Source organism: Marmota monax, unplaced genomic scaffold (genome assembly GCF_021218885.2).
Source record: "Marmota monax isolate L192 unplaced genomic scaffold, Marmota_monax_Labrador192_F-V1.1 WCK01_AAM20220418_F8-fsc00014, whole genome shotgun sequence".
NCBI classification, from domain to species: Eukaryota; Metazoa; Chordata; class Mammalia; order Rodentia; family Sciuridae; genus Marmota; species Marmota monax.
The window spans coordinates 8,201,649-8,470,797 of record NW_026695222.1 but is presented as its reverse complement, the minus strand read 5'-3'; the positions used below and the strand labels follow the sequence as shown (position 1 = coordinate 8,470,797).

Sequence of the window (269,149 nt, the reverse complement as noted above, 5' to 3'; positions counted from 1 at the left end):
GGCATTTGAAGATCTTTCTGTTTAGGATACATCTGGGTATTCACTCGCTCATTACACACATATTATCAAGGTACCTGTCAAGAGCTGGGTACTGCTTGAGGTGTTGAGAATACCCTCCTGGAGTTTAGACGCATAAATTGTCATATATGTTCAGAGAGTGAAAAGTACTTTGGAGACAGTGGACGCAGAGGGTGATTGGCAGCTGACTGAGGTGCTCAGGGAAACTCAGTAGGAAGCAGGAGTTGAGCTGAATCAAAAAAGAGCCAAGCATGTAATGAACTGGGGGAGGAATGTTCCAGAAAGAGAGAGTGACAAGTGTAAATCCCAGAAATTGGGGGGCTTAGCATGTAAGAAGGACAGTAAGACCAGGGTAGCCAAAGCACAGCACTGTCCAGGAGGGCAGAGGTAATGGGGCCCCAGGAGGAGGGGGGCTTAGCCAGGTGAGGTGGAGGTAGGCTGGATGAGGACTTGGGAATTTTTAAGAGAGGTTTAAAGTCATTTAGAGTCAATAAATATCATTTGTGTTCTTTATTTTTCTAATTGACTCATTCAAGGTTTAAGGACTTCTGGTTGTTAGAAGCCATTAAAGATCATTTAGAATGTTTTATGGCCATTTAGAATCTCTTCTAATTATATAGGATTTTTTGAAATTCATTTAGTATCACTTAGGGTTATTTTTGTGTTAAGTTTAGGTTTTAAGCTTTTTAGTTTTTACAGTCAGTTAGGATCAGCCAGGGTCATAATTCATTTGGTGACTCTTAGACCTTTTTAATTTATCTTTTTTTTTTGGTACCAGTGATTTAACCCAGGGTGCTTAATCACTGAGCCACATCCCCAGCCCTTTTTTATATTTTATCTAGAGACAGGGTCTCACCGAGTTGTATAGTGCCTCACTAAATTGCTGAGGCTGTCTTTGAACTCAAAAACCTTCTGCCTCAGCCTCCTGAGCTGCTGGGATTATAGGTATGTGTCATTGTGGGTGGCTTATTTATCTGTTTTTGAGATGGGGTCTCATTGGGCTGCCAAGCTGGCCTCAAACTCCTGGGCTCAAATGATCCTCCTACCTCAGCCTCCTGAATAGCTAGGACTACAGGGGTACCACCATGCCCAACTAGACTCCAAAACTTGACGTCATTAAGGCTATTTAAGGTCTTTTTCAATTGTTATGGTCTTTTAGCGTTTTGTTTGCTTGTTTGTTTTTGTTTTAAGTTTTTGCTGCTAAGCATTATTTAGAATTTTTCAGTATCCTTTAGGATCTAAAATTTAGGATTGATGAACAGCATTAGGTACTTCTGTTGTTTATAATGTTTAGGTATTTTACATGTGATCATGTTTCATTGTTTGGATTTGGAATCTTTTAGGATTGTTTGGTGAAGAGCTTCTCAAACTCAGGACACACAGGGATGGGAGAATGGTAAGTGGTAGCAGGTGCAGTATTAAAAATCATGTTGTCAGAACCGGGCTGGGATTGTGACTCAGCGGTAGAGCACTTGCCTTGCAGGTGCAACGCCCTGGGTTTGATCCTCATAAAAAAAAAATAAAATAAAGGCATTGTATCCAACTACAACTAAAAAATAAATAAATAAATAAATAAAAATCATGTTGTCAGAACCACACCCCAGAAGTTAAATCAGAATCTCTTTGTATGAAACAGACATCAATGTTTTTCAAACCTCCCCAGGCCTTGGCACAGTGGCTCATGCCAGATATCCCAGTGACTCAGGAGGCTGAGGCAGGAGGATCTCAAGTTTGGGGCCAACCTCAGCAAATTAGTGAAGCCCTAAGTAACTTAGTAAGACCCTGGCTCAAAATAAAAAAATTAAAAGAACTGGGGATGTACTCAGTGGTAAAGCACCCCTGAGTTCAAGCTCTTGAACCAAAATAATAATTTTTTTAACTCCCAGGTGATGGCATTGTGAGCCTTTGACTCATTTAGAACCTCATTACCTACGTGGACTGAAAGTTCTCAGCATCCCCGGAGAACTTGAGTAGAGATGCAAATTCCCAGCCCACTACTATCTGCTGAATCAAAAACTCTGGTAGGAGGCCCAGCGTTTTAACAAGTCCCCTGGTGCTCTTTAGGATTCTTGAAGTTTTGGGGGTGGGGGAATTCTAAGGGCATTTTGAGATTGCTCAGAGTCAGTTATTTTAGGGTTGTTTATTGTTGACTTAGTGTGCACATCCTGGAAGGACCCGAATAGATACCCGAGTAAATTATTTTAAAATTCTTTATTTGATAATTATCTGAGTCAGCCCAGAAATAATCTTCACTGCCACTGTTCCCAGTCTCTTGCCAAGTGTCCCAGCTCCTCCATCAACCTCAGATGCACTGGGTGGGACAGGGAGCAGGACTCTCCTGTGTGTCCAGGTGGGGCGAGGCACACGTTTATCCAGAATACACCCTGCAGAGAGCTTGCTTAGCCAACAGGCATTGCATTTGGTACCAGTTCTTAGTGGAGGGAGTATCAAAATGTGACAACTGAAAGTAGAGTAGTCTGATGGCACATTCTGGTTGACCTCAGGTTTCTGAAATTTACCATATTTTTTTTCTCCCTTTGAAAGCTTTTACTTGTCTAATTTCTGAAAGGAGCATTGAGAATACAATTATAAACCTATAATTACAAGTATAAACCTATGTGTATGTATTGCTGTGCGCGCACACACACACACACACACACACATGATTTTGATGTAAGGGGACTGCGTCTCACAGGGATTCTGGGGCTGGGGTGTAGCTCAGTGGTAGAGTGCTTGCCTAGCATGCATGAGTCCTATTTGTTTCTGAATCCTCAATATTTTTGGACTTAACAGGAAATTTAAATTTTAAATCCAATGTAACAGAAGAATGAAGAAAATTTAATCCCACCACTTACGAGGTTAAGTGTTCCCATAGGCTTTTCTTCCAAATAGGTCAACGTCCATATTAAACATCAGCTCTTTCGTTTATTTAACATAATATTATTTTCCATGTTTCTACACAAACATTATGATTATACTTGTAATGGCTGAATAATATTTATGGGTATAGTTTTTACTTTACTTGGATCGTTGTTTTAAAAGAAATAAGAAGGCATGAGAAAACCTACTCAGCTTTTTATTGGAATAACTCCAATCTATACGCAAGTTTGGGGAGAGCTGTTAAATTTCTGATCCATCGATGCAGTGTATCTTTCCATTTTTTAATTTTATTTTCTTATTTTTTATTAGATGAGAGAACTAGACATACATTATATTTCTGTAGTTTTTCATTGTTTGGGCAACCTTGCAAAATTCAGTGGGTATTTCTAATCATTCTTCTCTAGATCATTCTGAGCATTTTCAATTTCATTTTTACTTCGTAGTTTTTTTTAATGGGTCATAAATATTGTAGTTGGCTCTTTTTGCTTAGCTAACTCAAGAGCTTTGGGCCAAATTACTTGAATTATTTTTTGTGGTAATTTGTATTATTGCCAAATTTTGTTTAAAGGAACTTTAACCAAAACTACATTTCTCATATTTCTCAAATATGCCCTTACCTTGAGGAACTTTCCTTGACATTATTTTGGATTCAAGGCTTTGGATAGCCCCAGACATTCAGCATTCAGTATGTGTGGGGGTTCTCATTAGCAATTTATTCCCAAAATTATATCCAGACATAATCACTCTCCCTTGGCAGGACCTGCCCACTCTGTCGGCACCAGTGTGGGCACCAGCTACCTCCTGAAGCCCGGCTTCTCCCAGTGGAGGATTTTGCTGTACCCAAACCTGGGTGCTGCTCACCCGAGATGGCTCCACAGGTGTAGGTCAATGGCACCAGGGGCAGCTTAGAGGGCCTTAGTGACGAGCAGGGGATGTTCAGACTCATAAATTGTTGAATAATATTTGGATTTTAACCCCTTCTCAGACATATGGTTTGCAAACATTTTCTCCCATTCTGTAAGTTGTCTTTTCATTTTGCCAGTTGTTTCCTTTGCTGTGTAGAAGCTTTTTAATTTGATGTAGTTCTATTTGTTTTATTTTTGCTTTTGCTGTTGTGTTTTGGTGTTATAATCGAAAACTCAGGCCAGACGAGGTGTCACAGGCCTGTAATGCCAGCAGCTCGGGAGGCTGAGGCAGGAAGATCTCAAGTTCAAAGCCAACCTCAGCAATTTAGTGAGGCCCTAAGCAACTTTGCAAGACCCTGTCTCTAAATAGAAAATTAAAAACAGAAAGGGGGCTGGGGATGTGGCTTGATGATTAAGCACCCTGGGTTCAATCCTCAGTGCAAAGAAAATAAATAAATAAATAAATACATACATATATATATATATATATATATATATATATATATATATATATATATGAATCAGTGCTAAGGATCTAATGTACAGTATGGTCATTTTAATTATGATACTGTATTGTTTATTTGAAATTTGCTAAGAGTAGATCTTATGTCCTCACACACATATACAAAGTGGTGACTATGTGTAGTGATGGATATATTAATTAACACGATTGTAGTAATCATTTCACAATATGTATGCATATCAAAGTCATCAGGCTGTACATCTTGAATATATACAAATTTATTTTTATTTGTCAGTTATACCTCAATAAAGCTGGAAAATAAATACTTTTTTCTTTTAATTCTGGGAATGGAACCCACTGCCTCATATATGTTCTAGGCAAGGATTCTACCACTGTGCTACATCTCTGGCCCAATATATTTTCAAATTAAAAAGAAAAAAACCAAAGCCATGAGTTTTTAAGACTATGTGTCCAGTTTTAAAACTACACACACACACACACACACACACATTCTAATTCAAGAATTTTTAAATCAGAGTTAACAAGACATATGAAATATACGTTGCATTCTATCAAAACATGTGTTGAAGTTTCAGTTCTATCCTAAAGTTTAAACAACATTTCAATGAAACTTATGACTGCTTCTTTAAAACTTCTCATTTTTCATTAAAATTGTAAACTGCTCTTTGGCCAGTGGGTAGAAGGAACGTATTTACCATCCACATGGGCATTTCATAGTAAGAGGGGGTGCTGTTTATAATTACACTGGAACAACAGGCATAAAGTGGAACAGTTCCAAGCAAACCAGGACCTATGGTTCCTACCAAGGGGCCCATGGTTTAAAACTTCTGAAGCTAATTTACATACTTATAGGGTATATGCTGTTACCTACAGCAGGATTATTTTTCGAGTCAAGTTTTGAAAAACAAAAACCAAAACCAAATGCTGAGTATTGACAGCACAAGTTTATTCAGTGACCAAAGAATGGAGAAGTAGGAGTTCTGCTTGCAGATCAATTTCTCAACTCCAAGAAGTTGAGGAGTAGCTGTGGTGCACACCTGTAATCTCAGCAGCTCAGGAGGCTGAGGCAGGAGGATCATGAGTTCAAAGCCAGCCTCTGCAAAAGCAAATTGCTAAGCAACTCAGTGAGACCCTGTCTCTAAATTGCATTAGACAAAATAGGGCTGGATACTCCCCCCACCAAAAAAAAAAAAAAAAAGTTGAGGAGTTAGAGATATAGGATAAGGATAATGAGGAAGATAGGCTATTAAAGGGAAGGCACATTCATGTTCTTTCTGGGAATTTGGGTGCCTCCTCTTTTCAAACTCCTTTGGTAGTCTGGTGTTTCCAGTCATGGCAACAGGTTGGTGTCTTTAGCTTTGAAGCAGGAGGAGACCGGGTGAGTCTAGATCAAGTTAATCCTAGATTATTATTTTGGAAAAAATATTTCTCAGATGTTCCTCATGTCCATATGCAGAGCTGAGGAGCATCTGACTCAAAGGTTAAGGCAGCAAAGAAGATAGGCACAATAGAAAACAGAGATGCCAAGCCTCTTCCTCCTGTTCCAGTCACCCATTGGTCATCTATCTACAGGCGCAAGTGGAGGGGTCAGTGTTTTCAGCAAAATTGGCCTTCAGGTCCCTGAAGATAACCCAGGCAATTGTTATCATTTTAACCCACACGTCAAAGGTGCTATCTATAGCAAAGTTAGTGGTAGACTCACAATGTATTGCCCAGCTGTGTGACCTCCAAAGTTAGTGATTTTGAAATCCATTAAGAGCAAGTGAAACTAAAGAGTCTCTTGAGGTTTTTCCTTAGTATCCATACTAATAATTTAATCCTTACACAAAGTTAACTTATATACTTACATGTTAAACTTACATACCTAAATACTAAACATGAAATGCAAGATATACTTTCTATTTTACATGGTTCTAAAATGAAACTATCAATGTCAATTTTACCCAAATTCAATTTTTAATAGTGTTTGTTTGTATTTAAACTTTCCAATAACCCATTCAATTGTGTTTAAAACTTAACAGTAGCTGGGCACAGTGGCGCATGCCTGTAATCCCAGTGGCTCAGGAGGCTGAGGCAGGAGGATCTCGAGTTAAAAACCAGCTTCAGCAACTTAGTGAGGCCCTGTCTCTAAATAAAATATAAAAAGGGAATGTGACTCAGTGGTTAAACGCCCCTGGGTTCAATCCCAAGTACAAAAAAAAAAAAAAAAATCTTGTCTTGATTTTTTTTTAAAGAGAGAAAGAGAGAGAGAGAGAGAATTTTTTAGTATTTATTTTTTAGTTTTTGGCGGACACAACATCTTTGTTTGTATGTGGTGCTGAGGATCCAACCCGGGCCGCACGCATGCCAGGCGAGCATGCTACCGCTTGAGCCACATCCCCAGCCCTTGTCTTGATTTTTACTTAGAGGCCAAATTATGATGGACATTATTTATGCTACATGGCCAGGTTTCCTAGGAAGACAACTGTTAAGTCATGAGGGATTGGATCCAGGACCCTCTGTAGATATCAAATCCCATGGAGGCTCAAGCCCCTTAAGTAAAATAGCATAGTATTTGCATGTAACATACATACATCCTCCTGTAGACTTTAAATCATCCCTTAGACTATCTAATACAATGTAAATGATATGTAAATAGTTATTATACTATAATATTTAGGGAAAAATGACAAGAAAAAATGTGTGTACATGTCCAGTACAGATGTAGCCATCACAGATCTAACTACATGATACGTGAACAATGCTTTAGACAAACGATGCTGTAACAAGTGCTGGGGACAGACTGAGGATCCGTGAATGGCAGGAGCTACAGAACACGTGTCCACACACCTCTGCATTCATGTGGATTCAGTATAGTGCTGGTTGCATACAAATGCAAGTTTTGCTTTTAAGAACCTTCTGGAATTTTTTAAAATTATTTTTTGATTCACGGTTGGTTTAGCAAGTGAAGAAACTGCAGATATAGATGTCTGACTGTACATATGTATAAGTAGTCATACACATACACACACACACACACACACACACACACCCCTATGTAGATGGAGAAAGAAATTTGTTTTAAGGACTTGGTTCATGTGCAGTTAAGTCCAAAAGCAGGCCAGAAGTAGAACTCCTTCTACTGCAGGGGTCCTCAGTCTTTTATCTCAAGATCTTTCACTGATTGCATGAGGCCCACCCACACTCTACAGGGCAACCTACTCAAAGTCTGATTTAAATGTTAATCTCATCTTAAAAAAATAATCTCACAGTAACATCTAGTTTACTGTTTGAGCAAATATCTGGGTACCATAGCCTGACCAAGTTGACACAAAAAATTAACTTGGGCTGCAATCTGAAAGCCTTACCCTTGTAGACCACTAGAGGGCTGTCTTCAACAGAGGTACACCCAAGTCTCCACCTCTATGCAGGGTGGCATGGCTGTTTTAGGTGAGAAAAATTAAGTCTTAGAAAAAAGGTTCACAGAGTTGGTCCTAACAAGCCAGCGGTGAGTCTGAGTGAAATTGGCCTCACCATGTGGCAGTCCCTAGCTCCTTCCTCCATGACTGCTGGTTCCCCAGGGGCCTCAACTCGAGCCTCATAAGGATATACTCATTTCATTTTTTATTTGGAACATGCTATGATTTGAACATATCCCCCAAATTCATGTGCTGGAAACTTGGTTCACAAGGCAGCAGTATTGAGAGGTAGAACCTTTGGAAGGTGAGTGGGTCATTAGAGCCCTGTACTCATGAATGGATTGATCCACTCATGGGTTAATGGCTTATTGAGGGAGTGGCTTTGTTAACAAGAGTTCTCAGTCTGGGAATATAGGAGAGGCACAGCATGTGCTTAGCAGGCACAAGGCCCTGGGTTCAACTTTAGCACCAGAAATAAAAAACCTCTCAAACTGAGCTCTCTGGCCCACTTGCCTTGTCCCACAATGGGATGCCCCCTGCCATGCAATGATGCAACAAGAAGATCCTCACCAGATGCTGAGCAGATGCTGGTTCCATGTTCTTAGACTTCCTGTTCTCCAAAATTATGAGCTAAACAAACCCTCTATTCTTTATAAGTTACATCATCCAAGGTATTTTGTTATAGCAACAGAAAATGGACTAAGAACATTACAGCCAGATCTGGGCCTGTTCAAACCATAAACTCTGGGGGAAGAAAATGAACTTACCTCTCAGGGGGCCTTCCCACTCCTGTCTCTGACCTTATCACTACTCTCTCCCAGCACAGAACTCTCCTTCCAACAGATATACACAGAACCACCCACAGACAGATTTCTCTTTAAAAAGTGCTTTATTTCAATAAGAGCTAAATCAGGTGCATTAAAACATATTAAAAGGTTACAAAAAATGTTCGGCTCCCTACTGAGGCCTTGTCAAATTATGTTAAGATGCCTAAATGCATCTATTTATCAGTTCAGAATCAAACATTGAACCAGGCTAGGTACCATGACCGGAAGGCAAGTTAGGAAAAGAATACTTCACAAAACTCAAACAAGAGGGGGAACCCTTAAGAAACACTAGTAACTACACATCAGAAACCATCAGCCCGGAAACAGGTCTGTGATCTGCCAGGAAGACCCCAAAGGGAAGCTGAGGCTTTTCTTCACAGCTTGTGCTTCTCTGTGCTTAGTTAAAAGGTGAGGACAGGCAGAGGGGCACTTTAACATCCTGTGATGGAGTAAACACTTCTGGTTAGGTCTGAAAGAAGGGGTGCCCCATTCCTTTCTATGTTTACATTTAGGAGATCATATCTTATCTGACTTGAGCAAGGCTTTGTGTAAAACAATTTAAGTAGACACTCAAAAATGCAGGCATGCTGTTGTATAAGAGAGACTCCAGGCAATCTCTCTATCTTACTCTCAATGTCATGGTTTGGACACTTGAGACACTGCAAGTCCCTTGTCCACACAGAAACTTCTATCTTAGAGACATCATCTCGGATATCAAGTTCTCTGTGTTACAGAGCTTTGAAATAAAATGTGGCTTTAGGCTGGTTTTTGACATTTTGAAAAAGAGCTTTTCAGCTAGGTGCAGTGGTGCACACCTGTAAAGCCAACAGCTCGGGATGCTGAGGCAGGAGGATTGAGAGTTCAAAGCCAGCCTCAGCAAAAGCAAGGTGCTAAGCAATTCAGTGAAACATTGTATCTAAATAAAATACCAAAAGAGGCTAGGGATATGGCTCAATGGCCAAGTGCCCCTGAGTTCAATCCCTGGTACAAAAAATAAGAAAGCTTTTCTTTTCTTAAGAGTTTCTTGATTTTTTTTGGTTGCATTAGTCTCCTGACACTGCAATAGTCTCCCAACTCCATAGGAAGCAATTCTCACCAAGATGTTTTTGCACGGAGAACAGGTTTTGGAGGGTTATCATTTGCCATGGATATGCTGATAAAATGTCTTTATGTGGAAGTTGTGAGAAGAGCATTGCTTTCCTTTTGGTAAGGAGGAGGATGCAAATATTTCCCCTTTGAAGCATCTGACGCTTCTGTACCAGCTTGTCTTCAAGGAAACAGTGACCTCCAGCCTCCACGCTTGTCTCAGGAATGGGTGGCTAATCTCCTGAGACCCTCTTACCTTAACCTCAATTCAAAGTTGAAATCCATCCAGCCCAAAGACCAGGGCGCACACGCCTCCCTGACTCGCACAGGCCTGTCATTTGTGCTTTTCAGCCCCTTCCCAAATAACACCTGTCCATTTAATTTTCCCACTAATATGATCACTGAGAATGTGACCTTGTGCTTCATTCCACCAGCCCAGTCAGACAGATTCAGGTTTTTTTCTTCACTTGATCACCTTGTAACATAAGCCCCTGCCCAAAAGAAAAAAAAAAAAGAAGCCAGATGCAGCTAAACTGCTTTTCACAAGTTGGGGGGAAAAATAACCCTATACATTGGCCTTTTGTTCTTCACACAATTTCAGGTTCATTGCACACAATTACATAAACCCACACAAATAGATTGAGGAGTTCAAAGCAGCAAGGCCATGTGATACCAGTGAGAAAATCCGGTCCACACTGTGCTGAGGCTGCTATTTCAAAGGTTTCTACAATTCTGTTTTTGTTTGGGTTCTTTTTTGTTTGTTTGTTTTGGGTGCTGGCTGAACCCAGGGATTCATTCATGCTAAGTATGGGCCCTAGGTTGAGCTACACTCCTGGTCAAGTTTCCAAAATTCTTGATCAGGTTAAGTGAGAAATGATCTCTACAGGATGAGCCAAAATAGAAAAGTGTGTTAGTGGAAGTGGATGATGTAGGATGTACTTTTCCCCCACTTCTATTCCAAAACCCCATCTTTAAAACGCTTGGTATCACGTTCTCGGCAAGTGTCCTGTCAAATTAGCATTTTGCAACATTTCCATATTTAACACAATCATCATCGCGGTGCTAGTACAAATTACAAAGAACTTTTATGAACCAGAAATAGCTGTCCAATAAGAATTAGTGGTTAGTAATTAGCTTTGTGGAAATTCTCCCCCACCCCCCAGCTCCCAAAGGAGAATTATTGGGGCAACGAAAGGCTTTGAACATTCGTGATAAAAAATAACTGGGAGAGAAATTCTCCAAATCCCTTTCTCAAATGCAAACCTCTCTGTTTGCATTCACAAAACTGATCTTTTGAATCTGTAACAAAGGAAACTTCTCCCCACTGCCACACACAACCCCTCCCCACTTCCCCCCCAATTCTGTGCACTTTGCAGAAATGTATGATTGAGCCTAAGCCCCTCTGGGTTTCTACCACATGCCCCAGGGGTCTGGTGGTGCTGGCCCTGCAGAGGGAATAAGCTTGCTAAGAGATCCCCCACCACCACCTGCAAAGCGCCTCTGGCAGCGTGCCATCTTTTTGGAAGTCCACAGTAAGACCATAGCTATGAGCCTTTTAAATAGGCCACAGAGAAGGCCTGGAGTGCAGATGGGGGATGGGAGGGTGCCTAGGGCAACAACAGCTCTGCCACAGAGGCCCACCTTCCGTGGGAGGCACCAGCCATGGCTCTCCTTCCCCAAACCTGTCCTTGGAAAGGAGGTAGAAAAGAGATGGGCACGCCCCTTCCCTCATGAGCCGAGGTGCCTCTGTTAGAAGTTCCAGATCTTGCTTGCTTGATCTCCATAGCCCAACACCTGGCTCCAAACATCTGTCTCTCCCTCCAGATAAACAGTATTAGCCACACAGGTGCCCAGATGCCTGGCAGTCTTCCTCGTTGGAGTCACAGGGGACACACTGCCCCTGCTCTTTCCCCCCAGGGAGGTTGGCTGTAAAGATCCGCACAGTGGCTGCTGAGAAGCTGAAAGAGAAGCTCTGTCCTCTCTAGGCACCTTCACCAGGCAGCTTCCCTGAGACCACGTTCAGTGGGCAGCAGGACACGTCCTTACTCTGGGGTTCCATCTCCACATCCAAGGTGAGGGAACTTGCCAAGAATCCAGAGGTTGGGAAGAGTAAGGTCTTGACCAAGAACACACACAGCCTGGCTCCAAATTCAGAAAGACTTGTTGATGTGAAGATGGGTGGGGCACAAAGGCACCTGTCATTTCTGCAGGTGACCTCTACCCTTCTCTTGAGACTTAAGGATGGAGCTTGGAAACTTCCTGGCCACCATCCCCAAACAAGCCCTGGGCATACCCACTAGGCAGTGCCATGTGCCCGCCAGACAGACCACTGATTCAAGAGACTTTCCTTCAGCACAAAGAAGCATCGGAGAAATGAGCTGGCAGCTTGGAAAGCAGAGATACACAGGTGGCCACAGAGGTGGCACGGAGGAAGAATCCATTCTTTCCGGGCATCCACACAGCATCGCACATTCATCTTTGTTATTTAAAACAATCAAAATTTCCAGTGTAAAAACTCACGAACACTCATTGCATCTACCCCATGTGAAGGTTTATCTTTTTCTTTCCATCAGACTTGCCCCAAAGGTATGAAGCTATTGTTTTATTAATTTCCAAGGATCTCATCCACAGATCCTTCTAGGCAAACAAGGAGAATCTCTACTAACATATAAACCCCCCAAATGGTGAGCTCGAGGGACTCTTCCTCTGTCAGAGACAGGCAGATATGAGTGGCTTCCCCCTGGCACCAGAGGGGAGAAATCACTTCTTTAGCTGAAAGCCCTTGAGATAGGGACTCCCCCTGACTTTCCTGCCCATCAACAGCTCATCTGCCAGCCTCATGGCACTTGTGCTGGTGGCTTGAAATTTAATTGCATGTGAAAATATCAGGGAGACCCATGGACATGTATCCTATGTGTGCGCACACACACACTTTGGGTTCTCCTTAGAACAGAAGTCTTGTGAGTGAAAGGGAAGAGAGCAGGGATCCAGGGATGGGGACTTGTCCTCTGACTTCTTCATCCTGCTCCAGGGAGCAAATAATGGCTGATCAGGCACTGCAAAGATCTGCATTGCAACATTTCCATGGAAGGAAAGAACCCAGCTTCCTGTGGATTGTTTCAAGTCAACGGCAACCCCTGGGGTGTCTGGATCCCCTTGTTCTCATGGTTCAGATCGTTGCTGGGGTCTCGGCTATCTCCTCCAGCCTTTGCCGAATCATTAGCCGGAGCACGGTGTACCTAGGAGCAAGAAACAGCCTGTGGTAGGGGCCAGCCAGCAACACCACCCTCGGGTGATCTTCTCCACCACCCAGGTGACACTGTAGTCCTGTCCCTGTGCCTCCATCTTTGGCCCACTCTTTAGCCACTTCATTGCTAGGTTCATTTGCACATCAGAATGAGAAGAAATCAAGAGGTCAAACCCAATTTAGATTATGTTACTATGATTAGAACGTGTGGCTAAAGGAGGGAAAGATGAAAACAACAACAACAATAATAATAATAAGCAGTCTATTAACTGAGAGCTTAGGATCCCCAAGGCACCATGCCTAGCACTTCAGATGCACGGTAGCTCATTAGCCCTCATCTAGGATGGAACATGAAACTGCCAATATTTAAGCCTTTTGTGGGGAGGGGCTACCAAAACAGCAACTTCCTATATTCAACCTGCCCCCTGTACCTGCATTTTGTAGACGAGGCAATAGCAACTAGTACATAGGGATGTCCACGGCTTGTGGGTGAGTCCAGTTTCCCCACGACGCCCCTGAATGATGGCACTGCAGATACCGGGTGCTGGGCGAAATGGGACACACTCCTCATGTTTGGGGTTTTGCACAACACTGCTATTTTTAAAGTCTAGGGCAGAGTAAGTGTTCAGCCAAATGTAAATGCTGTCATCAGTTACAGCAAATATAGCTTTGGCTTTATTTTCTGGTAGCAAAAAAATCAATTGTTCCACTGTGGCTATGAAGTGCAGTCGATTCTGTGACTAACCATGGCAAAGAAATCAGAAAATCCTTCCCAGAAAGAAGCTTTCCTGGATTTTTTCAAGCCAAATGAAACTTCCAGAAGAGAAATGTTGGAAAGGGAGGAAGGGCGGAAAGAAAGGATTTTAGAGGTCAGGGGCTCAGACCACTTGCACTGCTAAGGTAACAGTCCAGGGGTTTCCAGAACCTCGGGTCTCAGCCAGCCCTGATTGTCCTCCCTCCTTCAGATATGGAGGCAAACACTTGTCCCCGGGGACTGCATTGTCCCCAGAGGTTACCCCAGACCCTGCCATGTGTTTGTAAATAGTTCCTTCACCAAATGCTCCTCAAGGACCCTTGTCTGAGTGGGCATCCACTTGCTGCCGGGGGCCTGATCACACACTTGAGATAGCAGGAAGCTGTGGTCTGGGTAAGGTTTGAGTGTGTCTCCCAAGTGTTCATGTCGGAAGTTTGATCCTTACTGTGGTGACCTTGGGAGGTAGTGGGACCTTTAACAGGTAAAGCCTAATGAAATGCACTTAAGTTACTAGGGACACTGCCCTCTGAAGGGATTGATGTAGTTCTTAAAGGATCCCAGTTAGTTCTTGAAAGAGCTAGTTGTTACAAAGAGCAAGCTTGGCTCCTGAATCCCTGTCTGGCTTTCTGTCTTGTCATATGATCCCTTCTGCACATGTTCCCACCATTGTCATGCCATCTACCATGAGACCCTCACCAGAGTCAAGCAGAAGCAGTGCAATGCTCTTGGACCTCAAAACTCGGAGCTAAACAAAACTCTTTTCTTTACAAATTAGCAAGTCTTGGGTATTTTGTTATAGTAATATGACATGGACTAACAGTAATACACAGGATAAACTGACCCCACAGAGATTTAAAAACATATATCTTTTTTTTGAAGTTCTTCCATAAAAGGAGAGGAAAGACGTTTTGATGCCCTTAAGTATATTGAGGCCTCTAAGTGTATTGGTGCACATTTAAGTTTCTGTTCCCATCTGAGATTTGGATTTGTCAACAGGTAGCCCCCCGAAGAAGGCCCATAAGCCCCAGTCTCCTGAAGCAATCTGGCGCAGTCTCTGTTTGGCACCTGGATAGAGGCCCCTGTCATTGAGGGTTCCTCCATAAAGAAAGCCAACCAGTACCCTGGTGACCACACTTACTTGCGCATCAGCTTCTTTACTTCACGATCTTCTTCCTCTTGGAGCTTCTGAATGAAGCTTTTAAGGACAGGCATCTCAAACTTTATGTACTGGGCCACCTGGGAAGGAAGAAGCAACATGGGGTGTGTGCCCTCCTGGCGTGCATTACTCTCCTTCAGGGCAGAACCTTGAGAAATCTATTTGCCCCCTAATCCAGGATTTCCTGAAATCCCAGATGCAAGCCTTCTTCTAAGACTGGTTCAGAGTCACAAGGAAGATTGCTTCATTCACATGACACAGTCTCATTTTTCGTCTCTGTCTCTAGCCCATGATTTTGGTCATGTCCAGTTTCTCTTGATACAGTGATTACAGTGATATATTGAAGGAACTGAACTCAGAATAATTAATAAATCTCTTTGTTCTCCCCTTAAGAGAATCTGAGGACTCATCATGGTTCAGAAGAAGGATTTGTTTCTCAAGCCTCAAATCGGTATTCAAATGTGCACTTGGTTCAGAGAGGCTGGGAGAGGCTTGCTGGGATGTTGAAGTTAAGAAATGTCTTCCCCTCCCCATCAGAATCTCTGCCTACTATGTCAACTTTCCCCCACGGGAGAAGTTTATTTCTCCATCCAATTAATGTTGAGCTTGGTTTTGTGACTTCCTTTGGCCAATGGGATATGTACAAACAGGATATATGCTAAATCTGAGTGTAGGCTTCAAATACACCTACATGGTTTGGTCTGGTTTCTCATGCTCCAGCCATCACTCAGAAGGAACATATCCCAGAAACCCTTTGGTTTGGGTCTCTGAATGAAGCACAATGAAGACATGAACTCAGCCTACAACCTAAAGCAAAGCCATTGACACCAGTCAGCAAAATCATGAGCAAAATAAGTAAATATTTGCTGTTATAAGATACTAAAATTGGGGGATATTTGTTATTATAGCAAAACCTGACTCATACATATGGTTAAAAACATTTCTTAACTTCTTTTACCTTAATACATAAGGTAAAAATACTTCTTGAAGTTCTTAAGAGGGTGTTTATAAAACCTCTCAAACCTCTTCCAATATCCTAGAAAGACTCATGAAATTTGTTTCTTCTGTGGAAATCACTTTCCGCCAGAGGATTCCTCCAACAATTCCCAAAGATCATACCTTCAACTGGCTTCATGAAAACCAGGTATTGGTAGGGTCCTCAACTGTATTCCAGAAGGAATTCCATGCTCCACCCCAACAAAATCCCCATCCTCTGAAGACAAACCACCCAACCAGGAGGGAACTCACATCATAGGTGACTTCCTCCACCTGGTCCTTCTCCATCAGGAACACTTTGGAGACCTGCTCACATGGGCCCTGGAGGATTCGGGCAATCAGTGGGTAATCAGTGGTCTTCAGCTTCTGCTTCTCTGGAACCACACACAACCAGGAACATCCTTGAATTCAGCTTGTAATACCTTTCTCACCATAAGTAGTGGTCAACACAGGGGTCCAAACGGACCAGGCAGTTTAGAAGATGTGGTCATACAAGTTAAGTGATTGATTTGTAAATGAACTATTCAGCAGGTGTTGTTAAAAACAACATTCTCCCCTCAATAAGGCTCCCCTGCCTCAAACCCTTTAGAAGAAGCCACTTTGAAGAACTGGCTTTATCTGTCTCTCCAGAAAGTCCAGTTCTTTCTCTAGCAGGCAGTTAGAGTTTAGGGTTTGTTTACTGCCCAAATATGGTATTCTAATTCAGTGGTATTCTAATTCTCATCCAGCAAGCCCACCAACCCTGGAGGCCAACATTTGGAAGTTTCCAAAACCTAAACAACAACCAAATGAGCCAGAGGTATTTTTTTTTTAAACTTGCTATTTTGAGTTAATTAAAAGTTTTAAAGTACACTGTGTTCTTCAGACTCACCACCACTGGTGTGGACCACGTACAAAGCAAACTCCTCCGCTGAATTCTCTATCTGAATCAGGGGCAAAAGAGACTTGTTGAAAGCATGTACTTAAATATCCCAGCTTTGAGACATCCCATCTTCCGCAACACTAAAAAGCCAAATTTAGGCTCTTTTGAGGGGAGGCTGTTTATTCACAACTCTTAAAAGGAGATGGGGGGGTAGGCAGATAACTTTATCAATAACAGATAATGCAGGGTTAGGGGTGGGGGTAGCTCAGTGATAGAGCAAATGCCTACCATACTGAAGCTCTGATTTCTATCCCCAGAATTTCAATTTCTAAAAAAAAGATAATATAGGTTGAGCCTCCTTTACCTAAAATGTTTAAGGCCCAAAGTATTTCAGATTTTGGAGTATTTGCATAAACTTGATCTTCAAAACCCTGAAATCCAAAATGCTCTGAAGTCAGAAAGTTTTTGAGCATCATGTCAGTGTTCCAAAAGTGCCTAACTTTGGAGAAAGATTTCAGACGAGTGATGCTCAAGCAGTCATAGGTAACACTTATTGTAAAATGAAGTTCCACACACTACATTTATTTTCATTCATCTCGTGCTCCTGACAACCTCAATACACGTTACCCTCATCCTTCTTTTATGGATGAGGAAGCAGAAACCAAGGAGATGAAATCCCCTGTCCTACTCAGCCAGCTATCAGGTGATGGACGGGAATTCAAACCAGCGTCCTGCGTTCTAGGCTACATTGGCTTCCACTAAAAACAAGTATACTAGGGCTGGAGTTGGAGCTCAGAGGCAGAGAGCTTGCCTAGCACGCAAGAGTCACTGGGTTTGATCCTTAGCACCACAAAAAAAATAAGCAAATAAAAAGGCATGCTAAGGCAGGCTGTCCACCTACAACTGTAGAAATTTTTTTTAAAAAAGAAAAAGTATGGGGCTGGGGATGTGGCTCAAGCGGTAGCGCGCTCGCCTGGCATGCGTGCGGCCCGGGTTCAATCCTCAGCACCACATACAAACAAAGATGTTGTGTCCGCCGGAAACTAAAAAATAAATATTAAAAAAAATTAAAAAAAAAAAAAGAAAAAGTATACTAGCTGGGCAGAGTGGCATTCACCTGTAGTCCCAGCTACTTGAGAAGCTGAGGCAGAGGATCTTTTTTTTTTTTTTTATTGTTGGTTGTTCAAAACATTACATAGTTCTTGATATATCATCTTTCACACTTTGCTTCAAGTGGGTTATGAACTCCCATTTTTAGCCCATATACAGATTGCAGAATCACATCAATTACACATCCATTGATTTACATATTGCCATACTAGTGACTGTCGTGTTCTGCTACCTTTCCTATCCTCTACTATCCCCCCTCCCCTCCCCTCCCCTCTTCCTCTCTACCCCCTCTACTGACCTTCATTTCTCCCCCTTGTATTATTTTTCCCTTTCCCCTCATTTCCTCTTGTATGTTCTTTTGTATAACCCTGAGGGTCCCCTTCCATTTCCATGCAATTTCCCTTTTCTCTCCCTTTCCCTCCCACCTCTCATCTCTGTTTAATGTTAATCTTCTTCTCATGCTCTTCGTCCCTACTCTGTTCTTAGTTACTCTCCTTATATCAAAGAAGACATTTGGCATTTGTTTTTTAGGGATTGGCTAACTTCACTTAGCAAAATCTGCTCTAGTGCCATCCATTTCCCTGCAAATTCTATGATTTTGTCATTTTTTAATGCAGAGTAATACTCCATTGTGTATAAATGCCACATTTTTGTAATCCATTCGTCTGTTGAAGGGCATCTGGGTTGGTTCCACAGTCTTGCTATTGTGAATTGAGCTGCTATGAACATCGATGAAGCAGTGTCCCTGTAGCATGCTCTTTTTTTCAAACTCCAAATGGGCTGCGGAGGGCCCTGCAGGGCTGTTAAAGAGGCTCCCTGGCCTCACCCTCAGAGTTTCTGACTCGAAAGTTCTAAGATGGGGTCTAAGAATCTGCTTTTCTAACAAGCTTCTGGGTGATGCTAATGCTGTGGGCTTTGCCTTGATTAGCAAGGGTCTAAAAACCCAAATCCTCTGCCCAGCACCCCACAAGCCACACTCTCCAAAGCTTCCCCCACCACCCCTCCAGGGCCCCGAGGCACACAACCAGCAAAGGGAACTTGCCTTAAACTTGTTGAGCAGCAGCTTCAGGACCTGTGGGGTGGTCATGGTGCTGTTGATGCGGACGTTAGTGACGGAGCCATAGGCAGGTGTGAACACGGAGGTCTGTCAATAGAGGGGTCCAGCTCAGGGTGGGAGCAGGGACAAAGACAGCATAAAAACCCAGGTAGGGACTAGCTTCAGTGACAATGGTCCTCAAAAGGTGCCCCCTGAGAACTCCCGGGCCAGCAGGGTGAGCATCGGACTTTGATGCAGACAAGCAGCCCCCAAGGTTTGACTAACTCAGTGTGGGCTTCCCTGTGGGAGGCTCAGGGCTGACTCCCCAAAGCGCATGGTTGGGAAGGGGAAATTGGACTCTCTCCAAAGAAAACACTCACAAAGACCCTTTTGCTGGAACCACCATGAGGAGGCCTCTGGCCACTCTCCAGTCGTGCCCGTGCTATAAGAAGGCAGGATTTGAACCAAACAGGAAAGAAGGGGGTCAGCTGCCTGTGGAGAAGGTGCTGATCTGGGGCTCACAGCTCTGCTTCAGAAAGCCGTTAGCTCAGGGGAAAGTCAGACCAAGCACCTGCCGCGGGGCTCGGGGTGCAGGAAGAGGGCACAGACACAGGTACCTCGGTGGGGGCAGTTCATGAGGGGTGTTTAGGAAGCCTTCAAGGCTACAGCAGGTGCTACTTTGTATTGCCCTGCTGAATGTACCCATAACCCTAGTGGGGACCCCTTGACCTGAGGCCCCTTATCCCTCATAGAGCCAGCAGATCCTACAGCCCAAAGACTGAACAGCAAACATGACTTCCTAGGTGTCCCACCAGGGACTGCATAGCTATAGCTCCGAAGTGGCAGATGCCCAAGAAGGGGTGTTGCCCTCTGAAACTGTCCCCTTCACCTTCCCCCATCCATTCTACCTTGTGGTTGTAGAAATGGCCATTGATGGAGAAGCGGTGGCGTCTGATTCGCCGCTGGTCACTGGGGGTTCTCACATTGCCACGGCGACGTACCCCAACATCACTGCGTGTGCGCATCAACTGTGGGGTGTCCTCCTGCACAGGCTTCAGTCCCCTGGAGTCTGGAAGAAAAGGGGAAACAAGCTCTGGTTGAATGTGGTAGCACACACCTATAATCCCAGTGAGTCAGGAGGCTGAGGGAGGAGGACCACAAGTTCAAGACCAGCCTTGGCAACTTAGCAAGGCTCTGAGCAATTTAATAAGACCTTGCCTCAAATTTTTAAAAAAGAGCTGGGGATATAGTTTAGTGACAGAGCACTCTGGGTTCAATCCCCAGTCATCACGGAAGGAAGGAAGGAAGGAAGGAAGGAAGGAAGGAAGGAAGGAAGGAATGGATGGGGAGGGAAGGGAGGGAGGCGAAGGTAGGGCTCTGTTTGCCTGGACCTGGGACGCAGCAACTTGTACATGATCCCTTTCTAGCCAACACTACAGCACTCATTCCCTCCCCCAAAATATATTTTACAAAATTTATATACTTCAATATATTTTTGTAAAATGTATTTTATAAAAACTATTTCTGACTGGAAGAGAAGCATAATACATGATTTACTAAGAAGTACTACAGTGACTGGCTCTATGAGGGATAAGGGGTCCCTACTCTGAAACCTCAGAACCAGACTCCTCAGGTTCAAATCCCAGCTCCTCCACAGACATCTGTCACTAGTCTTTCTGTGCCTCTGTTTTCTTGTCTCTACCATGGGACTAACAATAGCACCCATCTTAGGAGATTAGATCTAAATGAATGAATAGAAAAACTTAGAGCAGTGCCTAGCACAGAACAAGCATGTGAGGGCCTGCAAGATATTGCAAACTAATTCTGACATGTGTTACAACACGGATGAGCCTTGAGGACGTTATGCTGAGTGAAAATAGCCAGTTGCAAAAAGACAAGTGATGCATGATTGCCCTCCTAGGAGGTACCCAGAACAGTCAAAACCATAGGGGCACAATATGGAATGGTGGTTCCCAGTGGCTGGGGTGGGCAGGGAAATGGGGAGCTATTATTTAATGAGTACAGAATTTCAGAGGTTTTAATTTTATTTTTTGTGGTGCAGGGGATCAAACCCAGGGACTTATGCATGCTAGGTAAGAGCTCTACCACTGAGCTATACTCCCAAGAGTTTCAGTTTTATAAAAAAAAAAAAAAAGAGTTTTGGGTTTTAGAGACAGATTTTAATGATCTAAGGATGTTTTTTTTTTTTTTTCAAATTTTCTATTTGTTCTTTTTGGTTATACATGAAAGTTGAGTGTATTTTGACATATCACACATCCAAGGAGTATAACTTCCCATTCTTGTGGTTGTACGTGATGTGGTGTTACACTGGTCGTGTATTCATATATGAACATAGGGAAGTTATGTCTGATTCATTCTACTGTCTATTCCCATTCCCATCCCCTTCCCTTCCCCCAATTCCCCCTTGTCCAAATGGGTGAAATTCTACTCCCCTGCCCCTCCCTGCCACACACACACCACCTATTGTGAGCCAGCATCCACATTTCAAGAGAACTTTCGGCCTTTGGTTTTTTGGGATTGACTTATTTCACTCAGCATGATAGTCTCCAGTTCCATCCATTTACTAGAAAATGCCATAATTTAATTCTTCTTTATGCCTGAGTTATATTCCTTTGTGTGTGTATACCACATTTTCTTTATCCATTCATCTGTTGAAGGGCACCTAGTTTGGTTCTATAGCTTAGCTCTTATGAATTGAGCTGCTATAAACATTGATGTGGCTATGTCACTATAGTGTGCAGTTCTTTAGTCTTCTGGATATATGCCGAAGAATTGGATAACTAGGTCAAATGGTGGTTCATTCCAAGTTTTCTGAGGAATCTCCATACTACTTTCCAGAATGCTTGCACCAATTTGCAGTCCTACCAGCAATGTATGAGTGTACCTTTTTCCCCACACAAGGATGATGGTTTTAAGGGAAGAAGAGTCCTGGAAATGCTTAGAAGTGATGGCTGAATAATTATAAATGTATTTAACACCACTGGACAGTATACTTCAAAATGTTAAGAATGAAAAGATAATAAGTATTTTATCACAATAAAAATGTTAATAAGACACATAAATATATGGGGGTCCCCTGACATATTTCTACCTATGTATGTCTATAAATACTAAAAATTGACAATAATAGAATTGTAGGTTAAGCTCTTTTTATTAAAATATATTTAATTCATGTTTTATGATTTGCAAACTGACAACATCTGTCAAAACTGTAAACACATATTGTCTCAGACCCAGTAATTCCACTTCAAGGAATTCTATAGACATGCTTAAAGATGAGTAAAATGGCCCATGTATAAGCTCATTGTCAGCAATCTGATTTTTCATAGCAAAGACTGACAATGACTTAAATGTCTCTTTAATAGGAGTGACTAAATAAATTATCATTTTTCCATGGAATCTTGCAGAGCTGTGAAGAACAGAGATGTTCTTTATGGATCTATGTGGAACAATCCTAAGTTAAATGAAAAATATATATATAGATAGATAAAACCAGCAAAGTGCAAAAAGCTACCACTTATATAAAAAGGAAAAGATAAGAAATGACATCCAGCCAGGCATGGTGGTGCCTACTTGTAATCCTAGTGTCTCAGGAGGCCAAGGCAGGAGGATCCATAGTTCAAAGCCAGCCTCAGCAAAAGTGAGGCACTAAACAATTCAGTAAGACCTGTCTCTAAATAAAATACAAAATAAGGCTGGGGATGTGGCTCGGTGGTCGAGTGCCCCTGAGCTAATCCCCAGTACCCCCTGCACTAAAAAAGAAACGACATCCCAAAGATCTGTCAGTGTGTTTTTGCTTATATATGTATAACTGTCTGGGGAAGGATGTACTCAGGTTGTTTTTAGGGAGGATGCTCAGTGATGGAGGTGGGAGATTCATTTTTTTTTTCCTTTTAACACTTTTTGAATCTTGAACTATAAAAATTTCATGTATCTACAAATAAAGCACAGTTTATAACAACTATCACCCAGTTGGCCCCTAACCAGATGTTCCTCCCCTGGCACGTGTACCTGTGGGGCTTGGCGTCTGTTCACTCTCAGGAGACGCATCCACCTCTGAGATCTGAATGTTAGGCATGGTGAGGGGCTTCATAATGGTGCTGGGGGCAGAAAACAAACAAAAGGGAGACTGGGTTAATCCTGGTCAAGAGATCCCCCCATCCCACCCTCCCCAGTGAATGCTTTCCTTGTGCCGGGCTGGGTACCAGCTCACACCAGCTGATGAAGGAGGCAGGTGGGCTGCCCTGAGCATCCCAGGAGACTGGCCCAGCCTGCAGGCTGAGCACTGATGGGGGAGGGGGAAGTTTAGGAACAAGAAGATGCTCTTTTCCAACATCTGCAGCAACACAAACACCTAATTCATCCAGCCCAGGAAGGAAAACTCCGAAGAACAAAACCCATGTGTTGCCTGCGCCGAGTTCCTAAGCACATGTGGGTTCTATGACTGATTTTTTGAAACCCTAATAATGGTCATTTGTTTCTGGGGCAGGATTCCAGTTCAGATTCGATTCTGGTTTGTTGTTTTGTTTTGTTTTGTTTTCCCGTGCTGGGGATCCAACCCAGGGGCTCACTCATGGCAGGCAAGCTCTCCACCACTGAGCCACATTCCCAGCCCCACCTTCCCTTCTGTTGGAGGAAACACTCAGAAACCGCTTCTGGCTTCTCAAAGGAGTAGAAAGTAACAGGTTGGCTGCTACAAGGATCAGGGCAGCTTTGGTAGGGGCACCAATGACAGCATTCTTTGGGTTGCAAGGATGGAGGCCACAGTCAAGCTAGAGAGAGAGAGTCGCAGCAGGCAGTCTGAGCTGAACCCGCGGTTTGCCGTGATAACTGGCAATTAATTCCTCAAAGCCAAAAAGGACAATGGAAGCAGTTCAGAGAAACACACCCAAAATCAACAGAGGATTTGGCCAGGAAGGAGAATCATATTTAACCAATTAAGGCCATCCCACTGTGAAAAGACTGTGAGCTCCCTGACCCAGTAGAGACAGGCCTTATGTTCCAAAGATGATAGTTCTAAGGGTATACAATTAATATTAAAAATCTGAAAGAATTTTCTATAATAATACAGCCTTCTGAGCCCCAGAATGGATCCATACAGCCAGAGCCTCTCAGGGAATAATGAACACTTGGCATCCGGAGTAGCCAGCCTCTCCTTGCTTCCTGATCCAAAGCCCTCTTTCTTGCTGAAGCAGAAACTGGCCTCAGCATCCTCCTTAACACAGTAGTCCAGGTATTCACTTCACTATAGCTGGCCACCCACCTGGTTACTCTCCATGTGTTTGTACGTTTCAGGGGCCAATCAAGACCAGCCTGATGCCCCAGGGAAGGGAGAAGAAACCAATACGCAGATTGAAGGACCCCTCAACGGCAGCCCCAGTCAAAGGCCCCACGGACAAATGGAATTTTTGTAATCATCTCATGTAGGGAACAGAATGTAACAGCGTGGGGGTCAGTATCGGGCAGTGGACAGGGTTTGACTCCTTGGAAATAAAATACAGAGTAAGCACTGAAGGCAAAGCCGTGTGAAACCAGCAAAGTTAAATGAAACCAAAGAACTCTGACCAGACATCCCAATGGGACGGGTAAGAACTTTCCTCCTTAGATTCTCTTGGAAAGAAACCAGATCACCTCCAGAGTCGGGCCATATTGTAGGTATCTCTGAATTGTAAAGATAGACTTTGGCCGTGGAGTTCAACAAAACGTTCCATGTGGCCAACAGAGAGGGCTTGGCTCTCATTTAAACTAGAAAAAAAACATCACTGTGGTTTTGGCTCCAGGCCGGCAAAACTCCACCCAGGCTGTAGCCTGCAGACCGCCAGCATCAGCAAGTTTCAGGAGGGAAGGAGGCTAGTCACTTGATCCTGAAAACCAAAGTCCCAGAAAGACAGTAAAAAGGGCGCAGCTTCGTAGATGCATTTGGTTACTCATTCGGCCACATGAGGAGCAGAGTTTGGGGAGGAACAGGCGCAATCTTCACACCCCTTCCCATGGGGACCAGGGGAAGGGGACCACAACCCTGTTCCAGGTGTGCAGCAGACTCCCCGGCTGACCTCACTTGGCTGGTTCACACAGAGGTTGACATTCCTTTTCTTTTTCCAGGTTCCCCGCAAGACTCAGAGAGCTTCAGTCTGAGAGTTCAAGTCCTAAATGTCCCTGGAGTGGGGACCATTCTATGAGGACGCCAACACATTGGCATCCTGTTAGAAATCTGCTGGATGTGCTGGCCACTAGCAACACACCCTGAGACTCCAGAATTTTCCACCAGGGAGGACACGCTGGCATGTCCCCTTCTGTGACTCAGCACCTCCCCTCCTCACCCTGACCTCACTCAGTGATTGTGGAGAGAGAATGGAGGCCCGGTTACACCAACCCAACCCAACCCTGTTCTCCTCAACACAAGCCCAACACTGGTGGCAGTGGAGGTAGTGGGAACAAGACTGACTGGAGCATGGCTGACTAGGCACACACCACCCAGACACTCCAGTCACCTCCCAGCCCCATCGCGCCTCACTCACCCTTGTGCCCCCAAGTTGCAGCCCGAGTGCCAGGAGGAAGAAGACGGAGGGGGGCGGATGCGTTCATTGTCGTCCTGCATCTGCAGGCGGATGGGCCGGCGTAGCCCCCAGGAGATATTCAGCAGCCCCTCCACAATGAACTCATCTTCTTCCTGCCCGCAAAGCAATCAGTCTGGTGAGCCCAGAAAAGCCCTCCAAAAGCCAGCACGGCACTGGGGGACAGAGACAGCATCCTTCATGTGTCCTATCTGGGTGCCCTGGATGGTATTCATAGGATGTGAATGGTGTTCACACATCTCAACTCCAAGACACACTCTGCCCTAAAGCTCCCTGACACCCTGAGGCTGACCTTACAGGACAGCACAAAAGTTGCTGTGAAGGAGCGGGGTAGGGGTAGGGGTAGCTCAGTGGCAGAGAGCCTGCCTAGCATGCATGAGGCCCTGGGCTCCACCCCAGCTCTGAAAAAAAAACAGAACAAAACAAAAAACACGTTGCTGTGAAATTCTAAACAATGTGTGCAAATTAAAAAGAACTTTTTTGTTGTTGTTGTTAGTATAATAATAACTTTTAAGAAACCAGAATACATCTTTTAAAATAAATGAGACTAGCTGGGCTTGGTGGTACATGCCTATAATCCCAGTAGCTCAGGAGGTTGAGGCAAGAGGATCACAAGTTCAAGGCCAAGCTCAGCAATTTAGTGAGGCCCTAGGCAATTTAGCAGAGACCTTGTCTCAAAATAAAAAATAATAAGTGGCAGGGGATGTAGCTCAATGGTTGGGCACCCCTAAGTTCAATCCCTGGTTCCAAAAAGTATAATAAAATGAGACCTAGCCTTTCTAACAGAAGCAAGAACTGGGTTCTTGAATTAGCTACTTATCCCTCCCCTACTACAGAAAGTGACATGTCCTTAGCTACAACATATGTCTAGCAATCCAACCCTCTGGATGAAGGATATTTAAAGCAGAATTTCCCCAAATTTATTCTACAGAACACCAGCTCCTTTAGCAGATGAACTGTTGCCTTAAAAGGATGTCAAGGGATCATGAGTTAGGAGAGGCTGTGTTAAGCAAATTTCTTAACAGAACTTCTTGGCACTTTGTAATAAGCTAATGTGCTTAATATTATGACTCTTCTAAAGGTAAATAAGTCCTGCAGGAATTCCAAGTTATGCTAAAAGGTTGCTTTCTTTGTGTTTTTGTTGTTGTTGTTTGTTTTTGTTTTTGTTTTTTGGTACCAAGAATGGAACTCAGGGGTGTCTAACCCCTGAGCTACATCCCCAGCCTTTTAAAATATTTTATTTAGAGACAGTGTTTCGCTAAGTTACTTAGGGCCTTGCTAAATTGCTGAGGCTGGCTTTGAACTCATGATCCTCCTGCCTCAGCCTCATAGCTGCTGTGAGTACAGGATACACCACCACACCTGGCAAATGTGAAATTTCTAAGGACATCAATATGTTCCATCTTGAAAAAGTAGATCATTTGTGACCATGAAAAACTTTAATCATGTAGTACTTTAAGAATTTCTTCTTTTTTTTTTTTTTTTTTTTTTTATACTGAGGATTGACTTCAAGAGCATTTTACCACTGAGCTATATCCCCACCCCTTTTTATTCTTTATTTGATACAAGGTCTCACTAAGTTGCTTAAGTCCTCACTAAGTTGCTGAGGCTGGCCTTGAACTTGCAATCCTCCCACCTCAGCCTCCCAAGCCTCTAGGATTATAGATGTGCACCACGACACCCAGCTGTCTTTGAAGATGTATTCTGTAGGATATATCCTAGGAAAGCTGATAAAGGATCAAAATCTTGCTCATGGCCTAGCTACTAATTAATAGCAGCTTTGACAATGCCAAAAAGGGTCAGTTTTTTTTTTTTCTCTCTAGTCTCAGAAAAACCCTTCTGAACCCATGTTTTTTGGGTAAGTCTCATGGGTGTCTGACCTAGATTATGGCCACATCTTCAGCATAAACCCCTTTGGGTGAAAATGGAACCTGCCAAGTGAGCAACTAACCAAAGCCAAGAGTCATGGTGGAGACTGGGGGGAATCAGGAAAGGAGTGGAACAACTTCAGAGCATTTTGGGATCTTGGGGAAAAGGGCTTCATGGCTGGGCACAGAGACACATGCCTGTAATTCCAGCAACCCAGGAGGCTGAGGGAAGAGGATCACAAGTTTGAGGCCAGCCTTAACAACTTAGTGAGGCCCTAGGAAACTTAGTGAGACCATCTCAAAATCAAAAATAAAAGGGGTTGGGGATGTAGTTCAGTGGTTCAGCACCCCTGGATTCAATCCCTGGTTCAGAGAGAGAGAGAGAGAGAGAGAGAGAGAAAAGACTTTATGTAAGTACAGTTGATTTATAAGGACTTTCAACTGGGCAGGGCTGGTATCATGACATTGAACTACTACAGGACAGAACTTAACCCTCAATAGGACTTTGCCTAAGTGGAGTGGCTTGAGGGACACAGGAAAAGGCCACGCTTCCCATATCCTACCCCCAACAGCCTGCCTGAGCGGCTGAAATTCCACCATCTGCTATCTGTTTCTATGGATTAAATCGCCATGGCTTGATAACCCAGGGTATTACACACTGCTTCTTATCAGTCAAGAATGCTCGAGTATAAATTACTCCACCAGCCGTCCTTATAACTCAACATCTATCTGATAGCAGGCTTTACAGAAACAGATACAGGATGGGTAAGCTTAGCTTCCGGGTGGGGGCTGGGAAAAGTCAGAGGGAAAGCAAAGGGCATCCTGAGAAGGGCTGAGAAGATGGCCACAGGTGGAGGGGGGAGAGTGGGAGTCACCACCCAGATCTTATGTGATCTGCCCTGTCGCTGTAGCAACAGGACTTGGCCCTGAAGTGTAAACACAGAGGACAGGTAAGGTTCCGGGGAACCACCCAACAAGGGGATGCCTGCTTGGGAGCCATCTGAGAGGGTCACTTCATGAAAACCTCCCTCTGGAGATACCCCCCCTCTGAGGCTGTGCTACCCTGTCACACTCCCATAGGGATGTTTCCAGAGCAGAAAAGCTGAACCATTCTGGATCAAAACTGGGCCTGGGGCCTCCTTCCAAACAACCCCAAGGACTCTTGCCAACATTGTAAGTGAGAGGCCACTCACTGGGGCAGGAGGGCGGGGACCCCTGGAGACCTCAGGCCCCTCAGACCCAGATCAAGTGGAGGCAAATACTGGGCCAGCCCACCAGGGCAGGAGCCTGCCAGGGCTTGCCCTTACCTCTCTGTGTCGCAGCTGCAAGTTCTGGCCTTCGTAGTACAGGTTGTAGGTCTTCAGATGCAGGAGAAGTTCATTCCTTAGGGGGAAAGTGACAACATTTTCAGCTGAAGCCTCTTATAATACAATCATTCTCACCTCTAACCTGGCCTCAGTTACCCCCTCAGTGTATGTTCACATGGACACACACACACACACACACACACACACCACACAGAGTTTCCAAGACCCTATGGCACCTTCCCCCAGCATCAAGGTCAAGACTTGACCGAATGTTAAGAAGCAACTCTAGAACCCCAAGACAGTCCTGCACTACCAAGGCTGGATCTCTGTCGACACTCCCCCAAACCCAAGCCAAATGAGCGGGCAGGTATGTCACAGATTCATGGAGACACCTTTCCAGAAGGCCACAGGCCCTCCAAAGCCCACAGACGGGATTTCCCCTGCCTCTCCACTCCTTCCCTCCCTGGTGCATGCTGTGAGTGAGGAGAGGAGAGTTCTCCACAGGCATTTGCAAAACTCAGAAAAACTCTGAGGCTTTTCAGAAGGTGAACAGGGACAGGTGTGGGACAGACCAACTCAGACGTGATTGACATGACCTCATTGTGGGTTTGAAAACTTACAAACGCCCACAAACAAGAGAGTGGATGAGCAAAGGAAGTCCCTGTCACACGGTGCATCATTACATAGTCACAAAGATATGAACGAACAACACAACATGAACGAATCTCATTGGGAAAGAAGACAGACTTGAAAAGAGAACATAATGTGCGATTCCATGGGCCAGGCACAATGGCATGTGCAAGGAATCCCAGCCTCAGTTCAAAATACAAGAAATAAAAAGGGCTGGGGATGTATCTCAGAGATCAGGCATCCCTGGGTTCAATCCCCCGTACCAATAAATAAATAAATAAAGCTTGAAATGGGTTTTAGGATTCAGAATAGAGGGTCATCTTGTGGAGCAGTGAGAGGAAGTGGACAGACTGGGGCTTCTAAACCCTGGCAATATCCTATTTTCTTTCTTTCTTTTTTTCTTTTCTTTTCTTTTTTTTTTTTTTTTTTGTGTGTGTGTATGTGAGAGAGAGAGAGAGAGAGAGAGAGAGACTATGTGTGTGTATGTGTTGCTGAGGATTCAACCCAGGGCCTCATGCACACTAAGCAAGAGCTCTACCATGGATCTACATCTTAGCCCTTTTTTATTTTTGTATTTTAAGACAAGGTCTCACTAAATTGCTGAGACCAGCCTTGAATTGGCAATCCTCCTGACTCAGCCACCCAAGCTACTGGGATTACAGGCAGGCGCCACCACACCCAGCAATGTTCTATTTTTGATATGATTTTATCTAAAAGTGCTTGTTGTTACACTCCATGAGGAATTGGGAAGGCAGGAGGTTGAGGAAGCCATTTGCTGTGTGTTTCTGCCTGTTCTCAGGCAAGAGGTGACAGAATCCAGTCCTTCTAAACCCAATCATCCAATGGAGAGATTTTTGGACCACAGCACAGGTTAAAACTCACTGGAAATTCCAAAAAAATTTCTGACATATTAAACCTAGATAAGGGAATAATTCTAATTCTAAGCAAGCTGAAATGAATGGTTAAAAAAAAAAGTGGGGGCTGGAGTTGTAGCTCAGCGGTAGAGCGCTTGCCTTGTACACATGAGGCACTGCGTTCAATCCACAGCACCACATATAGATAAGCAAATAAAATAAAGGACCATCAACAAGTAAAAACAATATTTTTTAAAAAAGTGATTCCAAATAACTTAAGACAAAACGTCTGGTACTTTTGAACACATAGATCTGAAACCCGGTCAGGAAAAGTCCCTGGAGAAATCCTTCAATAAAGAGATAAGAATGTTCTGGATCTCACACAACAGGCATCTGTGTATGGCCAAGTGTGTCTAAAACAATTTAGTCTCAGATAAACTCAAGTTGGCTTATTTAAGACGGAGAACATTCAGGCTAGGCCAAAAAAAAAAAAAAAATCCTCAAATTTGTAGTAGGAAAAATTCAGTTTTGGCTTTTAGAAAGAGGGTAGGAGGGGAGGGAGAGGGAGAGAGAAAGAAAAGAAAAATCTGAGTGCAAGACACCTGGAGTACATAGAAAACAAGGAACCTGCCCCTTCTACTCAGAGGAGGGTGTGCTAATTTTAGCCAGAAACGGAGCAACGCAGGAACATAGCACCCAAGCCAGGACTCCCTCAGGCAATATCACAGACAGAACAGTGAGTAGTTTCTTAGTGTGTTGGGGCTGCTATAACAAAATACTAGAGACGGGGTGGCTTATAAACAATAGGAGTTCATGTCTCACAGTTCTAGAGGGCAGAAAGTCCCAGATGAAGGTGCCAGCAGATTCAGAGTCTGGCGAGGGCCTGCCCCTCAGAGATAGTACCTTCTTCCTGTGTCCTCACAGGGTTGAAGGGCAAACAAGCTCTCTCAGGCCTTTTCTCTAAGGGCACTAATTCCATTCAGGAGATCTCCACTGTCATGATCTAGGCACCTTCGGAAGGTCTCACCTCTTCATACCACAGACTTAGGTTAGGATTCAACAAATGAATTTGAGGCCACAGCAAGCAGACACCATCCTCCTCCTCCTCCTCCTGGAAGCCTTCTAAGACACCCCCACATGTCTGGCTCCCCCTTTACTTCCCTCCCAGGCTAGGCTTGGGGGATTTTTTTTTTTCAATCTAAAGCTGCAGACTTGCTGCTGTCCTCACAAGTCCAAGTCCAGCCGCTTGGCTGCCTTTCACACACCAGAGCCCTGGGCCTCTGATGCACAGAGGAAGCCTCTCTGCCCATGGCTTCGATCCACCCACAAGGTCCCCACATGGTACTGGCCCCTGGGCAAGCAGCACAGCAAAAATTCTTACTTGGAAATGTATTTATCTTGTCCACAGGGGACGAGGGACGTTTGGTGATTGTAGTCCATTCTTCCTTTCTCTTTTCATCCGAAGGGCGGGCCTGTGATGGAAAGGAGAAGGCCGAGGTTGAAGCTGGCTTTGGTCCTTGGGAAATTCAGCAGAACCTAGGCTGCAGCTGGCAAGGGGAGGAAGACTCCGAATGAGACCATCCCCCAGGTCCACAGCCTGGGTGCCCAAAGCTGACCCAGGACTGCTGAGAGGTCATTCTGCTGGCAGTGGCTACTGAGAGGAAACACCCTCAGGAAAGATGACAACTTTGGGATACTCCAAGAACAAATGCCCCAGCCACAAAGAATGCTGATACCAAGCTGGTCCCAAGATGACCAACGAGCCTTGTCCCTGATGGGACCTTCATAACACAGGACAGAGAGCCATCAGACAGGAACAGCCCAGATTCTCCTGAGGTATATAGAGCGCTGTGTTTGGATCTTAGATGTCCCCCAAGGGCCATGTGTTGAAAGCTTGGTCACCAACCTATGGCGCTGTAGGAGGTGAGACCTCATGGAAGGAAGAGAGGTCGTTGGGAGGTGCCATTAAAGGGACATTGGGAGCATAACCCCTCCCTCTCTCACTCTCTGCTTCCCCATGTGCTCTCTGCCATGACGTGCTGCCTCATCACAGTACCAAAGTGAAGGGCTCAAGCAAGCCTGGACTGAAACCACCAACCAAAATAAACAGTTCCTCCTTTTAAGCTGCTTATCTCAGTTATTTTGTGATAGTGACGGAAAACTGACAAACACACTGAGAAGGAGAAACCACGTAAAATGCCCAAATAGAGCTGGACACAAACAACTACAGCATACGATCTGTGATCGCTATTAAAATGTGGGTGATTTCATTACCTGGGAAAAGAGCAATACATTATGAAAACATGGGTTATAGGGCTATGCATCTGATTTGTAGATATAAAATATGCATAAATTGCTAAGATTGGTGGCACATGCCTATAATCCCAGCAACTCAGAAGGCTGATGCAGGAGGACCACAAAATCAAGGCCAGCCTCAGCAACTTAGGGAGGCCCTAAGCAACTTAGAAAGACTGTGGCTCAAAATTAAAAATTAAAAGGGCTGGAGATATAGACCAGTGGTTAAGTGCCCCTGGGTTCAATTTCCAGTACCAAAAAGAAATTAAAGAAAAGAAAAAGCTAGAAATATACACCTTGATATGTATAAACACATACATTTAAATATGTATAAACACATACATTTAAATATGTAGGTATTCATCAAGTGTTCTTGGCACTATTAACATCCAGAGCTAGACCATTCTTGTTCATGGAGGCTATCCTGAGTTTTGGAGGATGTTTAGCAGCATCCCTGGCCTCTAATCACTAGATCACCCCAGTCATAACAATCAAAAATGTCTCCAGACAAAATCACTCCAATGGAGAACCACTGGCATTTATATGGATGCATAGAAACAACTGAAAGGCTGGATCTATCTGGGTACTAGTGATTTTTTTCAAACATTTTATTAAGTGAATTTTCAGGGTTGGTGTGGTGGCACACACCTGTCATCCCAGCAACTCAGGAGCCTGAGACAGGAGGATCGAAAATTTGAGGCCAGCCTCAGCAACTTAGTGAGATCTTGACTCGAAAAAGTAAAAGGGCTGAGGATGTAGCTCAATAGCATACCAGGGTTCAATCCTCAGTACCAAAAAATAAAAAATAAATAAAGAAGAAGAAAGAAAGAAAGAGAAAGAATTTGCAAACATAAAGATGAAGAAACAGGGCTGGGGTTATGGCTCAGTGGTAAAGCACTTGCTTAGCATGTGTGAGGCACTGGGTTCAATTCTCAGCACCACATAAAAATAAATGAATAAGATAAAGGTCCATCAACATCTAATATATATATATATATATATATATATATATATATATATATATATATATATATATATATATATTTGTTGTTGTTGTTGTTTTGCTTTGTTTTGTTTAAAGATGAAGAAACATTACCATGAAAGCCAAGACTATTGTATCCTTAATCTTTTACTAAACTTACTCTATCACACATCTATTCATCTGTACATCTCTTAATTCAGTTACAAGTCCATGTTATTTTTCATTCACTTCAAAGTACATTACTGACATCAATCACTTTCCCTTAAATACTTCAGCATGCATTTCATTAAACTGAGCTCAACACTTGTTTATGGAAACAGATGGAACCCGCCCTGCTGACACCTTGATTTTAGTCCCATGAGAACCATGACAGACCTCTGACCTACACCACTGTTAAGATAATAAATCTGTGTTGTTTTAAACCTCTGAGTTTTGATAATTTGTTATGGCAACTATGGGAATGAATGCAAAGGAATGAGAGTCCAGGGAGGGAACAGAGAGCTGAGTTCCACTCAGAAAACTCCAAGTCCACTTGTGTACCCAAAAGCCATACCCTAGAGACACAACTGCTCTCTCTAAATTTTAAATATATAAAAACTTTTCCAGAAAGGGCCAAGTGTGGTAGCACACACCTGTAATCCCAGCAACTCAGAAACCTGAGGCAAGAGGATCACAAGTAAGGCCAGCCTCAGCAACTTAGCAAGGCCCTAAGCAATTCAGCAAGACCCTGTCTCGTAATAAAAAAATAAAAGGGGCTGGGAGTGTAGCTCAGTGGTTAAGTGCCCCTAGGTTCAATCCCCAGTACCACCCCGCCCCCTCCTCAATAAATTTTTTTCCAGGAAAAATAATCTGTTCATAAAATCCAGAGTGAATATGTACTGCATAAAAAGGGAGAAAGGAAAGTGAGAAAGTTTTTTCTTTTTTTCATGTTAAGTGACAATTACCCATAACTAGTACATATCCAAAAGGTACCCTTTATATGCATGTGTCAATTTTCACTTTCAGCAAAAACTTATTATGTGCCTAGCCATGCCAAATGTTGTACTTCTGGAGGGCTCCACAGCATTCAACAGCAAATGGGCCCTACCCTGCCCTTGGGGTGCACAGTCTAGTAGGAGGGAGACAAAGGGAGCAGCCCCTTCTAACAAAGGAAGGCAGGGCTATGGTAGCTCACCAAGGACACCTAATATGAGTTTGGGTGGGGAGCTGGGAGCTTTCTGAAGGAAGTGACCTCCAAACGAAGAAGTCCTTGATGAGATGGCACCGGCAAAAGGGAGGACGGATGTGCCCAAGCAGAAGGATCGGGCACCCCTGAGTCATGCAGGATGGGTGGTGTGTGCAGGCACACGGTCAGGTGAGGTCACCAGGGAGAGAGTGACAAGGGCTCCAGACAGGGCTCTGAGATACCTAGTCGGTCAGTGTGAATCAAGAAATAAGAGTCCCTTGGTGGGGTGGGAACAAAAGATAGCGTATTCTGGAAGCCCAGAAAACAGGGTACCTTGAGATAGAGGCCGTGGTGAGCAGGGCCAGGAGCTGGTGATGGGAGCCCAGGGAAGGGAAACTGGAGCCCGATTTGAAGCACACAAAGGTCTTGAGGAACCTCAGACGGTGCCAATTGTACAGCCTGGCTGGAGTGGGAATCAGATGGGTGGTGCCTAGTGCCCTTCTTCCCATGCACCCCGGAGTCTGTCTTCATCCATGCTTCTATTCCTGCAGCTGTCTTTCAAGTCTCATATCATTTGGACTCACAATCGCCATCTCTTATTTTCCTCAGAATTCTACAGCCTATCTTCTAATTCATGGGTTGATTTTTCTGCAGACCTCTCTTTGTTCACTGCCTCCAATATAACCTATAATTTAGTCATTCTGTTTTGCATCCGAAAGCAATCTGCCCTGCTCTTAAGACGACTCCCTTTTGATTCCAGGTCCTCTTAAATCTACTGAGAATACCAATGAGAGAACTTTAAGTCTTCTCTATGGTTATTAAATCTATTTGGTACTAGAGGAAAAAAAAAAACAGGCAGATCAATGAAACAATATAACATACAGAATTAGACCCAAGACCCAATTTTATCTGAGAACATAGAATGTGAGCAGAATTTCTAAATAATAGGGGAAAAAATAGATTAACTGCAACAAAAAAAAAGTCACTAGAGAATTAGCTGACTCCGGAAAGAGGGAGATAGGGAAGCTAAAGCCCTATCTTACTCCATCCACCAAAAGAAATCACAGATGAGTAAAAAAATTAAGCATTAAGCAATAAAATGCAGCTGTCTCCTCCAGCTGCCCAAGATGCTAAAAGGAAAGAAGGCCGAAGGGAAGAAGGTGACCCCGGCCCCTGCCGTCATTAAGATAGAAAAACAAGAAGGTGGCGAACCCTGTTTAAGAAAAGGCCTGAGAACTTCAGCATTGGACAGGACACCCAGCCCCAAAGGGACCCTACCCACTTGGTAAGATGGCCCCACTGCAACCAGATGCAGCAGCAAAGGGCTGTACTCTGTAAGCGGCCAAAAGTGCCTCCTGCAGCTAATGAGTTCACCCAGGCCTTGGCCGGCCAGCTACCCAGCTGCTTCTGCCCCGAGGAGAGACCAGAGACTAAGCAGCAGAAGCTGTTGGCGTGGGTAGAGAGAAAAGCTGCCGGCAAAGGGGATGTCCCCACTAAGAGACCAGCCATCTTTGGAGCAAGGGTCAATGCTGTCACCACCTTAGTGGAGAACAAGGGGGCTCAGCTGGTGGTGGTTGCTCGTGATGTGGATCCCACCCAGCTGCTGTCTTCCTGCCTGCTGTGTGTGACAAGATGAGAGCCCCCTACTGCACCGTCCAGGGGAAGGCCAGACTGGGACATCGGGCTCACAGGAAGACATGCACCACTGTTGCCTTCACACAGATTAACTTGGAAGACAAGGGCGCTCTGGAAAAGCTGGTGAAAGCTATCAGAACCAACTACAAGGACAGACGGGATGAGATCTGATGTCACAGGAGAGGCAACATCCTGGGTCCAGAATCTGTGGCTCACATTGCCAAGATGGAAAAGGCAAAGGCTAAAGAACTGGACACTAGCTGGGATAGATGTACACTGGTGTGTTTTCTGTACATAATAATAAAAACCATCCTTCATCCAGAAAAATAAAGTGCTGATGCTGGGCCTGGTAGCACACACCTATAATCCCAGTGATTCAGGAGGCTGAGGCAGGAGGATTCTGAGTTAGAGGCCAGCCTCAGCAACTTAGTGATACCCTTAATCTTTTAGTGAGAGCTTGTCTCAAAATTGAAAAAAAAAAGAAAAAGAAAAAAAAAAGAAAAGGCCTGGGGATGTAGCTCAGTGGTAAAGTGCCCCTGAGTTTTAATCTTAGTACCTATAAATAAATAAATAAATAAAATGCTGAAAGAAATGTAGTATAAACTTCAAGTGGGAAAAACCTTTATATTCAAAACTCAAAATACAGAAGATATAATTTTTTTAAAAAGATGCTAACTCATACTAATTAAAACAAATTTTAAAAAGAACAACATTAAAAGATATTCAATATGAACTAAAAAAAAAAAAGATGCTAACTCACAGGGCTGGGGTTGTGGCTCAGTGGCAGAGCACTTGCCTGGCATGTGTAAGGCACTGGGTTTGATCCTCAGCACCAATGTAAATAAATAAAATAAAGGTCCACTGACAACTAAAAATAATTTTTTTTTAAATGATACTGGGCTGGGGGTATAGCTCAGTTGGCAGAGTGCTTGTCTTGCATGCTCAAGGCCTTGAGTTCAATCCCCAACACCATTAAAAAAAAAAAAAGATGCTAACTTGTAAAAATATTAACTTTTTTCTGGAAAACAAAATTTAACCCTATACAAAGGCAAACGTCAAATTGGGGAAAATATTTACAATACATGAAACAAATGGCTAATGTCTTTAATATATAAAGGGCTTTAATAAAACAATAAGAAAAAGGTCCTATAGTCATTTTGAAGAGAAAAAGGGGGGCGGGATGGCCCAAGGGACATAATTCACAGAAAAATAAATTCAAAATAATAATAAACCTATGAAAAGACCTCATGATCGTGACCCTCATGACCTTTTTACTTACCAGATTGATTCAAATCAAGTAGTCTGATGATCCCAAATATACAAACTCACCCAGACCCAGTCATTTTCTACCTGTTGGGTGATCTTATCAAGGCCATCACAATAAATCCAACGTATAGGCTCAGGTTGCCCCTCATGTTTCTAATCTGACTTCTCCCCATTTTTTTTTCTAAATCTCAGGAAAGGAGCACTAGGAAAATGGTCCCATAGTCTACCATATTGTCAAACTGAAATTCCAGGTAAGTGATTCTAGGACACCACCCCTACTTTGTCTGCCTTGGGAACATCTACATCTCTCTTCACAAACCTTCAAACCGTGACCCCAAATCCCTGACTACCCCAGCCAGCTGCAAAAACCAAGCTCAAGTTATGCATGCACGCTTTAGGGCAAACACAGCCCTTAACAAAGGGCCGGAAATTTAGAGTTAGGTCTCAAACAGAGTATTGTTCCTCACATAAGGAAGAGTCAGAGGAAGACGTTTATGGGGTTGGAATGTGGATTCAATTGGAGACTTCCTCCAAGGGTTCCTGCCAACATCTGTGGCCTTGGAGAGAGGGATTCGCACAGCCAGCTGTTTGCAAATCTTCTGTCTCCCCAGTTATTATCTAGACCCTTTGGAGTCCTCCTGTGCTCTAAAATGCCCTGTAAGAATCATTTACTAGCATCACTTCCCACAATGCCTTGGGAATGCAGACCGACAGTCACCAGGTCTTTTAGAAGGGAAAGGGAAAGGAGAAATGGGGGTGCTTCCCACATCAGCAGCATTGACACCTCCGAGCTTATCACACAGTGAAAGGAGAGAGGAAGAAATAAATAAAATGCTGAAGGAAATGTAGTATAAACTTCAAGTGGGAAAACCTTTATATTCAAAACTCAAAATACAGAAGATATAATTTTTTAAAAAAAGATGCTAACTCGTGGGCTGGGATTGTGGCTCAGTGGCAGAGCACTTGCCTAACATGGGGAAGCACTGGGTTTGATTCTCAGCCCCACATGTAAATAAATAAAATAAAGGTCCATAATAAAATAAAAAGGGCCGGTATAGCTCAGTGGCAGAGTGCTTTCCTAGCGGGCACAAGGCTCTGGGTTCAAGCCCCAATAGCACCAATGGGGAGAAAAAAAGAATCAATACTTCTTTTTAGAAAAATCACTTTAGAAAATAAAATACATATATTCTACTAATTACAAAGCACATCTGCAAAAACTTTAGATATGACTATTGCTGGACTTGCCTACTTGACAGTGAGCCTCTCAGACACGTTGGGCTTCTTTTGGGACCACCGACCAGTCAGTTTTCCCTTCTAGCACTAGCTTCCTGCTTTGGTGGAATATTCTGGATTCTCCTCAGCTCCATTAACCACCGGGGTGAGGCCATCCAGCTGGTTGATGGGATCTAGCTCACCCCATGTGGAGACCCATCATGATTGCCTGCCTGTTTCTAAGACAACTCAAGGGCATGACCTCCCCAAAGACCCCTGAGAATGTCCTTACAAAGGAAAGGTTCCTTGGTCATTAATGTGACACATTTAACGTGGAACCTGCTTCCCAGGCCCTGTGGGTGTTCTCATGTCCCTTCTTCAGACTCCAGCAAGCTCACATGTTCCCTAGACCCTGATTCAAACTTACCTCCCACTCTGAACTGTCACCATTGTCCCCAATGTCCTCATTGTGTGGGGACAGGTGCTCAGCCCTTTTACTGCTCCTTCTTACAGCTCCATTCAGAAATCCTGTCTGGTGTTTCCCCTCCTGGGCCTGACCCTTCCTTCCTCTGGGCCCACAGCTCCCAGCCTGTGCCTCTCTCCTGCCAAGACTCAAGAAAAGGGATGGAGTCAGTAGCAGCCCAGGGAAGGGAACCTGCGGCTTTGCTCAGCGATCCCTAGGAGCAGGAGGAGGACCCATCTTCAGAGAAACTTGTAAGGGAGAGAGGGCAGCCGGGCAGGATTGGCAATGAGGAGGGGATGCATGGGTCTGCAGGAGGCCAGACTCAGCCTGCTCCCAAGGGAGCTCTGGGGTGCAAAGAGCGTGCGGTTGTCGAGCTAGAAGCAGGGGGGACAGACCTTATGTGCCAGTCAGACACTGAAGAGTGACACTCATGGATGGGGGGTGACTCTCCAACATTTCCCTGCAAGAGACTAGCAAGAGCTAGTCTCAGGATAAAGTGGACAGTGAAGGCCTGCAGGAGCCGGTGCTCACAACACTCTGTAGATAAAGGGAACCTGGGTGGGTACCTCAGCATCCAGTGCACCCTGAGTTTGGTACGGAAGCGCAGCCTGGCTCTGCCAAGCTGGGAAGAAGCAGCTGCCAGGGCCAGTTCTGTGCCAGTAAAGGCCCTATCACCGGCACTCTAAGGAGCCTCCCCTCTTTCTTGTCACAGACCTCATTCACAGGTGTTTCCAGCCTCCCAGAAAAATAAATGAGGGGCTGTCCAAGGCTCGGAAATTCACAGGCTCAGCTTCCTCTGAGGAGAGCAAATGCCAAATCCTCGAGAAGCCCTAGAAGGTAGGAACAGCATCCAGAGCGCTCTCCAAAGACAAAATCTGTTCTTAGCCCTTGGTTTCTCCAAATGCCGGTGCCCTCACTCCCTGCAGTCAGGGAGCCCAGAGGCTAGCTCCCTGTGGTTTCTGTCCCAGCTGTTAGAGTAAGCACCTCTCCTCTTATATGTTGTCTGGAAAGTCCCAGGAAAAAGAAAGGGGGGGGGTGGCAAATGCAGAACAGAAAGGCACAACCCCTGGAAAGTCCAGAATGAGATGGATGAAGAATCCCCTTTGATAGCTGTTTTTGTTTCCCAAACTGTCCTCCTGGTTGTATGGCAGGAGCCAGACCCCACCCCACCTGCACCTCAGCTCCCAGTGGGGCCTGGGGAGGGCATTAGGGCAGAAGTCAATTTACAGGCTCGACTCTAAGAAAAAACACCTGCAAGGAGGGAGAGACAGACTCCAGGAGGAGAGGGCTTCCCGTGGGCGGTTCCCAGGGTGGCAGACCCTCCAGCTACCACCTGATCAGTGAGAGAATATCCTTTGAAGAAAGGAAGGAATGGAAATTCCTAAAAGCAACCTGAATTGGGTATTTAGCACCTCCTTCCTGTTATTAAGAATTCCAAGGAGACATTGCACAGTATCCCAAAGGCGGCGTCTGCACGCACAGAGCTGGTGCAAAAAGGCCTTCTTGCAAACCAGGGCACCATGTCACAGAAGCCAGGAAGTCAGCCCTGGGCTCTAGGCCTGATGTACAGGAAATGCTCACTGGGGATCTGTAGCTTCCCCTTTTGGGGCCTGTCCCCACCTCTTCTCTGAGCCCTGCCCCTGCCTCTAAGGACAATCTGGATCTCCTGGGTTGCACAACAGAGTTATCTGACACAGTGCTTCATACTATGGTGTTAAAAATTATTTGGTTTGGTCTCCCAGGATATCTGCTTTATACCCAAGCAGCGACAGAGGAGATAACATGGGGCCCTCTGTACTGTCCTGATAGCAGGGCAGGAAGAAGTGCCAATGGCAAACAGGAAACCCCAGCCCCATTGCGCTACATGAAGAAGGAGACTTGAGTTGTGGGCTGGGTTCCTGCCAAGATCTGGAGATGACAAGAGAGTCTACACAAAGGTTCACCAACTTGAGCCTGCCGGGGGCCTGGGCAAAATTCGGGTTGACACTGAAGGAAACGAGGTGCCCCTTTTCCACCTGTATGCCTCAGTCAACAGAAGGCCCACTTCCTGGCCAGGCTGCATCCTCCCTGGAATCTGCTCATCCCCAGACCCTTCCCCAAACAAACTCCAACACCTCCTTCCCCACCCCCTCTCCAGATCTCCAGGGACCTACTGACAGTCCACCATGTGGCTTTCCCAGCCACCCTGCTCAGGAAGGGATCCAGCACCAAACACTTGCCTGGAGGGACACTGAAGTCAAGTGTCCTGGGAGAATGTACTCCACTTTCAAAGATTTACTTTTAACTTCCTCCCCCAACCCCCAAATTTTAAGCATTACGGAAGTTACTTTGCCCTGCTCAGGAGGAACAGAATGAAGGAAGCCTGGGGGAAAGGACTCAGTCTAAAAGCTCTAGCAGAAGATCAGTTGTAGGGGGTCCTCAATATCGGTTTCCCCACAAATGGGAAACAGAACAACTAGGGAACCTTTTGGGCTATGATAAGACAACAAATGCAAATAAGTAGACAACTACCATGCAGAACTTACTCCATGCTCTCTATTTATCTACTTCAATTCATTTAATCCCCACAACAACCCCATGAAGAGTTCAGGGTGTAGCTTGGTGGTAGAGGACTTATCTAACACACATGAGTCTCTGGGTTCGATCCCCAACACCACCAAACAATAAAAGAAATTTTATTATCCCCATTTTGCAGGTAAAGCAATCAAGGCACGAAGAAGCTACATAACTTACCCAAAGATACAGCTGGCAAGGAGCAGAGCTGAGGTCCAAACTCAAGATGGCACCGCGGCAAAGCAGAACCCCTACATACTACAGCTCCCCTTGGAGTGAAGGGAAGGAGATTTCACCAAATCAACTGAGCCAGCTGTAGTCTGGAGGGTCTGCCTCAGTGGGTATCAGAACCTGGAGGCCTTGCTAAAACCCAGATGCCTGCCACCCTCAACCTGCAGTTTCTAAATCAGTAACTCAGTGACTCTGGGTGGAGTCGGGAGATGATGCATTTCTTTCTTTCTTTCTGTCTTTTTTTTGCGTTGCTGGCGATCAAATCCAGAGCCTCATGCGTGCCCAGGCAAGTGCTCTACCGCTGAGCCACATCCCCAAGATACTGTGTTTCTAACAAGCTCCTGGCTGTGCTAATGCTCCTAGGAAAGGCTTGTGCTCTATCTCAGTCCATCCAGGAAGCCCACAGGGAGGGCTTTATTTTCACTGCTTTGAGGAAACAGAAGGTCCCAGAGGTTAGGCAATTTGTTCCAGGTGACACAGCTGGCCTGAAGCCTGTGCTCCTTCTCTGGTATCTGCTGAGAGCTGGATCTGAGGGACTCCCACCCAGGCACAGGGGAGGCAGCAGCAGGCTGGGAGTCCTGGGGAATAGAGGGAGGGAGGGACTGACCCTGCAGACAGGCTAGAGGAAAGGCAGACCCTGACCCTCCCTGCAGGCCTAGAGTATGCAGATCCCTGTCCAGGAGCCTGGGCACTGGCATTCACAGAGCCATGACCCTAGTCACATAGCACCCTGTCTAGAGATGAACTACTTCCCCATCACAGGCCCCACAAATCTTTTCCACCCCACCCTCACCCCTAGAAAAAGCTTCAGCTATTGGCCAATACCAAACATAGGCCCTTCCTGACACGCATCTCAGCCTGGGCCACCAGGGAGATGAGGAACTGAAACGCAGCAAGCAACAAGGCTGGGACTCCCCAAGCAGGTAGCTCTGCAAAGTCCCTTCTCCTTCCACACCAACTGGGGCCCCTCCTGGGCTTTCTGGCTCAGACCCTCCCTCGCACACAGGCCTGAGCTCCCCAACCCACAGGGCCCGTGGAAGACCTGAGGGAGCAGGGCTGGAACCCCTGCTCCCAAGGCCTGCCTCCTGCCCCACACCAACAGGCAGGCGCTGGCCAGGTGAATGACCAGAAAGCAGCCCCAGGGACACCCAGACGATGGCCTCCCAGGCAGGAAGAGCAGCCTCCTGTTTATAGGGAAGTCCCGCCAGTTTCCACAGCTTTTAACCTTTTGGATGGATGTTTAGAAGAAAACTCAAGGGCCCTTCACCTCTCATCAGAAAACCAGGAACCAAAAAAAGGCCTAAAGGAAGTAAAACTTTTAGACAGAAAAAGTGGTACATGTGAGTGGACGTGAATTACAGGTTTGGGTGTGTAAGCACGGTGTGCGTGGCATGTTTGGGGGTGTGTGGTGTGGCGTGTGGTGTTGGTGGGGTATGTGTACATGTGTATGTGTGTGGGGACGGGGGGTGGGTGTGCGTGTGGTATGAATGTGTGCGGGTGTGGCATGTGTCCATGCTTATGGGATGTTCATGAGTGAGGGTATGTATATGTGACGTGTGAGAAATGTCAGGAAAAGCAAAGTCCCCTCACACTGTAGTCAACACAGAAGTCTCCTGACACCAAGTGCCCAAGTGCATGGGGATTTCTCCCACTAGCAATCAATTCTGCTGTAGACACCAGCTCAGCGTCCTCTAACCCACATCAGGAAAGACTACCTTCCTGGAGAGAGTGTCAGATCCCATGGCTTGAGGCCTCAGTCCCCTAGACCACCTCCCACATTTCAGATGCCAGTCACTAGTCCCAGGCAGCTTTACCTGTGTTTTGAATGCACCAACTACAAATTAGGGTTCCAACAACCCCCTTCTCAGTTTTGATTAATTAGCTAATGCGGTTCACAGGACTCAAGCGAACATGTCCTATGTTCACATGTTTATTGTAAAAGCTGTTGCAGAGGATAGGAATGAAGGATGCACAGAGCGAGGTCTGGGTGAAGAGGTGCGGAGCTTCTGTGACCTCTCCAGGTGTGCCACCCTGTAGGAACCTCCACATGCTTACTTCTCTGGGAGCTCTCTGAACCCAAGCCTTTTGGGTATTTATGCATGAACAACTGTGTCGAAATGTGATTAGACAAAAAAAGGTATTATCTAATGCCAAGAGACAGGGAGGGGAAACCCAGCAAGGCCTGCATTCTTCTTGGCCTCTCCGTGTGGCATTCCCCACTCCAGGTTATGAGGCAAGATCCCTCTGGGACAAGGAGGGTCTTATGACTTACTATAGGACAAAGTAGGTCAGAGAACTTAGACTCTGACTCAGAGAAACCAGAGACTTAAACCCTACCATCTTTATCTGCAAATAAGAAACATTCTGACCTGCAATTCTCAAAACCAAGGGACATTTGATAGGACAGTTTTAATGTCTAACCTGGATAAAGGCAAATGAAGCTTCCTTCTAGCCCAATAATTAGGGATATAAATGGAGTCACATCCTACAGGGAGGCCATCCTGTAGGCAGGACATGAGTCTGTGTCCTTGAGCTCCCACACACCTGCCTGTCCGAGGGCTGGTCTCTCAGCTCTGCAGACCTGCTGGCTGATCCGGGCAGGTAAGGAAGGGCTGGCTCCAGTTCCCTGTTTCCTCTGAGCACAGGTTTCTGTGATGGCCACACGTCCTGTTTACTGGGTCGTCTCCAAGTCACAGGCCAATCTGAGACTCACCTCTGACCTCACATCCCTTTCCTGAAGGGAACCCCAGCACTTCTTCCTTTTATGGCGCCACAGGCTGAGACTCTGAGCTTCGTGTGCAGAGATCTTGGGGTTTCCTTTACTTGCTACCTGGAGTCAGGGCCAGAAAACCTGACGGGGTTGCCCCTTACCCCCACCCCCGGAGACAGGCAGGTCCCTTGGATGTGAGAAGCAGTAAGGAGGGAAGAGAGGGATGGCTCTGATATACTCTGGGCCCTCCCAAGGGGCAGCCATTGTGGGGGCATCTTATCTACCCTCCTCTAACCTTACTAACACACCAACAGCGTGTGGGGGGAAATTCACCCTCACACATCAGATCTGGAAGCCATCCTAGTGCCAGGAGAGATGGGTCATCTGGGGGTTTCCAGAACATTTCCAGGAGGTTGAGGGGAAGTCTTTCACAACATCATATTCAGGCCCTCCTCTGCCTGCCCTCCGGTGAAAAGCTAACAAAGCCTACAGGAAAATCAGCCTCCTAAAAAACAGAGCTTCTCCAACATGGCCCTCAAAGGCTGTTTTTCTAGAATCTTCTTTATACTTCCCTGTCTGGAATTCCAAAGACAGTTGTCCACTGGACGGACGAAAAAGCACAGCCAGGTAAAGAAACATCCTGAGAGCCCTGTAGACCCACACACTCCTCCCGACATGCTGGAGGCCTAGCAGGCCCACAGGGAGCTCACTTAAGGAACTTAAAGCCCTTGTCACAGAACAAGGCATACTGGAGAAAAGCCACTTGACCCATGTCGTGACCCCTGAATAGAGCCATGAGACCTGGCTTCCCAGTCCTGGGTCCCACAGCTGCTTGTCAACTCAGATGTAACCCGAAATGCAGACAGAGCTCACCAGCTACTACCCCACTGCCCTAAAGTCCACACACAGCAGAACAATCCCCGCCCCAGATGTCCATGTGATCAAAAAGATCCTGCATGGAGATTTAGGAAAAGGGCACAATTATCTGAAACTACTGCTCATATCTCCAGAGTACTTGGGGCCTCCTGGATCCCAGCAGCTAAAGTCCTCCCTGAACCTCAGCCTACACCATGGACAAAGCTTTCAACAGCCATTCTAGTGGCTGCCATGATGGGTATGTGGCACATCCAGGTCACTCACAGGGTTTAGAACACACAGAAGATGCTTGGAATAGAAAACTTGAGACTCCCTCAATCTTTAAGAAAGGTCTCAACCAGTTCACTTCTACCTGGTTGGATCTCACTGCAGGAGTGCTGCGGCATCAAAGGAAGGAAGGACCAGCCGGGCCCTGTGGCCCTGGCTGAAATCGAACCATCTGAGGCCAAATATGACAACTCACACTCTCTCCCTCACGCCACCTACTTCAGAGTTTTTATCCATTTCTATTACACAAGTAAAATAAATTCATTTTATTTTATTTTATTTTAAAAATATAAACAAACAGGAGCTGGGGTTGTGTAGAGTGCTTGCTTAGCATGTGTGAGGCACTGGGTTCAATTTTGAGCACCATATATAAATAAAAGAATAAATTTTTTTTTAAAAAATAGACAAACAGAAAGATTAATATCCATGAAAGAAAAAATATTGTGTGATTCTACGTATATGGAGTGCCTAGGATAGGCTAATTCATAAAGATAATAAGTAGAACAGAGGTTACCAGAAATTGGGGAGAAGATGGAGTAAAGGTACAGAGAGCTTCTGCTTGAGATAATGGGAAAGTTCTAGAAATGGATAGTGGGGATGGTCACGCAAGATTGTGAATATACCTTAATGCCATTGAATTGTATACTTAAAAGAAAAAAAGGATAAATTTTATGATATATATATGCATATGCATATTTCCACAATAATGATAACATGTGAAAAAAAAGATGGAAATAAAAATCTCCCCAAATTCGCCAGGCATGGTGGCGCATGACTATAATCCCAGCGGCCTGGGAGGTGGAGGCAGGAGGATCGCAAGTTCAAAGCCAGCCTCAGCAATTTAGCAAGGAACTTAGCAACTCAGCGAGACCCTGTCTCTAAATTAAATAAATAAATAAAGGGCTGGAGATGTGGCTCAGTGGTTAAGCACCCCTGAATTCAATCCCCAGTTAAAAAAAAAAAATCTCCCCAGAGTCCAACACCAAAAGATAATCACTGCTAACACTCTTCCATGGATCCTTCTAGACACACATGTAAACAGATTATTTATTGTACCAAAATAAAACAAGACTAGGCGTGGTGGCACACGTCTGTAATCCCAGCACTAGGAAGCCTGAGGCAGGATGATTGGACTTTTTTTTTTTCTGGCACTGGGGATTGAACCCAGGGTTGCTTTACCACTGAGCCATATCCCCAGTCTTTTTTATTTTTGATTTTGAAATAGTTTCCCTAAGTAGCTTACAGTCTCAGTAAATTGCTAAAGCTGACCTTGAATTTATGATCCTCCTGTCTCCACCTCCTGAGTAGTTGAGATTACAGGCATGCACCAAACCCAGGATGATCCTTTGAGTTCAGGGGTTCAAGATCAGCCTGAGCAACATAATGAGACCCTCATCTTAAAACACTACAAAACACCAAAAATAGTGAAATGTTTGGTGACCTGCTTCTTGGAAATATGTCTTATTTTCCCATATTTATACATATATAATTATATGCTTTATTTTTGAAACTACACTGGTTTCCCAATATATTGATATACCATAAACTCCACTTTTTATTGCTATTATCATCGTTGTTGTTATTATCATTATTATAAATATGCTACAAGGGCTTGGAGTTGTGGCTCAGTGGCAGAGTGCTTGCCTCACCTGTGTGAGACACTGGATTTAATCCTCAGCACCACGTAAAAGTAAATAAATTTAAAAAAAAAATTATTGTGTCCACCTACAACTAAAAAAAAACAATTAAAATAATAAATAAATGTTGCAAGGGACATCCCCACACACTTGTCCAATTATACACTTCGGATAAGAATTCCTGCTGGTGGAATTGCTGAGTCAGGGATTCCCTTGAGAGGGTTTTCAACAGAGCATTAAGAGAAAAACCGTATCAGAGATGTTGAATTCTGTCTTATAAAAGTTTCTCTCTCCCCATGAACTTTTCTTGGATTTCATGAAATTATACAATGCTTCAGAAAGTTAGGGGCTGTCCTTTCCAAAGGAAACCAGCTCCTTCCTAACCCCCCTCCTCAGCCTTCTCTGGAGACATATACTTACTTCCCATGCCATAAAATAAAACTGGTATACAAAGAAAGCAGAATTACACAGAATTACATAGTTAATAACTACTGAATTACTTGTTCGACAGGAAAAAATCTAAGTTTGCCTGGTGCTGGGTCCCCAATCAATGGTGGACACCAAAAACATAAACAAATGAAATTTTTTTGAGTTGGGCTCAGTGGCCCACACTTGTAATCCCAGCAACTTGGGAGGCTGAGGTAGGAGGATTGCAAGGTGAAGACCAGCCTCAGCAACTTAGATTCTATCTCAAAATAAAAAAGAAAGTGGGCTAGGGACATAGCACAGTGGTAGAATGTCTCTGGATTCTATCCCCTGTATAGGAAGAAAGAAAAAAAAAGAAAGAAAGAAAAGAATTTTTGTTGTGGAAATATTGTTCTTATGGACAGAAGGACAATCCAATGAGCTTTCTAAAGAGATAAAGGGCTAGAAAGGATGTGTGAATCATCCGTCGTTTTCCTTGGAGATGGAAAACTAAGGCCCAGAAAGACTCGGGATCAATATCTCAATAATCACTAAATGAACCCCAGAACTGGCTCATACAGTGGTTCAACTAATTCAGAGCAGGGCTTAATTATAGTCCAAATATCAGATATTTAGTACAACTCTTTCATTTTGTTTTTTTCCTGAAGTACTAGCATGAAACCCAGGGACCTCATGCGTGCCAGACAGGAGTTTTACCACTGAGCTACATCCCCAGCCCTTTTTATTTTATTTTGAGAGACTGTCTCCCTAAATTGCCCAAGCTGACCCTGAACTTGTGATCCTCCTGCCTCAGCCTCCTGAATGGCTCTTCCAGGCATGTACCACCACACCCAGACAACTAGTACAATTCTTTTTTTTTCCCCCCCTGTGGTACCAGGGATTGAACTCAGAAGCACTTAATTACTGAGCCAAATCTCCAGCCCCCCAATTTTTTAAAAACTTAAAAAAAAAATAGTTGTAGATGGACACAACATCTTTATTTTATTTATTTAAGTGGTGCTGAGGATTGAACCCAATGCCTCACACATGCAAGGCAGGCACTCTACCACTGAGCCACAACCCCAGTCTCCCAGCCTTTTTTTTTTTTTGTATTTTATTTGGAGACAAGGTCTCACTGAGTTGCTTAGGGCCTCGCTAAGTTGCTGAGGCTGGCTTTGATCTCCCAATCCTCCTGCCTCAGCCTCCTGAGCCATGGGATTACCGGTGTGCACCACCATGCCCTGCTAAATCTCCTATTTTCTGTGTTTAAAATTGGAAATTAGATCACTGGGATGGTCATGCCATGTTGGTAGCTTATTTCTTTCTTTTTTCTTTTTTTTTTTTTTACTAGGGATTGAAACTAGAGGCATTTAATCACTGAGCTACATCCCCAGACCTCTTTTCTTTTTTATCTTGGGACCAGATCTCACTAGGTTGGTTAGGGTCTTGATAAATTGCTGAGGCTAGCTTCCAATTTGCAATCCTCCTGCCTCAGCCTCAAATCATTGGAATTACAGGAATGCACCACCACACCCAGTTCATGGTGGGAATATTTACACCGTAGAAATTGGCAAACAGAATAAAGCAGGCTTCCTCTACCTGACCCTTTTGAGAGCCAGGTGTTAAACATTTACTGTTACAATCTAGCTATGAAAACACTGAGCAGGTGACCTCAGTTTGCTATCTTCAAAGCATTATAACTTTCCATGTTGCACCATGCTATACGCTCTCAAATCCATCATAGCCCATTTCTTATTAATCAATGAACCAGCAAATATTTTCCTGAATGCTTGCTCTGTGCCCAGTCCCTGCCTAACCACATATGATAGTTCATTTGATTTTTATAATATCACTGTGATACAGTTACTATAATTTCCATCTTACAATGGAGGGAACTGAGACTTATATAAATGAGTTTTTAACTACAGACTATTGCCCATCTTAAGTTGGTTTCCCCAGAAGTAGAAACTGATACAAAGATTCAAGTGCAAGTGCAAAGTGGGTAGAGAAGTGAGCCAGGAAGGGGAAGATAGCCAATGAAGGGAACAAGTTACCACTAAAAGCAATTCAGTCCTTCTAGGAAACTTTAGAGATAGCATAGACCATGTCCCAAAGTAATCCCAGGAGGTGAGGGAGCTGGAGTGTTTATACACCTTCTCCCCTCAGCCACTGGTTGAGGCCTAGGGAACATAAGCAGGACACTGACAGTATCTATTATATTACCCCAGATCTTGCAGCTAGAAAATGTTAGAATGCAAGTCAAGTTCCAAATTCAATTTTCATTCGCACTTATAGAAATGAGCAGTTACCAAACATAACTGAGTGCCGGCTCCATGTAAAACACCACGTTGATGAAATTAACCTACTTAACCAAATTATTTTGGGTTGGTATATCCAAAGAAAACACAAGTTATCTTTTTATCAATTTTCATCAACAGAAGAGGGGGGAAAAATGTGCTTGTAAGTCATTGCCTTCTCACTGGAATTAGCCAAATGCCCTTCCAGGTCTCCTTCTTCTGTGAGAGATTTCCCTCTGATTCAGCCACAGATGCCTTGGGCAGAAGTTCCAGAGCCTCAAACTATCATCCCAAATGACTGATTACAGGCCTCAGAGTCTGCCATCCCAGGGATGATGGAAAATGACCCACTGGCGGCTCAGCCAGTTGAGTCTAAGGATGTCCTTGTTTATTACGCCTCCTGCCCCATCCACTAACCCCCACTGTCCCAAGGCCACATCCTCCATGGGAACCCACAAGCAGGCAAAATAAATGAAACCAACAATCACAGGTCTGTGGGAGTTTACCCCAACTTAAGGACTTTAAAAAAAAAATTCTTCTGGAAGGAAGGGAGGTGTTTAAACAGATAGTGTCTCACTGGCATAAATAAATGGACAATATTGTAAAAAGTGATAGGAGGGATGGGAGGTGGTAGGAGGAACTGCTTCTCTAGCTTTATAAACTCAGCTGAAGCAGCTCTTTGCATCCATGACTTGAAGACAGAGACTGGACATCTTGTTCCATTTCAAGCACACTGCTGAGATCTGCCCAGTTTTTCACTGGGGGGAGAAAGGAGGTTGGATCAAGCCCTGGAATTGTTCTTTGTATCCTCAGTCTACCTCCCAGCCTCTCTTTAGGGACTCTCTCCAGGTAACCTGTCCCTGCCTCCACACCCCCAACCTCCAGGCAGTGAAGACATTTCCTGCCAAGTATCCCAACAAAGCCTGAGAGCTATAATCTGGCCCAGGTTCTTTTGTACTTTGATGACAGGTCCCTTTCTGGCAAGCCTCACAGTCCAGCTCTTTGAGTCAGCAGAGGTGCCAAGACGCTCAGCTTTGGGCACCTCTCCAGCCAACTTTCTCAGCCATTCCTAAGCGGCTCACACACAGAATTGCAGACAAGAAGCCTGTCTCTGTGACACCAGGAAATAGATCAAGAAATAAAAGCTAAACCAGTAGGACATGTACCAGATGGCCCAGGGCATCTGAGAATGAGGAAAAGAGGTAAGAGATTGAAAATAATCATCTACCATACCCGACGCTGGCTGCAGTGTCATACAAACTGGGAAAAAGACCTGAACCTCCTAAGAGAAGTCACCCAGAGATGCAGAGAGATGGACTGTAGAGCCCCAGGAGCAGAGGAAGCCTCAGGAAGGTAGGAATGATGCTGGCTGGACAGACACCCTCACAGGGACAGCACATGCTCTAGCTCACCTGGCCAGCTGCACAGAGTGCGCCCCTACCTTCCCTGGGAAGGAAGCTTCAGTGGGGGGACTTCAGAACCTCTGACCTCCTCTCAGCCTGGATCCTTGAAATTGCCCCTCATCATTCTAATGGGATTTCAACAGCTTAGAGAGTACTGAAGTGCTTGGGATAGGTCTAGGCTATACCCCAAGTTTTATCCTGTATCTCCCCAATACATCACTTTGTTGTCCCATTTGTTAAAAAAGGAGTGGTCCTGCCTTCCAGGCTCCCCAGCACAGGAGATCCCAAACCATACCAGTCCACACCCCCAGGTACCCAGGCAGGCTACATGCTCTGCCTCCATCTTCTCCCAGGGCAAAAACTACCCCTCTGTCCAAAACCCCACCTCTGCAAGTTCAGACACCATTGCATGCCCTCTTCCATGCCCTCCCTCTTCAGAGGGAGATTCCAGATGTCAGCCTGCCCTGTCCAAAGGAGAAAATAGAGCCCACATTCATGGCCCTAAGGCCAGGGAGGCTCTCTGATCCCAAACAGGCACCACTTAAGAGGACAAGACCTCAGTTCCCAGGATACAAGTTAAAAACAAAACAAAAACAAACAACAACAGCACAAAACTGTTCTTAAACCCAATATATGTTTGCCTTGAGAGGTTTCTTTAACCCTCAGACAACCTGAAGATAGAGTACCCAGTAAGTAAATGTGGGTTGAAAAGTAAGATGGATCAATCTCAGATCCCCATCCACAGGTTCCTGATAGAAGAACTTGGACTCCCATTTGTTTAAATAGAATTGTGGTTACCAATTCTTTCCTCCAATTGTGTCAGAATTAACTGGCAGGAATAAAACAAATCGCTATTTGTGGCTCCATTCCTTCACACATTCATTCATCACATGGAAGGTACTTACTATAACCCTGGCCGGCTGCAGACTAGGACTCTGCTCTCCGGAGGAATGCGTTCTAGGCCCCTGGGTTCCAGACACCTGAGAATAAAGTGTATGCAGCCCTAAGAAGCCTGGCTCTCAGCTTCTTAGTTATGGAGGTGCAGAGGTGCTAATGGACAGTGCAGTGGCCACACATCATCCAGAAAAACAGAACTTTTGGTCTCCCTTTCAGGCCACCTCCACTCTCCGCTGTCCCCAGGGCTCTCTGGCTTAGGGCTGAGTGCACTATGAAATGCAGAAGTTGCCTAGGCCGCCCAAAGCACCTGCTCAGAAAGGACTCAAAGCTGGGTCCCCAGTGACCTCAGGCACTAGCTACCCAGGCGGCCGGGAGACCTCAAAGAGGAAGTACACCGAGGACCACAGGCCTCTGAGCTCCCAGCAGCAGTTCGGAAGGTAGAGAGAGCCATGTGCGCGCCGAGTCCCTGCGCTGGCAACCGGGATTAGCCTTTGGGGAACTTGTCCAGCTTCCAGGAAGGAAAGGGAGGATTGGGGTCGGACACTCCCCAGGGCTGCTGGGCCTGCCCAGCTCTGCACCTGCTACCCGGCTCAACTTCACCAGGGAGTCCCAGAGACCCTGAGTCTGGATTGGGGGCACTTTCCTGCCACCACCCTTGGCGGAGAGAAGGATGGACCCCCCCAAGGGTTAAAGAGGAGGAACTCAAAGCCACAACTTTTTGGGGGCGGAAGGCGGGTGGGCTGGGGCTGGGCGCCTACCAGGCCCTCGGGGCAGTTCTCATGCCTGGGCTACCCCGGTGGCTGGGGGAGAAGGAAGGAGACCGGGGCAGGAGAAGACTGAGGGGCTGACCCGGACGGGACAGGGGCCACGGAGGAAAAACTTTGAGCGAGGTGGGGCGACGCGGGAAGGGGACCGCCCGGTGCCCCGCACCTTGCGCCCAGCGTCGGGGGCCCGTGCCTAGCTCGCAGCGCCCGGTGCCAGGTGCCTTGCCTGCGTCCCGGGCCAGCTTCATCCCGCGCGTGCCGCTGGGACCGAAGAGTTGCAAAGTGGGGGCGCCGCTGCCGGGGGCGGGGATGCTCCAGCCGCGCCTCTGCCAGCGACCGGCGGCCCAGCTCAGTCGGGCCGGGCGGCGGCGGAGGTGGCAGCGCTATGGGGGGTCGGCCGCCCCGCCCTCCTTGCTCCCCTCCGCCCCTCCTCGCCCTCCATCCCGTCCCTCTGCCTTTATCAGCCCTACCGGGTCTGACCGTCCTCTCTCCTCCTCTTTCTCTCGCTCTCCATCACTCCCCCACCCTCTTCGCTCGCCTTTCTTCCTTCCCTCCTCTCCCGCCCTCCCTTCCCCTCTCTCCCCTCCAGAGGGCGGAGCTTCTCCCCTCCCTCTTAGACAATGCTGTGACTGCTCGTCCCCTTCCCCGCCCGCCAAGTCGGGGCTCGGGCTGCCAGGGCTTCTTCCGGGCTGGGGGAGGTGAGAAGGGGGTAAGCGTGCGGGGGTGGGAAGATGAGCTAGCTACTCTCACCCCATCGCCGCTGCCGTCTCCAAGTGGGATGGAGACTTGGCTCCGGCTCCTCGGCTCTCCTGGCGCGGTGACAGCCACTCCCAGGGAGTAGTCACACTGCTCTACCGAGCCCACCTAGAACGACCGGATTCCCCACGCAGGAGATGTGCCGTTTTACTTGGTTTGGTTTTTATCAACATCATCCCAGCTTATTCCCCCAAAGGGTTGGAGTTGGGCAGAGGCTAAACACGCCCTGTCGACTTGGCGGGCTGGCAGACGTGACAGCAATGTGAAGGAGGACAAGTTTCTTTGTCCATCTTTCACCTCCCCCTCTTCTCCATCCCTGGACCTCCTGGGCACTTCCAGTGTCCAGGAGGTCCTCAAACACCCCAGCTACGGGTTCTCTACCCTCCTTTCAGATTTCTCCCCCCACCCCACCCCGCATACATACCTCCACCCTGCAGAAAGGTCCCAGCCAAAGGGGAAGGGAAGCATAACGATTAATGGTGGCCAGTTCCCCAATTTACAGCCCGATCAGCTCATCCTGCTTGGAAGCCAAACATTCCTTATTGAATTCATTGTTTGGATCTTGGAATGTGTCTCCCTTAGAAACAATGTTATAAATGGTGATCTGCTTCCCAGGCCAGCTACAAAAGTCTGTTGAACCCAAAATGCAGTTGCAGGGCCTTACTGAGAACTGTCAGCTACCCTGAACAAGGAGGCCACTGATCAGCTTTTTCTATTGAAAATAAATAAATAAATATGCTTTTTTTTCTCCTTGAGCTAGAAAACATAAACCTTTCCCATTAATTTTCCCCCTTTGAAGCCACTATTCTGTTAAGCTTCTTTCTTTTGTAAGTAACAGGAGGACTCTCAGGGAATGTATTCTGAGGACATGGGAGTTTCTCAGGTCAGAAACTGTTGGGAGAGCTCAGTAAGAGGAGATCCAGAGCTGGAAGGCTTCCAGTAACCCAGGATAAACCTTCTCCAAGGGGTTCTTTCTTCTTTTCTAGAATGATCTTCCCTGCTCTGCAGACACATGACCAAAAGTAGTCATGACTTCTATAACTAGGGCTTGGTGCAGGGCCACTCAAGAAAGCAGCCACATGCTGCTAGAATCCCTTAGTCTCTCAGGAAAGTAGCTCACAGGCTTACCTTGAATCAGGTGACCATCCTATGACCCATCCCCTGAGCCACGTGTAGGCTCCCTTGTCCCATGTCCCATCAAGAACACTGACTCTAGAATTTGTTTAAAACCAAACCCATTTCTCTCTATAATTATATTCTCCATCATGATAAATACATTGATTGATTGATTGATTCAAGACACTATTCATCAGTTTCCCTTAGAAGCCACAAGAGAAAAAGGAAAAGTCTCTCTTCCTTCAAGAAAAGATAGGGACAATACATCTGGGATAAAGATATTTTGAAAATATTGCATTAATATTGCATTAAAGTCCACCCTTGAGGGCTGGGGATGTGGCTTAGTAGAAAAACACTTACCTAGCATGTGCGATGCTCTGGCTTCCATTCCCAGTACTAGAAAAAAAAAAAAAAACAACCATGTTTTCTTATAGGTTTCCACCCTCAAGAACTGGACAGAAAGGCTCATGGTATAGAGAAGCAGCAGGTAAGCCTTCCAGAAGGAGTTCTTCAATAAAAATAAAGACAAGTGCTGGGGGTGTAGCTCCGTGATAGAGCATTTACCTAACATGCATGAAGTGCTGGGTTTGATCTCCAAAAACGCAAAAAAAAAAAAAAAAACAATGAAAGACACACTAGAGCCACAGATGTGATTTTAAACTTTATTATTATTTTTTTTTGTAGTAGAGATCGAACTCAGGGGCACTTAACCACTGAACCACATCCCCAGCTCTATTTTGTATTTTATTTAGAGAGACGGTCTCACTGAGTTGTTTGGGCATCGCTAAATTGCTGAGGCTGACTTTGAACTCTCAATCCTGCTCCTGGGCTGCTGGGATGCCACTGCATCCAGCTTGATTTTAAACTTTCTAGTAATCACATTTAAAATGGTAAAAAAAAAAAATACAGGTGAAATTAATTTTAATAATATTTTTATTTAACCCAGTTTATCCAAAGTATTGTTTCAACATGTAATCTATGTACAGGAATTATTCATGAGATATTTTACATTCTGTTTTCATACTTGAGCAGAAATCAAGTATATATTTATACTTCTCCACACCTCAATTCAGATTTAAATTTTCATTAAAAAATATTCAAATTGTAGTTATAGTTGTAGATTCATATAACCAAGTTGTCCCAAACATACTTAAATGGTTCCCAGCAATTGAATTGAGTATCAGTGTATAAATTTTAATTTTAGATATGAATAAATAAGCTTAGAAGTCAGTTCTCAGGGGCACTGGCCATATTCCAAGTACTCAATAGCCACATGTGACAGGTGGCTTCCACAGGGACAGCACAGGCCCAGAGAGCAAGAATTCACTGACACATCTACAAAAGAAGATCCAGTCAGTCATAGAGAAATAAGGAAGTCTAAGCAAATCTGTTCCTGGGACCCCACCATACCTGGATATGCCAGGCACACAGCAGGGTGGGCTGGCTGGAGATTTGTTTGCTTCGGAGGGTTAAAAATAATAATAATAATAATAATATTAATATGGGGCTGGGGATGTGGCTCAAGCAGTAGCGCGCTCACCTGGCATGTGTGGGGCACTGGGTTTACTCCTCAGCCAGCACCACATAAAAATAAAATAAAGATGTTGTATCCACCAAAAACTGAAAAATAAATATTAAAAATTCTCTCTCTCTTTAAAATCATCATCATCGTCATCATCTTTATCCCTTTCTGGAAGGTCACCTCACTCTAGGGGAAGTAGAAAACAAGTTTGGCCCAGTAGAGCCATGAAAGAGAGTTGAAGTGGCCCCAAACTGGACCCATAGAAGGGGACTCCTGGGAAGACCGAATGGGGCTTTGAGTTACAAAGGACTGTTTTGTGCTCCTCGGGGATACTGAGAGGCTCAAGCAATCATGCTTTGGATGGCCCTGTGAGAAACACTTAAGGGACCAACATGCCACCATTCAGCTTCTCTGTTTCAAGGGCATGGTAGGTCAACAAGAATACCCAGAAAGGGGTAGAATGATTGCCCAAATGGTCACAATGACTCCCCTCCCAGCCTTCATACTCTTTGCCATGAGACTTTGCAGTTCCTCCAGTTTCTCCACCTGGAATCTGGGTTGACACTGTGACCTGCCAATAGAATATAGCAGATACTGTATTGTGCCTTTCCAAAGCCTGGGCATCAAGCAAGAAGCCCTATAGTCTTCTACTCTCTCTATTGGAACTTTGTCTCTACCATGTTCACAAAGCTTGGGCTAGCCCACTAGAAGATGGGAGACCACACAGTCCAGGGCCAAGTCAGCTGAGTTGTTCCAGCCAAAACCCTAGGTGTGAGGGAGTCCAACCAAAATCAGTAATTCCCTCTCCAGCTGCCTGGATTTGATTGTATCCCCGAAAAGTTCATTCTTTGGAAGCTTAATTCCTCCATGTGGCCGTACTGTGTGGAGGTGGTCAGGTCATGGGAGCTGAGCCCTCATGAATGGATTCAGGCCTTTCTCTGATGACTTAGTTCTTTCTCTCAAACGACCTAATTAGTTACCTTGAGAGTGGCTCGTTATAAAACAAGTTTATCCCTTGTGTTCTGTCTCTTTGTCTCTTTTGAATGCACCTGCTTGCCCTACCATTTTTTACCATAAGTTGAAGCAGCACATGGTCCTCACCAGATGTGGCCAATCAATCTCAGACTTCGCAGCATCCAGAATCATTAGGCAAAAGAAACCTCTTTTCTCTCTCTCTCTCTCTCTCTCTCTCTCTCTCTCTCTCTCTCTCTCTCTCTTTACAAATTACTATCAGGTATTCTGTTATAGCAAACAGAAAATGGAGTAAGACACTAACCCAGAACTGACCACAGACGGCTGAGAGAGCCCATCTTGGTTCAGTCCAAATACCCAATAAAAGCACAAGTAAATAGGTTGCCATTGTAAGCTACTAGAATTTGGGGCGGCTTGTTTTATAGCAATTGCTAACTGCTAAAGAACTTAACAGGTCCTGTGGTCATGGCTGATGTGACTGGGGTATCTAGTGGACACAAGCCTGGAGGCCTGGATTTGTTCATGAGCTTATGAGGTACCTCTGGGAACTCCCCTGTCCTGCCTGCCTGTGCCCCTAAACCATCCAAAGCAGCAGAGAGGTGTTTTCAAATGGCTTAAGTGTGAATGAGATGGTGACATTTAGATTTATAGCTGTTAATATGACTCCACTTTATTTTCTCAAGCTGGAGAGACCCAGGGAAATGTGAGTAACAAAGATGTTTGTCAGTAACCTCTACAAGTTTTTCTTTCATGGGAAAGAACTATCTTAATTAAAAGAGTCCACTTTATCTACCATGAAGAAATTTCCATGGTATCTAAAATATTTATATGGGACAGTGTCTGGATCCATCCTTGGAGATGGCAAGGGTATACTTAAAGCTTTTGTAAAGCCCCAGACAGAAACTTACCAGATTTTCCCTCCTGCAGTGAAAACACAAACAAAGGGTGATAAGAAGGAAAAAGGAAAGCAAAGAATCCAAAGCACATGATCTAGACTTACTCCTTGCCACCAAATATGTCTCTTTTCACAAAAAGTATTTGCTAGTGAGCCTCAAGGCCAAACTCTTTCTCTCTCTCTCTCAGAAGCCATCCTGCTAAACAAATTGCTTATGAATAGTCTGGTAACTGAACTGTTTCAAATTAGATGGAATACTTCATAGAGTTTTCCTAGGAATCTATTCAAGTTTCCTTTACCCCAGGGTTACATTCCACCAAAGATCCTTTTCCATTTTTGGAAGGAAATATCAGTTTCTTGGTGTGAATCCATACATACCATCATAACAAATATTGAGGGTCCAAACAGTATTAGGTAGCATCTTGTCCGGAAATATATTTGGTGGGTTCAAAGATTGGAACTTAAGAGAAATCAAGTCACCATAGCATTTGGTTGCAAGAAACAGAAGCCATTTGAACCAGCTTAAGTAAAGAAGATTCATTTTAAAGAACTAAGGTTCTCTGGCAGGGCCCACAGGAAGGAAGTGAGCCAGGTCCAAGATGGGTCATGACTGCAACCTGGAGAGTCTTCTCTCCCCTTCTTTTTCCTTGTCCCTCCCTGATTCTTGTATTACCTTCTCTTTCCTGCTCCAAGTTATGCCCAGATGGCGGCCTTCCTCGACATGCACTACAACGTCTACATTGTTGAAGCAGCTGTCATCAACTCACTTGACCTCTGGTGCCATCAGCAGTAGCCAGGAAGGAAGTGGGGACCAGGATGTGGTATGGGTCCATGTTCTCAGAAGGTGAGGGGCAGGCAGCTCATATGGCCTGTTCATCTCTCCCTTGTTGGTGCTTATACCCAGGTTTGTAGCCAGGCTTGAGGGCTCCTCTCCACCTGCCTCTGGCCTGAGCATCCCTAAGTGATCCTAGATGGGGGGGGTTCTCTGATTCACACCTTTTGGGGGGACATGGGGATACCAAGGATTGAATTCAGGGGCACTCAACCACTGAGCCCTTTTTTGTATTTTATTTAGAGACAGGGTCTCACTGAGTCGCCTAGGGCCTCACTAAGTTGCTGAGGCTGGCTTTAAACTCGTGATCCTCCTGCCTCAGCCTCCCAAGCCTCTGGGACTACAGACGTGCTGATTCATGCCTTTTCTTTCTCCACATATTTTCCCAAGTATTTTCCTTCTCCTGAGATGTTCTTACCTCCTCTCCCTGCTGACAAAGCTAAGGGTGGTCTTTCCTCAGCCATGGTAACTTTTTCAGTGCCCTCTGCTCTTCAGCCTCTCAATTTAAACATATAATCTAAGTTAAAAAAAATTATCAAACATATTACCCAATTCGTCCCCTGAGTTTCTTGGTTCAACTAGAACTGTTCCCAAAGCCCTCATTTTGGAGCTGCTCCTCACACCGACTCATCCTCCAAAACTTGGCCCAAGTGCCACCTCTCCTGGGGACAAGGCCCATTTGGGACCTGGCCCCCTCCCTGACCAGCCTTTCCTCACTCACCACCCCCACAATCACCACTTCCTCAGCCTTCTCACCATCTCCAAATGCAGCACAGTGAGCACTTCCTCCAATCTACCAGCCAAGAACCAGGATGGCGATTAATTTACCAGTTCATCTCCTCCCCTGCCGCCCTGAGAACAGTGAGCACAGAAGAAATTAATTTAGCCGTTGTGTTAGGTACTCACACTGTGGCAGAGGAGAGTATAACATAGGTTATACAGGATATGTATAACTGCCATTCAAATCTCATCACAGTACAAGCATTAACTCATTAATCCTCATCCACCTAAGAGGTGGCATGATTATTATTCTCACTTTAGACACAAGAAACTGAAGCACAGAGTAGTTAGGTAACTTGCCCAGGATCGCAGCCAGAAGGGGCCAGACAGAGCTGGGATGTGAATCCCTGAATCCATCTCTAGTCCCTCTCCCAAACCTCTGTGCTTTCTGCCCCTGCCCTATGCAGCCAGGTCCAGTGGAGGTATGATACCCAGACTGCTAGCCTCAACCAACACCTGAAACCATTCGGGGAACCTGGGGCTGGAGGTTGGCATAAGTCCTAGGGTGAGGGAGAGAGAGTCAGGGTTATTGCTTCCTTGCAATTTCCCCAGGGTTGGGCATAGGAAACAGCAGAAACCTCACCACAGAGCCCCTGGGGTGACTGTTCAATGTCCACCAAGCTGTGAGGCCAGCACAAGTTGGCCTTAGTGTACGACCCTCACTCCCATTTCTTCCCCTCTACTCACCCCCCTTTTTTTCTTTGATTATGATGTGGAAGGCTCCGTCATTCACCAATTCATTCAGCAAACATGTAACGGGCATCTGCCATGACAGAACTGTCTCCCCACTCAGAAGGCAAAGCCCTGTTAACCATTATAGTGTGATGAGAGAAGTAAATATGTATTACCCTAGTGAAATAATATATCGACCTGTTCACAGATCTCGCCCTGTATACACACACACACACACACACACACACACACACACACACATCTGAGTTGTTGAGCTTTCCCCTGAGCCAGAGAGAGACTTCTTGCTAACACTCGAGAAAGGCTTTGTCTTCACTGGATAAAAATTGTGACCAATGATTTTCTCCTGAATTCAATAACATAATGAAAGCAAAAAAAATAAATAAATAAAAAGTTAAGTACACAAGAAAAGATAAATACACAAGAAAAATAATACAATGGAAACAAAGGACAACTATAAACTGCTGCCAGGGCTCAGGAAAAAAAAGTAAGACAGAAAAATAAACCATCACTGAAGTGAAAAGACCCAATAAAGGAGAAAACACTGCAGAAAATTTAGAGAGGACCATGGGAGGTCCTTCGGAAAAAATGAACACAGCAACATGGAGAATAACAAGAATTCTAAAAGGTGGAAGATGAAATAATAAGTGTGGGAAATCTAAATGTATAATTGGCATTCACATGTATAAATTAAGGAAAATTTCCTCAACCAAACAATTTGATTTTATAGATTAAAAGAGCATACTATATTTTTGAGAAATGGATATAGTCTGTTTTTCCTTTTTAGTTTTTTACCAGAATGTTCCGTGAGGTATGCTGTATTCGTCAGCTTGCCGTCACTGTAACAAAATATCTGAGATAATCAACTCATAAGGAGAAAAAGGTTATTTTAGCTCATGGTTTCACAGGTTTCAGACCGTGGTCACTTGGTCCTGTTTCTTTTGGGTCTTGTCAAGAGTCATAGTGGGGAGGGTTACAATGGAGCAAGCTGCTTACCTCACCACAGCCAAGAAATGAAAGAGAGAGAAAAGGAAGGGACTGGGGTCCCACTGTCCCCTTTAAGATCATGCCACTAATGACCCAAATTTCTCCCACCAGATTCCAATTCTTAAGATTTCTATCATCTTTCAATAGTGCCACGCTGGGGACTAAGTCTTTAACACAGAGACCTCTGGGGAACATTCTAGATCCAAAGTAGAGCATCCGAGGACAGAGATTTTTATCCTTTTACATTAATGCCATGTTCTTCATGCTTAAATCATGCCTGGTACCTGGGAGGCCCCAATAAGCATTTGACAAAATAATAACTAAAGGAACAAGCCAACTGACACCAATATATCCTATCAATGTTACCATATTTCAAACATAAATATTCCTTGGTTACTCAGAAGAAAGGTCAAATTACCCATTAAAAAAAGAAAGAAAGAAAGAAAAAGCCTAACTAAAAATTTCAGCACAGTAATGCCCAAAGCTAGAGTATAAAAAGTTAGTCTTGTCCTTTTTATGCTACCATGGTGTTCTCAAGAAAGAAAATAGGATCCGGGAACTTTATATCAACTCAAACCCTAAGCCAACCATAAATCATGCAATTAAAAAAAAACACCTCAGTTATATTGAAGAAAATATTAAAAAAAAAAAAACAAGTTTGGTAAACAAAGAAAGAAACAGGTAAAAGCACCCATAGGGAGCACTGAATACATTTAGTTTGAGATTTAATTTAAAACAACTATTGCAATTCTGGTTACAAAACGAAACATAAATGTTATAAACCATTATGGTGTAGAAGCCAAAAAAGAAATGAAAGTAACAATTTATTAAGTGTCCTGATCTCCTCATGTTTTAATGGAAGGGAATGAGAAGATTTGTTTAAAGTAGGTGGCCCAACTAGTAGAGAAATAAACGAATTCAAGTTTACACAAGCATCCAGTAGTTAGAGGGAGGCACCCGCATCTTTGGTGGTCTTGGGGCTCAAGCAGCGCTGATGTCATTTCATGTGTTGGACCAAAGATGAAGAGCAAACTGCAAAGTGCTCCACTGTCTTGGACAAAGAAGATTGGTCTCCTACAAACAGAGTGTCCCTGTGGAGAAATAAAATCCTGGAACTAATAATAGCAATAAGCAACCAAAACAGAGGGGAGAATAGAAGGGGGAGGAAATGGAAGCAAAACGATTTGGTCCTTGATTGTAGTGGACCTTCAATTCCTTATGCCCAAAGGAATAGAGGATTAAATAAAGAGTATAAAAAGATGAGGACTCTTTGGTACTATTTGGCTTGTTTCAATATACGTATATAATATACAATATACCTATATTAATCAATCAAAAAAATAATTAAAATGAAAAGAAGAATAGCCAGGCACAGTGGTGCATGCCTGTAATCCCAGCAGCTCCGGAGGCTGAGGCAGGAGGATCACAAGTTCAAAGCCAGCCTCAGAAACAGCAAGGTGCTGAGCAACTCAGTGAGATCCTGTCTCTAAAGAAAATACAAAATAGGGCTGGGGATGTGGCTCAGTGGGTGAGGGCCCCTGAGTTCAATCCCTGTTTAGCTCCAACCCCCCCCAAAAAAAAAGAAGAGTCTATGGGTAGAGAGGGGAGAGAAAAGGTGGGAAGAAGCAAGCTGGGAGGGAAGCCAGTCAGCTGGGTGCTGATGGGATCCTGAAGAGGTGTCTAGCATGCTACCTTCTCTATAGGTTAATCCAGAAGGGTGGGAACGAGCAATGAGACCCTCTAATTTCAGGCTGGGGTGGGATCTGAAAGTAGAAAAGTGTACCCACTTCCCATCAGTCTCCTGAAGCAACATGGTATCCATGGCATGTGGCCACTTAGGGCGTCCTCAGCAGTGATGGACCAGACCCAGAGAGCTTCTGGAGGATGCAGGGAGCTGTGGGAAAGAAGCCAACATTTCCCCCACCCCAGAGAAGGCCATGGAAGCCATAAGGGAGGAAGCTGGGGGTTCCAAGTACATCTCACAGTTGGGGTAAGAGGACCCACAAAAAGATCATGTTTAAGCCATGCTAGAGATGACATGAGGCTCAGACACCTTGGGGGAGCCAGGGTGGAAGATGCTGTACCCAGAACAAGCATGCCACCTGCCCAGGGCTAGATTTCCCCACTCACCCCCCCCCCAAATTGCCAAGATGTTACATAAGCCCACCGCCCCCCACCAAAATGGAGATGAGACTCAGAGGGTGGGGCAAGCAGAATTCACTGATTTTTCACCTGAAATGAATGAGTTTAACCAGAAATCGACCCTCCATGTTTTTTGTTACTAACTGAACGGAAATTCAAAATAAAGGCTAAGATGTTTTGTTTGTTTGTTTGTTTGTTTTTAACTAAAAAGTTTCTTCTCAGCAAAAGAAACAATCTGTGAGGTAAATAGAGAGCCTACATCTTGGGAGCAAATCTTTACCCCTCACACATCAGATGGAGCACTAATCTGCAGGGTATTTTAAAGAGCTCAAAAAGCTAAACACCAAAAAAACAAATAACCCAATCAATAAATGAGCCAAGGAACTGAACAGACACTTCTCAGAAGAGGATATACAATCAAACAACAAATATACAAAAAAAGTTCATCATCGCTAGCGATTAGAGAAATGCAACTCAAAATTACACTAAGATTTCATCTCACTCCAGTCAGAATGGCAGCTATTAAGAATACAAACAACAATAAGTGTTGGTGAGGATGTGGGGAAAAAGGTACACTCATACACTGCTGGTGTGACTGCAAATTGGTGCGGCCAATATGGAAAGTAGTATGGAGATTTCCTGGAAAATTGGGAATGGAACCACCATTTGACCCAGCTATCCCTCTCCTCGGTCTACATCCAAAGGACTTAAAAACAGCATACTATAGGGACACAGCCACATCAATGTTTATAGCAGCACAATTCACAATAGCTAAACTGTGGAACCAACCTAGATTCCCTTCAATAGATGAATGAATTAAAAAAAATGCGGCATATATACATAATGGAATAAAAGAGAATAAAATCATGGCATTTGCAGGTAAATGGATGGAGTTAGAGAAGATAATGTTAAGTGAAGTTAGCCAATCCCAAAAAACCAAATGCCAAATGTTTTCTCTGATATAAGGAGGCTGAATCATAGTGGGGTAGGGAGGGGGAGCATGGGAAGAATAGAAGAACTCTAGATAGGGCTGAGGGGTGGGAGGGGAAGGGAGGGGGATGGGGTTAGAAATGATGGTGGAATGTGATGGACACTATTATCCAAAACACATGCATGAAGACACGAATTGGTGTCAACATACTTTGTATATAACCAGAGATATGAAAAATTATGCTCTATATGTGTAATAAGAATTATAATGCATTCTGCAGTCATATATAAATACAAAAATTTATTTAAAAAAGAAATATACCTTGAGTACAATGTGAATTAAAAATCTTTTCATTAAAAAAAAAGAATTCCATATGGTCAAATATCAATGTATTTGACCTGAAATTTCAAGTGAGAATACGAGATAAATGTTTTAGATCTTTCCTACTCAGAGTGTGGTCCAGGGACCAGCATCATCATCATCATCACCTAGAAGTTGGTGATAAATTCAGAACCAGGCCTCAGGCTGTGTTAAATTGTAATAAGATGACCAGGTGTTGCATATAAGTAGGCGGAGACCTCGACTGCAATACAGTGGCAGGTGTTACCTGGCAGCACCTAGGAAGATATATATATATATATATATGGTGTGTAAGGGGTGACCTTGAGAAGGAGGTGACATCTGGTTTGAGTCTTAAGGGTTAGTAGGAGTTCCTGAGATGGGGCAGGACAATGCAGGCAGAGGTAGTAGCAAGTTCACAGCCATGAAAAGCCTGGCTCAGTCAGAGAGTGGTGTGTGGTCCATTGTGACTGGAACAAAAGGTGGGAAATGAGAGGTGTTTTATGTTCCCCTTATGTAGCCAAGAAACAAAACTCCAGATGAGTGGAGTTCCCAGTTTCCTGTGGTGCTTCAGGGACACAGTGCACCTTCCCCTATGTGTGAGCATGGTTCAAACTGCAGAGCTGGCTGGGGAGCAAAGCCACCTCCTGTCACAGGGAGATGCAGACCCTTCTGAGAGGAGCCAGCTGGGGAAGTTTCTTGGAGGACACATATACTTCCTGGGCCAAGAACCTCAGCAAGGAGCCAAGGAAGGAGAGGCGGGGGATTGGTGCATCCAGAGAGACAGCCCGTGAGCGCCTCTTCCAGTCTGTCCTGAGATGCTGACCCTCTGCCCAGAGCTGGCCACACCTCTGCAGTTGCAAAGCCAACTTCCTAAGTTGTACTGCGATGAGACCTTCACAGCCTCTCCTCCCTGTCCCTGGCCCACCAACTCTCCGCTCTGCACAGAGATGAACGCACGTTTAGCGTGTTCGCACACACCCTACCTAATCACTTTGCTATGGGGACTTCCCCATGCCTTCCCTGTTGTGCCCTGATTGAGAACAGGCCCCAGCCACCCAGCCCTTCCAACAAGCTTAACCTCTTCTTCTCCAACCCCAGCCACCAGGGAGGAGTGGGAAGGAGGGTCTTAAGCATTTAAGTGACCCAATGAGAATGTAATTGCCAATGCTCAGTCAAAGGGCTCTTGCTCTGTGGGAAGAAGTTAGTGTCCGGGTAAAGCAGGGAGGGTGTGAATAGATGGGCACTGGAGCTGGAGGAGGAGAGAGGGGCCGGGTCTGGTCTTGTGGGCTGTGGTAAGGAGTTTGGGGTTTCATTCATATTGCAATGGGCTGCCCGTGCATAACGGACTCGCTATAGAGCTGAGACCTCACGCCCTTGTGGGAGAAGCTGGTGAGGTAATATCTATAAGAAGACCATCGGGAGCTCAGAAGAAAGTCACAGGGGAAGTGATGAAGAAATCTACGGAAGGCTGTTGCTTGTGTGTGCGGTGGTAAGCCTGAGTCAGCAAGGGAGGCCTGGGAAGAAAAGGTGGACACAAAGTGAGGGAAAGCAAGGATGGACGGAACTCAGGGAGGGACACCAAAACCTGTGAGGACACACTGGAACACGTGTCTTTCCCACAGCTGGGAGTGACGTGCAGGAGATACTAATGCACTAAGACTCACAGCTGCACGTGGAGGCAATCCAGGGTGAGAAAGAGGAGCAGTTGGCCTAACTGGCCTCGCACTAAAGAAGCCAGGCAGTAGCAGCTTGGGGATAGGGACAGATGCAGCTGTGGTTGGTGGCACCTGTATCCTGCACTTATCTTCCAAATGCTGCTGCTGCTGCTGCTGCTGCTGCTGCTACTTTGTGTCTTTTTTTCAGAATGTGCACAAGTTTCTCTTGTGAACAACTTTGACTTGGACCTGCAGAGGGAAGAGAATTCCAGGAAATGTGATTCCAGCTTAAGCTGATTGATACAGAAGAAGCAACCCCAGAGTCCAAGCAGAGACCTGGGGGGAGCCTAAGTTGAGAGCTTTAATTCTGGTTTTGTTTAATATTACAAAGGCACTCAGATCAATGACTTTGTACTAGTTTCTGAATGCTGTTTTGAGAAACTGCATTTATAGGAGTGTGATGGCATACAATGACTTTGCTCTTAATTATTATTATTTTTTTTTGCATCCTATCTTTTACTCGATAAGTGCGTTTACCTTCTGCTTTTCATGTTGAGGTCTATGCACTTAAACCTTCTAATAACTGTATTAAAAGTTTATAATAACTGTATTAAAAGTTTACTTTAACTGGGGCCAGAGATAGAGCTCAGTGGTTGAGTGCTTTCCTAGCGTGCATGAGGCTCTGGAATTGATCCTCAGCACGACAAACACAAGGTGCTTTAATTTATCTTTAAAAAAAATGCAATAGATTGCCATAGATGTATTTGAGGTAGGAAAGGATTATGATTACAACATGTAAACTGGTTGAGGAGTTATTATGGAAGTTGAGGAACAAAATTGTGGTTTACTTGGAATCTAGAGTTATATCAGTCAGGGGTTGCCATGATGCTACTTTTTAAAAAACAGCTCAGTGTTTAAAATGATGTACATTGGTGGGGAGCAGTTGGGATAGTTCTGCTTCCTGCTGCAGTTCTGCTCTACCCGTCTCTCATAATCTCCAAATCGGTGGCTATCTGGGGACTGTTCTTCCCATGGTGATGTCTGAGGTGCAAAAGAGCAAGCCCTACCCAAGCAAATTTCCTGTCTTTGTGACATCCCATTGGCTGAAGTAAGTCACACGTCCAAGCTCAAAGTTAAGGTTTATAGAAGTATACCCTACCTGCAGAGGGAGGAATTGCAAAGTCACGTGGCAAAGAGTGTGGATTCAGGGTGGGTCAAGAATTGAGAAAAGGGATGCAATCTATTATAAGAGGTAGCAGTGTGTGTTAGTTAGCCTTCTGTCACTATAACAAATTCCCGAGATACATCAACTTAAAGGAGAAAAGGTTTGTTTACTTTGGCTCACAGTTTCAGAGATTTTAGTCCATGGTCAGCTAGTCGATCTTTTGGGGGCCTGTGGTTATGCAGAGCATCATGGTGGAAACACATGGTTGGACAAAGCTGCTCATCTCATGGAAGGAAGTGAAAGAGAAGAGGAGGGGCTGGGATCCTAATATCACCTTCAAGGACACTCCCCCAATGACCTAACTTCCTTCCATTAGGCCCCACCTTCTAAAGGTTCCATCACCTCCTGATAGCACCATTGACTGGGGACCAAGACATTCAGTGATGTCTTGGGACGTAGGAGACATTCTAGATCCAAAATATAGCACAGTGGATGTACAGAGAGGAGGACAGACTCAGGAGGCCGTTGCAAGGCAGAACTCCCAGGCTTTAGTGATAGACCAGACATGTAAAATGGCAGACAGAGAGGAATTGCAAGTGACAGCCAGGTTTTTAGTGAGGGTGTGTGGCTGGAAGAGAAGGATCTCTGGTGAAGGGGGGAGGTGATATCTTCAGTTGGAGAGGCATCCATGGTTATTTCAGGTAAGCAGCTGGCTTTAGGGCTGGAAACTCAGACATGAGGTCTGGGTAAAGTTTAGAATTTCTAGTCACCAGCTTGTCAGTGCCCTCCAGAGGGCTTTGTGAGTAGCAGTAACCCATGATATCACAGGAGATCTGTCCTCCTTTCCCCAACCCACACCTTGACATGGACCCCTAAAGACAAAAGACCCACGTGACTAAGTTCAAGGGGCACCACACTGCCACATGAAAGAACAGTTCTCACTCAAATTTGGAGAGCTCAGAGGAGGACATAACTCTACAGAGAAAGTTTGTGTTGTTTTGAGAAAATTATCTGTAAAAGCTTCAGAGTAATGTGCAACCTCCCAGGGCCTCTACCCCTAAGAGGGAACACCTGTGAAAATTGGTGATAACTGTGGTGGGTGTCAGTTTGGGGTCTCTCAAATGCAGACAGCGAGGCACAGATTAAAGTGCAAGTTGCTAAGGTGGACAGTGGGTGTGGAGCGGGAAGGGGCAGTAAATGATCCCAACACGCACATATGGAACAGGTTACCACCATGGGCAACTGGGCTCCATCCAAAAATCCCACTTCTAGGGATGGATTTTATCTTGTTTAAACTTACAGGCAACAATGTTTTTTTTTTGTGGCTCTATGTGATGATCAAAAAAACTGGGAATAAAATATCCCTGAACTCTGAATAAACTATGGTAAATCCACAGAAAGAAATATTATAAAACCAGCATGAAAAAAAATTAAGAGTGATGTCAGCTAAATTATTTCCACAAGTTATCACTGAGTGTTCCATTCAAGGTGCAGAAAAGTATGTCTATATTTTCACTTTATGGTTTAGATATGTCCCCCAAAAGCTCATGTATAAGACCATAATCAGTGGATTAATTAATCTACCAATGTAAATTAACTGGGTAGTGTAGATGTGACTAGAGTTAATATGTCACTGGGGGTGTACCTTTGGGATTTATATTTTGTCCCTGGTGAGCAGAGCTCTGCTTCCTGTCATGTTCTGAACTATTTCCTGCTGCCATGGCCTTCCACCATGATGTTCTGCCTCACCTCGGGCCCAGAGCTATGGAGTCAGCTGTCCGTGGACTGAACCTCCGAAACCATGAGCCAAGATGAAGTTTTCCTCCTTTACATTGTTCTTGTCAGGTCATTTGGTCACAGTGACATACACATACAGTGTGTGTATGTGTGTGTGTGTGTGTACAAGTAGAATAGCTAGACAGATAGATGTTTACATGGTTATATGAATGATACAAAGAAGGTTGCTAACATGTATTACTACAGCAATCAGAAGTTGGGCAGGAGAGGGAAACATAAGAGGAAAAGCAAGTAAACAGAGAAGATGAATAAAAGGCTGCACTGAAAAGAAATCCATGGGCATAGGGTCTTGTTCATAAGACTGCATCTCCATGCACAAAATGTTAGAGAATGCAGGATAGGTCTCTCTCTTCCCATTTGTAGGAATGCCCAAGCTGCATTCCTAAAGGGAAAAAGCCAAGTTACACGATGCATATGCTACAGTTCTATTTCAGGAAAACAAACAGGCAAGCCTGGCCCTTGTATATGTGCCTTATAATGGTGTCAGGTGTGTTAAACAAGGAGGACACAGTGAAAGTAATGGGTTACTCTAAGGGAGGGTGGTTTGGGCGCAGAAGAATAGTAGTTTTCACATCTTTTTTTTTTTTCCCCAGAAAGAGAAAGAGAGAATTTTTTAATATTTATTTTTTAGTTTTCATGGACACAACATCTTTATTTTATTTTTATGTGGTGCTGAGGATCGAACCCAGTGCCTTGTGCATGCCAGGTGAGCACGCTACCACTTGAGCCACATCCCCAGCCCAAGTTTTCACATCTTTATATTGATTCCATTGGTTCATGGCCCCTAGCCGGGCCAGTTTGTGCAGTTAAAGCACACACACCATGACAGTGGCTCTATAAAGCTATTGATGTATGCCTGGAAAGGAACTGAGGAGGAATGGAATCGAATTTATTGAGGATCTATATTTTAACCTCTCTACTCCTTTCTACAACTATTATTTCCATTTTACAGAGAAGAAAACAGAAGACCAAAGTTCAAGTTGCATGCTCCAAGGAGCATGGATGGTCAATTGTGAGGTTGAATGCTATGAACTGCTAGTCTCATTTCAAATTACTTTGTATCTACAAAATTCCTGATGGTCAGGATACAGCTGTATTGATTACAGCAGACACTCAAGTAATAAAGGTTTAAATAATTGTTCTCTCTTGTGCCAAAGTTAGGGCTGAAGTCATCAGAAGAAACCCTAGGATTTCGGAATCCTTTTGTATTTTTCTGCCTTGCCAGGTGCTGTCCTTGTCTGAATGGACCATGTTTGTTGGCCACCACTCTACTTTTCAACAGTGGGGGCAAAGGCAAAGATGGGGATAAATAAGATACTATTCAAGAACACAACTCAAAAAGTTGCCTCTCAGCTTTGACTGTGCCTCATTGGCTAGAGCCCAGTCACATGACCCCGGCCAGAAAGGCTGGGAAGTGTAGTCTTGTGTATTTCTCAAATTCTACAACTGCGAAAGAGTGGGAGAGCAGAGCCTGGGGGACACTGGTAATCTCTGTCCTCTAGGAAGAGGACACTTTGATATCTGAACATGGATGACCACCTACTAAACTCCTTGTCTGATCACTGCACCACACTAAAAATGGTTAGGATTTTACTTGAGGTGAAAATTTTTTATTTTTCTGAAAGTCTTTTCTTGGGCATTCCTGGGAGGATCTCCCTGGAGGGTTTTTTCTTTTTTTTTTCTCCTATTTCAAACTCATTCAGAATTTTTCTGAGGCCACAATGAATCACTTGCTTCCCAAGAGGCAAATACATAATAAACAAACTGTATGTGTTCATAAGTATACGAGCACGCGCACATGACCCACAGACATCTTTAAATCTCCAGACAGTTGCTTCACCGGTCAAACGCTAGAATGTTAAGGCTCACGGTGTCTCCAAGGGGTTTGAAGCTTGAGGCTGGAATAAGTTTTCTTGACATCTACCCAGGGATGTGTCCATTTCTGGATACCACTCAGAGGCAGATGCCCAAATCCCACCATCCTAGAATCTTTTATCTGGTTGGAGCTTGTGGTTTTAAGCCCACTGTCGTCCCCACCTCCTCCCACCCCCTCCCCATATTCTTCTAGAATACTCCGGATGACCTCATCTAAGGAAAACCTTCCCATACAGGACAAAAGGGAGCAAATACAAATGAGATAGCTTCAGCACTCTAATATTATTCCTGAGCTATGTTAAAACTTTTTAAAAGTCAAGAACAAATTGAGGAAAAACATAATAAAGTTTTATTTTAGTATTCAAGGAGTACAGGGGCTTTCCTACTTCTTCAACTATGGTATTACCAAATATTTGTAATAGAATTTATACTTGCTACTGACCTTACAATGTTACTTAAAAAAGAAAAAACTTAACATCTTTGAAAAATATTATACAATTATTGTTGTCAATAGTAAGAGAAGATAATAAAAAATAAAGATTGGGGAGGAAAAAGGAATAAAAGTCACTCAGAGCTGCACCTCTGAAAGAATAATCTTTCAAGCACACTATCATTATTTAAAAAAATACACACATAAATATGAAGGTATTTGTAATAAAACCAAAATATTAGCATATCTATGATGAGTTATTGATTCTGAATAAAGAGTCTGGCAAGTGGATGCAGCCATAACCTAACAGAAGTGGATGAAATGACAGGCCAACTCCATAGTCTAAGGAATTTTATGTCACTTCATGAAACAAGTTTTCTGGGGGAAAAAAAAATTACCCACCCTATTCTGCTGTTGAATACACACAATCTTCCCTCTTCAATAAAAACAGTAAGAAAGAAAATCATCAGATATGTGAAAAGTTTCGAGTCCACAAGAAAGGACCAGCTTAAGAAATTGGAAGAAACGTGCCCATGAAACAATTTACATGAAACGGCTCCCTAAGTTATCTGTGCAGCGGGACTTGAGGGAATAGAGCACCTATGAAAAGATCTCATGGTGGAAGACTGTGTCTTCCTTTAAAATCCTTAGACATAAGATGCAACTGGAGTGTTCTGACCCAGTCAGAGGTGTTACTCACTACACTACTGGCCCCATTGGCCAAATCGACCCGAATCTGATCCAGAAAACACTGAAAGTAGAGAAACATGTTAAAAGGGAATGTACTCCACATCTCCTGAAGGAAACCACATAAATCACTCAACAAGTAAGTTGTAAGAAAGAGAACATGAGAGAGACCTGGACACGGGAAGACGTGAATTATCAGCCAATGGCAAAATGTGGATCTCAGGTGGATTCTATTTCAAATATTTGAGACTGGAAATTTAAACACTGGCTAGATGTTTGATTGTATTGTGGAAATATTGTTAATTTTTAAAGGTATATTCATTGCATCAGAGTTTTTTTTTTTTTAACTACCTTTTAGTTGTAACTACTGAAATATAGATGAAGTGCTGTCTGGGATTTGCTTCAAACTAACAGGAAAGTGGAGGGGTGTATTTGAAATAAGATTGGCATTGAGTCCATACCTATTAGCTGGGTGATGGGCACAAGGGGTGTGGTTTTGGTGTGGGTTGCTTTGGGCATGCTAAACAAGCATTTTACCACCGAGCTGAACTTCCTGCCTCCCTCAGGGGTTTATTGTGCTATTCTCTCTACTGTTGTGTTTGAAAATGACTAAACACAGGAGCAAGAGGTTGGAACTGGGGTTGGGGAGGGGGGTGGGGTTGTGGCTCAGCAATAGCGCTCTCGCCTAGCATGTGCGAGAGCCTGGGTTCAATCCTCAGCACCACATATAAATAAATAAAAAAGTTATTGTGTCCAACTACAACTAAAAAATACATATATTTTAAAAATTTAAAAAAAGAGAGATTGGAATTCTATAAACCCCAGTTGGTGAGTCAGATAATTGCTCTGGAAATTCTTCCAGACTCTTTTGAAGAAATGGAAAGAGAAAATGAGTGACAGTATATAAAACAGATCTAAGAGATGCAGTATAAATGGAAAAGTCAGAATCGCAGAAAGAAACCAATAGAGAAAAAAATGATAAGATTTTTTGGGGGGAGGTACTGGAGATTGAACCCAGGGGCACTCTACCCCTTAGCACATCTCCAGCCAGTCTTTTGAGCCTGTCTTGCTAAGTGGCCAAGGCTGGCCTTGAACTGGAGATCTTCCTGCTTCAGCCCCAAGTAGCTGGGATTACAAGTGTGTGCCACTGTGCCTGGCTAAACTAAATTTCTTATAAGCTGATTTCTCTTGCCTCGTTGATGGCTTTTAACAAATTACAATTTTCTTAAACACTGGCCAAAGGAGGAGGCATGCAAACAGCAAAACGGCATCCAGGAGAGCTTTTATTTGTACGGAACAGTTTTAAAAATACAGAATAAAATAGCTTTATCTCTACTATTATTCACAACATCTGGTCCAAATATTACATATTTTTAAAATACTTAAACGTTTAATGAAGCCATGTTAGAAAAAACAATATGAAAATTCTTTTTTAAAAACTCCATAAAAGAATTACACATCTCAAAAAACAACCCCACCCCAAATACCCTCGGTATGCAAAATAAAAAAACAAACAAAATCCCAGAAAGGTATATAGGCAAAGTCAGTCACAAAAACTCAAGGAAAATACAGGCATCTCCACTGTTTTAGGAACAGTCAGAAATTTATTAATGTGTCAAACAAAGGTTGTTAGGAACGAACAGAAAAGGGTGTTTGTCTGAACTGTCAGTCGAGTGGCAATGCTGGTAAGGGTGTCCAAAGTGCCTGGAACTACATACAGCAATTCTACGGACGCTGGATGTCAGAATGATGAAGAGGCACAGTCAACAGCAACCTGTTGAAGGGACGGGAATGTCTGCGAGGCTGCTGACGGGAGGCCAGCACTGCTGGGCTGCGGGGACCCAGGGGTGGAAGCTGAAAACTGGCGACACAGGCAGCCTTCTTGCACTACTTGGGTTCTGACTGTAGGAGGAGGAGGGTAGGAGATGTCCTATTCTCTGTGTCCAAATCACAGGGGACAGAGGACAACATGCAGCATGTGAAACCCCAGCTTCTTCTCTGAAGCCAAGGGTCAGTTTCCTGGAGACGGGAGTTCTGTGAACACTCAGGCGCGGGAGCTGCCTGGGTGTGGCTGGGTGTGCACAGCAGGCCCTCACGCAGACCCTTCCCAGGACACCCCAGGCCTGCAGCCAAGTGTACAGCCCAAGCACAACCACCTGCCGATACTGTCTCTCCTCCGGCCAGATGGAATGAGGCTTCTGCCACTACTCCTTATTCACCTTCTGTCTGGCCTGTCTGTTCTTGTGGCACTGGTATTACTGAAGATTGGACTCGCCAACTTTAAAACTAAGTTGCTAGTTATCAATATCTCAGCAGGGATGTGAATGAAAGAAATTACAACTTAGCTCATGGTCATAAAATATACATATGGGTAAATAAAGTATACACACAATACTAGAGATTCATCAATGGAGAAATTCTATCAGCACATGACATTGTCATGAAAATTATATCATTCCCTCCCTGGAAAACTGTGACTATTATCCTGGGCAGAAATGTTATTTTACTATATGGAAATACTGCGAGATTCATGCATAAACCAAGTTGTCGTGAAAGTCAGTATTCTACAGTATAAAGCAAATTTTGCATGTGAATTTGTTACCATGAAAATAGGAAACCATCGGGACCTGCGATGCTTCATTTTAGCTGGTCTGGTAAAGCCACTTCTCTTGCCTTAATCAATCCCAAGAAACTAAAAGTTAACACTGGAAAACCCTGTTAAGGAAGATTCTGAAAACAAATGTATCCATGAATCTAAATTTAACTCCCTAATGAGAATGAAATCACAAAGACTGGAGCCATTCCCCAGTATTTTCTGGACCTGTGGAGGGGTCTCCCCATTTGTGAATCTGTCAGCATCTCCTATCTGTTAAATGCTATTTCTATCTTCCATGGCCAACACAAATGCCTTCCTTCAGGGACCCAGGCAGGTGAAAATGATGGACAGGTGGTCACTGCAAAGTTAAGAGACTGAATGCCCTACAAGAACATTCACATCTAAAATACTCTGTTAACATTCTATTGGCAAAATGAAGCACAGCAGTGCACAGCCCCACAATGCAGGCCAACAAATGTGCAAAAGAAGGATACCAGGCACAGAACATAGGTGACCACTGTATTCAAAACCTCCCCTTCAGGTATGGCAGGGTTTCAAGCAGAACAATATATCCCTATTCCTTTCAATTATAGACTTTCATTCTGTGACACATTTGCTAGCAGGAGGACTGCTTCCTAAAATGGTTTGCGTACTTATGCATTCTATGTGCAAGATTTACTAGTGATGAAGGAACCCCAATCACTCAAGGCTGTGCAGAAACTACCAGACTCACTGGGGGCATCTGATCTCCCACCACCTGTCGCCTCTCTCCTTCCTTAGAACATCAGAGCTGGCCTCAATGGAAGAAGGAGGGTGGAAACTGTCTCCCATGGCAAGTGTGGGCACAGGACTTCCTTTGCCATGTGGATGCTTGCTGGGGACCTTCCCCCAGACCAACAGAGTTGAAGCATCACAATATAATCTGGCCCAATGAGGTGTTCAGAGGCCCACGCCCCAAGTGGAACTCACCAGGAGGGGAGATGCCCAGTCAAGCTGAAGGGAAATGTGTGTGAATTATCAATGGTTCTGATGGCTTTCCTGGGACATATGCTGCTGCGACTTACCTTAGAGAGCTAGGATTCTGAAAATATGACATATTTAGCAGTTCTCCCCATTTTTCAAAGCAGAGAAGTTGGGCGATATTGAGAAAAACAGGAATATTAGGGCAACGTAGTGCAGGAGAGCCGTCCGGCTCAGGGGCTTACCAAGGTAAGAGTGATGTTCGGAACCATTAACCAGTGTGCTTCTAAAGTAAATATGCACTGAATAAACTTTTTTTTTTTAAATACAAAAATTAAATGCAGTTTAGAATCTAAGATCTTTACTCAATCTGCAGTAAGATTTTGGCAAAACAAGGCAATGGCTCTGAGGTGTTCTTGAAGCCCAAAACTTCCAGAGTCAAGAGGGCTATAGTGACAGTCAAGTCAGCCTGGGGGCTGAGGGCACAGAAATGTACCTTGTGGACACCAGGCCACCAAGAACCACACTGTACTATGGGAAACAGGAACACTCACTGCCACCCAAAGCTCAGCCAGGTCAATGACCACGTGAGAGGCACAATCTCATGAACCAAGGTCACTACTTCATGTCTCAGGCTTTTCCTTTGGCTGAAAAACTTCAAACTGAATCCAACAGAAGTCATTTTGTCAGAAAGAATTTAGTGTTATAAAATAGAACTCTTAACAGAGGGAGCCTGCGAGGTTCTTTTCTCATGGTCTTCTGCAACAACATAAATAAGGCAATATTTGGCTAAGGAATCTAACCTTCCTTTCTGTAAAATCAAGATCCAGTGGACAAGTACTATGACAACCCTTCAAGTCTCCTTAAGCCACATCTGCCAAAAATGACTTGCAACAGAAGAATGCATTTATCAGGATGATGGACCATTCAATATGGGGGTTCTGTTTGTTACCTGTCCCAACTTCCCTTCTTCACAAAACAAATTCACGTGTAACTTAACCCATGTTTTCTGGGCTCTGGTCCAGTAGTCAGTTTTGATAAATAGATTAGGCATTATAACAGTATTTACACTTTCATGGTTATCAAGCAATACAAAACACAACCACAACAATGGTTACTGGCCTTAACAGCCGTTACAACAAGCTTCCCTGATGGTATCCACAGCTTTACAATGCTGGTTCTTTTCTTAATGGGGATAGGGGGGTGCAGGACAAGTAGTAGGATGCAAGGGAAGAAGGTCAAATGGAAAAACACTGGATTTCGAAAATCTGCTATAACATTAAATAGGAATAAAACCTCGTAATTACAGACGCGCACAACAGTAACATCCACATGACAGGAGAGCCAAGACGCCCACAGACGTATCTGACTGGTGCCCCTGTGTGGCACTCTGTACCCATCACACCAGCCAGTAGTGACAAATGCCAAATAGGGTATCTCAGCCACTAGAAGAGGCCAGTATGAAATGTGCTGGCCACAGGGTGGCAGGGAGAAGGGACAGTTGAGGATAATATTGACTTCAGGGTCCTTTCCCTTCCTTTCGATCCCCTGAACAGAGTTGGTTCAATATCTGTATTATTGAACAAAGACGTTAAGCATGCCCACATCTGGGTCAGTCAGGTCAAGAGCCCCCTACAGGAGTATCAGGGACAAGAGAATCTCACTTGACCAGGCAGCTGTGATAATGCAAGGACACTGATGTCCCTTGGCCACAGGAGGTCTCTGAAGGTACAGGGTAAGGTCAAGTGAAGACAAAGTGGGTCTAAGTGCTTCTGAGACAAAAAAAACCCCTGGACCCTGGAGGCTGCCTGTAGAAAAGCCAGCAGCAGGGACTGGAGAGGACTACAAGGAAGGAACAAGGAACGGCTGCAGATTTCACACATCTATTCCCACAGGAGAACTGGAATTTCAAGTTCAGTGACCATGGCCAGCAATGGACACTCTCAAAGGGCAAGAGGTCAAGGGCTTAAATAAGGACATAGGTGAGACACCATATTAGACACAAATCACTACCCACAACAGAAAAGCAATGTGCAACCTGTCTCAGCTCTGGGGTGCAGGATGTAAATGTAGATATACAAACATATACTTTACTTCTTGTTACTCAGTAAGGAACTACAGATACTGCCTCACTGCGGCCAGGCCACAGGGCACAGCTAGGGCTATACTGTGGCCTGTGAGTCTTCATCTGAACTCCGGCTGTTTTCATTCTTCCCGAAGCCTTTCCATGTGTAACCTGCAAAGGTTGGGCTGATGGGTAGGTAGCTGAAGCATCTGTATTTTTTAATAATGTTCATGCCAAATGGCAAATTGTAGGATTCCATGCCATCGAGTGACTTGTTCCCTTTGCTCACACCCTTCTTCCATTTCCTGATTCCTCTTTCCTCTGGGGTACCTGTCACACACACATGCACACAACAGATAAAACAAAGGAATGCTTAGTTTAACTCTTCTGTCAGGAATGAGACTCAAGATTTTATTTACACGTGTGTGTGCGCATGCGCACAAACACTGTTCTAGAGATCAAACCTGCCTGGATGACAGCAGAGAGGTTGAATGTACTCAGTTCTCCAGGTGCCCAGACTCGAAGCCCAAGAACCACCAGCCCCTCCTTATCCCTCTTGCACCACATTTAAGTGACCTCCTGATGTCTTTACGTGTCCCTGACCTGCTGCATGTCCCACATTGTCGATGTTGATGGCTAAAGTCTGGCCCAAGCCACATTACACCTTTCCTTGGCCACAGTGTCAGTACTATACGCACCTAAATTTTATACTGTTTTGCAATATTTTAGGTATGGTATGGAGTGGGGTACACCAGCCTTGTATTGGGCTTAAAGACTTTGCAATTTCCCCCCTTAAAACAATCCTACTCCAAAATGCTTCAATCAAGAGACTGCTTGGGGGTTCCCTGTGTAGAACATCAGGCAGCATTACATCATTCTTCCTTGAAGGCAGCATGTAGAAGCCATCTCTAGGACACTGAGAAGGCTTCAGGTGGGACCACATCCCAGAAAGTCTATTGCCTAGTTCTTCTTAAGGACCACTCACCCATGAGGGCTCCTATGCTGCAGGGACAGCTGTTTTCTTATGTCTCATCACTGACCTTGGCCTTTCGGATCTCAGCCCTTGCCTACCATCCTTCGGTAGTGGGCTGGAAGTTCGCCTTAGGAATAATTCATTTAAAGAACAGGGACCGGGGGAGAGGTACCACAGGCTGTTACCAGCAACTCAAGAGTGTATCAATGAGTCTATGAGTCCATGGAAGCCACAGTGGAGAGACCCAAAGTCAATCAACTTATTAACAAAAATAGATTCACATATCATCTCAACTGCTTTAGAAGGCAGTTTTTTGCTTTTTTAAAATTTTTTGGTACCAGGGATTGAATCCAGGGGTGTGCCTTGCTAAATGCTGAGGCTGGCTTTGAACTTTTGATCCTCCTGCCTCAGTCTCCCGAGTTGTTATGATTATAGGCATATTTCACCATGCCTAGGTAGATGACAATTCTAATAAATGATGGCTTTGATCTGTTTTACTTTTCCTGATTCTTTTTTATTTATGTTGGAAACAGGGTCTTACTATGTTTTCCAGGATGGCCTCAAACTCCAAGGCTCAAGCAATTCCTCCTGCCTCAGCCTCCCAAGTAGCTTGGGACTACAGGTGCATGCCACCACAACCAGCTTCTGCTTCTTGTTTTTGTTTGGCAAAAAACAAAACAATAACAACAACAACAAAAAGCCCTCACACATGTAGTAAGCATGATCAATACACACCACATACCTGGGATGGTGTTGTCCAAAATAAAGGCCACACAGCCTCCAACAAACATAGCCGTTGTAAGAAGGACATTCAACACTTGATCAATTCCTGTTATGCCTAGAAGCAGAAAGAAACCATCATGAGGTCATCACTGCAAGCCTGCCCTTGACTCAGGAATGGGCAGTGGGTGGGCACGACTCTGCCAGTCAGGTCTACAGCATATGAAAGTGTATGTTTCCCAGTTGTACATCAATAAAGTTTTGCCACTAATGTTTTAAACTAATATGAATACTTCAACAATAATCCAACGATACCTCCATAAGGAAAAGTCCTAACAGTAGAGCATAGAAGATGAACGTAATAGAGTGACATTGACCCTATAACAAACTATGAAGCCACTGTAAAAGCATTGTTTATAGTTTTTTTTTTTTTTTGGAGGCGGGGGGATACCAGAGATTGAACTCAGGGGCACTTAACCACTGCGCCACATCCCCAGCCTTTTATATTTTATTTAGAGACAGGGTCTCCTTGGTTTGCTTAGGGTCTTGCTAGTTGTCCATAGATTTTCAAAATAAAATATAAGTGCTGTAAAGCTTTTTAAAAAGTTTAAAAATTGCATAATGAATAAGACAACAAAAATATCTGTGGTATCTATAATCATACGAGAGTTTTCAGTATTCTGGGTTACTAATTAGAGCCTAGCTGTTTTTCATAATCAGGAGCAACTGGATATGAAGATATCCTCCATGAAATGTGACAGATTACAATGTAAAACACAGCAAGGATATCTATGCTATTAGGAAGTTCTCACACTTTATACACTTAAAACATGATGATCTTCAACAGAAAATAAATGTTGATGAGCATGTAAACAAAGGAATTCTGTATATACATAGCTGATGGGATTGTAAAATGGTACAGTCACCATGGAAAACAGTTTGGCAGTTCCTCAAAAAGTTAAATATAGAATTACCATATGACTCAGCAATTCAACTCTTGGATATATACCCAGAAGAACTCAAAACAGGTACCCTAACAATTATAGTCTGTGCTCCTCATTTGCAATTTTTGTGTTTGTGAATTGCACTAAGACTTACCCGTAAACTCAAAATGAACACTCTTGGTGCTGGTGCCATCTCATGAGCATGCACAACAGTGGAAAATCTGAGTTCCCAACACACATATTCCTACCTGAAGTCAAACAAGGTGACCCCTACTTTTCAATTCTCCTCTAAATAAATCTCCTTTCTGTAGTCTCTATAAAGCCATGTTTATCACACTTTGTGCTTTTCCTTGGTGATTTTGTGATTTAAAATGATCACCAAGTGTTGTGCTGAAGTGCTGTCCAGTGTTCCTCAGTACAAGAAGTCTGGGTATCAGGTAAGATTCACTCAGACATGAGTTATAGTAGTACTGGCCACATTCCCCCAGAAGCAGTGGTTCAGTGTTTGCTAATTCTGTTTGAGGCAATTTTACAGAACATAATAATCATATATGAGAAGTGTTTGTACATGTGTACCAATGGTCACAGGAGCTAAAACATGGAAACAAATGCTCATCAATGGGTGAGTGGATAAACAAATTATGGCATATACATGTTGGTCATAAAAACTGAAATATTTAAACATCTACAACACAAATGAATCTTGAAACTATTATGCTAAATGAAAGACAGACACAATAGGTCATATATTGTACGATTCCATTTATATGAAATATACAGAATGGGTAAACCCAGAGACAGAAAAAGCAGATTGGTGGATGCCAGTGGCTGGGAGAGGAGGTTAACAGCTTAAGGAATAAGGAGTTTTACTGTGGCATGATGACAAGTTTTAGAAACTGGATAGAGGTAGTGGTTGCACATAACACTGTGGATGTATTAAATGCCATTTTAAATTGGTTAATTTTATATGGGAATTTCACCTAAAAACATACAAAGAATGGTTATCAATTGTGAGTTTGCTAAAATATCAGTAGCAATAGCTGCTTCTTAAGATGGTTTTTCCCTTGTTCATTCTTCATAACATCAGGATATTAAAAATAGAAGTTACAAAAATTTTAAATTGAAAATAGCCACAATCCCAGTAGGAAAACACGTATCTCAAAGTCTATCAACTTGAGTTTTAAGAAATTACACACCTTTTTTCTTTTTTGCAGTGCTGGGGATAGAACCCAAGGGTTCTGTACCACTGAGCCCCTGCCCATTTTTAAATTTTTATTTTAAGACAGGGTCTCCCTAAGTTGCCCCCAGGCATTGAACTTGACATCCCCCTATTCCTGTGTCCCAAGTAGCTGGCATGCACCACTATACCTGGCTAAGAAATTATAACTCTTAATACAGAACTAGTCTGAGAAATCAAAATATTTTACAGAGAGGCATTCTCCCTTAGGGGGTCCTGGTAGACAAACAAACCATAGCTTCCCTGTTAGTTAGATGTACATCGGCTTATGTGAGAGGCCCCAGGCTTCCAAAGAAAAAATGGCCCAGAGTGAGTGAGATTCAGGAAAACGCAAAGATGAAGGTTCAGCAACACACTCCCGAAGCCGCAAGGCCTTCTTCCCACTGGAAAAGAGCCGTGAATGCAGCCACCCACTCACCCCGAGATTTAAGGCCTGTTTTCCCTACCTGTGACTAGAGGGTTCTGTCTGAGGTAACTCGGAAGGACGAGCCCGAAGAAGATTGAGAAGCCAAGCACAAACAAGTTCCGGGAAGAATTTAAGTCAATGAACTGCAGGTTAGAAAGGCCGACGGCTGTGATCATTCCTAGAGAGAAAACACCAGACACGGGTTCCATTAAGTTCACCTGCAGCATGGTGACGGGTCACTCATGGCAGTCCTTTCTCTGTCTATCAGGAACAAACCAGGAGACCAGTGCAGTGGCTGGAGGAGTCCTGGGGGTGGAATGAGACCACTCTGTCTCTGGTCCAAAACATCTGCATCACACTACATTTTCCTTAGATGAAGGAGATGGAGACGGGAACTGGTTCCCTCTCTACACAAACAAGTCAATTAAATTGGGAACACACTCAAATTATCTGGTCATGACCCTGATTACTGTAACCAAATAGTGTACCCATTAAATCCAGAGCTCCCTTTAAAAATGATCAGTTTTAAATGGTTCATTCACAGGAACGATATTTGAACTAAATCAATTAGAAATTCTAACTAAAGAGACTATATTTAATTAATTTTTGTAGCATAATTTTCTAATTGCTGGCTCTACCTTTAATGTAAACTCAACTTAGAGAGTGATGTAGTCTTTAATTTTTTAAAAAATATATTTTTAGTTGTAGATGGGCACAATACCTTTATTTTCTTTATTTATTTTTATGTGGGGCCAAGGATCAAACCCAGTGCCTCACACGTGCCAGGCAAGTGCTCTACCACTGAGCCACAACCCCAGTTTGAAAGACATAATCTTTTATATTTTAAAATAGAAATAAACTTTAAAATTATTTTAAAATATAAATATATTTTAAAATACAAATTTATTGTTAGCTTCAATTTTAATAAAGAGAGTTGGCAAAAACATCATGATCTTATTAAAAATTAACAAATGTGATAAAGGAGCCTGGGAGGGACACCCACTATTAAGGAGGTAGAATTTTACCAAAGAGAGTGCAGAAGAGGGCTCCGAGAACAGGGTCCGGGAGGGATGCGAAGAGCGCGCTGAACTTGCCAATCATGCCCAGCCCAAGCATGAGTGCTGCACCATACTGGATCACTCGGCGGCTGCCAACCTGTGAACACATCAGAGGGCAGACAAGAGCTCACCAGCCATCCTATAGCAGCATGATTTCCAGCCCAGCCTCCCAGGGCCCAAGGCAAATGTGACCGAACCCTCAGGCAGAACCTAGGTTATTTGTTAAACCTTCAGCTAACAGTGATTGAACTCCAAACATAATTACTATAAGGACACCCCCAAGTAGAGCTTCCCATCTCCAATCCTCCCTCTATTCTTCTCCCTTCCTCCTCCGCTGAGTCTTCTCATCTTGACTGTGGGTAGGTGGCCCCAGGGATTGGGGACCAACCCTTGCTTCTCCATTCCCTGAACAGGGTCACCCTTGCTCAGGTCTTGGGTATCCAATGCCTTCACACGTAGTCATTGGCTGGGATGACCCTCTGGGGTCTCAGATGCTATACTCTGGTTCTTTCCTGGGTTTCCTTGTACCACCTTTTACCTAGTCAACTCAGCGGAAGCACAGAAGCCTCAATTCCATCTTCCCTACCTCTCTCCCTGAGTCAGACAAACCATAGTTCCAGCATTCTGGAACTACCTCTCTTATTATCAGTGAGAGATGGTACAGTTCAGGGCCAAGAGTACAGAATTTTCGAGCCCAACAGCTATTGTGTATGCCCACTCCACCTATGTATGACTGGGCAAGTCAGCCTCTCTGGGTCTCAGATCCTTACTCTATGCAGCTCACCCTGTGATTTTGCTTAAGGATTAAATGACATGATATGCCTCAAATAGCTGAATGGTGCCTGGTCCTTCCTTCACCCACCGTCACAGAGTGATCTAACACACTGATTTGGGGATGTCAGCCCCTTGCTTAAATCCTCTGGGGCGTAGGAAACAAAGCACACTTCTCAGGCTCTTCTCAACAAAGCCGCACCTGCTGGTGAGCCCCTTCTCCGCTAGTTGTGTTATGAGCTTATTTCCTATTAACCCTGGCCTCTGCTTTCTAGAGGCTGTATCTTGCTGGTATCTGGCTCACGAATCTTGTACTGGTGGCCCCTATTCTTTGTCTCCTCCCCGGAGACTACACTCTGAGGATGTAAATTAGGTATAAGAGGTCTTGGAAACATTTGGGGGAGTGCCCACAGGGCTTTACATGTGACTTACAGTGAGGTGGTTAATGAAATATAGATCAATTAAAATGAAACACAATTTTAAATTCTTCCTTTGCACTGGCCACACTTTTAAGTGCTCATTAGGCATGTGTGACTAGTGGCACAGATGGTGGAAGATGGTGCTAGTCCCCAGCTCCTGAGAGCTTCAAGGATCCAGAGCAAGCTAGATAAGCATCAAAGCCTAAACTTTCACTAAAAGAGTGAAAAGATGGCTCTCTGTCTGCACAGCTGACACTGGCTTCCAGTTACTTCCATCCCAATCCATCCCCTCCCCACTCCTAAAAGAGCCAGTAAGCAGTGGGAAAGACCACACAAATTGCTGAATCGAACAAAATGACTCGTGCCTGGCTCTGATTACATGATAAGGACCTTATCATCAAAATGGTGCATTTTTCAGAAAACATTTTGAGGATCTACTATGTGACCAGCACGCACTACAGGTAGATACAAAGATGAATAAGTCACATGCTTGTGATCAAATAACTGCACTGTTCCACTGTGAGGCAGTCCAGTAGCAGGGAAGAAATCTGAGTTTGGGAGAGTTTTTGAAGATGATCTTGAGGTCTGAGTAAGAGTTCACTGTCAAACTGAGATTAGCCTATATGTGAATTCCCAGGAATACTACAGCCAGAGAGACAGTGTTTACTCTGTTTCTAGAAATAAAACAAGGGCTAGACAGCACTAATGAGGGCACCTACAGCTTCCCGTGTACCTGCTACACTCCAGGAGGCTGAGCTAAGTGCTTTACATCAGTGATTGATTCCAACACCTTCAGAAACAAGCGTGTGGAGACCAGAGAGGTAATGAAACTTGCCTATGGTCACATTGAGATTAAGTAATGGAGCTATGGCTGGAATCCAAAGCACCTCCCCACCATGTAGTGCTGCCCCTCTGAAGGACAGACATGGAATGCACTTAGCGAAGAGCAAGGGTAGGTAACCCCAACTCTAAATAAGATAGGTGAGCAATTCCATGTATAGAGAATGCAATAACTGAACAAAGACGGCAAACAACACAGTTGCCAAGAAGTAGAGGCAGAGCCTACAGGGAAGACGCAGACGGTCCTTTTATATACCACAAGGAGTCTGGTTCAATGGTCCGGATCAGTACTGTCCAGTAGAACTGAATGTGGATACATCCTTCAGCTGTGCTGTCCAGTGGTAGCCATTAAGCCACTCAAGGTGTCGGGAGTCTAGACGTGGTCAGTGTGACTGGGGGAATCAGTGTTTAATTTTGACTTGTTTAAACTTACACAGTCAGATATGGCTCCTGACTACCCCACTGGACAACACAGATCCAGACACATAACCCTAGGACTACAGAGCAGAACTCTACTCAGAGAAATGGCTTATCCAAGGCTCCAGCTGGATGAAGGGCAGGTCATAGCACAGAACTCAAGCCTCCTTTCTCCCAGGTGGGGATCTTCCCATAGGCTGTGGGGCCTGACACACAGATATTCCTGAGCTGCAAGTCTCACCTTCCTACTCAAATAGAGATGGGAAATGACCTCAACTGTATCCTTTTTCCTGGAATTGAGTCTTGAGATTCAGGGTAACACAAATCAGATTCCAGAGCTGACACTGTGACTCTGACTTGACGCAGCCTTTGCCTGGGAAAGAAGCCTGGATGTCTGGGTGCAAAGGGATTCAGGACAACATCAATTAGTTCACTGAAAAGTGCTGGCAGAGTGCCTTTTCAGAATAAGCTGGCACCATTCGAATTTTAATAAAGGTAATAATTCCCTAAGTCATTGGCAATGATGTAGAACAATACTTTGCTTGCTTCCTTTAGTGACCTTGACTAAGTTATGTAATGTGTTTTAAAAGGGTCCAGAAAGGGAGGTGGCTAGTTAAACTGTTAATTCTTCCAAGAGTTGCCCTCTCCATCTATAACAATTTTACCGCTGTCTTCTTATTAGGGACCAGTTACATGGTCATGGCAGCACTCAGGAGAAACATGGCTTATGCCCCACTCTGTGGCCATTAGACCCTTCCCTCAGTCCCTGGGCTCCACACCTGCTTCTCACCACGGCCAGCAATAGGACCTCAGGAATGACCCTACAGGAAGTGCCCATTGGGCAGCCATCTCTCCCATGCCATGCATTGGAAGCAACAGGCAGCAGCTGGGGTCATCAGTACACCTGAAGCTGAACTCTAGCCCAGCCCTATCAACTTGGGGGAAAAACAACTAACAAGCCAAGCATGCACCCTGCATGTGTGCACAGCTCCCTCTCACCTGGATTTGTAATCAAGATTAGTGGAACTTAGTATATGGTTTCTTTTTATCTGATTATAGAATCTTACAAGGAGCTAGGGTGAAGATTTCTTTGGAAATTCACTCCTGCCTAATTTCACAGAGGTCAAACAGGTCTCGAAGGCTTCTGGGCTTGCCCCCAAGTTCTCAGGTGAAGGGACCTGTGATTCACACAGGCCATTAGGAATGGGGAACCAGTTTTAACAGTCTCTAGTTGCACAACACTGAATGGCTAGTGGGTTGAGCTGTATTCCTCAACATCCTGGCAAACAGCACTCTAGCCTAAGGCAACTGGAATATAAAGTTTATTTGCTAGCAATAAAGTCGAAAGGCCTGGGAGCAGGATCCTTCTTTCGGAAATGGAGTTTTGGGGTGGGTCAGTCCCAGATTTCCTAATCTGTTGTCTAGCTAGGGTGGAGTTGGGTAGGGTGGGGAGGAGAACAAGTGGGTAGGACTGGGACTCAAGCCCTGCTTCAACTTCATTACTCACTGTGACACTGAATCAGATTTCACTTGAAAGAGGAAGATTCTGCCACTGGAGTTTGAAAACGGTATTACTTCTTTAACATAAAATGCACTTATTTTTCTGTGTTGAGTGGCATTACCTCTCATTTAGAACTACTGACGCCCCTAACTGGTCCCCTGTTTCTACCCTGCCATGGTCTAACCTCTACACTGCAGTCAAAATCAGATCAAGTTGCTCCCTAAAGTGCCCTCTTCTACCCCAGTGTCTATGGACACCAACAGGCCCTGTGTTACCTGGCCTTTGGTTACCTGTTCTTCATTTCTGTATTCTCTCCCCCATTGGCCTTGGTGCTAACCTTCCACTTCCAGAACTGTTCTGCACGGGCCACACCCTTTCCTGGAATGTCCTTCCTCAGATTATCTGCAGGCTCCCTTCCTCCATCCTGGAGGTCCACATTCAGGGTCATTCTCTTGGTGAGGCCTGGATTGATCACCCTATTTAATACTTACAAACCCTTTCTCTTGGTTCCCTACCCCGTGTTCTCCCCTCTTCTCTTCCCTGGCTGACACACTGTTGTTTACTGACTTGCTATGCTGACTAATGAGTGTCTTCTCTTGCTAGGATGCAAACTCCCGCATTTCTATTCACTCAATACGTATTTGTAGACTGAATGAGAATGAATGACAGCACCCGAGAGTCTCCCACCAAAAGCTCCTCCTACCAAAGCTGGCCTGCCTCCAAACAAACAAGCATTCCAGAAACTCATCAAAGGGAAAAGGGGAGATGTGGGAGGAAGATGATCTCAGAATCCCAAGCCCTTCTTGTTGGAACTCGCAGAGGTCAAACCAACCCGTGAAATGGATAAACGCTTAGTGGCCCCGATCATTTAATTAGAAAAATATGTGTACCTTCGTAATTCCCAAAACTCCAATGTTGGGACTGGATGAAGTAGAGCCATTCCCAGTACCAAATATGCCATCGAGAACACAGGAGAGACCCTCCACGAAAATCCCCCTAAAATGTAAAGGAATCAGGGAAAGAGAAACATTCAATGGGGAAACACTGCAAACAGGCTCTAAATGTTTGTAACCCATACATGTGGTCCACAGATCTGCAGCTTCCGCACTTCCTGGGAGGGAGGAATTAAAATGAAGAATCCTAGGCACTACCCAAACTTGCTGAAATAGAACCCGTATTCCAACAGGATCCCTGAGCTCATGGATTCTAAGAAAGCCCTTTCTAAAAAAAAAAAAAAAAAAATCCCACATTAGACACAGGTGTTTTGAAATCAAATGAAAACAAAGGACTTTAGCCAGACAATAAAGCCATTTCCTGTCCACTGAAGTAAAAACTTACTAATCTGATTCTTTCCTATTAAAATCCAGTTTCTTCAGGAAAAAAATACTTTAAAATTTGGTAAACACTGAAATTTTTAAAAGAATCGATCCACAAGCAGGTTTCATCAAATGCAACAACTCCATTAGAGAAAGATGGAAAACCAGGAATTAAAACCCCTGCAGAGACCACACAATCCCTTTGGAGAAGCAGCAGCTGGCTGGGGACCTGATCTGGACTATTCCCTTTTCTCTGCAGCCTCCATAGGGTCAATTCCCCACCAACTTCCAGAACTGTTTGGAGGGTATAACCCCACATTTCATGAACCTCTAGATCCTGCAAATTTCACCTCTCCTTGATCTTCCTCCCTATTTCTATGAACTGTAACTGTGAATAGATCACATAGTGCCTCCTCTTAAGAGCAGCTGGAATGCATCTAACTAATAAAACTGGAATAATTACAATCTGCTGCTAAGATTTCCAATACAGATGCAAGAAAAAAGTGTTCTTGGGGCTGGGGCTACGGTTCAGTGGTAGAGCACTTGCTTGGCATGTGTCAAGCACTGGGTTCGATTCTCAGCACCACATATAAATAAATAAAATAAAGTTCTATCAACAACTAAAAAATTTTTTTTTTAAAAAAGTGTTCTTATGCCTCTGTCTGATTGTGGCAGCCAATCAGACAAATGGGTGGGTAGGGTATTGGGACAGAATTTTTGCAATTTAGAAATAACCTTATAAACTGTGAAGAGGCTGTTTTATTCAAAAGAGTCTAAAATTTGAATTTACATGGAAAAAATAAAAGAATAGTTGGGAAAAACAGACAACAAAATAATCAAAGTAGACATATCAAAATGACACAAAACCAAGTAAACAATGAGGGCAATGCTTGGCATTTGTTCTGGTGAGTTACAGGTTTATGGTGGTCTCCCAGAGTGTCTGATTGTCACTGGGAGGTAGAAAGGTTACAGATGAGGAAAATGACAGAAAATGGGGGCAGTGAGTAATCCAAAGACAAACGGCCATAAGTAGATTGTCCTGCTGTCTGGCTGCCTTCATGCTGAAACTCCTGCTTTCTCCTCCACATATATCTAAACCAACAGCCTGGATGAAGAATAAGGTCTTCTCAAGGACGCACCTGTTTATTGCATGGATGGGAGGCGGTGGGGCACAGGAGAGCCTGGCACAGGCGTAGTAGTCACCAATGGACTCGATGATGCTTGCGACAACGGCGCTAAGCATGCCAATGACACCAGCAGCAGACACGGTGGGCAGCCCCCACTGAACTGAGGAAGGAAGACAACCGTGAAAGATGCATGCACTTTCCTAGAGGAACAGCAAAAGTTACCAAGACCTCAGGGGACCCTGCAGGATCTGCTCGGGTTTTGAATTGCATGGAAAGTGTATTTTTAAATCTTAATGATGAACATGTCAAATGCCTGGGAAAGTTACTGAGTGAGGGCCCCAGTGAAGACTGATCTCCTCTGTGGCTTTATTTTAAAAAACAAAATCACTTGGCTAGGAGGCAGATTCTTTTCTTCCTGCTTCAAAGTCATACTCAGTGTCTACTAAATTACTATTTAACACACCCGATGTGCAGGGGTAGAAATTTGTATGAGGGATTCATAGCACTGCTGTAGAGAGCATGGTATATAATAATGGAGATCTTTCCCAGAGGGTGGTATCAAATGAAAGAGCAGTAAGAATCAACAACTAAATCCATATTTAACAGTAAAGTGTGCCACAAGGTATGGTCAATCCTCCTCTCCTATGCTACTGGCATTTTTTTTTTAAAGTAAACCACAAACCATATTATAAAAAATTAATTTTATTTTAGAAAGCAAAGCAAAGCCCTATAATAGTTTCATTTGGAATATCTGATTTAATTCTTCATTAAATCTTTTTTTTCTTTGAAAGTATAGATACATTTTGACTATTAGTACCAATAGATTCCTTTGATAAAGTTGCTGGCTTTTCTTTCCTGATTCTTAGGTATAAGGCACCCAATAAGGACAAGGCACAGTGGGAAAAGAAAGATGGATAAAACTCAGTCTATCGAACAAGAATCAAATCCAGCAGCCTGGGATATAGGACACTGACAGGAGAGGGTGGGGGCAGGGGCGGGGGTGGGGGGTCCAGAACAAATTCAAATGAAGGCAAGCCAGGGACAAGTAAATGAGGAAATGCCCTTATCCAGGGAAGGAAATTAGAAGGTAGTAAAAATGCAGGTGGCCCTTGAAGAATGGGGAAGGTGGGGGGCAAATTTGGGGAATGGGCTGGTGCTTGGGAGATAGGGACCTGTGAGACACACAAGAACTCCACCTAGAGGGGCCTGGTCTGTGTCACAGGTGACATGGAGAAGATCCAAGCTTGGGAAGATTAAAACGACACAAAGTAAGTGTGAGGACAGAACTGCTCCCACATGGGGCTGTGCATTCATGCGGGAGTACAGGAGGCAGAAGCATCCAGGGTCAGAGGCACAAAGTGCAGTTCCTAGGCACAGGCTCCCCCCACCAGCAACCTGCTTAGCTGTCAACTCTCAGGGCTGGTTCCGGGGCCTTCTTTATCAAGTCACATTTTGGGTTTTCTAAATAACCTTTTATGCTGTTACCACGTTAACTGCTACGGTACTGTGGTTCATTTTGGTGTCTTGATTTTGAGATGGTATTCTTATTTTGTTTTTACAGATTGAGCATCCCTAATCTGAAAATCCAAAATGCTCCTAATCTGATATTTTTTGAGCATCATCACGACAAAAAGTGCACTAAAAATATTATATAAAATCACCTTTCAAGCTCTGTTTAAGGTTATAAAACATAAAAGAAACTTCATGTTTAGACTTGGGTCTCATCCCCAGTATATATTATTAGGATATGCAAATATTCCAAAATCTAAAAAATATTCAAAATCCAAATACTTGGGCTGATCCTAAGCACTTTGGAAAAGGGATATTCAATCTGTACTATTTTTCAGAAAGTGTTTTTTATTTTCTCAGTCTCTTTACTTTTTTAACCTCTTACCCTTTGTCCTTATTATGATTTCTAAAATCTTTTTTTTTTTTGTACCAGGGATTAAACCCAGGGGTACTTTACCACTCAGCCACATCCCCAGCCCTTCTTATTTTCTACTTTGAGACAGAATCTTGCTAAGTTACTGAAAGTCTCATTAAATTGCTGAGGTGGTCTCAAACTTGTGATCCTCTTGCCTCAGCCTCCCAAAGCACTGGGATTACAGGTATACCTTAAAGTTGTTATTTCATCTCTACCTTTAACTAGAACTTTAAATTTGTTCTGTTACTTTATAGCAATTTTTTTCTAAACCTTGGCATTGCTGACTTTCAGAACAGAAACCTGAATGTTAATAGTCAATCCAAGTAATTCTTAGCATACCAAAGACTGTGAACTGCTGCTCTTGATATTTGAAAACCTGCCTTTGAATTGATCCCCATCACTGGGAAGCACACAGGATGACGTCTCTGGAGCTGGTTTTTCATCCTGGAGAGCTGGAGCAATTCACCAGCTCTCAAAGCCAGGGACTACTCTGAAGAGGAGCCCTATGCGCGCCTCACGACTGTTCCAGTGAGAGGCAGCATCTCACGCGCAGCTCACGCAGTGCTCCTACTGGTGCTCACCTTGGGAGCCACCTGCATGTGCTAAGGAGGCTTCCTCCCACCTGTGCTCCTATGCCACCTCCTGACTGCCTCACCAAGTGACTTTTAATCTCACAGGTATGTTTATGAACCATGCACATTCTTTTTTTGAAACAGGACAGATATATATATATAAGTATACACTTAAACCCCATATGATCTGATGAGAATGTTCTTTTAGAAAGACTAAACTTTAAAAATAGCTTGACAGGGAAATGAATTGGCTCAACCTGACCAAGCTCAGGCTTCAAGTCTAAAAAAAAAATCCCAATGCTGGATATAGAATCTTCACAAGAGAACAATGGAATGTGTTAACAACCACTGGCTCATGTGAGTCATTTTAGGGGCTGGGGTCTAGAAAATGCTACATGTGACTCCAGGTGATACCTCAGCCAGAGATCATATTCTCTGTCCCACAGTGTCACCCAACACTCAAATTATAACTTAAGATCCATCTTCCGGCCAATTGTGACTATCAACTTACCTCTGCAGCTGTGACTAAATTAAAAAGATTATGTCCACCCATTAAGCAATTATCTAAATTCCATCATGCTTGAGCAGTTTGCTCCCTAATCTCCAGGTCTCGCTCTCTGGTCTTTTCATTTTGGCAGTGCTGGTACGAAGCAGCTCGGTACTTGCCTTTCTCAGAGCTGCCCTCAAATCCTGGCTGCCAAAACTCAAGCTTGGCAAGAACCCTTGTCCAGGATTTCATCCTAGTAGAGCCCAAAGAACCAACTAGCTAATCTGAGAAGGAAGCTGTTGATCTGTGTTGATGACTGTCCTCTGGGGACAAGGCCTTCCTTTTCTGTAGTCTAATCCTCTAATGACCAGAACAGCCAGACTCTTAGGAGACAGTCTGGGACAAAAGAGGCTTTTTATGTTGTAGAGCCTTCTGCCTGTTTCCCACCCCTTAAAGGAAGGCACTCCTGGGCTCCTGATCCCTCTGGCCACCTGGATACTTACATGGGTATGGTACCTTGAACCACGGTGCTACCAGGAGCACACCCTGCCTGGCATCTGTGCGTGCATAGAAGCCATACTTGGTGCTGTCAGGAGGGAAGACGTCTGTGACCGTGAAGATAAAGCAGAGAAGCCAGGACACGAGGATAGCCAGGATTATCTGAAGTGGTCAAGGGGAGAAGTTTGTCAGGATAATGGAGCTCGTGGCTATTGACCACACAACCTTTCCTACAGTGAAACCACCACACCTCAGAACCCACCACCATCAGTATTTTGCAGACCCACTCCCTGAATGGAACTGCACTGAGAGCACCTTTATGCAGGTAAATTCACTTTGCTTTCCGAAGTCTTGTTAGTCAAGAATGGCAATATGCTTGTGGAGGCCACACAGGGTCAAATCTCAGTCCCAAAGACAGTGAGTGTCCTCCTCTTGACACCACTAAAAGGATGGAAATGTAACTTGCACAGCTTCTAAACTTCAAGGCCAAGATGACTGGGCTGGTCATAAGTACCCCAATATCACCCCCAGAAATGATCACCCTCAGGAGGACCTGCTTATAATACAGACTTTCCTTCATCTAAATATCTACACACGAACTAAGGCAACACTGTCAGGGTTTTTCTTAAAAAAAAAAAAAAAAAAAAAAAAAGCCAACTACTCACAGGGAACATTTTGAAAAGCTGTAACTTGTATGCAGTCCACCCTTTCTTGGATTTGTAAATCGGGAGAGGAAATTTAACATTTCTGGCATATTGAGAAAATAGTAATACAAGGAAAATTGTCCTAAGGAAAGAAAGAAAGAAAATAAATGAGGTTAAGGTTGCTATATCCTTAAAAAAAGCCTAAAAAATTGACTATGTGTTCAACTCATTTAACCAGAGAGTTGTTAGCCCTCTTTGCTACAATTTGGAAATCATATTTATCACCTGGGGGAAGATGTCACAGCTCACTTACCTAGCATTTTTTGATATAGAAATGAAAATGCAATGTTAAAGCTTTGGTTAAATTTTCCCAGAAAGAGTACGAAAACACAAAGAATATACACATTGAGGGGAAAACTCACAGTATATCAGGGAAAGATGCCAGATACTACATATCTAACAGTATATTTACAACTAGGAATTAACTAAAAAGCAAACTGAGAAAATACCATGAGCATGTGCACATACACGCTACCAGGTGAGAAGGATGTGATCCAAAATGCTCAAGGGGACTGACTTCAGAAAATACGATATGTGACTACTTTTTCCTACTTTTAGGCATTTTCTGATTTATACACAAGTACAAATTATTTTTAAAAAGCAAAAAGTGAAACTTCAATATTTAAGAAACTACATTAGGTAGAATCAGTGATAATATTCTGAGAGGTTTGTGTGTGCAGGACATTACATTAAGGCTTTTCTATGCATATCTCAGCTTTATGGAGTGGTTTCCAGATCCTCTTTTTATAAAGACACAATGCCAGTGGTCCAAGATCACACAGTGAGGTTTGCAGGGTGTAGGACCAGGATGGCAGCAGAAGCCCTTTATCCCTAAGCCTCACATTCCTGAGCCAGTGTCACTGAGTGCTACACAGAAGGCAGGGATAGGCAGCGACCTCCCTACAACAGGAAGCTGACACTTCCTCATCAGTCTGATGTCCCCATGTGGCTGGCAAGTGTGGGACCACTTCTCATGCTCTTGGGTAGACATCATCACCAAAATAATACAGGCAAGCAATGATGTGCCTAATCACCCAAGGAGGTGCCTAATCCTCCACTTGGACTCACTCTTTCACTTATAACCTGAGGTAGAGTTGGCAAGAATCATGGGTTCTCAAAGCTTAGCTTAATTATTCCTGGGCACTGCTCCAATTGGCAAGATGGAATTATTAGCTCCACCGACAGCTAGGCAAGCACAGCTCCCTTGTCACATTCCTATTGAGATGCAGACCAAAGCTTGGCTGGAGAACAGATGTGTGTATGTTCCACAGTCCTCCTCGCCTGTCTAGACACTTGGGTGAACTGGTGAGCCCTCAGAAGTGTCTGACAATACCAGCTCAGCTCAAGGTGGAAACATCATGGTGTCCAAGTTATTTCAATTCCTCTGGGACAGTGCAGTCTAACAAAAAACCAATATAGCAATGAGAGATGTTAAAAGTGACATTATTTTAAGTTTAGACCTATGTAAAATTTTCATTTTTTTAAAGAAAAGCTACTTATTTGTTTCAAAGTAATTAATACTATGAAATCCAAAACACACCAAGTTTGGTGCTATTATTGTTTCAGATGACACCCACCTGTGCTAAAGTGCTCACTCTTCAAAGCACATTTAAGAGGGGATGGGGGACACAGACAATCCAGAAAAGACACCCAGATCCCAGGCCCCACCATGTGTCAACTCAAATTAAATTAAAAAAAAAAAATTTTAGCTGTAGATGGACACAATACCTTTATTTAATTTATTTATTTAAATGTAGTGCTGAGGATCAAACCTAGGGTCTCATACATGTTAGGCAAGTGCTCTACTAATGAGCTACAACTGCAGCCCCTCAACTCAAATTAAGTGAGCAGATTAGGCAGATAGACACACTTGTTTTCTTCCTACTACAAAGCCATCTACTTCTATATTATTTTTATCCTCAAATGCATGGAGTAGGGAGCAGGCATCTGCTTGACAGGGAGACAAGAACAGAGGCTCAGAGTGGGGGCATGCTATGCTCACAAAGAAAAAGGACAAAGGTCTCAGCCCAAGTCCTCAGGCTGTGGTACGCCTACTGCCCTGGGTGCTTTACATGTTATCTTTACATTTCACCTTACATTTACATGTTGCCTTTTATTGATCTTTCTTTTACTTTAATATAAGGCAAGTGATGCACTGTAAACTGTAGAGAAAATTTAAAGGCAGATAAGCAAAAGCAAAGAGACAAAATTCTGAAGCTCACTCATAATCCATTAGGTGATAAAAAACATTTAACACTCCCATCTATCCAAAAGGGCTTTTATTCTCTGGATATTCATGGGAGGCTGGACACTGGGATCAAAACAGATAGGTGACCATTGGCTGCCACCATCTTTGGGGCAAGGAGGTCATTATCTAACCCAACCTGGGAGCATACTTTATAGGCTGCTTCTTAACCAGTTTTTAGCACTTACTAATGCCAAGAACACCTTTACACTTCAATATATGGTGTAAACTATCAGTGCCTGAATGGCTGCTTAGCTTAGCATTCCATTTAATGGGCATCTTGTCTAGCAATTTCTGTATACATGACAAGGGAAACAATGTGAACAATGATGTAAGCCCACCCAAAGAGACCAAGAATGTCCATTTGCTACTCACTGCAACATGGGGTCTTATCATACTTTTAAATGCTTGCCAATTTCAACAACTTAAAAAATATCACTTATTTTAATATTCATTTTGATATTCATTCTTTATGCATAAGGATACATATTTCAGCATATGTTTACAATAGCAAATGGCTTAAACAGCATGCATGAATATCAATTGGGGAATGGCTACATAAATTACAGCCCATTCATACTTAATTAGTGTACATTTAGAATGAATCAGACCCATCTAAAAACACTATCTCGGAAAGGTGAGCCCCCAAAGAACAAACTACAAAATAATCTGATGTCAACACAATACATGTGCATGTTTATATTGATCTGCATGAAAACAAAAAAATATGGAAGAATAAACATTGAATTACAAGTTATCATAAGGGGTTGTTTCTCAGAGATAGGTGAGTGGGAAGACTTGCTCTATGTTAGATTTCTCTGTTTAGTAACTTAATTACTTAATTTCAAATTAATAGAACTAAGTGAAATGGAGGGGTCTAGGGAGCAGTGGGTATAGGTGAAAAAAGACTGCTCCAGAGTGTTTGGTGACAGAACATGGGCCATTAAACTAATCTCTCCTCTTTTGAATAGTTTGAAATTTTTCATAAGAAAAGCAAATTTTTTAAAAATTAATTTCTTAGGAAGAATACTGTTCCTATTAAAGATATATGCACTGTGCTGGAAATGGCAGTCACAGATGTGTTACCCTTACTAACCCTGGGGATATGTCCTTAAATGCTGACTGTTGGAGCAAACCCACACTTGCACAACTTGGTCCACTCTCACTCCTAACAAAGTTGGTGTAGATAACATACATTTTGATAACTAGGAAAGATAAACCTTCTTACATGTAATTAGCTATTTTTATTTCCTTTTTTGCTTTACAGCTGCTCATATTGTATCATTTAACCATTACTCCACTGGGATTCTGTCTTTTAAACTTTATGAATTAAGGACATTAGCCTTTCTGAAGAATTTGTCTTCTCAGATTCATTTTAGATTGCTTCAGTGTTGTTGTTTTTTTTTAAATATTTTTTAGTTGTAGATGGATACAATACCTTTATTTTACTTATTTTATGTGGTGCTGAGGCTCAAACCCAGTGCCTCACACATGCTAATAAGCAAGCGCTCTACCACTGAGCTACAACCATAGTCTCTGTTTCATTGGTTTTTTTTTTTTTTAATATTTATTTATTCATTTTTCGGTGGACACAACATCTTTGTTTGTATGTGGTGCTGAGGATCGAACCCGGGCCGCACGCATGCCAGGCGAGCGCGCTACCACTTGAGCCACATGCTCAGCCCCAGTTTCATTGGTTTTTGATATGCATTTTAAATGCAGCTGTGGTGAAATCTATCAAATTTTATCTTTTCAGTATCTTTTAAAAAATATTTCTCACTTTAGGATTAAATATTTATGTAGATTTTTTTCTAGCACTTTTTTCCATATTCATATTTTTATATATACGCATTTATTAACATGTGGTGCTGAAAATCAAACCCAGTGCCTCCCATGTGCTAGGCAAGTGCTCTACCACTGAGCCACAGCCCAGCCCTTTTCTAGTTCCTCCATTTAAGTGTTTAATTCAACTGAAATGTAATTGCTATAAACTAGGAATCTTTTTTTCCAAATAATTATCTAATTTTTCCTACATAATTCTTCCACTCCTCATTAGTTTCAAGTATGTCACCTTACACTAAATATTTTTTAGTGTGTCACAGTGGTTTTTTAGTCATAAAAACTTATTGAAAAAATACACTATGGACCCATGATAAATTTTAATAGATTGTCTGATATTTAATCATTCTTGAATTCCTGAAATGATACATAATGCACTATTCTTTCAATTAAGTATGGGCAGTGCTGGATTCTCAGGCTCTTTTCTGGGAAGAGTCTTACAAATTTGCATCTTAAAAAATCCCAGGGAACCTTACAGTAGACAAAGATGCTGAACTTTAGCATTCTACCTGAACATATATGAACCCAGAACTCTTTGCCTGGAACATCCTCCAAAACCACCAGTCAATTCTGGGTTTTTTTCCTTAACATAACCCTAGAAAGGAAAAATGAGAGCCAACAGTTCCTCTGTATTATTAGCTCAGTTAGGTTTCACCATTAAAATAAAATCAGGAAATTTTCCTTCTTTCTCAAAGCTCTAGAACGCTATAAACAGGAATTCTGTCTTCCCTGAAGATTTAATACACTCGCTGTCAACTATTTGGGCCAAAGCTTCCTTAGGGATCATTCTTGATTGCTACGGTGGACATGGGCTTTCTCCACTCCCAGGGCTTCCCACACTCACTCACATGGTGCTTACCAAGCACCTACTTTGTAACAGAAGGTGGACCAGGTGCTGGGTGTGCCACGGAACTGGCCCACAGCTGACACCTGCCCTCAGGTGACATCCCAAGGACAAACGGGTCTTGGAAACCAAAAATCACAAGAGCAGAAATGAAAAATCCCACCGAAGGATTAACAGGTACAGTTGAGGAAAGCAGAGGAGAAAAACGACAAGATAGAAAAGGACAGAGAAGTGGAAGAATCCAGGAGATCCAACATCCTAGGAGTTCTAGAAAGAGATGAGCAGGAGTGGAGGGGAGGCAGACATCTGAGAAGGAATTCAAATTTCCCACCTCTGCCTGTCGGAGCTCTCAGAGAAAGGCCCCCAAAGCACCAGGCCAAGAGATGCAAACAGACTCACCAAGAGGCAGCAGGTGAGGTTTCAGATGTTGGGACAAGACCTAAAAGCTTCCAGAAGTCTAGCTGTGTCCAACTGGAGTTTCAAAAGGAGGGGACAGAGGAAGAGGCCTGGAAGACACTAATGGATAAGCATGTTACAGGACTGGGAATGGTCAGGAAGGGAGAGGAGATAAGCTGGAGAACAGTGAGGAGTCAGTGGCTGAGGGTGGGCCATAGAGCAGTGAAGGCCTGGACAGACCCAGGGTTTGCTATGGAGTCAAGTGTAAGACCCACTATATGTGGGGAATGGAGGAAGGGAAGAGTCAAGGACGTCACTAGGGTTTCTGGCATAAGCAACAGGGAGCGTGTCAGTTTGAGCTGTCTTGTGAAATATCAAGCAGAGACAGCAAGTTGGGCACTGATTCTGGAAGTCCGGAGTTCAGAGGTCTGAGCTACAGGTTTATGTGAAATCTCTGGCGTGGACAGGATGAGCTCTAAGAAATGTGGCTTCTCAGTATTTCAACTCATGCATAAGAGACTTGGTGTGACTCACAAGGTGAGAGCTGGTGGTGCCTCCATCTTACCTCTCATCAAAGCTTATGCCTTCTGGACCTTCCCTCTCCACATCACTGTCACATCTGCCTTTGTGACACTGGCTATATGTCACTTCCCAAACTCTAAGAAAACCCTTCAACTATTCCCAAGCATGAATCAAAGTTTAAAATGTCAGAACATTCTTCTTCGTTTTTTTTTTTTCTTTTTTCTTTTATTACGGCTTTTTGAAGTCTGTGCAAACGTTCCAAATACTCTCAAAGGTTCTCATAGCAGTAGTGGGGGAGAGTCTGCCTGTCCCCAATCGGGTGCGTTCAGAACACTTACAGCATGGCGATGCCCCAGTGCTTTCCTGCTCTCTCTCCTGCTGCCTGGAAACCGGAAAGCCCAATGAGGGCCACTGTGGGCGTGATGGTCAGGGGCCCGATGTACCTCAGCAGAGCTCCAGGCAGGCCAAGAAGTCCGATGACCACTTCTATCAATGAGGACATGATGATGGCCCCCTGGATCTGAAATAAGAGAAAATACAACATGAGAATGAACAGCTTGGATGTCAAACACTCGGAATGTCACCTGTAACCACAACTGACAATTCTGCAAGGCAATAAGTTATTATAATGTAGGCACAATAGCTAAAAAATTCCTTGGGAACCCACAAAAAAAAACTTCAGTGGAGGTACTAAGGTCTAGAAAACTTGAGTATGACATCGGCAATGTTAGAAAATTATAGAAAGGGGCACTGAACACAAAGCCAGCTTGCCTTTTCCAAATGAAAATAAATGAAATACACAAAATGTATGATTCTCGTTTAAGAAGACATTTCCAAACCAGCCTTATAGGAACACTGAGGTACTAAGAGTACCACACTGGCTTTCAAGAGCGAAACCCAGGGCTGGGGCCACAGCTCCGTGGTAAAATGCTTGTCTAGCATGCTCAAGACCCTGGGTTCAATCCCTAGTACCACGGGGGTTGTGGGGGTGGGGGGGAGACACGACATTTAAAAGACAATATCACTGACAAAACTTCTAGAGGAATGGCTCTATCCTGCAGAATGGCCATATCCAGGCTAATTCTACTGATCTCGTGAGCCTGGGAAGATATGTATACACTGTCAGCTGTTCTTCATGTCTGGAGTCTGCCACACACCGCTTGGTTCAACGGCACTTTAGTAGACAAATATCTTTACTTCTTTCAACAAACACAGGCAAATGCCGAGGGCAGAACAGCCAATTCTGCTGCCTGTGACAAGCCTGGGCAGCTCCTCCAAGTGAGCCGTGAGCCTCAACTTACTAGAGGGTGTGCGTGGGCAGGTCTGTGGGTCTGTAGGAGGAAAGAACAACACTGTCTGGTGGCACGAAGCCATGGAGTAAATTTAGTTTAACAACAGGAATAAACATCTCAGTAACTGAAGAGAAAAAGGAAGACTTGGTAAAGCAACGGTGCTTTCTTGGGCACGCCCAGCATGGGAGCCGAGAAGAAGAAACACGGAGAAGCTGCAAGCCGGTGGCGCGGGTCCTTTACCTCTCGGATCCGGGGGTACCAGATGTGCTCTGTGTGCAACAGCTCAGCTGTCCCGTTGGCAACTGAAACATCTTGAAAACAAAAACAAAGACAAAGTTTTCCTTGTAGTGACGGCGATATTTCACAGGACATACTCATTTTACCCTTTAAGAGGAATTTTCTCCCTGTTTTAAGTATATTTGTGACATTACCCATCCCTAGAATTCAACCTACAACAGAAGGGCTTATCACACTGCAAAGTGGAGTCCCCAGCACTAATTTAATCAATGTACTCATCTTCTGAGAGCTCCCCAACGTGTCAAAAACTGACTGAAGTGGTGCTACCCATTACTAGACCAGCTTCACACAGAAAACCAACCTTTGCAAGCAGCTAACTGAAATGCCCGATGGCAAGGTGGCTGGACTGAGGTTGTAAAAACCTAGATAAAACAGAGGGTCTTCTCCAGTTCCTAAATCAAACTAATGGTCACAAACTAACTCCTAGGAGCAACAAAGGAAATGAAGGCTGAAAAGTTTGGCTCCTAGAACCTCAAAATGTAACTATTTTGAGAGTACCACAGGTCTGAGTCTGATTTCCCAAACTTCCCTGTCTTTTCCTGTCCTTATTGGGTACCTTAAGGATCTTTGCAATCACTAAGAAGGGGGAATGAAAGTCATTTGCAGAAAACCACAGTAGCCAGATCCTTAAAAAGCAAAGATGTTTCAGAGAAGGGATGCTGACGCAGCAAGAGCGGTAACTACTGGTGGGTCATAAAATCCACTGAAAGAGACAGGCAGGAATATAGCAGATATTGTTCTATTCCAGTCCCATATTTATCAATTTCATTAGCATAGAGAAATGAGGTCATTCCTGGTCCTTATTTGCTCTAGGGTTAGGGATGAACGAGTGGATAGAAAGAGAGAGAGAGACACGGTCCACAGACTGGAGTGTTCTAAGCTGTTTGGGGGTTGGTGTGTTCTGCACCTAATTCCAGAAGGAGTGAACGCTGCTGAGGGCAGTATGTCCAGGCCTCCCTTTTATCACCTGCATTAAAGGACCCCAATGACATATGTGGAAATAACTGCAATTACCTGTGGTGTTACATTTCCATTTATCTAAAGACAGGATGGCTCGAGCAGGGGCCAAAAATGCAAAAGCACTGGCCTGAAACAGGGGTAACCTAAAAGAAACGAGACCAAAACCATGATCACGGCATCGGGAACTACTGAGGTACTTCACTATTTGACAGCTTAACAGTCTTTTCCATAGACACACAGCACATGAGTAACCGCAGGCACACCTGAAAGAAAGAGCCCCCATCTGAAAAGAACTCCTATGGCCCCCAGCCAGGGCCACTGGCTTCTCCATCCTCCCCTCCTACTGTTCTGCACCAAGGCAGCTTTAGGGGAGACTCTGGGGGGCCCCTGTGGTGGTGCCAGCACCCCAACACCAGCCCCTACCATCACCACCTTTCCCCTCAAGGGTGGGGGCCATCTAGCCTTTGAGCTTCCCTCTTTCCTGCTGAGCTTGTGGGCTGCTTATTAAACATCAGCGTACATCTGCTATTTCCCCTCCTCCACTGCTCTTGCAAATTCTTATTGATTATCACTAGGAAAAAAAAAATCTACCTTCCCCTGGCATTCCATTTTGTGAGTCAAGAACCATCGTAGTCATAAAAAGTAAGTCTTAAAATCATATTAGTGATCTAGATGTGTCAAGGAGAAAAAAGCTGTAAGTTACAAAGTAATGGCATTACTGCTTAATCATAAAAAAAAAATACTCAACAGTGTTCTAACACATTTTTAAAGGGCCCAGAAAGCTAAAAGAGTCTCCATTAAAATTTCTGACCACATCATCAAATTAAGTGCAAAGATTCTCAAAGTTGCCATTTGATTGTATTTTAGATAATTCATACTGACTTTATGAATAATTTAGGTTGGCACCAAGAACTTAATCACTGTTTTTCACATTATTTAGGGGGTAAAATGTAAAACTGGTTCCTTCTGTTTGCAGAGACCGGAACTACCAGACATCCAAATCCTTAAATGACTTGGTCAGCCTGGCCAGTGAAACAGCAACTGGCCTGAGAAAAGGAAGTGGCTCTGGCGGAAGGACAAGCAGCTGTTTTCAAAGTCCAGAGCCCAGCACACTCCAGTCTGAGCCAGATGAGGGTCAAGACTCTTTTGTCACATTTTAATCATGCAATAAAATCAATTGAGAGTAGGCAGGATGCCAGCTTTAAGGCAGAGGTGAGCCACGCAGTACAAACCAGATGCACTGCTGACAGCCACTCCCACGGGCACGCCCTCCACATACATCCAGTTGTGACTGCCTGCCGGAGGGGCCTGGAGCACAGAGCTATGGAAGTGGAAGTGAAGGCCACCCAAAGTGAGAATGTATATCAAAGGGAAAACATCATTTGACTTAAAAAAATCCCTTAAACACAAATTTTCAGGATAAAGGAGGTGAGCATGTCATCTCCAATGGCCCAGAGAATATCTGTTTTACCACAGTTTCAGGTTTCAAGCAAGTCCCCCAGGGGTGTTATAACATGAATAATGAGTTGCATTTAAAGACCTTGTCCTAAGGACCATGGACATCAGATGGCACTGGTGACTCCCTGGAAGTCCAGAAGTCGAGACTGGCTCTGGATTCTACTCCTCAAAGCTCAGTCTGAACCTGATTTTGGCACCTTTTAAGACAAGCATTTTATGATTTAATCGGGACAAAAGGCCCTAAGAGCACTGCTGCACAGAACCTCACTCACTGGCTGGGACCCTGGTTCCCCTGGGAGTAGGAAACAAAAAAAGGTTCCCAAGAGGAGTGGGAAGAGCTGCCCCTGCCAACATCACACGTCCACTATCAAGGTGGGCACACTACCTGCACAGGCTGGTGACAGCCAACAGGCAGTGTGGGCCTAGAACTGGCAGCACAAACCAGCACCCTGACTGCAACGACCTCAGGAAGTTCCAAGAGCGCGTGCACACGTTCAAAGGGCGCTTCCCCTTTGAACAGTTAACAGCTGACTTTGGGAGGAAAAGAGGGAAGCTGACAGTGACAGCATGAAGCTGGCTGATCCTCGGCTCTTGGCTCTGACCCACAGATCCCGTGGGGGCATCAGATTCACATTCTGAACAATACCTCTAGGTGAGGCTGAACCTGCCAACCGTGAGAGACGAGGGATATGTCATTTTGTCACATGATAAACATTTCTTAGTTATCTGCTTGTCACAGGTATGATTAAAAGCAGATACGACAACAGAAAAAAACCACCTGAGCCCTTGAGGGGTTCCTGCTATGTGAAGGAGACGCTGACTGTGGCCACACAAAAGGCAGCAGCGTATATGGTGCCACTTGCTGCGGGGCTCTGTGGGAACAGTCCCTTAAGCTGACCTTAAAGAACAAGAAGCACTTTGTCATATCTGTAAGGGGCTATGAATATTCCAGGCAGAGGAGAGAGGTACAAAACGAGAGCCGCATGACAGACCCAGGAGCCACAGATATTTTACTGAGGGGGAAGGCACAGGGAGGGACAGAGTGAAGGTCAGAGGGGACAGCAGCCAAGGCCTTGAGCTCTTCCTACAGGCAAGAAGAGTATTGAAGGGCCTTGCTCTGAAAGGATCTCTGTAGGAATCAGGGACAGATCACCTTAACCTGGAAGCCATCCTCAGTTTTGAAGGAACCAAACCACACAGAACAGTCCGACAAGCTGTGGCATGATTCCATGCGTGGTTCTTGCCCCACTGATTCCCGCCCAGCCTTTGTGTTGGCTCAGGTGAAGGACCAGTCAGGCTCAGGTCCCACATATCCCTTGGCCTCTTTTTGCTCCCTTCTGTGCTGCCACTGGACTGACACAGTCCCCATGCTAACCTGCCCATCACACCCTTGAGGCTGAGATGACCTTGACAAGAGGAGGTGTGCCCCTTTCACCCACCATCTTCTCCCTAGAGCCAACAAACACTTAATAAAACGTTCTTTGAAAGGAATTTTGTTAAATTAGAAGAGGTAGCTGGGTGCAATGGTGCATACCTGTAATCCCAGCTATTTGAAAGTTCAAGGCCAGCATCAGCAATTTAGCAAGGCCCTATGCAAAGGCTGGGGATATGGCTCAGTGGTTATACACCCGTGGGTTCAATCCCTAGTACCAAAAAAGGTCAGAGGTTAAGTCTTCCTGATGTGTTGATTTTAATTGCAAACTGGAGAAAGGGCACTACTTAGATCAAAAGTACTCAAAAGAGAGGAAATGTACATGAATGAATTTCACAGTAAACCCAGACATAGATTCCCTTCTGGTATATCAGAGAAAGAAAGGTCTTAAAAAGTTTAAAAGGCACTGGATCCTATGAGAGTCACCAAAGGTGCAAAATATTGAAATTCTTTAATGAAAGTGAATGAAACAAAAACAAGACTCAGTACCACAGAGAGTACTCTGTGCCTGGCTTCAAGTAGCCACAAGAGCAACCAAAGTTGGCACAAAACCTTTCACTGCAAAATAAATACCTACTTGAGTCTGGACTGCAGGGCAATTTTAAAACAATAATCTCTATGTGACATAGGCAAGTTTGAGAAGCTATAGTTTCATCACTGAATCAACCACCAGGAATGTGTATTCTAAGTACCACTGAAAAAAGCAGAACGGAATGTGTCAAAGAAAACAACTTTTATTCTTGATTGATAACATTTTCCGATTATTTCTCATCACCATCAGCTGAAAGGTGGCGCACCTAGCATACTTCACCCAAGCACTTTGGCAGGCATCTCTTAAGAACAAGCATATTCTTCTACATCACCATCTTTCCTTTACCGTGTTCAAGAAAAGTAACAATAACGTAATCTAGTATTCAGGCATATTTAAATATCTTATGCACCCCACCCCGCAAACACACATACCTGATCCCATCCAAGTTTCTACATCATGTGTCATATTCAGGGCCAGGCTACACATTTATAGCAAGGAGACAACACAAGTGTCACATCAGGGTACCTTTCATGTCAAGATGTTCCATAGGTAAGAATGCCTGGTTAGGATAGTGGCCACTATACCTCTTAATTTGAATAAATAAGCAATCTGTAGAGTGATTCCTGGTGTGACTATTACCACTAGCTGTATAGTCTAATGGAGGGGGATTTTAATATTATGATTTTATCATTCCATCTACATTTATTAATTGGTATCCTTTTGTAAAGGAGAGATTTCCTTTTTATCCCATTTTTTTTCTTCCTCTCTTTCCAGAACATCCCTATAGACTCATGAATTTCTTTTTATTCAAAGTTTTATAAAATTTACTGCCATGACTTTTTTTGGGGGGGAGGGGGGGAACAGGGATTAAATTTAGGGGCACTCACCCACTGAGCCACATCCCCAATCCTATTTTGTATTTTATTTAGAGACGGGTTTCACTGGGTTGCTTGGCACCTCACTATTGCTGAGGCTGACTTTGAACTCGGGATCCTCCTGTCTCAGCCTCTCACGCTGCTGGGACTATAGGCATGCGCCACAGCGCCCTGGTGGGCTGTTCTTAATAAAATGGTCCTAAACTTGATAGTACTATCAACTATTCCAGGTCAAGGGTTTGTTAGCATAAAACAGAAGGCTGTTCAAGCAGGTTCTTGTCCCTTTTGACAGGGATCCCCACCCTCCATCATTCTTCAAACACATTCCTGGTTTTCTGGCACAATATGGCCTTGTCGTTTCCTCAGCTCCTACCCTTCAGTCACAGCTCCTCCAGGGAGCCCTGGTTAATTACAATGGAGGAGGGTGGCTGGGAACAAAGATCTGGGCTCTAGGAGGGCTTACTGCCACCAATGTGTCGTAGTTTCTTGGCCCTTGAGTGTAGTAAGTGCAAATGCCATGCTGTTCTCATCAGATCGTGATGATATCTGCAACCTATTCCAATAGAACTGGGCCTATCTTTCTTTCCATATTTCTCTCTCCTGTTCCTTTAGATAACCTCCTTTACAAACAAGGTATTAACAACTATTCCAGTTCAAGGGTTTTTTAGCACAAACAATTTTATTTCTGAAAAATCTAGAGAACTCTTCCAGGATGTGGCAACACCCTATCTGTGGATCACAGTGGTGGTTAGGCGACTATACACGTAGGTAGAAACTCACCCAACTACATGTTAGAAAGAACGGATCTTACTGTATGCCAGCTACCCCTCGACAGACAGGACTTTAACAAACATGTTCATCAGCTGTCTTCGGTGGGTAGACAAGATGAAATAGCCCTTAAAATATCAGTTATGCATAACAGTCTCAAAACTTAAGAGAAACAGAAAGAAGGAGCTTCCTTCCTTCCTAGCAAGCTCTGTCCTCTACTCCTCTATCAAGTTGCTTTTGCCAGTCACCCACCTAAAAAGGAGTGGTAAAGAAGTGAGCAGCATGAGGAAGAGGAGCAATGCAGAGCACAGGGAATGTGCCGGCAAGCAGCCCAGCCTTGTACAGTACTCAGCTGAGGCAGGGGTGGCTCAGGATCAAATCCATTACCATTTCTGATGATGTCTGCAACAGGTTCAGGGGTTGGTGTGGCCCCTCCCAGTCAGGGTGCTGGCTGTGTGGCCAAGGCACACCCCCACCACTACATCCACCAATGACCTACTTTATTGGGCTGTAGCCTCCCCTTCCTCCCCTGCACCCACCTGCCTCCTTCCCTTCTAGAAGACTCACTATAATGAGGGCTTACAGGCAAGTGTGGACAAACACTACCTTGTTTGAGGCTCAATAACATTTTTATTATCATTTTATATCAGAGGGAACAAGGCTTTGAGAAACCAGACAGCTTGGTCAAAGTCCCATGGCTAGTGAATGGTAAAAAAGGACCCAACACACCTGAGCCCAAAGCCTTACCTGGCTGGCCTGGGGAGTAAAATCTTACAAAGTCACCCCTCCAGGTTCTCACTGGTCTCTCATTTTAATGCACTATCCAAAATTCTTTCTTAGTGAAGGAGGTGGTAAATGTTTTATTTGGTAGAAAAAACCCCAGAACCTACTACTATGTGCCTGACAGAGCAGGATACAAAGGGCTTGACATCACCTACATGGTAATACTGGAAAAAATATTCACCCTGAATCATCCATGCCTCTAGCCCCGTCTTCCAGCATACAAATAAAGGGACTACAAAACAAAACACTGAAAAGACACAATCAGACAAATTCAGACTGTGGGACACTGATGACAAGATGACTGGGCTGTCCTCTTTATAAGGATGACAATATGAAGAGGAAAAGGGTGGAACTGTTTACTATGAAGAGACACCGCAAACAAAAGCACATGGTTGGATCCTGACTTGGGGAGGCACAGGCAACAGTATAAAAAATATTTTAGGGACAACTGGGGAAATCAAATGTGCACTGCATAGAAGATGATATGACAGGCTACTGCTCATTTCTTCAGATGTGGTAAATGTGGTTACAAGAAACCCTCACTCCTGGGAGAGTACTTAGGAGTGAGCCATCATGTTATTGGCAATTTTTTCAAAAAACAAAAACAACACATAGACAACCCCACACAAATACATATACAGAAAAAGAATGGGGGGGTCCCCAGTCTTCCCCCTCCCCATACTGCAGCCCTCCATTCTTTTAAGCTCTCAGTAGTCAGGATTAAAGGCCCCAGATTTAAAACCTTGAAGTATCCTGGACTCAGCATACCACGTGGACAAGGCCCATTCTCAGGCCCCAAGAACCTAGCAAGACAGAAGACAGGGGAACCGCCTCCTCAGACAGACAATCTGGTTAGAGACTAGGTTCCTGAACAGGCTGCAATGACTCTTGGCCCCCTCCCTTTCCCAGAAAGGAATACTATGTGTCTAGGCACGTCTGTAATTAGCCCAAAGAGGTACCCCCGCCCCCACAACACCCAAAGTCTTATTTTGATGGAGAGGCCACAGTGATGGAGAGCCTGGAGGTAGCCCCCAAAGACAGTGGGGTTCTCCTCCAGCCATACCTAGGGGAAGGTCAGTGGGGTGAGGGAGGGGTAGGGCTGCAGAGGACTCTGCTCCTCCCTGCTGCAGGGGGTCAGTGCAGAGCTGGGAGACTCTGGGCATGGCTTGCAGGCTGTGTGACTCTGAGTTAGGGGTGCTCTGAACCCTGCCTGACCACTGAGGATTTTAAAGGCTTTGTACTAATTTCCAGAATAAGCCCCACGGATAGCTAAAATTAACAGCACAAATCCACCAGAATGAGAACTGTTAACACCTCACTAAAGGGAACTCTGGAACAGGAACAAAGACCTTGAAAGTAAAGTTGGAGGAACCAAGGTCAAAGGAGGAGAAGGAAGAGGAGAAGGTGGGAGTGGGGAGGCAGGGGGAAGAGGCACCATCCCAGAAACCACCCCGTCCCCAGCAGACAAAGGCTCTGGGAAGCTCTAAAGTCAACAGAGGTCCCACAATTGAGGCTGAGACCCACAACCTCCAAGGCAAAAAGATAATGGTCACTGGAGGGAAGGAAGACACTTCTGTGCAGGGGAGACGGCAGCGAAGGAGGAAGAGTGTCCAGCCACACTGCACCACACGATCCCTGCAGCTGTGTGGGGAGTCAAGGACAGCTGAGGGATGGTGTGTATCTTGAGGAGCAACTGTGTTGCGGCACCTTGAGGCTGGCACCCTGTGCTCAGGTTCGGGTCTGCAAAGGCATACATCTGTCTCATCACCATGGCTTCCCTATCAGTTCTGGCTATTTTTACTGGATAAATCAGGTTTCCAGGGCAGTAGCCCACTCTTTACCATGGAACCCAAATTAAATGAGGAGGAGAACCGACAGCAGCACCTGCTCCCTCTAGCTTCCTTAGAATGAAGGGCCTGTGCAGAGGGGTCCCTGCACCCCAGTGCGATGAGTACAAGGTGCCAGCAAGCAGCAGCAGGAAACTACACAAACACAGAACATAAAATGCAACACGGAGAGCTACCTTAGAGTTGGAGAAGTCTTAGAAATCATGAAAGCTGAACACGAGAAAACTTTCCCTTCTGCTGCTTGAAGACTGAGGACAAAACCAAACCACTCAAACCTGCACAGGTCACCTTCAGTCCTCTGCTGTGAGGCTGGCAACAAAGCTCCCTCCGGCCTATCTGCCTTTCCCTCCCACACTGTCCCAGCCTTGTAATCCCCTTTACCCCAATTGCTTATTTGATTCTGTTTTGAGCAGGAAATAATACACAAACTCATTAAAATGATAATTCACAGATTATGATGGTGTGGTATGTTATTAGAAACTAGCAGAACTAAAAGGATATTCTTCTCAGTTATTATATCCTACCACTTCCCAAAATATCTTAGGAAGCTTATAATCTACAAAAACACAATATATTAAGATAATGGCAAAATGCTATCCACAGGACACTTAAAGCAGAGTGTCTCATTTTCACAAAGGAAGCAGTAGCAGAGGTCACCAAAACAAGGTCCTAATGTTGAGAAGGTAGGTCCTTCCATTTGCCACATGCTGTGAGCTGTAGCCTTGGAGGCACAGTCCCAGCAGGTGGGTGCCCTGCTAAGAAAGCCACACAGGTTCCCTGTGCCCTACTGATAACCCAAGTCCCAGCCTCAGTCTGCTCAGGGGAATCCGGTGCCAGGGCATGACTTCCTGCCTCTGCTCCTGCCCCTGTCTGAATGGAAACACCCACTCTTCATCCTTTGTATGCCAAGAGCTAGTTGAGTCTCCAGCACCTGTGTCTGCAACCATCTCTTCTGTGACTCCCTATCAACTCCCTGGCAGGACATCAGTGACCTGCTGGCTGTGTACTTCACTATACACGTACTGGCACCTCTGGCTGCCTCCATGGGTAACCTGCACCTTCCACACAGACAAGTCACTAGGTGTGTATGGGGCTGGGTCGGGGTTCTTCCTCTTTTCCCAGGGCAAGAGTGTGGATACACCACACCCCAACAGTCATAGAAACCCCACATCCCAAGACCGGCACCATGCCAGGGTGCCTCAAGCACACCCTCTCTACCTGGCAGCATTTGCTCACTGCCAAGGTCACTCACTGGATGGGATGCCTGCCTCCTGACATACAGCCAACACAAGACCACACACAGTGAGGATGAAAGCCAAGGGGGCAATGCTGCTCCTTGCACCACAACAAATACGGTTGAGCTCTGTGTGCACACAGCACATAGACACCTCCCACACACAAGCCACAGTCCCCTATTTCTGGTTCTGAGCCATTCGGGCAGGGTGTCAACCCCTCTCCTGTTCTTTCCCAGCTCACCACTCTTGCAGAGGGGAAGGGAGGTGAACTACACTGACTTGGATTGTTCTTTTGGGGTCTTGGGTCTCTGATGGGAAAGAGGGTACCCCCCTACGACCAAACACAGTCGCCCAAAGTCTGCCACACCTCCTGATGTGTCACCTTAGGCAGCTCTGCTTACCTAGCACAAAGGCTGACCAGGTTAGCCCTTGGCATGATGTGGGGATGCAGCCCCAAGTAAGTGAGGCAGACAGTACTGTAGTAAACTCACCTTCTACCCTCTCCAGCTCAGCCAACCATCCCAACTACAGGCAGTTCCTGAATTTACAGATTGGCCTACGAGTTCACTGGTAAGGACCATGTCCCCCAGCCAACTAAATCACCTTCATCCACTCAGGTCTTGCAACACAGGGATACAAATGCTATGCCCAAAGACCCAATGGTGCTGTCACCACTTTCAACTGTCTGGCTCAAGTGATCCATCAAAGGCCTGGGCTCAGCTCCTTCCTCAGCAGGACAATGACAACCCTGTCCCCTTCCTCTGGGTTCCCTGAGGAGACCCTCCCTTTTGTCAGGCATGGTGACTGTAGGCTGCCCAGAGGGGCCTTCAGTGCACATGGCTTCCCTCTACCAGCAGACCTGTGAGGGAGCTACCTTCTACTCTCTCAAGACACCACCCACACTGCAATGAGAACACTCAGCACTGCTTACTGTCCCCCAGTAAGGGTGACCCTCTTGACTCTGAGTCTTTCAGAATGCAGACCACAACTCCCACCTGCCTTCTCTGCTACTTCCCCCAGAGAAGGCCAACCCTAACTCAGACTATTTTTGATGGAGCAAGAGACAGAACCTGCATGCTTACTCGGAGACAGTCCAGCCAGTGTGGCTTCCTACCACACCCCAGCAGAGTCTTAGGAAAGTAAGAAGCTGTGCTATGAAGAGGGCAGAAGATGGAGCAAAGAGAGGAAAAGGCAAGCTTGCAGGAGGAGGAAGGAAAGGTTACTTCCATCCCTCCCTGGGCTAGCTCCACATTCACTTAAGTTGGGCACTAGGGATACAGAAAGAGGACAAGCTAAAGCCCTGGCATCAGGGAGGGCAGCATAAGCCAGTGACAAAGAGACATAAAACACAAAGGGCAGAGTATGATAAAGCAGCATGAGAGGAATGAACATAAGGTGCACATGTGGGAATCCAGAGAACAGCAGAAGCTTCTGAGGAGTTGGGCACGCATCAGAGGAGGGAAGGGCAAGCCAGAACAGAAGATGAGCAGGTGTGCGCTGGGTGGGTGGGGAGGCAAAGACACAGCAGGGTGGGACGGCAGGGCACACAGAGATGGCAGAAGGCAGGACTCAGACGCACAGCTGAAAACAGAAGAGGCAGAGAGCAAGGGACACATGGACACCAGGTTACATCTCAGTTAAAACAAGGAGTGGAACTTCAGCCTAGTCAGCCCAAGGAAGAAGTGGAGGCAGAAATATGGAACGAGGTCAGGGCAGGGTCAGGGTATACAGTGAGTAAGAATGAGGAGCCCTGGAGGCAAGGAGACCAACTGGGAACCTGGCGGAACAGTCCAGGTCTGTACTACAGGAGGAGGTGGGATGCCTGCGGGAGACAGGATGTGACTTGCCAGCCAACAGAGAAATAGGAGAGAGGCTGAGTTTCCAGGCTACACAACTGGGACCGGGTAGTGCTCTTCACCAAGAGGACAAACGTGGAGGGGAACCCTGTAGGGGTGGGGTGGGGATCAACGGCAACCAGGACCCTGTCCCAAGTCCTGCTGGTTCTTCCAAGCAGCCTAGGGCAAGTGGCACAGCTCAGTGCCTTAAGGGTTTCGGCACCCCCCTTTTAACACCCCAGCCTCACCTGCAGCCAAAGGTTGTCTGCAGCAAAGTTGTGATTCCCACGCAGAAGAAAATGGTCCCGATGAGCTGGCTGGTGGCCCACTGGTCATACCCCACACACATGGCATCGGCCAGCAGGAAGGGCACTGCAATGGTGCCGCTGAAGCACGTCAGGTAGTGCTGTGGGTGAGAGAAGAGACGAGAGGGAAAGAGGAACCCTCCCTCATTTGCTCCTGGTTTTATCCTGGACTTGCTCCTCTAGTATCTCAAATATAAACACAGTTCACATGAAGAATCTCTTCGATTTCTCATGTGCCAAATCACATTTTTTTCCTTTTCATTGTGTTTTCTTATCCTGTTACCCCCCTTATATGATGACTTACTACTTTCATGAATCCAGGCCAGCACAAAGAAAGGACTCAAGACAGCTTATGTATTTTTACTGGAGACACCTGCTCCCCTGCCCCAAAGCTTTATTGGCATTGGGTCTTTCTCCTCTTATCCATTAACTGTGTGATGCTGAACCACTCCTGCGTTCTTCAAATAAACCCTGGTTAGTCGAGCTGTACTTTTATTCTAGGATTTGTTTTTAATCTGCATTGCTAAGACAGTCTGTAGTTTCTTGCTTTTTAAAAAATATATATTTTTAGTTATAGATGGACACAATATTTTATTTATTTTTATGTCTTGCTAAGGATCAAACCCAGTGCTTCACACATGCTAGGCAAGCTCTCTACCACTGAGCCACATCCCCAGCCCTATTTGCTCTTTTTCAATTCTTTCAGGTCAGGGGATTAAAGCTACATAAGCTTCATTGCATAGGGTATTTTCCAGATTTTTCTATGGTCTGGTATTGTTCAGCAGACACAGAATTTTTCTGTTCTTGTCAAGACAGGTAAAGACACAGTGGCTATAGGAACTGGCTCCATCTCTGGGGACCCCTCCCCACTCCTTGTGGCTCTGGACAGTCCCAGGACTCACAACTCACTTCCCTGCCTGGCTTGTTCTCATTTCTGTTCTGCAAACTCCCTACTTTTCTTCCCCACAGCTTTCCCATCTGCCCATGTTTGCCAAACACGTTGCCAGCAGCCCATGAAGCCCAACAGTACAGGTGTTTCCTTGGGGATGAAACATGCTACTCAAGTTTGTGTACTACACATTATCAAGAAGATAGGCAGGATTTTTCACTCCTGTGTAACTAGGGGAGACTTTTAGAAACATCTACAATAGGAAGATTCCAAACAGCAGGTTTCCTGCACCTGGTTCAGGATACTTGGCCCAAGGTTAAATATTCACCAAGCTCAGCTCCTTTGGCTCTGACTGCTCCTTTGCTAGACACCTTGAATGAAGGCTGCCATGCGTTCTGATACCTAAAGGGAGGGCAGGGCCTGGAAACCTGACCAAAGCACCAGGTCAGCAGGCACAACCCCACTTCCACATAAGCAAACGTGTCTGGGCTCTGAGACCAACTTTCACAGCTTGTGAGAAACCCTAGGGCAACTGATCATGCAAACTTGAGAAAGGGAAAATGGAAAGTCAGACCTCAGAACAGGGTCCAAGCTAAAACAACAGAGCAAATGAAGGCCAGGAGGTGCCACTGAGGAAAGAGCTTCCTGCCTTGTCCCCTTTCTCCAAAAAACCACTTTAATCCTTTAAGTGGGAAAAGGAGCTAGAGAGAGAAGGGAAAGTATCAAGCATGAAGAAGGCCTCCGTGTGTCACCTCGCCTTGTCCCCAGCCTACCTGCTCTTCAAGACAAAGTGGCCACTTCTATAGCCATAGCCAAGTTTCCCTTCTTTTTACAGGTAAGACTTTCCAGTTATGTTCTGGCCAAAAGGGCACTTTTCAGGCTTACTCATATTTCATGGCAGAGTTTGCCGTGGCTGTGGACTGGATTTAGCCAAGACAGGGATGGGCAGTAAAAATCAATCCCTCTGGGGGCTGGGGTTGTGGCTCAGCGGTAGAGTGCTTGCCTAGAGCGTGCAAGTACCCGGGTTCGATCCTCAGTACCACATACCAACAAAGATGTTGTGTCTGCCGATAACTAAAAAATAAATATTAAAAAATTAAAAAAAAAAAAATCAATCCCTCTGTACTGGTCTGCTTTCTTCTATTCTACCTTCTATTCCTTTTTTTTCCTTCTTTCTTTATTTTTTGGTTTCAGGGATTGAACCCAGAGGTATTCGACCACAGCTACATGTCCAGTCCTTTTTTATTTGGAGTCAAGGTCTTGCTAAGTTGCAGAGGCTGGCCTCAAACTTGTGACCCTTCTGCCTCAGCCTCCAGAATCACTGAGATTAAAGGAAAGCACCACTACAACTAGCCTTCTTTTGTATTTCTACTACCATCTTATTCTTCCCCCTTCATTATTCCCTGAACATTTTTTTTCTTTCTTTTCCCAGTTTTTCCCTTGCTCTGCTTCCCCCCCCCCCCCTTGGTACCAGGGATAGAACCCAGGGGTTCTTTACCACTGAGCCACATACATCCCCAGCCCCATTTTATTTTGAGACAGGGTCTTGCTAAGTTGCTGAGGCTGGCTTTGAACTTGCAATCCTTCTGCCTCAGCCTACAAAGCTGGTGGGATTGTAAACATGCGCCACTGAACCAGGCTTCCTCTGCTATTTTGAAATTGATGTTAAAAATTCCCATTCATGGGGGGCTGGGGCTGAGCAGTAGAGCACTCACCTAGCATATTCGAGGCACTGGGTTCAATCCTCAGTACCACATAAAAATAAATAAATAAAATAAAGATATAAAAAACAAAATTCCCATTCATGGGCTGGGGCTCAGCAGTAGCACAGTTGTCTGGCACGTGTGAGGCACTGGGTTCGATTCTCAGCACCACATATAAATAAAGGTCTATTAACAACTTAAAAATATTTTTTAAAAAATTCCATATTTCACTCATAAGAGTAAGTTTATAATAAAATATTCAATAAATAAAATTCAAATTTGAATTTTCCAAAAACTCAGGTGTTTGACAATTCAGGCATCTGACAGTGGTTACACATTCTGAAGGAACCATCTTACCTGCAACCCCAGAAATATGCACAGGTACCAGGGAGGAACATCTTCTATGGTGTAAATCATGTCTGACCTTTGGGGGTCCAGACTGCCAGTGCTGTCCAGAGTCTCTGCAAGAGAGCTCTGTGGGTGAGGGGAGAGGACATAATCAGTGAAGGCCCAGACGAGGTTCATTCAGCTCCATACAGCCTGCTGTTGCTGAGAAACAACTCTAATCCCCAGGCTGCCTTTCTCTAAATCTTGAGCCTTGGCCACATTTGAGGCGAGGGTCAAATAAAAACTGACTCAGTGGGACAGCTGATCCTCTGATTCTGGGATTCTGGGTCCCTTGATATCAACTCATCCCCCTAAGCACCCAGCTTGCTCAGAGCTTCTCTCCAAGTCAGTGGATCCTCCTGGTTGGACAGAGATGCTCGCTCCAGGGTTTGGTACTGTAAAGTGACACCCTGAGACCTCCAGTGAACAGATGTTATAAAATGTCAACTGCTTTCAAACAAAAAGCACTGGTCTGCCCCTCCCACCCAACCCCATCCCATTGCATCCCTGGTAAGGAAAGCATCTTTGTACCTAAAAAGAAAGTCTACGCTATAAGGTTCACATCTTAACTACCATTAAGACAACTAAAAACCAGTTCCTTCTGGCAAAAACATTGTTGCTCAGACAACAATACGGGGGGGGGGGGGGGGGGGGACACACCTCTAATGTATATAGACCCTTAGGGTTTGAGTCAGATTCACAGCCAGACCCGACTTCAGTCCTCAAGCTCTTAACCTCTTCTCTCTGGCATCCTGGGTGAGGCTTTTCAAAACATCTAGATAATGAACTCTATAAGGTTCACATCTTAACTACCATTAAGACAACTAAAAACCAGTAAATATGATTCCTCTTTCCATTACAAAGAGAACAGATCCACAGACGCAGCCCTGCACAGGAGGGTAGACCCAGAGTCCCAGTCCAAGGACATCCCCATCCCTGCAGCATGGGGTCCAGGGCAGAGGCAGGGACAAGGGACAGTACCTTCTCAGCAATGCCATTTTCTGTAGTGTAGATTGCCATGAGCTCTGTGTCTTCATTGTCTTGCTCACCAGTGGACGTGGCCCCTCCATTGATCACCACCTGAAGAGAAACCCTCCATTAAGAGGCTGTGTCACAAAACTCAAAGTGGATCAAGGACCTAGGCATTGGGCCAAAGACTCTGCACCAACACAATGAAAATGTAGGCCCAACGTTCCATCACGTCAGCTTAGGAACCAAATTCTACAACAAGAATCCTAAAGTGCAAGAAGTAAAACTGAAGATCAATAAGTGGGATGGTATCAAACTAAAACGCTTCTTCACAGTAAAGAAGGCAATCAAGAATGTGAAGAGGGAACCCATAGAATGGGAGAAAATCGTTGCCATCTGCACCTCAGATAGAGCATTGATCTCCAGGATATAAAAAGAACTCAAGGGCTAGGGTCGTGGCTCAGTGGTAGAGCACTTGCCTAGCATGTTTGAGGCCCTGGGTTCGATCCTCAGCACCACATAAAAATAGATAGATAGACAGATAGACAGACAGACAGACAGACAGAGGTGTATCCTCAGCACCACATAAAAACAAACAAATAAATAAAGGTATTTAAAAGAAAAAAAAAAAGAACTCAAAAAACTTCGACATCAGCTGGGTATGGTGGCGCACACCTTGTAATCCCAGCAGCCCAGGAGGCTGAGGCAGGAGGATCGCAAGTTCAAAGCCAGCCTCAGCAATTTAGCAAGGCCCTAAATAACTCAGCAAGACCCTGTTGCTAAATAAAATACAAAAAAGGGCTGGGGGTGTGGCTTAGTGGTAAAGTGCCTCTGGGTTCAATCTCTTGTACTAAACAAACTCAAAACTTTAACACCAAAAAATAATAAATAAATAAACAAACAAACAAACAAACCAATCAATAAATAGGTAAAGCATTGAACAGGCACTTCACAGAAGAAATAAAATTGGTCAACAAATACATTTTTTTAAAAAGGTTCAAACAATTAGAGCAATACAATCTCCAGCAATTAGAGAAATACAAATTAAAACTGCACTAAGATTTCATCTCACTCCAGTCAGAATGACAATTATCAAGAATACAAATAACAATAAATGTTGGTGAAGATGTAGGAAAAAAGGTTCACTCATACATTGCTGGTGGGACTGCACACTGGTGCAACCATTCTGGAAAGCAGTATGGAAATTCCTCAGAAAACCTGAAATAGAACCATCATTTGACTCACTATATACCCAAAGGACTTAAAAATCAGCATATAACAGTGATACAGCCACATTAATGTTTGTAGCAGTTCAATTCACAAGAGCTAAGCTATGGAACCAATCTAGGTGCTCCTCAACAGAAGAATGGATAAAGAAAATGTGGTATATACACACAATGGAATATTACTCAGCCATAAAGAAGAATGAAATTATGGCATTTGCCAGTAAACGGATGGAACTGGAGAGTATCCTGCTAAGTGAAATAAGCCAATCCCAAAAAAACAAAGGTCGAATATTCTGATATGCGGATGCTAACACACAATAGAGGGGTGGGGATAAATGTTCATTGGATTAGACAAAGGGGAATGAAGGGAAGGGAGGGGTACGGGAATAGGAAAGTCAGTGGAGTGAATCAGACCTAACTTTCCTACATTCATATATGAATATAGGACCAGTGAAATTCTACATCCTGTTCAACAAGAATGGAGTCCTACTTGGAATAAGTTTTACTCCATGTACGTATAATAGGTCAAAATACACTCTACTGTCATTGTACATATCTGAAAAGAACAAATAAAAGAAAAAGAGGCTGTGTCAGCACTTAACACTCTGCTGTAGAGAAACCTGTTTTTTCCTTTTAAAAAAGCCACTGTAAGGCTCATAAGAGTCCAAAGTATGCAATTCCCCCATCACAGCAGCAAAGTTTTAGTTTTCTTAAATGAAATTCTAGTTTTTGTTTAGTTTAGTTTTGTTGTGGTACTGGGGACTGAACCCAGGGCCTTGAACATGCGAGGCAAGCACTCCGCCAACTGAGCTATATCCCCAGCCCTCTTAAATGAAATTGTGAGGCTGTCATCGTGCTGCAACAGTGACCAGGGCACGCCTTTTTGATGGAGGCAGTGTCGTGTCTCACAGGGTGAAGACAGGTCTCTTCAGAAGCTCAGCCAGAGGAGACCAGAAGGGGAACATCCCGAAGAAACCTCAGGCCAGGGGAAGAGGCTCGGAGGGGCCAGTGCTGAGAGGCCAGCCCTGCTGTTTACCTGACCAGGCCATCATCACTGAACAGAAGAGAATACCCCAAAGCTGCCTCAGAGAAGATCCCTCCCAAGAAACCACCTGACGGCTGCCCTGGAAGGAGGAACTTCAGTTAGAGGAACTGGAACCCTGCTCTTCCCCTGACTAGCTGGCCAGCTTATTTAACATTCACTGCCGGTAAATAAACTAGCCTGTTGGTGTGGGCTCCCCTAGTGCCCCAGGCTAGTTTATTAATAGTACCAATTAATATTCAATTAATATTCAGTTTCTGGGTCTCCCACATAAAGACCAGAACCCATCTGGGGTAAGTTCAAAGGAGACACCTGGCACCCAGCAGTCCCTTCTCTGCCTGCCCTTGGTTAGGGGCAGCATGATCATCTTGGGTTCCACCATCCTGCAGCAGGAACGTTAATATTTTTACTCTTCAGGCAAATGTTTCCGTTCCTAGCAATCTTTCCTGAAGAAGCAAAACTGAAAACCAAAAGAGCTTAAACCCAAAGAAATTAATCACTGCCTAAGTTATAACAAGTAATTAGTTATAAACCATTTATTTACATCCAGAATACAAGAAAAATTAGTTTGTAATATCAAGGAAACTTGAATATTAACTATAGATAACAGAAAAACTACATTTTTAAAATACAGATTAAAAAAGAAAAAAAAGTTTAAATTACAGCACTGTGAAATGTACTAAAAAAAAAAAAGAAAAAAGAAAAGATGAGATGGCCATAGAGAAAACAGATTTCCGTATATGAAAAAGGGTCTGTCACAACAGTTTATGAAAAAACAAACAAATCAAAGGAAATGGGCAAAGGCTAGGTATATCAAATTCACAGAAGAAAAATTAAAATATGCAATAAGCATACAAATAGCTGTCCCAATTTTAATTCACTTAGAAAATTATAAAAATGACGTGTAAAATAAAATTTATTTTTTAACACAGATTTGAGGAATTTAAAAGATGAACCTAGGGTTGACCAGGGTGTGGGGGGACAGCAACCATCCGATGTTCTTGGTGGAATCGTCTTTGTGAGGGGTGATATGGAGAAGGGATTTAAAACAGGTGTTTTTCTGGATCTAGCAACGGCATGCATACAAACTCATTCTTGAGAAACATCCATGCCTGGGGTATGTGTGTTTGAAGCTGACCACTGCAGCATTGTTTGAATTACTGAATACTTAGGGACAACCTAAATACTCATCAAAGATAGATATTGGGCTGGGGGATGTAGCTCAGCACTATAGTACTTGCCTAGCATGTCCAAGGCCCTTAAGACTTAAAATCAGCTTACTATAGTAATACAGCCATGTCAATGTTTATAGCAGCTCAGTTCACAACAGCTAGATTATGGAACCAACCTAGGTGTCCTTCAACAGATGAATGGATAAAGAAAATGTGGTATATATATATTCAATGGAATATTATTCAGCTTTAAAGAAGAATAAAATTATGGCATTTGCTAGTAAATGGATGGAGTTAGAGAATATCTTGCTAAGTGGAATAAGCCAATCCCCAAAATACCAAAGGTCGAATGTTTTCTCTAATATGTGGATGCTGATTCACAATAAGGCAGAGGGCACTAGAGAAGAATAGCATTTCCTTAGATTAGGTAGAGGGAAGTGAAGGGAGGGGAGGAGAGGGGATGTGGGGATAGAAAAGATAGTAGAATGAAGCAGGCATTGTTACTTTATGTATATATGTGACTGCATGACCACTATGATTCTAATGTATACTCAGAAAAAATGAGAAATCATATCCCATCTATGTATGATATATCAAAGTACATTAATGCATTCTACTGTCATGTGTAACTAAAACGAATTCAAAAATTTAAAATGGTAAATAAATAAATAAAGTTTTAATAACCTGCCTACCTGTGCAAACACTTGGTAAAGGATCCAGAAAAAAAATCACAAATCAGTAGGAAGAGTGCCCCTGAGACAAGACAGCTATGGCGGACACCTTTCACTTCTTCCTCAGAACCCTCCTTGGATATTTGGATCTTTTATAATCAGTATCTATCCATACATTATTGCATATTACTTCCAAATATTAGCAGTGGTTGTTTTTTAATCAATAGTCCTGAATTTTTTACCTTCTTTTCCCCTTGTTTATTTTGGCGATTTTCTCTAATGAGTACAATTTATTTCTACAAGGAAAAAGAACTTAAAAGACAAAAGGTCTAAGCAGCGTAGCGTAGATTGGAAATCTCTCAGGACCTTCTCAATCTACTTAACTTTTAGTCAAAGATATGAGAACAGTGAAAAAATTAAACGGTTCTTTCAAGATCATAAAGATTATCACCCGGGGCTGAAGATGTGGCTCAAGTGGTAGCGCGCTCACCTGGCATGCGCAGGGCGCTGAGTTCAATCCTCAGCACCACATAAAAATAAAAGATGTTGTGTCCACCGAAAACTAAAAAATAAATATTAAAAAAAATTCTCTCTCTCTCTCTTTAAAAAAAAAAAAAAGATTATCATCCAAGTCTGAGGCTGGTTTTAAAGTATTCCAGAGATCTCAAGTGACACTATGCATTCTTACAGGGCAGAATTTTCTTACAGTGTTTTAAGAAAAAAATCTATCTTTAAAACTATCACTAAATCATGCTACAGCTTATACACAAGCCACCTGGGTTTGTGGCATTAGTTTTCAGTATAAAACTAGCTGCTAAGCCAGATACACACTCCCAGCCAAGTTCAGATCCACACAGGAAACTAACTTGCAACGGGTACCACACTCCAAATCATATCAAAACAGCACTCAACACACTGAGAAGCCATGAGGCGTGCACACTCAGATGAGCTCTCCTAAAACAAGGGCACTTAGTTATTAAATCAGAGAAACGCAGGTCTGGTTTGAAGTCCTGTGTGAGCTGAGGCTACTCTTCCCCGGCATTCATCCTGGATTGCCGGAGAAATAACTGCTCCCTGAGTACAGAATGCCTTATGGGGTGATGGAAATGTTCTTGAACTAGCTGAGATTGTGGTTGCACAACACTGTGACTGTGTTAAATGTCAATGAACTGTTCACTTTCACATGGTTAATTTTATGCTATGCAAACCTCGCCTCAATAATTTTTTTTTAATTTATATGGCACCAAGGAAGACAGATATCAGCAGGAGTTAGCACTTCTTACTGCTCTCTTTCTGCTCTCACACACACATGAATTAAGTTACTATAAAATGCAGACACTGCCAGGCCTACAGAAGCACCCCTGTAATCCCAGTGACTTGGGAGGAGGACTGCAAGTTCAAGAGCAGCTTCAGTAACTAGTGAGATCCAGTCTCTAGGGGCAAAAAAAAGCAAAACAGGACTCGGGGTGTAGCTCGGTGGTAAAGCACTCCTGGGTCCAATCCCCAGTACCAAATAAATAAGAAATAGACACTCTTCAGCCTAAATAAAGGCTTGCATACTCGTTCAACAAATCCTGGCCATGTCCCAAGCAATGAGGACGTAGTCCTGTTGCTCCCTGAGAAGTTCAGTCTAGAGGGGCATGTGGCTAAGGAATTCCAACTTACAATAGGAAGTAGCAGGGAACCATGAAGGGATGCCAAACACAGGAATCCACAATCAGATGTGTGCTTTGAATAGCCACTCTGGCTGCAGCAGGGAGAACGGATGGGTGCTGGGAAATAAGGGGAAGATGAGAAGAGCAGAGGCAGGCTGACTCTTCAGGACAAGGACAGTGGCCTGGGTTGAAGTTTTAACAGTGGCCAAGGTAGGGTTCAAGAGAGAGAGGACATGGTTAATGGACGGCGGGGGTGCCTGGATGGGAGCTATGGAGGCGGTGGGCAGACACTGTAACAGTACAGTGGGCAACACCCCAGCCCTGGCCAGAGGATGGCTGAGATGCAGGTTCCAAAGAGAATGGCGTAGGGGGCATAGAAATCACACCCTACAAAGGAAGTTTTCTTTCCTAGGAGGTCTAGCAAGTTTACTTAACTGTAAATATTACTGATCTAAATAACCTGTGGTTTCTAAAGAATGTGCACAAGGTCTACCTGTCCTAGGGACCTTGAGGCCCACCCTGCACCTGCTGACTTCCAATAGCAGAGCTGAGGTGGGGCCCATCCACCTCCCTTCTCCCTTCTCCCTGAAGGACAGGAACATGTCTGTCTCCCTCGCGCCACCAGAGCTCCCACTGGTAATGGGAACAAACTAGGAAGACTGGGCACAAAAAGGGACTGAGGCCATGAGAGACAGGGCACCCTCAGGGGCTGCTCTTGCCTGACACCTAATCTTTTGTTAATGTGCAAAGAGCTGCCTAAATTTTAGTGCTTAAAGGCAAAGAATTCTATTCAAAATATGAATCTATTTCACTAATCTTGTTTCCTTTGGTTGTTGAAATCCAGTTATTTCAAGGATGTACTTTTTGAAAAAGCACATGAAATTTAATTTTAAAAATCAAAATGTTCAGGCTGGGAGTACTCAGTGGTAGGAGGCCCTGGGTTGGATCCCCAGCACTAGGGGGGAATAAAATCAAATATTAAATAAATTCTTTGAGAAAGGCACTGAGTTTTTTTTTTCTTTTAAGGGAAAAGGATGAAAAATGTTGCTGATAGTAAGAGTTTCACATTTGTGAACCTCTAAATGTTATTTTAACCAGGAAATAAAACATATCTTAGAAAGCTTTCTAAACTAATGAAGCCTGGCTTTAGTTTGTGCTATTAGGAACAACACAGATAACGGGAGAAATCTGGCATCTCTCCTCTCAGGAAATTAATCATGTTTTTATAAAAATGTTAGAAGATGACTTATTTATAACCCTTTTAGGAACAAGAGGTCCTTTTTCGCTGTAAAACTGTTTGAAACCAAACTTGTCTCCCAAACCACTACTATGCAGGCATTTCACCAGCTCTGAAAGCAGGTTTTTTATTTCAATTTGTTGGTTGATTTTTGTCTGTCTCCAAAACACAGTGCTCTTTTGACTGGGGGGGGGGGTGGTGTCTATGGCTCAGGAAATGGGTCTTTTTTGCTCAAGTGCTTTATTTCTGCTAAGCTAAGCCAATGGTGTGCTTGTTCCAAAAGCAGCTCTCCTGAGATATCGGGAGTGCTCCTGTAGGCAGAGGGCAGAGGCACCTAGGACCCCACACCTCTGATCAAAGGATTCAGAACTCAAATTTCCCACCTGTTCAGGATCTTCTATAACCCACCTACCACATGTCTGGAAGCTCCATGAAACACTTTATACTAAGCCCATCACTTTCAGAGTAAAGTAATAAAGTTCCCCCAAATTAATAGCTTTCTGTTCTTTTAATAGAAAGGTAACACACAATTCTTAAGCCCCCTTCACAGCAGATCCACACAAAAGATAATTTCCTCTGATAACCCGACTTATCCTACAAATTAAAATGTAATCTGAAAAAAGACTAAAAATATTGAAATCAGTATTTCCCCAGTCTATACTTCAAGCCCCTCTTTAATGAACATAACCAGTCTTCCACTTGCCTTCAATATTATTAGAAATTCCAAAATTAAGGGCTGGGCATGTACCTCAGTGGTACAGGGCTAGCCTAGAATGCATAAAGCCCTGGGCTTGATTCCCAACACTGCAAACAACACTCCCCACCAATCAAACCAAAAAAAAACAAATCAACAAAATTAACTACCATGAAAAATAACTCAAGGTGAGCACAATGCGACATATGCCAAACCTCCAGAGGCAGTCAAACTCAGATCAGGACACCCCAAAAGCTGCAGCTCATAGCTCTAACATACCACTCACTGCCCTGAAGTGGATGGGTGCTCCAAAACTCCAAATCTTGTTTTCACTACCTCTTCAAACAATATGGCCCCCACCGACACCCCTGGTAGCCACATGCAAGCAAAACCATCAGGAGCAGTCGACACTGCAGCCCACAGATCCCAGGAAGTTTAGCCTCTTGCACCTGCACTGCCCAACTCCCCACTTCTCCAGGGGACTTCTGGAGGTGCAGCAGTCAGAGCAGCCTCAGGGCTCCCAGTGTGCCCTCTCCTGTCCTCAGCACCACTTTTCCTTTGAGAGGAGCCAGAAGGTGCTCACTTCCCTAATTCTAGCCCTCAGCCCTAAGCACCGGATGGGGTGATGTGCCTGTCACAGTCCCACACTGAAAACGTCACGTAGTTTGTGTTCCTGCTCCCACACGCAGCCCAAAATGGATAGTGGTGGGGATGGTTAGTGTCGGCCTGGCACATATTCAAGTCAAGCACTGGGCTGGACACTTGGTCAACATCTCTCTGAGGTGAGGCTTATAAGTAGTTAACTAGAGATGCTGTGGTTTGAATATGGTCTGCTCCTTCTAAAACTCATGTTGAAATTTAATTCCCAATATGAAATATTAAGAGGTAGGACCAGGTGGGACCTTTAAGAGGAGATTAGAGCCCAGCCCTTATGAATGAATAACCGATTCAAGTGATTAATAGATTAATCCGTCATCTCAAGAGTGGGCTAGGCTTCTGGCACACTCCCAGTACCAGTCATGTGGCACTCTGCACCATTTCTAGATTCTGCAGGTAAAAAGTCTATCACCAGACACAGCCCTGTGAAACTCAGACCAGAAAAGATCCTAAGGCCACCTAAGAGATGACAGGAGCATGTCATGGTTACCAAACTGAATTCTCAGCTATAAGAAAGGTCAACGTTCCAACAGGAAAACAACCATGGAAATCTAAATGGCCCATCTTTTCAAATGTTCAACCTTACTTGTAAGACACAAATTAAAACCATGATAAGAAACTTTTTTCCACCTACTACATTGGCAGAGACCACACATTCTGCTGCCCAGCATGTGGGAAACAGGCATTCATTCATACGCTGCTGATGAAATTACCTTAACCAAAGGCAATTGGTGGCACCCCTCTACTTTCCAGGGTATGCTCCTCTGACCCAACAATCCCACTCTTGGAAATTTATCCTTCAGTTACATCTGAGTGAAATGACTTATGTGCAAGGTTAGTCACTACGGTGCTACTGGTAACAGCAAAATATCAGAAACAATTTAGATGTCTATCAACAGGGATTAAATAAATGATGGTATATTTGTACCATGGATTGCTCTGCACTTAAAAGAACCCAGGGGCTGAGGTTTGGCTTAGTGGTAAAGAGCTCGTCTAGCACATGTGAGGCACTGGGTTCGATCCTCAGCACCACATATAAAAATAAATTAATAAAATAAAATATTGTGTCCACCTTCAACTAAAAATTATTTAAAAAAAAAAAAAAAGAATCCAAACAGAGTCTCTTTAAAAAATCAACTTCCTAGTAACTGCTTTCCTGCATCAGGAATCTCCTCCTACTGAGAACAGAAACTGAGAAGTTACCCTGTGGCCCAGGTAAGCACCAAGGAAAGGACTTAACATGCTTCTGATTAATACAACCTAACTGAATCCACATGTCTATTTCCTACCTTTTGTCCCATTGAACCCCTTCTCCTGTTATAAAAGCCATTGGTACCCCAAAGCCCCTCAAGATGGAGATTTGAGATTAAAAAAAAAAAAAAAGGTCTCCTTGGGATGGGGTTGTGGCTTAGTGGTAGAGCGCTTGCCTAGCATATGCGAGACACTAGGTCCAATCCTCAGCACCACATAAAAGTAAAAAAAGAAAGATGCTGTGTCCAACTACAACTAAAAACTATATATATATATTTTAAAAAAAAATCAAGAGCACAGTGCTAAGATACAGGCATGGTGATGCATACTTGTTTAAAACTACCAACTATTCAAATTTAAAGTCAGCTGCAATGTAAGAATCTATATGAAACCTCAAATTCTAAACAGAAAATTACTTTTTAAGAAGATCAAAAACTTAGAAAAAGGGGGTAAGGAAAAGGATCTCTTATCATGCAGAAAAACCTTCATTTGCTTCTCAGCTTTTTTGATGTTCATATTTCAAAGCACATATTGGTAAATTCCTTTTCAAAACTTATTTTTCTAATGGAAAAGGCTGATCATCTTGCTTGTTCTATTTTGACCTGTCAAGAGCACCGACTCCCCTAAATCATGGAACCTCTGTTCCCAGTAACAGATACCGACCACACACTAATAATACACTAACCATACATAGTTATCTACATAGTAGATTAAAATTCTTTTCTTACAGAAAGAGGAGAATTACACCAATTCTCTAGGCTGACTCCAGGAAATGGTCTCCTATCACACTCAGATCTTGGGATTGACAGTGTGATTCTGAGAAGGGTCTATTATTCTTATAAAAAGAGAATGTTCTCTAAGACAACTTTTATTTTTTGTTGTTGTTATTTTCACCCTTTTTACTTCTAATATAACATCTGAATAATATTGTTACAGAAGTAATGATAGCTATCTAAATCAAAGTCCCCAAATCCATTTAATCAACTATAATCTCAAGAGAACTTCAGCAATATTTGTGACACTAGCCTAAGCCTCCCTCTGTTCCCAAAAAGTCATGATTAAATTGAGGCAACCCTAAGACAACTATTATCACTACCCAACCAAGACTTTCAACTTTAAAATCTAACCTTCTACTTAGGAATGTACAAGAAGGAAGCCCAAGGCAACTGGACAAAGTCACAAGAACAAGAACATGTTCTGGGCTTCCCTGTTTGGTTTTCAGAATAGAACTACTGATATTTAAAAAAGAAAAGGAAAAAAACACTTTTCTGCCAGCTTTTCATTGCTCAGAATGAACATTCAGCTAGGCGTGGTGGTACGTGCTTGTAGTCCCACCTACTCAGGAGGTTGAGGCAGGAGAATCACAAGTTTGAGGCCAGGCCCAGCAACTCAGTGAGAACCTGCCTTGAAACAAAAAATAAAAAAGGGCAGGGGATGTTGCATCTCTGGGTTCAAACCCCAGTGCCAAAAAAAGGAAAACAAATTTGCCATCACAAAATCTGGAGTTTAGAGGAATCAAAGCTGCTATTAAATAGCCTCTTCATTCACACCGACAACCCATGTCTGCCAAGGTTGCTTGACTTAAAAAGATAAAGGAAGGGAAGAGAAAACAGAGAAGGGGAAAGGACAAGGAGAGCAGCCCGGCACAGTGGGCTCTGGGCTCACCACCTGGCCTCTGCAACACTCACCTCCACCCTGCTCAGCAAACCCATCAGACTACAGTCCTTGGGGTCTCAGGTCTCCTGGAGTCACTTCCAGGAGAGAGTCTTTCCCTTTTTCAAGGCATATTTATTTTATTTTTATTTTTAATTTGTTATATATGATATCAGAATACATTACAATTCATATTACACATATAGATCACAATTTTTCATATCTCTGGTTGTACACAGAGTCACACCATTCGTGTCTTCATACAGGTACTTAGGGTAATGATGTCCATCTCATTCCACCATCTTTCCTATCCCCATGTTCCCCGCCTTCCCCTCCCTCCCCTTTGTCCTATCTAGAGTTCATCTGATCCTCCCATGGCCCCCCAATCCCCATCCCCATTATGGGTCAGCCTCCTTAAATCAAAGAAAACATTTGGCCTTTGTTTTTTGGGGATTGGCTAACTTTGCTTAGCATTATATTCTCCAACTCCATCCATTTACCTGCAAATGCCATGATTTTATTCTCTTTTAATGCTGAGTAAAATTCCATTGTGTATATATCCCACATTTTCTTTATCCATTCATCTACTGAAGGGCATCGAGGTTGGTTCCACAGTGTAGCTATTGTGAACTGTGCTGCTATGAACATTGGTGTTCTTGCCCCTTCTTTTAAAGTGGCCACACTTCCAGGCACCGCTCCACCTCCTAACACTCTCTCCAGGGTCAGGGTGTTCCTCATGAACTTGTATTTGTTGTAACTACAAAGGGCAGGGGGAAGGGATATACCTCTGATTCCTGGTCAATTCCATAACTATCCAATTCAGAAATATTCTTTCTTAATGTTTTACTGTGTTTTCCAAATTTCCTAATATAAACATGTATTATATTGTAATCCCATAAGTCTAGTCATAAGTATTTTCAAAAAGTTTCCCCTAAAGAGCATAAACATGCTTCCAGCTATTTCATATTCTTAAGTTTGCTTGTAGTTCAGGTCGTCACATACTGTACCTTGTGAGTAAGAGCAAGCTGTATCAATAAATACACAGGAACAACAGGGATAAACCAGGGGGCTCAGGAGAGTCAAACACATGGCCCCAAGTCCTGTGTCTGCCATTAAAAGGCCTCTTCATTCACCCTGCATCTTGATTTCTCTCGGCCCCCTTTCTAATGGGTAAATTAGAAACCGTTCTATGGCAAAAGATGCAAGGTAAACAGCGCTCACATGTGACACCAGCAACAGGAAGACCAGCTCCCCGAGACCTGGGTTCTCAGCCTTAGCTGACAGAAGACAACAAGAGGGAAAAGATTAATCAGATGCAGAGGATTCAACACTTTCTGACTAAATGAACATAGAAAGAGAGTCTTTAGCTCTATAGTCAGTCAATACACTACTTTCCAACATCAATTTCAAAACAAAAAGCCCACTGAGTTTCTCACTTTGCTGATGGGCATCACCAACACATCCAGGTGCCCAATCCCTCCCCTGCAAGCCATTCCTGACTTCTGGTTGTACCTCACCACCCACATCCAAACCAACACCAGTTCTGGTCCAATGTACCTCGTCTGTTCCTCATTTGCCTGACTCCTCCTTCGTACTCCAAGGACCCCAATTCTCAAAGCTCCTTGACCCCACCAGGCCTGCCAAATCCTGCACTTCAGTTCATTTCACTGTCCCGAGCCCCACATCACCCTTGTTTTCCCCCTTACCTGACCCAGGGTCCGCAGTCACTACGATACTCTTGCACACACACACCCCTCCGCTGCCCTCTTTGGTAAAGCAGAGTGCCGCCCCAACACACACTGAGCTGAACCACAGCCAACCCTAACCCTGCTCAGACGTGGCTCACAGGCTTCCTTTACTGGTGTCCAAGACAGAGCTTTCCCAGCTCCCCTGCAAGCCCTGCCAGCCCTACCTCCCAGCTGCCCCCTCCGCTGGTCCTCTCCCAGCCTCCAAATCTCTTTCCTCTTTGGCAACACGTACCACTCACTGGTACTGCTGTCCAGTCCCCTGGCTTTAAAAAACATCTCCACACTGTCACCTCCCAGCCACTTTTTCCTTGAGCACCACAATCTCAAATCCAATTTTCTAACCCCGAAACTGATGTCCTACCACAGGCAGCACTGTTCTCTGAACTACTCCCTCCTTCAACCTGGTTCTTCCTCTCAGCACTTGACCAACCCACCCTTCCAGATGCTCGGGGAAATGGCTGGAAGTTATCCTTACCTCCTCCTCTTGCTCCCACCCTTGTCAGGCCGAGAAGCCAATCCTCCTCCAGGGCTGGCCACTTCTAACCTCCATGTGGATGGCACCCTGGCTAGAGCCGCGTCAGCTCCCCTGTCTGTGGAGTCAGCTCCTGCCTGGATCAAAGCTTTTTGCAACCCAGAAAAAGCCAAAACCTTGATGTAGACTCTGAGGCCTATACAATCTCCAGCTGATTCCACGCCCCCAGCCTTGCTCCCCAGCACACCAGGCACCTGCCTCCCTGCCTCAGGATCTTTGCACTTGCTACCAACAGTCATGACAGGCTTCCCTCCACTCCTCCAGGCTTTCCTCAAACGCCACCTTGACGGTGCAGTCCTTCTGGGCTACCCAAACTTTCACCATGTTAATCCTCTCCCCTGTTTTTTCCTTAGTACATATTTATATCTAATATCATCTGCACATTTGACTTATTTCTACTGTGTTTTGTCTGTCTCTCCCCCAGGACAGATGCTCCATGATGTCAAGGATTTGGGGAGGCACTAATACATACTTTTAAAAAAATTCATGCACAGCCAATAGTTCAATATGATCCATCTGACCTCACATTCTATTCCTCACTATCTCTCTTTCCTGATTTACTTCTCTTCACAGAACTGGCCAGTGGCGGCCATAAGATTCATATATTTATTTAACGTCTGTCTCCTCTCGCCATTGCAAGGAAGCCAATTCTGCTATTCAAATCCACAACTTTTCAAATGAAATCATCATCTCCATCTCCCACCTTCTGAACTTACGGTTTTCCTTAGACTCCATATTTTCTGCAAAGGTACTGTGTTAGTGAGCTTTTCGACACTGTGACCAAAATACCTGACAAGAACTTAGAGGAAGATAGATTTACTTTGGCTCATGGTTTCAGGGGTCTTGGTCACGGCTGACTAATGCCAGAGCAGAAACATCATGGTGGAAGGCTATGGTGGAGGAAAGTTGCTCAGCTGAAGGAAGCCAGAGAGCAGAGAGAGAAGGAAAAAATAAGAGTGAATAGAAGGGCAGGAGAGAAGATGAACACTTCCAGGGCATGCCCTCCAACTAGGTCCCACCTCCCTGTAGTCCAATAAGCTATCAATTCACCGATGTCAGAGTCCTCACAGCCCACCTCTCAACCTTGCTGCATTTAGGGACCATGCTTTCAAAACATGGCATAACAGGCACCATGCCTGGTGCTGGCCACTGGCTAGCATGGGTACCAACCAGGTACCTATGTAAAAAATCTCGGCAGGCATCATGAACTTTCCCTTTCTCTTGGTCCCCAAATCTTAGCATCCTTTCCATCAACCTCATCTCCATTCATATTGTCCCCACCTGAGTCCAGGTCTTTGGTACTGCCCAGACCCCAAACTTTTACTATCCAAATCTGTCCTCACTCAAACAGTCACCCCAAACAAGGGGACTTCAGTCCTATAGTGGTACCCTATAGGACCCCCTACTACAGGGCTCACTCCACTCCACTATGCTAGGATTGTCAACTCGCCATCTCTGCCTCCCTTACTACTCGAAAGCTGAGTAAGCTGTAAAGCTTTATGCACAGACAATGGGCCACCTCTCACAGCATGCTGGGGCTTGAACCCAGAGCCTCACACATGCTAGGCACTTGCCCTACCACTAAGCTAGGCCTTCAGTTCACTCTTAAACCACCCTCAAGGATATCTGTTAAAATCAGTATGATCAATGCCCTCCACCTTCTATCAGTGTTGCTTAGGGGCAGCTCAGATCTTGGATTCCTGCCTAAGACTTTCTTGGGTTCAAGAGCCTATATGATCCGACTGATAGAAACTTTACATAATTAGACAAGTCATAGGAACTGGATGTTTTCAGCAAATACCTGCATTTTACCTTCCACAGAACCACTAGGAAAGTTCTAAAGCCAGTTTCAGCTCTGAGGCTGTTGGATTCTATTGAATTAGTGTTTGCATCTTATGACTAAATGAAGAACAGATGCACATAAACCTCAGAGGTGGTGGCCACATTAATCCCATTCCTAGCCTCCACCTCCGTCCTGTCCATTAGCAAGTTATTCAAAATGACTTATATTTATATCCAACTCTGGGTTACCACATTCCCAGCTCCCCTGTGCTTACAAGGACTCCTGGTAATGGTGCACCTAGACATTAATGCTTTGAAGAATGTGCCTTCCCAACCACACCCTTACAATTTTAACAGTGACAGAGAGGAAAGCCCCCAAACAGGCAAACTTATTTTTAAAAATGTTTCCACACATAAGAAACATAAAGCAATAAATGGGACTGATGCTGGAACCTGCCGGGCTTGGACCCGGAAGCCCGACAAGAGGACTCGGCAGGAATCCACACTCCTTCATGCCATTGTGGGCACTCCCAGGGGAGAGAATAAAGTCTCCACTATATGACCAGATTCTGGACTTATACAGGACAGGAAAGTACCTTTGCACTTTCCAAAAGTTTTCTATTGGATCATAGAGAAGAATATACCCAAAGACTCCTGAGGAAAAGAAAACAACTGGAGAGAGACTGTAAAATAAGTATGTTAGTAATCAGGCCTAATAGCAATCTGTTACTGGGGATGCAGACGTAGGAAGATCACAAGTTCAAAGTCAGCTCGGGCAACGTAGACCTTGTCTCAAAATAAAATTAAAACATAAAAAGGACTGGGAATATAGCTCAGTAGGTAGAGAGCTTGCCTAGCATATTCGAGGTCCTGGTCAACCCCCAATACTGTGGTTTTTGTTGTTGTTGTTGTTTTAAAGGTATATTAGTGCTCTTAATGATTCAAATGAAGAAACATTTAAAAACAAATATATGGACTGGGGTTGTGGCTCAGCAGTAGAGCGCTCACCTAGTACATGAAAGGCCCTGGGTTCAATCCTCAGCACTACATAAAAATAAATAAGTAAAGGTATTGTGTCCAACTACAACTAAAAAATATTTTAAAAAATACATATAAGGGCCAGGGGCATAGCTCAATAGCAGAGTGCACACCTAGTATACAGGAGGCCCTGGCTTCAATTCCTAGCACTACAAAACAAACAAAGGAAAATAAAAACCAAATACACACAAAAATGAAAAAATAATTTATAAAAGTACACATGTACAAGAAATTAAGAACTAAAGGTAAGCAGAAATGAACCAAGTGGAAACTGTAGAATAATCATTACAATAAAAATCTAATATAAACACATGATTTTACAAATAGATAAAGTAGAAATTACTGGAGGTTTCATCCAGAGAGCAGCCCTGAGAAGGGTGCGAGGAAGCAGTGGAAGAGAAATAGACAGTGCATAGTTATAAGTTTATTCACAAGTTGAGAGCAAAATACAATAATTTTTCACATGTAAACACTAAGAGTCGCCATCTACAAACACTTGGTGTGTTTTAAAAGAAAATGAATTAACTAGGAATCAGAAGGATGCAAAAGACAACAGGGAACATGAGAACTGCTAACATACGCTGGTGAATTCTAGTATAAAATATCACCAGTTCAATACTAAAATAAATTAACCCAAAATCCTAGACTATATGGCAAGGCAAGTGGAAGGTGAAGGCAAGTGGAAGGTGAAGTCATGGTTCAGTTCTTGTCTCTGAAGTGAAGAAATATGGGAGTAAATAATCTGCTGGTCTCTAAGGCCAAAAAAAAAAAAAAAAGCCAGGAGAGACCTGCAGGAAACTCCTTTTCACTCTTCAAAGCTGGTCTAATTTAAACATGAACAACAAACTAATGAATAAGCTATTCATTAGTTTAAACATGATAGAAAATCCAGTTTTGTAATTTTCACTTTATAGGCAAAAAGAAAATAGTGATGCCGGTTGTAAAAAAAATCAGGACATTTCTTTAAGAGCTAAGGTAAAAACCAAAATATGAACACGAGTAATCAATCAAAATACTTAGCAATGCATGTTCACACACTGCTTTTCTCACTGAGCACCACCCAACACAGAAGGCAAATTCCAGAACCAGGTTTTAAGGAATCCTAGAATGGTATTCTTGACTTAACCACATTTCCAATCTTAAGAGATAAACACCATAAAGCAAGTTCTCTCTAAAGAGCTTTTTCCCTTTCATAACCAATACTTTTTAAGAAACTTTATACACATCAAACCATAATCTGACATCTGGGGGAAAATATTAGTACTGAATATAATGGACGAGTGTGATCAGCCTTGTCTGATACCACTTCTTTGGATAAAATTACTTATATTCTGGATGTTGCAGCCATAACACCAACCACAGGCACTGGGTTCCAAATGATATGCCATTCCCCTCCCACCTTGCAATAAAAGGAGAGGTGAGATTACCATATTATTTCATAACAGCACATTCTTGGAGAAAAAAAAATTAAGGTTTCAATATCCGGCAGTAAGCCCCAGCCAGTTTTACAATGTTATTAGCAATGCATGCTTCCTCCCTGGAGTTAATCCCAGCAGGGGACTCCAGGCTGGGAGCAGGGCCTAGGTTCAAAGACAATATCTTTGCACTTGCATTTCAAGGCTTCAGCCTTCATTGAAAACATAAGTATTAAAGCCTGTTTTACACTGACTCTAGGTAGAATTACTTTAGAGTGACCTAAAGAATGAAGACAGGGAGCACTATTACCGGAAGAGTAAAGAAAGTGGGGTGCTTTGCGTCATCTTCATATTTGCCTTCTGTGGAACTCCCGGCCTCCATTGATTTGGATGTGGTGTTCTTGCCAATACCCATCATCAAGAGAAGCTGAGTGAGCCTGCGTGGCCGGTGGTGTGAGGGAGTGAAGGCTTATTCAAGCCAGGAGCTCAAATCAGTCAACTCTTCTGGTGCCTGCAGCACCGGATTCTCAGATGGATATGAGACCTGTGAGTACCATCTCTTAGCACCTGCAAGAGAGATTACAAACAAATCACCACAAAGCACACATACAACCCAAGGACCCAGATCATCTAGTTCCCTGCACAAAAAAAGTCATATTAGTTAGATCCAAACATCCAAAAATATACTTCTCAAGTACCCATTCTCTTCTGAATTGCCCCCTGGAAATCAGGACCACTAAGTTAGATTATCAGAAATATCACAATATCGGGGGGGGGGGGGACAATTAAGGTAAGTCTCTGACATGCATTAGGATATATCTCATAACACAGTTTAACCTAACAGAATATTATGCAGTAGCAATGTTCTGTATCTGCCCTGACCAGGAGTCACACTGGCCACCTGTGGCTCTTATGTGCACTTGAAATGAGCCTAGTGCAAATGAGAAATTGAATTTTAATTAATTAAATTTAATATAGCCACTTGTGCTTAGTGGCTATCACACGGGATGATGTGGACACAGGCAATTTATCATGTCTGAATAAATGTCAAAATTCGCTACATGTGCCCCATTAAAGGCAGAGGCAGGCATTCAAAGTATTAAAAAGAGGAAATAAAATCAACCTAGGATTAAATGCTCACACAGAATTCCAGGAAGGAAGCAAGGTGAGTTTTAAAATGGGCAGAATACCACAAAAAAAAAAAAAAAAAAAAAAGGAGTCAAAACATTCAGTATGAATGAAATGACAAAATAAACCTAAAATAGAAACTCAAACCCTCTCTCTTGCCCCCCAAAAGGAAGGTAAAGTGGCAAGAAACAGGAAAGGACTGGAGGTGGGAGGAGAGGGATCAACATTACCAGACCCAGAATGCATCTGACAAGCCCAAAGAAATCGGAGAGACTCTGGCATTTATTAAAGAAATAAGAGGCACTGGGTTCGATCAGCACTACATAAAAATAAAATAAAGACATTCTGTCCATCTACAACTACAAAAAAAATTTTTTTAAAGAAGAAAAAAAAGAAATAATGTAATACTTTGAACTAAGAGAAAAATCTAAGAAAAAGTCAAAATAAGGAAGTTTCTAGAACAATTCTATGCAGCCAAGCCTCAGTGAAGGAGCAGAAAATAAAACCTCGATTTTAAACCATTTTTTTAACCATCACTATTTTTTTTAACCATCACTATTGTTTAGTGAGACCTAAACAATAAAAGTGACCCACCCTAGATTAACGAGCGAGCATTGGGAGATCTCAGCTTTGAAAATGAGAGGGCACACGGGATCCCTACATGGGCTGGCACACATAAATAAAACGTGCCTACATATGCCTGGATTTTCATAAAGAAAATAACCATGCTCACATGCAGCTGTGGGAGGGGCAGAGCCCATGGTCACATTTTACCACCAATTAATTAGTTTCCCGTCAAGAACAAATAATCCAACCAAAATGCCCTGCAAATGTGAAGACAGGCTAGTACATGGAGTGTGGAAATACAAGTAGGAAACTCTGTTCAAGGAATTCTTCATGGGACACTTGTTCATTCAACAAATCCTGTGGCTGAGCAAGGAAGGGGAATAAAATACAAACAGATAAGAAAAAAAAAAAGAATTATGCAAAGTTTGAGAGTTCAACAGTCAGAGGGTAAAAAGAGAAAATGAAAAGAAACAGCTGCTGGAACATCAACTTGCATTGGTATAATAGAGAGAGCTGGGTTCACCCAGCACATTCTTCCGGGGGCTACATTTTCAATCCTGACATATCCGCGCTTGTTTAAAGCAGTGGTTCTCAACCCATAATGATTCCACTCTCCAGAGGACACGTGGCAAGATCTGGAGGCATTTTTGGCCGTCAAGGCTGGGAGAGAGCTAGTGGCCTCTAGCAGGAAAAGGCCAGGGTGCTGCTCAACATCCTCAGTGCACAGAAAAGGGGATCTAAGGAAGGAAGCAGGGAGAGGGCTTCAGAATCAGGAAGGGGACAGCAGTAGGGGTAGAGAGGGGAGGAACACAGTGACTACTGAACAAAAAATATATATTCTTGTGGCTCAGCGGTAGAGCACTCATCTAGCACACGCAAGGCACTGGGTTCGATCCTCAGCAGCACGTAAAAAATAAATAAATAAAATCCAACTACAACTGAATATATAATTTATACACACACACACACACACATTTCCCCTCATCTTGGAAACTGTTCCCAAAAGAGAGCATTCCGCACCCCAGTCCACAAGGCCAGAAACCACACATCAACCTGAGATCAGAGGTTTCATCCACACAGGATGAACTTTTGTGTGGGTAAATGCCAAGGTCCACAGGCAAAATGCAAAAGATGAAAGCCAAAGGGAGAGGGCAGAGTGAAGTTTAGGGTCTGTGTTCAAAGTGATACTCAAACAAGAAGGAAAATCTGGGGAGAGTTCACCAACTCATGATGGCCCTCATCCTTCTCCCTGCAAAAAGAAAAAGAATAAGCAAGTCTACCTGCTGTCTTGTCCCTGACCACTTGACAGGGGAAGGAGGAGCCAAAGGATGAAAGACCAGGATGAAGATACAGCAGGATGAATAAGAGTAGTTTTCTAGTTGCTAAGTGCCAACATGCGATAGGAACATCTCTTACCTGTCCTTATATAAATGGCAGTTATTAGTAGCCAGTGAGCATATGATTGATGTGCCCTCTGACTCCACAAAAGCAGAATGTGAGCTTCAGAGAAGTAAAGCTACTCACCAAAGGATGCAGAGCCAAAAGCAGTGGAAAGGGATTCGAACTTTAATCAGTTTTCTCACCTGTCCTACTTACACAAACAAGACATAAAACTTCCTTTTCAATGCTCAGCTACAGATGACTTCCCTGGACAAACAGAGCCCATGCCAGCTGGCTCTGAGCACTGCCTCCACAAGACCTGCAGTTGGTTTCTTCCCTCTCTGTCATTCCTGAGGGTGCTCCAGGGCTAAGGGACCCAGCTGGGTGCCTTTTCCAGGGATTCTGCCTCTTATTCCGATAGCCATCTGGCTAAGCAGGCAGGCAGCCATTATTTCTCTGTGTTACAACCATCTTAATGGTCCTCAGATACTGAGGTGGTCACCGAAGTACTGATGTAACTAAGTTACTCCAACAGAAAGGGGTGAAACGAGGGGTTCCCACCTTCATCAGATCAGGAACTCCCCAATCTGCATTTCTTCCCACCCACCTGGCTACTCCTCAGAACAGGTCACCATCATCTCTCAGCAGCATCTCCCCAAGAACTTAAATCATCTTCCTGTTCCATCTTGATGGCCCCAAACACTTGTCCATTCTGCAACCACCAAGAGCATCCTGTAAAATGTTAGCATGCTCTTTGATGGCTTGACAATTAGTTTCAGAATGACAAGATTCCTTCCCCAGGAATAATGACGACATCATGATGATGACAGCAGGATGAGTAAGAGATGAAAGGAACCTCCCACCCTCCTCTCCAGGTCTTGCTTTAGCCCCCTCCTAACGTGCTCTGCTTCAGTTCTTTGTAGGTGCTGGCCCTCTTCTAACCCTCTGGATCTTGAACATGCCATCCCTCAAAAATGGGCAGCCTGTACATTGCCCCTTTCTCTTGGGATATCTTCTGTCGATACCTCCTCTGATTATCACCTCATCACTGTGTCTCAGGACCATGAAGATGGTCTCAAAACAGAAAGATAATGTCCACCTGCCTGCCCAGCCAGCTGCAGAAGCAAAAGGCAGAATCTAAAGTCTCACTATCAGACCTATGGCTCCCAGCGCTGAAGTTGGCTTGTATATTAAAGTTTCCTCAAAAGTTCTGGAATGAGGTATTATCTTTTTTTTTTAAAGGAACCTAATATGTAACAGTCATTCTTGCTTAATACTCCTACTGCATCACACCTATACCTGACAGGGCAGGTGCATTACGTGAGGAACAAGTCAGTGATTCAACATCACTGCTAGTCTAAAAGGCACTCAGAGCCTTCACTCTCATCTGCATCTCTGTCTCCATTTCGCATCTGTCTCCTGTGCTCCCGAGCCACCTGATTCCAGGAACAACAGACCTGATCAATAAGCATCTTGTGATAAACCAAAGTCCTCACCTCACCAATCCTGAGATAATGATGGTCCAGACCATACCTGATCAATATGCATCTGCTTTGGTGGATTTGCAAAGCTTCCAGCTGCACAAACTGCCACCCTTGCCCTCATTTTTTCTACAAAACCTTCAAACTTTATCAGTCCCTCAAAGATAGGGCTGAAAATATGGACCCCCCTGCCCTCCCAGTGCAGTCACGCTGTAGGTACCTACTCTGTTTTTCACCATTACTTTTCTGTTTGGTTTTTGGGACAAGTGGCTGGACCTGATGTGTTGGAGCCTAAGACTCTGGTAACATCGGCACTGTACACAAAGATGAGAAAGTATTCAAAAGGAAAAGTCCAAATCACAACTGTATTAAGAGATCTGAAAATCAGAGAATCTTCAATTAAATAACAAGTTACAAAACACATGAAGAAGTGGTATGTACCTGTAATCCCAGAGGCTCATGAGGCTGAGACAGGAGGATTGAGAGTTCAAAGCCAGCCTCAGCAATGGCAAGGCGCTAAGCAAATCAGTGAGACCCTGTCTCTAAATAAAATACAAAGTGGGGCCGGGGAATATGGCTCAGTGGTTGAGTGCCCCAGAGTTCAATCCCCAGTACTAAAAAAAAAAAAAAAGCAAGATACTTTCAATGGAACCGAATCAAACATTTCCCAAATGCCAGCATTAAGTGTCTACATCAGAGGCTGGCAAACCACCAGCTGGCCTCTTGGTCTCCAGTTAAGAATGATTTTATATTTTTTAAAAACGCTGTGAACGACAACAAAGAAGAATCTATGACAGAGACCATCTGGCCCACAAAACCCAAGTTATTCACAGGAAAGTCTGTGAACCCAATGAAAATGAAAGGAAGGACTCCTGCTCAGAATGCCAATAATAGTGATAAATATTTATAAATAAAATTTAACAAAGTATGAAGAAAACAATAAAATATTACTAAGGAACATGAGAACTGAATAACCAAAGAGGCGGACAATAGTCCTGAACAGAAAAGCTACTGCCAGGATGTGTTCACTTTCCAATAAACATGACCGCAAAGAATTAATAATTACTAGTTAATACCCCAAAGGAAGATGGGAAGGGTTCTTAGAAATTTTTTTCTGGAAGAATAATCAAGAATAGCCACAAAGGTCTGAAAAATAGTAAGAGGAATGTGCTCTCTCAGCTAGAAACCAAATCTAAGGCTGCAAGAAACAGAAGGGTTTAAGAGAGATAAAAAAATCAAACTAACACCAGGAAACAAAGAACCCACGGCTGACACAGGCATGACATGGGCCACTTCAAATCACAGCACAAGATACGGATTTTCCAACATACATGCCAAGACAACTGGTTCACTGTAATAAAATCCAGAAAAGCAAGGCCTAAGGTTTAAAAAGAAAAGGCTGCTATGGGACTATATATAAGGATTGGGGGACGAGATCTGCTGTGATACAACATGTGATATACTTGTATTGTGGACTTAAAAATTGGTTAAGAAGGCATAGATCCTCTTAAAAGTACTAAACACAATTAAAAATTGAGTAGAAAATGCTGAATATGATTTAAAAAAAAAAAGAGGCCATGAGTTAAAAGGATTAAAAGCAATTAATCCCTTTAAAAATATATAGGTACAACACTAACCCACAATATCTGTGTAAAGTGTATGTTCACATGACAAAACATGAATCAAACTCAAATAATTTATTTTTCTTTTTATACTCTTCTATATTTTCTAAAATTACTTACTCAGCAATGAAAAATAGGCTCCCTTTCTCCCCTGAGAGCCTGCTGATGTTTGCAATTAGCACAGTTCTTTCCTCCCTTCACACTCCAACCCAGGGCAGTGGTGGCTCCCTTTACAGCATCCCCCGCCACACACATACTATAAAGGAAATTTCTGTTGAGAGCTAAAGACACAGCAGCGTGGAGCAATGTTTTCACGTTTAAAGTTCTAAAATAACTTATCAGAAAACACAGGAGAAAAGTGAAGATTCTGCAAATTATGCTTTGCATCTAGGTTATTTTAAAGCTCCCCGGCAGCCAGGGTTAAAAACCACTACCTTTCAGCAAGCAGGAAATCATCAGTCTCAAAATAAAACTCACCTCAAAATAAACACAAGACTGACAAAGAAGAAAAAATAGCAATTGGGGAAACTTATAAATAAGTAGACAAGTAAAACATTCAATCACTAACAAATCTTTTAGTACCTAATATGTGAAACTACTAGCTCTCCAGTCACCCATAATCGGGTAAAAATGCAAAACAAGGGTTAGTTTATGGGCTATTTGGCAAGCAGTCATTTCTTTTGTACTCAATGTTTTTTACCTGGCCATTTCTCTTCCTATCCAGGAATCAGTGTCACCCCTCACTGTGGTTTAAGATACTGACTTGAAAGTATGCCAGTATTAGCCAAACAGAGGTTTTGTGTTCTTTTTTGTACTGGGATTGAACATAGAGGTGCTTTGCCACTGAGCTACATTCCCTGCCCTGGTTTTATTATTTTTGTTTTCTAACAGCCTCTTGCTAAATTGCTGAGGCTGATCTCAAAATTGGGATTCTCCTGTCTCAGCCTCCCAAATCACTGGGATTACAGGGCTGTAAACACCACGGGGACCTCCAACCAGAGGTTTTAAGGACTGAGCTACTCTTAGAATTAAATACTAAAACCCTATGTTTCTGAAAAGAACCTAAAAAAACATATACTACCATGGTCAGCACCTAGTAGAGTTCCCAGCATATAATTTACAATATACAAAGCCTCTGATCACTGAAAGAATTAACCACTAAAGGTTCTCCCCAAGTGTAGAATCCCCCCTGGCATATACAGCTGTTAGCATAAAACAGATGGCCAACAAATACCAATGAAATACACATTAACCTCAAATAGATGGCACTGAATGACTACTACTTCAAAAACAAATACACTACAAATCCATCATGTGATCAGGTGATCTAGGCACAAAACCTACAGTTAAAGGTTGTAAGAAGGATAAGAGAGAAAAGACCAAAGAGTAAGAATCTGTGGTTCATACTCGTAAGCAAAAGTTCAAAAGTCGTTTTATTCCTCATAGCCTTAAACTGGAAACACTCAATGGTCCATGGACAGCAGATGAACAGGTGAATAATGTGTCCATCCAATGGAATACTACTCAATGGTAGAAAGGAGGCAACCGACGCCCTGAGTAACTGCATGGATAAAGCACAAAGACACTGCGTTGAGTGAAGGAAGTCAGAAACAAGACGATTCTCAAAAAGCAGAATTAACCTACAGGGACAGGATACAGTCAGGGGCTACCTAGTATAGGAATGGAGGCAGGGAAGGACTTCCTAAGGGAGAAAAGGGAGCTCAGGAGTGATGGGAGCATGCTTTATGCTTTGATTGTGACACTGGGGGCCACACATGTATGCATACCTACTTACTCTAGGTAAACTCTACCTCAACAAAGCCAATTTTAGAAGGGAAAATTGAAAAATTTCTGTAATTCCATTTTTTAAAAAAATGTCCCTCCTCAAAATCTGATTCCAAAGGTCTGCTCTGGGAAGCTACACTTTTAACAAACAAAAAAATATTCTCATGCTTGTGGTCCTCAGATCCACCCTGGGGAAGAGCAACCTGGGCTGAGATAAAGCTATTTTTTCTTGCACCAACCTATCCAGACAGGTGGGAGTGTGGCTAAGAAGGTGTTTTGGGAATGAGGACATCAAAACCCCAAGCTGCGGGCTGAAACTTTGGTCTTCACCAAGACAAAAACAAGAGCCACCAGGTTTAATGATAAAGCGCATTTTAAAAGCCAAGTTGTGGTTCTGTGCTTAAACCCCATTATTAAAGGATTACAGTCAAACTGTGGCTGCTCCCATTAAATTCTGCTAAATGCTAAACATGTGACCTAAGTGCTTTTAATCCACGTAAAACAAAAAAGATTATTAGAACAAATATCTTCAACTTATATATGATCAACTCCCTTCAAATAAAATTAGTTAACCAATACATAGTCCACTGCTTTAGGAAGCTTACAATGCTGATGCTGACGCTGATCCTAGCTATAATTATGTCATTTAAAGATCTAGCAATAATGAATGGACCTGTAAGTAGTGATTATTATTAGATCTTGTGATGACAACTATGCTCACAGGGCGTGACTGAAAAACACTCAATTGTCCTGCAGCCTTCTCCAAAACCAAGAACTCTTACTCTTATTTTTCACTCTCAAGTTAGTACCCACTAGTGGGTCATGAAGTTAATTTGGTGCAGAATTTTTAATACAATGGAATTTAGCAGAACAAAAAGCTTCAGAGTACATCTGACAAGGGAAGGGGACCCAGTGTCACAGCCTGGCTGTGGCTGATATGGAGCGTGGTCCTCCATGTTAACAGGTCGTGGGACTTTCAAGAGGTGGAACCTTATGGAAAGTCATCCGGGGGCACTGCTTTTGGAAGGGCCCCCAGTTAATAACTTATAAGAGGCTTATTATAAAAGAGCAAGCTTGTCTGGGGGCCTTTAATCCCAACTACTCAGGAGGCTGTGGCAGGAAGATTCCAATTTCCAGGCCAGCCTCAGCAACTTAGCAAGACCCTGTTTCAAAAAATAAAAAGAGCAGGGAATGTAGCTCAGAGGTAGAATAACCCCTACATTTAATCCCTGGTACTGCCCCCCCCAAAAGCAAGCCTGACCTCTGAATCATACTCTGGCTTCCATCTCAACATGTGATCTCCCCTTCTCACTCATGCCCCCTCTGTGATGACATTCAGCATGGGCAGCCTTGGAGAGAACCACCTCCATACTCCAAAACTGAGATAAAGAAATCTCTTTTCTTTACCCACCTCAAATGACTGATACACTCAGTTTCAAGGTAAATGCCTTGCAATATGGAATTAATCAAAACAAGTCCTAAAGCTCTGCAGTTACACAAAGGCACATATTCCCAGAGCCCAACTTAATTTTTGCTGAACTCAAACACACACCCATAGAAATAATCTGCCAAAGTGAGAAAGTAGGGCAAGATGACACCAATAACGAAATATCCTATTCCCCCAACTCTCTGCAACAGTGGTCTACTTTATGCTTTGAAAATAGCCCTCGATGCTCTGCCACTGAGACATATTTTTTAAATGGACATGTTTGTTCCTCTACCTGATCTCTCCTTCCTGATCTGATCTCCCAGGTCTTCTCCTCCCTCATCTTCCCCTCCTTGAGTTTGCCTCGCAAGTCTCAGGAAACAGTATTCCTTTTGGATCACCTCTTTAAAAACCTCTGCTCTCCCTGGTGGGGAGAAACAGCCTCTGGGATGGGAGTCCCAGTGTTTCTCCTTTGCTAAGCAATAAAACTTCCTTTTTCTTTTCTCTTAACACCACATTCTCGTTATTGGATTGGCATCAGAGACAAGGGCCAAGCTTTCCATAATACCTCCAAAATGGTGGACAGATTGCCCACCACTAATCATTACATCAGAATGGTCGTTTGTTCATAAATATTAATCACAGTAATCTACCAGAGCCCCATACCAAACATCTTAGGTGATGCCACTGAGAGGCTCTGCACTGTACCCCAATGAGCTATCTCTGCCTTCTGTCACTGTCTTGATTTATGAATTTATGCTCTTAAGAGGAAGAGAATTTCAAAAGAAGTCAGATAAAACCTGGATATCTGAAAAGGGGGGGGGGAAGGAGGAGAAAAATAAAATGTAGGGGCTGGGGATGTGGCTCAAGCGGTAGCGCGCTCGCCTGGCATGCATGTGGCCCAGGTTCAAGCCTCAGCACCACATACAAACAAAGATGTTGTGTCCGCTGAAAACTAAAAAATAAATATTAAAAAATTCTCTCTCCAAAAAAAAAGAAAAGAAAAGAAAAATAAAATGTATTAATCCCTAACCATTAAAGAGGCCACTGAAAAGCTGACTTTATAAAAACAAGTGCATCATGGACTATCATTTCCAGAAATACAAACAAGATTTCGCTTAATCCTTACAAAAATTCTGGGAAGGGTTGTTATCTCCATTACACAGTTGAGCAATTGAGGCACAGAGGTTGGTTTAGTTTACCCTTAAACAAAAGTCAAGGGCAAAAGTGGAAGGCCAGATAAGAACTTTTTTTTTTTTTTTTTTGGTTCAGGGATTGAACTCCTAGTAGGTACTTAACCACTAAGCCACATCTTTAGCCCTTTTTCGTTAATTTTTGAGAACAGGTTGCACTAAGTTGCTTAGATGTGCACCACATCTGGCCAGGTAAGAATTCTTGAAAATACAAGTTGGGCCATGTGTTCCCTTTCAAGTTTTACTTTATATAGAATTTTAGGAGTTTGAAAAATAGGTATAAAAAGTAGTTTTTATATTGTCTTATTGTTCACAAAAGGAATATAAAAATGAAACAGATTTCATGCAGAGATGCAGTCTCATATAGCTGAGTACATATATTTTTAAATCCTTTTTAAGGTTTTTGGATAGTAAGAATGCTAGATTTAGCTGGGTATGGAAAGGCCTGAAAGATCACATCTGAAGGTTATTTTGAAAGAAGCTAAAGAAATCTCCTGGATAAATACTGTGGGAGGCCAACCTTACACGTGACTGAGTTACACTCCCTGGATGCGTGCTGAGGCGCTCAGTCACAGAAATGTCTCCTGCATGGGTGTGTCTTGCTACAGCCCCATGGGTGAAGCTAAACTCACCTGTTCCTTTGTAATATAACACCTTGCCGTGTTTAGGGTAGAATCTTCCATGGAAGTGCCTTGCGTGTGTCCCCTTCTCTTACTGTGCCCTTGGATGTGGCCTACCCAGGTGTCAGTCAACGTGCTGACAGTGGACATCAGGAAGATACTCGGGCCCCCTGAAACCTGACCCCTTGCCTCATTTGAATAGCTTCCCTCAATAAAAGGGGTCAGCATGTGATCTCGCGCTCTCTCTCTTTCTGCGGACCCTTAAGGTCAGAGGAGCCGTCACAGTGACCCCAAAGAAAAAGGTATTTGTGTCTCTTGTGTGGTTATTTTGTGCAGCCCAGTCAGCCCAGTTTGACTGGAGTGACCCCTGAGCATTTTAGTCGAGAGAACAGAAACCCGGCAAAATACTTTCCCCTCTTCCAGGTCTCCAAATGCTCTCTGGCTTATGATGGCCCCACCTTCTGATACAGAGGCTACCCTGGAGGCTAAGGTAACATCCAGGAGAATGACTCTGCCCTACTACCAGCTCCACTGTGCCAACTGGTTCCACCCTTCCTCTCAGTTAGTCAATGACTCATACCTTCTCTTTTTCAGAGAAGAAAGCCTCGGGAGAACTATGGGTCACCTCCAGCTGAGTTTAAACTCACCCTCCCTACTGGGAGAAGGGTTTCAAACAACTGTCCACTCCCTTACCTCAAGCTTAGTACTTACCAGCTCTCTCTGAATTATTCTTAGAAGCAAACCATTCCACTTCCACAAGTTCTCATACCTTTTTTTGGCCTCAAGTGCCAAAACCAAATTTCCTTCCCTTACCTGCAGAGGCCTCATTCCACTTTCCCCTTATTTCCTAATTATTCATTATACCAGCTCAGTTTGGCTGGACTCTGACACATTTTCTTGGTTTTCTCAACCACCTGCTCCCCATTCCGTTTGCAAATCACTTCTTCAGTATCCTTTACCTTCCTACCCACTCTTGCTGCTCCAAGAGTTACAGCTGTTCCCTACAGATCCTCCTGAGACAAGGAATGGCAGCTCTGAAATTTCACCTCCCTGATGGATGAGGGCTGAACTGTGGGTTTGCTAAACTGCACTGCAATTACCTGGGCTGGGTCACAGGAACTGCCCCAGGTTAACACCAAGCACATGATGATAGAAATAGCAAGACTTCTCCCTGATCCTTTAAACAATTCATGCCTGTACGTCACTTTTTTTTTTCCTGCAAAGGAACATGCTCCTCCTAAGAAATTCATAAATAACATACCCGCTAAAAAAAGAGAAAACAATCACTTGGAACTACATGCCACAGATACATGTGGCTTCTCTGGTATTTGAACCCCTTTTTGGGGGGTAGAAGTACTAAGGATTGAACCCCAGGGACACACTGAGCCACATACCCAGTCAGTCCTTTTTATTTTGAGGCAGGATCGGACTAAATTGTCTAGGCTGGCCTTGATGCAATCCTATTTCAGTCTCCCAAGTAGCTGAGATTACAAGCATGCACCTCCATACCCAACTAAATCTAGCATTCTTACTATCCAAAAACCTTAAAAAGGATTTAAAAATATATGCACTCAGCTATATGAGACTGCATCTCTGTATGAAATCTGTTTCATTTATATTCCTTTTTGTGAACAATAAGACAATATAAAAACTACTTTTTATACCCCTACTTTTCAAACTCCTAAAATTCTATATAAAGTAAAACATTAAAAAAAAAAAATCAGAGCTTTAGCAGCCCCCAAGGCTGGACTTAGAAAATAAAGCAAATAGGCATCTGAAAAACATGGAATCTGACATCTAACTGCTGCAGATAGGGATTTTTACTGTTACTCTTTTTCATGTACTAAATGAAGGATGCTGCCTTCCTAGAGTTGCATAAATGTTAATATTCGGCTATTAATATTTAAATAATGTCTGACAGCACTGAGAAAGGCTTTGTAGATTTTCTAATAACCCAGCTGGGCAAACTTGAGCCACAGGCTCCTCGCTCATCTACACAGTCACACAGAGAGGCATGCACAGGCAGAAAGATATATGTGTAGAAAAATCCCACATATGTTCACAGATATGGACACATGCAGATGCACACACAGAAACAGACACACTCCTGGAAGCACAGACACATTCAGACACACAAATCAATCCATGCAGCCACAGAACTCACCCCCACAGAACCCACTCCCACCAAAACAGAGATTCTATACTAAGAAACAGTCTTACCTTCAGAGTGAAACCTTACCCTTCCAAAATAAATGTCTTTTAACCAGTGCCCCACCCACCACGCCTGTGCAATGCTGTGACTGTCCCGGTGCTCAGTGTGAGACGTTTTCAGGTACTGAAGCAATTTTGGCTTTTATAACCCACACGGGCTGGCCCAAATTGTGTAACCGCACCACCTCATTATAAATGCCATTTGTGTTACACAACAGCCACCGCCTGGTTACAAACGGTTACTGCAGGCCTCTATTATGGTCTCAACATCAATATGCAGCAGGTTTTGACTTGGCAGTCTGGATATTCTATCGTAGAACCCCAGCAGCTACTGGGATTACACTTCTAAACCCTCACAAAGAAGGGAAATTAAAACCTATCTTTCCAAACCCTACAGCTCACATGAACAAGTCCACCCACGCTGCTGCCAGCTCAGTGAAAAGGGGAATTACTTTTACTCCCTACTATTTTTTCATTTCCCCAGTCAGGCATCCAACAACAATTATGCTCAAAACTAAAAGAATCTCAGAGCTCTCATGGTAGGATCCCTTCATCAAATGGCTGGCAAAGCCAACAAGTAACTGTGATACTGAAGGGCTGACAATCAGTAACAGGAAAGAAGCCACACCTGAAGCCAGACTAGCCTTCCCAGTCCCAGCCTCAGGCCAGGGCCTTCAGAGCCTGAGCAGGTGACACCCTCTGCCCTTCAGATGTAAACTCCTGCCTCCATCTCCCCCTACTCCAGGCTGAATGTCACACACCAGACAGGATCCAGAGAGCCAGGCAGGAGGGGCATCTACCATCAGCAAGGCACGTCTTGACATCTACAGGAGAAAAGCTCTAGAAGTGTTGCTCATTCATGAAAATTTTGAGCAAGTAAACATTGACAAGAAGAGGAAGAGACCATGTGATGAGAGAAGCCATGGTAGAAACTGGGGAGAAAGCTGGGAGCCAAATGCTGTAGGCAAGAGATTGACCCCTACAAATGCCCAAACACAGCTTCCCACTGACTGCCCAACATGCCCAAGAAGCCAAAGACTACATTTAGGATACTCCACAATTCCAAACCCAGAGAGGATGTACTGCAGAGCAAAAAGGAAAAACAGGTGGAAAAAAGGAGGAAACTATAAAATCTTTTTTAAAAGTGGCATTAAAAAAAAAAAAAAAAAAAAAGCAAGCCAAGCATGCGCATGCCTATAATCTCAGCTACTTGGGGGGCTGAAACAGAAAGATCACAAGTTCCAGGCCAGCCTGGGGAACTCAGTGAGAGCCTACCTCAAAACAGAAAATAGTCAGACACAGTGGCACATGCCTGTAATCCCAGCAACTCATGAGGCTGAGGCAGGAGGAGTCCAAGTGCAAGGCCAGCCTTGGCAATTTAGCAAGGCCCTGTCTCAAAAAATAAAAATAAAATAAAAAAGGGATGGAGACGTGGCTTAGTGGTAGAGCATAGTTCAATCCCCGGTACTAAAAAAATAAAAATAAGTAAAAGGAAAAGAATCAGATAATTATATAAAGAACATGAACTGAGACCATGAGATAACAAGCGGGGATGGGGAAGAACCTAATTAACTGAGAAGCAATAAAGAGAAATGAAACAATAGAAAGCTGAAACAGAAGCGGAAGACAAGCTTGAGAAACAGAGAAAAGAAAGAATACAGAAAGGAAAGCACAGCTCAGAGAAGAGAACGGAGGAGGAAAAGGCAAAGGGCAAAACCATGTCATGAGTAATCAGCATTTCCTAACTGGACCTAAACGAAAGGAACAAAGAGGCCAGTCATGCTGTGCAAGTCCACGTGTATGAAATGTCCAGAATAGGCAAATCTACAGAGAAAGCAAGCACAGAGAGGGCTGCCTGGGGCCGGGGTGGCAAGGGAGTGACTACAAGTGGATCTGGGGTTTCCTTGTGGGATGAGAAAAATGCTCTAAAATTAGGCTGTGGTGACGGTGGTCGTATAGCTATGCGAACTTTAAAATGGTGAGTTAAAACCATACCTCAATAAGTCTTCTAAAAAGGCTGAGGACCAGCTCAGTGATAGACGGCTTAGCATTCATTAAGCCCTGGGTTCAATCCCCAGTACAAGGGGAAAATAAAAACCAAAAAACACGGGTGGGGAATGTAGCTTGGTAGCACAATAAAAGAAACAAAAAAAATGGAATAGACTTACCTAAAATAAAATGTACTGAATAAAAAAACTGTTCTGATATTAAGAAAAATCTCAGTGTAAGATTACAAGGACAACCCATGTTCATGCAAAATTGTAGAGAAATTACAGAGAAATCTGTACCTGGACACGTCCAAAATGGTTTGACCGCCAGGATGAAAAGGTCAGACACAGGAAGGATAAAATGATTGGTTGTCTTAAGTGCTGTACACTGGGTATGGGAGTTTTTTTGTTCAGCAATAGACTGCATACACAGTGGTGACTACACCAGACAGCCTAGGTGTGTCTTGGTTGGGTAACTACACTCTATGATGTTCATGCAATGACAATATCACAGAAAGTGTTTCCCTTCGTCAAGTACTGCATGACTATATTGGCACTGCACCAGGACTTAGCCCCAGGATTGTCCACAACAATCTGATATGGTAAGAAAGGGCTGGACCCAGTGGTACATGCCTGAAGACCAGCCACTCTGAAGGCTGAAGTAGGATGATCACTTGAACTCACAATTTCAAAAGCAGCCTGGGCAACATAGCAAGACTGCACCCCACTCCCACCCAAAAAAGACTAGGGACTTGGCCCCTCTTGCCCACAGCTGGTTCCCTTTCCACTTTTCTATCATGTTGTAATGCAGCCTAAGTCCCCTTACTAGGACAATGATACCATGCTCTTGGACTTCTCTTTATAAAGTATGCAGTATCAAGTGTTTTGTTATAGCAATACAAATCAGACCAATATGGGGAGTAAGAAGAGGCTAAAACCCTTCTCCCAAAGAGACAAGGTCTTTAACCATGACAAATGCAGATGCAGGAATATAAACTTTTTAAATGTTTTTCACTTGAAAGAAATCACTATTTTGGGGGGCTGGGATTGTGGCTTAGCGGTAGAGCGCTTGCCTCGCATGGATGGGACCCGGGTTCAATCCTCAGTACCACATAAAAATAAAGACACTGTATTAAAAAAAAAAAGAAAGAAAGAAAGGAATCACTATTTTGGGAGGGACTAGATGGGCTCCTGGGGATTGAACTCAGAGCCTCATGTATATTAGGCAAGTGTTCTACCATCTAGTACCACCAGCCCAAGGAAACCTTTATTAGGATTTGAAACAGAACACAGACTAAAAACACAAACTAAACCTATAAACAAGTTAAATTCATTTCATTAAAAATACTCTTAGATCTTGTCAGAAAATAAAGGCCAACACTTGAAGACAATACTTCAGTAAAGTAAAAAAGAAAAGAAAGAAAGAAAATTTTGCTGCCTTATTAGTTTTTAAATGTCAAACACAGGCCAGGGCTGTAGCTCAGTGGTAGAGCACTCACGTGGCACACACAATGTCCTAGGCTTAATTCTCAGCACAGCCAAGAAAAAAAGCCAAACACCATGGGATTCATGTCAGAAAGCATTAAATGGGTAAGAGGGTCATTTTACATTGCTGAAGTTTAAAATTCACAATGATGGTGTCAATCTTTACATTCTGAACATTCTTTCACTGAAATAAAGCCCATATGTTTAAAAATCCAGAAGAAACGTCAAAGATTTAAGACTCCCTTTCCTCGTCCATCTTGCAATGTAGGTTAGGGAATCTAACCTGCACAACGAATAAAGCTAACACAATGGGTAGCAAATTTTGAACCCCACAGAAAATAATTTCATTTACAATGGTAAAGAGCATTTGTGAAAAATGCCACAAGGAAAATTTCAAATCCCAAAATAAAGGTATATTTACATTTTCCACTGTCTTACTACAGGGCCAAAAAGAAACTAAATAAAATTATCAAGATCCCCTAACAATTTCAAAAGTTTAACCATTCTCCTGAATAATCACTGGATCAAAGACAAAACTGAAATTGTAAAATTATCTGTACAGTTAAACAAGAAAATATAAGCCACAAAATACCCTAAAGAAAGTAAAAAGGGGCTGGGTTTGTGGCTCAGTGGTAGAGTGCTCGCCTAGCATGCTTGAGGCACTGAGTTCGATCCTCAGCACCACATAAAAATAAAGATATTGTGTCCACTCAAAACTAAAAAAAAAAAAAAAAAAGAGGGGCTGGGGTTGTGGCTCAGTGGCACAGCACCTGCCTAGCATGTGTGAAGCACTGTGTTTGATCCTCGGCACCACAAAAAAATAAGTAAAATAAACGTACTGTGTCCACTAAAAAAAGAAAGAAAGAAAGTAAAAAGGAGTAAAGAGGACAACTGTCTAGAAATTAAGCAAAAGACTTGGATAAATTTGATAAATAAATTCAAGCAGGCTCTTGGACAAGTCTCCCAAGGACAGAGCAGACCATCCACTCAACCAGGCACCCAGGGACTTCCCAAGCAAGTACCAAAGGCCAAGGTGGAGTCACTTCACGCTACTCAGACAGCTCCAAAGCACCAGGAAAGGATCTGACAGACTAATATAATCCTGATAGAAAACTGGATGAGAACCAAGAAAATGGGAAAGGCTAGTACATACTACCACTCACATCAGGAGATAGGAGGAGGAAAAACAGTAGGACCAACAGAAACCCAAAAAGGCATCTGGTAAAACTCAAGGTCAATTTTTGAATAAAACTCTGAGCATATAAGACACAAAGAAAAAAATAGCCCACCCCCCACCCTAAGAAAAAAAATTCCTATGCCATACCAAAAGCCAGAAAACCGCTCGGGGATGCCTATAAAAGCCAGAAAAGGAAAGGAGTTTGATAGAGAAGACTGTTCTGGAAATTCTAACAAGGACTAACCAATACACAAAGAAAAAGATTTTGAAAGCTCAATTTATGAGAAAGGGAATGCAAAAGATTTACAAGTAGTGGCTCTGTCTACACGGAAAATGAGGTGGTTTTTGTTTGTTTGCCACACCTAGAATTGAACCCAGGGCCTTGCACATGTTAGGCAAGTACTCCACCACTGAGCTACATCCTCAGCCCCAGAAAACGAGTTGTTTAAATATATATATATATATATATATATATATATATATATATATATATATATTCTATTTACTCACATGATCTCTTTTTTAAAAACTGTGTATGCACATGTACAGTTGTGCTAAGGAAACAGATGACTGCATCCCATGCAGTTTACATGGCAATCTTTCCAAAATGGGACTACAGGTGTGTGTGTGTGTGTATGTGTGTGTGTTTTTTGATATTCAGGATTTAACTAGGGGTGCTTAACCATATCCCCAGCCCATTTTATTTTTTGAGACAGGGTCTCCCTAAGTTGCATAGAGCCTCATTAAATTACTGAAGCTGGCCTCAAATTTTCAATCCTCCTGCCTCAAACTCCTGAGTTGCTAGAATTACAGGTATGTGTCACTGCACCTGGCTAGATGTTTCTTTTTGTGCTTATCTGTATTTTCTAAACTCTAGTTATGTCCCTCACATTGTACTAGAAGGCAAAATGAGCAGCTCAATTCTTAACGCCTATGTATGGTAAATAAATTCAGAAAAGAAATGAATGCAAAACAAGTAAAAAGCTAAACTTGGAAAAATATAGGAAACAAGAATTTAATTCTTCAGAAATGTGAATTTACAAATATCTGGTTTTATTAATGTAATCTCTGATTTGTTTCCTTTTAATAAAAAACTCTTAAGAAGAAGAAGAAAAAATCCCTTTTACTTACAGTGATTATCTGCTTGTACCTATTCAAACAAATGCTATATATTGACATTTCATTGCCCCTATTGTTATCAAAAAGAGTAAAACAAAATATATTTAGAATTACCAGTTGGACAAAAACTACTCTGATGCTGTGATCAACAAAGGGGGCCGCTGTTGTTCCATAAATACTAAGAGCAAAACAATCAAGTACATTAACCAAGAGCACCCTCTAGTGTTTTAATATCTACTTGGCACTTGGTAAAGGTAAATCATAGGATAAAAATTTTTAAGAAAATCTATATTGGAAAATTTCAAACATACAGAAAAGTAGAATTAAAACACATTTTTAGGGACTGAGGTTGTGGCTCAGCGGTAAAGGGCTTGCCTAGCACATGTGAGGCGCTGGGTTTGATCCTCAGCACCACATAAAAATAAATAAAGATATTGTGTCCAACTACAACTAAAAAAAAAAAACCACATTTTTATTTCATAACCAACTTATTTCTGATTATTGATTTTTGTGCTCATGGCTCACTGGACACTTATATGTTTCATTAACATAAATAAGCCAGTCTCAATAACTCAACTTACAGTAAACCCTTGATTTTTAAGCGGAGAACACAACCAAATAAGACAACATTTCCCAGCTTCCTTTGCAGATAGATGTGGCCAGCTTTGCCCAATAGAACATGAGCAGAATAATCACGCCCTCCCTCCCCTTCCTGTGTCTCTCTTCCCCCTACTGCAGAAAACAAATCTTAGACCATGTTAAAGAATCAATACTCTCAGGATTGAGAAAAAAGGGGCAGTAATCTGGGAGATAGAAGCTTCTGTCAGACTTGTTGAACAGGTTTCTTTTCATTATTTGAATATGTTAGAGCACCCAACACTACACCCAACACACACACACACACACACACACACCACAGATGCACATTTTAAAAATGAAGAATTCTGGGCTGGAGATGTACTCCACAGTGGAGGGATTACCTACCATGTATGAAGCCCTGGGTTCCATCTCCCAGCACCCCCACACAGAGAGAGAGAGAGACAGAGAGAGAGAGAAGGAAAACAGAAAAGGAAACCTGATATTTCAAAAACAACTTTATACTTAAGTAATCTATAATGTGCTCTCATCTCAAAAACAAATCTAACGTTTAAAAAAAAAAGATGCCATATAGAGAAAAAAATAAATCTGAAGAGAGTACTGGCAAGATAGTATTATTTGGAATGACCCCAGTTACCAAATTTTCAAAAGGAAACAGATCAGAACATATTCAAACCTGGAGAAGGGGGTGGAGGGGTTGAAAGTTATTTTCCTTCGGAAGGGTCAAACAAGGTTCATGATAAAGGGTAAGTGTCTGGGCGAGATGAATAAATTCATTGTTCACCTTGGCTATCAGACTTATTAAACTGGCCTCTTTGGCAGACACTTAAAGGCTACCCAGTCATCCAGAATCTCTAGGCATGACTCGGAATGTGTGCTGACAAGCGCCCACCAGAATTCCGGCAATGAGGTGAAACCAAAGTTGACTCAACTTTGTCAATCCACTGTGAAGACTGCCGGCTTTGACCTCAAGACTGACATCAGTGTGCCTAGCACCCACAAGAAGCCTCAAATAGGTTAGTGAAGAAACGGCTCTGCACTAGGAGTCTATGGTGGGGAAATCACAGCAACGTCATTAACCAGTAGCCAAAAATGTCCCACTCTGTAAAACAGGGGTGCTGCCCTGCATCTGTGGGTTTCACACTTCTGTTTTTAGTAATGGAACAAGCATCCTCAAATTGATCTTACTCAAAACCTGGAGAAGGGCGGGGGAGAATCACAAGTAGGTGGATGGTGTCATTAACATGAAGATTTACCGCTCTTCGCTGCAAAAGTTTTAATATGTATTTTCCGAAATAATACCAAAGAGTCCAACTGGTAAATCAAAGATTCAATAATTTAATGAACTTACTCTCAGAATGAAAACACATTTATCATATGTGCTAACCTACAAATATTATGCTACACTAGACCCCAGAAGAAAAGGTTGTTCTAGAGCTAGGAAAGCATAAATCAATTACATTAAGTGATTTAAAAATAGAATCTGATTTTAAAACTTCATTCTTTGAATTAAAGAAAATCATATAACAAAATAGAAACAGCTAGCTAACACAATACCAAGTGCTGACAAAGACAGAAAATAACAGACTCCCAGTCATTCCTGGAACGTGTGCAAAAAGGTACTTTGGAAAACTGGTCATTTCTTACCACATTAAACATAATTTTATCCTAAGGTCTAGAAGTACTACTTCCAGATATCTACCTTATAAAATGAAATCCTGTACATAAATATGTATAATGATTTTACTTATTAATAAAACCATTATTTACAAACCCTGGCACATCCCTATTGAAACAATAGATAGCCAGGACTGGTGACACAAGCAAGCCTGTAATCCCAGCAGCTCGGGAGGCTGAGGGAAGAGGATTGCCAAATTCAAAGTCAGACTCAGCAACTTGGTAAGGCCCTAAACAACTTAGTGAGACCCTATCTGAAAATTTAAAAAAAAAAAAAAAAACAGGCTGGGAAATGTGGCTCAGTGGTTAAGCACATACACATACACAAACACAGAGACATACACATACACACATAGTGGGCAAACAGGAATTCTCCCTGCTTGTTGCCAGAAATGTAAATTGGTTCAAACACCTAGGATAAGAATTTGGTAACACACAGTAGGTGGAAGAGGGTTGCACTATGCTCTAGCAAGACCAGGCCTCAACATGTCCGGCCCTGAAGATGCTTCCCCAGGTTAGGTCAGTCACCACGTTCATCATGCTGCTGTTCTTAATAGCACACTCCAGCAGGAGAATCTGGAAGTCGTGACATATTTAAGCAGTCGAATAAAGTGAACAGTAACAGAAATGACCTCTAGCCACTTGGGCCAACATGACTTGAAAACCATCACTCATACTCCAGAGTGACTGAGTAGTCTGCAGAACACACACCCCATGAGGTCTTTTACTTATCGTTTTAATGATGCAGTCAATACTGCACAGTGGTTTATGGATGTGTAAACATGTCTCATAGAAGGAAAAACATGTGCTGCAGAGCTGCTCTGAAAAGAAAGGAGGAGGAGATAAGATAAACGAAGTCACTAAAAGGATACCTGTAATGCTTTATTTTCTGTAAAATGAAAAACCTGAAGCAAAAATGGCAACATGCTTAGATTTATTAGATCTGGGCACCTGGCACAAGTGTTCATTCTTTCATTTTCTTTATATTTGTAATTTCACAATTAGAAACAAAAACTTTGACAGACTATCTCTATGATGGCACATGGTGGCAACACACCTATAATCCCTGCTACTCAGGAGGCTGAGGCAGGAGGATCCTAAATTCAAGGCCAATCTCAGCAACACAGTGAGACTTTGTCTCAAAGAAAGGTTATCTCTAGAAGGATCCACAAACCCAATAAAGCAGTTGCCTGGAATCACACAGAAGGCAGACTCACTCCCTACACCTATCTCACACAACCTTTTGAATTTTATTCCTTTATCTATTTATTTATATTCTCTACCTATTATTTTAACTACAAATAAATTTGATGCCCTCTTCACCTCTAATCCCACTTTCATGGGGGAGGGAGGGCAATGACCCTCTAAAGTATTCTTACTAAGATAAAAAAAAATGCCACTGAAGATGGGATTCTAGCCCTGATTATGCTATGAAGAAGCTCTACCATCTGGGCAGGGAGACCTCCCCACTCTGAGGGTCATACCACTTCTAAAACCCCATCTTCCATGAAATTAGACATTTCCCCAAAAGCCAGACACCAGAAGTTCTCACTGTGCCACAGCAGCGACAGCAGTTCTGACGTTACCTGGGGAGGAAAACGCTCAGAATCTATTGCAACAGCTCCACACAGACCCTCTGCAGTGGTTGCCTTGTCCTCTGTAGGCAGAGATGTACACAGATAGGCAGCCACCATCAGTCAACACAGCAGGAGGCGGGAGGGCAGGAAGTGGGGGTGGGGCACTTATCTGATGACTTATTTTCTTAATGAACTGAGCAGTGGAGGTCATGGTGGAGACTAAGGAGGCTATATATGAGAGTGGACAGAAGAGGCTGTGGAGGGAGGAAAAGGATAAGTAAAAGGATCTGACCAGAGATGAGGACAAAATTCAAGGTCCCTTTGTGCCTAGAACTCAAATTACTGAGAGAGAAAGTTGGCTTCTCTCCAGCTGAGTTCAACAACACACACACACACACACACACACAAATTAAACAGGACTGAATCACTGAGGAAACTTGACAATTCCAGGGGTAGCTCAGAGTAAAGAAAGTGTGAAGCTGGTAAGATGACAGCCCCATGACTACCTACAGAGCCAACTGTAGGTAAAAGGGGCCAGGAAGGTGAAGCTAGAGACCACCAAAGGGTATGAAGAACAGGACTGCGGGAGCAGAGGAGTGAGCTACAAAGGGCAGCGAGAGTGCACACAGGACACTCTCTAAACTTGAGCTCTCCAAAGTGTCACCTGAGAGATGACAAGGCTGTGATGAGCAGAGGTGAAGCTTCCTGCAAAAGACCAAGTAAAGGGACAGAGAGGTCTAGAGGCCATATGAGCCTAGAAGACACAGTAGAAAGAAAGTGACAAGCCAGGAGTTGACATTCAAGGAGCATAAAATATGACCAGGAAGTGGGCAGATGATAGTGAAGAATCTAAAGGGTTTCACAGAAGACTGGGGCAGTCTTCAAAACTGACATTGTGGTTGAACCAAAGACTTGGCCCGCTGCTCTCTCTACCTGGAATCACTGTGACCCTGGAGAACTCCTAGTCATATTTCAGGTCTCTATTTAATATCGATGGTAGCAAATCCTTTTCAGACTCCTCACAATCCAAATCATACACTATGCCCTTTGCCATTCCCTCGAAGCAATGACCATGATTCATACTAACTATCCTTCCTTATCCAGATCGACACTTGAGTTCATGCAGTGAGGAATCCACATGTCTGAATCTATGGTTCCTAAATTGTGGCTAGCAAAAAATAATATTTTGTAAAGGGAATACCTAAAAACGTGTTGGGCAAATCACAGTGTCGGGAGTGCAGGCCTCTTGCACACTGGCTTCAGGACACCTTAGCCACATAGCCTCAGAAGTAATCTGCTTGGATCCAAGAACTGCCAAAACTGCCAAGGCTCATTTTTTAGTTTAATGGGATTCTCATTCCATTGATTGCTGAAGGGAATATGATCATGTATGAGCTTTCTTATAAGAAAAATGTGAAAAATCATAAAAAGAGCAGAAAATTAAATTTTACCACTTATAATTCACTCAACAAATCATAAAATTGCCAAATTATCTTTAATGTCCCTTTAGCACAGAAGCACATGATGTGGTGCAAAATGTTTCTAGGTAGTCCTTCAACATCGTCAATCAAAAGCTCTAAAAATATACATACACTTTGACTCAACAATTTTACTCTTAAAGGAATTGATCCTAATAAACTAATTAAATTAGGCTCAAATTTTTCAGTATTGAGAGTTAAAATACTGCTTAGAGTAACCCAAATTGGATAGGAAAACATTACTGCCTATTTTTTTTTTCCTTTTCTTTTTTTTGCAGCACTGGGGATTGAACCCAGGTCCTTGCACATGTTAGGCAAGCACTGTATAAGAGCCACATCACCAGTCCCTGTAATCTCAAAACAGAATATCACGGGGATTAAAATACTGGTAACAGCAGTGCTCACTGTCATGGCAATGTGTTGAGTGTATCTGTGAGTGGACAAGAAAATGGCAGGTCGTAACCCAATGTGATGATCCCTTTTCAATGAGTATACATATATACATGCAGAAAAAGGGGAAACAACTGGCCAAGGTAGCGTGTACACACCCTTAACCCAGTGATTCAGGAGGCTGAAGCAGGAGGATTGCAAGTCCAAGGCCAGCCTCAGGAACTTAGCAATACCCTTGCCTCAAAATAAAAAAGGCTGGGAATGCAGCTCAGTGGTAAACCACCCCTGGTTTCAATCTCTAGGAACAAAGAAAAGGGAGAAATACCAAAATGGAAAGTGATTATCTCCAGAGGATTGACTTTTTCTATGTTCTTGTTTTTCTACAATGTTTATGTACCTCTTTGAAAAAAGTATTGCCTAAGAACAATACTGAAACCCTAAACTTCAACTTGTCTAAGACTATAAGCTATGGAACATATTTGAGATTCTTGGGTTTTAAAAAACTGCTAAACATATGTATATTAATTTAGAATATGTTAAGAAAAAAATTGTTCTTTTTCAAGCCAGGGTGGTGGGGAATCAATTTACCTGTTGAACTGATTCATAAGTATTTTCCAGGAAAAGGAAAACCTCTAAAGTTGAAAGGAAAAAAGTGAGGAAAGGGAAGCTGTAGGGACATCACTCGGCTATGAGTATGCATTATTCTGCAGTTCCTGAAACGCAAGTGGCCTACCCTATGAAATACCAAAAATCTCACAGCTTAGAAGTTGAAAACATTCCTCAGTGTAGATTTCCTGGTACAGATTAGCTACTAAATAATTCTATGTTTCTTTTTATTTTATTTAATGTAGCTCCTAAAAAGTTGCCTGTGTGACTCTTACTATAATTGTACAGGACAGTGTACTGGTCTCAAGAAAGTGGATTCAAGGAAATGAGAAAAGAAAACGGCACTTCCAAGCATACAACCATGGTGATCATGCTGAGTGTGAGAACTTCTTCTCTCTCTCTCTCTCTCTCTCTCTCTCTCTCTCTCTCTCACACACACACACACACAGTGGCATGGCCATGTATCTTGGCCCAAACACCAAAACAAATCCTATAATTGATATTCTACACAATTAGCTCTGCAGCCTGCATGGGAGAGCAGCTGCCTGCTGTGACCTAAATTTTCACACATGCAGAACCAGGAGAAGGAAGGAAGAAGCCAGATGTGAGCAAGGCTGAAGCAGAAATCCATGTGCTAACAACAAGCGTAAGCTGAAAGGTCAGAAGGGCTGGACTCAGGGGCTCTTTGCTGGAAGCCCAGAAGCAGCGTAAGAAATCTAAATAAAACAGAGCCCACAAGGTAAACACTGCTCAAATCCAGAAGGGCTTTATAACTACCAAACTGCAGGTTCCAGTTGGGGATGGCAAACCTAAAACAAAATAATACCTGTATTTAAAAAGGATTATCATTAGAAAGAACGGAACAATTTATTGGTACATTTTTCCATAGCACACAGAAAGTCAGCATAATCAGTTGGTCTTAATCCAACACTAACTTGCTGACTTTAAAAAAATCTCCAATTGAAAAGTCCAGAGTTGTTCTAATCTGCTTGGAATCTCTTTCATGGTAACTGTTACACAACCATTCCATCTTCTTTTCTTCCTTCTTATGTAAGCTCTATAATCACCACTAGTGTTTATATAGGTTTTTGAAACTGCCCAATTTCTCCAGTAAATATTTAATTCTCTTGTTGCTATGAGTTGAACCATAAACAATACAACATTTTTATATAACATGTTTAGTAATGAGAAAATAAGACACTGATGTCAACAGCACACAGAGTCTATAAACCAAAAACACCAGAATTACCAGGGAGGCCTCTAGGAAATCGGGCACCCATAAAATGAGAATTTCTCCTCACTGCTCAAAGCTTTTGATTGAGTTTATATCCAACTCCCTCTACATCTGTGATATTCTAGCAACTTCTAAAATGCACCTGGACCAGGCTCCTGGCACTGAATAGAACAGGTGTTCTCAGCTATAAAGGCCAGGTACCAAAATGACACCTGTATGTTCTTGAAGACAAAGATGAAAGGTCTTCTCTTTTCTCAGTTTAATAAGATAGTTTAGGATCTGTACTGAAAGACTGAAAACAAATGGAATGAAACCAACTGTCGACTAGTTTCCTGATTCAGACAATGGTCTAAGTGTGGATAGGGAAACAGACCACATTGGAGGCAATCTGCCCGCCCACTGAACAGACAGGGATGATGAGTAAAGAAGAAACACACAGTAACCACAGCGCAGAGAGTCGGGAGAACGGAACTCCAGGCTCGAAATCATCAGACATGGCTTTGGGAAGTGGAACTTGAGGTCAGTGTTGCAAGACAGCCAGAGCCTTACAGGAAGGCCACCAGGGAGGTCCAGATGAAGACTGGTGTATGAGGAGTCTCCAGAACAGAAAACACCCAGGGTGAAGTGGAAGAGAAAATCCCTCCACCTGGACACGAAATCCTCACTTGTTTCTTCAAAACTGTTATCTCCATAGGTTTCAAAGTGATTTTCAAAGGGTCAGAGGAACCTCAAAAGTCAAACTAATTGTAACACAGCTTTAGGAAATACACACTTTGGGCAGGTGACGACAGCAGAAAGTCCACTGCAAGATCATCTCAACATCAAGTGGCACAATGGCACACGCCAGCCATCCTAGTGACTGTGAAGATAAGGCAAGAGGATTTCAAGTTCAAGGCCAGCCTTGACAAACTCTGAGACTCTGCCTCAAAATAAAAAGTAAAGAGGTCTGGGGGTAGAGCTTCATGGTACAGTGCTTGCATAACATGTGCAAGGCCCCATGCTCCATCCCCCATGCTCCATACAGAGAAAAGAGGCTACTGTGTTAACCCAAGTACAGCTGTCACTGGGTGTCTGCTGGGGACTGGTTTCAGTCCATCCTTCCTAATCCATGGATGCTCAAGTTCCTATATAAATGGCATGGTGTTTGCATATAACATCATGGGTCTGTGTATTTAAATCATCTCTAGATAACTTATCACAACTAACACAATGTAAATAGTTGTTATACTGTATTGTTTAGGAAATGATGGCAAAAAAAAATGTACACATATTCAGTACAGATGCAGTGATTCAATCAACTGTTCGTTAAATTCACAGATACAGAACTCATGGTCTTGGAAGGCCAATTATCTAAGGACCTTGGCAACTAAGACGATGGAAATGACAAAGCAGATGAAAGAGTAAGTGATTTCAAAGAAACAGGTGAATACTTGGTGTCAAAGAAAAGAACAAGGATGCCCTCTCCAGAAATCAGTAAGGTAATGGGGTCTGGGATCTGGCTTAGTGGTAGAGTGCTTGTCCAGCATGCATGAGACCCTGGGTTCAATCTCCAGCACCACCAAAACAACCAACTAACCAAAACCCCTAGGAAGAGAAAAAGTAACGAAATGAGCATATGAGGCAAATCAAAAATGAGTGTGGATGTGCTGAATCCGAGTGGGTATGGAGGACATCTGAAAAGTGCCCACCAAAGACCACCAGATATTGTGAGAAGAGCTCTATGAAACAAACAGCAGGGACAGAGCTTTGTGAATGAAACCCAAAGGTGATAACTGAAACTCTGAGAGTTGGAAACTATTTACTTTGCAGGCACCCCTAGACAAAACTCTTGTCCTCACCTCCATCATCATTAATAAATGTTTTAAAGAAAGTAACATATATACTTTGATGACAATGGCTTAAAGGGGGAAAAAAAACCTCCAGGACACAAAGAAAAAAGAAAATGGAAACAAACACACAAAAATGTTCATAATGGTAGGAACAAGAATACTCTTTTTCTTCCTAATTTTTAGAATATACCAAGTTTGGTTCTGTTCCTTTTTTTTTTTTTTTCTTTCTTTTAATAGTAAGATAAGGCTTCTTTTACTAGAAAGTAAAAATAAAGTATTTCTAAAAAAAGGAAATGATCCATTGTATGTATTAATAAAAGCTTTTATAGATGTACACCTAAATAGTGAATTTCACTACATGTAAAAGCAAATAAATAAAAATAACCTTGACAGAACATTACATACCATACTGAATACACCCAATTTGGACAAGGTAAAGCATCAGACCCAATATCAATGAGTGTCATTTCTTGTAGCTTTTGTATTGGACAACTTGCCAATATCTATTAAAATTTTAAAATTATATACACTGTGCCCAATAATCTTAGCACTAGGTTGTTCTTTCCAAAAAGAACAAAGCTATTGTAATATTGTTTACAAGAGCAAAAAAACACTTAAATACCAAAAGTGTCCATTGAACTTTGGGATAAGGGAGAGGTAGAGGAAAGGAGAAGGAAAAAAGAAGAATGCTCCCTAGCAATGTATATGTGCTTATATTTACAGATTGCCTGGAAAAGGGTAAAGAACAGTTCTTAAATCACTTTACCCCAGGGCACTCCTGTGTGACCCTGACCAAGGACCCAACAGTAGTAGGCACTGAACAAAGGACTGCTGATGATTATTTTAAAGAGTCAAAAGCATGGGAAAAAAATACGAAAATATTTGCCGCCTACCTTGTAATTAATATAAATGGCAAGACTGTGCCTGTTCATTTTCTAGTTTAATCTACTTACATGGAATTTGGCCTAAAGAAGTCCATTACCTTATCATTAACAGTAACCTAGCAATTCATTATTCCAGTTTGTGCATTCAAACCATTCCTGACATGTACAAAGGGCAAGGTCAAGTATAAAAGGGTTCTGACGATAAAGAGTTGTCAGCATCATTCTATCATGAAACACAGAAATGGGCATTGTGTTTTAGATCCACCTAAATGCTGTGGTACAGACCTGTCCATATGCTCTCCCCGTTACAAGTCGCTGAGCTACATTTCCTTGTGCTGCCGATGTCCAAGCTCAAAGCCCCACGAGAAGTCCTGGTTGGTGGAGTCAAGTCCTAGCTAGAGAAAAGCAAATGACAAATTAAAATTAAAAGTAATCATAGACGGGTACAGTGGCACACACCTGCAATCCCAGGGGCTCAAGAGGCTGAGACAGGAGGATCAATAGTTCAAAGCCAGCCTCAGCAAGGGCGAGGCACTAAGCAACTCAGTGAGACCCTGTCTCTAAATAAAATACAAAACAGGGCTGGGGATGTGGCTCAGTGGTTGAGTGACCCTGAGTTCAATCCCCAGTACCCCTCCCACGCACCCCAAAAAAGTAATCATAAACCCAGGAGACACTCTACATGAATGGAGTCTATACTCACTCAGCCATGACCAGTCCTAGAACACACTCTATTATTTCTTCACTCTTTTGTTTTGCTTTTTTGAACCCAGGGCGTTTTACCACTAAGCCATATCCCCAGACCTTTTTGTTTTGAGGCAGAGTTTCACTAAGTTGCTGAGACTGGCCTCAAACTTGCAATCCTCCTGCCTCTGCCTCCATATTGCTGGATGACAGGTATGTGTCACCATGCCAGGCTTGAAAATTCTCTTAATAAAATGTTTGAAAAAATTGCCTGCAGGGGCTGGGTTGTGGCTCAGTGACAGAGTGCTCGCCTAGAATGTGCAAGGCGCTTGGTTTGATCCTCAGAACCACATAAAAATAAATAAACAAAATAAAGATAATTGTGTCCAACCACAAATTAAAAAAAAAAAACTGCTTGCAAAGCTATTACCCAGATAAAGCCAGGCTTACGTACATCTACATAAATATCAGTGGTCTCACCAACTTACCAGGCTGGCCTTGAATTTAGGATCCTCCTGCCTCAGTCTCCCAGTCACCGGGATTACAAGCATGCACCACTGCACTCAACTATTACTTCCTGACTCTTACAGAATGTCTGTCTCTGAGGCACCAGCCCAATACTAGGCTGGGTCACAAACTGCACTCTCAGTTCCTTAAAAATCAACTCTCGGGCTGGGAATGGTGGCACATACCTATAATCACAGCAGCTGAGGTTGGAGGATCTGGAATTCAAAGCCACTCTTAGCAACAGCAAGGCACTAAGCAATTTAGTGAGACCCTGTCTCTAAATAAAATAACAAAATAGGACTGGGGATGTGGCTCAATGGTCCGGGTTCCCCGGAGTTTAATCCCCAGTACAAAAAAAAAAAAAAAAAAATCAACTCTCCAATTGCACAAAATATTTTTAAACAACTGTATTTTAGATACCTGTAAAAAAGCAATTTTGCACTCTGTTGGGCTAATACACTAGCACAGGGCTTTGATTTAAAAGAAAAAGAAATTAAGAGTTTTTTAGTTTAACTAAAAGCCAAACATTTTAATTACATGTCACATGTGCATCATTTCATCTTCACAACAACCCTTGGGAGCTACCAGGTCAACAGTTTGCAGTAAGAAACCTCAGGAATGCAAAACCTCCTGGTCAAGTTTGTGGACTTAAAACAGAAAGCAACAACGAGTGTAGGAGTCAGAACCCATCAGATGTACAGCAGAGCCCTCACCTATAATTGCTACTCTAGGCTACCTTAAATGCCAATGCAAATATAAACTGAAAGTATTGTCTTTATGGGAAAAAAAAATACTCATTAATACATTGGGATAGTACTTCTCAAAAAGTTGAAAACACTATTTCTGAAGCTGAGTTCTCAGCAGGTACACAGATGTTCCTTTTATTATTCATTAAATGATCATGTTTTATACACTCTTGTACCTGTGCATGCATTTCACAACAAAAATAACTCAGAGCCACACTTGGTGGCTGTCTCAGGAACAGCCGGTGCTGCCCCAGTCATGAGCATGGTCCTCCCAAATGAAAAAAGATGCCCAAGGCAACCCACAGTTTAGCCAGATTCTCAGTGGAAAATAGCTATGCCGGGAATCTTCCAACTCTTACCATTAGCTCTTGGGCGAGTCGGCATCGAGCCCAGATGCCCAGAGGTAAATAAGCACTGAAATGCCAACAGACTTACCCAAGTCCAGCCTTCAGTGAGCCTGTATTTTCTTCTTTTCCTTTAGAAACTAAACACTGGTCTTTCACTGAACTCATACACACACACAAAGGCTAACTTTCAGCTAAATAAACTATAATAATGTATACTGTTCTTTGAAAAATGCAGGTTGCACAATATATCTAGTTTGATCCCACTTTTATTGAAAAGAATAATTATATAGTACATATATGTGTACACAGGTAAGGGCTGGCAAGGATGCACATCAAACTGCCTTGAAGTGGGGAAGAGGAATAGAAGAGATCGTTCAGTTTTTCCAATTTACTTAACACAATTCTGACAAGTTAGAATTTTTCTAATATGTGTACACTTCTTTTGTAAATCCTTTTTTTAAAAAAAACTAAAGACATATTACTTTAAAAAAAAAAAAAGGTTCCATGAGGGTAAAATTTCACATTAAAAAAAAAATGTCATTTTAGCTGCAAATCCAGAAAAATTCTGAAAGATCACATAAAAATACTTTGACTCCTTAAAGACTTATTTTTGGAAAGTAGTTTTCTAGGCTGGTTAGTAAGATGAGTGGAAAGGCTTGGCTTTCTATTCCACTGGACCACACCACAGAATTGGGTCAGAAGTTTTTATACTGCAAAAATGCAAATGCACTTTTGAGAAAGGAATCATTGAGAAAGGAGTTAAACAGGAAGAACCACTCTACAAACAAAAACAAGACTGGGTTATCAGTGAGTAAGCACCCTTGAACTTATGTCAGAGTACAGGCGGAATGCCCCTCCCCTTTGTAGGTTCTACCAAGCTCTGGAAATATGAAAACTTGCCCTTCACACACAAGGCCATAGCGCTGACTTCAAAGCCCAGACCCCTGCAACAGGCCAGAGGAACATCACGGGGAGCACAAGGTCGACCACCTGACTTTTCCCCATGAAGACTATGCTGAACTCACATTGTTGCTCGATAATTGTGGTTTGTAAAGTACTTGAAGGTTATACATCTCCAATTCAAAAATCCAAAATCTGAAGCTTTTTGAATGCAAACTTGATGTCGTGAAACTTTGTTTAGTGCACAAAATTATTTTAATATAGTGTATAAAACTACATTCAGGATCTGGGGGTGTTGCTCAGTATTACAGCATGCGCAAAACCCTGGGTTTAACCCCTAATATAGGGGAAAAAATTACCTTTGGGCTCTATGTATAAGGCATATATAAAACAAATGAATTCTGTGTGTAGACTTCGGTCTCATCCCTAAGGTTTTTTACTATGTATATGCAAATATTAAAAAAAAAAAATCTGAAACACTTCCTGTTTCATGCATTTAGGATAAGAGATATCCTAACTGAATATGCTGTGGCTTCCAGACTTTAATTTCATAGAGAAAATAAACAAATATCACCAAAAATTTGAGAAGGAAATCATACCAAACTGCCAACTTTTGTCTTTTACCATGTTATTTAACATCCATCCCTGAGTCTCTCCATCATTTTCTTTAAAAAGGGATGTAAAATGTTTCAAAAACAGAAAGGATAGAACCCCAGGGCCCACATCATCCACAGATCAGCATCTCTGAGCTGCCAAATACTTGTTAAATTCAGTAAAGGCCAAAACACCTCCTGATTTACAAAACAAGAACTAAAACTTATCTAATGCAAATTAGAAACACTTCCTGTATAAGTCAAAGATACTATTAGAAAACAAGGGCAAACAACACACTACCTATTCTTTATGCTTTTATATTTAGTTTTGTGTGTGTGTGTGTGTTTTAAGATTTAAACAACAACAACAACATTGGGCACAGTGGCACATGCTTGTAATACCAGCGACTATGGAGGCTGAGACAGAAGGATCAAGTTTGAGATCAACCTCAGTAACTCAGTGAGACCGTTTCAAAATAAAAAATAAAGCACCTATGGATTAAATTTCTAGTACCATACAATGAATCAAAATGCATTCTGCTGTCATGTATAACTAATTAGAACAAATTAAAAAGTAAAAAACAAAATTCTAGTACCAAAATAAAACACAAGTGTACACTTGGAACTCATGATGCAATTGGCAAATTTTTTCGGAAAACTATTTTAAAAAAAAAAACGTGAACAAGGCTGGCTGAGTGGGCTCTACAAGTGGTAGAGCATGCACAAGCCCTGTGTTTCATCCTCAACACTGTAAAAAAAGAAAACCTGAACAAGTAACAATAAGTAGAGGAAATTACAAAAGCAAAGAAACAGCCTCAAAAAAGGATGCATGCTCAGACTAGTCCACAGGTTACTTATTTCCCAACCTTTCCGGTAAGAAATGGGAAACGGGAAAGCTTCCCAATTTCTTCTGGAAAGAACTGATAAACCGACAAAGTATAAGAGAAGGAAACTGAGTTAACCTCATTGCCATTCCTATTTTGTTTAAAAAGAAAAAAATTCTTGACATGAAAAGAATGACATCTGGTTCCAATCTTGATTCCTTTGATTCACGTGTGTGTCTTCTTTTATGAACAGTAAGTGCCTTTTACCCATTTTTTTCAGTAGGTGCTAGAGTTTTTCTTACTCATTTGCAAGAATTCTAAAGTTAACCCTTTGTTGTGTTGCCATTTGTTTATACCACTTAAAACAAAGGTCATTTAAAAAACTATTTCTGAAGTCAAATCGAATCTCCTTCTGCAATTTCTCCTATCACTTCCACACTTAGGAAGTCACATCCCACTACAAAATCAGAGAAAAAGTCATCGTCATTTGCAGCTAGATGTTTTTGGTCAAAAATCATTTTAAGCAAGGTGCAGGGACGCATGCCTATAATTCAGGTAGTTTGGGAGGCTGAGACAGGAGGATCATAACCTTGAGGCCAGTCTCAACAACATAGTGAGAACCTAAGTGACTTAGCAAGATACTGTTACAAAATTCAAAAAGGACTGGGGATGTGGTTCAGTGGTTAAGCATCCTTGTGTTCAATCCTCAGTACCCCCCAAAAATTTTTTTAACATTTAACATCCATCCCTCTAAAAGTACACATCAAACAAAAATAACTGTTTTATGAAAATCACTAGATGAGTATAACTGTACTCACTTTAGTTATAGAATAAGTAAATGTCCAACATTTAAGAACTACCTAAATAAATTATGACATCTGGGTAATCTGGGTATTTCATGATAAAATATTATAAAGTCATTCTGTAATACACTATCTAATGACATAGGAAAACAGTCCATCTGTTACTAAGTGGGGAAGGTAGAGCAGATCATTTCCACTTTTATAAAAACCACCCTTGGTCAATAAGTCAGGCAAAGCGGGACACTTACCTATGTATCGACTGTGACGGTTTATATCTAAGTATTGACTTCCAAGGGTGTCAGATAGCAGGTAATGTCCTCTTTATGCTGTTCTGCTTTAAGTGTTACTAATGAACATGCATTATATTTGTGATTTTTCAAAAGTTTAAAATTCATAAATACATATATAAAACGTCACTAAAAATAATTGTGCTCAAAGTTTAAGTTGGCACAACTAAGTATCTTCAAAAAAATTTAAAGATGTCTTTACTTAGCATGTTTAATCCCATGTTTAAAATGGGATATTAAACTTTCAATTCTAGGAAAACAAGGGAAGAGGAGAGAGGAGAAAATGGAGGCTCGGCCAATTTTAATTATGTGAAGGGTCTAAGAAGTAATGCCCCAATTTTGCCAGGTACTGTGGCACACACCTATAATCTCAGTGGTTTGGAGGCTGAGGCAGGAGGATTACAAATTCAAAGCCAGCCGTGCAATATAGCAAGGCCCTCGGCAATTAGTGAAACCCTGTCTCAAAATAAGCAGGGTTGGGGATATGGCTCAGTAGTCAAGCACCTCTGGGTTCAATCCCGGGTATTAAAAAAAAAAAAAAAAGGAGGAGGAGGAGGAAGAAAAGAAGGAGAAGAAAAAATTTTCCCAATTTACAGCCTGGCAAAAATATCAAAAGTAAAAACACAGTCCAATGGCAATTACCAGGGGTAATAAGTCAAACTCAATAACACAAATGGTTTGGCTTTTCCCTTAATCAACTGTGCCTCTGCATATGAACTAGCGCTCCAACTCTGCTACAAAAGGCTATTTTATGTGAACTATCCGCAAAACTTCCTAAAACCTTTTCTAAAATGTCTTGGAGTGTTGACTACAGTGACTTGGGGTCAGAATTTTGAACTCAGAACTAGGAAGACCTGGAAATGGTTTTGCCCGAGTGCAGGGGAAGGCTGCTCCTCACGGCTGTGCCCCCACATCCAACCCAGCACCATGCCCAAAGACTGTGACAGCACAGATGGGTAAAGGGATAAACACCAAGCCCAGAATCTGGCAGCCCCTCCCTCCAAGGACAGTGGAGGGCACAGACAGGAAGGACTCACCCAGCTGGGGGCAGCTCTAGAAACAGAACCCAGACCGATCTCATTTCTCATTAGAAACCGTCTGGAGGAAAATGCCATGGTGTGCACAGAGGGCGCTGAGCCCCACGCCCCGCCATACCAGATGCCAGGCAAGCTGCAAACAAAGTTAATTTCCGTACACAACCTCAAGGAGTCAGGAAGACTAATGACCCCTAAAACCTAGTTAAGACAAGTGTTTCCAGAGACCTGAAATACAAAAGGAGGCTCATTTTTTTTTTTTAATAACAAGCCTAAAGGATTACATTAAAAAGAGTTATTTAAGTCTGATGAAAAACTCTTAAATTTTACTTTGTAATTCTAAACTGGAGCAAAACTAAGAAATTAGAGCAATAAAGTTCCATCAACCCAAAACAAACACTCTATGCACCCAAAGGAACTAAACACCAAAAGTACCCAAACTTAAAGCTTGAGTGGAAAAATCTGTAAATAACTCCTTGGCACCTTTTTCTTTTTATCTGGAATACACAATCTCCAGAAGCTCTCGTTTATTGAGACTATGATGCTGAAAAATAATAAAGTTCAAGATTTGCTTCCCCCCCCCCACTGTTCAAAAGTATTAGCTACCTACTTATAATAATATTTTAGTACACAAATTGAAATATAAAAATTACTTCAAATAAAATCATGTTCTTAAGGTTTTTATTCAACCTTAAGAAAAATCTTCTGAAACTTTAAGGTTTGAAAAATGAGACTTCTAATTTGAAAATTAAACCCAAGAAAAATGACCTACAAGTAAAATTTATTTCCCCAATACATCATGAAATAAAATTACAAGACAAAATGGGGAAAGTATTTATAATATTTATTTAAGTGCTAATATCCTTGATACAAAAGAAACTGTTATAAATCACAAGGGAAAAAAAGATAAACAGGAGACTAGAAAAACTTATAAAGTAAATGAATAAGCCAAATAAAATAACAAAGGAATCATTAAACAATGTTCAAATGCACTAGTTATCAAAAGAATAGCAAAATAAACATGATGATTCTATTTTCTGCCCAAATGGGCAAAAAGTGAAAAAAAAATAGCAGTAATTCACAATATATTAACTTGAATGAATACAGAGCTATCACATATGTATGTTATGTATATTTAAGTCTTAAAAATGCAAATGATGTCACTTTCAAAAATTTTAAAAAATTATCAGAAAAGTGAACACAGATTTATACTCAAGGCTGATCATCATCGTATTATGTCATTCACAGAAAAAAAACAGACTCATAAGCTACAGACCCAACGATAAAAGAATTTATCAAGTAAACCATGATGCATTCAGCACAAATGAGCTGTTAAAAACCATGTTTTAAAGAACGATTTAATGATTCAGTCATGTTCCTAAGACAAACTGCTAAAAGAATTAAAAAGCCCCTGTATGATCTGTATTTTGAAACAAATACAGATACACATTATAGGTATATACATTTATAAATATACAAAAAAAAAAATTTACTTTCAAATATAACCAGAAAGGCTGAGGCCGTGGTTCAATGGTAGAGCGCTTGCCTAGCATGTGTGAGACACTGGGTTCAATCCTCAGCACCACATTAAATAAGTAAATAAATTAAATAAAAGTTTAAAATATATAGATAAAATGAGGGGAAACGAAAAGAATACTCAGTGAGTGAAATAAGCTACTTTCCATGTAATATTTTTACCACAATCCTAGTATTCCTTACTATCTCCAAGATAGGATTGCCAGTCCCACTTTCAGATATTTTGCTAATCTTAATCTCTGACCAGTAGCTTCAAGTATTTCAACAGTAACACTAACCAACAGCCTCAGTGTTCTCTATATGATAATTCCTAAAAATGCTATGGATTTCCTGCATATTTTTCTCAATCCATTTCCAATTACAAAAAAGGGCAAAGTACACAAAAAGTTCCTGAGAAATGACACTTTCCAGGGACTCTGTTCTATCTTTGCTCTCTACGTACAACAGAGACAACTCTATACACCCACCGGGAAATCAACTGCAAAAATCATTAGATTTCTTAGAAGAACGTCATCAGTGATCATATTAAGCTGAGATAGTGCGCAACCAGAACTCTCTATATATGCGTCACCAAAGATCTATAATTAGTAATACGCCTGCATTTCCATCCCAACTTATGTTCAGTCATCTATGCAAAGGCTTTAAAAGCGGTAAATACCTGGGCATAGCTCAGAGGTGGAGTATTTGCCTAGCATGCACAAGGCCCTAGGTTAGATCCCAGCACCACAAAATGTAAGTGGTAAACACCTGAGCTTTCACTGATTTTCTACAAGGGTTCTCAATCCTGGCTCATGCTGAAATCACCCAAAAGATGTGTAGAAACTCCAAAGCGCAGGCTGAACTCCTAACCAACTGCACCCAGGTCTCAGGGATGACACCCGGCGTCATTTAAAAACTGTCATCCAGTTTTTAAAAATTCCTCAGATGAGCTGTGGATGTCTGTAATCCCAGCCACTTAGGAGGATGAGGTAGGAGGATCACAATTTAAGACATCAGTCTGGGTAAGACTCTATCTCAAAATGAAAAAGGGCTGGGGAAGTACCTCAGAGGTAGAGTGTGCCTGGATTCAATCCCCAGCACTGCAAAAACAAAACAAAAAGTTCCCCAGATGATCCCAATCTACTAGCAAAGTTGATGAACACTGCCAGGCTCAGTGTCACAGGCCTTACATAATCCCAGCAGCTGGGGAGCCTGAGGCAGGAGGATGGCAAGTTCAAAGCCAGCTGCAGGAAAAGTGAGGAGCTAAGCAACTCAGTGAGACCCCGTCCCTAAATAAAATAGAAAATAGGGCTGGGGATGTGGCTCGGTGATCAAGTGCCCCTGAGTGCAGTCCCCAATAATAAGAGAAAAAAATCTTGTTTATACTACTCAAACTGATCTACTAATTGAAGGCAGCCACTATAAAAAGCTCATCTGACTTTTTGGCCAAAATTGACAAATTCTGAAATTCACATAGAAATACACAGCACCCATAACAGCCAAAAACAATCCTGAAGATAAAAATGACAAAACAAAACTGAAAGACTTACTTTTCCCAATTTCAAAACTTAATACAAAGCTATGGTGATTAAGATAGTGTGGTAATAGGGCATACATAATAATTGGTATAAAGATAAACTATAGATTAGAGGAAGATAATTCAGAATCTAGAAATAAACCTTAATATGTGATTTTCAACAAAGGGGTCAATTCAGTGAGGGAAGAGTAGTCTTTTCTACAAGATGGTGCTGAGGCAACCGTAAAAGAATGTTAAGAGAAGGAGGTTGGACCCCCTATGGCACAACATAGTAAAAAAAAAAAAAAAAGTAACTCAAAATGGATCTTAGAAGTCTAAGGCTTAAAATCTATAAAACTCTCAGAAGAAAATGAGGGATAAATCTTTATGACCTTGGGTCAGGTGTGGTTCCTTAGATATGACACCAAAAGCACAAGCAACAAAAAATAAATGGAAATGAACTCCATTATTATGTGTAATCACAATGGCCTCATAACCATTTTTTAAAATCAGTTTCAAATGAATAGATAAATGGGACTTTATTAAAATTTTGTTTCAAAGGGTCTGAGCAAGAAAGTGAGACAACAACCCACAGAAGGGAAGAAAAACATTTGAGAATTAATATTTAGCTGGGTGTGGTGGCACATGCCTGTAATATATTTACGATTTCAGGAAGGCACACACCTGTAATTCCAGCAGCTCAAGATGAGGCTGGAGGGTAGATCGTAAGTTCAAGGCTGGCCTCAGCAACTTAGCAAGGCCCTGTCTTTAAGTAATAAAAAATAAAATGAAATAAAAAGGGGTAGGAATATAGCTCAGTGATTAAGCATCCTTGGGTACAATTCCTAGAACCCCAAAAACAAACAACAACAAAAAAAGAGTTACAATTTAAATGCTTAATTCTATTAAGAACTCTTATAACCTAACAATTAAAAAAATTTTTTTTTAAATGGGCAAAGGATTTCAATAGACATTTCTCCAAACACAGCACACCAATTGGCCGATATGCACATGAAAAGGTGCTCAACCTCATTAATCACTAGGGAAATGGAAATCAAAACCATTGCACACCTGCTAGGATGACTATAATGTAAAGGACAGACAATAATAAGTGTTGGAGAGAATGTGCAGAAATTGGAACTCTCATGTATTATTAATGCCCCCACTTTGGAAAACAATCTGGCAGTTACTCAAAATGTTAAACATAGAATTATCATATGATCCAATAATTCCACTTCTAGGCATTTTCCGAAAAAATGAAAACACAACCACACAAAAATCTGTTTACAAATGTTCATAGTAGCATTATTTTTAAGACCCAAAATGTGAAAATAACGCAAATGCCCACCAACTGATTACTTTATAAACCAAATGTGGCAAGATATTATTAGCAATAATGAGAAAGTACTGGCACATGCTACAACATGGATACACCTTGAAAACTTTTTTTTTTTTAAAGAGAGAGAGAGAATTTTTAATATTTATTTTTTAGTTTTCGGCGGACACAACATCTTTTGTATGTGGTGCTGAGGATCGAACCAGGGCCGCATGCATGCCAGGCGAGCACACTACCGCTTGAGCCACATTCCCAGCCCAACCTTGAAAACTTTATGCTAAGTGAAAAAGTGAACTGCAAAAGACCCCAGCATGTAAAATTCCATTTATATGTCCAGATTAGGCAAATCTATAGAAATAGACTAAATCAGAGGTTGCAAAGGGCTGAGGGAAAGGGCAAAGGAAGTGACTGCAAATAGGTACAGGACAAAAATGCTCTGAAATTAAAAGTGATTACAAAACTCAAGGAATATGCTGGAAACAACTGAAAGTGTATCTTTTAAAGGGGTGAATTTTGCCAGATGCAGCCGTGCACACCTGTAATTCCGGCAACTCAGGAGGCTGAGGCAGGAGAATTCCAGGTTTGAGGCCAGCCTCAACAATTTAGCAAAGCCCTAAGCAATGTGGATCAGGAGGATCTCAAGTTTAAAGCCAGCCTCAGCAAAACCAAGGTACTAATAAGCAACTCAGTGAAACCCTGCCTCTAAATAAAATGCAAAATAGGGCTGGGGATAAGTGCCCATGAGTTTAATCCCTGGTACCAAAAAAAATAAAAGGAGTTGGCAATGTAGCCCAGTGGCAAAGTGTCCCAGGTTTTAATCCTTAGTACCAAAACAATACATAAAAAATAAAAATAAACAAAGGGGTGGGCAAATTTTTTGGTATGCAAATTATCTCAATAGAGCTTTTTTTTCAAAAAGCTTCAGATTATTCTGAACATCAGTAGTACCTCCTGCCTTTCCCACAGAATCTCATGTGGTTACTTATCCATAAGAGTATGACTCAATAACCTTTCTTACTCAAAGGCTTTATTTCAGAGCTGCATATTTCAATCAATTTAGGGTGTCATAACCAAGTTTGTTTTTTCATGAAACAGAATAGAAAACACAGCATATATAGTGATGTGGATGTTTTACAAAACTTCGATATGCACATCAAGATATCTAAAAAAAGATTATCTATCTATCTATACAAATATATATATCAAAGAAAAGTGGGTCAATCAAAAAAAGACTGAAAAATATATTTTAGGAGTTCACAGACACCTCAAGAAATAAAACAATAAGCGTGAGATTTCAGAGTCAAAAATGGAAACTGAAAGAAAGTTAAAGGCTTTCACCATAAGCAAGCACTGAACTAAATACCACGAAAACTGAACCTGACCCTGTGTGGTTTTATTTTTGTTCGTTTTGGTACAAGGTATTGAGCACAGGGGCTCTCAACCACTGAGCCACATCCCCAGCCCTTTTTAGTTTTACATTTTTAATTTTAAGACAGGGCCTTACTAAGCTGCTGAGGCTGGCTTTGAACTTGTGATCCTCCTACCCCAGCCTCCCATGTCACTGAAATTACATTGGGCCTGGTGACCTTATGTGTTTTGACAGATCACCTGCAGTAATAAAACAGATTCCCCTGCCTAGCCTACCTCCCAGGCTTCTGCAAAGGGCTCAGGGGATCTTCTTGCTCCCACTAAATTCTTGGTCCCTGCAGTGGAGTCTATAGCAGACCCAATAAGGTGCTCAGGAAGGAAGGGTACAAACACACACCCTGCACCAATCACACTGGAAAGCAGTGGGGGAATGCAGGGCTTCAGAATGGGCACCTTGGAATTGCAGAGCAGGTACTCACACTGGGTGGTAGCAGGCAGAAAATGGAATACCTCAAATGCATCTAGGTGGGCTGACCCAGGAGAGAAGGAAGAAAAAACAAGTGACATTGCTAACACACTCCGTTTGTCTTTTGCATGGATAAAGAATAAAGGAAGAGAAACAAGAACCCATAAAACTTCTCTGAGGGAGAAAACATTTCCAAAGAATCTCTGAAACAAAAGATGTAAGCAGCTGTACTATACGACGGCATGGGCTAAAAAATAAAAGCCCTTGGGGTGAACCCAAAGAAATATAGAGCTGGACTAATTCCTTCTGGTGAGAAACTTGAGATTATTCTCACATCAGCAGGGAAACACAACTATATGGAGAATTACTACAATAACAGTGACATATTGAACCAAGGATTCCAGAGTCAATGTCAAGGTGATGGATGGGCTTTGCTCATTAAAACAATAGGTATAGTACTGAGATTTTAATTCAGTGAAAAAGACATCAACAAGATGGCACTTCTTCAATACCATTAAAGATTGTATACAATATCATTCAATAACAAGAATAATGAACCAGGCATGGTGGCACATACCTGTAATCCCAACAACTCAGGAGGTGCAAGGGGCCTGGGGGTTATAACAAGTTCGAGGGCAGTCTCAGCAATTTAGCGAGGCCCTCAGGAACTTAGTTGAGACCCTATCTCAAAATAAAAAAATAAAAAAGGCTGGGGATATGGCTCAGTGGTTAAAGGGCCCCTTGGGTTTAATCCCCAGTATAAAAAAAAAGAACAGAAAACAAGAATAAGAAAGAAAGGACTACCATCACAGTTAAATCTGTTCTGCAAGTGTTCTACAATGCACTAACAGAAATAGAAAGGAAAACAGCAACAACAAAATGACCACTTGCCAATATTGTCATGGCCTAAGAAATTCAAATCAATCAAAAAACAAGAATAACAAAGTCTGATCAGGTAAGTATTGCAGACACAGTGCTATTTCATTTTCCTCCCAAGTACATAAAAAGACTCTATTTCCCAACCCCCCGTGAATCTAAGAGTAAAAACACCACTTCCTTGCCTGGCCCATAAAAATGTCTTATGTGCACAAAATTCCATGGCAAATTTAGAAGCCACGCCTTCTTTCTTTTTCTTTGCAGTGCTGGAGATGAAACCCAGGGCCTTGCACATGCTATACACATCCACTGAGCTATACCCTCAGCCCAAGGTCACAATGTGAAGTCAGTTGTGCTATAAGATAGAAGGGCCCAGATCCCTAAGTCAGAAGCACATAGAGAAATGTGAGCAAGAAATAAGTTTTTATTTTGCCAGGCAAGATTTTTGGCTAGTATTAAGTTCCTGACTGACACAGGCATCTGTTATGAGAGACATACCCTGTAAGCAGTACACTTGCTATATATTTGCCCCATACCAGTTAAGAGGGGATAATCTCATTCTAAATAAAAAATATTTTTAAAATAAAGGAAATAAACAAAAAATCTTCAGACCATATTTTAGGAAAAATCTAAAGAAACTGTCTTTGATCTGCTCATGGGCAAGTCAATATTATCAAGATAGGCCCTGGGTTCAATCTCAGTCCTGTCCCCAACCCCCATCCCTCACACACCCACAAAAAGACAATTCTCTGCAAATTAACTCATACATTTAATGAAATTTCCTATTTAAAGTACTCTGAAAACAGGCTGGGGATATAGCTCAGTTGGTAAAGTGCTTGCCTTGCATGCAACAAAGCCCTGTTCAATCCCTAACACCACAAAAAATAAATAAATTTAGGATTTCAGAATACTTTATTTAAAAATATCAGGGAAAAAATTGAACATAGGCACTACCAGATATTAAAGCCTACTATAAGGTAATTAAGGTTAAAATAGTTAAGGCCATAGCAAAAGAATAATAATTTTTAAATTATTATTTAAAATCCCACCACAGAACCACAGATTCAGCATATGATTAAAGGATTATTTCAAGTTAATAAGAATGAATTAGTAAATGGTGATAGGAAAAAAATGTAAACAAGAGGAAAATAATCCTTACCTCATAGCACACTCCAGCACAAATATCAGATTAATTATGTCCAAAAAATATTTTTTTAAGTTTAGAGAAAATATGGGTAAATACTGATAAAATCTCAGGGTAAAGAAGGCATAGCAAAGAAAAAAGACTGACAGATTTGGATTCAAAGCTTATCACTTACCAAAAATATCTGCACCTTAGGACCAGGGAAAAAAGCGCTTTTTTTTGGAACCAGGAATTGAACCCAGGATGCTTAACATTGAGCCGCACCCCTGGGTCCTTTTTTTTTTTTTTTTAAGAAACAAGTTCTCTCTAAGTTGCTTAAGGCCTTGCTAAAATGCTGAGGCTGGCTTTGAAGTAGCAATCCTACCTCAACCTCCTGAGCCACTAGGATTACAGGTGTGCACCACTGCACCTGTCTAAAAATGCAAATCTTAATGGCATATTTCTCAAGTAGGATGGAGGCAAGGATCAAGCACAACCTATTTAGATGCAACAACTTTACTCAAAGATCAAGGAGCAAAAATGCCTCATATTGAAACAAGCACTGATGTTTCTGGAATAGAAGAGAAAGTCACATTAATTTTAGATAAAACAAAGGCTTAAGAGAAGTGTCATGCTTGTTATATTTCCAAACATTTCCAAATATTCATATATTCCCCCACACCATACATTTGTAGAATATTTTGTGAAGCAATGTCTTAAAATATAAAGAGCTCTTGATAACAAAAATGTATGAACTCAACAAAAAATTGTCAGCACTGATCACATCTATCTTTCTGTGAAGCAGGGATCAGCAAATCTTTCCTTATAAAGGGCCAGACAGCACATATTTTCAGCTTATCAATTATGTGGTCTCTTGAAGGAACATGGCTGTGTTTCAAAAAAAACTTCTGAGAACAGGGAATCAGCATTCTCATCACCTGTTAGAAATACAAATTTTCGGGCCCCACCTCAAACCCTCTGCATAAGAAATTCTCCAATATGAAATCTACCATGTTAGACAAGGAAAAGTTTTAGTAAACCAGGATCCAGGTGATTTGCTTTGGAGGCAGAAAAGAATTTTAGCCAGGGCAAAAAAGAAGACAATGAAATCGAACCAAGTTTGAAGCTGAAATCCCAACTCAAGCAAAATGGCATGTTCTCGGCCAAGCTATGCTTTCAGAATCTGAACCAGGGTGGAGAAGACTGTCCTCAGAGCCATAAAAACAATATCTCTATAATGAAATGACAATTCAGCTGGCTGCAGAGGTGCAGGCCAGTAATCCCAGAGACTTGGGAAGCTGAGGCAGAAGGATTGCAAGTTTGAGACTAACCTCAGCAACTTAGCAAGACCCCAAAGATTTAGCAAGGCCCAGTCTCAAAATAAAACATACAAGCTGGATGTTGTAGAACACGAATAGTAACTCAGGAGGCTGAGGCAGTAGGATCACAAGTTCAAAGCCAGCTTCAGCAATTCAGTGAGGACCTCCACAACTTAGTGAGACTGTCTCAAAATAAAAAACAAAAAGGGCTAGAAACATGGACCCAGTGCCAAAAAACAAAAACAGGAAAAAAAGACTGGGGATGTGGCTCAACGGTTAAGCAACTCTGGGTTCATTCCCTGGTAGGAGGGGAAAAAAAGGAAATGATGGTCCAGAATGAAAATACTTATTCAAGTCAAGCAGAGTAGCACATGCCTGCAGTCCCATCAATTCGGGAGGCTGAGGCAGGAGGAAATTAAGTTCAAGGCCAGCCTCAACAATTTAGCAAGACCCTTTCTCAAAATTAAAAATTAAAAAAAAAAAACGATGGGAATGCAGATTAGTGGTAAAGCACCCCTGGGTTCAATCCCTAGTACAAGAAAAAAATAATCAAATTTAACTGAGTAAATAAAGCTGGAGACTTGTACATATTTACTTGAGCAAAGGAAGCCAGCATAAAAAGAAAAAAGTTGAGTACTGAGATTGGGCATGGAGAGGTCCTACAGGGATTCCTACAGGAACAAATAAGAGAATTAATAGGGGTCACAGCTGGGGTACATAAAGAAAAAACAATACAGTGAGAAACAAACCCCAAGCAGTCTAGGAAACAGAAGCAGGAGAAGGACCCTGTTTACCTTACACCTTAGCCTCCTCCCAGTGCATCCTCTACCCTTCCCTGAAGTTTCCTAAAATGCACATCTGACACGTCACCCAAGTCCTTGAAAAACATCCTGGAACACAGCAGTACAGCGTGATGAAAGTCTAACTTTTGTGTTTGGCAGTCAATCTGGGGTCAAATCCTGACCCTGCTGCTCAGCAGCACTACGACCTTGGGCAAGGCAATGTCATTCCTCCAAACATCCTCAGCATCCTCAGCCGCAAGATGGGAATAGTTAATGTCTATCCCAGAGGGCTGCTGTAATTAAATGATGATTAGAGAACACAGGAGGTGCTGGGCAGAGCACCCAGCACCTAAATAACACTGGCTTCTCTGACCTCTTCTACACCAAAAGGAATCTAGGAATCCAGCACTTCAGACAATATCTGGGAATAGCACTGATATCATTGAGGGGACCACAGTTTAACAGCAAAATTCAAGACCCAGGAGTTACTTAAGGATATTACCCAGCTCCAGTTCCTTCGTGGATAAAATGCAAACCAGAAACACCCTGCCTGCTATTTGTTAGGGCCAGTAAAACCTCTAGTGCCCAGCATATAATCAATACCCATGGACACCAGCATTACTTCACTGGCCCTGTCACAGAGGCTGTCTCATCTTTCTAGGGAGCTCTCTATTGCTTGGAGAGGCTACTACAGAGAAGTGCATATTATTAAATTGCAGTAGTATTTAACTTAGAAGACAGGGTGACACAAGTCTGTAAATTTCCCATACATAGAATAAAGATGGCTGTCTAGAAGGGTGACCTTCATCAGGTACTCAAAGAGATACCCACAGGCAATTGATACAAGGGAGCTTGGTCATCAGCTGCTTTGGGCAAAACCTATGGAAAGAACCTATGAGTGAAGAAGGCTTTCCTGACCATGGACAAAAGAACGTCACTGTCCATGGAGTGAACTTCCCTACAGGACCTTAAAAGCTGCCTGGACCTGAGACAGAAGAGAGAATTAAGACAAAGGACAACGAGAAGTTCCCTAGAAGACTGACATTTCCAGTGAGGAGGAAATCTCAGAAACATCATTCCCTCACTCAGATCAGCATCACAACATAACATGCCCTGCACCTGCTCCTCGGGCATCTAGGTTAATGGCCACTTTTTGTTCAGGTGCTCAGACCAGGAACCTTCCCTTGCACCTGGTTCATCAGCAAATCTCCCTCAGCCCCACCTCAGAATCCTGCCACTTCTCACTGCCTCCCTTCCCCCCCACCATCAAGCTAATCCGAATCACGGCCCTCAGCTCTGCCCTACTTTTGGTCTCTCCTCACACACTTAGGTCCACAGTATCCTTGTTAAAACCTAAATCAGGGCTGGGTGTACAGCCCAGTGGTACAGCACATGCTTAGAACTCACAAGAGCCTGGGTTCCATCCCCACACAAAACACACACACACACACACACACACAGTCTCTCTAAATCAGGCCAGAGACCTCTTTTATTCAAAACTCTCCAGTGGCTTCCACTCCCTTCAGAGTAAGCCTATAGGCCTTAGTATGGTCCACATGACTTTATATAATCTGACTTCAAAACCAAAATTTCTCCTCCTCCTGCCTCTGGGCCTTTGCATCTGCTGTTTCTTCCATTTAGATTCCCCCCAATAGCCACAAGCCTTATTTCCTACATATCTTTAGTCAAAGATAACTCAAGAAGTCTTCTATGAACCGAGTTTCTCCTCACCCAAAATTCACATGTTGATGCCCTATCCCTCACAGTGTGACTGTATTTGAACACAGGGCCTTGAGGACATAATTAAGGTTAAATGAGGTCTTAAGGGGGAGTTGTATGGCTAATATAAGACTGATGATTGAACCCAGGCCCTCACCCAGGCTAGGCAAGTGCTCTAACACTGAGTGACATCCCCAGGGTTTTTGTTTGTTTGTTTGTTTGTTTGTTATGGGTTTTTTGTTTGGGGGGTTTTTTGAGACAGGGTATCATTAAGTTGTCCAGAACTGGCATTGAACTTGTGATCCTCCTACTCAGCTTCCCCAGTAGCTGGGATTTCAGGTGTACTTCACCAAGCCTGGCTAGATTTGGTAGATTTATACAAGGAACAAAGAGAGAGATGGTACCAAGAAAAGGCCATGTGAGGACTCAATGAGAAAGCAGCTGCCTACAAGCCAGGAAAAGAACCCTCACCAGAAACCAACCTTAACCTTGGACTTTCCTCAACCTTTGAAACTTCCAAAATTTCAGTTCGTACCCCAGCACAAGTGGGTATTAAACCCACAAGCCTGCCAGATTCTTCTACAAAGCCTGGAGTCCTGCGCCTGCTTCCCCACTGAAGTCCAAGCTCCATGTGCCCCAGGAATCTCCCCACAGCATCTGACCACCAAGAACACTACCCTGCACAAAGCAGGCAGTGCAAGATATTAAATGTGTGGAAGGCTGGGTATAGGGGCATGTACCTACAGTCCTTGCTACTCAGGAGTCTGAAGCCAGAGGCCTGATTGAGCACAAGGGTCCAGGGGCAGCCTGGAGAAACAGCAAAACCCTGTCTCAAAAATAAAATAAAGGTGGGAAAGGCACAAGCTGAAAGCAGACCTCAATTAAGGGAGAGCCAACCACCTAGAACCTGTGACAAAATAACAGGCTAGAAATAGCAAAGCCAGGAAGAAAATGAGAAGAGTGCCACAGGGCTCACAAAGGGCTCGTTTAAACCCTGAGGCAGTAATGCACAGGTTAACTTGGAGCAGAAATAAAAGAATAAAAGAAAGCCCAGTCACTCTGGCCCTCTGAGGGGAGAACTACTGGAAGAACAGCAGGATGTGAAAATGAATTAATGAGGTTATCAGGCTTTAAGAACCAACCGACTGCTTTGTTGGAGTTTTATGGGCAAGACCTGGAAACAGGTCAGAGGTGGGCTGTAAGATGTTTAAGTTTAAAAAGCCTAAGAAGATTAAATAAAAATGAGGCTTTCCATTTACAGATACAAAGCACCATATTATTACAAATTATTACTGCTGACTTTTAATTTCCTAAACCAAAATGAGAAAATTCCTTAAGCTACCAGGGGTACTATCTAGGGTCCCCAAATGGAGCCCAGGCTTGTCTTTAGAGATGCTGAAAGGAATGGCAAAAGGAACTCAGAATTTCCAATAATCAACAAAGTAGAACTTAGGTTCCTTGACTACAAAAAAGACTGGGTTTTAGTCAAGTGATTTGTTCAACAGCACCTCACACCAAATTAATGGGGAAACCGACAAGTGAATGGAGGTATTAGTGGCAAGTTACAGGATGGGTAACTCATTTCTGCAATGCAAAGTGAACCAGACTTTGCTACCCAAATGAGATGTAGGCAGTGTGGCAAGAAAGCTGGCAAAACCCTCTATAATAGTCTAGGCAAGTATGTTCATAAGCATTTTTCAAACATCTTAACAGATGTTTAATCTCAGTCTAATGTGCCATAGACAGAAAGCTTTAAAAAAAAAAAAAAAACTATCTGGCAGGTAAGATGGTGCACACATGCAATCCTAGCTGAGGCAGGAAGATTGCAAATTTGAGGCCAGCTTTAGCAACTCAACAAAAAGAGCAGGGGTGATAGACCACCCCTACTCAATCTCCAGTATCATGAAAAAACAAAACCAAAAACCAAAAAGAAGTCAACAAAAAAATTTCCTGAAATACCTATTTTTTCACAAAATTCATTCTCCCTTCCAAGCAAAGAAACCAGAATAAAAATGCCCTAGTATTAAAAGTAAGAAGCTGGTCACCATTTTGGCAAAGGAAGTAGTCTAGAAAACAGATAACTTTCTCACCTAACACTCAGGATATCAGGTGGAACAGGTAGCCAGATGGGCACAGCCGCTGTCTTTTAACTAGTAAGTGTGTCATTAGGGCTTCCACTATGCACACCCACAGGTGCCCAAAAGCTATTACATTCTGGATGAGTGAAGAATGAACAGTAGTGTTGCATTCATAAGTGACCCTGATAGGGCTAATATTAAGGCCAGTACAGAATTCTGAATTTTTGAGCTAAAAGGGCCCTTTATAAATCCCACCAGGGTCAAACACTTTCAGGGGTCAAGCAGGCAAAGTCATGTGCAAAGCTGAAAAGGCACTGTAGACAAGCGGAAACCTTGAGGCCAGAGATCAACAGCACTCAAATACAAAAGCACAAAAATAAAAAAGTTTCGGCCACCCCGGTTTCTAGCCTTTCTCTTTAGAGAAGAGGAAACTGGCTGAAGGAGGTCACATGGCCAATTAATGACAGCTCAAACCAGGCAGCCTCAGGACTGGTCCCATGTCCTCGCACATCCCAGGCTTTCTCTGGGAACAGACGACCCAAACGTCAGCAGGAACCGCATCTTCCCCCTCCCATCTCCCAGCACTGCAAAAATAAAACTAACAGCTACTAAAAATGCCCCAGCCCAGAAAACCCTTATGGATAACTTTCTTCCACCAGCAGTTGCCCTCATTTAACCTTTGCCCTGATGATCGATAATTTCCCATCAGTCATGCTTAAAATTCCGCAGCCTGTAGGCCGAGTTCCTATCAGCTACCCATCCAATGGTACATATATAGGGCCAAGCCAAGGAAAATATTCCGCGCCCTTAAAGTAGTCACACTCGAAATGTCAATTTCTCTCGAGAAAGGTGGCAACAAGGGGAACCCGCGACCCCCGGGGAACAGACTAAAGAGAACAATCCTAAAGTCGGTACAGACGCTTCTAAAAATTACTTGGCACCGCCTTTGTAGAAGGAAAGAAAGCAAGAATGTAGAAGGCATCCCCCACCGCTGCCGCCCCTCTACATGGCCCTGAATTCCGGGGGCGCGAGGATGCCCGCGCGCACCACCTGGAGAGGGACCAGCAAAGCGACCCCTGGGCGCGCGGACGCAGCGGCCGAAGGAGGCGGCGACAGCCAGCCGTCCCGAGGGGACCCTACTTGAATCCCCGCAGCGCGGCCTGAGAGCCGGAGCGCGCGGTGGCTCCCGCGGCAGGCAGGGGTGAGCGCCCCGGATCCCCGGCCGGGCTCGGCAGGACGACACAGGCGAGGAGCCGCCGAGCATCACGGGGCGCGGGGCCCCGGGAAAAGGGTGGTGTGGGAGGTCGCAGGCCGCGCGGCGGGGCCGGTGACAGCGCGCGGGGGCTGTGCCAGGCCGGCCTCGTGGGCGCACCGGGCAGCTCGGGGCCCGGCCGGCAGGTGCGACCCGCGGGCGGGCGTGGAGCGCACGGCCTGGCTCTCACCTGGCTGCAGCTCCCTGGGCTCCAGTTCTGCTGCCGCACCTCAGCGCCTCAGTGCCTACCACCGCCGCCGCCTCAGGTCCCCGCGACAGCCGCCTGCAAAATGGCGCCGCGGAGGGGCGGGCCGGGGGCGGGGAGCCGCGCAGCCGCCCGCCCCGCGCCGGTCTGGGGCCCACCTCCCTCCCCGCCCCCGACCCCCGCCCTCCGGCCTGCGGGGAGGGAGGGGCTGCCCCCTCGCCCTTGGGAGTACTGCCCCCAGCATCCCGGGCCCCGCACCAGCCGCCCCCTTCCTGTTCTTTTTATTTCCCTCCCGAGTACTGAAAGCACGCCCCGCTTCTCGACCCTTCTCGTCACACCTGCTCCTGGGGACCCACCTGGAATGCAGAGTTCTCGCCCTCCAGATGCCCCCTTTTTAATCTACCGCGGGACTGTGAGCCCTGCCATCGCCGCAGGGTGATTAGCAGCTTGAGGTGCACTGGACTCAAAGGGGTTGGGTGTTTTAAAATAATTTTCACCGCTTCTCCAGTTAGGCCGTCAGGTTTCTTAACTCGAAGAAGAGGTTACATTATTATATGACATTACAATATGCGGACACCGTAACCTACACCAAGGCTTCTCAGACTTGAATTCCCTGGGAATCGTGTTAGGGGTGACTTCTGATACAATGGGTTTGAGGGAGTGCAGCCCGGGATTTTGCACGTCTAAAGTGACCCAGGTAATGCCCATAGGTTAGGTACTTGGGCCACTTAGGGGAAAAGCCATGCGTAAACCTGGGCGCTTAGTTTTTAGCGCACAGCAGTCTCTCTTTGAGGGCTCCATTAAAATGCACTGGCTGGGCCCCACCCCCCGTGGTGCTGAAGCTGGAGGTACTGGAGGGAGGCTCCAAAATTTGCATTTCCGATGGGTGATGCTAATGCTTCTGGTCTTGGGACAGCAGGTGTGAGCCTTTGCTGAAGCTATCTGAGTACACGTTTAAAAAAAAAAAAAATCTAGCAATTAGCGCTTTCTTAAGCCTTCCATCTTGTAACCACTTGTCATGGTTGCTTTACTAACCGAACGATAATTCAGTAGTTCCTAAATCAAAGCAGCTCTTGAGAGCCATAAAGAACTATGGACCGTCCGGAGCGGTGGCGAACGCCTGTAATCCTAAAGGGGAAAAAAGAACTGTGGACCACATCTGACCTCACATGGCAAGAAGCAGATTTTTTTTTTTTTTTAGCATAAATTGAACCCAGGAACGCTTAACCACTGAGCCACATCCCAAACCCTTTTATTTATTTTTTATTTTGAGACAGGGTTTTGCTAAATTGCTTAGGGCCTCGCTAAAATTTCTGAGGCTGGCCTTGAATTTGCGATCTTTCTGCCTCAGCCCCTGGAGCCTCTGAGATTACAGGCATGTGCCTGTAAACCCATCAAGAAATAGATTTTATCACAGGAAATATCTGCTTTTTCTGCAGTTTTGGGAACTCGTATACATATCAATAGAACGAGGGCAGATGTGTGTGTTAACCAGCAATTATGGGAATCTCATAAAATAGAAAAAAGGTAAGCTGTATCTTTGAAAATCAATGTGAGCTGAGCATGGTGGTGCATGCCTGTCATCCCAACCACACCCAATTTAGCAAGACCTTGTCTCAAAATTAAAATAAAAAAGAGCTGGAAATGTAGCTTAGTGGAGAAGTATCTCTGGGTTCAATGCCAGTACCTAAAAGAGAGAGAAGAATCAATAATGTATCATTCCATGTATTTATCTAATAGTTTTGTATTTTAGAAAATATAAGCATTCGCTTATATATTGGCAAAATGTTTAATCCTCATTAAAGGTGGAGAAAAGGAGACCAAGATTCTGTGACCAGCAACCAGAGAAAAACTCATATACTGACTGGCCAACAACTATCTTTCTACACCAGTGAGATCATTTTCCAGCCAGTCAGTGTCTATGTCTGTCTCTCTCTCCCACCATCCCCCTCCCTCCTTATTTATGTATTTATTTTGTACCAGGAATTGAATCCAGTAGCACTTAACTACTAAGCCACATCTCCAGCCCTTTTTATTTTTTTGTTTTGAGACAGTGTCTTGCCAAGTTGCTGTGGGCCTCAGTAAATTGCTGATTAATACTGACCCCCTGAGCTTCTAAAAATCTACCCCTTCCCCGTTTTTTATTTCATTAATTGTTTCATTTCCTTGTCTCCCTCTCTCCTCTTAGGCATTATGGTTTTTCTGTATTCAAAAAAACCTTCCAGCCTGGCTCCATGTCACCGGCCTATGATCCCAGCAGCTCTGGAAACTGAAGCAGGAGGATGGCAAGTTTCAAGCCTCAGCAATTTAGCAAGGCCCTAAGCAACTCAGTGAGACCCTCTTTATAAATAAAATACGAAAAAAGGGCTGGGGATGTGGCTCAGTGTTTGAGTGCCCATGGGTTCAATCCCCAGTACCAAGAGAGAAAAAAAAAAACAAAAAAACTTCCATTATCCCCAACTTCCCAGACTTCCTAACTCTCCTCCTTCCCCCACTCTTATTCATTACTTCTGAATAATTGTCTGATGTCATCTGTGACCTTCTAATCACCAAACCCCATCAGCCCTTTCTTAAATAGTTCTGTAACATTCCATTGACTACTATCTCCTTGAACTTCTTTTCTTATAATGCCCCAATCTTGCTTACTGTCTGCACTTCCCCTTTCCTCCCCATCAGGGATGTTAAGAGTTTCTCAGGTTCACTTCTAGAAATGTTACTTTTCCAGCTAGGCACAGTGGTACATACCTGTAATCTCAGCAGTTTGGGAGACTGAGGCAGGAGAATCGGGAGTTCAAAGCCAGCCTCAGCAAATTAGTGAGGTCCTAAGCAAAACCCCTATCTCTAAATAAGATATTTTTAAAAGGCTGGAATGGGCTGGGGATATAGCTCAGTTGATAGAGTGTTTGTCTTGCATGCATAAGGCCCTGGGTTCAATCCCTAGCACCAAAAAAAAAAAAAAGACTGGAATGTGGCTCAGGGGTTAAGAGACCCTGGGTTCAATCCCTGGTACCAAAAAAAAAAAAAAAAAAATGCTAGTTGCTCTAATATCTCCTTTCTCCCCATCTGCCTGCTCCTTCTCCAAATCCTTCCAAAGTTCACTCATCTCCTCATGCTTCCTAGGCCTTTCTCACCAGACCAAATTTCTTTGAACTTCTAGACACATTTCTAATATCCCCTAGACAACCTGCCCTGGATGTTCTTCAGGAATTATAAATACAGTTGGCCATATCCATGGGTACTTCATCTATGGATTCAAACAACTGTGGGTCACATTTGGAAGTCAGGCACAGTGGTGCACACCTATATTCCCAGCTGGGAGGCTGAGGCAGGAGGATTTCAAGTTCAAGTCCAGCCTGTATAATTTAGTGAGATCCTGTCTCAAAATAAAAAATACAAAGGTCTGGGGATGTATCTTAGTGGTAAAATGTCCCCCAGTTCAATCTCTAATACCAACAAATAAATAATTAAAAAATTTTTTTAATTTAAGTTGGGAATGTAGCTCAGTGGTAGAGTACTTTGCCTAGAATTCATGAGCCTTGAGTTTGATACTCAATGTGGAAAAAAAAAAAAAAAACCAGGAAGAAAAACCCCATCTATACCAAAAATGTACAGACTTTTTTTCTGTGTCATAATTGTTTAACAATTATTTAAACAGCATTTATATTGTAGTAGCTTTTATAAGTAATCTACAGATTAAAGGATTTGAGAAGATGTGTGTATGTTATATGCAAACACTTCAGCATTATAAATGAGGAACTTGAACATCTGGAGATACCGGAACCTAGGTGTTGGGGGATCCTAGAACCAACACCCCACAGTCCCAACTACAGGACATCTCCACTTCTAGATTCATTATTCTCCTCCCACAAACTGTTTTTTAATTTAGGTTCTCTCATGTTGCCACCAGAAACTTCAAAGTGGTCTTTGACTCCTAGTCCCCAGCTCACAGGTCCACTCTGTTATCTGTTGTCAATTTGAGCTGTCCAGCATAGGTACAAACCCTCACTCACTCCTCCTTGGACTGTTGAAAAGAAAAACTTTTCTCTGGCCTCTTGACTTCAAAAGTTATCTCCCAAAACTATCCTTGGTACCTCCCCAAACAAAGCTGACCACTTTATACCCCTTCTGAGAATCCTTCAGCCACACCCCACCCCCTTATAAAGAGTAACCCAGCAAATAATAACCACTGCCATTATAAAGAATAACCCAGTGGGATGGGGTTGTGGCTTAATGATAGAGTGTTTGGCCAGCACATGTGAAGCACTCGGTTGGATCCTCAGCACCACATTAAAAAAAAAAAAATTTAAATAAATGCATTATGTTAATCTACATCTAAAAATAAAATAATTTTTTTTTAAAAAAGAATAACCTAGCAAAAAGAAAGAGAATGAAAGCTCTTTCTCAGCAAGGTATTCAAGAACCTTATCCTTCTAATCTCATGCTTTTTTCTTTTTTTTTCTGGACAAAGTACTATTTTTTACTGCTGTCAGACTGGAGTTAGTATCAGGAGATACCCTTCACTTCAGTCTTTCCAGATTCTTATCAGTATTGCACAAGATGATGCATACAGTGTTTATTCAGTGCTTGAATATGTTGGTGTTCAATGTCATTATTTTGATATAATTTTTATCATCAAATCAAAAAATACATGAGCATCTTCCCATTAGCTTCTTTTTCCTTTTATTTTCCATTTGTTTTCCTTCCTGATTACAACTCATACAAACAAGTTTTCTTTCCCTCCCCACTTAATTATAAAAACTAAAGAAGCTATCAAGAACATTTTATGACCTGGTTAATTTGATTGAAATTTCCATCATATCCAGGCTGTGTTATTTTTGAGAAGTAATTGTAGCTTGAGGCTATTCCATCTTCATACAGTACTTCTGCTCTTCAATATTATTTCCTACATCTCACTGGAGTCTAGGCCAGGGCAAACTTTATTTCAAAAAGGGCCGGATTGGAAATGTTTTAGGTGAGCCAAATTGTATGGATACTTAGATAGTAATAGAAAACAAATTCCCACAGACTTTTTATTGATGAAATTCAAAATATAATAAAAATAACTGAGTATAGTATAATATAAACAACTGAGTATAGTATTTATCTTTTATCTCTTTTGCGGGGGCATGGGCAGTGCTGAGATTGAACCTAGAACCTTGCACATGTTAGGCAAGTGTTCTACCACTGAGCTACAACTCTAGTCCTCTTGACTTCAAATGTTATCTCCCAAAACTAGTGTATAATACTTTTATAATAAAATTTTGCTTACTTTGGGGCTTGAGATTAGTGTTTCCTGTCATCAAGTTGATCACACATGTTAATCTTTAGAAACCATTTTAGGCCACTCCACTCAGGGCACAGGCCTGTAATCCCAGCGACTCAGGAGCCTGAAGCATGAGAATTGCAAGCTTGAAGTCAGCCTCAGCAATTTAGCAAGACCCTAAGCAGCTTAGTGAGATCCTGCCTTAAATATAAAAAATAAAAAGGACTTGGGATGTAAATTAATGGTAAAATATTTCTGGGTTCAACCCCTGCTACCTAAAAAAAAAAATTCTTAGCTGGCACAAAAACGGGCAGCTGGGCCTTAGATGGCTGACCCTTGATCTGGATCCAAGTCCCCTGGCTTAGGGTTGTCCCTTCAGGACAATACAAGACAGATATAATTTTTAATTTTCAAGAGATCTGATTGAATGATAGGAGAAGGCAAAATGGGAGTTTCTCAAGGTCACTTCACGTAACTCTGAGAAAGTACCTGAGGCCAAGGGCAGGGGCTCCATCAGAAGAACAGCAGAACTCACACTTTCCTTAATCAGTCTCCTACTGAGACTTGTCAAGTATGGGTCAGCACAGGGGTGCCCAAGACCTGCCTGAAATGACTTTTCTCCCTCATCTTCAGTGATGTTTATTCCAACATTGTTTCAAATAGCAAACAAACAAACAAAAAATTGAAGGCAACCTAAATGTCTATCAATTGGGGAATGACTCATGATAAAAACACCACATAGCCCTACCCCATGCCTGCTAGCTTACTTTGTTTTTGATTGACTTATAATTCGTATACCGTAATATTCACAACTTTAAAGTATACAGTTTAGTGGTTTTCGGTATATTTACAAAATGGTACAACCGTTACCACAAATTTCAGAACATTTTATTATTCCTCAGAAACACTTCAAACCTATAGTAGTCATTTCCCAATTCCCCTCTTCTTCTAGCCCTGGCAATCACTAATTTACACTCTTTCTTTAGATTTGCCTATCCTAGACATTTAGAATAAATGGAATCATAACATGTGGCCTTGTGACTGTTTTTTTCCAGTTAGCATGTTTTCACATTGTAGCATATAGCACTGTTGGAATAACAGCACAGCAATATTTCATTCTTTTTTGATCATGTGTATTTTACATAATACAAAATTTACCCTTTTGGGCTGGGGATGTGGCTCAAGCGGTAGCGCGCTCGCCTGTCATGCGTGCGGCCCGGGTTCGATCCTCAGCACCACATACAAACAAAGATGTTGTGTCCACAGAGAACTAAAAAAATAAATAAATAAATAAATAAATAAATAAAAAAAAAATTTACCCTTTTAACCATTTGGGAGTGGGTGCCAGGGATGCTTTACCACTAAGTCATATCCTCAGCCCTTTTCGTTTTTTATTTCGAGACATTCTCACTAAATTGCTTAGGGCCTCACTAAGTTGCTAAGGCTGTCTTTGAACTTGTGATCCCCCTGCCTCAGCCTCCTGAGCTTCTGGGATTACAGGCATGCACCACCGTGCCCAGCTGAATTTCATTCCTTTTCAAATCCAAAAACCATTCTATTGTACTGCCTGACCATGAAATGACATCTCACCCCTGACCTGGCTAACCACCAGAAAGACAGAGCTGAGAGTACCAATAGTCAGGAGGCAGTGTCCTCAGGGTACCATCAGTGACTAAGCATATGAATAAGAAACCTGTATGAAGGATCCACCATGCCCAAGAAGACAGGATGCACCCAGGGGAGACAATCTCAGAGACAGAAACATATCTGTCCCACATGAGGGTCCAGCCTCTGAGCAAGCAGAGAACAGGTCTAGAGGGACTTGTGCTCAGTGGTTGATCACTACACAATGAGATCCAGTCCCTCTATGAGGACTGGTGGCTCATACCCCAAAAAAGGGACAAAAATTAAGTCATCAACATCATTTTTCATTGACCAGATCTGCAAACATTAATGGTTTCTATTATTGGTGAAGGCAAAGGGAAATGGACTTCTTCCTTGGGATATTATTTGGCAATACACATCAAAAATTTAAATACACATACCCCTTAACCCAGAACATCAGTTCTAGGACTCTACCTGGCAGAAAAACGTACTGGTGGGCCCAGGATTAATGCAGGAGGGGTGTCAAAGAAGCTCATTTGCTGCCACTTCAGCCTCTTCCATCCCCCTCACCATGGCAGTACCTGCAGACCTGAATTTCAGCCAGTGTTAGCTATCCAGGCCTGTACCAAGATACAAGAGGCATAGTACACGGGCTTCCCACTTAGGCAGTCCTCAGCTCTTTGTTTGTCCTTCATAAGTGACTTCACCTACCTGCAAATAATTTCAAATTCCCTACCTAATCATTTTCTCCAACACCTGACAAATAACCTTGTTTCCTGCTTCTTGGTGACCAGTCAGGAGAGGTGGATTCCTTCCCTCACCCATAACCCCATTTCCCTTGAGGGACCCCTTTTCCCAGCTTTACACACTGGAGACCCTCTGAGACCTCCCTCCTTTGAGTCCCCTCCGCCTCTTAAGGCTGACTACCTCTTCCTTCTAAAACCTGCACCTTCCAGTTCCCGCCACCCTCCCACCTCTCAGCTCAGTTTCTTGAAAGAACCACCTCCCATCCCTGTTTCTTCATCCCCACTTCCCTTCTCTCTTTACCCCCCTGGCAATCTGGCTTCTGTCCTTTTATTCATCTGAAACTTCCCAGGTAAATTCCCACGTCCTTCAAATTGCACAATCCTGAAGATCTACCATCTCTAGCAGTCAGAGAAATGCAAATCAAAACCACCCTAAGATACCATCTCACTCCAGTAAGATTGGCAGCCATTATGAAGTCAAACAACAACAAGTGCTGGCAAGGATGTGGGGAAAAGGGTACACTTGTACATTGCTGGTGGGACTGCAAATTGGTGCAGCCAATTTGGAAAGCAGTATGGAGATTTCTTGGAAAGCTGGGAATGGAACCACCATTTGACCCAGCTATTCCCCTTCTCGGTCTATTCCCTAAAGACCTAAAAAGAGCATGCTACAGGGACACTGCTACATCAATGTTCATAGCAGCACAATTCACAATAGCAAGACTGTGGAACCAACCTAGATGCCCTTCAATAGATGAATGGATAAAAAAAAATGTGGCATTTATACACAATGGAGTATTACTCTGCATTAAAAAATGACAAAATCATAGAATTTGCAGGGAAATGGATGGCATTAGAGCAGATTATGCTAAGTGAAGCTAGCCAATCCCTAAAAAACAAATGCCAAATGTCTTCTTTGATATAAGGAGAGTAACTAAGAACACAGTAGGGACGAAGAGCATGAGAAGAAGATTAACATTAAACAGGGATGAGAGGTGGGAGGGAAAGGGAGAGAGAAGGGAAATTGCATGGAAATGGAAGGAGACCCTCAGGGTTATACAAAATTACATACAAGAGGAAGTGAGGGGAAAGGGAAAAATAATACAAGGGGGAGAAATGAATGACAGTAGAGGGGGTAGAGAGAGAAGAGGGGAGGGGAGGGGAGGGGGGATAGTAGAGGATAGGAAAGGCAGCAGAATACAACAGACACTAGTATGGCAATATGTAAATCAATGGATGTGTAACTGATGTGATTCTGCAATCTGTATACGGGGTAAAAATGGGAGTTCATAACCCACTTGAATCGAAGTGTGAATTATGATATATCAAGAACTATGTAATGTTTTGAACAACCAACAATAAAAAAATTAAAAAAAAAAAAAAAGAAAAGATCTGGAACTTACTGGAACTTTCTGGATGCATTTGCCATACCTGGTACCACATCCTCTCAGGAAAATCTCTTCTCCTTTGGTTTTGGACTGCATTTCCTGCTGATTTTCTTACTTCTCTGACCATGTCCCCCCATTCCCCCACTCTCCTTTCTCAGTCTCTTTTTCCTCCTGATTCCTTCAAACACTGGTGTCTGGTGGCAAGGGATATATGTCTGTGACCATTTCTGTTTTCCCCTCAAAAACCCTCAAATATAGGTTCTACTCCCTGGACCATTGTAACCCCTCCTCTGGATCATTCTTACTTATAAAGTCTCACCTTGGCCTTTCCTCGACACCTTCCAGGGCCCTAGATTGGGGTGTAAGTGAACTCCCTCCATGCCTCCTAGTATTTAGAATGTAAGTATATTGAAATGATTTGCTTTTCTGGTTCTCACTCTAATTGTCAGTCCTCCAGGGCAGAGGTTTTGATTTTTGTGACTCTTTGTATGCCAGCTCTTCACATGATACCTACCACATAGTAAGGATTCAATAAATGGCCAATGACTTCTGCCATTGACCTGAATCAAAAGGGAGTTGGCCACTGATGGAAGGTATGATATGAAGGGACAGAGGACTCAGAATTAACCCCCAGGTTCCTGGAGAATTGAAAACTAAATTAGACAGAGTTCTCCAGAGTAATAGAACCAATAGAATATATAAGATATACCTAAGAGAGGATTTTTCTCCCCCTTGGGAATTAGCTCACACAATTATGACTCCAAAAGGTCCACAGGATGTTGTCTACCAGAAAAGCTGGTGGTAATTCAGTCTGAGTCTAAAGGCCTGAGAACCTGGAGCTCGGTTGTCCAAGTGCCGATGTCCCAGCTCCAGAAGAAAGAATGAGGACTTGGCCTTCCCTCTGCCTTTTTGTTCAGTCCAGGCCCTCCGCGGATTGGTTGATGCCTGCCCACTTGATAAGGGCAGATTTTTTTTACTCAGTCAACTGAGTCTAACACTAATCTCTTCTGCAAACACTTTCACACACACAGAGAAAAAATGTTTTACCAACTCCCAGTGCACCTCTTAGTCCAATCAAGTTGACACCTAAAATGAACCATCATAGAAGCCAAGAGGAAACAAGGTTAGAGGCAACTCATGGAATGCCCAGGCTTTATTCAAAAAGGAAATCATTTGAACCTAGAACTTCATTGACTCACTTAGTCTTTAAGGGGGAGGGATGGAAAAGAAGAAAGATGTATCAGTAAAGTAGAATAAAATAAAAAAGAGGCAAAACTGTTGGAATTCAGGATGCTGCTCCCCTATGGGAGGACAGGGACTTCTGAGGAACTGGTCATGTTCCGTGTGTTTACCAGTTGGGTGCTAGGCACACAGGTATGTATACTTAATGATTTCATTAAGCTGCATATTTATATCCATTTTTCTGTAAGTATACAAAAACGTTTTAATAGTTAATGCAAAAATAGATTTAGAAAAAAATTTGAATTAGCAGATTTACATTCACTTAGTTATGTGTTCCCTGTTTTTAAATAGCATGGTCCATCAATAGGGTGGACCCTGAGGCAGAAATCAGGCCCAAGGAAGTGAATTGGTCCAAAATATCCTCTCCAGGAACATGTCCCTTAGAAAGTAAGGCTGTTTATGCAGGGTATAAAGATTTGTTTTAATCAATTAATTAGTAGTTCTGGGGATTGAATCCAGGACCTCATGCATGCATCCTACCACTGAGCTACCTCCACAACCAGGGGGTTTAATTTTTAATATCCTTTGATCCTAGAATAAAGAGGCCATGCAATTCATGCAAGCTTGGAGAGAAAAGGCACGGAGTTCCTGCTCCACCTCTGCCTTTCTGGATGACTTTGGGGAAATCATATAGCCAAACTACACTGTAAGTTTCCTAATATACAAACTGAAGATAATTCTATCTGACCCATATACAGCTTAAGTTAGTGTGAGGATTAAATGAGATAACTGGTGTGAATGTGTTCTATACAAATGTTTTTTATAGCCCTTGACAAATAAAGGTTTTAGTTTAAGAAACCTAATCTGCTGATAAGACCTCCAATTACATAAGGTCACTTGGAATTCGGATCCTTTGTATATTGTTGGCTACACCACTCACTTGTCTGTTTTAAGTTAGTGCAGCCACTCTCCATTGGTCACATGCTACCTGGAAGGCACTGGGCTACTAACATTCTTGATACAACAATGGATTAAAAAACTCACCTAACCTGCCCCCAGAGAGCCTGCATGCTGGTAAGTATGAAAACAGAAATCATTGCAAACAATCATTGTTTGGTTGGGCTGCTAGTACTCACCAGACTTGTGTCCTAGGATGTGAAATAACAACCAAGAAGTAAACAAATAAAAATGATTATGTTAGTGATAAAGACTTAAAAGGAATGATCAGAGGATCAGCGTGTGATCAATGTTGGGGAATCAACTTAGGAAAGATAGTAAAGAAAGATGAAGGAAAGGACATTGTTGCTGATACTCAAAGGAGCAGGTTATGCAAAGAACTAGGGAAAGAATATTCCAGAAAAATAGGAATAACATGTGCAAAGGTTCTGAGGCAAATAAGGCAAAAATCAGTCAATGTGATTGAACTATTGAAGGGAGGAGGGAATAATGGGATGAGATGAGACTGAAGAAGAGATAATGAGGGGGTCAGATTGATCAGGGCTTCTAAATATGGTGGGAGGTCATTAGAGGGTTTGAGTAACATGATCACATTATATATTAAGATCACTCTGGCTGCTGTGTGGAGATGGGTCAAAGAGGCCAAGTAAAAAGCAAATAGAACAAGAGGAGTTGCAGTGATTCAGATGGGAGATGGTGGCTGGGTCTGGAGTAAGAGCCATGGAGGTGGAGACAAGGGGGCAGATGAAAGTATACTTTGAGGCTAATGCAGTACTGACAGGGATTGCCAATGGGCTCCATATGAAAGACAAAGAGACGGGAGAAACAAAGGATAACTTCCTGGTTTTGGAACTGGGGCAGCCAGGTGGGTGAAAGGCCATTCTCCAGACAAGGCTGACAGAAGGAGGTGAGGTTGGGGTGGAGCACAGCCTAGAAGACTTCATTCTGTGACATCCCCCAAAAGGAAGCATCAGGTAGGCAGATGGATTTAGCATCCAGATGCATTATGAAGGCACAGAGGAGAGGAGTAAGCACATGTGAATCATCAGCAAGACTCTAACTTAAGAGCCAAGGGATTCAACAGGATCATCCTGGGACAAAGTGTAGATGGAGAAGAGCAAAGGCCTGGGAATGAGCTCCAGGGGCTCCTCCAGCACTGGAGACTGCAAGTAAACTGAGAGAGGATAGTGGATGAAGACAATGAAAGCCACAGACCATCACCTCCGAAATCAACAGAGACCGTTAGCAATAACATGTGCTACCGACAAAGTGGGTAGAGAAGAATATCATGGTGCAAAAAAGGGTTCAGGCATGAAACATATCAGAAAAGAACCAGAGATTCTGGTCAGAAGGGGAGAGAATTCTTTCCCTTTTTTAAAAGAAGGAATAAGATACTTACAATAAAGTGCCCAGACTAAGGGGATGATTGATGAATTTTTACACACATATGCACCTGGATAAGCACCATCCAGATCAAGATACAGAATATTTCCAGACTCCTCAAAAGTTCCTTTATGTCTTTCCCAGTCATTACCTACTTTTCCCATGGAAATCATCATTCTATCACATTAGTTGGTTTTGCTTTTTTTTTTTTTTTGGACTTGGTATAAACAGAATCATGTAGCAATGCTCCTTTGTGTCTGGCTTTCACTCAACAGTATGTCTGAGATTCATCCATGGTGTTGCAAGTGGTAATAGTTCATTCTTTCGCACAGCTGCACAGTGTTCCGTTACACAAAGGCTATCATTTATTTACCCATTCTGCTGTTAATGGACATTTTAATTGTTCATAGCTTGAGAATATTATATGCAACAAACATTCTTGTACTGGTATTTTCTAAAAGGATTATGTTTTGTTTCATGTGGTCCAAGAACAACTTCAGATAAGTACCAGAATGATATTGTTAAAATTCAAGAAGATGGCCAGGCGTGGTGGCACATGCCTGTGATCTCAGCTACTCGGGATACTGAAACAGGAAGACTGCAAGTTCAAGGCCAGCCTCGGAAATTCAGCAAGACTCTGTCTCAAAATAAAAAAATAAGAAGTGCTAGGGATGTGGCTCAGTGGTAAAGCACCCCTGGGCTTGATCCCCAGTACAAAAAATAAATAAAAACAAACAAATAAAAACCTAGACTAAAAAGTATGCAAGTTAGGGCTAGGGTTGTGGTTCAGTGGTAGAGCACTTGCCTAGCATGTGTAAGGCACTAGGTTTGAATCTCAGTACCACATATAAATAAATAAATAAAATAAAGGTCCATCAACAACTTAAATTTTTTTAAAATATGTATATTAGATTATCTTTCACTGAAAATAATGAAGTACACCATGTCTGATTTATGTGCAAGGAATAAAGAATATAAGTAAAGAAAATGTATTCACTCTGCTATCAGAAAGTCCAGAAGCAGGTTGGGCTTAGTTTTGATTAAGTTTCATGATAGCTTCAGAGACTCAAGTTCTTTTCATTTTTCATCTCATCTCCTCCATGTATCAGCCTAACTCAGATTGTTCATTGGTTCCAAGTGTTAAATGCATTCACTGTAATTTTCAACAGAAAAAGAGGGACAATTTTCCTAAGCATCTCTAAGAGCAAGGGGCCCTTTTCCAAGTGGTCATCATCACAACCATGAGGTTGTGCCTCAGTTCAAACTGCCAGAGAAGGGTTGTGTACCCACACTGAACCAGTCATTGGCAAGGTGTGTTTGTGCTGTGAATGATTTCAGAGGTGATCTTCTGTGGTTATGTGAGGATATTGACCACCAAAGTCGGTTGCATCCTAAACATCACCTCCTAAACAGCACTTGTTGACCTAGGTGACAGCGAGAGCAGGAGCTAGAAACTTCATAGGCAGACAGGGTGGGACCTCTGGTGCAATAATTATGTATACAAAGTATCTGATGGGCCAGACAGCATGTGGTCAAGCACTGAAGGAGTCCTTGAACAAGCATCTGAACAGCACATGATCAACATACAGATTGGGGGAGGAGAAGTGCGGAAGATCAATGAGTGTCTCAATCTGATTGAATGAAGAAACTCCCCTCAAATGTCACCAGCCAATAGCTTTAAAGGTCATCTTCTATAAAACCATATAAACCCCTAGACTGCAGCTACCCATTTAATATCTCTCCCTTGCAGAAGCTGTATTTCCTGTCTTTTTTAAAGAAAGAAATAAACTGTCATTTTACTCTACCCTTATTCTTCGGATCCATGGGACAAAGAAACCAGCCTCCTCAAGGCTGTTCCTCTCAACAGAACGTAAAAAAATATTAGGAAGCAGTGGCTTGGACCAGTGCCTCTTCTAGAATGATCTACACGCCATCAGCATTAACTGGGAGTGTTGGTTCCCTGGCAGCAAACCCAGCAGCTCAGGAGGTGGAGGCAGGCGGATTGTCCAGTCTTGGCAATTTAGTGAGAGTTTTTTTGAAAACAAGAAATAAAAAGGGCTGGGGATGTAGCTGCGAGGTGAAGTGCCTCTGGGTTCAATCTCTGACACCAACAAAACAACACATGCAAAAGCTCACACAAAAAGCTGAATCACTTGGGAGAGGCAAGGCTCCAGGGGACATCCACTTGCTCCTGGCCACAGCTTCCTTATTTCCACATTTTGATTGCCGTGGAGGCAACAGGGCCTTTGGCATTCCAGTTCTGCTGAGGATTCGGGAAGTCACTCTCTTTTTCTTTGCCTCTCTCCCTACATCTTTCTTTTTTTTGGGGGGGGGGGCAGGAAACACAACATAAAACTTGGCTGTTTCACTTATTGAAGTATTTGGTACTGGGGATTTGAACTCAGGGGCCCTTAACCACTGAGCCACATCCCCAGGCCTTTTTTATATTTTATTTAGAGACAGAGTTCTCACTAAGTGGCTTAAGGCCTCACTTAATTGCTGAGGCTGGCTTTGAACTAGTGATCCTTTGGTCTCAGCTCTCCTGGAGTCACTGGGATTACAGGCTTTCCTCATCGTACCCAGCTAAAACTTTTTCAGTCTGTAAAACCAAAATTCTATAATCACTATTCACCAATTCCTGTTCCACCTCACCCAAATCCTTGGCAACACCTTTCAATTTTCTGTTGCTATGATTTTGACGGCTTTATTTAGCTGCATCATGTGAGAGGAGTTATACAGTATACGTCCACTTAGCATAATGTAATGTCCTCAAGATTCGTGCATGTTGCAGCATGTGACATGGTTTCCTCCTTTTTAAATTTTATTTATTTATTTATGGTTGCAGGATTGAGTCCAGGGAGTGCTAAAACACTGAGCTACATTCCCAGAATTTTATATTTATTTTTTTTATTTTGAGACAAAGCTGTCACTAAATTGCTTGGTTCCTCACTAAATTGCTGAGGCAGGCCTTGACCTCGCAATCCTCCTGCCTCAGCCTCCAGAGTTGCTATAATTACAGACAGAGCTGCCACATCTGGCTCTTTTTAAAATGTTCTTTTTTGCTTCTAGACTGCCACCACGGTGGGTTGCATACTTGTTCCCAGGAAGGACCTGTGTCTATCAGCTCTGTCCTCTCACCACATCATCCCTACTTGGCTGAAGCTGACATCTGAGGACAGGAAGGAGCATATTTACAAACCAGCAGAGATGGGCTTGACTCCCTCACAAATCTGGGTGGTACTGAGGGATTCACATGGTGTTGCACAAGTAGGTTTTGTGATTGGCAATAAAATCTTGAGAATCCCCAGGTCCAAAAGACTTGCTCCTGATCTTCCTGAGGATTTTTACCATTAAATTAATAAAGCAACTGTTGTTCAAAAACATCTTGAGAGGATAGAATAAGGATGCTATATTCCTTCTGATTCTGATAGATAGCAGAATTTACTGATTGACTTGATATTATGAGACCAAGCAGGTCCTCCTACCAAATTGGAAATATGAGTCATCCATAACCTCTGTTCTGGGGACATAAATTTGTATGTACTCAAGCAATAAAATCAATGTTTAACTTTTTTAAAAAAATTATTTGGAAGTACTGGAGGTGGACCCCAGGGTCTCATGAATGTTTAGAAAGTTCCCTGCCACTCAGCTACATTGATCCTTCCCCAGGCTCTCCTTCTTAAATGCTGCATAACATTCCATTGTGTGTATGTGTCACATTTTCTTTATCTGTTGGTCCATTCTGGAACATTTGGGTTGGCTTCATCTCTTGGTTATTGCAAATAGTGCTGCAAGGCCTATGACTGTGCAAATATCTCTTTGAGATCATGTTTTGAATTCTTCTGGATATATACCCAGAAGTGAGATTGCTAAATCATATGGTTATTCCACTTAATTTTTTAGTAGTCTCCAAAGTATCTTCTGCAATGGCTGTACCATTCTTATTTTTTCTTAGAGGTAGTAAATACCTTAGGTTTTGGGAGCCGTCTGACCTCTATCACAACTATTCAACTCTGCATTGTAGTCTGAAGCAACATGTAAAAAATGTGTGGGGCTGGGTTGCAATAAAACTTTATTTCTACAAGTTGGCAACCAAAAAAAAAAATTGGCAGCAGTACTGGCTCCTCCTATATTTTGGGGCGGGGAGTACTAGAAATTGAACTCAAGAGTGCTTAACCACTGAACAACATCTCCAGCCCTTTTTATTTTTTTATTATTTTTTTATTTTGGGGGTACCTGGGATTGAACCCAGGGGCACTCAACCCCTCAGGCACATCCCCAGCCCTATTTTGTATTTTATTTAGAGACAGGGTCTCATTGAGTTGCTTAGTCCCTTGCTGTTGCTTAGGCTGGCCTTGAACTCCAGCCTCACCCTCCCTAGCTGAGAATTACAGGCATGTGCCCCTGCGCCCCCTGCAAATCTTTTGTTTTGGTTTGATTTTGTTGTTGAGGGTGGTGGTGGTGGTGGTGGTGCTGGGGTTGAACCCAGGACCTCTAGCCTGCTAGGAACATGTTCTACTGCTGAATTACACCCCAGCCCTTCCTTTAAATCTTGGCTCCTCCCTTCTTCCTATGGCTGGAGTACCAATCAATATCTGCCCAGAGTCCTGGAGGGCCAGGTCTCACCCAGCAACAAAGGCAGAATGGCCATATTCTTTTGAGGGTTGCTACCCCTAAATGTAGAATATGGGGCCTTAGACAATAAGAAGTCACCTGCGGATCAATGCCAAGGAAAAATTCTTAATATTATCTAACTTTTTATTGATATTTATAACGCACATGTAGTAGTAAAATGTTCTGATTCTTTTTTTGTATTCTGTGCTGGAATTGAACCCAGGACATCACAAGTGCTGTACCACCAAGCTACCTCCTCAACCTGAAGTACAGCTCTCAAGTGTACATCTAATTCAACTTCTCTGTATGTATACAGATATCCAGGTACCTCCACCACGTTCAAGATCTGGAATGTTTCCACTGCCCTAAAAATTTCTCTTGTACCTCTTCCAAGTTAGTACCTTCCCAGAAGGTACTAACTTTTACTTATGTTCTGACTTTTACTTATTCTTATTTTTAAATTTTCTGCAGTAGTGGGGATTGAAGCAGGGCCTTGCAAACACTCTATCACTGAGCGGCAATCCCCACCCCCTTTTCATTTTTTATTTTGAGACAGGGTCTTACTAAATTGCCCAGGCTGGCTTTAAATTTTTTTTTTTTTGAAAGAGAGAGAGAGAGAATTTTAATATTTTATTTTTTAGTTTTCGGCGGACACAACATCTTTGTATGTGGTGCTGAGGATCAAACCCAGGCCGCACACATGTCAGGCGAGCACGCTACCGCTCCAGCCACATCCCCAGCCCAGGCTTTAAACTTTCAATGTTCCTACCTCAGCCTCCCAAGTAGCTGAGATTGCAGGTGTGAGCCACTGAACCTGGCTAGTTCCTTTTTTTTTGAGGGGGGGGGGGGTACTGGGGATTGAATTTAGGGGCACTAAACTACTGAACCATACCCCCAGCCCTTTTTCATATTTTATTTTGAGACAGGATCTCACTGAGTTGCTTAGGGACTTGCTAAATTGCTGAGGCTGGCTTTGAACTCGATATCCTCCTGCCTAAGCCTCCCATGTGGCTGGGATTACAGGTGTGCTCCACCACACCGAATGGCTAGTTTCTTTTTTAACCTCCAATTTAAAAAAAAAAAATTTTTTTTTCATTCCCAACTTTTTATTTTGAAAGTTTCAAACACTCACAAAAACTTGCAAGGAAGGTACCAGAAACACCCATGAAGTCTTCAACCCAGATTCTCCAATTGCACAATTTTTTCCTTTCTCTCATTTTCTCTGTTTTTCCTGAACCTTTGGGAGTACAGATGTTATGACATGTCACCTCTGTACATTTCACTAGGAATATCCTAAGAACAAAGACATCCTCCTACTCAACCACAATATCACACTCAGGAAATGTAACAGTTAAATTACCCTGATTCTCTAACAGCCAGTGTATATGCAAATTTCTGTAAGTGTTCCAATAATGTCCTTTGTAGGTTTGTTTCTTTTTGATCTTGAATCCAGTTAAAAATGACAAGTTGCATTTAGTTGTCATTCCTCTTTAGTCTCTTAATCTGTGGCTTCTTTACCTCCTTCTGTCTTTCATGATGTTGGTGTGTTTGAAGATTCCAGGTCATTTGCGCTTTGCAGAACATCAGTCAATTTGCGTTTGTTGTTTCCTCATGATTAGATTTAGATTAAATATTTTTGACTGGTATCGCAGATATAATGTTGTGTCCTTGTCAGTGAATCATATCAGGAAGTATTATATTTTTTGTTCCATTATCAACAATGTAGGGCAGTTATCTTTTTATTCATTGTGATAAATATGTATCACCTAAAGTAATTTTTTTGGTACCTGAGATTGAACCCAGGGGTACTCTACCACTGAACTACATCCCCATCTTTTTTGATTTCTTTTTTTTTTTTTTTTGAGCCAAGATCTTGCTAAATGTCTGAGGCTGGCCTCCAACTTTTGATCCTCCTGACTCAGCCTCTGGAGTTGCTGAGATTACAGGCCATTTTAATCATTTTTAAATGTGCAGTTCTGTGGCATTAAGTACATTCACATTGTTGTGCAACCATCACCACAATCCATGTCCAGAAACTTCTCATCTTCACAAGCTATAATTCTATATCCATGAAGCCCTAACTCATGATCATCCCCCTCTCCCCAGTCCTGACAACCATCATCGGCTTTCTTTCTCTGTGAAATTTCTTTATTTATTCATTTATTTACTTTTTAGTGATAACAGAGATTGAACCCAGGGCCTTATGTAGCAAGTGCTCTACAATGGAGCTACATTCCTAAGCCCCTTTTAAATTTTATTCTGAGACAGGATCTTGCTAAGTTCCCAGGCTGACCTTGTATTTTGCAATGCTCCTGCCTTGGCCTTCCACGTAGCTGGGATTACAGGTGTGTGCCACTACTCCTGGCTTTTCTCTACTCAAAGAACTTCATGTAAGTGGAATCATAATGTATTTGACAGTATGATTGACAGTATGATTCACTTAGCATAAGGTCTTCAAAGTTCATCCATAGCATAGCATGTGCCAGAATTTCCTTTGTTTTGTTGTTTTGGTTTTTAGGGGGAGTGTTGGGGGATAGGTACTGGGGACTGAACCTAGCAGCCCTGAATCACATCCTCAGCCCTTTTAATTTTTATTTTATTTTATTTTTGAGACAAGCTCTCACTAAGTTGCTTAGGGCCTTGCTAAATTGCTGAGGCTGGCCTCAAACTTTCATTCCTCCAGCATCAGCCTCCTAAATTGCTGGGATTAAAGGGGTACACCACTGCACCTGAATAGAATTTCCTTTCTTTTTAAGACTGAATGATGATATTACGCTGCATGAATGTTTTATGTTTTCTTTACCCATTCATTTCTCAGTGGACTCTAGGGCTGCTTCCACTTTGGGGCTATTGCAAATAATGCTGTTATGGATAAGCAAATGTCCATAATATACTTATTTTGAACATATACCCTGAAGTAGTATTGGCTTGATCATATGAGTATTCTATGTGTAATTCTTTTTGCCATTTTCCCCAGCAGCTGCACCATTTTACATTTCCATCTGCAATGTATGAAAGTTCCAGTTTCTCTTCATCCTTGTCAATACTTGTTGTTTTTCTATTTTTAAAAACTAACAGCCACCCAGTTGTGTATGAAGTGGCATCTTGTGGTTTTGATCTGCATTTTCCTAACAATTAGTGACGTTGAGCATCTTTTTAAGGATTTGCCATTTTCATATCGTCTTTAAAGAAATGTCTACTCAAACCCTTTGCCTATTTTTGAATGGCATTGTGTGTTTTGTGGTTGAGTTCTAAGAGTTCTGTATATATACTGGCTATGAATCCCTTATGGGACATATACTTTGCAAATATTTTTTTCACATGGTGTGAGTTGTCATTTCACTCTCTCAATGCTGTCCTTTGATGCAAACAATTGAAAATATTTTTTTTTTGGTACCAGGGATTGAACAGGGGCACTTAACCACTGTGCCACATTGCTTGGTCATTGTGCTCATCCAGATTTACCTGTTGGCCAGTGTGGCTCTGCCTGAGGGCTTGGCAGACATAGGAAGAGCTTTTGCAGCACTCGTGGTGGGCTGTGTATGGGATGAAAGAGGGTTATACCCACCCTGAAGTGCTCCCCTCCAAGACTTTCAGGCAGTGTTCTCCTAACACTCTAACTCCCTCTTCACTCGGGGAATAACTCTGGGGAGTGAGTTCCAAGTGCGTCTCAAGCCCGTCAACAGGATATGGCATACCACTGCCCACAGTACTTCTTTGTTGGATGGATGGTGCATTATCGGCTGCCGTTCCTTCTCTGTCTCATTTTCCCACTCCCTTCCTGCTCTTTAGTGAGCTTATTTTCCAAATCAAGTCCTTGTACTCAAATCCTTGTCTTAGAGTTTACTTGGGAAGAAATGCACCCTAGCACCCACATAAGCACTGCTTCATGCCTTGCTTGGTTCACTTAGCCTAACCTGGAGATGGACCTGTGTCACTACACCAAGTGCTTACACATCTTCTACCAGTCCCTCACTTTCTGGAGATTGAACCCAGGGCGCTTTACCACGGAACTACTTCTCCAGCCCTTTTTCTAAATTTTAAATTTTGAGACAGAGTCTTGCTAAAGTGCTGAGGTTGTCCTCAAACTTGCAATCCTCCTGCCTTGGCCTCCTGAGTCACTGAGATTACAGTGCATAGTGGGACATTCGTTCGTTCATTCATTCATTTATTTTTTTATTTACCTAAGTGACAACGTCTTGACACACCAGGCTGAGCCTAAATCCTTGGTTCAACCAATCCTCCTGCCTCAGCCTCCTGAGTTGCTGAGACTACAGGTATGCACCACTGCAACTGGCTGCTTCCTCCTTCTTTTTGAGGACAATACAGTTGATGAACCCAGCCTAATTCCATTTTAAGATTGGGAGCCATCTCATCACAAAGTCATGAAAAGTTCTGTTTTACTGTAAAATACTAAGATTTCTATCTGGCCTGCATATTTTGATGTTTTAAAAAACTTGCTTGGGATTCCTGCCTGTGCTTTAAACTCACCCATGCCCGGCCCTCCTTGACCAGATAACCACCCTCCCTGAAATCCCAGCTGTTCCTCATTAACTCTGATGTTGGAATCTGAGTTTGCTCCCTACCTTGAGATGTCAAGCCATGTAGATCATTAACCTGCCATCTGCCCTTGTATTACACTTGCCTGAACCCTGTCAGCTCTAAGTTCCCAAGACACCCACCTTTGTAGTTTTTGTTACAAAACCCCTTAGATCAGATGCTGTCCTCTGGCCCTGTTTTTATCGGGTGAGGCAGTCGCTGGTCAGCTCTCTTGTGTACACAATATAAGCTTGCTTTAATTTGGTTTAAAATTGGAGTTGGTTGTCTTTTCTTTGTGTCGTGGTTCCACACAGTATCCTCTTCCATGGAGAGAGTTAAAGAGTTGATCTGTGGAGCTAAACAGTCTGCATGCTGTTCCCCATGCCTCACACAGGAATTGAATTGCCATCTTGCTGGTTTGCTTCTCTCTCCCTGCCTTTTCCTGCTGCATGATTCCCTCCAGCATCCCTTCCAGAAATCTGGGAAGTACCCCTAACTTCTCCTCATAGTCACCTGCCCCATAATTTATAACTTAATAAATCTATCACCTGGCATTCCCAGATGCGGTTCAGGTGACTGTCTTTCCTTCTTTCCTTCCACTGTCTCTCCTGACAGTGACTCCATTTGAAACCCTGGTTTGGTGCCCCTTGTTAATGCAGGATATTAATGAAACATGTCTAGGTCACCTCAGTTGGAGCGTAGATTGTAATTCTGTTAGTGTGGACCCAGGCTGGAGATTCTGCCTTCTTGAAATTTCTAGATGAGGCTAATGTTGCAGCCTGGAGACCACACTTTAGGAGCAAGGATTAGTCTCCCTTTTCCCCTAAGCCTTTTTTTTTTTTTTTTTTTTTTTGGCGGTGCACAGATTGAACCCAGGGCCTGTGCCTGCTAGGCAAGTACTCTACCAACCACTGAGATAGACTCCAGCAGTTCTTCCCAATTCATTTTGCATATCATTGTGAATTTATTTATCTAGAACATTATGTTTTACAGTATAAAAAAGTCCCAATGGTTTTTGAAAATCCATGTCAGTAACTTTTCACTAATTCTTTTTTTTTTTTCTGGGGTGGGTACTGGGGATTGAACGCAGAGGTACTTTACCACTGGTTTCTACATTCCCACCCATTTTTATTTTTCTTTTTGAGACAGGGTTTCACTGAATGGCTTAGGGCCTGGCTAAATTGCTGAGGCTGGCCTCCAATTTATGATCCTCCTGCCTCAGCCTGTCAAGCCATTGGGTTTGACAGGTGTTTGCCCCTATACCCAGCTCACTATCTAATTTCTAAAATTACAGAATATTTTGGTTTCCCCAGCACAGTATCACTGCTCAGCTCCCCTGGGTGTGCTGTACAAGTCAGATATTATAGATGTGTTAATTGAAGTTGAAGAGGAAGCCTTTGGGGGTTTTGACCCTGAAGTTATTCCGTAACCCACTAAGCTCCAGGCCACTGTGGCCAACCCTCAACAATTTAAAACTGCACGGAACTCTGCTGAAAATCAGGGATTTCATTCTGGTATTCCAAGGTTTGGGGAATTGGCCTGCCTAATGTCACATAACTGCAAACCCGTGGATTCCCGATCCCTTGCATTCTTGTCCCAAGGGCATATTCTCAGCCCTTCCTCCCAAAGCCTAGCCCAAATCTCCTGCTTTCTGCCCAGCTTTCTTTACCTAGTCACATCTGAGAACCAGTATCTAGGGTCTCACCTCCACACACACAATGCTCCAGCCTCATCTCTTCCTAATCTCTTCTATCCCAAACTGTCTTTTTTTTTTTTTTCCTTTTGGTAGCAGGGATTGAACCCAGGGGCACTCGACCATTGAGCCACATCCCAGCCCTATTTTGTATTTTAGTTCAAGACAGAGTCTCACTGAGTCGCTTTGCGTCTTGCCATTGCTAAGGCTGGCTTTGAACTCGCCATCCTGCTGCCTCAGCCTCCAGAGCCGCTAGGATTACAGGCCTGCGCCACTGCATCCAGCCAAACCTGTCTTCTTAAAAACAGGTTTAGAAGTGGCAAGAAAAATGTAGCTCCATGGTAGAGCGCCTGCCTCACATGCATAAGGTCCCAGATTCCATCCCCAGTACTGGAAGAAAAAAAAAAAGGAGTAAGAAAAGCAGGTTCATATCTCCCCACCTGAAATTCTTTCCACCTTGTCAAAAGGCTGAGATCAGGTGATCCAGGGTAAAGCAGGTGACTGCCTGGCCTCAAGGTCTCCATCCTGTGGCCACAACCTCTTCCAGATAAGCATTCCACCTTGTCTCCATGCCCAAATCAGAGAAGCCACCCCTCTGCCCAAGTTGGGGCTCACCTTCACCTGAAACCACCTTACTTTCCTGCCTAACCTGCAGGCCCTTGTTCATTTCTATGCCCTACACACTCAGAATGTCCTTGTCCTTTAATAAGATATGGTGTTGTTTGTGGGATTTTTTTTTCCCAATGCTGGGACATGAACCCAGGGCCTCACCTATACTAGGCAAATGCTGTATCACTGAGCTATACCCCCAACGCTTAAATGAAAAATTTAAGGTTATAATGAAAAGTCTTTAAGGAATGTAACTGGGAGTATTTGAGAAATTAATGGCTCTTTTTTCATGTCGTTTTTAAGCCACAACCCCAGCCCAATCTGTGAATTAAAAAAAAAAAAAATTAAAAAGGCACTATAACTCAAATGTTTTATGTAAGGGAAAAAATAAATCTGAAGCAAATTTGTCCAAATGCCAACATTTGTTTATCTGAGTTCTAAGTTCCTAAGTGTTTGTTCTATTATTTTCATGTGTATTTGGATGCTTAGATTTCTTAATTGCTATAGTTTGGATTAGTGGCTCCCAAAGACCCATGTGTTAAAAGGCTTGGTCGCCAGTTGGGAGGTGACAGAACCTTTAGGAGGTGGGGCCTAGCGGGAGGCAGTTAGGTCATTGGTGGTGTGCCGCTTCCTATCTTTTCACTTCACAACTTCCATGAAGTGAGCAGCTTTGCTCTTCTATGTGTTTGCCACCATGATGGTCTGCCTTCCCAGCAGGTCCAAAGGCAACAGGTCAGTAACATGTATTTGCTTGATGCTTTGATTATATCCCTTGTCACTTTGAAACTTATATATGTTTTTTTTTTCTTTTTCCCAATTTTCTTTCCCTGACCTTCTCCTCCCTGATCTTCTCCCCCCCCCCATCTTCTCCTTCCTGATCTCTCCTCCCTAATCATTTTCTCTCAATCACCTCTTTAAAAAACCACTGTTCCCCAGGGTGGGCAGAATCACAGGCTCTGGGGCAGGAGTCCCCCGTGTTTCTTCTTCGCTAGCAAAGCAATAAAACATTTTCCTTTTTCTCAAGAACTTGTCTTTGTTATTGGATTGGTGTCCAGGACAAGGAAGGAGCTTTCAGTTTCAGGACCAAGTGACTATGGTCTGAAACCTCCTAAACCATGAGCTCAAATAAATCTTTCCTCCTTCTAAGTTGTTTATCTCAGATATGTTGTTCCAGGGATGAAAAGCTAATATGGTAATACATTAAAAAGAAAAAAAAGAACTGTGAAATTTCATCTAAAGCAGGACTTCTCAAGCTTTGATGCACATATGAATCCCCTGGGGATCTTGTTAAAAGGCAGATGCTGATTCATGGGGCTTGGAGTGGGGCTGGAGGGTCTGCATCCAACAAGAGGTGGGATGCTGTTGGTTCCAGGGCCCCACTTTGAGAGGCAGTGTTCTAGAAAACTCTGTCCCAGGCCTCATGAAGTGGAAGTGAGGGGCCCAGCCCAGAAGAGTGGTTATGAGGCACAGACAGAGGAGGGTGCAGATGCTGAGGGCGCCTACAGCTTTCCTGACTATTTTAGGACATGCTAGAAGCTTGGTGTGTCCTAAAAACCTTCTTTCAGTCTCTCCCCAGCTGCCTCTAGTGGGATTTTTTTTTTTTAAGCTTGCTATCCTTTTTAACCTCCTTCCTATCTTTTTATTCTTAACTTTTTATCATGGTAGGTTTGGATTCCGTTTTTATCTTTTCAGCCTTTGCAAACCTTTGTTCATTGTGCTTTAGCTGTGTGCTCGACCTTCATTGTTCTTTTTTAAATTCCTAATCTAACTTTTGGAGGATTTTAAGATACAGTCTTATCTTGCTTCCCCCCACTCACCCCTTGCCTTCTATGCCTTCCACATAAATTGTCACCAGTATCTTTTTATTTTCATTCACTACCTTCCCAGCCCTTCTTTCTTGCTCAATTTTCTTCTCTTTTTCCTTGCTCTATTTCTGTTTTCCTTATTCTCTTTCTAACTTTTTTGATTTATTCCTCATTGTTTTATTTATTTATTCATTTAGCAGTACCGAACCCAGATTGAACCCAGGGGTGCTGTATCACCGAGCTACATCCCAGCCCTTTTTATTTTGACATAGACTTTTGCTATGTTGCGGAGACTGGCCTCAAACTTGCAATCCTCCTGCCTCTGCCTCCCAAGGAGCTGGAACTGGTGCCAGTCTAATCCTCATTGCTTTCATTGTCACTAATTTAATGCCTCATTGAGGAATAACCAAACAGGAATGCCATTCTAGTTGACAGCAGGACTTTGGCACCTGGTTGTTTGATTTCAAAATGTGCCTCCAATCCTGTTCATGGGGGTTGGATTAGTAGCTGAACTTCTCTGTGCTTTAGATTCTTCACGTGTAAAATAATACCTACCTCAAGGGGTTATAAGAAAAATGAAGTGTGTTGCTACACTAAGACAGGGTCCTGCTCAAATAAGCACTGCAGATAAGTTAGTTGTGTTTTGTTTTGAGTAGAATGTCCCCTAAAGTATCATGTGCTCGGAGGTGGGGCTTTTGGAAAGTGATTAGATGGTGAAGACTCTGACCTCATCAGTGGATTCATCCATTGATGGAATGGGAGGTGGGGCCTAGCTGAATGGGGGTGTACACTGGAAGGGTTTATCTTCTTCCTGACGCCTTCCCCTTCTTCCCTTCCCGGTTGCCATGAGTTGAGCAATTTTCCTCTGCCATGGTCTTCTGCCTTCACGTTTCTGCAATGGAGTCAGCCAACCATGGCTGAGAGCTCTAACACTCAGTCTTTCTTCCTGAGTTATTCTTGTCAGGTATTTTGGTCATAGCAACAAAACGCTGACTAGGTATTGAATCTCCAAGATGGCTCCCAATGATCCTTACCTCCTGGTGTTCCAATCATTGTGCAGGTCTCTTTCCAATTGAATGTGAGGAAAGTGGCTGGTAAAATAAATAGGATATTGCAGAAAGATGGTAGATGGCTTCTGTTGCTTGGACCACTTTTTGTTGTTGTTGTTGTTTAGGTGCTAAGGATTAAACCCAGGGCCTTGCACATGCTAGCCAAGCTCTACCACGGAGCTACATCCCCCAGCCTTGAATTACTCATTTTGAAGGAAGCCAGATGCTGTGTCCTGGGGAACTGAGGCCTTCTGCCAACAGCCGTGGGAGTAAGCCATCTCAGAAGTGTATTCTCACAGCCCATTAAGTTTCCAGGTGATGGCTGTCCCCTGCCACAGCTGCTGTTTTGACTGTACCCTCCTGAGAGACAAGGCAGAAGTGCCAAGATAACCCATCCCCAAATTCCTGGCCCACTCACAGAAACGTTTATTGTAGTGTTAAGTTGCTAAATTTGGAGGTAATTTATTATGCATTAAGAGATAAATTTTACATATATTTATTAAATTTTCTCAGTTCATTTTTTAAATAAAGGTTATTATTTTCTAAACTCACATTTTTAATGTAGACTTTCATCATCATTTTCAACCCCCATTTTTTAGTGGTGCATTAAAGTTATATATACTAACTCCTTTTTCTTTCTTTTTTTTAATATTTATTTTTTAGTTGTGGGCGGACACAACTACTTCATTTTTAAAAAATATTTATTTTTTAGTTATAGTTGGACACAATATCTTTATTTATTTATTTTTATGTGGTGTTGGGGATGGAACCCAGGGCCTCTCCTGTGCTAGGCGAGCTCTCTACTGCTGAGCCACAACCCCAACCCCTAACCCCTATTTCTTTTAGGATTTATTTTCACATAGACTGGGAATGGGGTGAAGGACAGAGACGTTTTTATTTCCAGTTTCTCTTTGGCTCCCTAGGACTATTTGGCTGGGGTAAAGAATGACCTTGAAAGATTTCTTACATCCCTAGGAGCCTGGGAAAATAACTGCTCCTGTTTGCCACAGGACCATAGACCCCAACAATCACATTTGATTGGCTGAGACTTGCGGGTATGGTGTTGACATCTCCAAGCCCTCAAGTCTCATGCAAGGAACTGCATATCATGATATCCATGTGTTGTTCAGATGAAGGGGTGACAAACTCCTGAGACTCAAAAGAGGCTGGAGAGGAGCCAGAAGGTATGATCTGGGGTCTCAGTCAGGGTTTGGTGGTCACTTCGTGCCAGCGAGGGTCAGTACATAGGAGGAGTTGCTTCAGGAGCTTAAGAAAGGCTCCTGGATTCCCTCTTGTGTCCATCAACTCCATCCTTGGTGCCTGGACCACTCTAGTGGGGTGGAGGTGCTCCTGACTTTTGAGGCCATCTTTGCTTCCCTGAGGAACTTGGGGAGGCATCTTGGGACTGCTTAAGGGACTGGCATGCAATTCTTAGCAGCACAGAATTGTGATAAGGGGCATGAGCTCTGGAGTTCACATTAGAGACTCTGCCTCTCACAAACTGTGTGTCCTTGGAAATCACTTAACCTCTTTGTGCTTCAGTAGCTTCTCTATATGAAGGCAAAAACTGGGCTTGTTTCATAAGATGCATGTGAGGTTTAAAGGTGGTAAAATATGTGGAATGGGACCTGGTTCAGGTAAATTCTCGGTCTCCATTACTCATCCTTCAAGACACATTGGAAGCACCTGTGGATGGTGCTCGGGCTGCACTGCAGATCACTAATTTCAGAATCTCTGGGGAAGGAGACCAGGTGTTTCTGAAGCCCCCCCAGGTGATTCCATTGGTTCCATTGTACATGGAATGAAAACTACTACTGCCTTAGGGAGACTTTCGTTTCACACAGATAAATTCTGGATTTGATGAAATATTCCTTTCCAAATTTCCATTGGGTCATTTGGGAAGACACCCCCACGCACACTTTTATTTTTCTGTAGTTCTAAGGATTGAGCCCAGGGTCTTCTGCATACTAGGAAACTGCTCTGCCACTGAGCTATAGCTGCAGCTCCTTTTTCCTAGAATTTATTTTGAGACAAGATCTCGCTAAATTACTGAGGCTACTCTTAAATGAGAGATCCTCCTACCTCAGCCTCGCAAGTAGCTGAGATTACAAGCATTTGCCACCACACCCAACTTGAAGGACCCTCTTGTTGGAAGTTTTTTTTATCTCATGTTTGACAAAACCATTCCTCATCTTACCTTCCAAGCTGCAAATCCTACCAAGGTTCAGGAGTAAATTAGTTTCCATAACTGTGTCCAGATAGAGGAAAAGTTCTCATTGACTCACCTCACCCACTTTCTAGCTCCCTCTTTGGAGGAGGCCACTTCCCAGGAGACATTCCTGGAAAAATTCTTCTTTGGTGTCTCCAAAGAATTCAGCTCCTCCTGCCCTGCCCAAAAAAGGATTCAGTCCCCAAACAACAAACCTCTTCTTTATTGACTTTAATGTGCCAATAAAAAATACTGAAAAGAATTAATTTAGTTCCCTAGCACAAGTGCCAACAATCCTTCTCCTACTAAGGAATGATTAGGGTCCACAATATAAAATTATTGAGAAGAGGGCACCAGACAGGCATGGTGGTGCACGCCTGTAGTCCAGAGGCTCAGGAGGCTGAGACAGGAAGATTGCAAGTTCAAGGATCCTCAGCAGTTTAGTGAGGCCCTAAGCAATTTCGTGAGACTCTGACTCTAAATAAAAAATAAAAAGGGCTGGGGATGTGGCTCAGTGGTTAAGCGCCTCTGGCTTTGGTCCCCAATTTAAAAAAAAAAAATACACACACACATATATACATTTTATCCTAAACTTGGTTTTATAGTTTGGAAATCCTAATATTATGCCTCTTTCCTAAACACATTGAGAATAAGAGTCCTAAAACTATGAATATGGGAAGAGGGAGAAATGCTTTAAAATCAGACCTGGAATCCATCAGTGTTACACATCACATTAACGGAATGAAAGATAAAAGCAACATGATCATCTTAATGCAGAAAAAGCACTTGATGAAATTTAACACCCTTTCATGACAAATACACTCACCAAACCAGTGATAGAAGGCAACTACCACAGCATCATAAAAGCTGTTTATGAAAACACCACAGTGAACATCCTACTCAATGGTGAAAGATGGAAAGTTTTTCCTCCAAGATCAGGAACAAGACAAGGGTGCCTGCTTTCACCACTTCTATTCAACCCAATACTGGAATTTCTAGCCAAAGAAATTAAGGCCCAAAAAGTGCAATAAATAAATAAATAAATAAATGCCTTTGGAGTTGGAAAAGAAAAAGGAAAATTATTCATTTACAGATGATACAATCTTTTTTTTAAACATTGAAAAAAACTTTATTTTAAAATTTTGTATTTTAGGTTCTCTTTTTTTTTTTAAGAGAGAGGAGAGAGAGAGAGAATTTTTTAATATTTATTTTTTAGTTTTCGGTGGACACAACATCTTTATTTTATCTTTATGTGGTGCTGAGGATCGAACCCAGCGCCCCGCGCATGCCAGGCGAGCACATTACTGCTTGAGCCACATCCCCAGCCCTAAAATTTTGTATTTTATATATACATATTGGGCTGGGAATGTAGCCCAGCAGTAGAAGCCTTGTCTAGCAAGCATGAACTCTGAGTTTGAACCCAGCACTGCAAAAATAAAAGTACACATTGATAGGGTGCGGATTGAACCCCAGGGACACTCAACCACTGAGCCACATCCTCTATTTTGCATTTATTTAGAGACAGGGTCTCACTGAGTTGCTTGGCACCTCACTGTTGCTGAGGCTGGCTTTGAACCTGAGATGTTCCTGCCTCAGCCTCCAGAGCCGCTGGGATTATGGGTGTATGCCACTGCACCTGGCCAGAATTTATTAATTCTTTTTTTTTTTTAAGAGAGAGAGAGAAAGAATTTTTAATATTTATTTTTTAGTTTTCGGCAGACAACATCTTTGTTTGTATGTGGTGCTGAGGATCGAACCCGGGCCGAACGCATGCCAGGCTAGCTCGCTACCGCTTGAGCCACATCCCCAGCCCCCAGAATTTATTAATTCTAACAGTATTTTTTTTTGTGTGTGTGTAATCTTGATAGTTTTCAAGATTTCATAAGATCATATCATCAGCCAGATGCAAAGCAACAGGACACAAAAATCAATGCCTAAAATTATGTTATCACTTTATTTATTTATTTTGCAGTACTGGGGATGGGTCCCAGAGGTGCTCTACCACTGAGCAACATCCCCAGCCCCCGCCCTTTTTTTTTTTTTTTTTTTAAGAAAGGGCCTTGCTAAGTTGCTGAGGCCTAAATTAATGAGACTGGCTTTGAACTTGTGATCCTCCAGCCTCAGCCTCTAGAGTCACTGGGGTTACAGTTGTGCACCATTACAGTTGTTTTTATATAATAACAAAGAAGAATCTGAAAAAGAAATCTAAAAACCAATTCTATTTATAATAGCAAAAAAGGAATAAAATACTTAGGAATTAACCTAACCAAGGAGGTGAAATATGTGTACAATAAAAACTATAAGATATTGCTGAAAGAAATTTAAAAAGACATAAATAAATGTATAGACAGCCCAAGTGCCTGGACTGAAAGGCTTAAAATTGTTAATACTGAAAATGAATAAAGTTCTCCCAGCAACTCAGGAGGCTGAGGCAGGAGGATCATGAGTTCAAAGCCAGCCTCAGCAAAAGTGAGGTGCTAAGCAACTCAGTGAGACCCTGTCTCTAAATGAAATATAAAATAGGGCTGGGATGTGACTCAGTGGTACCAAAAAAAAAAAGAAAGAAAGAAAATAGAAAATGAATAAAGTTGAAGGACTTAACATTTTCTGATTTCAAAAGCTTATCACAAATCTACCGTAATTAAAACAGTGTGGTATTGGCCTGAAGGTAGACATATATTTCTGAGCAGAGAGCCCAGAAACAAACCCTTGCATATATGATAAATGACTTTTGATGAAGTTCTGAAGAACATTTAGTGGGGAGGGACTGTCTTTTTTGACATTTGATGTTGAGAAAACTGGGTATCCATGTGTGAAAAAAAAAATGAAGGTGGACCCTTATCTATCACCATATATAAAAATTAAGTCCAAGTGGATCCAAGAACTCTCCAAATGTAAGAGTCACAACTACAAAACTCTTAGAAGAAAACATAGGGAAAATTTCACATTAGTTGTGGCAATTCTTTCTTGGATATGACACTAAAACCACAGGCAGCAAAAGAAAAAATAAGCAAATTGAACTTCATCAAAATTTAGGGGCTACTGGGCATGGTGGCACATGCCTGTAATCCCAGGGGCTCTGGAGGATAAGGCAGGAGGATAGGGAGTTCAAAGCCAGCCTCAGCAATGGCAAAACACTAAGCAACTCAGTGAGACCCTGTCTCTAAATAAAATATAAAATAGGGCTGGGGATATGGCTCAGTGGTCGAGTGCTCCTGAGTTCAATCTCTGGTACGAAAAAAAAAAAAAATTAGGGGCTGAGGCCAGGTAACACCTGTAATCCCAGTAACTTCAGTGGGTGAGGCAGGAGGATTACAAGTTGGGGCCAGCCCCAACAATTTAGCAAGACCTTGTCTCAAAATAAAAAATTAAAAGGGCTGGGGATGTAGCTCAGTGGTAGAGCACTAGCCTTATTTGTCCAAGCCATTGGGCTCCATCCCCAGCACTATAAAAAGAGTTGGTAAGAGCCAGCTTCAATACACTGCTGGTAACCATTTTCTGCCCCAAACCTGGGAAGCTTGACATGGTGATGTCGGTCTATAATCCTAGTGGAGCCTGAAGTAGGAGAATCACAAGTTCAAAACCAGCCTCAGCAACTTAGTGGGGCCCTAAACAACTTAGTGAAACCGTGTCTCAAAATAAAAAAAAAAATAAATAAAAAGGTGTTGGGATTGTGGCTCAGTAGTAGAGCGTCTCTGGGGTCCATCCTTGGTACAAAAAAAAAAAAAAAAAAAAAAATCTGGAGAAACAGAGAAAGCCAGTTTACAGAGAGAAAAAGTGAGGGAGAAAGAGGAACAGAAGGATCAAAAGAGGAGAATCAGAAGAAAGTAAGAATACAAAGAAAGGCAAAGACACAGAGATAGAGGGACTGTTGTCTGAATTTCTGACTTGTCCAATTTTGGTTCCACTCTGTCCAGCAACCTGTTGGGAAAAAGTATAACGGCAGCCGCACCCCAACATGGTGCCTGAGGAGTTTCTCTTCCTGCTTTCCCCTTTTTCCACTGGCGCGAAAAGTTCCCGCGGGTGTGAACTCTCCCGCCGGCTCCAATATTTCAAATCTCGCTGGCAGGGAACCTTAGCCCCAATAAGAACTAATTCCATGGGCTCCGGAACTGATATCTAGAAGAACTTGCCAATAAATGGGTGGCCCGCCATTTATCTAAGCCCTGCCATCTCTCCTTAGATCTATATAAGCACATAGCCTTTTGCAATAAAGTGGAACTTTCTCCGGTGAATTGTCTCGCGTGGCTGCTTCTTTCACAACCTAGCTGCATTTTTCCATTTCTGTATTGTAAAGATGTACCCACATCCTTATAAAAAATTCTACTCTTTTCATCTTGAATACATTTTTATTTTTAACGGATACATACAAAACTATACATATTTATGGGGTACAATATGACATTTCAAAACATGTATACCATATATAAAGATCAGATCAAGGTAATGGGCATCTATTTCTGTCCTTTCCTTGTTCAAGCTGTTTGAGTTTGCAAGCAGAAGACCTGTGGGTAATACAAATGTAGTCTCTTGTGGTAGGCCATTTTTGGTTAGGCCCATTCTGTCTCCTAAATATCCTTTTTCCAGTTTTATTTTTCCTTAGTCCCAGTGATTTTTTTCCTCTTTACTACTTTTTTGGGGGGTAGGGGTTGCTGAGCATTTAACCCCAGGGCACTTTACCACTGAGCTACATCCCCAGTCCTTTTTATTTTTTTATTTTGAGACAGGGTCTTGCTAAATTCTGAGGGTCTTGCTAAATTGCCGAGGCTGACCTCAAATTTATAATCCTCCTGCCTCTGCCTCTCAAGTCACTGGGATTACAGATGTGCACCACCACACCCAGCTACCTCATTACTAGTTTCTGTATACCAGGTACAGGGTGATTTCAAAGTCTTTAATTTTAATATCTAAGTAATGTTTTTATATGTGGTACTGGGGATTAACCTACACCCATTTGTGCTCTACCACTGAGCTGCATCCTCAGCCCTTTTTATTTATTTTAAGGCAGGGTCTCACTATTGCCCAGGCTAGACTCAAATTTGCCATCCTCCTGCCTCAGCCTCTCAAGTTCCTGGGATTACAGGCAGGCTCCATGATACCCTGCAATATCTGAGTAATTCTTGCCATCTAAGTTTGAAAAATACGGAGGTGGGATGTCTTTAGGTATCTGACCAGACAGATAAACTCACCCTCTCCCAGCCTTCTGAAAGACTTGAAATTCTTTCTCTCACACTGTCATTATCACATTCAGTCAATCGGCAAATCATCTCAATTCTATCTTCAAAATATATTCAGAATCCAATGTCCTCTCACGATCTCCACTGTTATTCCCTCAATCATCCTTGGATGATTGCAGTCATCTATCTCCTTTCTTCCCCTATCCATTTTCTTTTCTTCTTTTTTTTTTTTTTTATATTTATTCCTTAGTTTTCGGCGGACACAACATCTTTGTTTGTATGTGGTGCTGAGGATCGAACCCGGGCGGAATGCATGCCAGGCGAGCGCGCTACCGCTTGAGCCACATCCCCAGCCCCCCCTATCCATTTTCTACAGCCAGACTGACTCTTTAAAAAATGCCAGGTAAGACTTTACAGTCTCTCTTCTGTCTACTGAATTATATCCTCCAAATACACATATTAAAGTTCTAACTCCCAGTACCTCACAATGTGACTATATTTGGAGTTAGAGTCTTCAAAAAGGCAATTAATTTAAAATGAGATTATTAGGGTGGGGCCTAATACCATATGACTGGTGTATTTATAAGGAAAAGAAAATTGGACACAGACATTTAAGGTGGGAAGACAAGGGAGAAAGTGACCATCCATAAGCCAAGGAGAGCCAGGCACAGCATATACCTATAATCCCGGGATTAGGAGGTTGAGGCAGGAAGACTGCAAGTTCAAGGCCAGCCTCAGCAGAGACCCTATCAAGAAAGAAAGAAAGAGAGAGACAGAGAGACAGAGAGAGAGAGAGAGAGAGAGAGAGAGAGAGAGAGAAAAGAAAGAAAGAAAGAAAGAAAGAAAGAAAGAAAGAAAGAAAGAAAGAAAGAAAGAAAGAAAGAAAGAAAGAAAGAAAAGAAGGGGGCTGGGGATGTGGCTCAGTGGTAAAGCATCCCTGTGTTCAATCTCCAGTAACAAAAACAAAAATTAAGCCTAAGAGAGAGGTCTCAGAACAAACCAACCTTGTTGACACCTCAGTCTTGGACTTCTGGTCTCCAGAATGGTGAGAGAATAAGCCAATGCAGTGTTATGGCAGCCTGATTAAACTAAACTAATATTCTCAACAACAACTCCCGATTTCATCCAGAGAAAAAGCCAAAGTTCTCACTTAATCGTGCAAACTAAAATAAATGAATACATACATAAACTTACCAGACAGTGAGTCTATCGTTTGGAAACTCATTGTTTCAGCAAATCAGAAGGTTGAAGAATTACCATTGCTAATGGAAACTAGATTAACAAAGTCTTTGTTACAACAGGAAAAAGAAAATCTAGCATTGGAAGGAAATTTTGCCATCGGTAAATATTAACTTTAATGATTGTCATATAAATTAAAATCTCATCTCAGAAAGTCTAGCCAGTTTGGACTCTCTCCTTTCTAATTGCTCTGTCCATGGACATCATGGAAACAATTTTTTTTAGTACCTTGTAGTTATACATAATAACGGGGTTCATTTTGACATATTCATAAATGCATATGACACAGTTTTCTCCATCATGGAAATAATTCTTAAGCTCTTTGTCGACAAGACAAGACCACGCAAATCCCCTCGGTCATTAGAACTGGTTATCTATGGTAGGTTAAGAGCTGAAATACAGCAACACATGCAATTACCTGATGATTTATTGCTGAAGGATCATAAACCTCTAGGCGGTTGCACTATTTCCACTGAGATGTCAAAACTGCTAATGGAAGTTGGGAAAGCTGGTTGGCTTCTGTCCAGGGCAGGCAGCTGGTATTCCATCCAGGAAATTAGCTGGTTCTTATAATTGGTACTGTAGGTCCCAATGAAGAAAGAGCCAAGACAGATTTAAATGAGCAGAGTGTGAGAGGTATGGTGAAGCAAAGGAGAGCTGGTTTGGGTGAAGAGCCTCCATGAAGATATAGTGATGGCTTCTAGGTCTTGTGTACCTGCTAGCTAAGTTCACCGGGGATGTTGTAACAAGATACCATAGTCTGGGTAGGTAGCTTAAATAATAAGCTTATTTTTCACCATTCTGGAAGCTGGAAGTTCAAGATTGATTGATCTTCAGCAGGATTGGTTTCTTCTGAGGCCTCTCTCCTGGGTTTGCAGAGGGCCATCTTCTCTGTGTCCTCACAGAATCCTTCCTCTATGTGTGCACACCCTTGCTGTCTCTCTGTGTGTCCTGGTTTCCTCTTCTTATAAGGAGACCAGTCAGATTGGAGTAGGGGGCCTCCCTAATGGCTTCATTTCAACTCACTCTCTTTGTTATCGTTCCTACATCTCAATCGAGTCGCATTCTGAGATGCTGGGGTTTGGGCTTCAACATATGAACTTTCAGGGAGACACAATTCATCCCCTTCTACCTGGTGCATGCTCTCCCAGCTGCTGTGAGTGTTGGTTGCTACAATGACTCACAACTTTTGCCTTCTCCAGAGAATGGATCTTGGCTAACCTGGGGCACCTTGCCTTGGAGGTTAACCATTCTTCAGCAGTCTGTAACCAAGGCTCCCTGGCTCTATGCTACCCAGGCTGGTCCTCTTGCCTCAGGGTGAGACTGACACTGTGGTGCTATTCCTGCTCCTAAGTTCACTGTGGGATCATGCTAAGACTAGATTCCAGATGAAAATCACATCTTTGCTCAGTTTCTACCTTTGTCCCATCCAGCCTGCCTTCTCCCAGGATCTGTACCCCACCAAAATCATGTACATCTGAATCCCTGTCTCAGGTTCTACTTCTAGGGAACTTGACTTCAAACAGTGTTACTTTAGAACTCCTTTAGGATTCTCTTTTTTCTTTTTTAACGTAAAGACCACTTCACGAAGTGAACCTGTAGAAACATTTCAAACATTTCAGACAACTCCTTTATCCCAGAGCTGTGCTAAAAGGGAGGTAAGACAGACCTAAACATAAGCTAAGACTCAAGGACTAACCAATAGCCTTAACACTTTTCCAAGACCTGTTTAGCATAATTTTTTTTCCAATAACCCTGGTACTTTTCCAAGACCTGATTAACAAAAATTTCAATCTATGGCCATTTAACATAAATTTCCATCAGCGCCCCATCCAGTCGCTGTAAACTCATAAACTAATACACTTAAATGGCAATTGCCCTATCAGGTCCCCTTTACCCTCTGTGGGAGATCTGTCTCTTTTCTTCTTCTCACTTGAATAAATCCTACTGTTTTCCTCTTCCTTGTCCATGGATTTCATTCTTTAAATGTGTGAGACAAGAACCTGAAAAGAAGTCACTGGCAGACAGCTGGGGTCTGGCCCACCTTTGAGAGCTGCTGAGTGCTAGAAGGTAGTAGTGGAGAAGAATCTGGTGTGGCTGCAACTCTCAGAGCTAATGCCAGCAGGCATCCTTCTGTTGTGATTATGTGCTAACACTAAAATGGGTTTTCTCTGCTGTAGAAACCTGCAACTCATGCGGACACTCCACCTCCACTCCTACCTCTCACCCCACAAGCAGAAGAGAGAAGCTGGTTTCTCCTGGAACTCTTGTTTCAGTACCCGAGATTGAACCCAGGGGTGCTTTAAGACGGAGCTACATCTGCAGTCCTTTTTATGTTTTAATTTGGAACCAGGTCTTGCTAAATTGCTAAGGCTGGCCTTGACTTTATGATCCTCCTGCCCCAGCCTCCCAAGTCACTGGGCTTACAGGAATGCACCACTGTGCATAGTGAATAATTTAAATTTTACCCCTAGAATCTAAGAACAGAAGGTGAAAAGTTATTCTGTCATTATATTTTGTCTCCTCTCCCTTTGAAATAGCCGTCGACTCTCTGCCGTCCTCTCTATTCCTATAAGCACTGTCTTCACTCAGGGCATTGTCAACTAAAGCCTGGAGAAAATATGTTTTCCTGCCTTCATTTATACAGGGTGCCTTTATGTAATACTATTAGGATCATATTTTGTTCTGGCTTAAAACCTTCTACCACATTAGTCTATTTTCTTTTGCTGGAACAAGATCTAAGGCTTGACACTTTGTAAAGAAAATAGAAGTTTTAAAAAATTTTTTTATTTGTTCTTTTTAGTTCTATATGACAGTAGAATGTATTTTGACATATCAAACATACTAACTTCCCATTTTTGTGGCTGTACACAATGTGGAGTTAAACTGGTGGTGTATCATATATGAACATAGGAAAGTTATGGCAGATTCATTCTACTGTTTTTCTTATTCTCATACCCCTCCCTTCCATTAATTCCCCTTTGTCTAATCCAGTGAACTTCTATTTCCTTCCCTTACTGTGAGTTAGCAACCACATATCAGAGAGAACATTCTACCTTTGGTTTTTTGGGATTGGCTTATTTCACTTAGCATGATAGTCATCAGTTCTATCCATTTACTAGCAAATGCCATAATTTCATTCTTCTTTATGGCTAAGTATTATTCCATTGTGTGTATGTGTGTGTGTGTGTATATATATATATATATATATATCACATTTTCTTTATCCATTCATCTGTTGAAGGGCACCTAGGTTGGTTCTATAACTCAGCTATTGTGAATTGAGCTGCTATAAACATTGATGTGGCCCTGTCACTATAGTATGCTGATTTTAAGTTCTTTGGGTATATGCTGAGGAGTGGGATAACTAGGTCAAAGGGTGGTTCCATTCCAAGTCTCCATACTTCTTTCCAGAGTGGTTGCACCAATTTTCAATCCCACCAGCAATGTATGAGTGTGCCTTTCCCCCCACATTCTCACCAACATTTATTGTTATTTGAATTCTTTTTTTTAATATTTATTTTTTAGTTGTATCTATGTTATGCTCGAATTCGGGACCCCCAAAAGACCACCAGAGACCAAGATCAATGTAAGCAGTAAAGAGTTTGTTCATTGCGAGCTAGCTCGGTCCTCCGTGCACACAGCAACTGGTGACACTGAGAGGCCCCAAGCCCAGGGTTTGCAGCAGTTTTATACACTCTTTGGGGAAGGCAAGGACTTCACATACATCATAACATCTCTTAGCAAATCATCACACACCATGGGAAAATCATAAAACAACTCTAAAACATGATTAGCACATTCACTGGTGAGAACAAGTTGGGTAGAGGTGATTGGTTAGTACAAGAGGGGGATTTGTTTGAACTGATTGGTTTAAACCATGAGGGAAGTACTGCTGATCTACATGGTTTCCCAATATGTTGTCAAGCACCATAAACTACTGGGAGGGTCATCTAGCATCCCAGGTATTTCTCTGTCTCATGCTGATTGGTGGCTGCTAGGGGGTTGCTATGGGTCAGGGACACCTGTGCAGCAGATCTCTCCTGTTATTTGTAGATAAACAACTCAGCAGGGTGGGTATGTGCCTAGGAATGCTCTGTGGGTTTTTCCAAGGACAAAGGTCATGACCCTTCCTTGGACAGTCTTTGCTCTGAAGTAGAGGCTGGTTTTTCAGCTGGACATAATACCTTTGTTTTATTTATGTATTTTTATGTGGTGCTGAGGATTGAACCCAGGGCCTCGCTCGCATTAGGCAAGCACTCTACCACTGTGCCACAACCCCAGCCCCAGTTACTTGTATTCTTGATAATTGCCATTCTAACTGGAGTGAGATGAAATCTCAATGTACTTGTAATTTGCATTTCTTTAATTGCTAGAGATGTTGAACCTTTTTTCATATATTTGTTGACAAATTGTACTTCTTCTTCTGTGAAGTGTCTGTTCAGTTCCTTTGTCCATTTATTGAGGGTTTTTGTTATTGTTGTTGTTGTTTTTTGGTGTTAAAGTTTTTAAGTTCCTTATATATCCTGGAGATTGATGCTCTATCTGTAGTGCGTGTGGTAAAGATTTTCTCCCATTCTGCAGGTTCTCTCTTCACATCCTTGATTGTTTCCTTTGCTAAGAAAAAGCTTTTTAGTTTGATTCCACCCCATTTATTGATGCTTGATATTGCTTCTTGAGCTTTAGGAGGCTTTTTGAGGAATTTGATTTGTAAATGACATGATAGAGATTTGGGCCTCCTTTTTCTTCTATGAGGTACAGGGTCTCTGGTCTAATGCCTAGGTCTTTGACCCAGTTTGAGTTGAGTTTTGTGCAGGGTAAGAGATAGGGGTCTAATTTCATTTTGCTACATGTGGATTTCCAGTTTTCCCAGCACCATTTGTTGAAGAGGCCATCTTTTCTCCAGTGTATGTTTATGGCACCTTTGTCTAGTATGAGATAACTGTGTTTATGTGGAAGAAAACAGGTTATTGAGCTCACAGCTTTGGAGGCTGAACATCCAAGATTGGGCAGCACCATTGGTTTGGCCTCTGGTGATGGCCTTGTAGTGGATAGCATCACAATGGCAGGAGTATATGAAAAGGGAGAGATCATGTGATAAGATAGGAAGCCAGAGAGAAGCCCATAACCTTATATAATATCCTCCTGGTACAAATCAAATTCTAATTCCCTTGTATGGTAGACTGAATTTGAAATACCCTCATGTATATAATGAAGAAATTGTGTATATATTTTGCTAAAGGAGTCTTCCATACTTTTTTTAAAAAAGTATGGAAGGGGTCTGTCTTTAATCCTAAACATGTCCTATTCAACATGTTTATCAATGAATAAACATGTTGAATTAAAACATGGAAGAAATGTTCATTAAACTATAAAAAGACTCAAAGCTTGAAGGAATAGTTAGTACACTGGATGGTACCATCAGGCTTTGCAGCAATCTCCATGAGCAGGAATGGAAGACTGCACATGGAAAATCATATTTAACAGGAATATGTGAAAAGGCCTATATTCAGATTCACCTACTCAATTATTTAAGTCTTATTAGTCTTCAGTCCACCAGTCCTTCCTATTAGAAAGCACAAATAAATGGTCCTGCTGTTTTTGCCCCTTCATCCTTATTTCTGATACCCTATTCTGGCAGTCATACCCTACTCAAGATCCTCCCTTCAGGATTTGGAGGAGGAGGTTCAGAGAAACCAGGCCAAAAAAAAAAAAGCCCACATGTGAGGCAAGTGGTCAACCACTGAGCCATATCCCCAACCACCTGGGTGGGTTTCATAATATCCTTTGTCCCTCTCCTAATTTCCACCATTTTTCTCCTCACCAGGAGCCACACTAATCCTCATTTCAGAGTCTATCTGTAGGTAAATGAGCAAGAAAGTCCTCTTCTATGAAGGACTCAAAGTTTGGATTTTACTTTATTTTTTTTTCCTTGAAGAAATAAATCACCTAAATGAATGTATTGATTTCAAAGATACTAGTTAATAAACCCCAAAAGGAAAAATTAAATCATTACTAAAAGCACATGAAAGAATACAAAAAGAAAAAGAAAATGGAGGCAGGACATCATGGGCCAGCAATGCTTTATTAAGCACCAGAGGGGCACATCTTTGGGGAGAAAATGGTGGTGGGCCACCACAGGGTCTGGGTTTTATAGGGTCTTAGCAGAGCCAGGTCATGGGAGGAGTTTTGGGGCTGGGGTGGGGGGGCAGGTAAAGTAACAGGAAGGTAATTTCCTTGGGGCCTATTTTCCATATCCTTCATTCCAGACTCTGTATAATGAGTTGAGGTGACATCATCATATCTGGCTATTTCCTGCTGAGAAGGGGTGGAGTAGGGGATCCCCTCTCAGAGATCTAGAAGAGGATAAGGAGGTAGGAGTTACTTTAGACTCCTATAAGAGGCCAGTCCAATTTTTGGTTGTGGCTTGAGGGATTATAGACGGAGGGAACTTTGACATCACTGTGGGTGATTCCTTCCTTATGGGGCTCAGAAGAGTCAGGTTGTGAATGAAGGAGGAGAATGGCTTTTGCATGCTCTTGGGAAGTGTCCTGGGCTAGATGGGTCACCTTGTCAAAATATTTATTTAGTTGTAGATGAACACACAGTATCTATTTATTTTCATGTGGTGCTGAGGATCGAACCCAGTGCCTCACACATGCGAGGCAAGCACTTTACCACTGAGCTACAGCCTCAGCCCCTCTTTTTTTTTTTTTAATGCCCAGTTATGGCTGTACTTTGGTTATAACTGCTTTTGTTAGGTGTTCAGGACCAAGCTGGTGAAATTGATCTTGTTCCAATCTATTGTTAAGAGTCAGCTGAGTTCCCTAAGGGGGTCGCTCTTAGAGAACTTAAGAAGCCTCTTAGCTCTTTTAGTGCCATCTTCCAGGATGGGTCAGGTCTCCTTGACCATGTGGCTTTCCTTGGAAGCATCAGGGATGTCTCCCTTCTCCAATGACCCTCCTCTTTTTTGCAGCATGTGTACTGGTTGGCTTTCTGTTCTTTGGGGCTCATGGATCCCCTTGATCAGGAGGTAATGTGGCCCAGAGTTGCAACCCCTTAGTGAAGTTTCCTTGTTTCCTGGGTTCAAGCTGACTCAGAGGGCAAGAGTCAAATATTGGCTATTTTCTTTCTCAGCCCTTTTACTTCCTTAAACTTTAATCTCTAAGCCTTGGTCTTAAACATCCAGCAAGCCAGTTTCATCAGTCTTAAAGTAAAAGTACTGGATTTTGACTTTAATGTCTATAACTTTACAGTCCTCCATACCTTCTATGTAATGGGGGTCACTATTAGTACTGGAAGTTAGGGTTACATCCTGTCTGCCTATATTTGATGGCCTACTATCTCCAATTAGCTCAGGTTGTTATAGTGAAAGTTGTACTTCTTTAAGGCACTATCAGACAACAGTTAAAGTTTATAAGGAGAATACAAAATGGAATTAACAAGAGTAAAAACACATGGAGTTTGTATGATAACTATAAGCTAAGAAACATAATTTTTATAATCTTAAACCTTAGTTATACATTACATCTCCTGTTTATTTTGAGATCACAGCAATCTTTTTTTTAAATATTTTTTAGTTGTTGATGGACCTTTATTTTATTTATTTGTATGTGGTGCTGAGAATCGAAACCTGAGCCTCACGCATGCTAAGCCAAGTGTACTACCATTGAGCCACAACCCCAGCCCTTTTTTCTCCTCCTCCTCCTCCTCCTTCTTCTTCTTTTAATATTTTTTAGTTGTTGATGGACCTTTATTTTATTTATTTGAGATCACAGTAATCTTTATAACAAAAAATTTATCCTTTAAACATAACTTCAAATGAGATTAAATCTAGCCTACTTTTAAATTATCTTAATATGGAGTAAGGCAAGAGGCAGAGTCTTAACTCAGGTGAGGTAGGGCTCTTGGCAAATCTAAAGTAAAGTATTTTATTTCTGAAGCTGATCTTTGCCTCTTTCTTAAATGCCATTGTATAAAGTTTATATACATTGTTTCCTGAGTCTATATGAATGTTAGCTAACACAATATAGTCTTACATCTGAAACATTAATCAAACAAAAGCTAAGAGAGCTTTTTAATTCCTTTTGTGGGAAAGTGGCAAAATGTTTTTATGTTTCACAATAATGACCTTTAAACAGATCAGACTCTCATTATCTTTTAAAAATACATTTAAATTTCTACCTCAGTGTAAAAAGTAACATAAAATTTTACATATATCTTATTGATAACAGGTCCAGTTACAGAACATTAAATGATATAAATAAATCACAAATAAAATTTGTTAATTTTATAAGTCTAAAATTACCATTATAGACAACTTTAGTTTGGAGAACGCCAGCTTGATAAAATGCTCTTATAAACCACCTACTTAAAAGACTTGTTTACCTGGAAGATCTGAACACATTTAATATACAAAGAAGATGGTAATAGCACCACAATTACATTGATGTTTTTGTATTAACCAAGTTTAGCTTTTAAAGAAAAATTTAGACGCTGTAATGTAGCGTAATACTCTAAAATAACAGTTGTTGTTTAACCCCAGAGTTGTATAAACCCTAAATTCCTTTAAGGCCAATTGCTCTAACATATTAAACTTAGTTTATACCAGTGCATTAATATTTGACCTTAGGGAAAAGCCTTGAATAGCTTTAACTGATTATGCTAATTATATACATGACCAATTTAGTTACACACACTTTTGAAATTTACCTTTCACAAACCCTTTTGTAACTTGGTTAGGCATTCTACAACTTTACCACACAAAGAGTTTCTCACCCAGAACATTTTTTTTCCTTTGACTTTCCATACCAAAATATATTTCTATCCTAGAACCTTCTTATTATTCCACTTTAATAAGATGAAATACTTTTATATCATTTACAGAACTTTAACTGAAACACAGCTAAAACTTTTGGACTCTTTGTACATAAAATTATACCTGTTAGAACTTTAATCTTAGTAAGCTTGTTTTTAGTGAAGTCGCAGACAAAGCAATCTTAAACCATTTTCCATTTAACAATTTATGAAAAAACACATAATGTTTAAGTATATTACCCTATGGAATTCAAGAAGTCAAGAGTACTTATTTATATATATTTAGCAGTTAGCACTTTAACTTTGTAAATTAATCAGATGTCTCTAACAAGCACATTTATGATTAATCCCACTTATGTTAAATCTAACTTACTTATTTTTAACTGTAATAATAAAGGATATCAGCAAGTGTAGTTAACAGTACTAGCCATCTCTTTCCTGTTAAAGAAAAAATCCTAGAAGCAATGATATTACATTCTAGACATTTTATAGAAATTAACATTCTATTGTCTGACCACCTAGAAAAACTTGTGAGTTAGTAAGTTTAAAGACGTCTTTATTCTCATCTGTTCACCTAATTTACCCAAATGAAAGTACATGAAAGAGAATTCAAAAAGAAAAAGAAAAATGGAGGCCGACCCCATGGACCAGCAACGCTTTATTCAGCACCAGAGGAGCACACCTTTAGGGGGAAAATGGCAGTGGGCCACCACAGGGTCTGGATTTTATTGGGCCCTAGCAGAGCCAGGTCATGGGAGGAGTTAATTACTTTCAATGGGCCCTTTTGGTGGGCAGGGCCAGGTCATGAAAGGAGTTTGGGGGCTGGGGTGGAAGGAAGTTTCCTTGGGACCTATTTTCCATATCCTTCAATTGCTTTTTGCCCATGGTAATGGGAATCTAGAAAATGCTACGGTAAGTCTTTGAGATGTGGAACCATCAAGTTCTATCAAAATTTCAGTTGAGATTATTAGATTTGACATGAACTTCCCTCAGAAGACTAAGGGTTCTACAAAGATTTGTTGGTTTGCAGACCACTCCCATTCATGATCACGGGATGGCTACTGATGACTCCATGCTCAGATCTGGTGTGATCTACTGTACTTTTTACCTCAGCTAGAAGCATTTTAATGGAATTGTTTGCTTCAAGTTCCCTAGGCAAGCCTTTGGTTGGCTGAAAACTAGAAAAGTGGTCTACATTTTGGTGGAACACTCTATCCAATTACTGCTGAAAATATGACTTGCCTTGTTTTTAGCAGAATCGGAGTTATCTGGAAGCATTTCCAGTAGATTGAGGTTGTTCATTTTCCTCTTCATCAGAAAACAATGGACCACTGGGAGCAAAATGGCGAAGAACCTTGGCTGTCAATCTTTATGTTTAAGGGAGGCCGAAGGTGATGGCTGGTGGAACAAAGACCAGAAAGAAGATCCAGTCAAGGTTGGGGGTAAGCAATGAACCGAATTCTCTGGAGGGCCCGAATCAGGAGGTGACATGAATAAAGTAGAAAAGGAAGATGTTCCCTCAGAGATAGTTGGAAATTTGTCTGCAGAAATTTTTTTTACCCCTGAGGGAGTTGGTATAGCATCTGCATCCCAGAGATTGGAAACTTCTGCTTGTACTTCTGACAACCAAGTAGTTGAAGAAATAATGGAAGGAGGTACTGTTGGCAAAAGTGGCTTTGGATCCTCATCATAAAATAGTATCGAGTCTTCTGTTGATTTCCAAGCAGGTAACTTGAGTAGTAGAATCTCCTGGGACAACACAGTGCCAGCAGCTAACTAACTGCATGTCTTGATGCTGCTCTTATTTTAATCCTGCTTTTTTTTTTTCTACGTAGTCTTGCCACCTTAAAAAGCTGGTACTGGAATTATTGTTGTAGGACAGATGAACATGCTGTTGGTGAATTACCTGTACCAGGTAATCCTTTAGGAAATGTCATGGAGTAGGAGGTACATACTCTAGTCTGCCATGCCACTTCCCTCTTTATACAGCATCTATCTGTTCATCCATTAGCAATGTTATGACTTGCTTAGAGTTTTCCCAGATATGATAACCTTGATCTTTTCCAGCTTCATCTATGTGTTGAAAGTCTTTTAATATTTGAAGATTACAGAACCCCTCTCTGCAATGATGAATAACTTTCTCTGATCCATTCTTGATGAGATAATCTGCTAGGGTAAGGGATTTATACACATGGCACCAGTTCTTCCCATGGTCACGGAGTCTCTGCCATAGCATATTCATAATCCCCGAGAGAGAAATTGTGTTGAAAGTCAAATCACTGGTATTCAACATCAGAGGACTAGAGGGACCCCAAGAATCATGAGAACTTGCTTCCCTGACTTTTATTTCAGCATCTGAGTAATTTTTCACGAAGCTTTTCACTTGCTTCCTGAATGCCATAGGTAGGACACGTTTGAAGGTGAAAAGGGGCATGAGAGCAATGGAACAGGAATTTATGTTACTGGTTTATAAAACTCTTGGCAGGTAGTTCTGCTGCTCCCAAATACAAATGATCAATCTCCATGTTGATAAAGTATCAATTTCCTGATGGAAAGTGCGCCAGCCATGGCCCAGGGCCTTTTCCCCCTGCTCAAATTCAAACCCTCTGAATTTTACTTTAATCTGAATTTCATCCTTTGGATGCCTAAAGATCTTTCATGATCACTCATGGTTAATTACCTTTTCTTCGAATAGGTTTAAAAGCAGGTATGAACCAGGTGTGCTGGCGTATTACTAGGGAGGCTGAGGTGGGAGGATCACTTGAGACCAGCCTGGGCAACACAGTGAGACCTCACCTCAATAAACCAAAAACCAAGCTGGGCACAGTGGCACATACCTGTAATCCCAGTTGCTTTGGAGGCTGAGGCAAGAGGATGGCAAGTTCAAAGCCAGCCTCAGAAATTTAGTGAGGCCCTAAGCAACTCAATGAGAACCTGTCTCAAAATAAAGGGGTGGGGATATGACTCAGTGGTTAAGTGCCCCTGGGTTCAATCTGTGGTACCAAAAAACAAACAAACAATGTGGATGGTCATCAAAGGTAAAATTGACTTGGAACTCAAGCCCTCATGAATTTCTGTGCTTGGAAAAACAATGACTGCACTTTAGTTGGTGTAGGTGGTAATGCTTCAATACCAAACAGCTCCAAAATCTAAGTAGCTCCAAACTATGTAAATTTATTTATACAGACTGACAGGAGCTTCACACATCAGTTGGCACCACAGTGGGGAAGGAAGATGGGTAACATGCACTGACAGTTTATAGCTTCTTACCCGATATGACACATGCCACCTCTGTTTATATTGTTAGACAAAATAAGTCACATGGTCATGTAAAACTTCAAGGGAACAGGGGAATTGGAATCCTTCCCTATCCATTAGTCTATTTATATTACTAAAATGAGATACCGGAGGCCAGATACTTTGTAAAGAAAAGGGTTAGCTGGATGTGGTGGGCCACACCTGTAATCCCAGAGACTTGGGAGACTGAGGAAGAAGGATCGCAAGTTTGAGACCCCCCCTCAGCAATTTATCAGAGGCCCTAAGCTAAGGAGATCCTATCTCAAAATACAAAAGAACAGGGGCTGAACTTGTGACTCTTCTGCCTCAGTTTCCTCTCCCCCCCACCCAAAAAAAAAAAAGAAGAAGAAAGAAAAGAAATAAAGAGGTTTATTTAGATCACGGTTCTGGAAATTCAAGGGATTGGCACCAGCATCTGCTCAGCTCTGGTGAAGGCCTCAAGAGAGATGGTATCACCTGAGACAGCAAGAGATCATATAGTGAGACAGGAAACCAAGTGGCCCAGGATTGTTCTTTTATAACTCTCTTGGGAGAACTAGCTTGGGGTCCTATGAAAATTACCATAATGTGTCCCAAGGACAGTGCCTCAAGCAAGACCTAAAGACCTCCCACTTGCCCACCTCTTACCATCAGCACACTGAAACCAAGCTTCCAACACAGGGTGGGGACACAAACCACACCCAAATCTCAGCACCCAGGTGGAGGGGACTCAGCTGCCTGTGAATGTCAGCTTTATGTGTGTGTAGTGTATTCTGAGGGTCTGCGTACCAACAGAATGATGCTAATTTTAATTTCTGGAACAAGTGTAACATTTTAAAAAATAACTTCTCTCTTTCTTTCTTTCTTTCCTTCTATATTGGAGATTGAACCTGGGCCCTTGGTGCATGCTAGGCAAGCAATCTGCCACTGAGCTATATCTCCAACCCTGCTCCTTTTATGTAAAAGACCATTTATTCCATTATAAAAGCACTTACTGTTAGTTGTGGAGAGTAACAGCCCTACTGGTGAAACAGGTCTCCCAGAATGGTGAAGGCATCAAATAGTAGTCAAGGACTAGTCCTAAAATAAGCAAACAACCAAATAAATTAAGTGGTTTTACCAAGGATTATTTTAACTTTGAGAACAAATATCAATTTGCTCTTCTCAACTTGGCAGTCCACCTGCGGTACAACTGTCAGGTAAAAATATCTTTATAACTTGGTGGTCCCAAGTTTAAATAAAAAAAAACACAACAGAAAACATTTCACACAAGGGAAAAAATTGCCAGGCACAGTGCTGCAGCCTGTAATCCCAGATACTCTGGAGGCTGAGGCAGGAGAATCACAAGTTGCAGGTCAGCCTCTGCAATTCAGTGAGGAGGCCCTCAGCAACTTAGGGAGACCCTGACTCAAAATTAAAAATTAAGAAAAAGAAAAAAGACTGGGGATGTCGCTCAGTAGTAAAGTGCTCTTGGGCTCAATCCTCAGTACAAAAGAAAAGAAAAAGAACAAAATGAAAACAACTCAATAAATACACTAGTGAGTTGGGTAGTGTCACACACCTGGAATCCCAGCAACTCAGGAGGCTAAGACAGGAGGATAGTTCCAGGGCAGCCTCAGCAACTTAGTGAGACCCTGTCTCTAAAAAAAAATAATAATAATAAAAAGGGCTGAGTGAGGATGTAATTCAGTGGTAAAGTGCCCCTGGGTTCAATTCCCAGTAATGAAAGAGAAAGAAGAAGAAGAAAAGAAAAGAAAAAAGAAAAAGAAAAGAAGAAATATCCTATATGTGAGCAAAAATACATGAGGAAGGAGGAACACGTAGTTTTTCACTTAACTGAAGAAACCAAGAGGAGAATGGTCTAGAAAAATGTGCATCCTGGAATGTCAAGTGTGAAGATTTTAGACAAAAATCTAAATAACGTGAATCTCCCTGAATGAAAATGATATCTTGCAGTATTTATATTTCAGTCCCCCCACACCATTTTTTTAAAGTTTTATTTTGGAATAGTCTCACTAAATTGCCCAGCCTGGCCTCCTGCCTCAACCTCCAGAGTAGCAGGGATTATAGGCATGTGCCCTTCCATCCAACTAATTAACTACTTCTAATAGAAAGAATTGGTAAAAATCTTCAAACTGCAGAACTGGGAGTGTAGCTCAGTGGTAGAGCACATGCTTAACATGTGTGAGGCCTTAGGTTCAATTGCAGTAAACACACACACACACACGCACACACACACGCACGCACACACGCACACAATCAAATTGAGCTAAAAAAAAAAATGGTTGCCGGGCGTGGTGGCGCACACCTATAATCCCAGCTCCTGGAGAGACTGAGGCAGGAGGATCAGGAGTTCAAAGCCAGCCTCAGCAATGGCGAGGCACTAAGCAACTCAGTGAGGCCCTGTCTCTAAATAAAATTCAAAACAGGGCTGGAGTGTGGCTCAGTGATGGAGTACCCCTGGGTTCAATCCCTGGTACAAAAAAAAAAATGGAATGTAAACTTTTTCCTTTCCAATGGTGACAACTTTCGCATAAGAAACATGTTTCCTGCAGAGGATCTCCTTCATCCGTCTCCAGGAGAGAAGAGGAAACTTGTGAAAAAGCACCTGGCCCAGAGCCCCCCCGTTCCTCCCCTATGGATGTGAAATCCCCAGGATGTGCTTCAATCATCTCTGTCATTGGCTATGTACAAATGGGACCTTTGTTTATTGTCTGCTTTACTGTTCTCTGCCAGGCCTCAGGAGGAAAGTCAAGGCTTCCGGAAGGACACTTCTTTAGAGGAGCAACACCAAAAGCCCGCTGAATCAAGACGAGTGGAAACCATCCCAACACACAGAGTTTGGATGAAAAAAAGAAAGAAAAAGGAAAGCTTTTGTCATCTAGATACCTCACTTCCCAGCCTCCTCTATGAAGTTAATCATGATTACCAGTTTCCTGCGTCTCTGCCCCACCAACGTGGTCTACAACACACACGTTTAGATACATGAGTTTATTTTGTTGCATATAATATATGTTGTATATAGTTCATAGAGAATGCAGAAACGGAGCTGGGGTTGTGGCTCAGCGGTAGAGGGCTTGCCTGGCACGTGTGAGGCCCTGGGTTTAACCCTCAGCACTACATAAAAATATAGGTATTGTGTCCATCTACAACTAAAAATAGTAATAATAATAGAAAAAATCTTGCAGGTAGAGTTTTAAAGATAACTCCAGGATTCAAGTTAAGGAATAAAAATGAGAAGCTCCCCACCCCATGCCCCCATGTGTGCCTCTCCGATCATGATGTCTCATTGCTGTAGATGCTCATGATTCTGACTTTTTTTTTTTTTTTTTTTTTTAACTGATTTTAAAAAAAAATGACGGGCTGGGGATGTGGCTCAAGCGGTAGCGCGCTCGCCTGGCATGCATGCGGCCCTGGTTCAATCCTCAGCACCACATACAAACAAAGATGTTGTGTCCATCGAAAACTAACTAACTAAATAAATTTAAAAAAATAATAAAAAATATAAAAAATTTTAAAAATGACAATGGAATGCATTACAATTCTTATTACACATATACAGCACAATTTTTCATATCTCTGGTTGTATATAAAGTATGTTGACACCAATTCCTGTCTTCATACATGTACTTTGGATAATCATGTCTAATCCTTGCTAATCCCCTGCCCCCTCCCTTTCCCTCCCTCCCCTCTGCCCTATCTAGAATTCATCTCTTCCTCCTATGCTCCCCCTCCCTACCCCACTATGAGTCAGCCTCCTTATATCAGAGAAAACATTCAGCATTTGTTTTTTGGGATTGGCTAACTTCACTTAGCATTATCTTCTCTAACGCCATCCATTTACCTGCAAATGCCATGATTTTATTCTCTTTTATTGCTGAGTAAAATTCCATTGTGTATATAGGTCACATTTATTTTATCCATTCATTCACTGAAGGGCATCTAGGTTGGCTCCACAGTTTAGCTATTGTGAAATGTGCTGCTATAAACATTGATGTGGCTGTGTCCCCGTAGTCTACTGTTTTTAAGTCTTTTGGGTATAAACAAAGGAGAGGGATAGCTGGGTCAAAAGGTGGTTCCATTCCCAGTTTTCCAAGGAATCTCCATACTGCTTTCCATATTGGCTGTACCAATTTGCAGTCCCACCAGCAGTTTATGAGTGTACCTTATGCCCACGTCCTCAACAATACTTATTGTTGTTTGTCGTCATAATAGCTGACTGGAGTGAGATGATATCGTGATTCTGACTTTTATGATGGTAAATTACTCACTTTAAAAAAAAATAGCTTGGGACTTGGGGCTCAATCGGTAGCGTGCTCACCTGGCATGCATGCGGCCTGGGTTCTATCCTCAGCACCACATACAAAAACAAAGGTGTTGTGCCTGCCGAAAACTAATAAAATAAAATAAAATTCTCTCTCTCTCTCTCTCTCTCTCTCTCTCTCTCTCTCTCTCTCTCTCTCTCCTCTCTCTAAAAAAAAAATAGCTTTAGCCCTTGCAAATATCTCCACAAATGATATGAAATTTATGGACTTGAATCATAAGTGAATTATCTTCTGTGTATTGCTTCTTTCAATTAACATTTTGTCTCTGAGATTCATCCACACATAGCTATAGTTTTGTCATTTCCACGATTGTATAGTATTTTACCACTAACGTATCATAAATTTATTCCATTTCTCTTTGAAGGACATTTGAGTTTTTAATTTATTACATGAAATGCTGCTGTCCACGGGTCTTGGTGCATGTGTGCTCAAGTTTCTCTCATATGTGTACCAGGAGGAGAATTACTAGGTTATAGGGTATAAATGTTTTTGGTTTTAATAGTAATACCAGACGGTTCTCCACAGTCACATACCAGTTTACATTTCCACCAGTAGTGTAAGAATATTCCCATCCGCAATAGTTTTATTACTTCTTGGCATTTTCAAAGTATATAATTATTGATTATTTTACACAAGTTGGAGAATAGTGTACATTCTCCTTACCTTTTTGTTGTTGTTGTTTGTTTTCCTTTTGGTGCTAGGACTTGAACCAGGGACTTGCACATGCTAAGCACACACTCTACCACTGAGCTATACTTCCAGCCCCACAATCTTACTTTTTGTTTTCTTTTTTGAACTCAGTGGTGCTTAACCACTAAGCCACACCCTCAGCCCTTTTTCTTTTGAGACAGGTCTCACTAAGTTGCTGAGGCTGGCTTTGAACTTGTGATCCTCCTGCCTCGGCCTCCTGAGTCACTGGAATTATAGATGTGCACCATCATGCCCAGCCAACCTTACCTTTATAACGACATGACACCTCTTGGAATTTATGTTATTTAGAATATATAGAACATACTGACATTAAATTCTCAGCTTACAAAACATTTTATGGTGTGAAGAACTCATTCTTTTTCTCTGCTGTCTTGAATAGCCCATCATTTTCAACATAAGGAAACACTTGCACAACAACAACGGCATCTGTCCACAGCTCATTTCTTGACCCATAGTAGGTATCATCAATTAATCGGCACTCTTTCCTGCTGAGCACAGATGCAGCCTCAGATTCCTCTCAACACAGTGCTCTAGTACTGCGCTGCTCACAATGGAGTTGTAGGATTGGCAACATCGGCATAACCTGGGAGCTTATGAGAAATGCAGAATCTCAGATCCCACCCCAAACTCACTGAATCTGATTCTGCGTTTTAATAACATTACATTTCCAGGTGATTTATCTCTGCAAGAAAGTCTGAGAAGTGCTGGTGTAGGCAGCCCTACCAATCAATCAAGGTCATTCCATGGGATGAAATGCGTGTGTCCTCCCTATTTCAGACGTACATTACAGGACTCTGACCTTGGTCCTGTCCTTTTCCAAGCAGTTATCTGTGCATTGAATGAGGATCAGGGGGCAGGCTGATCTGATTTGGCCAACAGTAAGCATCTCTAAGCGGGCAGCGTGGGCACTGAATTGTAGAATTGGGATACAAAACACTGAAAGGATGGACTGCAGAACTGACTGACAATTGGAGTAAACAATTTTTTTTTTTTTTTGGTTCTGGGAATTGAACTCAGGGGCACTCGACCACTGAGCCACATCCCCAGCCCTATTTTGTATTAAGCAACTCAGGGTCTCACTGAGTTACTTAGTACCTGGCTTTTGCTGAGGCTGCCTTTGAACTCATGATCCTCCTGCCTCAGCCTCCTGAGCTGCTGGGATTACAGGCGTGCGCCACCGCTCCTGGCATGAGATTAATAAAATTTGACCAAGAGAAACAGAATCCTTTTGAAAATAGGATCTTAGAAAGTATGGCACATGGTCTTACTTCTAGAACATGGACCTTGTGTTCCACAGAAGGGTTCCATTCCAGATTAATTTGGGAAGCCTTCCTTTGCTTTTTCCTCCTCTTTGAAAGTCACTGAATGCCCTAGAAAATATAGATTCTCCTAAGTGTCCAGTAAAGATACCAGGTTCTCTTTGTTTAATTCAGCAGTTCCCAAACCAATCACTTTCTGTGCACTATCTATTAATGTACTACAAGGACACAGCTTGGGAAATACTGGCTAGGGACTTTTAGTTTGGGGTGTGGTTCATGAAAAAGACAACACTAGCTTTGAAACACATTAAGAGAAGTGTAGTGTTCATGGCCAAAGGGAGGAGGCGCACCACTCCCTGCACCTTGATGGGCACTAAGTTGACTTCATAGGTAACTGTGTGGCAGGGCACTTGGAGATAGTCACAGGTGTGTGGAGACGGACGGAGAAGACAGTGAGGGCACACCACTTAGAGAGGCTCTTTCTTTCTTGTCTCAATGCATGATGACAACGATGGGGAGGAAAGGGATGGGAAGGGCATTTCAATCCTTAAGTCCCCAGAGGATTGAAAAGTCTTCTTGGGAGGACTTCACACTCCCCTCCCTCCACAGGGATCATTAAGTAACTGCTATGAAATATTTGTTGGGGGCTGGGAATATAGCTCAGTTGGTAGAGTACTTGCCTTGCATGCACAAGGCCCTGATTCAATTCCCAAGTGAAAAAATATTTATTGGAACATTCTGGAAGGAGGACCTAAAATTTCTCAGAGGGAGACCACAAAACAGACCTGAAGAAGTGGATTAAAGGCTCAGCGGTAGAGTCCCTGCCACGCATGCACAGGCTCACAAAATAATAATACTAATCAACAAAATTTTTAATTAGCTGGGTGTGGTGGTGCACACCATAATTCCAGTGACTTGGAAGGCTGAGGCAGGAGGATGGAAAGTTTGAGGCCAGCCTCACTAATTTAGCAAGATTCTGACTCAAAATAAAAGAAAAACGTTTGGGGATGTAGCTCAGTGCTAACCAAGCATGCACAAGGCCCCGGTTCAATACCCAGTACAGCAAAACACATCTCTAACTGTATAAATAAATAAATAAAGTTACAGAGGTAGGAAAAAAATCTCATCACAATGCAATAGAATTAAAAATTAATAACAAAAATTTAAACCCCAAGTTTAACCTGAAAATTTTTATAAAAGCTTTCTAAATAATTTTGGGTTTCAGAAGGAATAATACAAATTATAAACTACTCAGAAATAGGCCATAATTAAAGAGTTACACGTCAAAATCTGGGAGATGAGGTCAAAGATGTACTCAGGAAAATGAACGCTCATGTGTGTGTGTGGTGACAGCACGAGAGAAACTGACGTTAGGTGAATTAGGTTTCCAACCTAAGAAGCTAGCAAGTGAATGGCAAGTCAAATCTAAAGCAAGCATATCCAGAGTGACTAGAGGTAAAGGCAGTGATCGATAAAATAAAGACAAAACCTAATGATAAAGTTGATCAAACCAGTTCATCAAAAGAAAAATAATAAACATTTTTTGAAAAGTGTGAATGAAGTAAAAAAGGAAGAAACCAAAAATAATACCCATAGTAAGAAAGAAGACCAAAGCACAAGTATTTGAATATATGTTTTTTTAATTTTTTTTTAATTTTTATTGTTGGTTGTTCAAAACATTACATAGTTCTTGACATATCATATTTCACACTTTGATTCAAGTGGGTTATGAATTCCCATTTTTACCCCATATACAGATTGCAGAATCACATCGGTTACACATCCACTGTTTTACATATTGCCATACTAGTGTCTGTTGTATTCTGCTGCCTTTCCTATCCTCTACTATCCCCCCTCCCCTCCCCTCCCATCTTCTCTCTCTACCCCATCTACTATAATTCATTTCTCCCCCTTGTTTGTTTGTTTTTTTTCCCCTTTCCCCTCACTTCCTCTTGTATGCAATTTTGTATAACCATGAGGGTCTCCTTCCATTTCCATGCAATTTCCCTTCTCTCTCCCTTTCCCTCCCACCTCTCGTCCATGTTTAATGTTAATCTTCTTCTCATGCTCTTCCTCCCTACTCTGTTCTTAGTTGCTCTCCTTATATCAAAGAAGACATTTGGCATCTGTTTTTTAGGGATTGGCTAGCTTCACTTAGCATAATCTGCTCTAATGCCATCCATTTCCCTGAAAATTCCATGATTTTGTCATTTTTTAATGCAGAGTAATACTCCATTGTGTATAAATGCCACATTTTTTTATCCATTCATCCATCTATTGAAGGGCAGAACATATGTTTTTTAAAAACTGTAGGCACAACTTTATAGCAATAAGTTTTGAAAAGTTTAGGGGAAAAAAAGGCATGATTTCTTTTTTCCCCTTTCTCCTTCTCCTTCTTCTTTTTTGAGATGGGGTCTTGCAGTGTTGCCCAGACTTGCCATGAACTCCTGGGCTAAAGCAATCCTCCTGCCTCAGACTCCTGAGTAGCTGGGACTATAACACATGACAACGGCTCAGGTATGATGAGGGTTCGTGTCTGTGGGTGTGAATAAAAAGCAAATGTCCAATAAATGTATGAAAAGATTAAAAACAGGTATAGGAAGGTAGGTTTGGTCTCATCATAAGGAAGACTTGGCTAACACATCAGAATGATCCATGAATGGCATGAATCACAACATGAGAAAGAGACACGGCAGGCTCTGTTGCTGGCTGAGAAATGGACCGTTTGTCAGGAGAAGAGGACTGGTTGTCCTGAGGGATTGGAGCAGAGAAATTCGTTTCTAAGGTTTTCGTGATCCACCTCCCTTACCTGTGTGTTACCTTCTACCAATGGCCCTTGTCATTAGGGTCCATGAAGTTGCTCTAGCGATCTCTTCAAGGTCAGCAGGCAGGAGAGAAGCAGCAATGAGCAAGGCTTGCTTTCCTGGACTTGGAAGAGGCCAGGAGACAGGAGCAGAGCCTGTCGCCACTCCTCGCTTTCACCAGCTTCCCAGATCCCCTGGATAAATGTGAGGATATTTCTGAAATGATTAGGATAAAGCCAGGGCCTGTTTAATGACTGGGCTCGGGAGCAGAGCTCTGGTTTTGGGGACACACCAAGGTCAGGAAGTGACTAGCCCACGAACCGAATCTGACTCACTGGCTGTGTGGGGTGCAAGTCATGCCCCTGCCATACCAGAGACCACAACTGTAGCTCACATGGGAGCTGCACTGGAGACAGGCAATGCCATCATGGGTGGTGAGTTGTACTGGGGACCCCCGTCCCCATCCCTGGGATGACCAGAGAAGCCGGGGCTGACCTGAGCAAGGCTGGGTGGGACCCGCCATGTAGTAGAATTTGTCTACAGAGCTCCCAGCTCGGGCAATCGGGCTCTCTTCTGCCCTCACATCCATGTTGGCGCAGACTGGAAAACCTCACAGCCTTGCTCAGTCATGGTCAGGCCAGCCAAGGCCAGTAAACCAGTAAGCAGGCGACACATCATTGCCACACTGGCTTGCCTCCTTCTGGACTGGACTGAAACTGGCCAGCCAAGTCCCATGGCCTGGCCTTGGGCCACTCCACCGGCCAGGCAGGGTGAGTCACTCTTGTTTGGAGGACACTGTCTTTCTCTGATGGAGAACGTGGAGTGCTTCTTTCTCCTCCCAGAGTTCCAGAGCATCCCAGAAAAAAAAAAAAAGAAAAGAAGGCTGGGGAGCAGAGCAAAAAGAGCATTTCTTTAAAGACGCAAACATCGGAACCCCAAACACACCCAGGGGAACTCCTTTGGTGCTACTCACACCTGATTCAGGAGGATACACCTGGGAAAAGACAGAATGTCACTGACATGGATCAGCTCCTGTCACCCCTCACGGACCTGAATATGTTCATCTCCCCACTGACTTCTTTGTTTCCAATCCTTTGCCTCCATCTCTAGGCCCCGCTGCTGCCAACCCATATACATGCAAGTCCCGATTTAAAACCTCAAAATGCTTCCATGGACTTCAAGATGAAGCTAATATTGCACACTGTCCCAGCTTGGGTTTCTGCAGAAGTGTATTCTGGATGCAGGTAGTTTGTTCAGAAGCGATTCCAAGTGGAGAATGAGACAGGGAAGGAGGGGTACTAGTAGATCCAGACTAGCACTGTTCCTGAGCTGGATAAGTGCCTGTGGTGCTAGAGAAATTCTGGAGGTTTTTGAACTGGGGATATGTCAGATGTCTAGAAACTGTCCACCATACCGTGGATGAATTTGCCACAGAGTCAACAATACTCAGGTTCTTAAAGTTTTTGCTCTACCATCCATCATCAAAACTTCTTCAAGGGCTGGAGTTGTGGCTCAGTGGTAGAGCCCTTACCTAGCACGCGTGAGGCACTGGGTTCGAAGCTCAGCACCACATAACAAATAAAATAGATACTGTGTCCACCTACAACTAAAAAACAAATTAAAAAAAAATTCTTCATGATTGCAAAACCCATACCACAGCTCCAGTGATTACATTTGTATCCCAGGTAGGCAGAAAGGTTAAAAAAAAAAAAAAAAAAAAACCTCTTTGCAGGCCAGGGATGTAGCTCAGTGATAAAGCTTAGCAAATGTGAGGCCCTGAGTTCCATCCCCAGCACCTGGGGGTGGGTGCTGAGAGCCATAGCCAAGTAGGAATGAGGCATGGCAATTTCCTTGTCAGCCTACCCAATGTTGCTTAGAGGGAGGACTCTCCATTGTGGAAATGGGCTTGCCTTGGACCCAGGTCATTTGCAGTGACATTGCATGAATGTTTGAGAAAGGTGACCCTGCTCAAGGACCAGGGTGGATCCGGGTTTAGGGAGGATCCTGTTGGATTAGGGTGGGTCCAGGTTTAGGGTGGATCTTGCTGGGAATACGGCATATCCTGCTGCCTCAGGCGCCCGCTCCTTGAGTTCCCGTTGAGATCTCGCGGGATTCAGAGAGAATTGGTGCGTGGAGCCGGGTAGAGGCAGTGTATTTTCCCAGAATGTGCGTGTAGAGTGTCGGTGAGAGTTCGGGAATAAAGAGTTGCTGTTGGAATCTACAAGTTTTTGTGGTGGCTCGGTTATTTTGTGCCCAGCCAGACTGCGGCAGGTGGGCATCTTACAGCTGACAATCTCCTTTTAAGGAACTTTCCCATACAACTTTCACCTACATCCTGTAGGCCAGGACTTAGTCACATGACCATACTTACAAGGGATGGTGGGAAACGTTTTTATATTGGTGGCCATATTCAGCTAAGATTGGGGATTGGTTCTGTTACTAAGGAAATGGGGAGAGTTGACGCAGGACTGGGCCTCCAGGTATGTGTACCACATGGCAGTCCTTTTGGGAGACTATAAACATCCTATTTTCTTCAGCATTCCTGTCAACAGCAAAGATGGTAAGAGGAAGAGACTCACCTGCCCACAGGAATGATGGGGCTTGCAACATTCTCTTCATTCATGGGAGAAGATGCATCTGGGTGAGAGGAAAGATGGGAACCCCTTTACCTGCTCTCCAGGCATCTATGACATTCCCTCCACATATCCTGTTCTCAGAAGGGGAAGCTTCTCTGCTACAGTTTCCAACAGAGTCATTTGTATTTTATTCAGAGACAGGGTCTCACTGAGTTGCTTAGCGCCTCTCAAATACTTATTCCTAGGACAGTGGTAGGTTAGCCCCTTTAACATATTCTTTTTTTTTCTTTTTATTGGTTGTTCAAAACATTACAAAGCTCATGATATATCATCTTTCATACATTTGACTCAATTGGTTTATGAACTCCCATTTTTACCCCATATACAAATTGCAGAATCACATCGGTTACACATTCACATTTTTACATGATGGCATATTAGTGACTGTTGTATTCTGCTACCTTTCCTATCCCCTACTATCCCCCCTCCCCTCCCCTCCCATCTTCCCTCTCTACCTCATCTGCTGTTGTTCAATTCTCTCCCTTGTTCCCCCCTCCACCCCGTTTCCTCTCACAACCTCTTATATGTAATTTTGTGTAACATTGAGGGTCTCCTACCATTTCCATATGCTTTCCCTTCTCTCTCCCTTTCTCTTCCCCTACTCCTCTTTGTTTAATGTTAATCTTTTCCTCATGCTCTTCCTCCCTGTTACCCTTTAACATATTCGGAGGCACTACCACCCCCAGGCACCACATCAGGTGATGTCTTTGTTCCTCTTCTCTCTGGGAGCCTTGAGCTGAGTCCTCTTTTGGGACTCCTTCCTGTGGGGTATCTAATCATGTGCAGAATGGTCACAGGATCCTGGTAGGTGATATGGCCAGCCTGTAAGTGGCTTTGATCCTCTGAGAGAAACTACCTCTTAATTTCACCATAAGATTTGCCTGGATTGGTCTCACCTCTTCAACCCACAAGGGAAATTTTTTTTTTGGGGGGGGGGGGGGGTACTAAAGATTGAACTCAAGGGCACTTGACCACTGAGCCACATCCCCAGCCCTATTTTGTATTTTATTTAGAGACAGGGTCTCACTGAGTTGCTTAGTGCCTCTGTGTTGCAGAGACTGGCTTTGAACTTGTGATCCTCCTGCCTCAGCCTCTGGAGCCTTTGGGGTTACAGGTATGTGCCACCACTCTGTTCCCACAAGGGATCTTAATTGTTAGGAAACCATGTCTTATGTATTTGGGTGCCACCATATTATCTCCCAAAGGTCTGTATGAGGTAGGAGTTTAAGGTAGATCTACTTGTTTACTGCTTGGTTGGTGATGATCTGTCAATTATCTTTGAAGAGGACTGCTGCTGCCTTTTTCTTCCTTCCTTATATGTTAATGTTGCAATTTGCTTCAAGAGGTACCGTCTAATTCCCCTTCCTTTCAATCAGGGCTGGCTCAGTGATTTAGAGTGGAAGGGACATTTTGGATATTCAAGACTCAGTCTTAAGTGTAAGGAAAGAAGTGAATGAAGGAAATAAAGAAGAGAGAAGGGAGGCAGCTCAACAGAGGTTTATTTGGGACAAACCTGTGGAGGGGGCCCAGTGGAGACTGAGACCCATCTTCTGCTTACAGCCTGGGTAGCTGAAGGAACATGAGGGAGTGAGGGAATTTTTTATGGTTTAGGCATTGCCAGAGGGTTGTCACGGAAGGGTCCTTTTGGTCGTCATTTCTATTCTTTGAGGTGGTCACTGTTCCATGTGGAACCATGTGTTTTCAAGATTTTAGTCCCAGATAGCAATTTCCTTTCTTTGTGTGACAATGGGGTACTGTCTAGAGTTTAAGGTCAGGCTGAGTCAGAGTGAGGCAACTCTTATTCTATTATGTGGTATATTTCAAAATGGTGTTGCCTGTGTCAAGTTCCACCTAATATTAAGATGCCTTATGGGTCTCATGTGGCCATCTTGAAATATTCACTGCTGAGATTCTCCCTCTCAGACCTCAACCACCATGCCAAGAGGATGCCCACATCACCTGGGAAGGCTTCTCAGCTCATTGCCTTAGCTAAGTTCTCAGTAGAGTTAGCATCAAGTACCAGCCATGTAAGAAGCTCTCTGAAATTTGGATCCAATCAAGTCTTCAGATGACTGCATCCCTAAACAACATCCGAACACAACCACACAAAAGATCCCAAGTGAAAACTGCTAAGCTGATTTCAGTCAACTCACACAACCATAAGAACAAAACCAATCATTTAGTCACTAAGTGCTAGGGTCATTTGCAATGCAGAAATAGATAACCAGACAAAAAGAAAAGCCCCAAGAAGTTGTCTTGGTCACGCAGGAATCTTGCTTGAGAGAAAGCATAGCTCAGCTCGTCTTCTGGGCCCCTCTCCTGTTTCAGATTGTGCTAAGGACTGTGGCAGATGACATCTGGCACCTTCCACTGCAGTGCTTCCATTCATCCAGATATAAGTGGAAAGCAGTATTTAATTATGGAGTGGGTAAAGATTCAACAAATATTTGCATGAAACAATTTTTGTTCACTCTGTGCAAATAACCTGGTAGGTTTCATTTATTGGTTGGTTCTCTTTCTTTGCTTTGTTTTGTTTTTATTTTTGTTGTTGTTGTTGTTGTTGTTGCTATGGAGCAAATGTGGCAAAAGAAAACAAACAGGCTTCTCAGAAGATGTATGCACTTTTTATTTGTTTTTCTTTGTTTTCCAGGAGCCCCATTTCCAGGTGAATGGCAATGAAGTGGTTGTCAGGAGATACTGGAAAGTCAGATGATCGCATTCTAAATGCCCAGGAAATGATGAAACTTGAGAGTGGGAATATATTTGATCCAGTCATGAGTGAATGCCTCAGCTCAGGAAGTATGCTTTGCTGGCCTATATGTGGCCTAATGCAGGGCAGGGGCAATCAAGAGCACAAAATACACAGGCAGATGCAGAAATGGGTGTGGCTGGGTGCAGCTGGAGAAAAATGGGGACTTGAATGTACATACTGGGAAATCTATATTGATAATTACAGTGATATAAACATGTACATAGCAAGCCAAATATAGACACCAATATGTGCATTTAGAAAAAGAGATATATAGAAAATATAGAGATTGTGTGTATGGTTATTTATTTGCCTATGTGTGGTAAATGCAAGTATTTGTATTATAGGTAGATGTTTTTTTCCTAGTGATACAAAGATGAGACAAAATGTTGAGAAGAACAGTAATTTTTAAAAAATTATTTATAAAACCTTTTTTAGTTATCTTTTCAATAATTATGGTTATGGAAACTGCCAAGCAAACTAGGGATTTTTCCCCCCAGCCTTTTTGTACTGTGGATTAAACCTGGAGCACTTTACCACTGAGCCACATCCCATCCTTCTTATTTTTTAATTTTATTTTTAAAATAACTTTATTGTTTAGTTGTAGATGAACAATATATTTATTTATCTTTATGTGGTGCTGAGGCTCAAACCCAGTGCCTCACACATACTAGGAGAGTGCTCTACCACTGAGCCACAGTCCCAGCCCCCCATCCTTTTTATTTTGAGACAGGATCTTGCTAAGTTGCTGAGTCTGGCCTCAAACTTGTGATCCTCCTGCCTCAACCTCCTGACCGTCTGGGATTATAAGAGTGTACCACTACACCCAGCAATCTGGGATATAATTTTTTGTTGTTGTTTTGTTTTTGAGGTGCTGGAAACTGAACATATATCTGAGAATATTCTTAATGTCAAATTTAAAAATTGATAGGCAGAGCTGGATATGGTAGTGCACAACTGTAGTCCCAGCGGCTCTGGAGGCTGAGGCAAGAGAATCACATGCTCAAAACCAGCCTCAACAATTTAGCAATGCTCTAAGCAACTTAGCAAGGCCCTGTCTCAAAATAAAATAAAAAGGGTTGCAGATGTGCTTAGTAGTTAAGCATCCTTGGGTTCCATCATTGGTACCAAAAATAAAAAATAAATAAATAAATAGTATTGTCTAGCATATGGTGAGGCCCAGGGTTCAATCCCCAGTACTGTAAAAAAAAAAAAAAAAAAAATGAGGGCTAGGTAGAGTGCTTGCCCACATGCACAAGGCCCTGGGTTCAATCCCCAGCACCACCCCCCCACAAAAAAAAAAGATATGCAGAGTAGCCTGTGTACTATGAGTCTGACTATGTTCAAAAAATATGTTCCCATGACAAAAAAAAAGATACAATATGTGAAATATGCATCAAATGTGTTAGAAGAGTGAATTTGGGATGATTAATTTTATTTACAAATTTTTATTGTTTTTGCAATGTTTAAGTAAAAGTTGAATTCCAGCTACTTGGGACGCTGATGCAGGAGAATCATTTGAGCCCAGGAGTTCCAGGTCAGCCTGGGCAACATACAAGACCCTGTCTCTTAAAAAAAAAAAAAAGGTAAAAGTTGGGAAGAAAATAAAGAGAAAATTAAGCACCAAAAATGTAAAAACTGGGTCACCCAAGTAGGGACAGTGGTTTGCCTCAATGCTGTTGTGATTATCACAAGACCCAGGAAATACTAGGTTTGGCCTCTAAGTTCACTAAAACAACATACAGCATTGGGATGGGGAGATGCTGACCTGGAGGTTTTCAAGTCCCTTCTATAGGAAATCAGGCCAGAAATTAAACACCAGAAAGCACTGACTCATCCATGCTCTTCCTTCCTCATTTAAGAACTGACAGTCCCACACTTGGGCTGAACAAAGCCAACCGGCCTTGGCCCTCTACTGGGCTGCACTAGAACCACCTACGTGCCCAGATTGCCCCTTAGAATACTCATCCTCATGTGGCTCTGTGATATTCTCAAAGACAGCTTAACCCAGGTCCAGGAGTCAGGGAAAGGATCATGGACGATCTAGGGGTTACCACAGAAATAGTTGTGAATGGAAACTGAGACTAAGAAATAATTGGAGGAAAAAATAATGAGATATTCAGATTGCAGAGACCCTGGAGGGTCCACCTTAATTATAGGAATAGATGTTTATTGTCTAAGGTTGTTTTTAAAGGACTATGACCATACTCACTTACAGGTACTGCCTTGCGTTTTTTTTTTAATACTTTTATTTATTTATGTTTAATTTGTGGTACCAGGATGGAACCCAGTACCTCACACATGCTCTGCAGGAGTTCTACCACTGAGCCACGGCCACGGCCTGCCACATGTGTTTTTAAGGTCCCTCCTAACCTGCCAAATATGAAAATGTAAAGAGAACATTTCGACCTCAGCACCACTTGGCTGGTCACTAAAATGACTTTCATTGATTTTGTACATCTTCTCTACATTCCCAAACTGTCATACCAACCACCAGAAATAATCTTCCTACAAATTTTAATTTTATTGCTTCCCTGCTCAAAAACCTAAGAATTCCCAAGCGTCTGTTGAATGGTTAGATTTCTTTTCCTAGCCCATCAGCATCTGAAATAAACCAACTCTCCAGCATGTTGACTTCAGTCAAATCAATTTAGTCCGCAGCCGTGCAGAGGCAGCTCTGTGGCTGCTGTTACTTCCTCTCCAGAGTTGACCCTGCTTGGGCCCTCCAACACATTTTTTTTTTTTTGGTAGAAACACACTGAAAAAAAAAAAAAGACCAAATGTATAGCAGATCTCCTTAGATATAGGAAAACTGCCAAGGCTAGGGCAGGAGAAGGTAACATTTTTAAACTGGTTTTCTGTAAACACTCAGCTAGAAGCTGTCAGTATGTGTGAATCAATCTGTATCCTACCTAGGAGAGTGTGATGTACACAAATACATTTACAGTTCTGAAAAATTTCATGTTTAAAACAATTTCTATCTTAAGCTAGTATTATTTTTGGCCTCTGCACATGCAGCTGACCGTATGCAAGTGCAGTCACCATTTACTGTTTTGTCTGATCAGAACCGTGCCGCTATCATTTGGGAAATGCTTACCCACTTTCTAATGGCATAGTGCTTGAGGATTCTGCAGGACCCCATTTCTGCCACAGAAATGTTCTAGGAAAGGACACACAAACCCTGTTGACCTGAAGTTGGTAGGAGAGAGCCTTTGTCCTCATTGGTCACAACACTATAAGAACATAAGCTTAGAGCATCCTGAGGATCTATTTCAGCCTCTTTGCAGAGTCTGATGAAAAATAGGGGCAAAGCAGCATAGTAACTTTAACTGGTTTCCCACAAAATGGACTCAGTCCCCTGGCTGTTATGACCAGGAAACCCAAACAGATCCAGCAGAGATCTAAGGAGGCATGTGCTTGGGTTTCCAGGGGGAAAAAAAGTCATAGTGGTGGTGGAACTCCTTCATGGAAGCCCCCAAAAGAGAAGTCTTTGAAAGAGGAAGGACCTAGCCCATAGCCACTGATACTATTCCCAACTTGCACAGGAAAGGAGAAAACATCTGTAGTCAGCTGAGTCATAATGAGAAGCTGGGCCTGGTGACAACATTTGAGCCCTGGATAGGATTATTCAGGTATAGGAGTCTCCAAATTCTCTTAAACTCTCTGGCTGACTTGAGTGGAATTTTTTTTTTTTTTTTTTTTTTAATTTGCACTCTTCAGAGTTCTGAATGATTCATAGGCCCTTTTTGGAAGTGGCCCTATTTTGAGGTCATTTTAAGGAGTTCTTTAAATATCCTGAATGCTCCATTTATAAGGATGAATCAAAAAGAAACTCTTCCTCTGTGGGTGGGGAGAAGAGGGAATTAATGTTTCCGGAGTATAGGGCTTGTTTTGCAAGATTAAAAAATTTTGAAGATGCTGCACAACAATTTGAATATAGTTAACACTACTGGTCTATACACTAAAAATACTTAAGTTTAATGTTATGTTTTCTTACAATGATTTTTTTAAAAATCAGGTAGAATGTAGATGTATAAAGGTATCTAAATGCATCAAGCGGTAGAGTTAAAATGAGTGCATTTTATGGTTACATAAATTGTGCTGGGTAAAGTTGATTTAAAAAATAAAAGAGCTGGGTGCGGTGGCACATGCCTGTAATCCCAGTGGCTCAGGAGGCTGAGACTGTAGGATTGAGAATTCAAAGCCAGCCTCAGCAATTTAGTGAGACTCTCTCTCAAAATAAAAAATAAAAAGGGCTGGGGATGTTGTTCAGTGCCTAACACCCCTGAGTTCAATCCCCAGTATCATAAATAAATAAATAAATAAATAAATAAATAAATAAATAAAAAGAAAAGAAAAAGAATACTTTCCTTATGGGGCCCAACTTCATGACATCCTCTAATATCATGTTTCAGAACTGCTGTCAGGATTTCAGGCATTGCCCAAGCTCCCTTTACTGGACAGGGAGTGTCCTGGGGCAGATCCTGTACTCTGATTTTTAAACTCCAGAGGATGGTATGAGGCAATGACTGGGGAGACAACCATGAAATACTGTTGGATGGATGGAACTGCTAATGTGTAGATGCCTGACATATTCTCTGACATTCTTTATTTATTTTTAATAAATTTATTTTGTTTGTTTTTTTATGTGGTGCTGAGGATCAAACCCAGTGCCACATGTGTGCTAGGCAAGAGCTCTACCACTGAGCCACAACCCAAGCCCTATTTTTAATTTTTATTTATTTATTTAGGTGCCAGGGATTGAATCCAAGGATGCCTAACCACTGAGTCACATCCCCAGCCCTTTTTATTTTGAGATAGGGTCTCACTAGCTTGCTTATGGTCTAAGTTGCTGAGGTAGGCTTTGAATCTGTGATCCTCCTGCCTCAGCTTCCCACACCACTGGGATTATAGGTGTGAGCCACTATGCCTCATGCCTGGCTGACTGACGTTCTTTAAATTCATTTATTCATTCTCTCAACAAACATTTACTTATCAGCTGGTGTCTGACAGGCACACACAGTGACCAAACAGGCACAAATCTGTGCCCTTTGTGGATTACAATCTAGTGGGGAGAATATACAGAAATAATATAAATGAGGAAGATATGATAGATGTTGGTAGGAACTAGGGAGGAAAAAAATCAGAATCAGGTTAAAGAGATTGGGGGCGATAATATTTGAGCAATGACATTATGAGGGGACCACAGACATCAACCTCACTGTGCTGGGGAAGGAAAATCTGGGCTGATTAGTAAGGAAATTACTAATCTTTTGACACAGATGAAAATAAAAGATGCCAACATATTAATTGGTCACAGTCAGGGCCAGTATCAGTACTGTGTGACCTACATAATGACCTACACTTTGGAGGTTTAATGTTCTGTCGCCATCTTGAAATTTTACCCAATCTTTTAGAAAGAGACCTATTTTTAATTTTTATTTATTTATTGTTTTATTTACTTATTTATTTATTTATATAAGTAAATGTTTGTTGAGAGAATGAATAAATGAATTTAAAGAACGTCAGTCAGCCAGGCATGAGACATTGGTGGCACACACCTATAATCCCAGTGGTGTGGGAGGCTGAGGCAGGAGGATCACAGGTTCAAAGCCTGGTTCTTACCATTTCTTCCTATGGAAGTACATTTTTTCATCAGTTATTCCAACACCACCTATTGAACAATCCACCATTTTTCCTGGTGATTTTTTTTCCCTAGTGATTTCAATTGCCCAATTATAATATGCTAAATTATTATTGATATTTGGGCTTCCTATTGGATACTCTTTCTGTTCCACTGAATCACTGTTTTGTCTTTTGTGACTTCATAATGCCATTTACTGTCAGAGTAAGTAAGTATACCTTAAGACTCTCCTTTGAGTGGCTGGGGATGTGGCTCAAGCGGTAGCATGCTAGCCTGGCATACATGCCGCCCAGGTTCGATCCTCAGCACCACATACAAACAAAGATGGTCCGCCAAAAACTAAAGAATAAATATTAAAAATTCTCTCTCTCTCTCTTTAAAAAAAAAAAAGAATCTCCTTTGAAATCTTTTCTGGCAATTATATTCTTGATCTCTAGGTAGATTCCAGATTCACTTTGTTAAGTCCCTCCTACTCCTCCTATGTGAATTGCATTAAGTGGAATTGAATTTTAGATGAATTTATATCTCTTTTTTTTTTTTAATTATTTTTTAGTTGTAGTTGGACACAATATATTTATTTTATTTATTTACTTTTATGTGGTGCTGAGGATCGAACCCAGGGCCTCACCCATGCTAGGGGAGCGCTCTACCTCTGAGCCACAACCCCAGCGCCGAATTTATATTTCTTTACAATAGAGGCTTACTAGTTCAATAAAATATTTCTTTACATACAAGGTTTAAGATTTTAATCAAATATATTCAGTAACTTCCTAGTAATTTAATCCCTAAGTACTTTGTTTTATAGCTATTGTGAATGAGATTTTATTAAACATTAAGATAAATACATGTTAACTAAATGTTATTTCTACTATAGTAGAAACACTCAATTTTGATGTTCTTTGTAATGATGCATCCCACTAAATTCTCTTTTTGGTTTTAACTGCTTTTAAAAAACATCTTTTTGGAGTTGGGTATGGTGGTACATACCTGTAATCCCTGCTACTCAGGATTCTGAGGTAGGAGAACCACAAGTTGGAGAACAGTCTGGGCAATTTAGTATGACCCTGTCTCAAAATAAAAAGTAAAAACAGCTGCAGATGTAGTTCAGTAGTAGAAGGCCCCTGATTCAATCCTTAGTATCATGAAAAAAGAAAATGGAAAATTAAAAAAAAAGAAAATGAAAAATTGGCTAAAAAAATAGAGACCAATAATAATTTGTAAATAGATTGCACCCTGAAATAAATAAGAATTTATTTTGTGGTACTATTAAACCCAAGAGCATTCTAGCACTGTTAGATCCCCAGCCTTTTAATTTTTTATTTTGAGACAGGGTCTGCTAAATTGCTGATGCTGACCTCAAATTTATGATCCTTCTGCCTCCTCCTCCTGAGTAGCTGGGATTACAGGCACAAACCACTGAGTGCATGACTTAGTCAATTTTGTACTTCTCATTTCTGTATTAACAGTGAAACTTGCCATGTTAGCTGATAAGCTTTTCATTTCCACTATTTTCTAGTACTTCATGACTCCTCTCCAGCCTGGCAGCAGCTAGGGTGCTCTGTGTCTACTGGCTTAGGAACAGGATGACACAGCAGAATGGAGGAAAAGGAGTCAAGTTCCAAAGTCTTTAGCAGATTTGGTACAGTAGATGAGGAGGTGACCGAGTCCATATACCAATTTACTCTGTGGACCACTGCTAATCCCTGAAGTGTTTGTTAATTATCAAAAATAAACACTTAGATGCTTTTCTAGATGATGCACAATATCCAAGGTCATGATTGGCAAACTCATGTCACCAAACAGTATATAGGCTAAAAATATTAATCCATGACAATTAGAAGCAAACAGAACTGGTCCATCACTGCAGATTGCTTGATAAATGCTACTTTAGTCTAACTAGAAATCTCAGAGAGAAACAAGCGGGCTTAAAATTGCAATGTGAGTCAGGCAAGGTTCTGCACACCTATAATCCCAGCTATTTGGGAGGCTGAGGCAGGAGGATCCCAAATTCTAGGCCAGCCTGGGCAATTTAGCAGATACCCTGCTCAATAAGAGCTAAGCATATAGAAAAATCAGGGGCAGGATGTTCCTGGGTTCAATTTGCAGTATCCCCACGCCCCAAGAAAAAAAAATCAAACCAAAATAACAAGAAACCTGCACGGTGTCCCTGCATCTTGTTCCTATGCCCTGGAAGCCCAAGCACTGCCATGAATAGGGGTTGGGAGGGGAGAGTTCAAGCAGGAGGATAAGACATATCCTTGACAGGCTGGGAAACTGGAATCTAAAAAAACCCATACCCTTATTCTAAGTATAATCTGGGAAGCAGCAAGATCCTACCAATTCTTTGGAAAATAAAAAGGGTATGGCATAGCTAGGCAGCCCCCACAGCATGGGGCTGGGAACAGCAGAATGATTTAACATGTGTCCATAAGGAGCCCAAAGGCAGTGAACATCCTTGAACAATTCCACCAAGTAAGCACAAAGAACACTTAATGCTCTCACATGTCCAAATGGACTGAGACATAGACCTGCAGAAAATTCACAGCTGAGAATAAGCAACAACATTACAGGCTGCTATAGTGCAGCTACCTGTATGCACCAACACCTGAGGTCTAGATGAGACAAATTAGCAAATGCCAGTGTGGGCACTTAAGGGTCAGATGTTTTCCCTCTGTAGAGTCCTTGATGCTATGTGACACCATTGTCACCAAATGAGATTGTAAAGCTGTCAGGAAGAGAAACACTCCCATAATGACCAAGAGTAAATTTCCATTACCTGGGAAAATGGTGTCTCATGATTCAAATTCAATGGAATTTTTTAAAAAGTATTCACCATTTCTTTCAAACTTGAGTCTGGGATGAGATTCATACCTACTCTGGGTTTCTTTATCCAGAATGATAGATGTATGTCTGAACTTTTACTTTCTTCTGATTTTAATGGGAATGTATATGGCATTTTATTGTTATGATATTTGCTATTAATTCCTCCTATTCTCAATGATGTTAAGGCCTATCAATTTTAAGTTGCCTAGGGCTTTACTTTTTTTAATTGATTTTATTTTTTAAGTACATGACAGTGGAATGCATTACAATTCTTATTACACATATAGAGCAATTTTTCACGTTTGTGTATAAAGTATGTTCACACCAATTCATCTTTTTTCTTATTTATTTTGCATCACGATTCTTAAAACACCATTATATAATAATTTATTATATCTCTGATTATATATAAGGTATGTTGACACCAAATTCACATCTTCATACATGTATTTTGTATAATGATGAGGGTCTCCTTTCACCATCCATGTATTCCCCTTCTCCCTCCCTTTCTCTCCCACCAATTCATATCTTCATACATGTACTTTGGATAATGATGTCCATCACATTCCATCATCATTGCTAACCCCCTGCCTAGGGCTTTATTTTTAATAAAGTAATATTAGACACTGAATTTCATCTAGATGGTCTTATGATTTTTCTGTCACCTATTGGGTAATGAAGTACATAGCAGATTTTCTTTTTACCATAACATCAGGGATTTATTTATAGATTCTAAATTCTGTTCCTTTGATCTATATGATATTCTTATGCCAGTACCACAATGTCTTGATTATTGTTCCTTTGTGAAAGCTTTGAAATCTGGACATGTGAGTCAACTTTGTTCTTCTTAAGATTGTTTTGGCATTGGTGGTCTCTTGCATTTCCATATTTGATTTAAGGTTGGTTTATCAGTTTCCAAAGATACAATAGCAAATGGTGGCACTAAGACTCAGTTCTTTTTATTTCCAATCTATATACTCTGTCTCGTATGTGTAGAAATTTTCTTCTGATTAAACAGGATTATTTCAACACAGCTGTTGCTTTCTCTAGATCTACCCTCAGTTTCAGAGGTTCAGTCCATAGTCAGCTTAGCTCTGGGTCCAAGATGAGGTTTTATGGCAGAAGGTGTAGCTGAGGAAAGCAGCTCAAGACATGGAAACCAGGAAGCCCAGAAACAGATTTTCTTAATATACCTTTAATTTTGCCTATTTATTTTAATTCACAGCTAAGTTTTATTGTCTTATTATTTACAATCTTAAAAATCAAAATATATAGGTGTTTGGTGGGTATGTTTTTTGCACACTTATTTGGATAAGCTTTGATATGGGGATTATGCTAGGCTTATAAAATGAATGATAATGCCACTAATTTTTTTTTGACACTTCAGATTTTAGAATGTAAGACTACCTACAAGGTTTCTTAAAGGTGTCAGATTTTAGAATGTAAGACTACCTACAAGGTTTCTTAAAGGTGTATTAGAAATTTTCCACAATATTTTCCAATTGGGACTGAAAATTTGGGGGCAGTAAAATTTTCAGTGTCCCATTTCCTACCCACCAGAGTTGATCTATCTGAATAGTTGATCTTTTCAGATTTTCCATTTCTTTCTGAGTCAGTTTTATTATTTTATTTTTTGAAAAAATACATTTTCTCCTTCTGTACTGGGGATTGAACCCAGGGGTGCACTACCCCTGAGCTACATCCCCAGCACTTGCTTTATGTTTTGAGACAGGGCCTCACTGAATTGCCAAGACTGTCCTGGAACTTGCAATACTCCTGCCTTAGACCCCCAAGTCACTGGGATTACCCTGTACATAGCCAAAAAAGTTTTTAAAAATATAAACTACAAATTGCTAAAATTGACTCATCAGAGGAGTCAGATATGGTTGTGCATGCCTATAATCCCAGAAACTCAGGAGGCTGAGCAGGAGGATTGCAAATTCGAAGCCAGCCTTGATAACTTAGAGAAATTCTCAACAAATTAGCAAGACCCTGTCTCAAAATTAAGCAAATAAAAAAGGACTGGAGATATATCTCAGTGGTAAAAGCACCCCTGAGTTCAATCCTCAGTACCAACAAACAAATGGTAGAACACTTACCCTGAGTGTGTGTGAGGCCCTGGATCCAATGCCCAGAACAACAACAACAATAAAAAAATAATTAATTTCAATTTGTAAACACTATCACATGAAGTTATTTTTTAAAAACATTTTTAGTTGTGGATGGACACAATACCTTATTATTTTTTTTAATATGGTGCTGAGGATTGAACCCAGTGCCTCACACATGCTAGGCAAGCACTCTACCACTGAGCCACAACCTCAGCTTAACACATAAAGTTATTCTTGATAGTCTATTATCAGAGCACCTCTCCCTGAATACTGGAAGTATTCTTTAAGACCAGATTGCCCCCTCCAATGTCCTAATGTCCCACAAATAGCCATCTTCTTTTTGTGCAAGTTTCCCCAGTTATTGGTAGCAACTCTTCTCCAATTATCTTGCTCCACTTCCTTTTGTGCTCCTCCAGTCTTTTCAGGAGCTGCTTCTAATCTTTACCCAAAGGAGCCTGTTTTTGTACGGTGTCAGGAGTCGAGACAGGGGTTTCCTGTTCTAATCTTATAGTGTTAGAGAAGAAGAAATGTGATACTTTTTCTGATCTCATTTATTAGATTTAAAGGATGAGCTGAGAGTGAAGAGAAGGGCAGGACCTCCAACTGGGGAAGAGGTCTAGAAGCCAGACTCTTGCCCATGACACAAAGGGCTCTCCAAGATCACACCTGCCTGTATCCTCTCCCAAGATTCCTCCTGTGATAACCTCCCAGCCATAAGGAAGTCAGGCAGTTCTCAGGGCACATTAACTATGTCACCTTTCACTAAGCTGCCAATGCTATTCTAGCTGCCCAGGACACCCAAGTTAGATTTCTTGACTTGGACAGTACCTCTTAAGTTTCATGTTTTTTTGTTTGTTTTTAATATTAGGAATTGAACCCAGGGGTGCTCTACCACAGGGCTATATCCCTGGCCCCTTTTATTGGTTCTTTTTAGTTATACATGATAGTGGAATCCATTTTGATATAATTATACAAGCATGGAATATATCTTATTCTAATTAAGACCTCATTCTTATGAATAAACATAATGGTGGGATTCACTCTGATGTATTCATATATGCACATAGGAAAATAATGTCAGATTCATTCCACTGTCTTTCCTTTTCCTATACCCCTTCCCTTTCCTTGATTCCCCTTTGTCTGATCCAGTGAACTTCTCTCCCCCTCCTTTATTGTGGTTTAGCTTCCACATATCAGCAAAAACATTCAATCTTTAGCTTGGGGGACTGACTTATTTCACTTAGTATGAGAGTCTTTAGAGCCATCCATTTGCCAGCAAATGTCATAAAACCATTCTTCTTAATGGCTGAATAATAATCCACTGTGTATATATACTACATTTTCTTTATCCATTCATCTGTTGAAGGGCACCTAAGTTGGCTCCATAGCCTAGCTATTGTGAATTGAGCTGCTACAAACCCATGGCCCTTTTTTATCTTTTGAGACAAGGTCTTGCTAAGTTGCCCAGGCTGGCCTCAAACTTGTGATCTTCTTGCTTCAGTCTCCTGACTAACTGAGATTATAGGCATGCACCACTCTGCCCAGCTAAGAGAAAAAAAAAATTTAAAAAAAGCCACACAATTTCTATTTGTCAGTTATACCCCAATAAAGTCAAAGAAAGACAGAAATGAAGGAAGGGAGGAAGGGAGGGAGGGAGGGAGGGAGGGAGGGAACATGTTTGCCCTTGTAAACTCATATTCTAACTGGAGTAAAGATGGAAAAGGAAGTAAGTAAATTAAGTAGCATGTTACAAAGTGACATACTATTAATGGATAAGGAGGAGATGAGCAAAAGGAAGACAGTGCTGGTGCTAGGGATGGATGTGATGGATGTGAGGGAAAGTTGCAATATAAAAGAGGTCAGGGCAGGCTTTAACTGAGAATAAGCAATTTGAACAAAATCTTAAAGGAGGGAAGAATTCTTGAGAGAAGGAACAACTAAAGCTGAAGTCCTAGGATGGGAGTAGGTCAGAAGTTAGGGATCACAGACGAGGATGGCTAGAACAGAGTGTTGAGGAGGCAGCACAGCAGATAATGCCAGAGAAGTGAGGGTGGAGAGAGCACAGTGGGCCCTGTCTACCACTGTGGGATGTAGGCTTATCCTCTGAGTTCAGTGTGGAGTCACCGCAAAACTTTTAGAGAAGAATGACATGACATATTTTAAGGGATCACTCTGACTGCTGTGCTGATAAGTGAATATTTTATGTTGATAAGAGAACATACTAAGATAATAAAAGATGTTAAGGTTACAAAGTAAAAACTGATTGGTATAAAATGTAAGAGAGTCCTTGGACATTAGAAGAGTTGGAAGGAACAACAGAAAAATCTCTCACAAACGACAAAAATATGGGAAAAAAGACCAAAATATAGAAAACAGGAGATAAAATGACCAACATCTCTTAAAAAATTCCAAAAACAGGAAACAGAGACATGTGAAAGAATGAAATTATCAAAGAAATTAATTTCAAAAAATTCCTTAAAAGAAAACGACATGAGTTTCCAGCCCGAAATGGACAATAGCATGATGTACAATGGGTGCCAGATAATAACAGGTCAATAAGACTCGTTTGTGAAATTTTAGAACACCGAAGACACAATACAAGCTAAATAACAAAGGAAGAGCCAAAATTCAGAGTGGCTGATATCTCCACAGAAGTCACACAAGAAGCTGGAAGGCAATGCAAGCACATTCTCACCTCAGGTAAAGGACAGGGCAGCAGGTTTCCTCATGGACAATTCTTTAAGAGGAAATGGGGGCTGGGGCTGGGGCTGTAGCTCAGTGGCAGAGCGCTTACCTTGCACATGTGAGGTACTGGGTTCGATCCTCAGCACCACATTAAAATAAACAAAATGAAGATATCATGTCCATGTAAAACTAAAAAAAAAAAAATTAAAAAAAAAAGAGGAAATGGATGGAATACTAGGAGATGTGTACAGATGGGAGTCAGTCTGGGCTTCTAACAGAAAAATCATGTGAACTAACAAGACTTATAACTCCATGGAAAATTAATTTGTGCCAGAAGAGGAAAGTAAGTCATCACATACAGCCTGGCTCAGTTTGAATAGGGTGCATACATTCTTAGAAATGTCAGAATAGATATTAATTCAACCCAATGACACATGATATGGACAAAACAGAGGGACTGGAAGCATCTATAATGGAGGATGATCACGGAACACCTAAATCTCCATCTTCCACCAGATAAAGTCAATTGATAAGGCCTAACAGAAAAATCATGAAGTTGCAATATAAATATTTCATGTGGAGAGATCAAAGTCAATACTAACAAATTTAGCTGGAGGAGCTGAGAGGGAAGAGGGACTGAATGTGATAACTGATTTTCAGGATAAGCCTCATGGAACTTTAAAAAAAATGAACATTGATAATTTTGGGAAAAACAAAGCATTTAAAAGGAAAACTACCATAGCTCCTCATTCCTTAGCAGGTCACAACCTAGTCCTCTGTCAGTTAGCCAAACTCAAGTCCCCAACTCTTCCCATGCCAGCCTAGCCTATAGGCTTCAGATCACAGTGCCCATTACCAGCTTTGGGCTAGCCTAAGTCCATTTAGTCTAGTTCAAGTAAGACCTTTGCAGATCTTTTCAGACCCTGCTGAACCTCATTTCCTCTCCAATCCACTTATCAGAGAATCCATTTTCAAAATTAATCTTTTGTTAAAGCTAATATTGGGGGCTAGAGATATAACTCAGTAGTAGGGCACTTGCCTTGCATGAGCAAGGCCCTAGGTTTGATCCTTGGTACAGATTTTTTAAAATATATTTGTCCATCTAGTTCAAAAATGGATCTCATTTTCCTGAAGTATGCTGCAAACTCCTGGAGGATGGCATAGTGGACAATTCCTTTTTGATGCCTACAAAGTGTGATTTGTCTATAACAGGCACTCAAAAAATACTTCATGGATAAACTTAAAGGAAGGATTCAAGGTGAATTAATACGCAACTTTAAATCAAAGTTTAGAGATAAAACCAAGGTTAGATTAAAGCTGTGACTGATAATAGTTAAGACGTGAGGGATCTAATTGTGTCAAGGCAGAGCTACTTTCAAAGTTCTGTGATCTACTTTTTTTAGTTAATGTTTAAGTTGAATTGTTTTAATAAAGAGATATTTTGTTCTCATAGTACTCCAGTTCCAAGTTTCAGTGACCTGGGGCTTGATATGTAAATGTAGGTCCACTCTGCTAACATCTGATATGACTTTATAGACTTTGTGCCTCCCTCATTTGTTTTTCTAGATTGCAAAATCCTAATTTCTGCACAGAGACAAGTTATCTTCTTTTACTGTGAAATTGATAAGACTATTGGAAAGAGATTACTTTTTTACCTCTTATTAGAGGTAGAAAGATGGAAATACCCAGGACAGCAACCCAGTAGATGATCTTCATGAGTCAATGTTCAGAATGAGCAGGAGTTTTGAAATTGTGTCAAAATAATTCCATGATTCTTTTGGTCTCAGTGTGGTTTCATTTCTCAATAAATAGAAAAACTATTTGGCATTCTCTGACATTCCTCATTCGACATAAGCAAGCAATAAATGTGATACACCACATTAACAGGAAAAGGGACAAAACTTATATGATTATCTCAAAAGATAGAAAAAGGGACTTGACAAAATTCAATATCATAGGAAAAAAATCTTAAGTTACAGAAGAAATGAATCTCAACACAATAAAGGTCATGTACAATAAGTCACAGTTAACATCATACTCAATGGGGGTTAGCTGAAAGCCTTTACTCTAAGATCTAGATCAAAACAAGGATGTCCCCCTTCTCATATTCCTGCAGGTCTTAGCCAGAGCAATCAGGCAAGGAAAAAAAAAAGATGCCAGGCACACTGGCATACACCTGTAATCCCAGAGACTCAAGCAGGAGGATCCCAAGTTCAAGGCCAGTTTCAGCAATTTAGCAAGACCCTGTCTTCAAATAAAAAATAAAAAGATCTAGGGATGCAGCCAGGCATGGTAGCCTATGCCTGTAATCCCAGCGGCTTGGGAGGCTGAGACAGGAGAATCATGAGTTCAATGCCAGCCTCAGCAACTGCGAGGTGCTAAGCAATTCAGTGAGACTCTGTCTCTAAATAAAATACAAAACAGGGCTGGGGATGTGGCTCAGTGGTCAAGTACTCCTGAATTCAATCCCTGGTACAAAAAAGATATAAAAATGCAGTTCAGTGGTAAAGCACCCCTGGATTCAATCCCAATATGAAAAAAAGGAACAAGAGAAAAAAGAGGAGGAGGAAGAAGAATTGCAAGAGGAAGAGAGTAAGATGACAATGATAAAAATAATAAATACTGGAGTAAACGTGAAGAAAAAAGAACACTTGTACACTGTTGGTGGATTTGTAAATTAGCACAGCCACCACGGAAATTAGTATGCAGTTTCCCCAAAAGACTAGGAATGTCACCCATCATATGACCCAACCACACCACTCCTCAGTATTTAGCCTAAAAAATTAAAGTCATCATACTATAGTGATACATGCATACCCAGGTTTATAGCAGCACAATTCACAATAGTCAAACAACATAACCAGCCTAGGAGTCTTATCAGTGAATAAATGGATTTAAAAATATGGTACATATACACAGTGGAGTTTTATTCAGCAATAAAGAAATATGAAATTATGTAATTTGTAGGAAAATGGATGCAACAGAGCATTACCTTAAGCAAAATAAGCCAAACTCAGAAAATCAAGGGTTGTATGTTCTCTGTCATATCTGGAAGCTAGAGCAGAAAAAGGAAAAAGAGGTAGGGTGGATCTCATGAAAATCAAAGGGAGATCAGGAGAAAAAAGGGAGAAGGGGAGTGGAAAAGGAAATACTTGAGAATGATACTAATCAAATTATATTGTTATATCATGTACAAGTACACATATGTAACAACAAATCCCAGTATTATGATTATGCATACTCATAATACAAATTATAATGTAAAATATGGAAAAGAACAAATTCAGAAAAGCTGTAGGTAAATAATAATATAAACCAAGAAAACAATCCAATTTCTTAAAAAAAAAAAAAAAAAAAATAACTCAGGAATAAATCTGACAACCCGAAGAATGGGAAACCTTGGCTCTCAACAAGCTCCTTTGTGCTAGTCTTAAAATCATAGATCACAGGGCTGGGAGTGTGGCTCAATGGTAGAGCACTTGCTTAGCATGCATAAAGCCCTGGGTTTGATTCATGAGTTCAATGCCAGCCTCAGCAACTGCGAGGTGCTAAGCACGAGGTGCTAATAAATCAATATCTCAAATATGAAAACACATGGCCTGACTTGCTCCAGGTTCCTTCCGGTTGCTCTTATCTCTTTTTTTCCTCTTTTATTTAGACAGGATCTCACTGAGTCCTAAGTGCCTCACTAAGTTGCTGAGTTTGGTTTTGAAATTAGCACAGGAATGCACTACCACGCCTGGTGCTCCTATGCTCACTATGGTCCACTAGGCCACAAACTCTCCCAGCCTGTTCATAATAAGGCTGCTGCCATTGTTTTAGCTGTAGGGAGATTTCAACCCCAGGGCCTCAGGGCAAACTCTGAAGATACTATTAATCCCAGAGAAAACCCTCTCAAGGGATTAAAGTCTTGGCCAAAAAACTTCATCCTTCATATTGAAGCATTTTCTAGCTAGCTGGCTATTCTCAAGATACTGATAATGAAAGAATGGAGACAGAAAGGAACACCAAGGATTAGGGTTAACTCTAGAGCTAACAGGCTGCCTTCCACAGAAACCAGAGGAAAAAACCTGTTCTGCCTCTGATTGGGTCATATATTGCACATTGTTCTTTTCGGTAGGTCTTTGGGGTACCAAAGCTCCACTCCTGCCATGGACCTACTGCCTCTTTAGGCCTTGTTTGGTTTCTCAGTGCTCACAAAAGTTTGTTTACGAAATATTCCTGCATTGTTTCCGTGCCCTTTCTACAAAGCTTCCTTAGGCCCCTGGGTGTTATTGTCTACCTAGAGAATAATGATGGATCTAGAAGGACTTATACCTTCTGAGTGTTCTACAACCACTGGCACTGTTGGAGGAGGTCCAGTCTCAAAGAAAGAAAATGGTGTAGGTGGCACAGGGTACTCTGGCCAGCACTTCTGATACTGGCAGTGAATATCTTAGGGCATCATCACAACACAGGGTCCAATTTAGTCAGCAGGCCCAAGATACTGCATTTCTAATAAGTCCCCAAGTGATATCTATGCCATTGATCCAGAGACCAGCCCCTGAGCAGCAAGGGACAAGTGTGGGAGTACTGAGGGAGGAATGGTGAAAACAGGGAATAAGCTCCAGGAGAACAAGTCGAAAGCTCCTCTGAACCACCTCATTTTCAAGTTCTTCTCCACAGGGCCTTCTCTGCCTTGATGCACAGAGGGACCCAGGCCCAGGAACATGCTGTCAAAAGGCCAGGGGCTGAGGTATCTTCACAACCTCCAGTAGGCAGTTCTGTCAGTGAAGGGAGCTGGGTTAGCTCCTGTCCCTGGTTCTGGGGTAGGTCTGCCAACAGAATGGCAGGTTCCTCAGGATGGCCCAAGGAACAGCAGATGGGCCAACATCCTTTATCCCACACCAAGGGAGTGACCTCCATCTCCATGTACCCAGTGCTTACTATGTGTAAATTCTCTGTACAAACTGCTTCATTTCACCCCCACCTCCACTTTATATAAAAACTGTGCTCCAAAGAATTAGTCCAATAACCCATGCACTAAACTGATTTAACTACATACCTTTGGGACTGAATCTAGGAAAAAAGTATCAGGATAAGAATTTAGACAACAGGCCAAGCCAACCAATGGACACTGACTTTGTATAACCCTTAGTAGAAACCCAACATAAGGGCTGGGGATATAGCTCTGTGGTGGAGCACTTGCCCAATATGCGCAAGTCCTAGGTTCAATCCCCAGGAAGGTGCAAGTCAGCACTGTTGATTCTCCCAATATCAGGCTCCCTGGTAACACTAATGAGACACTTCCTATGCCAACTAGTGTGTGTAGTCTATGAACTGGGCCTGCTGGCTTGAGCAGAAAGCCAAGAGGCTTTCACTCACCTGGGAGCACCGTTTGCAGAGCAGCTGGCCTGCAGAACAGTTGGCAGAGGGCCATTTAGTAAAGTCTGAATTGAGTAGAGTCAGTCCACCTGCTTACACAATGGAACAAAGTACAGCCTGCACAGTGGGCCACACCTGTAATCCCAGCAACAGGGCCAGTGGGTTGGTGCTTGAAAGAGGAAGATCAAGTTCAAGATCAGGCTCAGTCACTGGAATTTCAGGTGCCACACCAGCCAGAATGAAGGTTTAAAAAGTAGTCCTGGACATGCCTAATAAGAAGTGTAATAGTTGTCACAAATTTAGAACATCTGGTTTAACCAGACTTAAAATGGGAGGAGCTGCTTTTATGATATCCATTTGACATTTGACCTTGGTCCCCATTACTCTTAAAATCTATCCCTCTACTTTGATTTTATTTGCCCAGTCCCTAAAGTCATTCATTCAGGTTTGGCCTAAGAAAGAATCATACCTAATTCAGGATTTTCTCAAGGATTAAAATGATAATGAAGAACCCTTAGAAAAGGGTTCAAGAAATGTTCACCATTATTATGGAGGCTTAGACCTCCTCTATTAAGCACCAGTATAGTTACTGTCAATGCAAAGAAGTTACATGTGTGATAAGATACTCAGGTAACAGGAATGCTCAAACAGAGCAGCAAAGGTTATTCCTTCAGAGGGCCCCAAGACTACATGCATATAATGGAAAATTACAATAATGTGGCCAGGGGTGGGTATGTGGCTCAGTGATAGTGTGCCTGCCTAGCACATGTGAGGCCCTGGATTTGGTCCCCAACACTTGGGTTGGGGGAAACTGATCTTTCCAAAAAAAATCATGGAAACCTATACAAAACAGAATAGGGAAAAAAAAAAAAAAAAAATAGGGCCATACAATTGAAGCTCAAATTAAAAAAATAAAAAGGTATCCATGTTTATATGCTTAGAACATTTCTGTAAACTATATAAGGAACTTAATTGGACAACCTTTGGAGGTGAGTTTGGAGAGCAAATGTTTACTCTTGACTTTATACCTTTCTGTTCCATCTTGATTTCCCCCTTACAAGAAAAAAAAGACCAAATAATTTAATTTGGCTGAAACTACTATGTGTGAGCTTTGCAAGCACTGCCCAACATAAAGTTTTATAAATATTATCTCACATTTTCACTGACAAGGCCCAACAACTTTAGAATACCAGATTCCCTAGGCTCCTTTCCCATTTCTAAATGCACCCAAACTTGGAGGCTACCCTCATTCCCGAGTCATCTTCTCTGTACACTCACTCCACCTGTGATCTCATCCAACCCCAGGTTCTGAAGATAATGTCTAAACACTGAATCCTACATTTCTATCTCTAGCTTAAATGCTCTCTTGTGAACTCCACACTGTAC

At 42.5% G+C, this 269,149-nt stretch overlaps 3 protein-coding genes, 1 long non-coding RNA gene and 2 pseudogenes across 19 annotated transcripts in view; 1 reads left to right on the top strand and 5 right to left on the bottom strand.

Moving 5' to 3' along the window:
* Positions 1 to 8,555: 8,555 nt before the first annotated feature.
* Rassf2 (Ras association domain family member 2) lies at positions 8,556 to 54,328 on the bottom strand. Of its 11 annotated transcripts, XM_046433298.2 has the most exons (12): positions 53,543 to 53,633; positions 52,317 to 52,391; positions 31,396 to 31,486; positions 28,531 to 28,606; positions 25,299 to 25,450; positions 22,792 to 22,880; positions 19,668 to 19,828; positions 18,766 to 18,867; positions 16,623 to 16,674; positions 16,004 to 16,125; positions 14,738 to 14,835; positions 8,556 to 12,837 (listed from the first exon to the last, which is right to left on the bottom strand). In XM_046433298.2, the coding sequence occupies exons 3-12, from the start codon at positions 31,452 to 31,454 to the stop codon at positions 12,768 to 12,770; spliced, it is 981 nt and encodes a 326-aa protein (XP_046289254.1). In that variant the 5' UTR covers positions 31,455 to 31,486; positions 52,317 to 52,391; positions 53,543 to 53,633; the 3' UTR covers positions 8,556 to 12,767. The 11 variants fall into 11 exon arrangements, with proteins under 11 accessions (XP_046289254.1, XP_058431375.1, XP_058431378.1 ...); XM_058575392.1 differs by lacking the exons at positions 8,556 to 12,837; positions 14,738 to 14,835; positions 16,004 to 16,125; positions 16,623 to 16,674; positions 53,543 to 53,633 and adding an exon at positions 54,253 to 54,328 and having other exon boundaries at positions 18,131 to 18,867; XM_058575395.1 differs by lacking the exons at positions 8,556 to 12,837; positions 14,738 to 14,835; positions 16,004 to 16,125; positions 16,623 to 16,674 and having other exon boundaries at positions 18,131 to 18,867; positions 31,396 to 31,561.
* On the top strand, positions 35,578 to 59,126 carry LOC124085355 (large ribosomal subunit protein eL8-like; annotated as a pseudogene).
* Positions 59,127 to 73,909: 14,783 nt separating this feature from the next.
* On the bottom strand, positions 73,910 to 196,923 carry Slc23a2 (solute carrier family 23 member 2). Of its 5 annotated transcripts, none has more exons than XM_058575684.1 (17): positions 196,813 to 196,923; positions 165,107 to 165,216; positions 135,678 to 135,934; positions 117,607 to 117,705; positions 116,596 to 116,712; positions 113,590 to 113,747; positions 102,631 to 102,719; positions 101,560 to 101,630; positions 100,366 to 100,547; positions 94,143 to 94,263; positions 93,483 to 93,639; positions 90,009 to 90,156; positions 88,444 to 88,549; positions 83,573 to 83,702; positions 82,588 to 82,725; positions 79,983 to 80,078; positions 73,910 to 78,597 (listed from the first exon to the last, which is right to left on the bottom strand). In XM_058575684.1, exons 3-17 carry the CDS (start codon positions 135,783 to 135,785, stop codon positions 78,365 to 78,367), a joined length of 1,953 nt encoding a protein of 650 aa, XP_058431667.1. In that variant the 5' UTR covers positions 135,786 to 135,934; positions 165,107 to 165,216; positions 196,813 to 196,923; the 3' UTR covers positions 73,910 to 78,364. The 5 variants fall into 5 exon arrangements, with proteins under 5 accessions (XP_058431667.1, XP_046289235.1, XP_046289236.1 ...); XM_046433279.2 differs by lacking the exon at positions 196,813 to 196,923 and adding an exon at positions 187,087 to 187,208; XM_046433280.2 differs by lacking the exon at positions 196,813 to 196,923 and adding an exon at positions 187,087 to 187,196 and having other exon boundaries at positions 165,107 to 165,212.
* A 35,459-nt stretch (positions 196,924 to 232,382) lies between these two features.
* On the bottom strand, positions 232,383 to 233,777 carry LOC124085354 (ENTH domain-containing protein 1-like; annotated as a pseudogene).
* A 9,093-nt stretch (positions 233,778 to 242,870) lies between these two features.
* On the bottom strand, positions 242,871 to 244,339 carry LOC124085730 (uncharacterized). The gene is made up of 3 exons (XR_006849533.2): positions 244,247 to 244,339; positions 243,757 to 243,945; positions 242,871 to 243,483 (listed from the first exon to the last, which is right to left on the bottom strand). It is a non-coding gene; the product is annotated as an uncharacterized LOC124085730 (long non-coding RNA).
* Positions 244,340 to 265,305: 20,966 nt separating this feature from the next.
* Positions 265,306 to 269,149, bottom strand: part of Tmem230 (transmembrane protein 230) — a 10,669-nt gene continuing 6,825 nt past the window's right edge. For both annotated transcript variants that reach the window (XM_046433666.2, XM_046433665.2), the window contains exon 4: positions 265,306 to 269,149. This exon is cut by the window's right edge and continues 1,370 nt beyond it. The gene's annotated coding sequence lies outside the window, so the exon portion shown is untranslated.

Coding starts and splice junctions, on each gene's coding strand:
- Rassf2 (XM_058575392.1), bottom strand. CDS start 31,454: ATGGACTACAATCACCAAACGTCCCTCGTCCCCTGTGGACAAGATAAA. Junction 25,451..28,530: donor TGCAGCTGCGACACAGAGAG/GTAAGGGCAAGC, acceptor CTTTGCGGGCAG/GAAGAAGATGAGTTCATTGT. Junction 19,829..22,791: donor ACAGACGCCAAGCCCCACAG/GTACACGTGCCA, acceptor CTTTTCTTCCAG/ACTCCAGGGGACTGAAGCCT.
- Slc23a2 (XM_058575684.1), bottom strand. CDS start 135,785: ATGATGGGTATTGGCAAGAACACCACATCCAAATCAATGGAGGCCGGG. Junction 116,713..117,606: donor AAAATGGCATTGCTGAGAAG/GTACTGTCCCTT, acceptor CCTCACCCACAG/AGCTCTCTTGCAGAGACTCT. Junction 93,640..94,142: donor AGCTTTTCAAAATGTTCCCT/GTGAGTAGTTGG, acceptor TGACCACTTCAG/ATAATCCTGGCTATCCTCGT.